Source organism: Lepisosteus oculatus, chromosome 7 (assembly GCF_040954835.1).
Source record: "Lepisosteus oculatus isolate fLepOcu1 chromosome 7, fLepOcu1.hap2, whole genome shotgun sequence".
In the NCBI taxonomy this organism is placed as follows: Eukaryota; Metazoa; Chordata; class Actinopteri; order Semionotiformes; family Lepisosteidae; genus Lepisosteus; species Lepisosteus oculatus.
In genome coordinates, this window is record NC_090702.1 from 54,287,844 (window position 1) to 54,576,201 (window position 288,358).

At 41.6% G+C, this 288,358-nt stretch overlaps 6 protein-coding genes and 1 long non-coding RNA gene across 13 annotated transcripts; 3 read left to right on the forward strand and 4 right to left on the reverse strand.

The window, feature by feature from the left end:
• Nucleotides 1-10,214: 10,214 nt before the first annotated feature.
• Nucleotides 10,215-47,220, forward strand: gas2l3 (growth arrest-specific 2 like 3). 2 transcript variants are annotated; one of them, XM_015351834.2, is made up of 10 exons: nucleotides 10,215-10,522; nucleotides 27,083-27,138; nucleotides 30,797-30,974; nucleotides 32,533-32,651; nucleotides 34,106-34,247; nucleotides 36,956-37,019; nucleotides 37,432-37,582; nucleotides 38,206-38,268; nucleotides 41,856-41,963; nucleotides 44,566-47,220. In XM_015351834.2, the coding sequence occupies exons 2-10, from the start codon at nucleotides 27,115-27,117 to the stop codon at nucleotides 45,916-45,918; spliced, it is 2,202 nt and encodes a 733-aa protein (XP_015207320.2). In that variant the 5' UTR covers nucleotides 10,215-10,522; nucleotides 27,083-27,114; the 3' UTR covers nucleotides 45,919-47,220. The 2 variants fall into 2 exon arrangements, with proteins under 2 accessions (XP_015207320.2, XP_006633201.2); XM_006633138.3 differs by lacking the exon at nucleotides 38,206-38,268.
• Nucleotides 47,221-51,930: 4,710 nt separating this feature from the next.
• On the reverse strand, nucleotides 51,931-89,617 carry LOC107077935 (EF-hand calcium-binding domain-containing protein 6-like). Of its 4 annotated transcripts, none has more exons than XM_015351849.2 (18): nucleotides 89,285-89,611; nucleotides 87,194-87,282; nucleotides 86,083-86,180; nucleotides 83,792-83,866; nucleotides 79,883-79,949; nucleotides 73,192-73,343; nucleotides 70,830-70,967; nucleotides 68,947-69,017; nucleotides 68,266-68,378; nucleotides 65,924-65,989; nucleotides 65,619-65,701; nucleotides 61,420-61,533; nucleotides 59,871-59,972; nucleotides 58,902-59,078; nucleotides 58,643-58,787; nucleotides 57,461-57,585; nucleotides 56,638-56,771; nucleotides 51,931-53,152 (listed from the first exon to the last, which is right to left on the reverse strand). In XM_015351849.2, the coding sequence occupies exons 1-18, from the start codon at nucleotides 89,493-89,495 to the stop codon at nucleotides 52,851-52,853; spliced, it is 2,262 nt and encodes a 753-aa protein (XP_015207335.2). In that variant the 5' UTR covers nucleotides 89,496-89,611; the 3' UTR covers nucleotides 51,931-52,850. The 4 variants fall into 4 exon arrangements, with proteins under 4 accessions (XP_015207335.2, XP_015207336.2, XP_015207337.2 ...); XM_069192785.1 differs by lacking the exon at nucleotides 51,931-53,152 and adding an exon at nucleotides 53,159-54,295 and having other exon boundaries at nucleotides 89,285-89,617; XM_015351850.2 differs by lacking the exon at nucleotides 83,792-83,866 and having other exon boundaries at nucleotides 89,285-89,612.
• Nucleotides 89,618-90,066: 449 nt separating this feature from the next.
• On the forward strand, nucleotides 90,067-213,429 carry LOC102692141 (anoctamin-4). 3 transcript variants are annotated; one of them, XM_069192786.1, is made up of 29 exons: nucleotides 90,072-90,613; nucleotides 98,070-98,147; nucleotides 101,330-101,572; nucleotides 148,532-148,732; nucleotides 151,911-152,047; nucleotides 152,719-152,877; nucleotides 162,175-162,275; nucleotides 167,365-167,409; nucleotides 169,563-169,694; nucleotides 174,436-174,542; nucleotides 176,403-176,458; nucleotides 176,875-176,996; nucleotides 177,683-177,817; nucleotides 179,269-179,365; nucleotides 182,106-182,166; nucleotides 193,958-194,040; nucleotides 194,469-194,609; nucleotides 196,954-197,118; nucleotides 197,410-197,446; nucleotides 198,053-198,164; nucleotides 199,247-199,304; nucleotides 200,428-200,525; nucleotides 201,298-201,440; nucleotides 206,731-206,883; nucleotides 207,282-207,429; nucleotides 208,574-208,693; nucleotides 209,643-209,748; nucleotides 211,627-211,837; nucleotides 212,702-213,429. In XM_069192786.1, exons 1-28 carry the CDS (start codon nucleotides 90,367-90,369, stop codon nucleotides 211,816-211,818), a joined length of 3,477 nt encoding a protein of 1,158 aa, XP_069048887.1. In that variant the 5' UTR covers nucleotides 90,072-90,366; the 3' UTR covers nucleotides 211,819-211,837; nucleotides 212,702-213,429. The 3 variants fall into 3 exon arrangements, with proteins under 3 accessions (XP_069048889.1, XP_069048887.1, XP_069048888.1); XM_069192788.1 differs by lacking the exon at nucleotides 212,702-213,429 and having other exon boundaries at nucleotides 90,067-90,613; nucleotides 211,673-211,787; XM_069192787.1 differs by lacking the exon at nucleotides 167,365-167,409.
• LOC107077955 (uncharacterized) lies at nucleotides 183,281-191,077 on the reverse strand. The gene is made up of 4 exons (XR_001478929.2): nucleotides 190,844-191,077; nucleotides 187,523-187,626; nucleotides 186,147-186,296; nucleotides 183,281-183,775 (listed from the first exon to the last, which is right to left on the reverse strand). It is a non-coding gene; the product is annotated as an uncharacterized lncRNA (long non-coding RNA).
• A 2,861-nt stretch (nucleotides 213,430-216,290) lies between the features above and the next one.
• Nucleotides 216,291-229,425, reverse strand: slc5a8 (solute carrier family 5 member 8). The gene is made up of 15 exons (XM_015351861.2): nucleotides 228,643-229,425; nucleotides 227,730-227,795; nucleotides 226,797-226,848; nucleotides 225,865-225,932; nucleotides 225,619-225,773; nucleotides 224,540-224,680; nucleotides 223,915-224,044; nucleotides 223,522-223,610; nucleotides 223,274-223,383; nucleotides 222,310-222,377; nucleotides 220,782-220,868; nucleotides 220,065-220,276; nucleotides 219,083-219,186; nucleotides 218,783-218,871; nucleotides 216,291-218,094 (listed from the first exon to the last, which is right to left on the reverse strand). Exons 1-15 carry the CDS (start codon nucleotides 228,991-228,993, stop codon nucleotides 217,942-217,944), a joined length of 1,875 nt encoding a protein of 624 aa, XP_015207347.2. The 5' UTR covers nucleotides 228,994-229,425; the 3' UTR covers nucleotides 216,291-217,941.
• A 2,169-nt stretch (nucleotides 229,426-231,594) lies between these two features.
• Nucleotides 231,595-271,983, forward strand: utp20 (UTP20 small subunit processome component). The gene is made up of 62 exons (XM_069192789.1): nucleotides 231,595-231,765; nucleotides 232,075-232,155; nucleotides 232,276-232,342; nucleotides 232,798-232,930; nucleotides 233,888-234,076; nucleotides 234,298-234,379; nucleotides 234,662-234,799; nucleotides 235,016-235,171; nucleotides 235,259-235,402; nucleotides 235,775-235,909; nucleotides 236,040-236,117; nucleotides 236,436-236,614; nucleotides 237,983-238,138; nucleotides 238,259-238,347; nucleotides 238,836-238,941; nucleotides 239,650-239,800; nucleotides 239,933-239,995; nucleotides 240,222-240,380; nucleotides 241,190-241,266; nucleotides 241,430-241,509; nucleotides 242,085-242,322; nucleotides 243,243-243,446; nucleotides 244,067-244,157; nucleotides 244,669-244,754; nucleotides 245,495-245,620; nucleotides 246,595-246,761; nucleotides 246,973-247,181; nucleotides 247,904-248,047; nucleotides 248,284-248,363; nucleotides 248,788-249,023; nucleotides 249,596-249,740; nucleotides 249,899-249,986; nucleotides 250,508-250,651; nucleotides 250,780-250,833; nucleotides 250,946-251,098; nucleotides 251,778-251,933; nucleotides 252,642-252,782; nucleotides 252,926-253,063; nucleotides 253,600-253,739; nucleotides 254,141-254,229; nucleotides 256,049-256,323; nucleotides 256,447-256,586; nucleotides 256,784-256,940; nucleotides 257,039-257,137; nucleotides 257,440-257,607; nucleotides 257,896-258,062; nucleotides 258,498-258,645; nucleotides 259,225-259,341; nucleotides 259,832-260,002; nucleotides 261,908-262,039; nucleotides 262,305-262,415; nucleotides 262,947-263,026; nucleotides 263,323-263,392; nucleotides 264,700-264,882; nucleotides 265,270-265,401; nucleotides 266,034-266,166; nucleotides 266,624-266,817; nucleotides 268,243-268,314; nucleotides 269,425-269,658; nucleotides 270,530-270,656; nucleotides 271,371-271,516; nucleotides 271,625-271,983. Exons 1-62 carry the CDS (start codon nucleotides 231,721-231,723, stop codon nucleotides 271,778-271,780), a joined length of 8,349 nt encoding a protein of 2,782 aa, XP_069048890.1. The 5' UTR covers nucleotides 231,595-231,720; the 3' UTR covers nucleotides 271,781-271,983.
• Nucleotides 271,984-273,896: 1,913 nt separating this feature from the next.
• Nucleotides 273,897-279,625, reverse strand: arl1 (ADP-ribosylation factor-like 1). The gene is made up of 6 exons (XM_069192790.1): nucleotides 279,518-279,625; nucleotides 278,242-278,379; nucleotides 277,468-277,549; nucleotides 276,716-276,827; nucleotides 275,240-275,418; nucleotides 273,897-274,503 (listed from the first exon to the last, which is right to left on the reverse strand). The coding sequence occupies exons 1-6, from the start codon at nucleotides 279,519-279,521 to the stop codon at nucleotides 274,473-274,475; spliced, it is 546 nt and encodes a 181-aa protein (XP_069048891.1). The 5' UTR covers nucleotides 279,522-279,625; the 3' UTR covers nucleotides 273,897-274,472.
• Between the last annotated feature and the right edge of the window lie 8,733 nt (nucleotides 279,626-288,358).

Here is a 288,358-nt window from a genome sequence, read left to right on the forward strand (position 1 = left end):
CAGATCCACAGCTTATGTGAATGTCCTGCGCTTGCAGACTGAAAGAACTGAACCTTCAAGAACTCCACCGGATGGATTTCTTTCAAATGAACAGTGATACATGAGCAAGAGGACACAAGTGGAAGCTAAGTGGAAGGGCAGTTAAAACCAAGAACAGGAGGCACTTCTTTGCCCAAAGGGTTGTGGGAGTGTGGAACAAGCTACTCAGCCATGCTGTTGAAGCTCAGACCCTGGCTTTCTTCTAGAAAGGGCTGGATAAGATCCCAAGATCAATTAGCTAAAACCACCAAATGGGTTATATGTGCAGAATGGTCTCCTGTAGTTTGTAACCTTATGATTTTGATTATTTGTTTAATTCACAATCACTGCAAAATTGAATTAAGTACTCTTTCATATCAATAAGTAATGTTTTATTACTTATTTATTACTTTACTACGTATTTTCTTGTTAATTTTCCTCAGTATCTAAATAATACTGTTTACCTCCACAAAATATAATAAAAGCATGAAAGAAAAAAAGAAAACATAACCATATGTTGAAGTTTTGTTCTTTCTGCTTTAAAGTTTTGTCAGAGTTAATTCTCACTTGTGTTTTAAATGTCAGTGAAGGAAAAAGTGCTATAAAAAATATTTGACTTCATAGCCCTTTTTTATAAAATGCCCCTGAGTTCTAGAATCCGGTAATGTAACCATCACTGAGTCACAAGAACTTTCTGGTCATTTTTGGGTTTTGTTATAGATATGGATTGTGGGCTGACATGAGGCCCTCTTTCAGAAGCAGTGATTTACAGACACTGTGTTGTTCTCATTAGAGAGTTATGTTGGAACGGTTAAAGAACCCATTCTTATTTCAGACTGGTCAGAATAACAGAATTCCTTTAATATAGGAAATAGTTGTAGATGAGGAGAAAAGACCATTTGTGTTTTGCAGCTGCATAAATAACACCCTTTGCTACCCTTTTGCTTTTCAAAATTCGAGATAGTCATCCAGTGTATTCTTCCTTTATTTTGCAATGTGGTCTAAATGACAGGTTGTATCAAATGTCGATGCCACTAACATTACAATGTACAGTATCAGGCACACTTCTGAAGGAGACTACATATTGAAGTATTGGGTAGAATCTAGTAATACACTCCCCATTTCACTTCTGTGCCTTTATTTGCATGAAACTTTTAAGGAGTATCCATTTGCACCTTTGTATACAGCTGGGCATCATACTGGAACAATGGAATTCAGGTGAAGTGCCGTGTTCAAGTTCCACTTCAGCCTTGAACCCCCAACCTTCCAGCTACAAGTCCAGAACCCTAGCCACTGCTCCATATCCTGTATAACAGAAGGTAGTCCATACTGTATGGGCCAAACAAATTCTCCTTTGAAGGTGGCACTGTGAAATAACACATAAATACAGTTGTACTGTCTGCAAAAGTTTGGCCACTGGTCAAAATGTACTGTATGTTCACTGAATCTTTAAGTGAAAAGAAGTTAACAAAACTTCTGCAGGGTACAAACATAAACATTTCTGCACATGTTAATACACAATTACTATTTATTTGCTGAATTAAAAAATAAAACAGGGAATGAGTCATGTGCAAAACATTGGTCACCCTGTCAGTCAGTACTTAGTAATACCTCCTTTGGCAGAGATCACAGCTTCCAGACAGAATATCTGAAGGTTTGTTCAACGCTGCAGTTGTCTTCACCTGACTTTATGGCCTAATGAGTTTTTGGGGTAAAAACACAAAAGTAGTAATGAATCAACTGGAAGGGTGCCCAAACTTTGGCAAATGCCATGTTCACGCTTTTTAAAAACTGTTAAAAACAGAAAACATAGTAATTGTGCGTTAAAATGTGCAAAAATATGTCATGTTTAAGTTTGTACCCTGCAGAGGTTGTGTTAACATCTTTTCACTTACAGAGACCACTCACCCTGTGGTCTGTGTGGATCCTAATGCCCCAGTATAGTGACAAGGACACTATACTGTAAAAAGGTGCTGTCCTTCAGATGAGACATAAAAATGAGAACCTTATTCTCCGTGGTCGTTAAATATTCCATGGCTTGTCTAGAGTAGGGATGTTACCCTAGTGTCCTGGCCAAATTTCCACCTAATCTTTACCAATCTTGGCCTCCTAATAATCCCCATCTCTGGACGGTGTGGGGAGAGTACTGGTGCCTTCTGACTGCCACCGTATCATCCAGGTAAGGCTGCACACTGGTGGGGGTGGAGGGGCTCCCCATTACCTGTAAAGTGCTTTGAGTGGAGTGTCCCGAAAAGCGCTGTATAAATGTTATTATTATTAGTTGCTATTCCTACTCAAGAGATATTTAGGTATTGCTCCAGTAGATGTCACTGAAGAGCACACCAATACCCATGTCAATTACCAAACATCTCCACCATGGGGAAAGGAGATGTTTGTTTAGTTCCTTGGGTGATGCCATCAGCTTAAAAAGGGTTAAAAAGGTTAGGCCTATAGTTTTTATAGACTGACATACAAATTAGAACAAAATAGCATAATGAGTATGATTGAGAGGAGGTCAATCAGTCCATCTAGCCATTTTTACAGTAAATAGCTCATTTATCTAAGGGTTTCATCCAACCATGCCTTGAAAGTAGCCAGAATTTTGGCCTCAGTAACATGACTGCTTAGCTTGATCCATCCTCCCACAAACCTTTGTGTCCATCCTGTTCGCTGACTTAAATGCATTTCTATGTAGTTACTGCTTGTGTCCTGTGGTTCATGTTTCACTGTCAACATGGAACCAGTCAGGAAACTGGCTTCACACTGTCAGTGCATTTGAGCATTTTGAATACTTGTATCAAGTTCCCCCTCTCTTAGCCTTCTACTGTCAGACTAAAAGGGTTCTGTTCCTTCAGTCTGTCAGTGTAGTTCACTCCCTCCAGCCCCAGAATGTATCTGGTTGCTGATTCCAGATCTCTGGACTGATTCCAGAGTAGTGATATATTTTTTCTTCTTTTTTTTAGCTCACTTTTGATAAATAGATTATCAGAACATATTGTCTGTCTGGTGCCATGATGCTTTTATTAACTGAGCTCTGCTTGCTTTGTGAAGGCTCACCCCAGTACGTGTATGTTGTAACTTTTCAGTTTTTGGTGATTTTACCATTCATTATCTTTGCTGACATTTTACCCATTTGTATCAGACTTTACTGTAATTTCCTTATGGGTTTTTCACTGTAATATTTACTCCTACACATAGTGATTAATTCTGCAATCGATCTTCATGCAGTGATTGAAGAAGGTAATGTGTTATTTTCTCAACACCAGAGGATTCTGTTTTTTATATGTTCTGGAATGGTGCACCGTTCTCCTGCCAAACTAAAATGCCATGTGTTATTTACTGGCCATTATACAGGCATACTGGGACAGACTCCCGGAAAATCAAATCATTTGACAAACCTGGAGGGCCCTACTTCATTTTCTTGTAAAGGCTTTACTGACTGGGCAGGGGACAGTGCAGGAGACAGCAGTATAATTTGCTGCTCTGCCTCCATGTTGCTTATTGTCATTAATTTGAATCAATATTCTACGACTGCATCCAAAGAAGCCGTCTACTGTTTCGAATGTTTGTTTTAAATGACAGGATTGGCTGGAATTCTGTGGATTTTGTATCTAGACGACACTGCACTAAGATTCTCATTGTCTTGTGATGAACAAAAAAGAACATTTTTCTTTTTCAATGGGTTGGGCTGGTAGCAGTACAGACTACACACTTCCATAAGCATCTGCCCTGCTACTTTCTGCTGACACAATCAAAATGTACAATCAAATTCCACTCTGAGGGTGGACCAGTGACAACTACATCTCCATGATCCAGTCTCTACATGAATGTGTAAGACAACAATCTCAAGAGCAGCTTGTAAAAACGTTGCTGACATACTAATAACAGTATGCAGAACATGTCAAGAAAGTCACAGTGAAAGGCATTCTAACACACACCAAAATCTACTACTATCAACAATTCCGTGTTTTCCAACATAAAAGGCTGGCTTCAGTTTCAAGTAAAATAGTGAGTGTTCTTTATCTTATGGCTGACTTTAATCAGACCCCTTACATTTGAATGGTTTCAATAATGGCGTGATTCACAACCCTTTGCTCTCAGGATTCCTGAGTTTCTGGTTTTCATTGCGATCAAATTTAGAATGATTTGATATAATTATTTTAAATAATTAGTCCAAATAATTAAGTTATGATCTAATCACTATATTAAATAATATATTTTATATGCATGATATATATTATTATAGATTTTTTATTTTAATAATATATATTTTAAAATAGATTTTTTTAGAAATATATAATGTGTGCCTGTGTGTCTCATGGAGAGCAAGTTGGGGTATGCGAAAAGACAAATTCCTAATAAAAGAAATTGTATTTGACCAATAAAGTGATCTGATCTTAATGTTAGCATGCCCAAAGGGGTTGGGCAGACAGTTGACCTTGGACCCCTAGAGGTTTTTTTCTCCTTACAGAGGAGTTTTTGGTTCCTCTCCTCTGTTGTTTTGTGGCTTTTTCTCTTTCTGTATTGTAATGTCATGAACTGTCATACAGCTTTGTTAAGTGCCTTAGGGCAACCTTGTTGTGAAAGGCGCTATATAAAAAATGAAATAATTTTAATTGAATTGGATTTAACTGAATACAGTATATATATTTATATTGAAGGAACAAGTAATAGGTTTATTCCATGCTGAAAAGAGAAGAGAGAAAACACATTTTGGCTGCGGAGCCTTCTTCAAGTGTGAGAGAGACAGGGCAGACAGCAAAGATTAAATAGCACCACCACTTCTAAAACCATAAATGTCACAGTCTTGTCCTTCGAAAGTTTAGAGGCATAGATGGAATGCAGCAATAATAATGGCACAGCCACAATTGCACTGCAGCCAAAAGGTTGTGTTTCTTTCCTTCTCTTTTCAGCATGGAATAAATCTTTACAGGTTCATTTATTTTATTTCCACATACAGTACTTAGGTGGAGGGAGTACTACAGCACTGATACTAATGACTAACCCCTCTTGACCTTGTAAAAAAGCTAGGTAGCAGTCTGGAGTAGTAGTTAGGGTCTCTTCATTTGTAACTGGAATGCCAGGTGGGGCCCTGCTGTTGTATCCTGGTGAAGAATATGTCACTTAGATTGCTGCATAGGCTACATACAGTACATGAGCACACTTACTGGTGACGTCAGATAAAAGCTTCAAAATAAAATAAATAACTGGTGATTAGAAGAGCTGGAAACAGTTCTCAAATGGGACCTTAAAACACAAAGGAACTCAGGTTGGAAACAAGAGACAAAGATCCGCTGTCGGTCAGGTACAGCATATTGCATGCTTACAATTCAAATAAGATAGAAAGCAAGTCCTGGTGAACAGTGACATGTCTTGCCATTTGGAAACTGCACAGAACCTGATGGTTTGTGAAAAATCCCAGGACTCTAAAGATGAGAAGAGGTGATGTAATTAAGATATCACACCCCAAATCATGAAACCCTCTCAGCCTTTTCTCAGCAGGGATGGGAACTCTAAGCTCACCACAGCAACACCACATGGCCCTTAATACACTGGGACAGAGATGATCACAACAGTCACAATAATATCTCCTTCTGTCAGCTGATAACAGGTCACCACACACCTTGTTCGGATAATTTCACACCACCAGGGGAATTTATAACCATAACAAAAATTACATCAGTGTTCACACAGTACCTCTGCAAACCAATTTGCAACACTGTACAATATCAGTTACTGTCAATCCTAAAATAATACAGTCAGAATTAGGTATAGCTCAATACATTTGGAAATATTGTTTATTTTTATGTCTGCTTTTACATATGTGTGGCATGTATATAATACAACTCTGGGATGAAAATTTACACTTTACATCTGTGGAGATACATACTATTGATGCCAATCTAAAAGTCAAAAGGAAACGTGTGGCAGGTATTATCTTCTGGCAGATAATGTATTTGTTTTGGGATGTCTCACGAGCTCAATATGGTTTTGTGCTTTGATTGCACATCTATTTGCTTGTTTAGGCAGGGAAATGATCAGGGAATTCTACACATATTTGCAAAACTATTTGGTATAAATGGAATTTATATTACAGCATCAGTGCTGTAATTTCACTATGGAAAATATTCTAAAAACAGCCACTTCAGTCTACAGAACTGCAAATCAAAGGACTGCTACTTGCAGTTTACTTCTTTGGTTTTAATGTGTGGAAAATCAACATGGAAGTGCTCCATGTTTTTACCTGTGAGAGATCAGTTTACAACTTGAATTGATCTGAGATTAATAACTCCTCTTTAATTGGTATTCTTAAACTTGTCAATTAAAACAAATTCTAGCATGTTTATCGCACTTTATTTGTTTTGACAAACAAATATTATTCAAATTTACCTCCTAATTGTCTTCTTTGCAGTTCTCTGCCATGCTCATAAGAATTATTTTATATAGCCCCTTTCAAGTGAAGACATGTCTGAGCACATTAGACTAGAAAAATAAATCAACAGTACATAGGCAGTTAACACACAGAAAAGAGACTGCATTTCTGTATTGAAAGTTGGGAAGTGCTCGCCCAAAGAAGTGTCTTTAATCAGCTTTTCAAGACAGATGGTTAGAGGCTTACAGTCTCAGGCAGAGCAATCACAGTTTAGGTCCATATCTATAGAAAGTTATATCCCCTAGTCATTCAGTGACTAATGTAAGGCATCTTGACATGGGCACACCCAGCAACAGAGCTGGTGGGGTGGAGTGTAGGACCTTAGCCAATCCCATATGTGAAGCCAATCCCATACAGGAATTCAATGCAGGAAATGTAGGGAATCTTGAAGAGGAATAATATTTATGTGGGAACAAGATTCTAGCAGCTGGGTTTTGAGCTTTTAAGTACAGAGTCTGTGGACTGCGCATTTAGACCCCATTCTCAGATGTCCTTCTTTCACCTGTATAATATAACCTGTTTTCTGTTTCAGAAAACAGGTTGTATTATACAGGTGAAAGAAGGACATCTTTGAGATATTCCAGAGAGTAAAGCAGATTTACTCTTTCCTTAGCTGTTACATGACAAATGGAATTACCTGATGTTTTCTACAAGAAGATAATTGGTGATTGTAGGATTGTGACCGTATCTGGACCAATGTAGAGACACACAGAGCAAGTATACTGTAAATGGTGTTTAAGAGACATGCATCACTGGCTGAAATTGGGGTGGAGTGTGGACATTCTTTTAATATCCAGTATTATAAATTTTCACCTACACTGCACAGACACACACAGCATTTTTGCATCCTTATGGAAAATGTAGAATTTTCTTGAAAGAAATTTAAGAAGATGGAACATTTTTTACACATACTGTAACATGGCACTGAGACAAAACTCATAAATGTCATCAGTGATCTATCACAGACTAATTAAATATAATTTGCAGTGGCCAGAACAGGTTTTGCTGCCAGTATTTAACTGCACTACTTGTAGTAAGTTAGTGTGGCTGACAGCTACGACTCTAGGAAACAGTATTGGTGATTTTAGAACTTCTTGTCTTTTAATCAGGTTGACAAATTATCTGGTGAAGATATCGCTAGCATTTGTTTTCATTAGCCACAGCATGAGAGAAGAAGTCAATAATATATTTGCAATTCCAAAGAGACATACTATACAGTATATTTACAAATGATAAACAAGCTCTGTCAGATATTTGTTGAATACAGCTGGGACAGCCATCCATAGCAACAGGAAGGCTTTCTCTTTGAAAGAGACACAACCTCTGGACACAAGAGCTATCAGGACAGGCACAAATCAGGCCAAGGATTATTATCCTTGGAGCTGTGAAGAGGCCTTTCATGGCCTTGTCTGAACTACTTTTTAAACATTTAAACACCATTGCACAGTATGCAGTGCACGGTGTTTCTCTTTACACCAGTTTTTGTACAGTAACAATCTAATGAAATTACCTTTAAAAGTGAAAATAAACTACTAAACGACTTATTTTGGACACCCTGCCTTTCCCATACTGTTATTTCCAAGTACAGTTTTAGTTACACCACAGTTAGTAAGTCTTGAAGCTTTTTAAAGAGTATATGTACACAAATGAGCTAGTAGTGATATGGGACTACAGACCCCTTCCTCTTGCATTTCTGGAGTTAAATGTATGAAGTCAAACTTATACAGCCCCTGGCTTCAACTAAGGGATGATTTATAATGGGCTCATACCCTTTATGCAGTTCATGAAAGAAAAGCTTATGACTATGTTTAAAAAAAAAACAGATGAGATTTACTGTGCAAATTCCTCTGATATGCCCCCAGAGTCAAAACTCTGAGATAACATTTTTAGCCAGCCGATGTCCACAGTCTTTTGTTTTCCTCACTGCTCTGAAATCTCCGAAAACACAAAACAAGTATGGATGTTATAGAGCATTTTTAGGTAACCTTTCTTTTGGAAACAGGTGGAACAGATATGAAGCAGATTTATCTTTGTGTTTCGTAATTGTGGTCTACAGGAAACACAAATATATTGAGAAGCATTAATTGCCCTTTATAATCATGTTCGTGCTTTTAGTTGCCTTCAGGGCTATAAGTGTTGTAAAGATACACTCAAAGGTTAGGGTTGACCAGCAAGGACTCACTGCTGACCAGTAGATGTGGTTGAGAGCTTCACATCCATCGATAAGAAAGACTACAAATGAGAGGAGGCCAATCGGCCCATCTGGCCCACTTGTGAGTTAATTGATCTGAGGATCTCCTCCAGCTGTCTCTCGAAAGAAGCCAAGGTCTCAGCCTCAACTGCATGGCTGCAGCACTGCCCATTGGATAGAGACATGCCTTCATTACTGGATTTAAAATGTACCTCCAAATTGTTTTCACCTGTGTCTTCTGGTGCGTGTCTCATTATTCATTATGAAAAAAATCTGCCGGGTTGAATCTGTCAGCTCGTTTGAGGACTTTGAAAACTTATCAGGTCTCCCATTAATCTCCTCTATTCAAAATGTAAAAAACAAAAACACTTCTCTCAGCCTGTGTACAGTGTACAGTAGTTTAGACCAGCAATATCTTAATCTGTTTTACAGTTTTAAAATACCATCAACTGATTTCAATTCTATGTTTTTAACTGCATATCCTAAGATTTTGTTTGCCTTTTTAATCGCTTTCCTATATTGTCTAGATAGAAGATGTGTCAACGTAAACACCTAAGTTTTTTTCATACACAATACTTACACCCCTTATTTACAAACATCAACTTATCAACCTATATGTGTGAAGCATTCTTTTCTCAGCAGGTTCTTATTACATTTTTCAAAACAAGGGATGATCCGTATGTGTGCAGCCTTCAATTCAGATTCATGTTTTCTTTTTTTTACTTTTTCTTCACTGTCATCCATGATAGCCATTTTGTGCAAATCATTATCATGAGTTGTTAGGGGTTCTTTCTAGCCATGCAAACGGGTTTGGGGAATCTGGAAAAGCTGCACAAGGTATGTACAGTATGAGGTAGACTCTGGGACTTTCTTCTAGGATTTTGTTGAATGAAACAAAATGAACCGAACGTCTTCTCATGTGTAACCTTTCTTAAGTCAAACGACAATATTAACACCAATGCGACCCCAGTCAAGAAAAGTGGGAAACTCAAATTAGTCACGTTTTTTTTTTTACCAGGAAACTCACTTTTTACAAATAAAAAGTTAAAGCCGTGGGTGTGACCAACGGACACTTCATTTGACGGGTAGTTTTGGTGTGACAAACATGGAAATCCACTGTTAATTTAAAACCGTAATGTTATTCTTAAGGGTGGGGTGGGTTTCGGGCGTTGCCATGGGTTGCATCTGTCTTAACTGGAATGGGCACCAGGATCCCATGAGCTCAAAGCGTAAATTAAATACAAATAAACTTCTAGGCGTTTGACAAACGAAGGGTGAAGAATAACGCTTAAAAGGTCAAACCTTTGAATCAGACTAAAAAAAATAAAATAAATTCCGAACCAAAAACGAGATGAAAGCCTCATTCACAAATGCATTCTCGCTTTATACCTGACTGTACTCGCGTACAGCACGTCTCTGGCGCTGGATCGGAAAACTAGGAGATTAAGCGAGCGCTCAGGGGAGGAGAAAAAAACACACACAAAGCGTGAAACTGAAACCAAACGGTTACAAAGTTTCCAATGAGTACACACACACACAAAAGTGGCATCAGCCCGTCCTTTCCAAGCTGGGAGCGGCTGGGAGCGGCGGCGGCTCCGGGGGGCGCGGTGGGTGCCTGACCCGCCCCCGCCCGCACTCCCACCTGCGCGGCCCGCCGGGCAGCCGGCGCCGCGCTCCTCCCCGGTGGGTGTTCCTGCGGGATGGCGGGCAGATCCATTGGCTCTTTCGAACGGCGCTCCAGAGGGCTCTGCATGGCGCCCGGAGAGCCAGGGGCGGCTGACAGTTGGAGCTGGTTGGGGGAGGCGAGCGCGTCGCGTCCGGACAGAAAAACGCCGGGTCCAGCCACAGGTGCCAAGCCGCCCGTCCCTGGGCCGATGCCGGTGAGTAACGTCGGCGATGGGGATCAGTTTGGAAGTGTTTTTGTTGTTGTTGTTGTTGTTGTTAAATGTGTGTTGTCCACCGTCCCACCCCTCTCCTCCCCTCGCCCTTAGCCGGAGCAACAAGTAGCTCAGCTGCCTGCTCGTGGTGGACGAGTCTGTGATCGGAAACATGCATTTAGGAAGAATAACACGTTTTAAATAACTTTGGCTGCGAAATAATAACGCGGGGAAAAAAAAGTTTCAGGTTGCTTTTCATGCGGGGCGAAAAGGGGAGCAGGGAACATCTGAAGCATTCGTGCCTGTGTGTGAATGCATGAGTCAGGCTTTGGTGCTGTCGGACGGGGGTTACAGATTTGAAAACGGAAGGACGCTGATTAATTCTGCTCTACCAGCATCACGGCTTTAATTTGGCTGCGATGTAGCTGCAGGGAGCGAGATTTCTTCAGAAGAGAAAAAAGGTCTTTTCACCGGGGAGGGGGAGAGATATGACAGTACCACCAGGACGTTTCTGAAATCTGATGCTGCTTTAACATGCCGTGTCTTAAATATGAGAGTTTATTGAATTCAAGTCTGAGGATGACGTAATCCAGCAATACTGTATGTTATCTTAAGTACCGTACTCGCGTTTCATTGCATGTGTTTTGTCCGCTAAGACCCACTTTGAGCTCAGCTGACTGGGGTATGTGCGAATTATGGGCGTTTTGTCATTGCTTTCTTCGTCCGTCAATCACAGTAATGTTACAACTTCGGTGTACTTATCAGGCAGTTTAAAAGGTTATTGCCCTCGTTTGTGCTGTTGATAAAGCCTTAGGTAATCCTGGGGACACGTTTTATTTTGTTGATAATCTCGGAAAGTAATGACTCCCAACTGAGAAAACGATCAGAAACCCATTAGACAGTGCGATTATTGCAAAATCAAACGAGGATTGTTTTTTTTACTACACATTAGCAGCTCGCCAGAGGAACCACCCCTAGTGAATGGCTGTTGTTCTTTCAGAAACCGGGTAACGGTTTAATGAAGGAGCTCAGGGATTGTAGGCATCTGTTTCCTCAGACACAGTCTGTTTGCCTTGGAAAATCGAGTTACACCTTTCGCCAGTTCTGCCTACAATGCGACAGTGTTACTGGCGGCGCTTAAGTCCCAAAATGACAGTGGCAAACGTTCATTTTACAGTCTAAACATATTGCAAGGGGGAAAAAAAACCCACTACAGAACCTCGTGGGTAATGCTGTCAATAAATCAGCTTTGTTGTGTGGGATTTTAAAAATTAAGTATTTCATTTAAAGTAAAATAAATTAAATGCCCCCTCCCCCTTCCAGCACAGTGTTCACAGGGGTTAAATCTGCCTAAAATATGGTGTCCTCATGCCTGAATTTAGCTTTAGCTTACAGTAGCACATCAGGAAATGTTTAAAATGATTTTAGGAAGTTCATTATAGGAATGAGTTCATGAGTCATCCCCTTGGCTTAATGTTTTGGGCTGAAGCGAATCTAAGATATTTGTAAACTATTTGCTAAAAAGCAGCGTGTCCAGATCTTGGAAAATTTATTATTTTAGCATAATCCCTTACAGTCTGTCCTTCACTTATTTTTGCCTCGTGGTCGAACAAGCCTTTTTGTTTATTGTGAAACTGCGTGCTGCCTTTGTGTGTTTTTAGATTAAAATATTTTCAGAGTGCTCTACTTGAAGGGTATGAACTGCCTGGGACCAGATGTAGCACATCTGCTGGAAGGAGCTCTTCTGACTGAAAGCTGTGTGTACCCTTTGGGATGTCACTGACAGATGGCCGTACCGACGGCGGATGCATTTGGTCGGTAGAGGGGAAAAAAAGTGAGAAAGGGGCAGGAAGTCTATGTTTTGAGCTGATGGCACACAGTACCTGGCCTTGAACCCGATCTGGTGCCCCCCACTCTGTACTGTAACAGTGACGTGTTCTGCAAGTTGTTCGTCGTGGTTTTTCCCTGTAGAGAAAAACAGTTCACTTGTAGTATAATTTAGTTCCTGATTAGATCTTGCTCCGCATCGGGAAGAGTGGAAAGCATCGTCTTCAAGCTCACTTATAAGGCTGTGCATGGCCTGGCACCTCAGTACCTGTCCGAGCTGTTATCTGTCTGCTCCCCACCCCTGACTCCGGTCTCCTGCCCTCTGCCTTCTCCTGCTGCACCCTCAAGCTCTGGCACTGCAGCCCCAGGGATATCAGAGAGTCACCTTCCCCGAGCTCTTTCACGTGTCAAAACCTTCCTTTTCAGAAAAGCTTTAATTCCAGTGGCGTTTGTCTGCTCCATGTTCTAGTCACCACATAGTTTCTTCTGAACCTCTAACCACTGGTGTAACTTACAGTTCTATGTGCTTAATTTGTCATTTGCTATCCCTATAACCGTATTACAGTTATTGTAAAGATGCTATTTTGTTAGATTCTACGTTTAAAAACACTATATGAAATTAAGCTTACAGTTCCTATCTGAGGAATATTGTGTAAGGTTGGAGTGGGGAAGAGGTTAATTCCAAGCTAAAAAGCAGAAAAAAGCACCTTGACTGTATTGCTATTGGGCTTCACACAACTGAAGAAGACTTTACAATTGAAAGATTGTTTTTTTCTTTTTTTTCTGCCTTTTAGCTTGGAATTAACCTTCACCACTTCTTAATATTCCAAGAGTTGGAGGCAGATGCTGACATTATTTAACACTGTGGGTGAGAATGTCTTGTGTGGGAATTAGTGTACAATCTTTTTAAAATGGTGCAGGCATGTTCATTGTGTTTAAAAGGCATGTTTAGAAATTGTGTTCATTGACAGTTTTTCAGCAACAGAGCGGTATTATTGAGGGAGTTCAGAATCTAATGTAATTACATTTGTTAAGTCCTTATTTTAGAGAGATTTATATCTCGTTTGTTGAAGACGAATCACCAATTTCTGTCTCTGTTTTAAAGTAGCAAAACACAATTGTATTTGTTTTTGTGTCTGGTTTAAGCAATTCATATTGGATCATAAGGAAAGGTCAAAGCTCACATTAAAAACGCCTGGGCGGTTCTGAACCTTTTGTACATGTTTGCTGTGCTTCAGTTATTTGCTCTATTTTGAGTTATGCTGCAGTACCTTTAAATTATTCAATGAGAGCATTAAAGTGCAGTGTAGAAAAACAGTTTGAAAGGTGGACATGATGTTATTTATATTTTATATTACTTTTATGTTATTAGATTGTTATTTATATTTATTTAGAATCACTCATAATAACCATTAGCATTAGGCTTACCTTCTTTTTACATATCATTGTGAAGGGTGTCTTGTACTGGTAGAAACGGATACAATACAGACCAGCGTGTGACGTCTGTTTAACCCAGAGACGGGTCTAGCTGGTGGCTGCAGTCCTGAGAGCATCGCCTGTCCTAGGGGAGAAAACCAGCCTTGTGGGCAGGTGTCCCAGAGCCCAGCAAGGGGACCCGATCAAGTCCTTCGCGTGTCAGAGAACAGTATTGTTCCTGAGCTCGGGGCTTTGCACACGCCTTTGTAGTGCCTGTTTTCCCTGTGATTCCCAAGGGGGGAAATTAAACAGGGAAACAAGAACAGCTGCATCCCTCTCTGTGCTTCACCTGGGAATTGCACCTCTGTGTTAGTGGCACTAGTTTCTCTCCTGTATATTCATGTGTATTTATAACGGGCGGAGCGGTGGCTCTGTGGGTCAGGATCCGCGCCTGTGGCTGGAAGGTTGCCGGTTCGTATCCCGCGGCCGGCAGAGTAATCCTACTCCATTGGGCCCCTGAGCGAGGCCCTTAACCCCAGCTGCTCCAGGGGCGCCGGATAAATGGCTGACCCTGCACTCTGATCCCCAGCTTCTCTCTCCCCCACTGTGTGCCTGTGTGTCTCATGGAGAGCAAGCTGGGGTATGCGAAAAAGACAAATTCCTAATACAAGAAACTGTATATGGCCAAAAAAGTGATCTTATTTGTACTCCTGTGAGAGGGAAGTAATTTAGCTGCTGAACCTTATAAATAATACAGCACTCAATCTCAAGCAGGGGATTCAGCCTGAAATTCTGAGAACATACTGTAAGAGTCTGATGAGTTTCTTAAAATCAGAATCTACTTTATTCTCCACATACAGTGGAAGTGTTTCTTGGGTTTGAGATGATAACTGAGACTATATAAAACATTTGTTGGTTTATACTGATGTATACAATCAGTGCAATATAAATGGCAATACCGTACAATGTGATACAGTACAAAGACGTCAGATTCAAGTGTGAATCATAAGATTCACGTGTGAGCTGCATGCATATACTGCACATGTTGTCAAGGGCCTCACACATCAGAGTAAGAGCACTCAGAATGAATGACTTCTTAATGTTTTCTGTAACCTTCTGCACTCTGAAACGTCCCGTGGGTGCTCATTTTTCAGATTGGAAGTGCAGTGCGTGTGATTTACTCTTAACGCTGCTTTCTTCGCTATTACTCCTGGTGTGGATGTGGTTCAGCTGGCTCTGTGTCTGACCAGTCATTCCGCTGCCCGTGTTGATAGTCCCGGAGAGCTCGGCTCTAGCCCTGACACCCAGGGGAGAAGTATAGGGAGCACACACTCGCCCAGCTCTTGGACACGTTTGATTACTTCAGAGCTCCCCAACCTTCGAAAGGGAGACGCTCTCTGCACTGCTGTTTTAAAACTCGGCGTTGTCCGAGACGTTTAGTTTGTCAATGCATGTACCCAGGCATTTAAAACAAGGGACACTCTGCACAAACTGACAATGTATATTTATAGCCGTTTCTTGAAAGAGACCAGATTATCAGTTTCAACAACGTGGCAAGGCAGCTTGTTACTCCCACCACCCTTAGAGTAAAGGTGCGCCCCCAGTTCTCAGATCTGGGCCTACATTGGAATATGTTGGAGTGGAGGGCTGTGTCAGCATGTTTTAGCTGCAAAAAGAGGCTCAACAGCTGAAGTTGTCTTACCTCCTGTTTTTCAGTATGGAATTCAGATTTACTTATTCCTTAATTTCAATATTTTGTCAATCCAGAAATATGAAACAACATTCATGTAAGGTTAGTGTGAGCTACAGGGAAACCAGTAGAGGTGAATTCTGTGCTGAAATGTAAAAACAGAGGGAACTAAACAGTGTTCAACTAGTGGAACCTTCCTCAGATATTGTGATACTCATGCCTTCTTCACACGCATGAAGATGCTCTACTAACAAAACATGCTTCTGAATGCCACACTGCAAAGTAAAAAATAACTTTCACATGTTCTTATAAGTTTTTGCCATCTTTCCAAAGTCGAGATTCTGTCTCCATTGCGTGAGCCGGTATCTTTTGTATGGCCACTACTGCACGTATTGAGTGCAATGTCTGGGTGTCAGCTACAAATTAGGTTTTGGCTAATCGTGGTAATTCCCTGCCAGATGGTACAAGTCCTATTAAAACTGGGACATGTGGGGACAGTCTTAACACATGCATTAATTTCACCCCTGTTGTGAATCTTGAATGAAACAAGGTATATAATGTAGATATATTCAGCTGTCAATATAGATACGTACATAGCAGTCAGGAATTTTGTACCAAAAATGTATAAAATGGCATACTAGTTTTTGTGAAAAATACTGAGATATGGTAAATATTTATTCGTACAAATGAGATGTCAATATTTTTAAATTGAATAATGACATTTTGATGTTTAAATAATGTTTGCATTGTTTCTTCTGTGTTGCTCTCATTAAAGCAATTAGTAGAATTATGTGACTGATTAAATATTTTCCCTGCAGTATGTAATGGGAGACTTGAACACATTGTGTCTATCAGCCTAATTCAGTTGTGCCAAGTGAGTGCCCATCCATCATGTCTCTCAGACATATGCTTTAGAAACAGAAACATTATGCTTTTCACATAGAAGTAGTTTTTTTTTTGTATTTTCCCAGGAAAGGTCACTTCAGAGAGAAAGATCAAATCTTGTGTTTAGAGTAGTATAAATAGTTAAGGTGTACAACAATATCTCATGCTAACATTTTGCAGGCTGAAAAATGACTTAGTAAACTGTCACTTGGACATCTTTAATTTTGTCTATCATTTAGTCAGTTTGTCTATCATATAAAAGTCAGAAGGATTAAACTACATTCTGGTTAACCATTGCAAAGTGTTGCTTCTCTCAGATATGTTCACTTAATTTTAGATGGGTGTTGTGTAACAGAGCAGTAACAATAAAGGCCTGATGTTGATGTTGAAATTAGATTCTACCTCTAAAACGGGAAGTACAGTGTAGTTAAAGATAACAATCGTCTACGGTTAGTGAACTTCACATTCAGAGATTTAGAATGCATTGAAACATCCAAAATAAGACAGGTCTTCTGAGGTCTGAATCTGCGAGAGCCTAAGTCCTTCAGCTGTTGTCTAGAATACCACACTGCAGTGATCAGAGTGAGCATGAGTGTTGTATTGGTAATTAGTCTGGAATGTGGAGAGGGATGTCTATGTCCTCCTGCACTTCGCGCAGCGAAAATATTAAATGAAAGAAATTTTCGCTTGAATCATTTTTTCTTGTTCTTGGCTGGAATTCTTCAGTATTCTTCAAGACTTCGCTTATGTGCATGTAGAAGAACTTTTAAGTCAAGGTAACTGTTGGCTGTTATTTATCTTCTCAAATTAAGTGTTGTAAGCTTTTTATCAGTAATATTGTGTTACTACATTTGGACAGGTAGATTGTGTGCACTAGAGAGCTCAAAATATTTAGCAATAATTTGGAAATGACTAAACCTTGAGGTAGAAAAGGATACATTTTTACCACAATTTGAGTTTTTTGGCCTGTTGGAAAATTCAGTTTTCGCACCCTGTAACTTTCAACAAAGTTTCCAAAACTGTGTTCAGAACAAGTGAAGTCATAATATTTACGTATATGTAATATTTCATAGCAAGTTGGCATCTGTTGTACTCAGAAAGTAGGGAGGGATCTTTTCTGTAGAGCCAAAGGTTCTGAAAAGTACCTGAAATAATTGTGATTTTTATCTGTGTGAACAGCCAATTAAATGGTTTTCAGTAGCCATGTAGAAGTGTGTGAGATACGCAGGGAGTAGCAATGGAGCTGCTTTTTAATTAAACCTTTAGTTTAACAACACCTAATTTTCAACAAGAACCATGGAGGAAACCCCTTGCAGAGAAGCATCATTTTAAGTGTAAACTACTATGGCAGTCTTTTAACAAGGAGGCACGCTCCCAGGAATGAATGGTGCTACTATCTGAGTGCTGTTCCTCTGGGTTTCTGTAATTCTTCGTGAACATCTGTGTGATATTTGTGTGACAATCGCACAGTGTTACAGGTTGTGTAGCTTAGCTGGTTTTTATTTCTAAAAACATACTCTAGCAAGCTGCTGGCATTGCTGACAGGGGTATTGAGGCTACTGAAATGCTCGTGTTGGCTTGTGTGCTCTTTTAATTACCAGTACTCCTTCAAGCTGTTGTTGGTAGGTTGATCCTTCCTTCTCGACTAGAGGCTGAACTGCTTGCACCTGAGGGAGCTCTTTCTAAAGCTCTCAATTTCCTGAAAGCTCTGCTAATCTTTACACACCACTACTTAACTCTACGCACATTTTTTGTAATTTCCTTAATGCTGTTAATGGGGAGTAGATAATTGAAGGGATTTCATTTTCAATTTTCTTTTTTATGTTCATTTTTACAGATATATTTGCATTTAAGTATAAAGAGCGTGATTTATCTTGATTCCTCTGTGTTAACGTTTCAACTTTACCAGATCGTTTAAATTGGTAAATTATTCAGGAGGAATAATGAAGTTCAAGGATTAGATGCTTTGGAAAATGTTTAAACGTGTGAAGTTATAGTAAGATCTGCCCCCTGGCCACAGGACGAGGAGGCTGGGACCCCCTGCAGACTGCGGAGTGACCAAGGGGCAGCTGTCCGGGTGAAGCTGGGTTCGAGGAGGGAAGCAGAAAGATGAATGAGGGAGAAGGTTAACACCTAGTCTTTCTATTTAAAAAAATATATAATCAGGAATGACTACAGGTTTTGACAGCTTAGGTAAATCAAACGTTTCTACTTTTTTCCCTCCCAAACATCATTGTAAATTTTGTTAACTCCATTTTACATTGAAAAGCATCTCCTTTCATTCATTGGTTTGACAATGATCTCAGAAACCGAGCCTTTTGCATGATAGTTGTGTTATTGACAGGGTCCTCACCCGAGCCAAAAACAGCCCTCGGACCATCAACTCGATCAGGAACCCCCGGCCATTCCTTTGGTGCTTCCCTACCACCCCAACACACTCTCCATCCCCAGGACCGTTAACAACAACTTTTCCATCCTACAGGATGATCCCTCCACTGGGGCCCTCTTTTCTGATCGCCCCATCATCTCATATCGCCGACCACCTCATCTGTGTGACCTTCTTGTTCACAGCTCCCTTGACCACCCTCACCAGCCATCCACACCAGGTATATTCCCCTGCAACAGAGCTGTATCACCTGCAAGTACACATCTAACACCACACTCATTCAAGGCCCTTCAGGACAATTCCAGATCACCCAGGCGACCTCTTTTACTGTATCTCTTGCAGTAAATGCCCAGCCATCTACATTGGAGAAACAGGAAGTAGACTCGGAGACCGCTTCAGAGAACATGTCAGGGCTGTGAAGATTAAAGATCACTCCAAGCCCACTGTTTCTCATTTCACCTCAGGTGGCCACGATCATATTGATCAGGGTTTCTTTACTCCCATAGCAGAAAGAGATTGGAAACTAAAATTATCCTGAAACTTGGCTCCCACCTTCCCCCTTCTCTCAACGACAGACTTGTTTTCTTCTAATTCTCTCTGTTCATTAGTAGAGTAGGTTTGGTTTCCCACCTCTCCTCACCTCTCCACCTCGCACCACTTGATTGGCCACTCTGCCTCTCCCCTGCTCCCTCCTCCTCCTCTCTCCTGGCTGCTGTTGTCCTGTGCTGTATTATCTTTGCTGTCTGCCCTGTCTTTCTCACACCCGAAGAAGCTGAAACGCTGTGTTTTCTTTCTTCTCTTTTCAGCATGCAATATACCTATTACTTGTTCTTTTCTGTGATATTCTAGCTGACTAGAATTATCACGTGCCCATCAGGACATGTTTCTTAAATGGTACTGAAGCCACTGGATCATGAGTATAAATAGATGGGATTAATTAATAACCACATTGGGATGTTTTGCTACTGGTAAGGTCTTTTGGTTGAATGTCCCCATTGGACTTTGTAGTCCACTTTCTATGTCTTTCTTTTTGAAAGTGTTTTTCTCCATCTTTTAATTTAAAAAATATCGATGATATCAAGGACAGTTCTCAAGGCAGAAAATATCCTTCATCTGAGTCATCAGAGAAATACAAACCAAAGGATGTGAGTGGGAACCTAAGGATAAGCTTATTTAACACTGAAAACAGGGGACGTGTCCGTCTGCACACAAGGCATTATGGGGATCTGGAACAAGCTGGCCAGCCAGTACTTTGGATTTTTTCAAGAAATGGCTGGAAGAGATACTTCGATCAACTTACTACTAGCAACAAAACAAGCTAGATGGGCCACATGTCTCTCGTCTGCAAAACTTGTGTTTGTATGTTAGTTTGATGCTACAGGTCTGTTACGTTATGACATTCTCTTTTAAATCTGGTAAGAGTCGTTGTTAGAAGAGTTTGAATAGAGGAAAATATGATATATGTCAGCAATGTGCTGGAGTGCAGAGTGTTCTGTAACTGCAAAGATATGGGTTTAGATCTCAGAAGATAACCTCATCCAGTAAAATACCCTGCTGCTTTGAATAAAAGCATCGATCAAACAAGTGTTGTATACAGTACATAAAAGTAGTAAGATGACTTGACTTTTAGGCCTGTAGGTCTATTTGATTTTCACGGTTTGGAAACAGAAATGCACGTTATGTTTACTTTTGATACACAAGTGGCAGTCTGACAATATTGGGAACATTTTAGCCCTTAAAAAGAGTTTTAGAAAATCTCCGTACCCAGCAATGAATACAGATGAGATGAAATTGAAGGTTTAAGATATATTGGGACATGAATAATATATTTCAAATATAAATTTATCGAAGAGTCAGGGTTATTTATAGAATATGTTTGTAGTTTGGATGGCTGATAGGCTTGTTATTATCTGGTAACTAGTAACTTACCAATAAAAGAGCAGTTGCAGAATCTTTTTTACATGTTTGTATGCTGATAAATGTAATTATGTGCCTCCTGTGTAATAACAGCTTTCCTGTGAGGTGAGGATGTCTCATTTATGACCTGGATACCTGAGCCCCTGAGACAACGTGGGGCTCAGAGACCAGTGAACAGACTCATTGTCCAGCTATGCTAGAGGATAGGGACTGAATCCCAAACTGACATGTGCAAACTGGAGCACAATGTGTATAACAGATTGCAGCTTGTGTGGTTTCCAGAGGTGGCCACACATGATACCAGCCTAGCAGACCACCCTGTATTGATCATTTTTTTTTGATGACATGTTAATCAGCACAATCAGTTCACCTTTGTCATGTTGCTTGCTATGAAATGTCATCTCCTGAGATAAGACTTTATTGATCCCGGAGGAATCCAGCCCCAAGAAAAGCAAGACAGACATCAGAACAGACTAAAATAACTACAGCATTAGAGTAATTAAAAAGTATATAGAATACAAAAATAAAATAGTTAGGAAAAAATAGGTGTGTGCAAAATAGGCTAATCGTCACTATAAAACAATAAAAGATGTGCAAAATGTGCACAGGTATATACAGATTGAAGGTACCACAGTATAAACAGTATATGAATGCAGTGTCCAAAAAGTACATGAGTGCAACATGCTGTCCATAGAGGAGCAAATGAAGGGCTAACAGTCCTAGCCTAGGGCAGCGTTATACACCCTGACAGCCGCCGGGAGGAAAGACCTGCGGAAATGATCCCTTGAACACCATAGCTGGAGCAGTCTGTTGCCAAAAGTGCTCCACTGCCCAATAACAGTCCCATGTAGCAGATGAGAGGCGTTGTTCATGATGGCTGTGAGCTTAGTCAGCATTCTCCTCTCAGCCACCACCTCCAGGGGGTCAAAGCTCAGCCCCAGCACAGAGCCAGGCTTCTTGATAAGTTTATTGAGTCTGTTTACATCTCTTGCCATGATGCTGCTGCCCCAGCACACAACAGCGTAGAAGATGGCCGCTGCTACCACCGATTCATAAAAAATGCGTAGCAGTGTTCCACACACACCAAAGGACCTGAGCCTCCTAGGAAAAAAGTCGTCTCTGACCTTTCTTGTACAGGACGTCAGTGTAAACAGTCCACTCCAGCTTATCATCCAGGTATGAAATGTTATTTCCCGATGGCAACTGGGATTTTCTTGCAGTCATAATTTTCTTATGTGAGTGTCTCAGAAGAGCTAGTCTTGGCCTTATATCCCCGATATTAGATGTACTTGTTACACATGGCTGAGCTTTAGCAAGGCTGGGTTACCATGGAGGACAGTTCAACACACACACGATCCTCTTAACAGATTAATAAGTAAGGCCGTAGATCGCTTCTGGTGTAGACATCTGGCTTTTGAACCTTATCTTTCCTTGTTTTTTATTTAAGATTCTGTTCATTTTAGAGAGGAATATTTTTTATTGGAATCATTTTGATTATTGGATTTGAGCGAGTGCTGAATGACTTTTCTGTTCGTGGATTTTTACTTATGAAATGCATGCTGACATATACCTACAAACAGCAACCATGACAGATTCTATTCCACTTCAGAATAGGATTTCGCTCATTTTTATAACTGTGGATAGTTATAATCAGTTTAATAATTTTTCAGATTTAAAGTAATTTAATGCTCTCTATTGTGAATAGCTCTAAGCCTTTTGGTTAACCTAGAGAGCTTAAAGTAAGAGCAGAACACTTGGACTTATCAGTTTTCATTTTTATGTGTTACATTCATTAACGTGAGTGACTGTTGACAACATTTCTCAGTGTCTTCAGAAAAACTCCAATTTGTTTCTTGTTTTTTCACCCTTTGTTCATCTGTTTGACATTAAGTGGAAACGCGATGGCCTTTGAGTTCACAGTAGACCATTATAATGTATGAAAAAGAGATTTATTTACGTCGCCAGGACCGCAGATGCTGTGCGTTCTTGAAGTGAGGGCCTCTTTATATTTCATATTGTGTCTCCATCCCCCGCACTCATTAAATCAGGCCTACTTTTGTTCTCCTCCTTGGCAGTTACTGCCCTTCAAAATCTTTTCCTATTTTGTTTTTTCAGACTTTTTTTGGAATCCTAGGCAGAGAAGGGGCTTTCTGCTAGCTCTTCTCCTTTTCGTGTTGAGTAGTTCATCATAAGCCACTTTCTGCGAGCTCATTTCTATGTCCGTCTGGGGACAATGAGGGCATTGTGCTCTTCCCATGAGTTAAGGACTTGGAGGAGAGGAACTTCATTGTTGGTGTTGGCCTCTGTCACAGTTTGGCCTGTTAGCTCCGTTGTAGCTCGAACTAATAATTTTGACATTTTGGAAAACAAGGGAATCCCTTAGTTCTGGTGTCCATATTCAAAGCTTTGCATTTTAGAGCACAGACTAGGGAAGAATGGGCTAGAGAAATGTCAATATGAAATCATACGCTATTGAGGAAGCAGATATGTTGAGTTGTAACATATCTCAAGCTCTGTGTTTCAGCTTTCTCTTTTCTGATAAGATAAGTTTCAGCAGTTTTTTGTTGGAACTTTGAATACAAGCACTGGCAGGCCGGCCTGTGGATTCTAAATCAAGAAATGGAGCTGAAATCTAAACTATGTCATTTTGATGTTGACAAATGAACTTCAAATTCAAATGTTTTTCATGTCTTCTTTTCATATTCCGAAAGCTATCCAGCCATGATTTAACACTTGAATTGAAGAAACATGAACCGCATTTTGGCAACTGCTGACTTCTATGAAAATGCAGTAGATTTAAAATCTGGAGAAAGAAGCTGTAGCCCTGGGTTTCTGTGCTGTTTAAATTGCTTAAAAGATTGTGGGAATGTGGAGCCCGGAAATCTGAAGTAGTCCAAATATGAGGTTTCACACGCCAGCTGGATAAACTCGAGGAACCAGGGGGTGTGGTTGCATCCTCATGGGTCTTGGTAATATTGAATGATGTTGCAATGAGAGACAGACAATACACTTTAAAGCTTATTCTTATTATTTGCCATATTATGATTTTGTAATAGATCGATTGTAATATTGATTGATACTGCACACAGATTTTGTCAGTTTGACAAGTTAAAATTTAAATGCTATTATAATACAAGACAGTAGAGTTATATAATACATGTGGCCAGCAGCCATATCATCCTGTAATGCACAACTGACAACCCGCTGAAGCTACTGTAAGCAGATGTGACCTGGCCAGTACCTGGGTGGGAGACCTCCTGGGAAAGCCAAGGTTGCTGCTGGAAGAGGTGTTAGTGAGGCCAGTAGGTGACGCTCATCCTGTGGTCTGTGTGGGTCCTAATGCCCCAGTATAGGGATGGGGACACTATACTGTAAAAAGGCGCCGTCCTTCGGATGAGACATAAAACTGAGGTCCTGACTCTCTGTGGTCATTAAAGATCCCAGGGTGTTTCTCAAAAAGAGTAGGGGTGTTACTCTGGTGTCCTGGCCAGATCTTCCCTTCGTCTTTACCAGTCATAGCCTCCTAATAACCCCCCTCTCTGAACTGGCTTCATCACTCTGTTCTCCTCTCCACTGAGAGCTGGTGTGTGAGGAGTGTACTGGCGCATCATTGGGGCTGCACACTGGTGGTTGTGGAGGGGATCCCCATGACCTGTAAAGCACTTCATTCTGATTGATTGTAATTTTTGTGTATCGTGTCTTCTGCCGGTGTTCTCCATTCTTCCTTTTTCTCCAAGTCCTTCTATGTGGCTGATGTAATTGTGCCTGATATGGAATGAAGGATAGACCAAGCAAACAGAGTATATTTTACTTTAATTTGAGCAAATTGTGCAGATGTTTTCCAGAGGTCCCTTGCGTTCACAGTTTTTCCTCACTGATGCAACAGTGTTGCTTCAGATAGAAGTGTTTAATTTTGAATTAGAGTGGTCTGCTGCCAAGTCAAGTGAATCAGGAATGCAGCATTTTTTTTTTCTTTGGAAAAAATTATTTCTGTGCTAACAGTGAACTGTTGATTCACGCCTCATGGCAAGTTGTGCACAAGATTTTAGGCAGTAATTTGAGTCTCTTCAAACGGATTCGCATGACTTAACTGAGAAACCCATAAAAGTAACATTGTGTATGTAAACTGAAGTAAGGAATGTTGCTTTTGCATATTGAGATAGCCTGTGAATGTTCTCTGCATGAGCATACAGTATTTCTTTAAAATCATCAATGACAGATCTCTTTTTTCATTGTTAGAGAAGTGGATACTGATGGGAAAGTGAGCAAAGGAATGTGATGGGAATAAAGTTTGCCCTTTTGTTTGAACAGCTGTGTGAAGTGTCCAGCGTTTAAGCAGACGAATCCCCCCAGGAAAAGGATCTTAATGGCCAGTGTTTTGTAGCAGCTTGATCTCATCGCCGGCACAGTCCCAGTCTCTCCAAACATTTGCTATGTTGTAAAAGGATGGAGAAACTATAGCTTTGACTTTGAAGAGGAGATAGACTGCACAGCTAAATCAATCATTTTAGCAGAGTAACGTTTTACATTGTTTTTCACATGAGTGTACAAAAATTGCTAAATAGACGCCACGTAAATATAGAGTTCAAACTTTTAGATGACTATGACTTTGGATTTTAAGCCGTCATTTAATTGTAGAAAGAAATACGTACATAAGAAATGTTACAAATGAGTGGAGCACATTCGCCCACCTGGGCTATTTGATAGTAGCTTTCGTATTCGAGGATCTCACCCTGGTTTCTTATAAGACATTGCTGCATATCAGCTGCAACAGCATGGCTGGGTAGTTTGTTCCAGACTCCCACAACCACAATCCTTTGGCTAAAGCAGTGCCTCTTACTCTCTGTTTTAAATGCACAGCTGCGTAGTTTGCACCTGTGTCATCTTGTTTTTGATTCATCATTCGTTCTGAAGGAGTCGGTTGGGTTGAGCTTTTTGAGCACTTGTATCAGGTCCACCTTGTAATCTTCTCTGTTCAGGACTTAAAAGGTCAAATTCCTTCAGCTTGACAGTGTAGTTTATTCCCGTAAGCCCTGGAATATATCTGGTTGCTCATTTCTGGGCTGAATCCAGAGCAGCAATGTCTTTTCTTGTGACATAGTGATCACAATTGTGAATAATATTCTTAATTAGGCCCAACAGATGCATTGTACAGTTTTAACATAACATCTTGTATTTGCATTCTACACTTTTAACTATATAGTGTAACATATTGTTTGACTTTTTATTACTTTCCCACATTGTCTTCTAGAAGACATACTGTACATAATGTGTCAACTTAAATACCTATGCTATATACATAAGTAGCCTCTTCAGGTTTGTTATAGTTTGTTCTCTTTACCTACTTTACCTGCATGCAAACTCTGGTCTACATTAAATGTCATCTTTAATTTTATCTGAGTCTTTTTTTAATTTAATTGGCCTCTTCTACAATGTTAGGTAATCCTCCTAATTGTTATCAGCTGCAAATGTGACTGCTTTGATAATTATTCCAGAATCTAATCACTGATGTAATTAGTGGAGTACCTCAAGGGTCTGTACTAGGAACACTAGGATCTTCTTAATGTTCTTAAAAACATTTCTGTGCCAAAACGTAACAAGAGCAACTTGTTTAATCGCTTGAAACACAACCATGTCGTGGAATACGAAGAGTGCATGGCCAAAAAAAACTGACAAGCGCACTCGCGGCCGAAGTGATTCCCCCAAACAGCTGTCTCTAACACAAGCATTTTCTAATGCCACTCAATATGCAAAAGATTCACGCAGATGGACGAGATAACTAATGCCATTGCATACTGTACTACATAGTGAAGGTAGTGGTCCATAGCTACAGTGGAACATAGTGGTTTCAAAAGACTCATTCAAACCCTTGACAAGAGATGCATTGTACCATCGACAAAATATTTTTCTCAAACTGCGGTGCCCATTTATAAGATGTGAGACATTTAGATTTAGTTTGCATTTGACAAATATTCAAAGTTCTATATTTTTCATAAATGTTCATTGTGCAGTATGTTAAAATGTTCAATAAATATTCAATAGAAGTTATTCTCTTTGTGTTTCCACGAATTATGTCCTTAAATTATTTGTAGGACATTGAGATACGATTAAAGTCTGCCTAGTTTCGCATATTTAAAACATGATTTTTCAGCATATCATGTACTCCTATAATTCCAAGGGTTTGAAATAATGATCTTTAATTTATCGTTATCGAGGTAGATGTGTGAAATTATCGTGATATTGATATGAGGCCATATTGCCCAGCCCTAGTCAAGATGGCACATGGAGAGGCAGGGTGGTAAAGAGCAGGACAACCGAGCAACCACAGGAGAGGAGCAAGGAGGCCAAGCCTAGCCTGTCCTGTTCAAGAGTAGTTTGTATTAAAAGAACAAAAAAAGGTCATTAACTGTATCACTAAAAATGTTCTTTGCTTCCTTTATAGGACGCAGATTTGAATTCTTCCTGATCACACCCATGGCGGTACAGGCTGGGATTCAGGTACATCCAACCCCTAAATTTTCAGATCTTGCCATTTCAGAATCACAGCTTCGTCCCATAATCTGTAAATGTTGATTCCATTACTGTGAAGCAACGTATAGAATGATGACACTTGCTTGTGAATTAATGTACACGTTGTTGTGCTGATTTTATGGTCTGGTAAGATGGTGGTTTTCTGAAAGTTTGTGAATAAGTAAAATGGTTTATACAGTGATTTTAAAAATGATTATTCTGTGAAGGGGTTGGCTTCACTTGAATGCAAAAAAATGATCTGAATACTTTACAGTACATTATATTAGTGTCCCAGTGTTTTCAAATGATAGCTTATTTTATTCATAAAGGATAAATGTTTGTTATTATATCATTTTTACCTCTTGCTTACAATTCTGGGATCCTCACTCTGAAATGTTTACGCTGGAAGCACCTGTAAATAATGGCGACTCAGTTTGTAGTCATTAATAATTTGGACTATCTTGGTCACCTGCTTCAGCACTGTTAATGAAATGTCTTCAGAAATCAAAGGAGATGCCATATACTGTACCTTCAGGTCTCATTATTCCTGTGATATTTCCTCTGATTTAAAGTGGAATTGCTACACTTTTTTATATTTCAGGGTTAGAATGAATCGGCATCGATGAGCTCATTTCAGACTATTAAAGTAAAACGTAGACAATCACGAGGAAAACCTCCAATTCACATGACAAATTAGACGAAATTCCAGGTATATGTAGGGCCATGTTCTGCTGTTCAGAACTTGGCAACCAAACTTCCTGTGATGTGTTGTTGCCCTATTTCATTGTAAACAAACAGGGTTGGGCATACCTCTCTCTTTTAATCCAGTTGTTATATTGCTCACGACTTGTGAGAGCTTCGCTGATAAATACAACTTACTTGTGAACTCTGCACGTTGTAACTCACGCTGTAACTCAGGTCATGTTGTCATGTTTCTGCAGTGAAATGTCTGCTGTACAACCTGTACTTATTCGTTCGTACATAACAGTACATTGATCACTACAGTGACTAGTGAGCAGGAAAGGCCGTATCACTTTGCAATTCGCGCAAACGTTTGCTGTCGCCCCTGGCAGGACTTGTGGCTTGTGACAAAATGGCGACCATACACAAAGTTCACATGTTGTGCTTAATTCAGAATTTGTTAAATTTTGCAATACCGTCAATTCATTTATTTTGTTACAGAAATTGAATAACTGATCTGAGAGATTCAGACTGCAGTTCCCCTTTAAGGGCCAGTGTTTTGCAGTATTGCCTTTTAATTTTCTGAACATTCTTTCTCTATATTCTATAACTGTATATGAATGACCAGGGGATGCATATAGGTTTCAAGGCAACCACACAATTTGCGTATACATTTATTCCAGCCTCTATGCTGGTGGTGTGCAGGGCTGTTGTGCACAGCAAACTCTGGCGTACTAATGATAAAACGAACATGATTGAGAGCGAGATTTGTCGACGACGAGCTGTGACCAACCAGCTCTCCTAACACCACCAGAAATCAGCACTAAACAACAGCTGTAGGACCTCCATAGGCTGTACCATGTAACCCTTTATGTGCTAAGGGCAGATATCAAAACTGTGGGTTGGCCATAATTGATGATATTATGAAGTCTGTACATTAACACTTCTAAAACCAAACCAGAAAGAAATATATTTTAGTGCTAGTTGGTCCAGTTATGTTAAAACACCTTCTTAAGGCTTCGATGGATTGTTATTCTCCTATCATGAGAACAGACTCCAGAGGGGCTATATTGTTTAGAACACAATATGGTTAGTCGGCAAGTGTTGACAGGCGCTATCTGTTTCTTTAAAACATCCCCTGCAGTGGCCCCTTAAAAATCGACTTTAAAACCAGGAATGTTTTTTGCATCAGCTGGAAGCTAGAGAACAAGCCACTGTTTCCTCCAGCAAATGAGCTTCACTTGAAGTGTCTAGTGTTTTCCACATCTGGCACAAAACGGGTTTAAAATATAAACTTAAAGTATCTGTATTTTTATTGTGCTGTTTCTTGCTGTGCTTCCTGTCATTCTAGAATGAAATGTTGATACTTTTTACCTTTGTTGAATGCTTTGAATGATTTGGATGAATCTATGTACAACTGTCCCTTAAAGGCAACGAGTGAACCGTCTGTACGGGTAAAACTGCTTAGATTGCCGTTATGCACTAATGACAGCAATCTGGACTGCTGGAACGTGCTCTTCAGCTAAACACATTTCAGGAGAAGGTAAAACAAACATTTTGCTTGAACTCTGGACTTGTGTGAAGACGGATAGTTTGGATTTCAGTCTCCCTTCCTATCTCTCCAGCCTGAAATGCACAACTGCTCTTTTTTGAGGTGCTTTAGTAATTAGGTGTCATTTGATGTGATCATGTTGTGTTCAGGTGCTCTTTGCTCCGTGTGAATCTCAGGAGGATGCTGAGGCTACAGTGGTGAGAGGGAGGATCCCACTGCAGTTGATTATTCCTTCACACTGGATCAGGAGATCAGCTGTCTGATTGCTCTTCTGAATGACTGGCATTTTGGCATGTCTGCAGGTTGTACTGCTGATGTCATACAGTGCGGTGGTTTGTTTTGGTTTGCAGCTCTACTGGACATCTGAAATCTGCATTTTTATGTACAAAGAGCCATCTTTTCAAATGAAATTTAAATCCGCATACTAGTAATCCACACTTGCCAGTTCCCCAGGGTCATCACAACAACACAGCAATCCCTTGATTCCTGAACTCAAACTGGTGTTCTTGGCATATTCATACACAGAAAGAAATACATTCTTCAAAACTGTATGTTTTTCTGTTATAAAAAAAGCTTTTTACACATCATTAAAGCCTTTTGGAAATGTTTATGCTCAATCAAGTTGTGCAAAAATGTAAAAAAAGGCTTAAGGAATAATTACATATGTTTATGTGTATGCTATAGCTGGTAAGTTTATCTGTACATACGTTGGATCATTTGAAGGAAGTGGTTTATGGTCTCGGCTGTGTTCCAGCACTGCTATGGGCTGTGGTTTTTATTTTAGTTTTGCCATCTGATATCTCATAGCAGTTATAATTATGCTGGCACAATCTGTGGACTGAAACTTTACAATATACGTCTTAATCTCACAGTGGCTATTCTGTTTCTCCATGAGTTTCACCCAAAGCATAAGGAATCTGGGAATTTACCAGTCAATAGTGTACACCTAGAGTCTATTGTTGGCACGCCCAACAGCTAATCTCATTTGTTGTGTCAGCACAAATTGAGAGGCCATTTGACAAGAAAAAAATGAATAAGAACATGTATTTCCTATCCTTTCGATGCCATGATCACATTTCATCTCTCTTATCTTGAAAAAGTAAGCAAAGGATTTGTTTTATTCCCAGTAATGTAACGGAGTGAGACAAAAATGTTAATGAAGATTTAATGTGTTTTATTGTTGCCGCTTGTTTTGCGGCAGTTTTGCAGATTGTGAGTTGCTAAACATGACCCCCATGCAGGTGACTGGACTAACCCTCCAGGGAGGTGTATTATGGAAGCCTTTCTCCGCTCTTGTCAATAAGTGATGTGATCTAGGAATGGCTGCATTAGCTGTACCACCAGCACAACCCATTACGCAGCGGCGGGATCGTGGGGGCCGGGGAGATGGCTGATGTGTGCTCCTGTGTGCAGGTGTGGTTCGGAGAGAGGTTTGACCTTCCTGTGCTGAGTCCGCGAAGCCCTCTGACCCCCAGGCACGGCCCCGGTCTGGCAGATGTGTTCCAGTATGACCAGTGGCTCGCGGTGAGACATGAGGCGGCCCTGGTGCCCATGCAGGAAGACCTGGCGATCTGGCTCACGGGCATGCTGGGTAAGGTGCTGAATTATGTGGACACAGTGCTGAATTTATAGAAGATAACATTTTTCCTTTTGATTCCTTGTGGGTGTTTTTGCAGGGTCTTAATCAACTCATGTTAAATCTGAAACTTTGGCTGCGTTCACTAATAAGTGTGAGATTATATAAAAGTTGCTAGGTAGCATTTTGTTTGAATAATTTGTTGGTTTTAAGCTGGTTTAGAAAAGAGCTGCGCCTGTGACTGGAAGGTTGCCGGTTTGTATCCCGCGGCCAACAGAGGAATCCTACTCCGTTGGGCCCCTGAGCAAGGCCCTTAACCCCAGCTGCTCCAGGGGCACCTTATAAATGGTGGACCCTGCGCTCTGACCCCCAGCTTCTCTCCCTGTCTTTGTGTCTCATGGAGAGCAAGCTGGTGTCTGCGAAAAGACAAATTCCTAATGCAAGAAATTGTATATGGCCAATAAAGTGATCTATTGTGGACGACAATGTCCCAAAAGTATAGAAAATGGAAATAATGCTATTTTAATGGACAGATTGGTGCTTTTAAAATTTTTTATAGTAGAGTTGCAAAATAGGGCAAAAAGGGAAATAGATAAATCGAAATTGCCTGATCGTTTGGTATAATAAGAGGCACCTAAGTTCCTTTAAAAAAATCTGGCACAGCTCTGGCAAAAGAGTAATAAATGCAGAGGTAACCAAGAACAAATAGATACAGTAGTTATTAATAAAATGACACAAACTAAGCAATCTGTACGACAAAAAATCTTTAAACAACATTAAACACTGCATGGTAAACTAAAAAATGTGTGAAATATTTTAAAAGGGACACAGAATAAAAATAAACAGTACCCTGGCTTCCTTCAGGAGACTGCTGGGTGAGATCCTTCGATCAGTTATCTACTAAGTATGGAACTGTCTAGGTGGGTTAAAAGGCCTCTTCTCATTTGTAACTTTATGTATTATGCATTATTATTTGCAGTTACTCTTCTCATGTGTATTTGAACAGATTTGCTCTCTTTTTTTGTTCAAGTTACGTTAAAGTGTTTTTATAACTAAACCTGAAATTTACACTGTGTCAATCCAATATCGACATTTAGGGCCATTCTGGAAACATTGGTTTTGTTTAAAGTGATGGGAACCTTCTTTTTTGGGAGTCAAGTATAAAATGTTGTCCTTTACTATAATAGGTAATATGTTTCGTGATTAAGTACTGGTGTCTATCTCCTAGCCTTTTAAATTCTGAACAGGTTAAATCTTTTCAATTGTTTAAATTTAAAGATTTAAGGATCCTATCAGCCATCATCCAGAACAAGGGAACCCATACCAGAGCTTACAATATACTGTAATTCCCTCTCAGTCAGGAAAGATGTGAAAGAAAACCCTGGGATTCAGCAGAGCCCCGTCAGATATGAACAATATTTTTTTTTTCTTTCATTTCCTCCTGCTGTCATTTTAAAATGAGCTTGCGGCGTGAAAAAGATACTAGACCTGCTGTCACTGCCCGATGACAGAGCTCACGAAGCTGTAATCCAGAAGAAATGAACGTTTCAGTCGACTCTTCTGTCTGACACAGGAGCAGAAGTAAGAGCAGATGCCTTCATGGAGGATCTGGACAACGGGGCGCGACTCTGTCAGCTGGCCAGCATCCTGCAGGGAAAAGTGAAGGAATGCTGTCACCCCGACAGGTGGAAGGTGAGGCCGGTGGTGCAGTTCATCTGCATGGCTGGGCGAGACATGTCTTTCCTGTACGTGACACAAAAACGTTTCGCCCTGCTGTTTTCTTTAACTTAGTATTAGTATTAAAGGTTGTTAGAGACCTAAATGAGCATACTCATTAAAATCAGTAATTCTCTTCTAGGTCTCTTTGAGGGGCTTGATATAAAGGGTTCAGGGTCTTGTGGCGGGATGCAAAAAAAAGACTCTTTGCACGGCATAAACCAAATGTCGGTAACTAAACTGGAAGCCTTGGGTAGTCTGAAAGCTCTACATTTCCGGCGCATGCATATTAAAAGAAACAGTGCTCACATCTGTTTCATAGCACTCAAAATATAATCTGATTTTTGCTGTTTGGATAAATAAGGCAAATTTTTCTGCCCTCTAATAGTTTTTAGATCACCGTGTGAGCTGGAATTAATTAGCGTCAGAGCCCTTATTGAATTCAGATCCTTAATGAAGGTGACATTTGCATACAGCTGTCTGGGCAGACTGACAGAGTTTGCAGTGAACTGTCAGCAGGGCTTGAGTAGGTAGTCTCGGCACAAAGTGCTGCATTGTGTACTGAAAAGTAATGTAGTGTTCTGGGAGATGTTTTTGAAACGCCTGTTTCCTAAAAGTCCTCTTTGTTCGCTTTGTTTTAGCAGACATAAATGTAACATTGCCATCGTAGTGCATTTGTAATACCTGTTTTATCTGTCATTAAAGACAGGGGAAAGGATGTGTGCCATGTTTTATAATGAGGCATAGCCTGCAAGCAGAATGCCACCACATACTGCATATGCTAAAATAATGGCTGAGGAGCCGCCTTGCCCACTGGCCATTTTTTTCAAATACAGTAAGAGGAATAAAGTTTGATGACATTGAATTACAGTACCACCATAGCAGTTGTAAAATACATGTGTGGTTTAGGCAGTCCATTCTTACTCATCTGCAGAAGGCAAGCAAATAAATATCATGCTCGAGGCTGGAATCAGAGAGATGAAATGAACGAGAGTCACGAACCAACTGGTTGAAATTTACAGTCCTTCACATCTTCAGGACCTGAAGAGTTCATGTTAACCTGTTTATATGAAATACCTTTGCTAGATTATCTGGCTTTTAAACAATTTTGATAAATGTAATAATGTGGAGGTCATTTATGGAGGCTCTAATTCCTTAAATGGACCAGATCCATCAAGGGTCAAGACTTCATGATCTTTAGCACACACACAAGCAATCTTAATAGACGGCCATTTAGAATTTTTTTTTATTGACGAAAAACACGACATACGACAGCATCTAAGCTGAACAGTAGGATTTGTTTTCTCTATTTTTGTTTAAATTTGCTACGAGAAGCTCTAAATCCATTTCCTGTTCATTTATAGAGGGAATCTATTTTGCAAATGAAAATTTCTGCTGTAAATGGAAAAAGCGCTTGTTTGTTTTTCCAGCACTTTCCTATGAAAAGGGTCCCATGCAAGAAGGATGCCTCCCCTGGATCCTTCTTCGCCCGGGACAACACTGCTAACTTCCTCTGCTGGTGCAGGGAGCTGGGAGTGGACGAGACGTACCTCTTCGAGTCGGAGGGCTTGGGTGAGTGTAGGACACCCCTCTTCCAGGGTTCCTGTCCTGCTCGGAGAATCCATGTGATGTTACAGTTCGCTGCATGGAAATACCGAAGGTGGAGCTTTTAATAGATTCAGTCAGCCACACAGCAGTACACTAATGTGAAAACTTAGTTTAATTACGTTTTTTTTAATGAAATGTATAATTTGACCAGCTTTTGTAAAGTATCCCCATAAAGATATATACATCGTATACTGAACTGTATATATATGGCACAATAATTTATATATATTTGAGTGATTTGATCATTTTCAGCATTTAAAGAGCACTGGAAGCTTAACTTCAGATTTTATCTCAGGCTTATGGAATTTAATTCGCGGTTTCTCTAATGTTTGCTAATCCTCCTATTTTTGGTGTCATCTGCAAATTTGACTCCTTCACTAAATGAAGAGGAGGAGTAGGCCTAATACAGATCCCTGTGGGACTCCAATAAATACAGCACCTCTTATTTGAACTCTGTTTCCTATCCATTAGCCAGTTCTCAGCTCAGACACACAGGTCCCCAAGTGCCTGTTGCCTTTATTTCAAGAATTAATATTTTAGGAGGAACTCTTTTAAAAGCCTTCTTAAAACTGTATTGTATTGTGTCCATTTCACTGTGTGTGTTTTCTAAATCCATGTGATCCTTAAGATCATGTTTCTTTGTATGTGATCCTCTGGAATTAGTGTTTGGCTACTTAAGTTTTATCTTCTGCAGTTACTCATTTTATTGCATTTCATTTTTTTAATTCTCTTTATACATTTTTCTAATTTTGAGATACAGCCAATGAAAATTTCAGCAATTCAGGATCGATTTTGTTTTGTTTTTTCATTTTGTTTGAAATGGGGGAAAAAGTATATATATTTTCTAGTGTTCATGTACACTACTAGGATTTATTTATTCTCAGTCAGAACAATTTTGGATAATGGATTAGGAATACTTTAGAATTCTTACTGATGTGTATTTCTGTGTTGCTTCAGAAGTCTGTTGGATATTATATGTTTATGGTGGAAATCTGATCTTTTGGAGATCCTTGCAGTGTTTCCATCACACAGAATGAATCTTCATTGCTGCAGTCCGTCCATGGCTATCTCACACAATAATGATTACATGTATTTTTCCTCTTTGTCAGTCTAGATTTCATGTTAGATAAATTAATTCTAGAAATGCTCTGTGCCTCATGAATGTTTTCAGTTCCATCAAAGACCACAAGTGTATTGAATTCATTTTTGGAATGTCGGTTACGTTGACCACAAAACCCCCCAAAAATCAGTAAAAGAGGAACACTGCAATATGAATGCACTTAAAACCAGTGTACAAGTATTGTCATAGTTGGGACAATAACACATTTAATAATGAACATTTTATATGTGTTCGTCTAAAATTTTCCACTCTCCGCTATTTTTTCACATTGAGATTTTTCCCAGAAGACACTGCAGTAACCGGCAAACCAAATGTCTGCTTGTGATTAGTGCATACCACAAAAGACGCTTGAATCATTGCCTTGTGTTTTAAGTTTTAAAAGGGTTTTAACAGCATTTGTTTGTTGTTAATATGTAAATACACTAACATAAAATATTTCTATAACACGGCAAACCGTACTTGACACAAATCACTGCCTAACATAAGCTACTTAACATGTATATTCTCCATATTTTCGAAAGGCACGGTTGTCATTTCTTATCAGCTGCAAAATGTGCTGTACACTGTGAACATGTGCAGAACGTTTGGGTGAATTTTAAGATGAACATATTCTGGCAGTTGCTATAGTAATTAGATTAACGTCCAGAGAATAAGACTTTGTATTGCAGCCATTCTTAATGCTGAGTATTCCTGCATGATTGGAAAACGCTGTATTTATTGGTTGAAAACATAGGCAAGTATTACAGCAATTGACTATAAAAGTGCAGTGGGCTGCTGCAGGGCCTGAGCGGTATCTCTAGGCCAGTGGCTCCCAGTCCTGGTCATGATGCCCGCACACCTGGGTTTCATTCCGGCCCACTTCAGCAGATAACTGAAGCCTTACTGGGTCTAAGAAGTTGCTTCTCTGGAATATTTGCATTTGGTTCCAAGTCCCACATTTGGGATTTTATTTCACTGACAAAGCACAACAGTTAAAGCTCCAACATGTTTAAGACGTGGGAACAAATTAATCTTAAATCAAGGGTTTGATTGTGGATTTGAGGGCTCGGGCGGAACAAGAACCGACCTGTGTGTGGGTCACCAGGACCTGTGTGTGGGTCACCAGGACCAGGAACCGCTGGTCTAGGCTTCCCGTGCTCCTGCAGCACTGTGGCTTGTGTGTCCTCTGACCGGCACTAAATCTCCGTTTGTGTTTTTTTTCTTGTAATCGTGCATTGTGATTTATTTATAGGCTACTTAATGTTCCTGCGACGCACCCATGGGTAACTTTGGAGTATGGCTTCGGGGGTATACTTGGGTCCAGTATCATTTAACCAGGGTCAACCAGGTGGCAAAGCGAAAGCAAATTCCTCCTTGAGCTTTTTGTTAGATGCACTTTACGCCTCTTAAAGACACGCTTAATCTAACCCCTTCTTGAAGTGCCTCATTTATGTTCACATAGGGTTTGTTGAAAAGCCCAGGTTTATCATAATAAGCTGTGCGTCCTTGCTGTTCTTAGTTTTTCGATCTTAATTGCTTGAAGTGTTTTGTGTTTTTTCTTTCTTTCCCTTAGTGCTGCACAAAGAGCCACGCCAGGTGTGCCTTTGCCTGCTGGAAATTGGACGGATTGTGTCTAAGTAAGTGCTCGTTAATGCCACCGAGGACTGACGTGCAGTGCTTTCATTCAGCTCCTCTTCATAAAGCAAGCCTTTTCCCTTCAAGATTTAAAGGGACCCTCCTTAGGCGTTGAGTGCTGGAGATTTTCACGTGCTTTTGCTAGGAGCATGGCAGCAAGTAGCCATGATTGTAATAGGGGAAGTCTTGACAAACACATGTGTGCAGTCATCCCTTACACAAAAGGGCAGGTGCAGGCAGTTACAGAACATCAGGAGATCTGTGAAATTCTTCACAGTGAGCACGGCACTCACCTGTCTGGTCATTAGTCAGTATTCCCCCAACATTCCCTTGGGGCAGTCAGTGAGCTCTTCTCCAGCATTTTGACACATGTGTGCCAGACATTTCCAGGGGATGATCTGTTTTGTTCCTTAGATACGGCGTGGAGCCACCAGTCTTAGTCAAGCTGGAGAAGGAGATTGAACTGGAGGAAACACTGCTCATCACCAGGGGGCCTGTCAGTGTTTTAACCCCTCCAGTTAAAACCTTCAGCGTGTGCTGTCAGCATGGAGACCTTCATGAGGCTGTAAGTGCTGTGTGGTTGGGTTTTTTTATGGCTATATTCTATGTCATTTCACTTCATGACTATCGGGCCAAAAGCCTTGCAGAAGAGACACTAAGGTTCTGTAGAACTCTAACACTGTCCTATTTTGTCCAGCACACCCCTAGGGTACAGATAGGCATGAAAATCTGGTATAAAAATACAGGCTTTGCATTGATAATGTTAGATTGTCTGAGTATTTTTAAGATGGAGGCGTGTTTTTCAAGACACATGACTGTGCAAGTTGTATTAACGCAGATTCTATGAAAAGTAAAACTTTTGTAAGAAAGTGAACACTTACTCTTTTTTTTCCCCATTGATGCATTTTAAATATTTTCTATTGGTCACTTATTGCTTTGACAGGCTATGGTGATTTTCTCACAGTTGTATTACAAAATATCTGTTTGTGCTGTTTGTCAGCTATAAAGGGTTGTGTGCTTTTTGTGACACCTGGAGTGAAATTGCATTTCAAATGCTTTTCCTGCAAATTCCCATTTCAAAGCAAGTCATACCTTTGCTTTTCCCATGTTTAATGTCTAATTAATGTCTAATTTTGTTTAGTCTCGTATTATTTCCACAATTTGTCTCGTTCTTTTTTATTTGTTCAGTCCCCCTCAGCAGCCTGGGTGAGATTTATGGGCACTGACCAACTAGCCCTTCGGACTGAACAGGTCAGGTCAAGTGCACAACAGCTGGGTGTTCATTTCTGTGTCTTAACAAAATATAAGGACATTCCATGCTGTTTAAAATAAAACTTTTTTATCTGTTGGAGAAATTATAGTCTTGAAAGCCCAATATAGATCTGTCTGGAATGGTATTTCCAATTTAGGTCCTGCCAATGTATTAAAACAAAAAGGAGTGTGAGAGATGAGGAATCTTTATTTAGTTTATTCAAGTGGTGTATACTGGATATAAAAAAAAAACTGAATGTCCATATATTTTGCCATTAGTTTTGTGTTGTTCAACATGAAGTGATATAGACACTTGGATCTGTGGGTTGTGTTACCAATGTATAAAGAGTGTTTTATATTCTTTTAAAAAGTCTTTATTAAACCATAGTTCTTTTTCCGTTTTAAAACCCTTTCTACTGCTTCATTAATGTGAATTGAATTATTTTTATATAATACCAGAAAACACTGAAACGCAAATCTGTTTTAATCCTCAGCACATCCTGTATATCTGACGCAATGTATTATATAATCACACAACCACCTGAAATATGCAATGTGTTTTAAAAATCAGTTTGATTCTCATTTTGTCAGATTAAATTGTTTTAATGCTTACCTGTGTCCTCTCTCTGCAGGATCTCTATTTAACAATAAAATATATGGCGCAAAAGATACTTAATATGAGATGGCGTCAAAATGAATTGATATAACAGATGGTAGATAGGGTTACAACTTCCTTTTCCAGACCTGTTAAACACTTCAGGAAAACCTGAACACTCATTTTTTCCTTGTGATTCATTTCTGGAACGTAATAGAAATTGGAAAGTGAGTTTGGCATCCGAGCTGTCCACGATGGCGACTTTGAGCCTGATATTGCAGCTGATAAAAGAGCATCAATTGTGAACTGTATCAAACGTGCATAAGAGGTTACTGAAATGGGAGGAACACCAAAACATTTTGACGGAAGACGTTTTGAGTCTAAGTCACCAAATTGACTGACCAACATCAGACTGAAGCATTAAGTGACAGAGACATTTTTGTACAGTATGTCTTTACCAACTGTGGATATCGGTGTCACCACCCTGTGGCCTGACCCCTTCTTGGTGAAGCTGTGCAAGACTGGGCCTAATGAGTACTAGGAGCTCATACCTTGGAGACCTGCGAAGAAACCCAGATTGCTGCTGTAGTAGGTGTTGGTGGACCAGTAGGTGGCCCTCTTCTTTCTGTCCCTAGTTTTCTGAACCAGCACCTCACTATCAGGACTGGGGACACTGCTGTAGGAGGTGCTGGTCTTCAGGTGAGATATTAAATTGATGTCCTGACCACTTGGTCATTAAACATCCCCAGGCACCATTCTTAAGAGAGTAGTCCTGGTGTCCTGTCTGATTCCACCCTGGGCTTGTACAGCCCCCCTTAATTCAGTTAGCGGAGGATAATGGGTGTGCGACAGCACCCAGGAGGACGCTGCACGGCAGTGGTGGGTGAGGTGGGACACCTCCTGTGCCGTGCCTTTCAAAAGTATTCACCTCCTTCCAAAGGTGTCCCATTTAGTGTCCCATATAGCTGAATAATGTGCGTGCATATTTTATACGTGAATACTTTTAGTCAACACTCAAACTGAACACTTGCAAGAATTGTAAAAAAAAATATCAGCAAGAATTGCGAAGAGTTATCAAACCTAAAATATGTCGATTGCAAAAATATCCCCTTCCCCCTCCCCGTGTCAGTTTTTGGTAGAAGCATCTTTGGCTGCATTTACAGACATCTTTGGTTGTCTTTCTTTTTGCATGTCTCTTCCAGCTTAGCACACTGTGAAGCTAGTTGGAGATAATTGTGAAGCAAAAGTTTTTCCACACAATTTCCATTGTTCTTAAGTTAGGGTTTTAGCAATGACATTCTATGATTTTTTTCTTCCTAAGCCGTTCCAGTGTAGATTTGGCCTTACTGACTGACTGAACTATGAAAGTCCATCTTGGTTTCAAGTCTTTATCGGATCTAAACTGTCTAAACTGCTTTTCGTCTAAGATTTGCCTGTAATTTGCTTCACCTTGTCGCCAGTTTTGGCAAACTGCCTTGACCCTTCTGGCAGTGTATTGTCCTTAATGGCGAGAAGCATCACCGCTGTGCTTGACAGCAGTGAAGGTGTTGACTGGATGATGATCTGTGATGGGTCTGCACAAGATATAACGCTTAGCATTTAGACCTTCAAGTTCCAGTGTGTTCTTATAATGACCAACACCTTTTGCCACGTTTTTGCAGGATCATTCAGGTGCTGTATTGCAAACTCCATACAAGATATGGGATGGTTTTTGCACTTTGCTATCCAGTCCTGCTTTGTGGGGTGACCAGGGTATTGTTGACTCGAGGACAATTCTCTCATCATGGCTATTGACCTGTGTAGCTCCTTCAAAATTACTGCTGGCCTCACGGTGACCTCCTTGACCAGTTTTCTCCTTCCCAGGTCCCTCGGTTTGGATGGACAGCTTGATCTAAGCACTGTCTGGGAAGAATAATACATCTTCCTTTTCGGAATGATTGACTTCTCTGTGGTCAAAGGGATATTCCATGTCTTTGAAAGTTTTTTTTTTACCCTACTGCTGATCTCCTGTTGTTTTGAAAGCCCCTATGCCTTCATGGTTAATTCTTTGCTTGAAATTCACAGACACAGGGGCCTCACAGAGACGGGGTATTTATTCTGGTCTGATATGTGTGTTTTTTGGATTATCATGGCCTAGTGTTAAAGTCTACACAGTTTTGAAGTCATGACGAAAAATGAAAAGGTTCACAACAGTATACCTCTGGCTTCAAACTTTGGTCTGTACTGTAGGTCACAATCCTTAAAATGTTTACCAAGCTGGAATTAAGGTATTCACAAAATGTGTGCTTTAAGTCATAAAGACATGTATCCAGTAAATAAATGAGCGGTTGTATTTATTGATGTTCTAAAAACTTCCGTTGGTTTGAACACTGTTGCCTGAAGTTGTCTCAAATGAAACCTGCCCTGGTAAAGTAGATGGATAAAGCTCACCGGATTGAACATTGTGTTGAGGGCAAAAGTCTGCTCCGTGTAAGTTATTCTATCAAAATTGACCTGACAAGCGTGACTGAGGGAACACAGTTTAGTATTTCACTTGCTTCACTGAAAATATTTGGCTCCTTGAGTAGTGTCCCATGGTTTGCAACTGCTGCTACAATGTGCTCAGATCGTCATGTTGCAGGAATTAAGGCATTAACGGTTGACACGCACATTCCCGGACTTGGACTGCTTCATTGAAAACCCTAGCCCGATGGTTATTATTTTATCTCATTTGTGCATAATTGTATCATGGAAAGATGTAGTTGCACCCAGTAGTAGATTTACAATTCTGTGTTTGATTATGGTTGTATGTTTAGATCCATGCATGTACAGTGCATGTTAATTTTTGAAACAACACATACAATAACCTCAACATTGGTGTATTAATGGACAATACAATAAATATATCATTCATTTTATAGGATTTTCAACTACAGTTTAGTTGTCATGCATGTGTGAGCAATGCATGATTTGAAAATTGAGTATTGATGGTTTGCTCTTTTTCTTCCCATAGGTTCAGCATATTGCTGATGACCCTCCTTGTAACTGCTCTCATAGGTTTTCCATTGAGTATTTGTCTGAAGGCAGATACAGACTAGGAGACAAGATCCTGTTCATCAGGGTGAGTATTCACATCATATACACTGAGCAATTCCCAGAGCCGATTGACCGTGCTTACTGTAAACTAAATGCTATCCCAAATTTGGGAGAAAACATTTGAATTCCTTTTAGCTATATCCAGCTCTTCACCATCACTAGCTCAGATGGAAGTCTGTCCTTGGGCCACGAAGCTCTTGCCATTTTGAGTTCTGAGAAAATTTTTCCCAGCAGCCAAAGCTTGCTGGTATGTGACTTCTGCCCCTCCAGCGTTTTTTCTTCCTTCTGTTGATCCTGACATGCCTGTTTCTTTCTTGAGTCAAGTTTAAGACGCATGCATTCACAAATTAATACGTAATCCTCAGGTTTTTTAATCCTAACTTGAAATGCTCTGAAAGTCTCTAGGATTGTTTGAGCTCTATGGTCCAGGTGTTGTGGGTTCGGGCCTTGGTCATGTCACTAGCTGACTGAGACTAGAATTCCCCAGACAGGCTCATATTGGCTGAGAGTAGGGTGGGGTTAGACTGTCAGGGCTCTCCAGGGGATCGGTGACAGAGCGACCCCCTGTGTCTACCAGAATCCTTACAGGAGAGCAGTGCCTTCATCTCTCCTGCGATCAGAGCCAAACGTCTGGAAGAGGACTGTGTCGCCTGTGACGTGTTAAAAGACGAGCTATTCAAAGGTGGCAGGTCGTCCTGCGGCCGTGGGGATGGTATCCATGAGCCGAGGTGTGAAAGACACAAGCTTGACGCTTCCAGAATCAGTGGGCTTTAACAATAAAACAACAGATACTTCTAAATGAATACAAATTAATAGAATTATCCTAAAAAGTAAACTTCTCAAAGTAGGAAATGTGATCTGAAAATCAATCAAATTTACTATAAATGTAAACCAAAAAGATTGTATACGCTTAGTCCTTATCCGGTCGTGCCATAAATGGTGAGGCTTAATTCTAAGAGGCTTTTTATGTCTGAACTGGATTTATATGTTCAATTACAAATTTGCCTCATAATTCTGAAGTACTGACATGGATTAACATCCTTCCTTACTTGGAAACTGTTTTCTTTAAAGACGGTTCTGGACACAGTTCTAGATGCTGTTCATTATTTATTTTGGTTTCCTCACACTGTCCCTCTGAAGCTTTTCTCATGTTTCTTCTCGTAACAAAGTGCTGCAGAGGCCGGGGAGGGGGGGGTCATCCAACATTTCCTCCTCTTCTGTGTTTCCTTGTCTAAAGAAACAGAGGCAGGGGCCTCCTGAAACATCAGGATGTTTCCTGGAAAATGGGACAAAAAGAAGCTCTGCAAAAACAGCTCAACAGGCCACTCTTAACAAAGAGTGTTCCTTTTCTCCTGCCCTGCTGCACAGGAGCGTGGCTTCATCTCCCTGTCGGATGTACAGTTCAATAGCCTCAACACAATGTCTATTTATACAAGAGTTAAACAGGATATGCAAGAATATATCCTCCTTTAAAAGGTTGAGCATATCCATTTTTCCACCTGTGGCAGGAGCACCTCTGTGAGCTTATTTTATGTCCGATCTAATGCCACAGTGTTAGTTATCCGTATGTTAAAGAGAAACATCTCATTAGTGCTATACCTTTGACCCCACTGTTAGGTTCCTGGTACTGAGACAAGCTGTATAATACAACCCTGCTTGGCACCAGACATCCTCAAGACACAGATGAACTATCCTATCCTTTTTTATCCCTGATTGAAATAAGCAGCAGAGAAAAAAACGACTCAATGTGTTCATTAGCTTTAGTGTAGAAGCTATAGTTTGAACGCTACAGATTTCACAGCTAAGAAACCACAGGGAGACAACTTAGGGAAAAACCATGAAGGAATTCTAATGTCAAGTGAACATACAGTAAATGGGATATGCATTATGTATTGCGTTAGTGCAAGATAAGGCAAGATGCTCTACTTCATTGCTGATTATAGAAGAGCCCTGTTACTGTATTTGTAACTGTAAAGTTTAACGTGCAAAGTTTAACCATTTTCTTGTGTGATAAAAGTGCAAATGCAAGCTTTTGTCCCTGATTATATATATATATCATTTATTCTAATCAAGTTATCGTAGAAAGATAGGATTAAGCTTAGAAAAATGTGAAGCTTTCATGATACAGCCTGCATTGCTACTCCAGGTGTGCAGTTTGGAGTTGTAGAAATTCAGTCCCTCTAGGCTAGAAGTGTTGTAGCACATCAGAAGTATTCATAATTATTCTATATTTAGTGTTTGTGAAGGGTATATAACATACCTGGGATCTATGGTAAGCTTCGTCTTCGCTTGGCTTATAGCTACATTAGTTACCAGCAAGCATCGTGAAATATGTATAATTCTCGGGGATGTTGTATGGTTATATATAACTGTACTAGTAATTTCAGAAGTGGCATTGCATGTTTTCATGGATATGAAGACTCAGCCTGAATTTGGATTTCTTAAGTGTCGAATAATTGGGAACTTTTTATTCCGGCAATTAGTTTTCATCACAGGGTCAGTACATTCGAAAAAAAATCACTTCTTGCGTACACTCTTCTAAAAAGACTGGTGTGTGGGGGCTCCTCCGAGGCTGGGCCGGGCCGGGCCGCGCTGCTTGACCCACGTCTCTCGCCGCCGTCTTGCAGATGCTGCACGGGAAGCACGTGATGGTGCGCGTCGGCGGCGGCTGGGATACGCTCCAGGGCTTCCTGCTGAAGTACGACCCCTGCCGGGTGCTCCAGTTCACCACGCTGGAGCAGAAGATCCTGGCCTTCCAGAAGGGCATGGCGAGCCCCGCGCTGGCCGTGCCGGCCTCGCCAGGCAGGTCCCCTCAGCCTCCCGCCATGCACCCCCTCTCGGCCGTCCGCTTGTCCCGCCCCAGCGGCCCTTCTCCGGGTCCCAGGCTGACCGCGAGAGCGCCGCCGTCCTCGGCCGCCGCCGCGCCGCGCCTGGCGAAGAGGCCGCCGGCGCCTTCCAAGGCCTCGCGCCTGCCCCCTTCTCCTCCTGCCGGGAGACTGCAGGGCTGCACGCCGAAGACAAGGACACCCTCAGCGCTCACCACAAGTCTCGAGAGCAGGGCGAGGCGCGCCCAGTCTCCTTTGACAAGTTCCCCAGTGGTGTCCAGGCTGACTCCTTCACCCAGGTGCACCACACCCCTGGGCAGGGACCCACCTGTCCGCTCTAAACCAGCGTGGAAACCCCCCAAGCCTACGAACTCGAGCCCGGCCCAGTTGACCAAAGCTGCCCCCTCCCCTTCCCGGTGCTGTCCAGCGCCCTCCGCATCCAGGACGGCTTCGGCTTGTTCTGACCCCACGAGCCCGTCTGCGTTGGCTTCGAGGGGGCCTCCCAGAAGGGGCGGGGAACAGGCCGGGCCACCTCCAGCTCCTGTTCCTGCGCCAGCCACTCTTCAGAGACGGCTTTCCCACAGACGCCCAGGGTCGCCTGCGGCAGCTCTGAGGCTGAACACCCAGGGCCTCGGGGCACCGAAACCGACTCCCCGTCCGCTCAGGGCCGGCACCCCCGCCAAGCCAGAGACTCCCACGCCCAAGTGCCATCCCAGCTCCAAGCCCTCTCCTCTCGCACGCTCTGGGCCTTCCAAGGCAGCAAAAAATCAGCCCCCCGCACCTAAACCGATGCTTTCTACTGAGACAAAGGTTCAGACCCAAAGCCAGCCTTCTTCTAGGGCTGTAACAAAAAATCCCAAAGCCTCAAGACATCCAACCGCTCCCTCAAGCTCCACCGTGCGGAGTCCGTTGTCCGTTGTCAAGATTTCCCAGACTACGGTCCAAGCCCCAGAAGGCCCAGCGCGCCGGGCCCAGCCCGCCGGTCAGACTGCGGTGAGAGGGCTGCGCCCAGCACAGAAGAAGCCCTTTATAACTGGAAAGGCTCCCCTCTCCTCCAGTAGGACTGCTCCATGTGTCAAAAGAAATCCCGAACTCAAGAGCAAAGGTGAAGACCCTTATTTTGTAATGAACGGCAAGAAGAAGCAGAAAAGCTAAATCTTGTGCAGATGGCAAGGAGAGAACTGTCTTCCATGTTTGGACATATACAAATATTTTTTTTCCTGTAAAGTGTCACGAAATTATAAAACAAAGCATGTTTGAGGTTGTGATTTTGCACCAGGTTTTCAGTACAAGGAAGAGGTTCCACCATTAATTTAATTTGTGTTTTGGGGGTGCCTGGCTTTGCTACCTCACAGCTGTTCGCTGGGCTTGATTCCAAACCAGGGTATTTTCTGTGTGAGCTCTGCATGTTCCCCCTGTTAACTGGCGTCTCTAGTTTGTCTGGGTGCCTGTCTGTGCCGATCCCGCTAGACTATTGTAAGTCAGGCATAGAATCGAGACACTGCCGCACCAGTTGAAGGGGGAACTGAAGGAAGACTAGTCTGTACAAACCTGGAGTGGTATTCAGTCAGAGCAGTTGGTTTTACAGCCCTTCTCCTTGACCAAGGATTCAGTATCTGAACATCTCAGCTGAGGGCATCATCTCCAATCTGAATACTAGGGCATTGGTTTGATCTAGGTAGAGGGCCACCTCCTGTCCCACCTGCATCACTGGAGGTCCAGCCATCATTGTGTCTGCGAGGGGCTGGCTGACAGTGTGTGACTGTGTGTAGGGAGAGCGTCAGTGCCTCCTCCACTTCCCCATCTGTGTTGACTGTGAAGCTTGCAGTGAGAAATACCACTTCACAGCTCCAGCAATGCGTTTCAAAGGAAAACGTGCACAGCCTGCATTCTTCAGTCCTTCCATCAGGGTTAAGAAAAGAAAGCCAAGTTGATTAGCACTATGCGATTCCAAAATTGCATGGTAAAATAAATCCATCCATTCATCTTCTAATCACGTCAGCCAGTTCAGGGTCACAGGGGAAGCTGGAGCCTCTTCTGGCAAGCAACGGCTGCAAGTTGACTCTCGACGGGCAGACACACACGCACACACACACACACACACCAGGGCCAGTCAACCCGTATGTCTTTAGACTGGGAGAAAACTGGAGCTCCCGGAGGAACACAGGGGGAACATACAAACTCCACACGGACAGCACCCCAGGTCCAGAGCTGAACCTAGGGCCCCAGCGCTGCCAGGCAGCAACGCTGACCACTGTGCTGCCGTGCCGCAGTAAGATCATTCATGATTCCAGTTTTGTTTTTTTAATTAATGTTTGCAATGGTAGCGCTGTGTTTATTAAATATTGCATCTCTTTTTTTGTTTTAAGTCAGTGCTGTCACATTCGAACATAGTACAGGACATGAGAAAAATATAATATTGAAGAGAAAGTTTAAAAATAAACCACCATTTCGCTAGTTCTGACCCGTGATGTTCATTTTGTGGTTAAATATGCTACTGTACATGACTTGTGCCTGGGTTTGTCAGCTGACTGTATGTGTGATTAAATCACAACAAAGCAGTCATTGTATTAACAGTAGCGTGCTTTACAGGAGACTGTTCCTGGAGGGGGTGCTGTGTCTTCTGAAGAGTTGGGTGAAGCTGTTAGTCTGGTATATTTAAGCCAGGAACTGGCTGATTTAGCTAACGAATTGCTTGACTGGACGGCCCTGCTACAGACACACTGACCCTCCAGGACCGGGACTGGACAGCCCTGCTATAGACTCACTGACCCTCCAGGACCAAGACTGGACAGCCCTGCTATAGACACACTGACCCTCCAGGACCGGGACTGGACAGCCCTGCTATAGACTCACTGACCCTCCAGGACCGGGACTGGACAGCCCTGCTACAGACACACTGACCCCTCCAGGACCGGGACTGGACAGCCCTGCTACAGACACACTGACCCTCCAGGACCGGGACTGGACAGCCCTGCTACAGACACACTGACCCCTCCAGGACCAGGACTGGACAGCCCTGCTACAGACACACTGACCCTCCAGGACCTGGACTGGACAGCCCTGCTACAGACACACTGACCCTCCAGGACCAGGACTGGACAGCCCTGCTACAGACACACTGACCCTCCAGGACCAGGACTGGACAGCCCTGCTACAGACACACTGACCCTCCAGGACCAGGACTGGACAGCCCTGCTACAGACACACTGACCCTCCAGGACCAGGACTGGACAGCCCTGCTACAGACACTGACCCTCCAGGACCAGGACTGGACAGCCCTGCTACAGACACACTGACCCTCCAGGACCAGGACTGGACAGCCCTGCTACAGACACACTGACCCTCCAGGACCAGGACTGGACAGCCCTGCTACAGACACACTGACCCTCCAGGACCAGGACTGGACAGCCCTGCTACAGACACTGACCCTCCAGGACCGGGACTGGACAGCCCTGCTACAGACACACTGACCCTCCAGGACCGGGACTGGACAGCCCTGCTACAGACACACTAACCCTCCAGGACCGGGACTGGACAGCCCTGCTACAGACACACTGACCCTCCAGGACCGGGACTGGACAGCCCTGCTACAGACACACTGACCCTCCAGGACCGGGACTGGACAGCCCTGCTTATGGCTATGAATACAATTTTAGAAACCTGTTCATTAGTCATATACAGTAGGGCTGCTACCTTGCACAGTGAGCAGGATGGTCAGATCCATTGTTTGTGAGAAACAATTTCCTTTGGTAAAATGGGCAACCTATCCTGACAAGCAGCTCATGTGTGTTTTCTGATGTTTCTTGCTGAAAGAGAAATCTAAGGTATGTTTTATTTCTGTTTTTAAGAGACTGGGTAGATTCTGGTCATGTGCCGTCGGTTCATGAAAAAGAATATTCTGGCTAGGGGTGTCTGAAGTTTCATGCCAAGTGGTGCTGTTGAAGCAGGGAAGGTCTCAGCTGACCCTGCTTGACGACAGGGTGTTTTACCTTTTCCCCATAGGTGTGGCACAACAATAAACCACATTCTGATAGCAAAGCAAAGCATTCGTCTTCGATTCTGAAAGATCATTCTACACATTTAGTGAAACGATTTTACTATTTTCTAGTACATTCTAAATTATTGAAACAGCATAGCGGGACAAAATATGCCTAGCTTGATTTGCACAGATACTTTTACTAATACTATTCCAACTGTTTGTAAGCATACACTAGAGCAACTGTATGCCAGTGATATGGTAATAGTATCAATCTCCGTTGTTTATTTTGTTTTCTTTTGAACCAGGGTGCTGCAGGTATGTAATTTTATTTAATTTTCATAATTCATATGGTGTACCATCCATAACGAGAGGCTCTGAAGAAGCCAAAAATAAATCAAACACAGTCTAAATTATTTTTGTAGTTTTAAATTCCATATTTGAAAGGCCACAAAAGAGGTTTAATTTGTTGAATTGAACAGATTGATCAGTTTCTTCAATTTTGGTTTACCAGTGTTGAAAGGTTTTGGACTGAAGGTTATGTTATAACAGTAAATAGCAATATGTATTTTATGTAGCCTGATGATTAGAAAATTAGTCCTGCTAATGAGTGGGCTTTTCCCTTAAAACTTAATGTTTAGTGCAAATTGTCTCTATAATATACAGATATGTCTTGAACCATGGCACTACTGTCATCTCAAAAATTAAATTTGGTTACAAAATATTTTGTCCATTATATAGATGTAAAAGCATTTTAAGGCCTAGAAATGTCACTTTAGCTGTTCAGGTTTTTGTGAGAGAAAAGCTATTTTTGTAGCTTAAGTCTTTCACAAAATGGGGTATTTTGTATAGATTTAAAGAACAATTTCATATTTTATTATTCAAATAAAGCTTTGGGTCATATTTTCAAAGATTACCTCATAAGAACTGTTCTGTATGGTATAGGAAGTAGAGTCATTGCATTGTCTGTAGAACAGTCTAAAATAAAATGACAAAAGTCATATGTGGATTTGTGTGTATACAGTATATGCAAAACTGGATGGAAATTATTTAAGACTGCTGTAATCCTTACAAAAATAATCTATTAAAAAATTACCTTGAAAATCCTAGCGTAAGTAAATGTTGAACGTTCTTTTTAACTTAGACTTCACATGCAGTGATACTTTGTAGTCTTTGATTCTGTACTTTTATCTGCAAAAGGCCTTACTGTTTTACCTTACAGAGATTAAAGTAAGAAAGTGTTTATTGTTACTTCAGCTGTGTTCCATTGGTATACAAAAACACATTTGTATATAGATAAAAACCTTTGCGTCTGTGGTCCAAGTAATCTAATTCTGCTCCTTTCAAATAATAATAAGAATGTTTTAAAGGTGTCTTTTCATTGGTCTGAGATGGATGCAGATTTCCTGGATAATGTGTAGTTACGTGTGCATCATTTCCCAACCACTTAATTCAGAGTACAGTCATTTCTTTAGATTGTGTGTTGGCAAACAGATGTGTTTCACCTGTTTGAAATCCTACTGCAAATGGATCACAAGTAAGGGTCCATGTTAAACTGCTGAGAAAATGCCAACTTTTCATGGACTGGACACAGGAAAAATAATATATTTTATAGCTCACACCTGAAGAAGGCACCATGGCCGAAACATTGTGCTTTCTTTCTTCTCTTTTCAGCATAGGTTTATTCTATTGTTTTTTTGCAGCCTACACAGCTACCCACTTGAACTACTACAAAGATACACCTGACACCTGACAACTGAAGAAGGCTCCACAGCCGAAACAGTCTTTTCTTTTCCTTTCAGCAGGAATAAACCTTTACTTGTTCCCTTGTAGTCTATGCATGATGACAAAGCTCCCTACTTTAACATATTTTATGGATGTTTAATTACAATTTGTTTTTCTCTATGCACTGTTGACTTCACATACACATTTATAATTGAACTTTAAGCCTTTGTTAGTCTCGGCCACAGGTAAAACTTATTCTGAATGTGCTTTACCCAAGAAATGCATGGTTTCGAATGTCATGTTCCAATTTAAGGTAGTCTACCCTTTTCATGTGTCACTCAACTGCTTCCAGTTAAGAAGGAATTGCTTTGTCCTAGTGATGATCATACAAAGCAACCACTTTTGGTGTGTGATTCTGATGCAATTTGTTTACACACAACAAAAGTATTTGGTATGTGTATTTCAATGTATTACACATTCAATTTGAAATTAACTTTTTTTTATCCAAAGGTTCCTCATCTAATTTATCTTGCTCTTTGAAATACTGTCGCCATCCTGGTGACTCCCCTGCTGCTACTATAGATTTAATTCCATTTGAGTTCCTGTTCTGTTTTTTTGTGTGTTGCATAATGCATTTTTAAAAAAAATTCTTTGACCATTCACAGATAAAAAGTGCATTGGTGGCAAATTGCTTCACCGGTTCAATTAAGAGGCCTGTGCAGGGAGAAGAGCTCGTACCAGCCCAGAGGAAAATGGAATGTGGACAGCAGGATTGACACTCCTGCTCTTGTCAACAGTGTCAATAGTATGCTTGGGTCTTGAATAACTGAGCTGCCATGACCTCATTTCATCCAAAGATCGGCATCTCTTTAGTCATCACTCTGCGTCATCAGCTTTGAAAATGTAGTTTAGAGGAAAGGGCACCAAGCAGTGGACCAGCTACAGCTGCAACCCGGCTTTTCCTTGGAGGTCTCCCACTCGGTACTGACCAGATCCCCCCTTGCGTAGCTTCTGAGATGGCAGCCCTGCCGCTGAACAGATTCAAGCCTTCTGGTTGAAAAGCGTTCTGCATTGCTATTCAGGATTAAATTTTTATACACATTTCTTTCCCTGAAGCAGCTTTCTTCACTTGTTTGTTTACTCCCTTTGTACTGTAGGTGAAATTCTTCCCCAAAATAACAAATCCTAACCCAGAATTCCCACACCTGCCAGCCCAGTATGTGATCTCTTGTAACTTCAGGGACAGAGAGTGAGCCTATAAAAAGTTATTATACTAAATGTTTGTAAATATTTTTCATTTGTCATTTCTGTAGAATTTGAATTTGTTATTGTGTGGGTATAGGAGTGTTATTGTTCCTGACTTGTTCATGTCTTTCTGCTTTTATGTTTTGTTGAAATATGAACTATTACGTTGTACTCAAAAGTACTGGGTGTTTGCTTTTGAAAATCAAACTTAAGCAGTCTGCATATTGAATGACTTTTATTCTTCTATCAGATGGAAAATGAACAACCACGTACAGTGGATTCTAATCCACACTTAAATCTTTTTAGCAAAAAAAGAAGAGGCTTTCTTTTCGGCATTTTGTTGCTTTCTGTTTGATTAACCCAGTACCCAAATATCTTAGGATCAGAATATCTAAGCCAAGATCTCTTTGGAATCCATGAAAATAATAATGACCATGAAGTTAAAAAATCACATTAATATCAGTATTTTCTAAATTATTTTTCCAGAATATCATGCTCGTGTACAAGAAGGACCTTCTGCTAAGATTGGTATGACAGTAGTGAGAATGAATGCCCAGACACACCCAGAATCTCTTGTAAGATAAAGGAGTGTGCAATAATATGTTATGGGTGTAATAATATATAATTTATATATAATAATAATTTCAGTATTGCACATTGCTGGTCTGTGTGAGGAGGTAATAGAGTTCTGCTGACGATGTCCCACCAGGTTTAACTGGGACAGCTGCAGTGGCCTATTAACAGCCTTGTCAACTTTCTGGCCCTCAGGAGACACCCATGACAACGGATAACCTTGAGGGCAGTTCCAGGGCAACAGGATCCCAACCCTGATCTTTGCAGACAATATGATCCATGATCCATTATGTTTGCGGTTTCATTAACCATTTCCCTGGGGCCATCGTTAGGCCTGGGCCCCCAGAGGTTTCTTTACTGCTACTGGGGTTTTTCTTTTCCTCTCCTCTGTGCCCACATGGTCTACTGTTGATACAATACAATATTGTTAACTGTTATATAATTCTGTACAATGGTCTGCAGCAAACAGATGCAATGGCTCTATAGCAAATATATTGTTGATTAACTCCTTCAGTACGGTAAAAGTTTTACTGGAATTGTGGGATGGCTGTCATACAGTGGAGAGCTAGGCTGTTGATTTGCTATTTTGTTTGTCTTTATCTGTGCTGATGTAGAACCTGAGAAAGGGGATATAGTGAAAATGTCCGTCACTGTCCAGGTCAAAGGCTTGACACAAGCGGTCTATCTCTGCGGGTCGAATGTTGAATTTGAGAGTTAAGAACAGGGCGTAGATCACTCTCAGTGTTACTTTCCCAGAGCCCCCAGGATCGCTGGCTCTCAGGATGGCTTTGATCTGTCGCCACTGTTTAACGACCCGGCTCCTCAGCTTCCCCTGGATGAGGGTCACAGGATCCTCCTCTGTGGGACCTTGGCAGGAAGAACACAGATACAAAAAACATGGGCGGGACCTTAAACAGCACGTTCTGTAACAATCTCGTCAGGACCTGCAGTAGACGCTGAAGGATACTGTGCGATCCGTATTGGAATCTGTGCTTTACTAAAGTGTTATGGAGTTTAGATGCCTCTAAACGCTGTCTTTTCACTTTTCTGGTTTGGCACGCTTGTAACAAATCTATCACTAAGCAATGTGAAGTCACAACATGAATGAAGTTTTAAACGAATGGTCACCAGTAGGTCAAACCCTGACCTCACCCTCTTCTGCATTCCTACGTACAGTATATACTGTATGATGCCTTTAGAAAGTTTACACACCCTTTCTAAAGTAGCAAAATTTTATATACTAGCAACGTCAAAACAAGAAACATTAAATCACAATTTATTTGCCTTTATTTATACATTGTAACTCACAACCTCCAACTGATAAACAAAACCTAAAACATTCTGAAAGGTAGAAATGAAAACCTAGAAAAAATGGATCAGACAAGTGTACACCCCCAGGGTTAGTACTGAGTGGAAGCACCTTTTGCTTTGAATTACCAGTGTTCTGTTTGAATAGGCCTGTACCTACATACATGCAAAACTCTGGAAAGGGTATGTAGACTTTTCCCTAGGCACTGTGAATATATCTCTGTGGCTTCTTGCTGTCTTTTTCACAGCATGCTGGGCACAGAATTAGTGCACTTCTCAAAATGAAATCATGTATTTGCATAACCATCCAGAAGCTGAAGAGACATCTCTGGTAAAATGATCTTAAAACAGCTCAAAGACAGGTGTCATACATGTAGTTCTAAATCATTCCAAAACAAAAATCAAGATGATTGTCGTGGTGCAGCGTCAGAAAAAGATATTGACATCCTTACTGGAATTAGTGTTCGCTTACAGGGTCATTTTCATCTCTGTACTTGCAGCAACTCCTTGATTCATCTCTAATAATAATTCATCACTTCTAGTGTTTTAAGAAGTTCCTAATTTTGGTCCTCTCCACAAAATGAAGTAGCTGCTCCCATCTCTCGGTACTCGTTGTATCAAGCGCAAAAACCATCTCTGCCACTGCAGTCTTCAAAGTAGTCTGTTCGGCCTTCACAACATATACTGGAGTAGGTACGCCATCTTGTGGCAGTGTGGAAATACAGTTTTGTGTGAAAATTAATCGGGGAAAAATGAGTACATTTCAGTTTAGTATGAGGCATAGGGATGTTTGGTTTTTCATTGGTTCACTTCTCAAAATGAAATGTCTATGCGTACACATCCAAATCCAGAATTGACATCTGTCTTAAAATTAAACACCTTTAAACAGCTCAAATACAGGTGTCACACACGTGGCTGGGGCCTGTAATCTTTAGGATCTTGAGAGAAACGTATCCATAGGTGGCAAAAACAACATGAAGTACTCATCACAGACACTCATGATTAAGATTTAAAGACTGTGTTATTGACAGACTTGTGTTGTAGCAATGCTTTTGTCCACTGTGTCTAAAATGAGGGACTGGGAAAAACTGAGATATTGATGCAAGAAATTAAATTCATTTGACAAAATCTAAAAGATAGGAAATAAAACTACAGAAATGCAACTAAAAATACAGAATTAGGAATTGTGCTACGCAGTACAGTCCCGATGATCCTCTGGATACATATCTCTGAAACGTTCTCTTCCTATTGATAGCATTCGTAAAATAGTACTGAAGACATTCTGTTGGACTCAGGTCCAAAATCTGTCCATGACAAACATGCAATATTGTTTTTTTTGCTAAGTAATGCCATTGTAATCCAAGCACTTTGTGGTACCGCTGAGTAGTAAAATCTTAATTTGCACCAGAAGTGTTCTTGTGTTAAAGGAGATTATTCCCCACACTTTGTCAATTAGCTTGAATGACAAAGCTGCTGGGGGAACACTCATCAAAGATGTCCTTACATCTTGTTTCCTAATGAGTCTGCTGATTACAAAATGGCATTCATCACTGAATAAAATACTGCTCACTTCCTCTACTGTCACCTCTCAGCTGTCAATGTCTTCATGCATGTGATACACTACAGTCATTCTGCTGCTTTCACCTGGACAGGCTACTGCTGTCTGACATCAACGATGCTGTTGGATCAGACAGATGTGAGAGTCAAGGGCTGGTGTAGTCAGAGTGAGTTTCGTAGTCTCTGATCTATGGATCAGTCAGCTGACAGCTGAAACAGAACATCTCATTCTCTGGGCACCTTCTTTCCCTGACAGGACAGTTTCAATTATGTCAATACCAAGCAGGTTTGCTATTCTTGAGTTAATTACAATCATGTCTATTAACTAATTGTTTATACAGATTCTTAATCAACTCATTTTAACCATATTAACTCAATTCATGACCTCAGCTCAGTATGTTTCCAAAGGAAACATTTCATGTCAAAGGATCCAACAGTGCTTAATATAGAGTATAGGAGGGGACCCACATTATCCAGTGCTGAGCTCTTGTACCCACATAAGGGACGCACAGCCATTCTGCACCAGCAACCTCATCACAGCTGATCGGGGAGAGAGGCAAGCAACCACTTCACCAGCTGAATGCAGATGGACATTTTTCAAGGCCAGACAGGTGAATAGATTTGGAGAGTTCCGGTCCAGAAGTAAGAGCACCATTTCTGCTTCACCAACACCACTTACAGCAGCTAACTGATCTTCCTTAGAAGTCTCCACTCCCAGTACTGACCAGGCCCAGCCTTGCTTGGCTGCTGCGATCTGACAAGATAATTCTACAATGTGGGACACATCTGTCTGTAACAGTTATACTTCTTTATGGCCGTTTTTCCAGAAGATAAAGTATTCTTAATGACAGTAACCCAAACCCCAGTTCCAACCCTGAGCCTGGCTCTAAGACATCCTATGACCTTTGCTGGGACAGATGGTGCATACTGTATTATCACAGTGATGGATTTCAGAGTAAAAGGCTGAAACATGTTTAAGTTTTATAGTGTCATATGCAGCTCAATGAAGGTGTATTGCTAGATACTTAAGACCACATTCAAATCAAGGATGTCCAGTAAATCATATCCCCTTTGTGACCTTCAAAGCTCACCTAGCAAGGAGACATTACTGTAATTGGATTTGGAGATTACCACAGTCAAAATCCTTCACCAGATCAATACAGGAGGCTCACATTAATTTGTCCAATTTGTTAAGTATAGTTCTATTACACTGACAATGGCTTTTCTATTTATATTTAATCCAGAATATTCTCTAATTTCATTTAAATTACATTTAGCTTCTTGATTAATTGTTTTGATTTTTTCCAATGGCTAATGTTAATGTATGTAAGAAATTTTTCAACATCCACTTACTGTAATATTGCCTTTGCGGTTAGGCAGAACTGCAGTGAAGTTTTCTATGACTACTACTAATTATAAATCTGTGATTTTAACAATACCAGAATACCTTTTGGAGCAGCAGTGTTACCAGTTGCAAAATCACTCACCCATGTCCTTGATTTTTTTCATCTTGCTGAAATACAGCACAAACTTCCTCAAAGAAATGGCTTCTGCAGGGTAGCTGATGGGCAGGCTGTACCAGAGCTTCCCCAGCTCCAGGGGGAGGAGAATGATGTTCATCCTGAAAGAGTGTGCAGAGGGATGAGCAGCTGTTGTGAACTAGCAATGCAAGTAGACCTCAGTCATGTGACGTACAGTAGGTTTGCATGGCCACACAATTTAAAATCCCCCTGTATACACAGTGGGGCGTGTGCCCAATTGAATCTATACAAGACCAATCAAGCTCCATATGAGGTTTGGTACTTTTAGTCAATGTAGGCAGGAGCTGCTCCTTTGCTTCAGGTGTCTGGGTGTTCCCTGGTATCATAAACTACCAGCATATTCAGCTAGGTTTTGAAGGCTACGTAAGTAGTTCAATACAATTTAAACCATTTTAATCCACTTAAGGGGGGTGTACACATGCAGTGCTGGTCCCAAAGATTCTGAGACTGTATTTTCTAAAACGGCACTGCTGTTGCTGCTACTTACAGTTCAGGCAGAGAATACATAATCTTTGGAGTCACATCCTGTGGATTACTTTGCTCATAACGTGTGCTCAGTCTTCTGCGGATGGACCACAATGTGTACTGTATCAACAACGTGCATCATGCTGTCATTAAACTCTGATACCAGTGAACACAGAATCAAAGAACACGTACAAAGGTTTGTAGAAACATTTCTCTAGTGTCACAAATATAAGGAAAACACAATATTATTTGTGTATTTTTTTAATCCACCATTGTCACTGTGAACTCCCATAGACAGTATTACTTTTGAAGTATGCTGTCCAGTTTCTCCTTGTCTGCTGTGCACTCGTCATTGTTGCACACAGAGATGAACACCTTGCAGAACAGCCGAAACTTGTCTTGTAGGAGGCGCTGGACAAGAGTAAGGAGCTGAAAGGGAGAACACATTCTCTGCAGGTTATGCAATTCTTCACTGACGTTTTGGGCAGAGTTAATTAAATGGGAGCATAAAATTATGTGCATTATATGGAAAAAAAGTTATTGTAAAAATGTAAAAAGCAAAAATGAATAAAAAAATTCCAAAAGGAGTGAGATCTCCCTAAGTAGCAGCCTGGTAATAACTCAAAAAACAGAATCACGAGTGGAAAAACCATTCAGCAGGTGAATGGGGTTTACCATGAAGGTTCAAGAGTGACACCAGCAGCCAAGTTCAATTCTCCTGAGCTTCCCTCACTTGTAATCATGTTTGATGTCTATTCCTACATATTCCTATGTGAGATTTTACTCCTTTGTGTTCGTCTCCTCCACCCGTACAGCTGCCCCTGGTCCCTCCTCACTCAGGGGGTCCCAGCCTCCTCGTCCCTCTCAGACTAGCGGGTTAAACCCAAATTTACTGTAGATAAAGCACTCAATAAACATTCTCAGTCCACCTAACTCTCGGGTTTTGCTATTCCTATAGAATAATACTTAAACATGAGTCAATAAAACTTACATTTCTTCCCATATACAGTAATATGCAGCTATTTAGAACAACATGTCAGAAATGTCAAAGCTGAATTTTTAATTACGTAATTTGAGGATTCGTGACTACAACTAAAACCGGGCCAGTTGAGACATGTCTGCACACTTAACACCTTCAATGCCCCCGTAATATTGTGCACAACATGCACATTATTACGAATGTAACCAGCCATTACAGTTATGCTACTGATTACGGCACCTCAGTACCTGTATGAGCTACCATCGCCCTACTCCCCACCTCGCAACCTTCGCTCTTCTAATTCTGGTCTCCTGTCTGTCCCCCAAGCCCGTCTGCACTCTAAGGGTGATAGGGCAGATTTTGCTAAATTCACTATGACTTAACACTCAACCAACTCACTTCTTGGGTGCTGTTATTCCTCGTGAACTCAGCGAAAGTATGTGTAGTACTTCAGTGGTGTGGAAGAGAAGGGTCAAAGTTCAGGGAAAGCCCTGCATCCAGGCCTACCTCCTGCAGCGGCCTCATTTTCTGTGCGTGGCTGAATCTGCACCATTCGGCTCTGAAGCTCTCGTTATAGCGGAGTCTATCAAAGCGAACATGAATCAGAGTGCTGCGCCTCTCGACCTCCTCCTTTAGCTCGCTGGTACTTGGTCTTAGGAGAAGCACAAAGAACCAAAGAGATTTTAACTGCTTCTATAAAGCAATAGCATATACGGTACTTTGCAATCCTTAAGAAGTTGCTACAGTAATTTAAGAGAATGGATACCTTTCTTGAAACAGAAGTAAGAATTTGTTATAGGGGATGAGGTTAGACTCAGGGTCCCCAATAACACTGACCACACTGCCCAACTGGTCCTCTGTCAATTGCAGCTGAAAATGCTTTTCAAGGATCTCCTTAAAATGCTCACGCCTGACATTTCCATCTCCGACCTGATCAGCCTTTCTAAAAGATAAAAAAAAAAGAATTAGAGCACAGAATTTTTGTTTCAAAATAGTCAAAATAAACAAACATGTACGCTTCTCAGCACTGTATTTTTTATTGAGATTTCAAAATGCTATCCTGAATCAATACTAAGGAGATGATTTTGACCCTCTTTGGAGAAAAGTGGGTAATGCAAAATGAATATACTGCATATTAATTCTTTGGAATAGATGCCAGATCAGTACTTCATTTTGTGGTTGTAAAAATGTTGTGGTATCAATTTTCACACCCTCATAGCAAAGCCTGAATCCAGAGGGTCAGGCAGTCGGGCTGGAAGAATCAAAGCCGATTTTGTGTCTGACCACAAGGTTGCAGCAGACGCCTTCATGATTATCGATTTTATTGCAGATACCCTGTCTAAGGCCACTTACTATAAAGAAAAGTAACTAACGCAAAAGAAACCCATACGAATTAACTACAAGTACCAAGCCAGATGGACCAAAGCCTCCTCTTGTCTGCCACTTGTCTTGCGCTCCTCCAGGTGTACAGTGAAGGACAAGTGGGCACTAGAGGTGAGCAGTTTTGCCACAGTGTTCAGTAGAGGTTAGGGAGCTGCTCACGTGCTGCTCCTGCGTCTCCACTTCCTCCGCGTGAATCGAGTGGCGATGTCACACACGGGTTCATTTCAGGAGCTCAAACCCACCGCTCACTTTCCTTACTGTCCCTCCCCCCACCCCACCCCACCCCCCAGAGCCCCTTGCAACGTGCTGCAGTAGCTTTCCGGCTCGCCGGAGACCCCAGCATCTCGTGTACCTGAGAGCCGCCGTCAGCCGCAGGAGGAGCCCGTGACAGAGCTCCAGGAGCCGCGTCTCAGCCTGCGATGCCGTCAGCCCCTCCTGAGAGCCTCCGCAGTCTCTGTGCAGAGAAAGCGGAGCTGAGCACCCCCGAGGGGCACACACCAGCAGGTCCCAGTCTCTCCAGGAGGACAGGGTACCTAGAGTTTCCTGGTAGTCTTTCAAATATAATTCCTGTAGAGGCCCTGAGGCAATACCACGGGGCAAGGCCGCTTTTTAGATTTGCTTGCTACCATTCATTCATTCATTTTCTACCTCCTTTTCCCTAAACAGGGTGGCAGTGGAGCAGGGTCCTATCCTAGCGATCGATGGGCACGAAGCTGGGCACACCCTGGAAAGGGCACCAGCCCATCACAGGGCACACACTCACATGGGGGCCGATTCTCCCAGAGCCAATGGACCTCCTGGCAGGTCTCTGGACTGTGGGAGGAAACCGGAGCCCCCAGAGGAAATCGCAGGGCCCCAGTACTGCTGCCCTTTCGTGCTTCAGACTCTGCTCAGCTCCTGCAGCACTGGTGAACTTCAATGGCCGATCGCAGGGGTCCCGGAGGTTTCTGTTCCAGCACAATTCTTCATCGAATTCAACTAAGTAGTGGCTTAATAGGAGCTGCAGAACAGCTTTATCCAGTTTCTGAGGTACCGCTGGCTGAAGCAGGGCTATAAAACCAGATGGAGTGTGGACGCTCAGGACGAGATGGGAACCCCTTGTCTTTAGCGTAATGCAGGTTTGCGTGTAGCTGCAATCCATTTCAATCCAATACAGTATGAGATTTAAAAAAGCAAAAGTAATAAGGGAAGCGTTAACAGCACATTTCACAGAAGGGATTGTGGAATTACATATCACGGAATCACAGTGCTGTCTTTTTTGTGTTCAAAATCCTTATTTAAAAAGGAGCACACAAAACATCAAAACCTCCAAATTTTGAATCGGGATGAAAAGAAGTGGCACCCTGCTAATATCTCCACACATTTAATTTACATGACAGGTTTTCAGAGATCTCCTGAACGAACTCTACAGCTGAGAGGGAATTTCTTTGTCAGTCTGGTAATGTCCCAAACCAGAATAAAGAATTTCTGTCAGTACTGTCTCCCAGCTTTATCAGTACACACATCACTTCGGTGCTGTGGTGATGTTAATGGTTTGAACACTTTTCATTATTCTGTAAATATTAAATTGATAACCATGCCTTTCTTTCTACTAGTTATCACTGTCTTACTCCAGTCTGAATTGAAAATAAGGTCTATATTCAATGCATCTCTTCTAAATAAGAGAAAAATCTTTAAATTATAGTCATGATTCTGCACGTTAATGTTGTATCGTTTCACGTCTTAAGGTACTTTACAGTACGTGGTGCAGAATCACATTAATGCAGAAGGCATCCAACAGACAATTCTTACTGTAAAGATGTTCAATAAAGGATTTAATTTTTCTCTTTTCTTTTTTTTTTTGCAGACCTGGTTTTGTCTTTGTAACGGTTCTTGAACAGACTTGCTAATTCAGGTCTTACCCTGCCTTCAGACTTTCCAAGTTGTGGTTGAACATGCTGAGGGGGGACCTGCTCACTAGCTTCTCCACAAGCCTCTCGTAATTCACCATCCCGTCTGTGGACCTCAGGGCAAACCTGCACAGGGAATAAAGCACAACCTTCAGCTACTTGTCACCATGTTAAATGACATGAAAACTTGTTATGTTAAGCAGATACAGGGATATAGAGATAGTGACATCACCACCTTGTAGCCTGTAGCCTAACTAGCCATTGTAGCTAACGTCTAACACACATCAAGAATAAATTCACTCTGTATTACTCTGCAACTCACAACTGGCAACCCACTGGAGCTCAGCAGGTGTAAGCCTGGTCAGTACCTGGATGGGAGACCTCCTTGAAAAACTAAGGTTGCTGCTGGAAGAGGTGTTAGTGGGGCCAGCAGGGGGCGCTCACCCTGTGCTCCATGTGGGTCCTAATGCCCCAGTATAGTGATGGGAACACTATACTGTAAACAGGCGCCGTCCTTTGGATGAGACGTAAAGCCGAGGTCCTGAGTCTGTGGTCATTAAAAATCCCAGGGCTTTTCTTGAAAAGAGTAGGGGTGTAACCCTGGCGTCCTGGCCAATCATGGCCTCCTAATAATCCCCATCTATGAATTGGCGTTCTGGTGCACTATGGCCGCCGTCGCATCATCCAGGTGGGGCTGCACACTGGTGGTGGTGGAGGGGAGTCCCCATTTACCAGTAAAGTACTTTGAGTGGAGTGTCCAGAAAAGTGCTATATAAGTGTAAGCAATTATTATTATTATTATTATTATTATTATTATTATTATTATTATAATATTAGTTCAATGGTGAAAAGACTAAAGATTTGGAGTTGCCTGCTGGCACTTAAGGGGAGGTCAGTCCTTACTGTGGACAATGTGTGTTTAATTTCCACTGGATTGCAAACTGGACTAGGTTACCTTAATGGACAAAGCAATGCAATCTGGCTTTATATGGTCACATACTGTATTTGAGAGATGTGCTGTTGCACTATTTTTTATGGCAGATTTGTAAATTCTTGAAAGCATATTAACAGAGAGGATAATTTCCACTGCAGAGACCTTATATACAGAAGTGCCTTGATATCAAAGTGCAATAAAATTCTTAAATTGTGATGAAAAAACAGAAAAATTCTTAAGTTAAATCTGGCAACTGGTGCTTATAGTGTGCAAGGCAAGCTGGACTGTTAAAGTGACTTCACTCCCCAAGATTCCCCAAAGTAATCAAGTCACCCACAAAAAGGGGTGACCCTCCTGAGTCATTTATTTGAGTGGCATGTTATAATAATAATTAATAATCCTTACACTTATATAGCGCTTTTCTGGACACTCCACTCAAAGCTCTTTACAGGTAATGGGGATCCCCTCCACCACCACCACCAGTGTGCAGCCCCACCTGGATGATGCGACGGCAGCCATAGTGCACCAGTCCACTCCCCACACACCAGCTCTCAGTGGGGACAAGAGCAGAGTGATGAAGCCAGTTGAGAGATGGGGATTATTAGGAGGCCATGATTGGTAAAGGCCAGGGGGGAGTTTTGCCAGGACGCTGGGGTAATACCCCTACAATACCCCTGTTACTACCCCAATTCAAATTAACACCCCTATTCAAAGCACCTTACATTAACACCCATTTATGCAGCTGGTTCAATGGGAGTAACTTGCTCAAGGGTACAGCAGCTGTGTCTCACCTGGGCTTCAAACCCCTAGCCTTCTAACTCCAAGACCTGAACCCTACCTGCTGCCCCACGCCGCTGCCCCAGAACTCAGCTAGTTCATTCTGTGTGGGCTGTGCAAAAGACATTTGTATAGCGCTGGACATTTGAAGTGCTTCACTCTTTAAAATGCAACGGTAGTGCAGTACAGGGGGTACGTCTCCAGACTCAGAAGCGGTGGGTTAAGGGTGTAGACCCCTGCTGCAGACACTCTTGTGTTAAGTACTCTACCCAGACAGCTCCAGTCCACCCAGTTGTGCGAGGGGACCAGTCTTTGATAGTGTCCCATCTAGGCTCTCTTTGATTAACATCATGGAAACCAGAATGAGTTCTGTCTGTGGCTCAAATATTCACCATCTACTGTAGCATACTCTGAACAGTATGTAGGTGTGTGTTTCTGTCTGAGTACAGACAAGCTAGATTAAGCCCACAGTAATTTTGTGTTTTCTGTACACATTCATGTCCTCATACAGCACTGACCTACTGGAAACAAAAACCGACCTGTTCTCTGAAGCCTGAACTCCTTAAGCCTTATATCGCATAGCCTAACTAGACTGGAACTTACAAGACTGGCTGAAAACTGCGTTTTTAATAATGTGTTTAAAAAAAAGACAGGTCATCTAAAATACACAGATTTGCTAACAGTGGAGCTGAAATATAAGTGCTTCCTGTAGGACGGGTCTTACAAAAAATCAGATCCCATGCCACTCAGTAGTATTCACGAGGGTTGAACGTGTCACCTGACACGGCAGCTTATTTTTGTGCAAGGCAAGTATATTAATACAGCTTTTATGATCAGAGTCCTGAACTAACTAGATCAGCAAAAGACCTGTGTGCTTAAATACCTACGTTAAGTGCAAACACAGCAACACCGAAATCACCAGCATCTTTAAAAAAGTACACAGTAGAATCTATTGGGAATTGTCAAGTTCTTTGTATAATGACTTTTCATTTTTATTTTTTTATCAAAGGATAGAAGGGAAAACAGATCCGGGGATGTTACCAGTATACCTGTGTTTTTCTACTTCAGAAAATTCTGCAACTAACCCAGTCTCTCTTCTCTTTTACAATTTTATAGTCAATTTTATTATTTTATGGAACAAGTAATAAACCAAACCTACAAATGAACAGAGAGAATTAGAAGAAAACAAGTCTGTCATTGAGAGAAGGGGGAAGGTGTGAGCCAAGTTTTAGGATAATTTTAGTTATTTTAGTTAGTTAGGATAGTGTAGGTTTGGTTTCCCACCTCTCCTCACCTCTCTCCACCTCGCACCACTTGATTGGCCTCTCTGCCTCTCCCCTGCTCCCTCCTCCTCCTCTCTCCTGGCTGCTGTTGTCCTGTGCTGTATTATCTTTGCTGTCTGCCCTGTCTTTCTCACACCCGAAGAAGCTGAAACGTTGCGTTTTCTTTCTTCTCTTTTCACCATGCAATAAACCTATTACTTGTTCCTTTGCAGCCTACGCATGCTGACACAGCTACCCACCTGAACTATATTATTTTATAGTCAATTATAGGGACTCATGGAAGAAGATCATCCTCAAGCACAAAGTAAAGTAAATTAATACATTTCAACCGAATTTTAAATATTTTAAATACTGCTCAATATTAAAATTAGTTTTAAAGAAAGTACTACGTGATACATTGTTAACGTTTATAAAAGCTTAGCCGACTGTTCTGGTCTGGATGCATAAGATATAAGGTGGAACTAAACCCTTTATACAAATCTGTTACAGGGACAATGTAAAGGAATCAATTATCCCAGACAGCACATCTTTGGAGAGAGGCTGGAGAAAACCCACACAAATGCACAGAGAGCATGCATACTCCACACAGATGCTTCCAGCGTCTGGAGTTGAACCCAGGACCCAACACCTGTAAGGTAGGTGTGTTAACTGTCTCACTGTCATGGAGCCCACAATCTTTTATTTTAAACAGCAGATTAAAAAATGTGTTACTATTTTTAAAAAAAAGATGACGTCTTTAGTTATTGAAACATTCCTTAAGACTATGTGAACTGGGCCTTGAAATGACTTACTGTAACACTGTCTCTGAAGTTGCTAGGCACAGCATTCCCATGCTGTTTGTTTGGCTAGAGAGCTAGAGAACTCGGGACGTTTAGCATTTTCGCTATCGTAAGGTTCGGTAACTTTTGCACAAAAAAAAAGACAGATCAGTGTAGAGAATGAACATGGGAATCTGGAATGGACGAGTGGAAAAGAAGAGGAACTCAGAGGAGCAGTGATGTTCAGCTGCAGAGGGGCCACAGACACAGCGGACATCAGCATGTTGGGACCAATCAGTGTCTTTCCAAGACACCCATTCGAGACAAACACTGCTGAGCAGCTGCCACTGGTTTCCCTCCTGAGCCACGCACAGGCTGGGAGCAAGGACGAGGGGTGAAGTGGGTTAAAAAGACTCAAGGATATTTGCTGCCAGATAAATAGCTGAGCTTTTCCAGTACCTCGCTAAGAGATGTTCCAGATCGATCGCTCCCATAGGGATACTGAGCTGAGCCAAAGCTTGTCGGAATGCAGATCGGGTGACCTGTGACAAAAAATACTTCACAGAGGTGAACTGGGAACTACATTATTATCACAATGACCTAATAATCAAATAGCACGAAGGCATACACATCAGGTTTTTTGTAATGGAGAGGCTTTTGTTCAGAACTTGTTAAAAATGTTTCATTTTTTTACGGGTAAATGGATCACTTAGTCCAAACAGAAAAAGCAGCAGCAAAAATCGTTAGAAGAATTTCTCTCTTACCAGGCCTGTCTTTTCCCTGTCACACTGTGCAAATGTGTGGAGCACAGAAAGGCAGGATTCATTCAACTGCAGCAAAACAAACAAGAAAGCTATTACTAGATGCTATATACTGGATACACTACACTGTGCAGCACTGTCAACTACACAGCAGAATGTCAGATTTACTTAATTAAATTGCAGATGTTAAAAATTGTTGCAACAACATAAAATGCATTTTTTAGTCATTTTTAAAGTTTCATTATGTTATACTGGAGATTTAACTGCAATAAGAGAGCTCACAAGCTGGGGCATGACTTCAAGAACCCAATTCTAATGCAGCTCTCAGAAAGCTGTTGACTAAGCAATGCCTGTATAATCACTGTAGCCTGAAACCAGCAACATGCTTTTAAAATTGCAGTATTCTGTCTGTTTAATATCCCACCATACACACCTGCCTGTCACTCACTATAGTTTCCTGACAGATGCTATAGTTTACTTTGAAGGGAAATAAAGTGCCTTTTCAATATCCCACAAGAATCGAGTTAATTACGTGGAAGTTTTTTCAAGGGAAGAGCAACTTTCATGTAATCTAAAATCTAGCCACTGTCTGCTTTACTGTGGAACTCTAATTCTAATTAAGAAAGAGTAAAGATCGATTACTTTGGATTTTCTCCAGACTTACTGTAATTATCTGTTTTATATTCACTCATCAGTCAAGCCCCAAAGGCAGTATGTTCTCAGCACTGCTACAATCCTATCAGATCTTACACATTTCACATTTATGACACTACTTCTTACTATTTGTGTAAGAACACTTGAAATTAAACAACACTAAGCAGTAATTTTTCTGCTTCACATTCATTACAAAACAAAACCTTTTAATTTTGGCAATAAATCATTCTGATAAATTTAAAGACGTACAGTAGCTCGTGAAGCTATAAAACTGTCAAACTGTTTCTGTCAAATCTCTCCTTTAGACACTTTGATCTCTTGCAAGAGTGAGTAAAGGTTCAAGGGCACCTACTTTGAGTTCATACAGTGTTGATCCAGAGATAATTTTGTTATCCTAAGTTATCCTAGAAAACTATACAGCTATATTACAGTATATATATTTGGATATTGCAGATTTACTAGGATTGTTGTTTTTGTTTTAGCCAGAACTGTCAACTAAATGGAATAGAAGTTCAGCTCACCCCTGCACCTCTCAAATTGTTCACTGCTGAAAAATAAAACCCATAGATAGAAAAGGAAGGTACAGTATGCAATGTTTCTGTGACTCTCCCCAGGGCAGGAGTTTGCAATGTTAAATGCAAGATAGAGCAGTCTGTGCCAAAAAGCCAGCCCAGTACGCTAATGCACAAGGATGACATGCTAGCACGCTCCACAGAGCAGTACAGCAGACATGTGTATCATACACACCTCATACACTAGGAGCAGCACTGATGGCTGAAGTGAAAAGCCCTCTATCCTGTTTCTAACACCAGCTGGTGTGAAAAATATGCATGACTGCAAGAAGCAGAGCATGTCAACTTTTAATGCTTGTGTAAAAAAAAAAGTCCAGACAAACTTATTGCACAGAATAATTTTGAAAGATGAGAGTCAGACTCGGCACCCTACTTCACAGTGTCTAAGGCCATGGAAACTCAGTCAGTGACAGAGTCAGGAGGAGCGAAACTTTGTCTTGCCCCAGGACGGGACTAAGCGTCTAGACCTCCCCTTCCCTGTACACAGCTGGAACAAGAAAGGAGGTCGACGTGATGAAAGGCGCTCGGGCCACAAATGTAGTTAGCTGCTCTGTGGCGGCGCAGTGCGGGACTGTGAGGGCTGGGAGTCTGCCGAAGGCCTGCCAGCAGCAGCATGGCCGAAACCTATCACGCAGTCAATTTCTTTCAGATTTCGCCCATACATTAAAGCAGTACTGAAGCAGACTAAGTTCTAGAAAATCTGAGACACAAAATGGTGCTATTAAACAGACGTTCAGGACGGAGTTCAATTCGGATCTCGCACTTCTGCTCTCGTATTTTTAAATGCCCTCTGGCTGCAGACCCCTGGTTCACTCCTCGTGCAGCAAGTGAGGGGGCTGAGACAGCGATGATCTGGGACCTGCCTCCTCCCCCAGGCGAACTCATGGAGAATAAGTAGCAAGTCCTCTATCCCTTTATATCCGTTGGCTCATGTCCTCATTATGAGAATAAGATAAAATTACGGAAATATATTTTAACAGTGTGGGTTCAATGTTTTGTTAGATCACTTTGAATAATAACCATCAAAAGTGCTGTCCACTTAAAATCAGTCAAAAAAAATGAGAAATCAACATTTTGTTTCTTTCATAGAATAATAGTAAAACTTGACACACACTGTACCTTTGCTCTCAGATTGGTAACTATTTCTTCAAAGCTGGAGTCTGTCAGAGCAGGTGTGCTTCTCTGCCACACTGTTTTGGACTTGCATGGTTGTTCACTTTTGACTGGTTTGACTGGAAAACATGAAGAGCATTTTGATTAATCACCCAGCAGGTTAACAACTGTCTTTATTTTTTGGCAATATTTAATTTTTGACCAACATTAAGAAGAATTTTTGCTTGTAAATTATATAATTAAGCTCATTAAACAGCTAATTAAGTACTGAGTAAATCAGTCTATCCACCTATTATCTTAAAGTCTCACATTCCTGATCAGGTTCCCCAGCCTGGGGACAGGGAGCAAAGTGTGAGACTATACACTGGACAGGACCATATAGACAGACAATGCAATCTCCACACAGAGGGTTCCCCAGGCTGGACTTGAACCTGTGACCCTGGAGCTGTAAGACACAGCCCTAACCACCACACCACTGGAAGGCTATACTAAATTGTGAATAAGTAGTTTTTGAATTAAAAAAAGCATACTATAGCCACAGACTTCAAATCCAACACAACTTTTTTGGAAAAGCTTTATGTTTGCAAGAACACACTTCTTTGTATTTGTGAATACGATGTGGATGAGATGTTTAATACTGGAACTAACACAGGGTGGGAATAGGAAGAAATGGTACAGAAGCTTCACCTTGAGGGTTTATCCCGAGTTGTCTGATGAGTGAGTCTGTGCTGATGTGTTCAGGACCATTCTTTTTAATCCTGCAAGATTTGTTATACATTTAAAAACACTGGTAACCAAACAATAGTTAAAAATATGCATTACTGCTAGAAGGAGAGCATGTCAGCTTTTAATGCCTGTGTTAAAAAAAGACCAGACAAACATACTGAATAATTCTGAAAATATGAAAGTCAGACTCGGCACTCAGTGCTGGAAACTCAGTCAGTGGAAGAATCAGGAAGGAGGAACCTTTGTCTGGCCCCTGGACGAGACTAAGTTTCTACACCTCTTCTTCCCTGTACACAGAGACAAAGGCAGGCGGTGTAACACGACCCGTGACTGACTGCCTACATAAGGTCATTCTGGAAACATGAGCTGTGCCTGGTGTCCCAGATAAGTAATAATATCCTGTGTACAGAAGAAAAAAGTGTACTGTACAGCATGTTCTCACCATCACTATGCAGTTGACAAAAACATTAAGCTTCCTTACAGTGAGGTTGCACCGCACAAATTGTGATATAGACTAATGGAAATTCACTTGACCTCACTGCTGATACATACTGTTCACAACACACTGTACTGTATATATAAAAATTAATTTGAGGTTTCATATGCTCCAAAGTTTTCTTATGCAATGTGGATATTTGGAATTTCTTCTACATCATGCTATTTGTTTCCTGACATGTTCTTAAAATCTGACACTACAGAAATGTAGCCTAATTCTTACAGAACTAAAAAGGGTTCTAATGGGTCAGTGAAATGTTACAAAATTCAGAAACTATACAAAAATGAACCAAAAGCTCCCAGAAACCAAGCAATTTCCAGCACATACAGTGGACATATCGGAATGATAAATATACTCAGTCAAACAAAATTAATTCCCTGGCCTCTTCAGGAGATGAGGTGAAGGGACCACTCATCAGCATTCTGTAGTAATGCATACTGCTGTACAGCTAATGGGATACTGAGCATTTATCCAATATTTCTTTTACAGATCCTGTTACCTGATCACTGAGCAGGGCTGTGTAACGCGCAGAAACACAAAGCCACATCCCTGATTTGTCAGCACAAGACAAGAAAGCTGTGATCAGGTTAATGAAATCTGCCTGTAGCAGTACGTTCCACAGCTATATAACACCTACAAAAATGGACTGTGCTGCACTGGGAGATTCATTTGCCAAGTTCAGAAGACATCTCTGAACATACGCCGATACAGCACATCAATTTCCAACCTTAATCAAAAGAACGGAGATGCTCACAAAGCTTTTTTTCTGTCCACTTTTGTATTCGTTACTGCTTTGGGAAGGATTCTGTTACATCAACTGGGCAAAAGACATAGGAGTAATATGTCCAGTACATATATCACAAAACAGAATGTAATACTTTGTAAAATGGCAAATAACACTCACAGAGTATTCAAACATAATCTGCTTAATTGCTTCCTTATTAATTGAAACTCATTGCTTTCTTAAAGAGCTAGAAAGGTACAGTAATTCTGCCACATTCCAATAGCTACAGTAGCTGTCTGTGTGCAAACTCTGTGTGAGCATCGGAAACCAGTGTATTTATATCCATAGGTAATAAATCACATAAGAGCTAAGCATGTACATAAATTTAAAAAACACAGGGAAAAGCATAATTATAAATATACACCTCTTTGCCTCAGATTCCCCAAGCGGTTACACAACCGAAGGCAAACTGCATGATATGTGTCAAGGATTGCCATGTCTGAAGAATTATATGGCATATCTAGGGCAAATCTCCTGGGACACTGAGGGCCTTCCTCTGTTCTGCGCATCCTGGTTTTGAAACATGCTTAACAAGGACTTTTCCCACGAAGGTTCAGAGCTCACCCTGCCCAGAGCCTGGAGAACTCCTCTTCACTAACAAGGAGGCCCATGCTGGTGAGGAAGACCTGCAGCTGCTCCGCTGTGATCATCCCACCAGGCTGCAGGCAAGAGGATGGCAGGTGCTTCTCGACCGAGAAATCTCTGGGAAAACAAATAACAGTTCTGCAGCACCTGGGATACCCGCAGGAGAAAGGGGGTTCTGTAGCTGCACAATGAGATGTGCATTTTTTTATTGAGAGTAAAGGCAGAAAAGCTTTAATCACATGTCATGGCTTGGCTACAGGGCGTGCTACTTCACATAACTTAACTCCAACCTACCAAACAGGCTTGGTGGGAGAATGGCCACCTGTCACTTGTAACCTTTCTTATGTTCTTATCATTCTTGTATTACAGCTGTAGAAGAGCTGTGGAGGGCGACTGGGATCTCAAATACAGTTTTGAAACACCTAAGCAGTCTGAGAGGTCTTGTGCCATTTTTGGTACTGCTCTTCATCTGAAAACACATACAAAATGAAATAAAAAAATCTTGAAGGTATAATAGTGTATCACGGCAAAAAGCATCTTTCTGACTGAAATGTGAATGGGAATGTTGTATGCTGGATCAAAGATTTCCTTCCAGATCGACCTCAGAGAGTCCACTTGAACGGTGTATTTTCAGATGAACTGGTTTTAAATACAGGTGCCCCCCGGGGCTGTGTACTGTCACCTCTTCTGTTCTCAACATGTACTAATAAGGTGCCGACTCAGAGTAGCACAGCCAGTCTGATTCAATACACAGGTGACATGGTTCTCGTGGGACCAACCCCTGGGCGAGCAAACTTTAAAAACATCAGTATTCTTGAAAACTGGTGCCAGTCCAGAGCATTGGAAACAAATGTGACCAAGACAAAAGAGCTTTACAGCTGACTCCACACACCCACTCCATTCTCCATTCATAACACTCCCGTCAGGAAGATGGTATAGGGTACTGAATTCAAATAAAAACATTTATAAGAACTATTTATCCCCTCTGCAATAAAACTGCTCAATGAATGTACAGTATGTAAATACTGTATAGTCCCCCACTACCTATTTAATTATCCATTTACTGTATTTATGTATCACATACTGTAGTTGTGATTTTATGTGACCTTTATGTTTTGCTTATGTTGTACTTCTATGGGAGAAGCCAAAGACAAATTGCCACAGTAGTGGACAATAAAGTATCTATCTATGGGCTAACAGGCTACAGGAAGTGACCAGTAACAAAGGAGTGAAAAACATGTTCTGGGCACCTGCCACAGCTGGAGCTCACATGTCAAAGGTCACTGAAATCATAAGGATAAATAATTATCCAGATGCCCCAGTTTAGTGGTGGCAAATGACACTCTATAATTGCAAAATAAATGTATTAACATGGAATAAAAAACATTAATATACAGTATTAGAGTATTCTGAACTATATCAATAATCATGACATTAATCATTATAAAGGGTGAATTATCTATCATAGGCTATATATAATTTATAAATTTAATTTTCATCCCCCCCATCCAAAAGTGTTCCTATTTACAGGCATACAAAGTCCTACAAGAAGGAACTACAATGTGCAAAGTGCACATTTCTTAGAAAAGGCAAGAAAAGAAATTCCTCTGTTTTCACAATTCCAGAAAGAAAGGACTCAAATTCTACATGTTCTCTGGTGTTTATTAATAACTTTTAGTCTTTTGCTTGTTACCAATACTTAATGGATTAGCTTTTTTGAGCTATATGTCATGGAATGCCATTAGGCCTCACCTATTTATAACACAGGCACAAAACTAGCCAGAAAAAGTTACTTCCTTAGGACAACTTGCAGAGTGTTGCCTTAACAATTTAAGGTTCATCAGCCTTCATCTCTCGTGCTGTGTATACATATACTGAATCTCTCTCCTTCTGGACTTCCTTCTCATTTTCTTTTGTAATCCTTTTCTACTGCACCCATCTACAGCCTTGTAGCAGCTCCCTGACTCATTCCTCATGAACACTGGGGGAAGTGGGGTTGGGTCAGCCATTCTTTCAGCTAGGCGAGTCACATCAAAAACCACTTGCACATGTGTCCTCCTTTCGGATTTGTCAGGATCTAAACAAACTACTGAACATTCTAGTTATTTATATCTGAGTAAAACCTTTATATATTTAGGACTGAACAAACCTTCCAACAGTTTTGTCCATAAACCCTCTGCTACTATTGTACTAGACATATAAAATTCTATAAGATGTGCTTTGTTATATTTTAACAGCAGCGCTACATTGAAGTTTCAATCAGTTAATAAATAAATGGATACTCTGAGGGCCTAAGAAGGGATTAATGTTACACATCTGACCCATAGGACTGCAGACTTACCTGTTATGGACTCTCTCTTTAATCAAAGCCCAAATCCTTTCCGAATCCTGGCTGGTCATTTTCTCAGCATGTGAGTCAACAGGTTTCCTCTCCGTCTGCACATATCCAGGAGGTTTTGCTGTAGTAGGACTGAACCATTCATTCTGCTGTTTCTAAAACAAAATAAATATATATATATACATTATAAATTATAAATGATAAATTATGTCTGACCCCACTCACCCCAGTCATAACTTGTTTATTCCCCTACCATCTGGCAGAAGGTTCCAGTCACTCCAGTCGCACACAACTAGACTCCAAAATAGCTTCTTCCCCAGAGCTAAGTTGGTGACGCCCCCACTCCCTTCCACCTTATTATGATCTCTCCTAACATCCTCCTGTACCCACAACCACTGTACTCCTACACCACCACACACACATGTAAGCCAAAATTGTACTGTCCCCTCGATAGCCCAGTAAAATTGTGACAGGCATAATAATATTTAATATTTATTAATTAACCATACTACTTTTAACCATACTATTTTTTTTTTGCACTGTTCCAAGAATTACCTTGCACTGTTTTTGTCCTGTTAAATTTTCTCTGTTTGCGGAATTTTGCACAGTTTTGATTACTTGATTACATGTTATTTATGTTATGTTATTACATGTTACTGTTATTGCTATTGTGTAACTGTCTATTGTCTTATCTTCTGTCCTATTTATATACTGCACCTGAGTGACTAATGAGAAACACTTTTCACTATACTATGCAGCTGTGTAAGTTTAATGACAATAAAGTTGAATTGAATTGAATTGAATTGAATTGAATAGACACACATTATTTAAGTTTTGCTCACAAGAGTGCCTATCTGCACAATGCAGTACACGTTTTCTTTAATGATTCCATTAACAGGAAGCTGTTGGCAACAGGGTGAAATTTCAGGGAAAAGTTAAGTCAAAAAAGGTTTTAGGGCACAGTTTGTGTGTTTGTTACACTGGTGGAACAGTCATTCATAATGACCCCACTAATGACCACGCTACCAGAGCTGAGTTGGGCATACTGTATACTGTATGTTGTCCTTACATCTAGCCTTCGAAGTGGTGCTGGGATAACGCCACCTCACAGCTCCAAGTTCAGGATCATCTGGATTCATTCTTGCTACATGCCCAGACCATGCAATTGCTCAATGAACAGCTGTGGAGGAATGCAGTGAATTTGGGGATTCGTGGCAGATGGCCTGATTTACCTGGAAATCATACTACCTCACAAACTGCAGGATGTGCTGGGCGTTGGCTGTGTTTTTTTAAATAATTTTGTCTGCCACAAGGGGCTACACTTCACTGATACTGAAAAGGACGCCCAACATCTCAGCTTTTTTTTCTGCTAAGGTGAAGCTGCAATTTCTTACAGATTTCCCATTTTTATTTTTCTGTTCCGCTGGTGCTAAATTCTGGTTAGAGTCTGTCATTTCCTTCATCAATGGACTCTTGGTGGCAGAAACGTTTCCAATGGTCCCACCTGGCCACCTGAGACTGACGTTTGGAGTTCGCTGGAGGCTCAGCATCTAAACTCCATGACAGTTCATACTGTAGTGGGAGTTTGGGAAAAGTACAAACTCCAATTCCCATCAGTTGTCAGATCTATAGGGTATAAATATGGGGCCTCTGTGCCATTATTCCCCCGTGTGTGTCACACCCACACCCCTCCACTATCCCCAGTGCAACTTCTTGTGCAGCAGCCCACTGGTCTGCCACAGGGGCTCAGTCTCATGGCAAAGTGCACAGGGCCTGGCAGTGCACCCCATTTATAGTGCACAGGCCTATAAATGCTCTTTCTTCATCGCAGTTGCATTATTGGAATTAGAATTTAGGCACAAACTGCCTCTTTTCACAATAGCACTATAATTTTTAATCTACGTACTGCTAGTAGTATGAGCTAAACCATTATCTCTATGCATGTGAAGAACAAACATTAATATAATAAAATGAAGTTCTTAATTTCTATTTTTACAGAGCTGACATTATGAAATCACTAATAAATAAATCTTATCTGCTATCAATGAATACCCATGCCTCCAAGGAAGATATCAAAATACACTTATAGACTCAAAATGTAAAAAGCAGTATTATGGGATAATGATAAATTATTATCTAATTATCTATTAACTGGTGGTGATAGGTTCCTCAACCCAAAAGGGGCTGAAGCAAAACATTTTATTTCTGCATTATTGAAACGTGTGTAATACTGAAACCACCATTCATCACCATAAAAACGTAGTTTATGGAGCAATTTTTCACTCAAACTTCCTTTCTATTATCTTTGCTACATTACCTTCTCGAGAGGGACCTTGTCCAGAAATAACACTGCAGGTGCAGAACATGAGGAAAGCAGGAAAATATTCATCTCAGACAAAATAATTACAACACTCAGAATACTGTCCGCGATGTAACCTTGGCAACTCATGCATTATGAAGAAAAACGTTTTCTTCAAAGGGAGTGAAAGTATTTTTTGACACTCTGTTGAAAATTTAGATGCAAAATAAGAACAGAAACAGTGGATATGAAATCGGATAAAATGAGCATTTTGAGCTTTTTCTTCCACTTTAAAAAACAACACCATTGTAAAAACATTCTGTAAATATCTTACTTTCCTATGACTGATATTAAGGCTGGAGTGAAGAAAAGTTACTCTTTCCTACGAGTCAAATCCCGCCATATCATTGAACAGAGCTCCAGAAGAGATCCAAGTGTCAGTGTGATGTGAAGGAGTGTTGTGATGATACACCATGATGGACCTGGCTATGTGTGAGCCAGGAAAGAAATTAAGAATCCTGGCTAGATGATTTTAATTCTTGTAGTTTTATTCATTCAAAACTATGTAGCTTGTCAGAGGTGGGTGTGTGTGTTCACAATTCAGCTGTCTGAGGACCTACAGTAACTGGCTGACAATTAATGTACTGTATGAGTCCTGAGAATGTCCTGACAAAGAGAGAGAGGAAAGCAATCCTTAAATATAAATCAAACCTTTGGAAGCCAGTGAACTGCACGCTTATATGTATTTTTCATTATTATACATACAGTTGAATACCAGCGAGATTCACAATTTTCACCAAAAAACTACAGTTCATATGCAAATGCATTTACCCGTATTAGTAATTACAGTTTGCTCCAGGTACAGTATATCCCAGGATACGGTCACAATGTACATTACTTTTACACATGGTCTGCAAGCCATCTTAGGTTCTTGCTCCACTCAGACACCAGTGCCTTGATTGTGCCACAGCAAGAATCCACGTTGAGCACCTACAGTCATTGCTGAAACCCCCGCAGCCAACAGCTACAGATCATACTGGATCTCTGCTTCGTTAATGTTTAGCCAATCTCATCTCAGTGGATCCTATTACAATTACAATCAGAGTAACTCATTTTCTTAACGTGTTTTAGCCTCGTGCCCTGCTTCTTAATACAGTGCTACTTGTTTTACAGGTTTTGATGGTAAAAGTGATTTTGATGTTTCATAATATGTTTTATTAAAGTACAAAGCACTTCAGATTCGTGGGTGACTGTCAGAAACTAGAAGTGTGATCGTTGTAAGATAAACATATCCACTCCTCCATCTTCTAACTGCACAGGGTCGTGGGGGAGACGGAGCCAATCCCAGCAAGCACTGGGCGCGAGTCAGGATACACACTGGTTGAAACATCAGTCCACTGCAGGGCGGACACAAACACGCACACACTCACACCAGGACCCGGTTTTCCAGAAATCAGCTTCACTGGGAATGACAACACCTAAGATTGAAGCGTCATGAAAGGATTATTAACCCACTCGGCTGAGGGCCGACCTCCTGGCCAGAAGACAAGGAGGCCAGGACCCCCCAAAAGAGCCAAGCGGGACCCCAAACCACCAATGCAGAGTTATGAAAGCATGGAGGAGGCGAGAAGAATTCATGGTGTGAACTGTGGGTCATCGCAGAGGTCAAATAACAGCTTGAGAGAGAGTTTGTTCAGGGTTACTCTATGTAAGGAAGGAAGACTTCCGGAGACCTGGGCAAGCTTATTAAAATAAATACACATGAGCAGCAAGAAGGCACCCTTGAGTTGGAATGAACGTCTGCAATAGCTCCGGGTTTGTGAAAGGAAGTCACTGGTATTATTAAATTGATTATAAATGCCGGTGTTATCTGACTGGATAAGGGCCCGAGTTTCCAATTGTGTCCCCCCAAAAGTAGCAATGGAAATCGGAGACTCCTTCTCTTTATTCAGACGGTGATTAGAATGAGGGACGGCGGTAAACGGCATCGTCTCGGCCTTCTATAACCATTGAATTTGATGAGAGTCCCCTGGGCAAACGGAGTGGCCGGATCAGAGCAAACGCTGAGGCGTGTAAACCTGCCGACGTGTAACCTCCTGGTATCTGAGGCAGAGTTAAGTATAAGGGACTAGAGGCTTGGATTCTAAAAATGAGCCTCTGGGGGTCCCGGCCCAGATGGATGCCCCTCTCCAGGCAGCTAATCGTTTTACTGATTATGGCTCAGCCTTGTAGTGCTGTAACTGAGAAGATGCTGGACTGACCCAGAAGCAGGTGTGACTGAGAAAGTGGAGCGAGAGCAGAACTGGAGCGGAGAAGCTGGCATCAGTTGCAGCGCAGAACAAGAGGAAAGAACCCGGGGCCGAATGGGATGCCGGGGACAGAGACACGAATGAGTCAGGGACACAAGAAGTACAGTAGGACTTACCTGCACCTGTGTGCTGGCGACAGGGACACAAGACGCAGGTAAATGCGCAGGAGAAGAGCGAGATTAAAAAGACATGGAGGAAGAACAGAGGGACTTGAGATTCGGAGGAGTGAGATTAGGCAGGATGATAAGGAAAACAAATACAGACCGCTGAAAGAAGCGCAGGGAGATTGCAGACCGGCTGGTCGGGGGATTGCAGTGGGGGGCTCACAGGTTCCGTCCTGCTGTGGTTATTTATTACTCTCTCCGAAGTTCAAATCTTTTTTTTTTTGCCTTACGATTAAACAGGTCTGTGGGAAGCTGGGGGAAATTGCATGTTTGCTTTTCTCTTCCCTGCTCGTGTCTGGAAGCGTGGTCCACGCATAGAGAATGAATGGGACTAACGTTAGTAGTGTGGGTAGCAAATGCAGCATTTTTTTAAAATCCAGAGCACGGGTCTATGGACGCGAGGGCAGGCTCAGCAGGTCGGCTGCATGGGCAGCTCAGGGTTTGCGCCGGACTGGAGTGTGGCGTTGCTGATAACCTTGTCGGGAAAGGCGGAAGTCTACTGGGAGTGCAGGATACGTTAAGTATATCTTTGAGAGGAAAATGAATTATATTCCTAGATGTATATCTGTGATCCGTGGAGACAGCGAGGCTCATGCAAAAGAGAGAGACAGGGATCTCCTAGGTATTTATAGCGTTTTGGGAGAGGAATGGATTGTCAGGAGCGATTGCTAATTATTGATGGGTGAGTTTGATTGAACTTGGTTGTTGTCATCCCTCCTGAACTTTCGTTATAAAGTCCATTAGTCTTCCAGCATGCCTTTGGTCTGTGGGAGGAAACAGGAGCACCTGGAGGAAACCCATGTAAACATGGGGAGAACATGCAAACTCCACACAGACAGCTCCCCAGTCCAGAATTGAAGCAGAGGCCCCAGTTCTGGCCACTGTGCATATCTCAATTTCAAATCATTTTCTGTTGCTGAATTTTTTATGAAAATACCAATGCTAACACATCCAGACCTCATCAACTACAAAATCTACGTTTAATACTCCAAATCACAAATTTTCAGTTCTGACATGGCAACACTTCTCTGTACAGGTATATGAGGATGGACAACCCTGTTATTTCTGCACTTTCTGCAGTTTTTATACATATATGTATTTGCATAAATGTATAATGAAATAAATTTTAAATTGTATGTCATAAAACATGTCATAAATCAAGTGGATGATGGAAATTCAAACCTTTACAAGCACTTACCCTTTTATCTTTAACCATGAGCAAGTACCATGACAATACCATACAGTATCCTTTTAAGAAACAGCTGGATGACGTCCCTGGATTAACTACCTACTAAGAACCAAAAGAGTCGGTAGTGTCAGATAGCAACCTCTTGCTTGGAACTACAGTATTCTGAAGGCTCCACGGCCGAAACGTTTTGTTTCTTTTCTTCTCTTTTCAGATGGAATAAACCTTTTCTTGTTCCTTTGCAGCTCCCTATTGGAACTACTTCATTGTTATAATCTGTTTATAATAAAAATAATTTGTTGATAAAATCTTCATCTAGTCTATGGTACATTCATGACTTTTCATTCTGTTGTCATCCTGTAGACAAAGGCTTTGTGCACCTGCAGAGAACTGTATTGTTTGCATTTCCATCTGCAGCACAAAACCATGCCCAGGTGCACAAAGCAGTCTGGCCAATTACTCATCAGAGGCAGAGTGGGGAACAGAGAATTAATCTTGTCTGTCATGAAAGACGAATCTGTGAAATCTGGAATGTTGGTGCGTTGGCTTAAAGCAAAGAAACAGGTAAAGGTTTATTCCCTGCTGAAAAGAGAAGAAAAACACAACGTTTCGGCTGTGGAGCCTTCTTCTTCGGCTGTTTTAACACCCAAAACAGGCTCCACAGCAGAAACGTTGTGTTTCTTTTCTTCTCCTTTCAGCAGAGAATAAACCTTTACTTGTTTCTTTGCAAACTCACCTTCCTCAGTGGGAAACAAGCAGCGAAGTCTTCAAAAGAAATGGAGTTGTGTCCTGCCAGTCCAAGCCTTAGAAAACAACATACAGGAGAAAAAAACCATGTGAAACAGCTAGAAAGTACAAAACAGAAAACAACAGTTTAAATATTAAAAGGTTTTAATGTCTGCTCTTAATTGTTCAGAAGAATCCAAAAGAGTATGTCTACAGATGAATACAAAAATCAATGACCAACAATTGCCACATGCTAGGCTGAGACCCTTGGGCGATCATCTGTGTACTTAGGCCAGGGTGACTGATTGTCTGATGTTAACCAGATCAGTCACCTTCCTGCAGTTACTGAGGATCAATCCAGACAGTGTTCACAGGAATCTTATTGCTTTTTAATGGTTTTTTATATACTGTATCACTTGGAATTTCAAATCTGGTATCTGAGAGTCTTTTAAAATGTGGTAGACAAAGAAAATCTGCACAGTCAACATGAAGCATTTCAGACAATGCCAACGCAAATCCAAAGCATGCAAACTGAGAGGCAATTTTCTTGACTGACCCACTTAAAGCCACAGCATGCAGGCCCTCTGAAGAATTCAGATGTGCTTACTCAGGAAGTTTTCTCAAGGCTATTTGTTGTTGCCAGGATTCAAAGAGCCATAATTATGAAACAGGTGCTTCTTATATGTTGAAAACATTTTACATGAGCTGTTATTACTGCTATATAATTACTCTTGTTGTTTACCCATAAAACTTTGAACGGATTGATGTTCAGAATTCCTTCCCCCCACCGTTGTCTTTAGCTGAAAGTGCTGACGCAACTGCTTCTTAATGCAATGTAAACTAATCAGCATTTTATAATGTGAATGAACAGACACCACGCAGGAATGGAACTGCAAGACTGTAGCACAAATAGACTTTGTTTAAAAAACACTGGCCGACTGAATGTCAAAGCGCATGAGGCTTCCTCTTGAAGATCATTATGTACTTTGAGCTTCCAGAGAAATATTGCATATAAGGTAAGATCACTTTATTGGCCATACACAATTTCTTGCATTAGGAATTTGTCTTTTCGCATACCCCAACTTGCTCTCCATGTGACACACAGACAGGGAGAGAAGCTGGGGATCAGAGCGCAGGGTCAGCCATTTATACGCCGCTCCTGGAGCAGTTGGGGTGAAGGGCCTTGCTCAGGGGCCCAACGGAGTAGGATTCCTCTGCCGGCCGCGGGATACAAACCGGCAACCTTCCAGCCACAGCTCCGCCCCAGATATGCATGAGAATAAATGTCAATGCTAACAACAAAACTACTACCTTATCTGGTGTTACTGTCATTACCCCTCCTCCTGCCACTGCTCTTAATAACAACTGGCTGTTGTTTCTGGAATGAATTAACAAAACATAGTGCAAATCCCTGCTCTCAAGGATGCGTCTTGAGGAAGCTCTTAAACCGACATGCTGATGGTGATTAAAAGGGCAAGATCAGCTGAAATCATCACTTTGTACATGACATTACTCATATATTGTGGTAAGGAATTAAGGTTTGTACACCTGTCAGCAAAAAAAAAACAAAAGCTGTTTTATAGCCATTGCATGCCAGGTGCACTAAATCTGGCACGAACTCTAAAAAAAGTCTTTGCAAACATGAGTTCACATAATGGGCCCTGAGAAACATGAGCCTTGTGACATAATTAAAATTAAAATTCATGACAGATGACTTCTCTCTGGTGTAGGAAGTATGAGTAGAATTGAAAATTGCTTTATGCAAACAGTTAAAAAGTTTAAAGTCCAATTTTATTTAATGGAAGAAAAAAACTCAAGTTTTGGACCAAACTCCTAGTTTGGTTATTATAATTCAGGCACACACTGCACACATCAAATCATCTTTTGGTTATTCCTGTCATGATCACATACGGTGCAGTAACATTATGTAATAATATCAATATGTTCACTTGTAGATTTCGTTTTTTTTTAAGTAGCATCAGGTTTATTTGGAACAAGTAATACGTTTATTCCATACTGAAAAGAGAAGAAAGAAAACACAACATTTCGGCCGTGGAGCCTTCTTCAGGTGTGGAGGTTTATTTGTCTGTAATCTAGACCACAAGTTGATTTAATTACTAATGTGTTCAAAAGAGCTTTTAACCATAACAACTCGTAAATAAAAAATCACGCTAATCAGGGCATTGAAAACAGAAACCTGAGCAAAAGAAAGCAGAGAAATCTGGGCAATCCCACAGCTCAAAGGCAAGAAACGCGATAACTGCGACGACCCGGTGACCCAGAGCAGCTTGCATCTGGACCCGTTTATACGGGCGGGCGCTACAGAGGCAGCAGCATGGGCCTCAGGCCTGCAGCAGAGCCCTCCAGAGCGGGCGGGAGCACCGCTGAATGTGCGCCCACGTTACCCATTCCACCCCCACGTCTGCAGAGGCGAAGTGCCTGACAGGCAACACGACACCCAGGCAGCGCCCCGCAGATGGGGAACTGGAGCCAGTCGGGATAAATATTTGATTCCCCCCTGAAAGGCCTTTATTTTCCGCCTCGCGCATTTCCTTCATCTAGGCCCAACGCTCGAGTCAGCCGAGACGCTCGAGGGCCGGGGTTATCCGAGAAGCCTTTTTGTGTGTTAGCATTTGGATACCCATCAAGATGAAAAGCACAGGGGAACAATCAAAGCTATTTCCAAGTAACTATGGCCTGATACCTTCCTGACAGTCGCTGAAAGGGAAGCCTGGCAAACAGACACCACAATCCCTAATTACCAGCTTTGTGTGAAAATCTGTTCCCGTCGTCCAACAAGACTTATAGCGCTACTTGGGAAGCCGTTATGAACGTTTCTTTTGGTGTATATTTCATAAACAAATTCAATTTCCCTCACGGGATTAATACAGTATCTATCTCTCTAAACAAACGGGAGGGGGGCTTAGAACAGGCTATTTTCTATTTGCTCCTATCTGGTAGTGGAAGGTAGCAGAATCACCAGCCCACTGCTGCAGATCTCACCAGCTCTCTGAAGCTGAGCAGGGCTGGCCAGCCCAAGGAGAACCAGGCTGATGCTGCAAGGAATGCTGGTGGACCAGTAGGTGGCACCCTTCTCTCTATACAGCCAGGCCCAGTATGGGGACCAGGGATACTGAGCTGAAGGAGTCATCACCCTTTGGACAAGATATGTGAAGATCTCACAGCACTGTTTGCAAGCCCAGGGGGAGTTAAACCTGGTGTCCTGGCAATATTCCACTCTCGGATTGTATCTGGCCTCCCTGGAGATCCCCCTTAATTCAACAGTTGAAGCAGTTTCTTAATTCGTACTGATCGATTGTGCAGTGGGTCGGCTGTCTCACCATGGTGGGGCCTGCAAGTGGATTCCCTACTACTGTTTGCACGAAGTGCTTTGATACCCTTGGGGATAAAAGGTGCATTATAAATGAAAATAATTCACTAAACGTATCTGAAGTCTACTGGCCACGTGATCTTCAAACATCCCGGCAAAGCGATAAAGACAAATTTGCCATTTTTAATATACAGCAGCTCAAAAAGGATTGCAGCCTTACTTTTGCTGATTTTGAAAGACATAACTGTGCTAGTACCACCACACAACTTAATTTTACACTTCACTGTGCAGTGAAACTAATAATGCTTCAGCTGAAAAGAGTCTCTGTGCTACATTTATTTTCTGAAATTGTAAAGAACACAACAGTACACACTGCAATGATTCCTTGTAGAATCCTAAGGTTTTAAAAAAGACCATTTGCAGAGCAGGACTGCCCAAATGTTGTGAATTTTGTGTTTTCCAAAGCCCTAGTCAATTAGTTCACACCATCCTTGGGTTTAGATGATACAAAAAAACTCTTACACTAAGTAAAAGATGATCTGATTAATGTTATTAAACCAGCAAAGCTGGGGATCAATACATTTTTACCTGTTTAAAAGACAGGTCACTTGCTGGGGAGTGAGGTATCCACACAGACTCCATAGAATTCGGGTTAGTCCTTCTCTAAAAAAACAGGGGAAAAAATCTGTTTTACCTGATTAATACATTCCAGCAAGTATGCCTTGTTGAGTGACAGATTTATAATATTAAGAAGTGCATTTATTTTATTTTGTGCCATTAACAACGACACTGCACTGTTGTCTGAGTCTGTGGTTACTGCAAGAAACGCAAGAAATCTCACATTTCAGGGGTTTCGTTTCTTTCCTGCTTGAGTTGAGACATGTTTTCGAAAATGTTTCTCGAAAACTCTTAACTCTCTGTGACCCTGAAGTTGCGAGGGCTTGTGAGTCTCATTACGAGTGCAGTATCGAGCTGTTCCATGGGGCAGTGTGATGTCACTGTGGTAACGAGCTGTTCCAGGGGGCAGTGTGATGTCACTGTGGTAACGAGCTGTTCCAGGGGGCAGTGTGATGTCACTGTGGTAACGAGCGGTTCTGGGGGGGCAGTGTGATATCACTTTGGTAACGAGCTGTTCCGGGGGGCAGTGTGATGTCACTGTGGTAACGAGCTGTTCTGGGGGACAGTGTGATGTCACTGTGGTAACGAGCTGTTCCGGGGGGGCAGTGTGATGTCACTGTGGTAACGAGCTGTTCCGGGGGGCAGTGTGATGTGCTCATGGATTCAGGGTGCAGGAGGCAGGCTGTGAAGAAGGCAGTTATGTCAAACTGTGTGATAGAAAAGCTCCTGTTCACACTCCCAGAAAGGCATGCCTTTGGTGTTTCTGTGATTAGCATCACCATTACTTGCTGTGCTCCGCTGAAGGAAGCTGGCCTGCCCTCTAATGGTTAAACTTACAGCAGCTGACAACAGTCCTGTCATTCACATTCAAAGGCACTGCGGGTCTACTGTATGTCTCTTTTAACACTTTTATTTAGTTCAGTAGCTGTGTGGCGACTCACGAAACAGCATTCCCACCTGAACCTTCCTGGGCACTACAGACAGATCATAGCTCATAATTATTCCTGTTCTTTCACTTTTTTTCTTGACTCGTTTTGCCAGCTGGGTTTGAGGGAAAGAGATTGAAGACTCCAGAACCATTCTTTTGGCTTCTTTTGTGAATGGAGGGCATGAAACCCTGTGTGTGTGGCTCTTTGTGCCCAACCTGAGGCATCTGTATTCCCTGGCAGTGAGCTTCGCACATATTGTAGGAACATTTGTGTGGATTTAAATCTGTATGTCTTCACCGATAGGCCAAAAGTACTGTACCTACCGCAGCTTATTAAAGAGGAGTTTCTATCTCTGTGAACTGTCTATAGCCCTCTGAATGATTAATGGTCGTGTTTCTGCACTGGGTCCTGAGTTTGCACGCTGGACTTCTCCCCATTTAAAGAATCTGTGTTTTGTCTTGGGTAGTATTGTATTAGGAGCTCGCACTTCCCTTGAAGAACAGAGAATGACGTGCTGCATTCGGACACGTGTGCTGCACTTCCCTTTAAAACGTCCTGCCTCTGATGCTGCACCCACAGTCGACAGTTATCTGAATCCGAGTTCAAGCTTCATATGACAAATATTTAATAATATCAGCTTAATTATTGAGCTTAATTAAACTCAACCAACATAGATTATGTTTGAGTTTAAAGTGCATTTTGCATCTTATTTTGGAATGTTTCTAAGAACCTGACGAGCCATGATAAAATCAGGTAATATTCCAAACATACAGCATGAACTATTAGTTTTCTTTGGCTTTAAAGCATTAAATAAATAACGTCATTAATGTTTGCTTTCTGAATGGTGGGTGTCTGAGGAAATGGCAAACAGCACAGAGGGGAGTAAAGGAAATATGGGAGGGAGGTAAACCAGTCCAAACTAACTGGCACCAGTCTGCGGCAACCAGAGCTGAGTGCACGATCATTTATCACCAAGCGGATTCAAGACTTTGTTCTTCTTGGGCCTGAGCTTTTAGCAAAGTACTGTATGTCACTGGCAATGTAATCTCTGCTATAGTACTTATCTTCTTTTAAGGAAATGAATAATAAAATAGGATGGTGTCCTTAATTACACTGTCCTTTGTTCTTCAATCGCTAATGTGCAGGGCGCGATATGTTATCCAAGTCATTGTGGAATTAGTACAGCGAGTGCCGGCCAGACTGGACGGGATATTGTGTCACACTGACGACAATTTCCTATCGGCTGAAAGCTGACTGCTTAAGGCAACAATAGACAAAGAGTCACCCATCCACACACAGCAGCGGGAAGAGAGCTCACAATTTGCCACCTACCTGGAAACTCTGCCATCCCCGTTGGGGTCATTGGCCCGAAACAGCTGCTGGACACTGCGGAGGCGGGAGCGGAGTTTCTCCGTGATCAGCACAATGATCTAGAGGCAGGGGTTAGAGGGTGGCAGTACGGAAGGAGACCCATCTATCTGCCCAGCAGGCAGACTACAAGGGCACTTCAATTACCCTCCGCGAGCACGCTCTCAGCTGACTCCCAGCTCCTGCTGGTCGCTCTCTTCCCATTCATCACCACGCACAACTGCAGCGTTCCCGAAAACGTGACAGCCGTTCGATTTTTTCACATAACTTTTCTAGTCAGCGTGCTGCTTTCCTTTATCCAATTAAAAAGCACAAAAATAAACTACATAATTGATTTACATCTGTCTCTTCCAACTACCTTCCAAGAGCGTTAGAAGATCATCCTTTCTTGTAATTTGTTTATTATTGTATAAAGTAGGTGGTATTTCTGCAGGTACCATATGATAACAGTTACATATACATTACACTTTGAATTGAAGTTTTTTTAAACACCCAATTCTGAAATAATTATGAAAATTTTACAGATGTCCAATAAAGCAAATAGATTAAGATCTATTAAATTAATTAATTTAAACTGTGATGAAATATTGGAGGTTGTGTTTAACAAATCTGTTTTATCTGGAATATGGAAACAGATTAAAGTCTGGACAACTAGCTTACAGCTCTGACTTTAATTTGGAAGTGGCACGGTGTCTAACTGGCGTCGTACAGGTGGAAATGAAGTGTCCTGTAAAGACTTTGATATAATGTGAAGGATTTCAGCTTAGAACGCTTACTTAACATTTAAATCAAATTCTGACTGTTTGCAATGTATTCAGAAAAATAAAGCCGGTTCGTGAGATTAAATATTTGAAAATGTCATCTAATTAACATTAGAGTATTCCACAGTTGTGCTTCTTTATTATTAAATGGGAAATGGATCAGCTGGTGGTGTTGTAATTACTGTCTGTTCTACAACCATGGCTATACCAGATTAAAGTGCTGCAAAAATGGCAGGTCAAACCATTGTATCAAATTATCCGGCTGTACAAAGACTGCTACAGCACATGATCCCGCGTGATGTTCACCACCTCACCTCATCTACAGTGTGCTGCTTTCTGGGCCACAGCTCGGCAGAGAGGCGCCCCAAAGCCGTGTTAGCCCGTACGGATTTGCTTGCATTTCCTGCAACAAACAAGACACTTTTTTAGGATATTTTTCTTCCATGTTTGTTAGGGAGAGTTTTCAAAATAACAATCCAGCATAACGACGCAGCAAAAGCAGCAATACCTTTTCTCCCATGCCCTAATCCTCCTCGTCCTTTAAATTTCACCCGATGGTGACCCTCTGACTCCCAGGACCGCACAGTTTAAATGAGAGCCTCAGTTCTCAAAACCTTCCCCCAGAGCTTTGTGTCTATCTGCTGGTTTATAGAGGTGTACTAAGTCCAAGCCTTTGGATTTGCTCATCTCCTTAACATCATAACTGTCCCCATTGCACAGTTCAATATACTGTGTGTTCGGAAAGATGACTTTGCAGGGCTGGGAATAGATTTCAAAATCCTATTGCTGAGGTTTCTTCTTCCTCTAGTGCTTCGAATACTGCTTCATACATCAGCTCTGGAATATTGGACCTATGCAACATTTCTCTCTGTTACAATAAAACTGTACGCGGACTTCACAATGAAAAGTGTGGGGAGGGTGACAGCAGTCAAGTTCAACTGGCCTCAGTTTTCCTAAATCATAACCATTCCTGACGCCATTTCCTCATTTTACAACACCTTATAAATACTAGACATCATCTCCTCCTCCACCTGCACAGCTGCTCTCTGCAGGGGGTTCCAGCCTCCTCGTCCTGTGGCCAGAGGGCTGGACCCCAGCCAAGCAGGTCATGCTACAGTAAATATACTGCGAATGAACAGTGTTCAGTTCTACATGGGTGCTGTTATTCCCTGTGAACAGCACACTAAAGTGAGCAATCTAAGACACTAAGAAGCTGTTTAGAACAACATGTTAAGAATGCCAAAGCTGTCTTTTTAATTACAGCATTTGAGGATTCATTACTATAACTAAAACCGGGCCAGTTGAGACACGTCTGCACACTTAACACCTTCAATACCCCCAGCGGCACAGCATGCACATTATAACCAATGTAACCAGCCATTCCAGTTATGCTATCAATGTGCAATAGATTAACTTTAACGCAAGAACAGAAGAAGGTTACAGATGAGATTAGACCATTTAGCCCTCCTAGTTCACTGGGTTGCTCATCACGGTTTGACCGAAGGATCTCACTCAGGCCTTTCTTGTAAGAAGTCAGTGTATTTACTTCCACAGACTAGCTGTTTAGCTCACTCCAGACTCCCACAACCCCTTGGTGTACATGGTTTCCATTGATGCCCTCTGGTTCTATACCTCTTTTTTTTTTTTAAATGGCAAATGGCAAGTAGTGGTACCAAAACAACAGAGTTGATTGTAGAAGACACACTAGTGTCAGCTTGGACCTGCGTTTTTCTGCTGAGACAGACCTTCTTGACTTAGTCTCTGTAGCCCTTTCCTTCAATGCAGGTATCCCGTACATGATGGCCCAGCTCAAAGTCTTTTGTAAGACTTTGAGACACTGGGCACATTAGTGTCTCATAGATACTTATTTTAGTGTTAAAATATACTGTAGCAAGAATTTAATAGAACTTCAATAGAATAATAACAATAGCAAAGCCAAGGCTCCCATAGAAGGTGACACATGCAAATTACAGCACAGACCCAAGGAATCGCTCATATGGACACAGAAACAATTTCATTTCCTATGAAGTAGACCTACATAAATATAGTATTTTACTGCATTTGCGAGAAATTGTTTACCCATTGTAAATTTAAAACCCCGATTCAATCAACAGAAAAAAATTAAATACAATATCTGCATTTATTCCATTGCATGCTTAGGATTTACAATGACCAAGACATGAGTCTAAAATGAAAATGTCCTTCCCTATTTGCCAACGTGTCCTAATTTTGAACGCTGTATAAAGACATACAGTATAATACTATGAGGATCATTATTGTATTAATCCTTCTGTGCAAATGTTAACAACACAAATATCACCAGCCCCTAGTTCTCCTGCAAAGTCTCAGCCCTGGTAAGAAAACAGCTAATGCGCTAGAACGTCAGAGCTCAGAAAGTACTGTACCTGGAGGCCAGGTGGCTCGTGTGTGAACTACATGTGCCGGGGCTGTACTCGCTCGAAGCCCGACATCCCCGCAGTTCCAGACGCTGTCCTGAGTCGTCCCCTTACCGGCTACGTGGTTTTCCCCTCGGACGCGAAGGGCCGGCGGGCCCCCTGCTCTGAGGGGAGACTGGTGAATATTTGGGAGGCTCACACTGACCACGCTCCCCGGCATGTTTTCAGTGTGAGGCACGGGAGCTGCTTTTGGAGTGCAGTTATAGGCATAATATATATATATCTATCTTGCGCCTGTTGTATTTTAGTCGTCAGGGCAACTTGGCTCAATTTCTCACCGATGATGAATGGTCGCCATGGCGCCACCCCTGTGTCTCCAGTGAGCGTAACACAAAGAGATTCCAACGCGCAGATTGTAATTTTCTTTAAGCCTTCTTCACTGTCCAGGCAACCAATTTACCAACTAACTGTATATAAAAAAAAGAGCACAACCACAAAGCAGTTTGTAACAGCCGATGAACCCGGTATGAGTGCAGTATTTTTATACGTAAAATGGGACATCTTATAAATGCTTGTTCATTTAAACCTGAAACACTCCAGATTACAAACATCAGGGTATGAATGACACAAACCACAAAACTTTTTATTTTATTTTATTTTATTTTAGCTCTTGTTCATGCACTCATTTTGGTTTAGTAAGAAACAACCATGCTAGATATAATAAACTGTGCACGCTTGAGCTTTCGCTTATAATTAGCAAACCAGCTGTTCCAACTTCACACAGGTTGAAGCGCACACGCGTGCGCTATTCCACAGCACCGATAGCGTTACTCCGGGACTTGTGAGCGCCTCACGTCAGGAGAGCGAGGCGCCAGTCACCTGCACCACGTGAATCGACACCCCGCCTGTCCCCAAACTCCCCAACAACTAGCAGTGGATGAGGACCCGAGACACTCCCGGTTGAACGCGTTCAGTCCAGGCTCCGATACCCCTCCCCGGCCGGATTCACCGCTTGCCTTGCACCTGCAGGTGCGCGGAGAACTCTTGAAAGGCACCACCATTGGCTCGATGCGTTTACCTCCAAAGTCGGAATGTGGCAGACGTACAGCCCGGGGGCGGAGGGGAATCTGAGCGCCAAGCGGAGCCCGGCTATGAAGATCCAGCACGTTGTCTCAGGCGGGACGGTGGAGCTGAGGAGGTACAAGGCGCGGGACCCGGAGGTCGTGGCGGACGAGAACGAGAACGTGGAAAGTCTGCCGAGTCTGGGGGAAGCGGCAGTCATTGTTGCCGAGAGCCCACCTGGGCTCCGATCAAGACTGTCCTCAGCAGCAGGGCAAGGTAAAGCCCCGCCTGTTAATAACGCAGTTAATGATGAATAAAATGCCGCCTGCCGAGCTGGGACGCTTCAGCACCAGGGCTAGCAACTTGAATCTTTTATCTGCATGTGTATAGGAACACCGGCGTTTTCGGTGTTGAAGCAAGGACTATCTTTAGTTAACTAACTTTAAACTAAAATTCTATATTTCTGTAAACCCGTGTGTAATGCAATATAAAGAGAACGACAGTCATAGCATGCATTGTATTCCCAAGAAGGATACAACAGTGAAACGATTCGCTCTGCCGAATTCTGTAATCTATTAAATAATTAGTAATAATAATTAGGGGTGTTCCTTAAATTTAAACACTAAAAAAAGACAACGTGGGCTGTGTTTTGTTCTCTTACTCACAATGCTGTACTAATGTCTGTCTTACTACCAGGAAAATACTACCTCCCGTCTAAGTGCACTGCGCGCTTGAATTCAGACAACCTTATAAATAGACTGTAATGTATTTTAACAGCCTGGCTACTGTATTTCATCCACACGCTTTTCATTTCCCTGTAGTGCGTCTTATCTAAAGCTCTAAAAGAATACGTCGGAAACACCAAGCATGTGTCATCAATCATACTGAACTGAAGTCTTGTTCATTGTGAATTAATCGGAGCTCCTCTTTATCAGTAACCTATTTCTATGGGCACAAAGGAAGAGGTTTGTACTGTACTTCTAAGTTTAGAATATGAATAATAAAGGTGCTAACAGCTACCATCTCCGTGTACTATCCTAGTAGCCACCTGGAAACCTAAATTGTCATTTCCTGTGAATTCTTGGTATTTAGTGATAGTTTAGGAAAATTGTTTATTTATTGTAAACAAGTTGTTTGGGCACTTGAATAGTAAATACAGAAAAATAACCATTTTGATTTGTAGAGAAGCTGAGGCTGCATTAAGTGTCTAGGTAGTATTTATTGCCTAATAACTCTTGATGTAATAAGATTTTTGTTTGCAAAATGACTAGAAACAAATAAACCAATGCTACAGTACATGTCCTAGAATATTCTGAACCATCTGATGCTTGAACTGTTCTGGTAATGCTTTGTGTTTTATCATGAAAAAACAAACAGCTAGAATCCACAGGGAATTTTTAATTTTTAAAAAATATTATAAACATATCAGTACATTCTAGTAAGTCTGAAAGTTTGTTGTGGGATATTTTTCTGTGTGGTGATTGTAACACATGCTACTGGATGCTACTTTCTGAGGGGTTTTTGTTTTAAGCACATGGACTTACTGTACCTCCTTTATTGGGACGATGGGAAAGCTACTTTACAGGCAGGTAATAGTGAACCCATTAACAAATAAGAAACATGCATAAATAAATACGTAATACATTTATGTATTTATACCTAAATAAATACACGCATTAATGAGAAGAACAAGTATGTGTCTTAAGTCATCTTCATGATATAGAAAAATAACAAAGAAATTGGGTCATTAGTGTGTGAGACTAGATACACAAGATACATGAGTCATGAAAAAAATAAACAAGAAAGAAAATATACGATCGGTTGTCCAAATTAAGGAGGTTAATAGCTGTGGGAATAAAGGATAACTTACTTCTATGGCATTTGAATCTAGTCAGTCTAAATCAACACCCAGATGGAAGGCAATCCGAGTCACTGTGCAAAGGGTGGTCACGACAGTCAGAGTGATTATAATGCCCTTCTGCACTGTAGGATACTTTGATCTAGACTGAACTTGGCTTGCATTCCAGATCATATCAGAAAGGTTTGAAACAGTGCATTGGGACAGAAAGGGACATTAGTCCCTTGAGAATGCTTCTGTATCGTGTAGCCTTCTTCGTCTCTTGAAGGCCAGATGGAAATTTTGTTTTCTGGTAAGCGGGTAAGTTTGATATTTATGTAAGGACAAATACAAAGTCCACACATGAGAGGGCCTCAGCCCAACTTGCTCATTTACTTGCAAGGAGCTTATTGATCTGAAGATGTCATGCAGCTTCTCCTTGAAAGATGCCAGGGCTTTGACTTTGACAACATGGCAGGGTAGTTAGTCACAGACTCCTGCAACCAGTTTTAAAAGCATTTCCCGGTAGGTACTGCTTGGATCCTCTGCTCTGTGTTCCACTGTAGATCTTAAAGGAGCCTGCTGGGTTGACTTTGAGGATTTTGAGCACTTGATTCAGGTTCCCTTGTAGTCTTCTCTGTTCCGGACTAATGAATTCACTTCTTCTAACCCGTCAGTGTAGGACATTCCCGTAAGTCCCTGAACATACCTGAATGTTCTTCTCTAGACTGATTCTAGAGGAGCAATATCTTCTCTTGCAGTGTGACATCTGAAATTGGGCACAGTATTCTGCATGAGGTTTTATAAGTGTCTTATACAGTAGAGCTTTAACACAACACTCATCGAGTGTATTCATTAAATTATACACTGATTTACATTCAGTCTGTCTGTTTTATTGCTTGCACACATACTGTAATATTTCCCACAACTATTCATGGAGTGTGTACTGCAAAAATTGCAAAATGTAGGCATGCTGTAGCTATATTGTGAGTTTGTAAATTGATGACATTTGCAAATTCAATATGATTTGGGCAGGTGCTGTCTTGGAGGTGTAATGTGGAACCAAACACATGTAGTTCTTGACATCAGATAACAGACAGTGTTCTGTCAATAAGTTCTTTACAAGGTTGAGTCCAGAGATCTAGAGTAAAATCAAGCTAAGGATGTAAATTTATCAAAAAAATATGTAGACTTAATATGTAAACTGTCATCTTTAATTTCTTACATGATCTGTTATAGTTTGACAGGGTAATAGTTTGGCAAGTTTTAAATGAAAAACAATTCTCATTATGTTGTTCTCAAAAATAAGCTAAATTTAGACAAAACATTTGGAGAAAAAAAACTGAGCAGTTGGTTGTTGCTACAGTCCTGTTATGAAAAAAGTGGTTTCATTAATGTAATATTTTTTCCTGATATCCCTAAGTTCCAGTTTACTTATGTGAGACAGTTGTGTGCTGTCTGTCTTTCTAGAAAAGCTTTGTGGAGCTCTATTATTGCAGTCTATAAAAGGAAAGGATATTTAATTTTTGAAGTTCAAATGTGGAGTATATGTTTTAATACTGCCTTGTTTATACCTTTATTTATACATTGTATTATTATTATTATTATTATTATTATTAGTAGTAGTAGTAGTAGTTTTTTCACTTAAGTGCAGAATATTTGCTAGTTTGGAGAATTGACCTTTTCTAAAAGCTGTAAAATCTTGTTTAAGTAGATGAACCATGAATCTGAGGGCGGAGTGGGGAGCCACAGTATGTTGGTGTTCGAGGTGCAAAGGATTAAGGAGAGGTCAATTCTACAACATTTCAGCTATGCAGTCTTCAAAGAAAAGATGAAAAAAATGAAACAGAAGATAAACAAGCAGAATCTGTTGTCTTTTTTATTTTCTTATTTTTCAGCATGGAATTAACCTCTCTGGCTTCAATCAATCACTACATAGATATGTACTTACAAATAAATAATGTGGAATGTACAAATACATACACTATTCAGTGTAAGAATTCTGTACAGTACCATCTTATTTTTGTAGGAGTAAAAGTGTATTGTACTAATTTTTAGACATATCCTTTTCTATTCGTGCAGTATTATGTAGTCATTTAAAATCTCTGTGGGTCAATGAATAAATACAATAAATCATTGATATAATTCTGGTACAAATGAATAAATACAAGGTACCTTGCAAATATTTGGATTTGCATATACAGTACATACTGTACAGTGTGCTTAAAACAGACTATAATTTTGTTTTAGAGGGTGGGATATTAATGAACTTCCTGGTGATATTTAAGAGTCTTATACAAAGAGGTTTTGATTGATTTTTGGAATGGATTGGAGATCAGGAGGAAGGAATCAATACTGTAATTTGCAGATAACCCTGGGACAGCATGACGATAGCTTGATTGTATTCATGACTGCAAAATTAAAAACAAATCCCTTTTAATATCTGCATTTCCTTTTCTAAAATTGCCGAAAATTTGAGCTTTTAATGTTACAATGCCAAAATGATCAATAACCAAAAAATGAATGCAAAATTAAAGTGTTATATTTTTTAAAATCAGAATCAAATTCTTTCAGTAACATTACATTTTGGCCATTATTTTTTATTTTAGTAAGAAACTAAAAAATTAAAAACAGTAGTTTTTTTTTGGTAATTTTAGAAGAAGGGGGGTTTAGTTTTTGTAGAAATGATGCTGAACAATACAAATGTCATAGACAAGGAGCTGCAGCACACGCTTGGGATTCTACAGAGAGACCTGTAGAGGCTTAATTTGTCTCCTCGTTAGTGTTAGTCTAGAGTGCTTCACAGCAGCTGCTAACCTCCAGCTTGATAACCAAATTCAACCCTGTGCAAAACCACTTAGACTAGACCCTTCCCACAGCATCCTGTTGTATAAAATTACAAAACGATGCAAACACAGTTTTTAAACATAATTCTACTCACACCCTGACTGCTCAAATTAAAGTCCTAAATTACTATAAATGTCAGCAAAAACTAAAACCTACTTTTGGTAGGAATTGCAGCCTCAAGTCTTTTTTTATCAGATTCTTTACAAACCTTTTACACAGGCTCGGTGCAGTTTTCACCTGCTCCTCTGGGCACTGTTGGCCTCACAGCTGCATCCTTGGCTAGCTTCCTCCTTTCCGGACTGCTCCGCGTGGAGGGATAGCCTGATCTAGGCAGTGTCTGGGTGCCCTCAACTTCTTGATGATCAGCTTCGTCATGCACCAAGAGCGAGGGTCTTTAAACAGTTTTTAACCCTTCTAATGGACTGTATAACTGTATCTGTGCCCCAGTCTCAGAGCTGAGATTCTGAATTCCTTGGTGGTTGTGGTTGAGTCATTGGTTGACTGAGGGACCTTACAGAGATGGCTCATTAGCGCCTTAGAGGAGGTAGCTGTCAGTCCTTGAGATCACGATGCCGGACAGCTCTGCTGCTCTGTATTTAAGAGTGTGCCTCGCGGTACACAGGCTGAAGGCAGTATGACTGTTCACTGGGGCTCTGCGCTAGAGTCACAGCTGAGGAGACAGACAGACAGACAGACAGACACAGAGAAAGTCTAACTGACTGCTGGCCCTTGACAAACAAGCCAAAGCAACTACCTGGTTGCAATGCATTTCTTTCCCAGCCTGTAACTGGGAAATTTTATTTTGAAATCATGAGGAGCACTATTGTACATAGACAGAGGCTTCTCACGTTATTCACCCCTATTTTACAAATAATTTGGCTCATTGGGGTAATTTGTGATACCTACACTGACTTAGGTTTACTATAGTAAATCAATTCAATATTGAATATTAAAATGACTTGTCTATTTTTCCTTCATATTAAGTATTTACCTATTTTTGTTTTTATTGTGTGGTGTAGGTTGTTTATATATAAGAAATGGCAATTTCCATTTCAAAGTGTCATGACTTGCCGGCTCGGAAGTACTGTAACAAAATTATGACAACTGAACAAGGATCTGCAAAATTACTTTTGCATGGCACTGTACAGTATGAAAAGTATGACCCTTTTTTGTTATTATATTTTACCAAATAGAAAATATACAACATGTACAGATCAAGCTTTTGAAAGCAAAAAGTGTCCCTACAACATGAAATCAAGAGAAAGAAAAACAATTAAGACAAAGGACTATTTTAATAAATATTGTTAAGTAAGCAAATCTCCATCCAGGCAGAGAAAGCATTTACAGTAATTCATGAAAGCTGACAGCAATCTGGGAGTCAGCCATTTGCAGGAGCGGTCTGGGCTCGTTGTTATGGCTGCATCATTCACACGTGCTGGGATATCCCTTGCAGGAAGCCAGGAGCACTCTGAAAAGTAGGGGCCTTACGTTTCAAACTGTCCTTTGAGTTCCTTTCCATTTGTTTTTGTGTTATAAAACATTGATAAACTGCACATTGCCAACAACATAATCAAACCTCCACCTTATGAACAATCCTTCTCTATTAGTCAGGGGCAGCGTGGGCAAATGTCCTGTTCCGTAGTGTTTCAGCGAGAGTCGTGGCAGAGCAGTCTTCCTTCTGAGTGCCGAGAGTCTGCACACCCCCTCCGAGCTGCGTTGGCTCCGATTTCTCCCATTGAAGTAGCACTGGATAGCCTGTGGTTTTATTCCCAAAGGTCTCCTCTTTGTGTTTCTGATCCACAGCTACAACTGAAAATACAGGGAATGAGAAACACCCCTTATTAAACTCTCCAGTGAAATCTCTGAAGGCTCCAGTCCTGGATGTACATTTTCTTCTGTTTTAAACTCTTGACCTAACTCTTTTTCTGCTACTTGTGTAGGTCCTATTTGACTTACATTACTGTAAATTTTTAGACAATACTTTAGAAATTCAGGTGGGGAGCTGCGTCAGGTTTATTCCATGCTGAAAAAAAGAAGAAAGAAAACGCAACGCTTCGGCTGTGGAGCCTTCTTCAGGTGTCATACTTTAGAAATGACCAACATAACAACATGAAATTAACACACCAGCACCCTCCTGCAATTTTGATTTCAAGTTTTCAAAAGAGGGGTTGTAAATTGACCAGGTTACATGATTATGTAATATTGTAATTGGCTATTCAATAAATATCTATGACAAATATGTTTTTAAAAATCAGTTGATCAGTTGTGTGTAAGATCCACACAGGGGAAAATGCAGTGCTTTGCTTGTATATTCCTAAATTTGACGCTTTTGTTTTTTAGAATATGCTAACCTTTGGTTTTGGGCTAGGCAATATCAGTACTGTTCCATTTTACTCCTAAACACTCTAATGCAAATGTATTTATTAAATTTCATGTTTCACTCTTAGCATCATGAAACACAGTACATTACAATTGATCGTGATACAAGAGGTGGGCATCTTGAGAATGTGTTACATCAAAAATAAATAATTTGTGTCAACCAGTCATAGTGATTAGTAGTTTGTCCAGATTTTCCATGTAAAATAATTCTATAAGATACATAACATTCGAAGACCAGCTTTAGACACTGAATAGTTCATCTCACAATGAGTCTATTAAAGAATTTCCCAGGGCCACAGACACATAAAAATGATTCCCTTCAATAAGGCATTTATATCATTCTACTGTGTATGCTCCTTAAAAATCAACCAGCAAGCAAAACAGAAAAAAAATACTTGAAACTTGGCAAAACTACATGTTTTGTCAAGACCACTATTGTCAGCAAAGAAGATCATCATGGAATTTTAACCTGACATTCATCCCGGTTCATATTAGCTGACATTTTAGTGAACATAGGCACAATCAAAATATGATAGCGGAAGTCACTCTTGGTGAAAAACAAGGCTTCTTTTCCAAGGCTTCTCACCAGATGGCTTCTCACCGATGTCTCTTAAGTTTCTTTTTTGCTGGACATGAGGACCGGAGCTAACATGACCAACTGTGTTACAGACAGAGAGCCCAGCAGCGGAAGTTACAACCTGTCCACTGGAACCAGCTTCTACAGCTGTGTCAGTCAGATCACCATCGGTGAGTACTCCTGAACACCTGTAAAATATTCTAAAACTGCAGGTAATATACTCTATACAGTATAATAATAATAATTGCTTACACTTATTTAATGCTTTTCTGGACACTCCACTCAAAGCGCTTTACAGGTAATGGGGATGCGATGGCAGCCATAGTGCGCCAGTACACTCCCCACACATCAGCTCTCAGTGGAGAGGAGAGCAGAGTGAGGAAGCCAATTCATAAATGGGGATTAATAGGAGGCCATGATTGATAAGGGCCACTGGGAAATTTGGCCAGGAGGCTGGGGTTACACCCCTACTCTTTTCGAGAAACGCACTGGGATTTTTATTAATGACCACAGAGAGTCAGGACCTCAGTGTTTACAGTATAGTGTCCCCATCGCTATACTGGGGCATTAGGAACCACACAGACTGCAGGGTGAGCGCCCCCTGCTGGCCCCACTAACACCTCTTCCAGCAGCAACCTTAGTTTTTCCCAGGAGGTCTCCCATCCAGGTACTGACCAGGCTCACACCTGCTGGGTTTCAGTCGGTTGCCAGTTGTGAGTTGCAGAGTGATATGGCTGCTGGGGTATATAGTCAAATTACTGTATGAGGGTAATATGGTGGTGCAGCAGTGAACCAGGTCAGTTGCTGTACTATCTGTGTGGAGTTTGCCTGTTCTCCCTATGTGCGCATGTCTCTCCTCCAGGTTTCCTCCCACAGTCCAAAGACATGCTGGTAGGTTAATTGCCTAATTGTGATCACTGACACAGTACATACTATATTCAGAGCTCTGAGATCAAGTGTGTTTGATCAAGTTCTTGACTGGAACAATCTGAAATAAACTCAACAGCAGGGTTTAGACTAAAATTTAAAAAGTGTTTAGCTTTCGGTACTTGCAAAATGGCATTACATCATAATGTACATCCAATGTACAGTACACTATACATCCTATAGTGAATATTGCATGCTGATACCATATATGTACAACAGGACAAATGCAGCTTAAGAACTTGATCAAATTTCAATTGTACTAAATCTTAGCCATTGAAGGAAAAAATCCTTTATATGTTCCATTGTAATTACCGTAATTCATTAAATTAGCAATCGCCTATTCACGCTACACTAACACAGACATACAGTACACATACACAAATATAGTGACGTTTTATCCATTTTAAGATTTTTATGGAGGTTAGCCTTGAGCCTAAGTAGAGAAAATCAATATGCTTTAACAATATAGTAACTTACTCATTTTCTATGAATGGAATCAATACTTCTTTACTGTAATGGTACTTTAAGCACGGTCTCTAATTGTTTGGTCACAAAGCATTGGTATCAATGTCAGCATTCAGAGCTATAAAAATAATATAATTTAAACGGCATAGTCAGTCCCGAGACACAGAGCCAGCATGAAATTGCTTCTGGACAGCCATGTATGTCACAGCCTATCAGTGTACTTCGAGGCCTAAAATTCTGTGCTAGCAAAAGCTGAAAATAGCATTTTTAAAAGGTTTGGGGTACTTGTTATAATTAACTTTGGGGCACAGGGACCTGTTTTACAGTGTGAAGCACTGTATTAAGATGATGGGCAATGTAAGAAATATTTGAAAAGAACTGCTAGGCCTACATATCTTAATAGCTTTGAATTCATTGGCATCTGTTGAAAATAATAGAAAACATTGCATTAAGATGTTTATTTTATTCCTGTCAGATTCATGCCAGACATTTTGATAGCAATAAATACTAGATGATGAAATTCTATAGTGCTTAAGATTTTAAGGAAATTAAACTATGAAATCAGATAAAGTATAACATTGTCAGAACAAAAAAACGTGAGACTTGATGTCAGATATTAATGGACACTTTCTGTAGATCCCTCAACTATGAGCCCTGGTGGAGTTCTACTGCTGCTCATTTTAAAGAAACTGAAGGAACTGAATTGTCAGAAACACTTCTTGCCACTAGATGGCAGCATCTGCACATGCATTTTTCTTGCTCTAGGTTTAAAGCATACTGTGAGATGCCTCCAAACTTAATAATAATAATGTTTCTTTATTAGCCCTATACAATTTCTTGCATTAGGAATTAGTCTTTTCACATACCCCAGCTTTACTCCATGGAGACACAGACACACAGACATGGCTTGGGGTCAGAGCGCAGGGTCTGCCATTGTACGGCGCCCCTGGAGCAGTTAGGGTTAAGGGCCTTGCTCAGGGGCCCAACGGAGTAGGATTCCTCTGCCGGACGCGGGATTTGAACCGGCAACCTTCCAGTCAAAGGCGCATATCCTTAGCCACAGAGCCACCACTCTGCCCCTTCAAACTAATGCCTTGTAATGGACATGAGCCTGCAGTAGTGAGTAGTTCAAAAGACTACAGACTTCATCCTCTTGACACCTAGCATCAAGTTACCTCACTTTTGTCACCAGCAGAGAGCATCATTTATGGTCTTTTCTAAAATAAAAAAAATGTTTTCTGATGAGCAGCATTACCAAACCCAGAGCACTGACTATGAACAGACAGGGCGTTCCCCCGTTGATCCCCATGCCGAGTGCGTGCCTTGTGGAGGTGGGAGGAACCACCAGCAGCACCAGGAGAAGAGCCATCCAAGCCGAGGAAGACCATGCAAACTCCACCATGACAGGTGTTCCAGTCCTTAATCAAACTGAAAACCTGGAGCTCCACCAAGCTACCATGCTGTCTCCACTCCTGCGCTTCATCCCTGAAACAGCCGGCCTGACGCTTGGACCGGAACACTGGCGCAGGGTCGCGCAGCTCGTCAGTTTGCGTGTATCCTGTTGTCACTGAGCATGTGCTGTCAATCACACTGCTGACCTAAAGGCTGGTTACAGATACATCCACACGAGGGGAGCCACAAATAATTCAACTCTGAGGGTCCAAACAAACATTACCAACGATTTCTTCATTGCTTTTTTGAGTATTAATGTGAAGAAGCTTTGAGAATGAAATCAGGGATCCCCATGACCTGTAAAGAGCTTTGAGAGGACTGTCCAGAAAAGAGCTGTGTAAGTGTGTGGAGGTATTATTACATGGTAAAAATGTTGGTTGACCTATCAAGATGATTGTGTCGCGAAACCTGTGCCTTGTGGAGCAGTGAAAGTGTTACCCGCACACATGGGGCAGCTGGGTGAAAGTGTCGCGTGCCTGAGGTGACGGCGAGCGTCCTTGTGTTGCAGGCTTTGAGGTGTGTGGACAGGTGGCCATAGGCTTCTCCCACTGGAGGAACCCGTTTCCGCCCGACGGCTGCCTGCCCTCCAGCCCGGGCACCTGCGAGTCGGGGGATGGCGCGGCCCCTGGCCTCCCGGCCTTCCTGCCCCAGGCCGAGCTGTCAGACCCCGTCTCCTGCCCCGCCTCCATCTCCATCACGCCAGTGCCTTCCTACAGCAGCAGCCAGGAAACCATCAGCGAGAGCACCGTGGGTAAGCGCTGTCCGACTGCACGTGCTGGAAACTCGACGTTATGTCCGCTCTTGTCTTGTGGCGAGACCACACCTGTCTCCCTCTGCATCTGTAGTGGAACAGCCCTGAGAGAGCAGCACAAGTGATGTCGCCCCCTCTGAGATCCAGACAGTGCAGACTCTGGTAGAGGGCCTGCTCTCTGGGTGTGGTGGAGTTATCTGCTGCCTAGGGAGTGGTGCTGGTATTCCTGGAGCTAACAAGTGCCCAGGATCGAGTCCCGAGGGGTACGAGGATCGAGTCCCAAGGGGTGCGGGGATCGAGTCCTGACTGGTACAGGGAGATTCCCACTCAGCACTTTAGCATTCACTATATTTGAACCCAAGACAGTGGTTTTACATGAGCATCACAGCATGTGCCCCGGCTGAGAATAGATGAGATGAGAATATCAAGCTCATTCTGCTTGTAACTGAACCCAGCCTGGTGAAACAAAAGGCCACGCAAGATCACATAGGTCATATTCAATTCTGCCTTTATATTGGCGCTGTGCTTAAAATATTAATTAGATGTGCTTCTTGATGAATGTGTGTTGTATTATTACACCTTTGGACATACAAAGGTGCAACTACCACAATCATTAAAGGTGAAACACTGAGCAATTGCCCATTAGTCTATATTGATTAGAGATGGATGAGGTTCTTTAGTACTTCTCTGGATATAAAAAGAAGGAAAGGGTTTTCAAATATCGGGCGAGAGCAAGGTGTGATTGTTGGAACAAAGGAGATAATAAAAGCCATTGCGTTAGTATTTTACAATCATAATTTCTTGTAAAGTATCCCAAGCTCTTCACATATACAGTAGGAAGGAACCCACTCTACCCATTGCTGAAGTACTGCCTCCATCAAAGTGATGCAAGGCAGCTGCCAGGAGCCCTACCACAGCAGATCGAATGGAGAAGTGAGACGCTACTTGAGCAAACTGAATTTTAGGAAGGGATTTTAAGGAAGCTGGAATTTGCAAGTGTGTCATTTAGCCAGGAACCTAGGGTTAACAGTTTCAGATGATGCAGTGTCTCTAATGGATTTGGGCAATGGGTTTCACACATTATAAGGACCTATCACACCCTGTGTGGAACCTGGTCTCTGGTAGAAAGAGCTGCGCTGTAGATTTCAGATTGTGCTGTGCTCAGGACTGTACTCGGAAGCCAGCCCATTCAGTGTCTTATACGAGAGCAGGACAACCATAAAAGCCCCTTGAAATCTGACATGCAACTTGGTAGGATGGTAGTTCTTCATGTGAGCTTAAAGATACTGGAGACAGTGAATCATATATACACTGTACTGTCACTGTCAGCAGGTAGACCAGTAAGTAAATAATTGCAGTGGTATAATCATGATTGTAGATTATTTGCCATTCATATAACAATTGTTCTCATTCTTCCAGAGTGGAAAATAAACCTGCATGTCTCAAAGGGTCTGAATGACAGGTATTCGGAAAGCTGACAGAATATGAATGCCATTCACTTACAACAGAATTGTAGACATAGAACTGTAGGCATATGTACAGCATTCAGGCTTGTGTGTTATTGAAAGTGTATCAAAGGGGGTGGCTCAGCATTTTGTACAGCAGTTTGATAGATATTTGTTTGGATAAACAATAATGTTGAAAGGGTTTTTACACCAGAAAGAACAAATATGACATCTGGCCTTTTTTAATCGTTTTGTTTAAGAAGGAGGTCAAAGGGTACTGGCTGAGAAGAGGTACAGAGTTTTATAAGAATAGAACTGACCTTTTTAAACTGTGTACAGCAGCTTGGCCCTGACTGAGGAGTTTATGTCCCTGACAAATCTAATTTATGTACAAGCAATGACAGGTCATTTACCCCAGCAAGATTATACAGTAAGCGTCAGGTCTGCAGTAGCTAGTTCACATTTCTTGTCAATATTTTTAAACTTTATAAACTTGCTTTAAGTAACCATCCAGTGAATCATTTATTAGATTTGTTTACTCTGTGCTGCTGAATGGGAGTAAAGGTATTAGTCAAAAAGCTCTGTTTGATTAACAATGTCTTATGAACCCTGTTAAATCAGAGATCCCATTACCTTCATATCTTTCACGGGCTGTTGTAAATTCTTAATTTAAGCTTCCCTGACTGTTATCATTTATGAATGAGTTTGCGACTTGTATAAACAGATCAGCCAAAAGTACTGTACGTCACATTTGTACAGCATTTCCCTTTTAAACTTGGGTTTTATTCACAGAGTCGGAACCTATATATAGCAAACTGCCCCCAGCCTAAAATCTCCTCTGTTTCATCTTTCCATTTATTTGGTTGGTGTGTAAGTGTGTGTGTGAAGTCAGAGTGATTTCTAGTATTAACTGGAACAGTTCAGCCGCAGGACAGCTTTGTGTGCATACAGATTACATTTCAGCGTACTGGTTACAATGCACGTCACGAATCATATGAAACAGATTTTTATTATTTGTAAAATAGGGGTGAATAAAACTTTAGCTTTTGTCCAGCCAAAACATGCTGGTACCGCACAAAGCAAAAAAAGCACAAATATTTCTCAGTTCTAGAATTGAAAGTTAACACAACATTCCATTATCTCAAATGGAAATTGCTTTGCTTTGTTCTGCCTGCACGTTCTTACAGTAAAACAGCACTTTAAAGGATATAAAGAGCTCCTAAGGCTTTAGCCGCAGTACCTTTAGAGCAGAGTCCTCTGGGTTGCACATGAGGTATTGTTATACAGGCTTCAGTTTGTCATGCTTCCTCACTAAGTTTCAGCACCACGATACAGTAGATTACATTTCTTTCCTACTTAATCTATCTCTTAAAAAAGTGTGAGATGGCTGTTAACTATCATGCGTCATGACATAATAACATATAGTATCATAACATAAACATATGGTATGTCGTGCACAAATAAATAGATGATTAAGATACCATAAGCTGGTATGAAATTTGTCTCCATTATGAATAAACGAGCTGCTGACCCAGCTACCTACTCAAACAAGAGTTTTAGTCAGAAGTCAGAAGTGAGTGACTCACACGTCATATTCATTAAACTATACGTTGTAGCTGGTGGAGTGTGATACTATACGGTATATACTGTAGATACTGTATATATAAAGGGTAAATTAAATCCTTTATAATAAAATATTTAACATAATTAAATATTATGTTAAAATGCAGAATAGATCATCTGATTTTGAAGAATCGATTTCACATCAATGCCCAGATGATATTTTGGTTTCAGTGGGGCTGTTGACAATTATAACTGTTTTTATTTTGGGGTCAGTCTGTTGACCATCAGTCATCTTCTTACATTTAAATGACCCCAGACTATCCCATATCCTCTGTCCTTTTGTGGGATTGGTCTGAAGTATTTAACAGTGTAGGTTAGTAAATGATTGAAGATGGATGCAGAGCAAAGTTGATTGGATCAGAGTAATCATGTAGTGATTAACTAATAAAAAAATGAAAAGTGGGGCGTGCAAAATTATTCAGCCCCTTTACTTTCAGTGCAGCAAACTCACTCCAGAAGTTCAGCGAGGATCTCTGAATGATCCAATGTTGTCCTAAATGACTGATGGTGATAAATAGAATCCACCTGTGTGTAATCAAGTCTCTGTATAAATGCACCTGCTCTGTGATAGTCTCAAGGTTCTGTTGAAAGCGCAGGGAGCATCATGAAGACCAAGGAACACACCAGGCAGGTCCGTAATACTGTTGTGGAGAAGTTTAAAGCCGGATTTGGATACAAAAAGATTTCCCAAGCTTCAAACATCCCAAGGAGCACTGTGCAAGCGATCATCTTGAAATGGAAGGAGTATCAGACCACTGCAAATCTACCAAGACCTGGCCGTCCCTCTAAACTTTCAGCTCAGACAAGGAGAAGACTGATCAGAGATGCAGCCAAGAGGCCCATGATCACTCTGGATGAACTGCAGAGAACTACAGCTGAGGTGGGAGAGTCTGTCCATAGGACAACAATCAGTCTTACACTGCACAAATCTGGCCTTTATGGAAGAGTGGCAAGAAGAAAGCCATTTCTCAAAGATATCCATAAAAAGTCTCGTCTAAAGTTTGCCACAAGCCACCTGGGAGACACCCCAAACATGTGGAAGAAGGTGCTCTGGTCAGATGAAACCAAAATCGAACTTTTTGCCCACAATGCAAAACGATATGTTTGGCGTAAAAGCAACACAGCTCATCACCCTCAACACACCATCCCCACTGTCAAACATGGTGGTGGCAGCATCATGGTTTGGGCCTGCTTTTCTTCAGCAGGGACAGGGAAGATGGTTAAAATTGAGGGGAAGATGGATGCAGCCAAATACAGGACCATTCTGGATGAAAACCTGTTGGAGTCTGCAAAAGACCTGAAACTGGGACGGAGATTTATCTTCCAACAAGACAATGATCCCAAACATACAGCAAAATCTACAAAGGAATGGTTCACAAATAAACGTATCCAGGTGTTTGAATGGCCAAGTCAAAGTCCAGACCTGAATCCAATCGAGAATCTGTGGAAAGAGCTGAAAACTGCTGTTCACAAACGCTCTCCATCCAACCTCACTGAGCTCGAGCTGTTTTGCAAGGAAGAATGGGCAAGAATTTCAGTCTCTCGATGTGCAAAACTGATAGAGACATACCCCAAGCGACTTGCAGCTGTAATCGCAGCAAAAAGTGGCTCTACAAAGTATTAACGCAAGGGGGCCGAATAATTTTGCACGCCCCACTTTTCATTTTTTTATTAGTTAAAAAAGTTTCAAAAATCCAATAGATTTCGTTCCACTTCACAATTGTGTCCCACTTGTTGGTGATTCTTCACATAAAATAAAAAATTTATATCTTTATGTTTGAAGCCTGAAATGTGGCAAAAAGTTGAAAAGTTCAAGGGGGCCGAATACTTTCGCAAGGCACTGTATCTGATATCACCTGCCTCACACTGTGGTGTTATCACGCTTGAGCAATTCCTTTTTCATTACATTTCAAAAAAGTGTTGTTTTAGACGAGATAGAGCAAAGGTGGAGAATGATATTCTAATGCTGTGTTAAGTGGAATGTTTTCTCAGTAAACAATTTCAAACATTTGCTTTTCTTGTGTTTACATTTTATTTTAAAAGTCTTTAGTACAAAACCCTAATTAGTAATGGAGGGAATGCAAATAGCAAATCATTATCTTTCTGACATTTGAAAATGCTACTGGATGCAGGCAGTCCCTCTGCAGACGCAGTGTGTTTTTAGAGGGGATGAAAGTCCTCCTCTCTTTGGTTCAGAGTGACAGCACCATGGCCACACAGACACTCGTGAATAGTCTCTGCAATGTGGGCGCGCTATCTTCTGTACCTATTGATTGTATTCACTCACACTGCAATTAACAATTCTGTTTTATTACGTCAAATGTTTAAAAGAAGAAGGTTATCATTAAAATATTACCAGTGAGAGGACAATAATAATAATAATACCATCACTTTATTAACCCTTTACAATTTCTTGCATTAGAAATTATCTTTTCGCAGACCCCAGCTTGCTCTCCATGAGACACACAGACAGGGAGAGAGCCTGGGGTCAGAGCGCAGGGTCAGCGATTGTACGGTGCCCCTGGAGCAGACAAAAGGTGTTACTGGGTGCCTGTGCCTTCAATAAGATTGCATTATTTACACACAGTGGTTATAAAGGCTTGATCCATCATCGTTAGTATTGAACACTACAGTTTGCTTTGGTGCATTTTGATAATATTTAAATTCTCCAACCCTAATCTTAACCCTGACTGTAGACTTGTTAATGTTAATCCTAACCTAATCCAACGATAGCATAAACTGATCCTAGCCTTTACACTAAGCCTAAAAATAACCTATAGCCTAAAAATGAGTCCTGCCCCGTGGCTCTTTTTCACACTATTTCCTCGCTGGCGCTCCAGCAATGTGGATGACAGACTATACCGGCTCTGAGGAATCCTGGTCCTGGAGGGCTGATGTGTCTGCAGGTTTTCATTCCTCCTCTGCCCCCAGTGACCTTAAAGCAGCTCATTGTCGGCTTAATTGGATCAATTTAACAAGTTCTTACAGCGCCTCAGCTGTACTTTAAAGAGACCCACAGGCTCACCGTTGTTTAACTGACTGCTCATGTCTGAACAAGGACCCGAACACACTAGGCTCTCCAGGACAGGAGATTGACACTGCTGCTTTAGGAGAGTTCAGGGAGCCATTGGTTACTTCAGCTGGGCTGTTTCTCATCAAGCTGAGAAGATCTTGAAAACGTAAAAAAGAAAACTCTTTCAGTAACTTACACTGCTCTTTTAAGATTTTAAAATCCAGTATTTCAACATGTCGTAATTGCTGATGCACTATATACAGTAATGATGTCTTTAATGATATCTCGTTCCTCTGTATACTTGTATAAGGCTGAAATAACAAAGTTGAACTTGAACTTGAAATGTTTTTTTTGCTGTATTTGTTTAGAATATGGATTTATTTTTTAAACGTATGACTATTAAAACATATGACTAGTTTTCCCTTTTAGACTGATCAGATACAATAATCATATGGCTCTGTGAGTGACTATAAGAGATGCTGAATTTGAGTATCTTGTTTAATTTCTCTTTAAAGATTTCAAAGGTGGAGTGACTGACATCCTCTAACATTACTGTAAGTTATGTCACTGTAAGAAATATTGTTCAATGGCTTTGTTTATGATCTAGAAAAGCATAGGCATTCTGACACTTCACAATTGTCTGTTCTCCCATCTGAATTGTCAGTGACAGTAATGAAATTCCAGATTCAACAAAGGAAACCTCATTTTGCTTGTAATGTTAAAAATTGAAAGAGAAAACAATTCATTTAATTTCTCCAGCTGCTGTACTGTATAACTGCTGGTAATTAAAGTTCACGTTTTGCATATGTACTTCAATTGAATTTAATTACTGCGGATAAAAAAAGAGTAGGTGTGTGGCATCCTGGAACATGCTGGATAACATTTATAGTGAGGATATTCTACTGATCTTTTTTATCCCCTTTGGAAAAATTTGGAAAAGAACCAATTAGTACATGATTTATAAGACAGAAACTCCCCAGTTGAGTCCGACTCGGCATCTGATATAATACAGGGCAAAACTGCACTTTAGCCCCAAAGAAAAAAGTTCTGTGTTTCATGTACTGTAGGTGCTGTGGTTACGAAAATATAGTGCTTAAAGAACCTAGTGATTTTACTTTATGTTCCTGGGGTTATTTTCATGGGTTCTGTGAAAAGAGAGAGATACTGTCTAGGGAGATGTACAGTACCAGCCTGGGCTGGTACATGGGTATTCACAAGCTCTCAGATGAGTGCCACACAGCTGGAGTTTCTCCCTGTAAGCAGCAAGATTGTGGAGAAGAAAATTCAAAAAGACCTTTGTTTGCGTTTACAGTATATACCTCCTAGCTGTTTGAACTACTGTTTTTCGCTCTCTTGGAGATACTGTATGGGGGTCCAGTGCTCAACGGGGTGCAACTTCCTGAATCGGTCATTCTGTTGGTAGACTTCAACGTGTAACGGGAGCCGATCCAGGCTCCTGTGAAGCGTAGTTCAGGACCCTATGCAGACGGTATAATCCGGAAGTAAGTGGAGAAGGACATCAGGAGAAGGTACAACAGGATCAGGATGGGTTGACAGACAGGGGGGTGTAAGGAACTTAAATACGAAGAGATCGGAGTGCCCTTACGAGGAGGGAAGACAATCATGACACAACGCTCATGTGGGGAGCAATGCTCGTGAACATGGCGAGTGGGCCATGTTCAGGGCCTGAAGTATCGCAGCAGCCACAAAAAGGCTGAGGGCTGAAAAAGGTTGCCTCTTGTCCTGGTGGCATCTCCAGGGCTTGCTGGTGGTGTCATAGAAAACTCTTCACTCAGGTTAGGTGTGGTCAAGCATAGTCCTTTATTCATGCCCATGGGCAGGATACAATCATGCAGATCTGAGAGCAGCCTCTCATACAGATCTGTGAGTAACCTCTCCACTGAGAATGCAAATGCAGAGTTTTATACAGTAAATTGACACAGGAAAGCTCATTCTAAATTTCCATATTAGGAGCAGTTTTTTTTCTCTACAAACATTTCTTTGTAATTGACCACTTTATTCTTAAAAAACAATTTTACCTTGTATATAGACAAAAGGAAGTAAGTAAACAGAAGGTGTGAAATGAGCTAGACATTCTGTGGTTGTAGCATTAATATCAAAAAGTCAAATAATATGCTTGAATTATCCTTTTATGCTGTTGCTAAGCAGAAAAGGCATATGAGCAATGGCAAATAGTCACTATATTATATACTTAAAAAAGGTAAATGTTAAAATTCTTCCTCAGTGGACTTCACATCGCAGACAGAGGTGTCCAGAACAATGAGCGCAGACCACTCTCCCAATTGGGCAGGGAGCTATCGGCTAGCCTGGAGAGCTGTGGCTGCAGCAGTCACATAAGAGAAAGCTCAGGAGGAGTTTGAAGAGGCCATATAAAACAGCCTATTACATGGCCGCCTAAGTCTTCTGGCAAACCAGTCACTGCCTTAGGGGGCACTGGGATCGGCCAAACCTGTTCTCAGCCAGGGAACTGAAGCGCCAGCCTTGAGTGAAGAGATCGATTAGAGGTGGAAGGAGCATGTTGAGGAATTCCTTAATCCAGTGGACACACCCTCCTTTCAGGGGCCCTGAGGGAAGGCTCCAGTGAGATCATGTCTTCACTGTTGCAGTCAATCACTGCGACAGCTGAGTGCCTACATAGTGGCAATGTAACGGGAGCCGGTGAAGTGCGTAGTTTAGGACCCTGTGCAGACGGTATAATCCAGAAGTGACTGGAGAAGGGCAACAGGGCAAACAGGGTTAGGAATGGAAGGGACGGAGAACAGGGGACGGTGCCGGCAGTGATCAGGTGCAAGGGGGGACCGCAGGCAAACAAGTCCAGAACAGTCCAAGGGAGAAATCCAGGCGGAGTCTGAAATGCGCAAGACAAGAGTAGAATCTGGAACAGGATCCAGAAGAGGAACAGGGAGTTAAAAATCAAGATAAGGAAGCCAGGCTTCCAGGCATCCGTCTCCCAATGCTGAGCCCCGAGCTTCCGGAGCACCGGGTTTAAATAATAAACGGAACAAGGAGCAGGTAAACGTGGTAGTGAAACTGAAATACAAAAGGGACGGAGCGCCCTCTAGAGGAGGTTATGGCGATCGTGACAGGCAAGGCAACATGGGTGTAAAAACCTCACCTGGAGATTTTGACATTATTTGGAGTGTCGTGGCTAATGTTCTTCCTCAATTTCCAATGGAAGACGGGTGCAGTACGTCTGGACAGGCAGGCCAACTTCAGTAACTTCAGGCTCATCAAAAGATATACAATTAATAGAGAGGGGTTTATTATCTTGTAGGTTTCAGTTGGGATTAGCTGTGCCTATTTTAAGGTGAACACAATTCGGTTTTTATTTCCCCAGCACCAGAAAATCGCTTATTATACATTTTGCAGGATTAAAGCCGTATTGACCTGGGACATGCAACAATTTAATATCCCAGATACTGAAAAGATTTTTCCAGCTAGAGCTTCAAACCACTTGCTGCAGTACTGCAGGAACAGACACTAGTTCACACAACTAGCAATAGACAGAACAATTTTTCTATCATTAAATTGAATATAAATCTTTAAGTCTTTTTCTAAGGATTATAGCATGCAGCTGTAAATACCAAACCATTATTATATTATTTTATAAGAGATCACTTTATTAGCTTATACAATTTCCTGCATGAGGGATTTGTCTTTTCACATATCCCAGCTTGCTCTACATGAGACACACAGACAGGGAGAGAAGCTGGGGGTCAGAGTGCAGGGTCAGCCATTTATACGGCGTCCCTGGAGCAGCTGTGGTTAAGGGCCTTGCTCAGGGGCCCAATGGAGTAGGATTCCTCTGCTGGCCGATTTGTACTGGCAACCTTCCAGCCACAGGCGCAGATCCTTAGCTACAGTGCCACCGCTCTACATTATGTTATATTGAGAAATTAAAACATTTTAAATATTAATATTTAGGAAAGGAACAAATTTAAGTGTCATACAGGTATACTGGTAATTTTATCTCTGTATCTTGTAATTTGAAATCATATTTGTTATACAGCCCTTAGTGTTTTTTAATAGGATGGTCTTTCAATATCAGGTTTTAGGACTGCAGCGTGTGCAGAGCTATGTAAATGAGTATCCCATTTTGATGTACTACACCTGGCTTCTTAACCTGCAACATTTTATAAGTGGTGCCTCAAATTCTGTGCTGTTTTTTCAAATGGTGCAAAAATTGTACCATTGCCTAGACGTTTAATCAAAAACAGGGGCCTTCAGTCCAGTATTGTACAGGAGTTACGATGAACAGGGGATCATGAAGTGTACCGAAGAACTGTGCTGTGCTGTTCTAGATGCATCATTGTCAGGGAACATTTCATTAACCTCCCATTCTGTTCTGTCTTCCCTACATTGCAGTCGTCTGCCCAGGACTGTAGTATGATCAGTAGTAAGATACAGTATCTTTAACTCTTGTCTTGATGTGGTAAGTTCGTTTTTTACAAATGCGCAAGTTAGAGCCAAGTTAACAGTAGCAGCTGTAGCAAACAAACTTGAACCTACCAAACTTGATGAAGTTTTACCGTTGGAATTCACATTATGTATATTTAAGTATAATATACGTTTCTATATGAGTTCTGCATGTACTATAAGGTAATGTCCCCGAGGAAAGTGTAGTAAGTCACAAATCAGGTTTTATATTAGACTGCAGAGAACTGAAGCTTGAAAATCAAGGACATTTTTAATAAGAAAAATCTCCTATACAATAAATATTCCAATAGTTTTTTTTTAATCCGATTTTTGTTTGATGTACTGATCTAGTTACTGCGTTACTGTCACAGCAGTCTAAGAAACTCTTTCCATCCTTTTGACAACAACCTGTATTTTATAAATTATAATCATCTATTAATTATTTTCTTCAGGGCAAACCAGGCATGAGTAAAATGACATAACTCACATTGAAGATCGGTTGATATGTCACTGTGTATTACGACTGTAAATGACAGAAGTATGGTTTTGCAATAACGGAGCGTCACAAAGTGTAACTATAAAGTTATCTTTCAGATGTCTTATTTCTTAGTCACTAAGCAAGTTAAATAAAGATACTGGTTCAATTTGGGAAGAGGAGAACAAAACCTTTGAGAATGTCCAAAAAAGCTGTTACTGAACATTGAGAGAATTCTGTCTATACAGAAACGGGCAGTAAGTTGCTCCCCCTGATTAGTGGATCAGTAAGTATTCCCCACAGGTGTGAGGTTAACGTGGAGCCCAGCTGGATACCGAGCTGTAACGGGACAATTCAGAGCTACTGGTTGGCCATATTCAGCATTTCTTTGGACTGTGGGTAGGAAGCACAGCACCCAGGGAAAGCCCGTGCAGACACATAGAGAACACGCTTTATGCAGAAGGCAGCCCAGGCTGGAGTCCATCCAGGACCCAAGATCCCAGAACTAAAACTGGAACTAAATTCAATCGGTCAAGCAATTTATCACCAAACTACTGTATGTGACCTGCTGTACAGTGAACCTGCTGGTGCAGAACAGCTGCTGTGTGTCACCCAGGCAGGGGGCTCTATATCAGCGAGCTGAAGCCATTTAGCTCATCCAGCTTGGTTCAATGCTAGTAGCTAATTATTCCCCAAAACTCATTAATTTGCTACTTGAAGGATCCCAGTGTGTCATCTTCAAGAAGGTATTTTTCCCCTGTGAAGCCTGTGTGTGTGTTTATGTATTGATCTTTAAGTACGCTTTTGGGTTTGCTCATTTACTATACCTTTGAGAATTTTGAGAATGCAAATACAAATAAGCTCCCAGTTGCTTCTGCTCAAGGACAGCGAGTAAATGAAGTGCTCGTCTGTTAATCTTCCTTGCTTTCATCTGCCCCTTTCTGGCGAGTCGCAGAGCTGTTGATTTCTCAAAGAGAAGCGGATCTCTCTGCAGAGCGCAGCGCCAGGCTGCCTGTCACTCTGAAATGAGTGAATGTGAAATATATTTTGTGATTATTCAAAAGCAGGTTGCTGCGTGGTTTCTTAATGAATTGTGTCCCCCATTATTTCCAAAGACATGTCGTAGCTGTGCTGGGCGGTGTGATTTATACGAGTCACTCTAACTTAGTGCCTGCAGTACTGCTGCACACCACCGGGTGCAGATGTCTGCTCAAATATGCAAGAAAGTCGTAATTTAGAGTACTGATACCACTGATTACTTTGCTGTGGGAATAATTTCCAGTATTACATTTCACTGTTTAAAGTGGAGAGTTATCCCTTGAGAGAATTAAATAGCCTTTTCCGCATGGTACTGTAAATACAATCACAGAAATAGACAGCTATGTTGTAAAAAGGAAACTATGTACAGTAGGGTTGTTTTTTTTTCTATTATTTATACAGTATCTCTCCTGATGAAAAACCAAACAACTATTACATTTTGTTAGCATCTCTTAGAATGTATTATTTATAATAGCTAAAAAAAACCTCCTCAGCAGTTTTCTCTTCAGTGGACTTTTAATAATCATTAATAATTAATTGCATTTCCATTATGTTTTTCCAGCCCCAAAGGACCCCTAAGCACTTTTCATAAAGGAAACAATGAAATGATACAACCACTAGGCACCCCAAAAACAAGATTGGTTTAGTCTTGCGGATAGTCACGAATTACGTTTTTGCGTTGCAATTTGGATTGGGATTCTCTCTGTCTCTCCCCAGAGTCCTGCACAGGATCCATACTCCCTTTCCTGGCTCCTGTTACTCTGTGTGAGTTTTTGCTTCAGTATCTGATTGTGGGAATCCACAGAGGCAGTTGCACTGACACTGATGTGTGTGAAATGTAAACTACTTTAATTAAATGCAGAGTAGAATACTTATTTTGTGACCTTTAAAACTAACTTCTTGACCCTGAACTGACTTGAGGTCATCATGGAATATGTCCTGAACACGTATGCAATTGAGAATCTTGCAGCTTTCCTTGAAAATCTCACTTTTTTAGTAAGTAGATTGAGTAGGTGATTGTTGGTTCTAAATATAAATACCTATTTAGAAGTGTCATGATTACAAATGGGTGGCATGTTGGTGCAGAGGTTGGATGTGCTGTCTTGCACACTGGGGACCTGGGCTTAATTCCAGACCTGAGATGTTATCTGCATGGAGTTTGTATGCTCTCCCTAGGTTTGTGTGGTGTTTGGCTGGGTGCTCTGTTTTCTTCCCAAAGTCCAAAAGCATACGCTGGGAGGTTAAACTGGCTTCTGGGAATATTGGCCCTGGTGTGTGAGTGTGTCTGTGTCTATGTCTGTGGGTGCCTTGTGATGGACTGGTGTCCCATCCAGGAGTATCCCACCTTGTGCCCGTTGATTGCTGGGATAGGCTCCAGCTACCCCATGACCTGGAATTAACTGAAGCGTAGGGTAAATATGTTTTACAAAGAATGTAATTTCTTCAGTAATTTTTCCTTAAAAGCATCCATCTCATCATATAGAATACAAAACGGAAGGTCTGCTCCTCTTCCAGAGTTACACCAGAGGTAGGACACTGAGTAAAGGTAAGCTGTCATCCATGACCGCTAAAGAGCAGGTCATGTGACGTGCTGGGCCTCACCGTCATTCAGTTTTGCTGCAATGTGTCCAGCATCTGCAGTGTTTTGATGCACAGCACTGACAGGTACCTGTACCTGTGTAGTAGCAGGAGACCCCTTTACGTCATCTTCTTTAATGAGCGTATGAGTAGCAGAGAACATTCTGTCAGCTAATAGTCATCAGATTGGGAGATTCAATTGACTGGTATAAAATGCATCACTGGAGTGTCTTGTCAGCCGGCGAGGTACTTTTCTGCGGCCCTTCCTACTCAGCACCTCCTGGTAGTCTTTAAAAAGCTGCAGCTCGCTCCCATGGCTTCACTGCCATGGACTGCGATCAATGGCACATGTCTATAGGGCTATAGGGAATAATACTGTGTGGGCTATCTGGAAATGGCCCATAAAAAAGAAAGAGGGGTTTGATTGCCCTCTTGTTGAGAGAAAACAGTATTGAAAGGATCTTTAGAGACTGTGCGATAGCTTATTTTATGACTGCACTGTGATATAAGCACATAATGCATATTCCTCTCATGCTGTTTCATATCCAGTTAAACTTTCAGTACTCTCTGCCTTGAACCTGAATTGGATGAAGTAGTTAGAAAATGAAGGAAATTATATTATCTCAATAGACACCCAAAGGAGGCTCCACAGCTGAAGCGTTGTTTCCTTTCTTCTCTTTTCAGCCTGGAATAAACCTATTACTTGTTCCTTATCTCAATAACACCTCATTCTTGACATCTTTGTTGCTCCTAAAATGTCCTCACTGCCCCTCTCCAAATACATGCACTGAAAAAGCACAACAGATACACATGCACCTTGTCTGTTTCACCTCAAATGGGTTTTTCAGTGGGTATTCTGGTAAACTTTATTTTGACTACAGTACTTACTACTTTTATATCAGGTCTTGATTTCATGCCACAAAAGAACATTTATAAAGTAGAGAAGATCATTCAGCCCATAGAGCTCATTTGGTTGTTGTAGTTAATTGATCTTGTCCAGTTGTTTCCTGAAAGAAAGCAGGATATCACCGTGAACAACACGTAATAGTTTGTTCGTTAAATTCTTAAAATACTGTAGATAATTCAAAAACGTGGCTCAAAATAAGATTTAAAAATAAGAAATAGAATGACAATTAAAGCAAGCAAAATATGAATACCTGAAAAATATCCTTGTAAGACTGATGTCATGACCTTTAACGTTCTGCACAGTATTCTCTCCATTCAGTATAAAGAAATTTTATCTCATAATAAATTGTTTATTGAACTTCTGACTTGTTTGTCTGAGATGTTTCATTGTAATCCTTTTTCCTAATTATACAACTCTTTTTGTAAAGAACTGTCATTCTGTTTAATTACATTTAAAAAACTGAAAAGGAATAAAATACTTTCTTTAAACCTGTTATCCCGTGGATCAACATGTTTTTAATGACTGTTAGCTGCTTAATGATTTGGATATTCATTAAAGGATGCTAGAGTACAAACACACGCACTCTGGTCTGGCACCAACCGTCAGAGTTTTTGCACAGTTTCCACTGCAGACATCTGTAGACATGCGGTTGTAATTAATCAGTTATGATGTCAGATCATGGGCGTGATGGCATGGTGGATACTGTTGCCTCACAGCTCTTGTGTCCTGTGAGGAAGTAGCAACATCTTGCCCTGGGTTTGATACTGGGACTGGGGCTCCTTCTGTGTGGAGTTTGCATACTGTCCCCATGTCCGCGTCGGTGCTTCAGTTTCTTTCTAAATGCTGGGGACACGCTGGGCGGTTCACTGCTGTCAGCAGTTTTCTCCTGTGCGTGTGTGCCTTGACCGTGCAGGGCTGCTGTCCAGTCCAGCCTTGTGTCCTGTGCTTCCAGGGTAGGGGCCAGGTTTCTGTGACCCATACCAGGATCAGGCAAATTACTTGTATACATGCAAAACGAACTGATAAAATAACATTAACTGGTGAGTTATATGTATCTGATAGTGGCAGACATGTAATTAATTTGAAGTAAACAATGCTAAATAAGGGCTTATACAGACATATGTTCACTTAACTCAGGGTATATGATTTATATCAACCATAAAAAGCCCCAGAGTAAATTGCGTTTACTCTTGGCTGATTCAAGAGCTGCAGTGTAATGAAAGGACCTTGTCAGCTTTATTAGCTTCAGTATCCATGGCTTCTTACTAGGTAAAGAATAATCCATAAATGGTGAACTCATAGCATCTTGGCAGTTCATGATGTTATTTATTAAGGCATTTTAGTACATTGTGTATCTTTTCTGACAGTGATAGGTTTTGGAGTGATTAAAAATATTCCGAACTACAGTATCTTCATTTTGCTGTGCTCAGGGCTAATAGAGACCTATGATCATCTGAAGTGCTTAGTTTCTTATAGCTGTTTTCTGTCACAAAGAATGTACAGTGATTTGATGTAAAAGACAATGTAAGACAGCAGAAAAAAAATAATTTGAACTTGTAAAGTGCATTTAAACTGAGAACAGGAGGCATTTCTTTGCCCAAAGGGTTGTGTGAATGTGGAACAAGTGGTTATTGAAGCTGATACTCTGGTTTCTTTCCAGAAAGGACTGGCCAGCATCCTCGGACCAGTTAACTATTAACTACCAAACAGGCTCCATGGGCCAACTGGCCTCCTTTTGTTTGCTTTTCTTATATCAGGGGTTCCCAAGCATGTTCCTGGACACCCCCACACCCGCTGGTTTGTGGTCAGTCCAGTTTTTAGTTACAGAATTACACTCTAAATGGGCTTCATAACAGGATCAATGTGAACTGAACATGCTGCTTTTCAGCTCTTAAACATTTTGGAAGTTACAGTACCTTGTAACTATTGCATTGCTTACTGTAAGTAAAATAAAATCTTAAACTGCAAAGGAACAAGTAATGGGGTTATTCCATGCTGACACCCGAAGAAGGCTCCACAGCCGAAATGTTGTGTTTCCTTTCTTCTCTTTTCAGCGTGGAATAAACCCTTACTTGTTCCTTTGCAGCCTACGCATGCTGACGCAGCTCCCCACCTGAACTAAAATCTTAAACTGTTAAGTAGACAAAAAACTTGCAAATAGTCCAATCAAGCAACTTGTTAGGTCAAAGCTTCAATCATGAAATTAGGTTCAGCTGAAGTGAAAACCAGCAGGAGTGTGAAGATGACATCTGCTCTTTATAAGAAGTGTGCTCAGGTGAGACTCTTGTACCTACAGTGGCTGATACTTTTATACAAACAGCTTACATTAACACATGTATATGTAATGCATCCAGGGGGTAGTTTTCTGGAACAATTCAGGTGTATTGCATTACTCAGGGGTACAAGAGCAGTGTTTTACCTGGGATTTGAGCCTGCAAACCTCCAATCAGGAGGCTTAATCCAGAGCCTTAACAACTTTGCATACTAAGTTTAGATTAATTGAATTATGAACTGGACCTGGACCGATTTTTCTTCAGCTTTGTCGGTTCAGTTTACTTCCAGTTTAGACAGATGTTAGGCTTTTCAAAAGTAATTATTGAGCTCGGTAGAAAGAAGGCATTCTGAAGCCCCAGTACACAGGCAAACACTGTATCTCAAAGACAAAAGTGAAAGCAATTTAGGACAGCACATATTGTTCAAACAACAAAGACAAACAAGAAATGTTGGAGTTTAGAAGCAGTTTAAGATTACAAACAGTACAAAGGAAAGTAAAATGTGTGTATCTACTGTATTAGAATAAGGATTAGAAGGAGTTATTTCCGTGCCTGGGGCACTTTACAGGGCAAAACAAACAAAAAAAATCTAAATAATAACTGAACAGAAATAGAGAGCTAAAAACAGAGGGAAAGGTGAACACTAAAAGCCTGACTAAACAGATACATTTTTAGTCTGGATTTAGAAACTGTGAAAGAGTTAACATGTCCGAGGGGGATCCGGCATTCCGCAGTTGTGGAGCAAGGCAGCTGAGAGTGTGCCCCAAGACTCTTGTACCTACAGTACAGTATATAAAGAGTCCAATGTTCAAAATCTCCAATGCTCTAAGGTGAGCGAGAGCCTGAGCCAGTTACACTGGTGTGATGAAGTGCCTTCCACAAGCAGTTTGGATGAAAAACCAGACACGAAACCTGTGAGAAGTTGTTGTTTCTGTTACATGCTCTACCACTGTAACAGAATATTTTATCAAAAATGTAATAGCTTTCACTATGATCACCCAAAATGATCTAACTGAACAGCAGGTGGTGTTTAGAGAAACACTGTGCTGTGTTATTGTACAGGCTCAGGGAACAGGCAGGTCACAAACCCAGGTTCCCTTATTACTCTCTTGGGGGTGGTGCATGTTGCTATCTGTTAGTCCACAGGCCTATATTTGTGAATGTCCTCTCATATAGGCCTCACAATGTACAGTACTTTGATTATGCCATTTAATACTGTTACAAATAAATAAATTGGTAATTTTTTTAAAATACTTTAATTTTTTTTAAATAATGATTTACAAGGAAAGCAGGAAATATATTAAAAGTCAGATAGAAATGCAAGTGTTAATGTTTCTTATTCTTATGTTTTTGCTTTTCAGTGTTAAGTCTTATATAAGCAGAACAGATTTCCTAACTGCTGTAGTACGAGAGGCAGGTATTTGATATGGCGGGACGTTCAGAGCTGAAGCGCCTATTGACTTTCTTGCAGTGCACTTGAAATCAGTGGAAGGCGCTACATTTGGGCTGGGCTGTCACCCCCTTGGTCAGTGCTGATGCTGACACAGCTCATCTGCCTCTGATTGGTCGACTGGGATGACTGATGAGGAATACTGATGCTCCTGCAGCTCACTCTATCTATCCCCCTCTCTCTATCTGCGAGTCTCCCTCTCTCCCTCTCCCTCCGTCTCCCTTCTGCTCCGGCAGTTCCTGCTCTCTCCACAGAGCACATCTGTTTCCCTCTAAACTCCCCCCCTTGATGCCAAGCGTAGTGCTTCTTGTGGCTGGGTGCTGCTTCACGTGTAATAAGCTGTTTTTTTTTATGCCGGTATCTGCAGTCAGTGAGTGGAAACAGCACATTGCTTCAGCGGCTGGTGTGTAGGAGTCATCTTCAGTGTGAGGAGCTGTGTTACAAGCACTGTAACTATAACCCAGTAAACACGGCTCCAGGGGCTACCTCTGCTGCTGCTATTAGTACTGCTGGTGCACAAGTTCGGGTTATTGTCCTGGCTGTTTTGCTAATTGGACCCGAGCCTGAGTTTTAAATTCATCTCCAGAGCCTCGCTTAGAACTTCTTTTAAATTTTGCAACGGGAAGGCAGCCTTTATCCCTGCCAGAGTCCGAGCGTTTCTGCATCTTACGGTAAGTGCCAGCTTGTTTTGCCTAAGCTCAGCTCTTTTAATTTTTTTTTCTGCTGCAGTGCACTCTCTTTCCCAGCCATGCAGTTCTATGACCTTCAGTTTTTCTTGCCCTGAGACAAGGCAGCTTAGGATGCAGGATGAAAGGAAACGATTTAGGGACTTCTTGCATTATTCATGACAGCCAAAGACATATGGGGCACTGTTTTGTAAAAACGAATGTGCATATGTTTGTCAGGAATGCGTCTTAAAATGTGGAGCTGTTGTGCGATTGACCTGCCTTTCTGAAGATGTGCATGAATTTGCCATTCAGTCTCTTCAGCAGAACATTGCATGAGTGTGAGCTGAGGCAGAGCTGCTTATGAACTGGTAAATGATCCCAGGACCTGCAGAGCTTGTCTGTGGCAGCATGAAATCACTACTAATTGAGATAGTTAAATCAGTTTCTTCTCCTTGTTAGTTTCTGCCCTTCTTGTTAGTGTTTTTTGTGATTACAATTTATGAATTGTAGTTGTTTACTAGGCACTTGTCTTACCAGAAATATGAAACCTTAAACCAATTTTGTTGAAAGTCCAGTTTGACTGCTTGTCACATCTTACAGATTTGATTCATAATGTTAAAACACTACTATTTTAAGAAGGCTTGCAAGGAATAAAGGAATAGGCCATTTCGAAGCTATTTTATTTTAATACTGTTAAAACTGTAATTCTTATAATTTATTGTATATTTAGCAATAATGTATCCCGATAATGTGATTTATGAAGGGAACCTTTTAAGAAAACACTAGGAATTTAGATAATATATTCCCTGTACTGTTGTGTACTGCAGTAAAAAGGAAACCTGATATTTATTTGGTTTTGGTGATACTCTTATCCTGGGTTATAAAACATACATGCTGCCTGCTTCTTTTTAAGCACTGTACAGTACCTTGTTCTGCAGTCATTGCGTGTTAACGGTTTGTTTGCTGGTAGAGCAAGCGTACTGCATAGAGGTGCGTTTGGCTTTGCTCCCCTGCTGACCTGCTGCTGGTGAAGATGGGGAGAGGGGGTAGGTGACATCACGCTGTGGCGCTTGGAGGTGTCATGGGAGAAGGAGAACAAGCACAGTTAGTCCTCTCACTCTCTGCAGACTGAGAGAGGAAGCGTTTGCTTGCATCCTGTCAAAATATCTTCGCCATTCTCGTAAGAGAAAAGAGAAGCAATTATCTTTTGCCAGGTCAAAAATACGCAAAACAAAATGAGAATTGAGCTACAGTAGGACTGTGCACTAACGAAATAGACTTTCCATCTGGAATACTGTAGGTGCCTGGCTTGTACTGTGTTTCATTTTAAATACTGATGAAAAACTCTCCCGACCACTTCTCTTTTATTCCCCAGAAGCATAGTGGAGTTGTGCTTACTCACTTCCAAAATGTGGCATGCCAGCCCCATATTTTCTTGGATCAATAAATTCCCAGTATCCTACACGTTCTTTTACATTAGCACAGCAGTCATTGATTTGCGAAGGTTTGAAGATTTAGTTTTTGCCATTCTGTTGTCCTTGATAGTACACGTTGATTTAAGTTTGCATCATGACTTCATACAACTTGCATCATAACACAGATGGATCTCTATACAGCATATTTCTGAACTACTGATGTCTATTTACTTTTTCTCATTGTTTGACACTTTGTTAGAAAATGACTTAATTTAATCCCTGACTTAATTGTCAGGGATTTATATTCCGGACAGACATTTGTACGTACAGTATTTTGAGGCACAAGTGTGACCACTAAATAAATCACTCAAGCAGAAGGTTTGTAATGAGAAGAATAGGTTTCAGGAACTTACAGTACATTTTCACACATTGTGCCGATACTGTTAGATAGACAGTTTTTACTATAACGGAACAGAAAAACTCTTGAATCCTTTCATGTAACAAAATGTGAACTGTACTTACAGCTCTGGTTTCTTCCCACCCCCCAGAACGGACTTGGTTAATTGGCAGCACAACATTTCCACATGTGCAGAGCAGCTGTCTGCCCCTCGTGGTGCTGTGCTCTCCTCACTAGGGCTCCGGCTTGCTGCCAGCCGTACCAGGACTGACTGACCGGACTGACCGACTGGACAGACTGACCAGACCGTCCGACTGGACTGACCGATCGGACTGGGTGCACGAACTTCCAACCGACTGTCTTCCTCTGACTGAGTCAATGCCTGTTGAAAACCGGCCTCCCTTTGCTGACTCACTTTATTTCCCCCTGTGTTTGCCCATTCTTAGTTTAGTGATGCCATATTGCACAAACGTGATCAGGTGATGCTCTTCAGTCCAGTTGTATGAACATGAGAGCGGACAGGAATGAGGGAAGGTCATTCGGCTCATCTCACCCTTTTGGTAATCTGTTTGTCCTTGATGCAGTGTGTCTTTTTTCTTATAAAACCAACTTATAATATGCAAAAGCTGGCTGTAGGTGCCAGCACTGTATACGTGCTTATGATCGGCCTGTGTTGACTACAGTATACTGTATAAGCAGGGTAAAGGAATAACTCTGAGACCTTGCATTTCTCACTTTTTAGGGAGTGATACTGTTGAAGCTCCTTTTTTTTAATTCTTTGCATTTAAACTGTATAGCTCTTTATATGTGCTATCTATCAAAGAATCTCAAATTGCTTAACATGCAGAAGGGAACCCATTTCGTCCATCGCTAATGTGCAGCTTCACCTGGGTGACACATTTCAGCTTCACTATTATTGCATTTCAGGCAGAGAACTGAGCAATTGCTTTGTTAACTGAATTAATGAGCAACTGTAGGAAGGACAGATTGTAAGGATTTAGGAAGGACATACATACTCTTTTGAAAAATGCCAGAAGATTAATGGCCAAGAAATCATGGCCTGTACAATCTCCTATAGTACAGTGTCTCTGGTCACTATACTGGGGCACTGGAGGGAAAAGTTCATAATTCCACTCCAGTCAAAGCATTTAGCAGATTAATAGGGATCCCCTCCATCACCGCCAGTGTGCAGCCCCACTTGGATGGTGTGATGGCACCAGTGCACTCCCCGCACACCAGCTCTCAAAACAGAGTGATGAAGCCAGTTCAGAGAGAGGGATTATTAGAAGGCCGTGATTACTAAAGGCCAGGACACTGGAGTAACACCCCAACTCTTTTTACAATATAGTTTCCCCTTGCTCTACTGGGGCATTAGGACCCACACAGACCACAGGATGAGCGCCCCCTACTGGCCCCACTCACACCAGTTCCAGCAGCAACCTTAGTTTTTTCTAGGAGGTCTCCCATCCAGGTACTGGCCAGGCTCACCTGCCAGGTGTGAGTTGCCGGATGTTAGAGCTGGAAGAGTGTAACCCATTGTTCCACTTAGTCCGACAATTTGGTTTTCCTTGGAGGCAACTCGTGACGGTACTGACCAGGTCCAGCCTTGCTGAGCTTCTGAGATGTGGCTGCAAACTTGGTAATGCTGCTGTCGAATCGCAGTAAGAAGTTTTCTTTGTTCTTCCTGCAATGGACAGGATAGTCCACAGTGTGCTGCACTGTTGTGCAGTTCGGGAATAATCCTAATCTGGATTGGAGCTCTCAGCAGTTTCTTCTGGACGTGTTTGCTGACAGCGGTTTTCTACAGTATTGCAACAATGCAGTGCAAAACCCTTCTTCTGCTGTATAGGATCAGAGGAAGAGTTATCTTCTCTTTCACAAAAAAAAGAAGTGAAAAATAGCTTTTAAGTTGATTAAACCAAGTGTGCTCTGCTGATCATCTGAGAAATGCAGGCTCCAGGACAACTCAGACCCCAGCGTGAGTTGACTGCAGGCTTTGCTTTTTTTATGACCCTGTGCCAAAAATGGTCCTTGCAGTACTGCATGAAGTACTTAAAAATGCTCTCCTGCCAGCAATTTTATACAATTTTATGTCAACCAGCTGTGCTGTAAATGGAATAGACATGGAAAAGATTGCTACATTTCAACATTTCTACATTACACTCTTATTTATCCCAGCACTCTTCGTGATATATCCAGATACAAATCATTCATCTGTGGCAGAATTTTCTTCTTCCATTATAACTGATATTGTCCTTGGAAATGACTTTTTAGAATTAGTTGGTTATGCATGAAGCAACTTTGTTGAAAGAAACTTTTGAGTTTACTGTGCAGATCTAGGCATATGAAACATTATTGTTCCACGGTGATTTTGACTCGGGGATCTGTGGACGTGTGTGATGCATTTGTAGCAACATGATGGAATGAGACTCGTCAACATGGACAATTCAGCTGAAGTCTTGAGTTCCTCACACATCTGTGCTTCTGGCTTCAGCTTAGCCAGGGACACGAGCACTCCTCTAAGCACCGAGTATAGACATCGAAACACTGAGTCAGCAGTGTCAGACACAATGATGTCACTTGCTATTTACAGCTGTGTTCGGACGGCGGTTGAGCCAGCAAATACTGCCGACATTAAACCATTAGCAGGGCAGTTTAAAGGCCTCTGCCTTGTGCCCAAACGTGACTGTAATAGTGAAGTACAACCTGACCTCCCCTTCACCTCTTGTGATGTTCTCTCTGCTGGGCCTTTGCCATTGGCTTCTGGATCTTCTCAGCCCCTGTTCTCACAGGGTTACTAGTCTCAGAGGTTTGGGAGTGTCAGTGGAAGAGACCTTTTTTAAAGTGATTTTCATTGGATCCCACCTAAAGGAATCTATTCCTAGGTACAGTATTATTTATCTGAACGATCTAAAAAAGTTTTCATTTTCCATTTTTCTTCTTTAATTTAATTGAAATGCTCTCAGAGGTTCAGTTTTCTCACATCGTGTTTTTTGGCACTTTTAGATCTGATGTTGTTTCCTATGTTGAAGGTAGACGCCCGTCTTTGAGTTCTAGGTTTAATTGAGCATCATGGATGTTAGCATGTCTGTGGGCGGAAATTGGAGAACCTGGAGAAAACCTGCCAGCTCACAGGGAGAACCTGCAACCTCCACACGGCCTGCAGACGTTCTCCCACAGTGCAAGAGAAGCAGACTGACAGCAGTCGAAGCATTTGACTCCTTTACAGTCTTCAAGATGGATGAGTTGAGTTGTTGTCAGACTGTTAAAGTTGCAACACCATCAAGGTATTGTCTTAACCCGAGAGAAAACTGCTGGAGTTACCTCTAGAGGCTCCACTCTACAACAGACTTGTACACTTCCAGTTATTTTTTCAATGGCTACCAAAGTCTAAATATCTTTTCCATTTTTCCATTCCAATAAGAAAATATCACAGCCCTTTTCTCCACTGAACATACTGCGTGCGCTGAGTCAGCTGGAACCAGTTCTAGTGTTGGCACTGACCTGTCTGCCCCTCTGTTGTGTCCTTATGCTGCCCAACTGGAGTAAGAGCACAAGTGTTTCCTGGCCTGCGTCTTTGGAATGAGTATTGGACTGGTCACTCTGCATTTAAAGTGCTAATTTATGGCATTGAAAACAAAAGTTCAGCGAGAAGTCAAACTCTAATCTCATGAGAGCATAAAGGTCTGTGAACGACAGGGGGCTATTCAGCCAATCTTGCTTGCTTGGTGGTTTAATAGCTGAGTGAATTTAAAATGTTGTCCGGACATTTCTTAAAGGTGCCTGGATTTTAGGACTTTGTAGCTTTCCAGCCGGATGATCAACACCTACTGCTCTTTGAGTAAAGAATGATTTCCCATTCTCTGTCCTAAATGAATTCCTGTTGTTACCCCTTAATTTTCCTGTTGTGACCCCTTTTCTTTCTTTCATTATAAAACACTACAGGGCAGCACACAGTTATCATAAAGGAATCCCACCCATTTCCACCTACCTACTGTATGCATAAACTCGTTTTGATTTTAACGTCCCTTCTGCCCCATCTTCATCTCCGCAGCAAATCTCTCATACCTCTGACAGCTCTTTCTTTACAGACAGGTTGTCAGTTCTTCTCAGCCAGGTGAGCCACCCCCAATAAACCAGTATGCAAATCAGCCAAACTATGGGATTTCTTCCTGAGACACAAGCATGCACTTCCTAGTACTTCTGACAGAAATGCAAGGGTGGTTCATGAGACACGTTTGCTCAGTGCTCCGTGTGAAAGCACAGGAAGGAATTACGTAGGGCATCCCTCACCAGAGACCTGAGAGAATGGATGCAGTGAATGAACAACTCTTGAACTGTTGTTTGCTCTAGAACAGGGAGAGTCTGGTATAGTAGAGTATCTTGTTACCTGGTTTTTGTTCTGCTCATGTTCTTAGTTATATAGTACTGTAGGTCTATGTAATTAGCTGCAGAGCTGTAACACTTCTGATCAACAGTGCAGTGAGAAAACACTCAAAGACATCCGTTTGACATCCCTGCCCTAGAGGGACCTTTTAGTCAAAAGTCTCTCCCTTTTGTGTTTAATGACCCCCGTCCCTGCTCCACAAACCCCAAATGTTCTCATAAAAGCTGCTTTACAAAAGGTCCGTGTCAGACAAGTTGAAAGAGAAGTAAAAGTTTTGCATATTGTAGATCGCTTCACAGAAGATTGGTACAGTCCGGCTGTGAATCTCTGATTGTAACGAGATGACAAGGGAGTCTGCAGTGTTTGCATGTCAATGTGCTGTTTATGGATACCAGCTTGCAGATTCTTTTCCTGCTTTGATTCTGCAGCCCCTGTGGACAGTGTGCATCTCTATAACAGTGTCGAGGTACAGTAGTGGTGCTGTCAACATCAGCCGGGCAGAGAGAAGGGAGAAGTCAGGGGCGCGCTGCTGGGAATTTTCCACGGGAAAACAAAGCACACTGTACAGCTCAGCAGGGAATCCATCCAGCTCTAATTTAAGGAAAGGGGGAACTGGTTACTAGGATCATCTCTAGACGAGAATTTCTCTCTCCAGTGATTTAAACAGGAACATAATCGGTCACTCCATTTGTCCTTTTGAAACAATTTGAAAGATCTTCCCTTCGACCAAGCATTCTAAACAGTGGATTAGCTGGGTCCAGTGGCAGGGTTTCAGACGAGTATTAACATTGATGAAAAATTCAAACTTTGAAGTCACAATTGACTTTGAATGCTTATTGTATTTATAAAGCTCCACAGCCTTCCATATTTTTCCGAAGCCATTATTATCACACTGTTTTTTTAACTAAAGGGGAACTACAGTGCTATTTTTATGTATTTCAGGGTTAGAAAGAATCAGCTTTGAGTGCATTTTAAACCACAATGAAAGTAAAATTACAGAACAAAAAAGTACAGGACCAGGAAAAGTACAGGAACATGTAAAACCTCCAATTTACATCACTAAGTAGTTTTGAGTTTCCAGGTATGCACAGCGCCATATTCTGCGATTCAGAATAAGGCAACAAAACTTCTATTACATTGTAAATATCTCTTTCAATCAAATAGAAATATTGCTCTTGACTTTGAGTTTTGCTGAGAAATGCTTCTTACTTGTTAACTCTGCATGCAGCTCACATTGGAACATGTCTGCAGTGAAATATCTGCTGCACAACCTGTACTTATTCGCCCGTACATCACAGTACATTAGTCCTTGCAGTGACTAGGGAGCAGGAAGGGCCGCTTCATGTTGCAGTTTGAGTGAACTCTCGTCCACATGGCGACTATACAGCACTTTCACAAATTTTGTGTGTCGTTCGGCATTTGTAAAATCTTGAGATACCGACAATTCATTTATTTTGTTACCGAGATTTAATAACCGGTCTGAAAAACTGGGACTGTAGTTCTCCTTTAATTCAGTCAAAATCCTTGCTGAAAGTTGCTGGGATGAATGACCATTCCATAGTGATCCCTATTGTTTGGTTTCCTGAGCTGTTCCGCTGATGAGCTCGGCAGGCAAGGGGCATTCCTAGTGCCAGGCTGGGACTTGACTTCTCGCCCAGGACACCTTGAAGGTGGTCCCGGCCCCTCTCTCTCTGGGTTTTGGACGGGGAAGTCAGTCCTTCATGAGGCGGTCAGCCTTCTGGAGCTCTCCACACTCTGAGTCCAGTGTTGGCATGTTTCTATGCCAGCTCCCATGCCCAGAGCCCGTTATTAGGTGTTTGAGCCAACATCACTCCTTAAATGGCATCTCGCGTCAAGTTGGAGTGGCAGCACTGGCTGTGCTCATTCAGACTCTTGGGAGCGATGGCTGTTGGCCTTGTCCTGTGCGAATCGGCTGTCAGGCTGTTTCCTGAATACAAAGGCTGGCAAATCCAAGACCACTTGACTTAGATGACAGATCTCAGGTTTGAGAAGACAAATACGTGTTATTCCACAGCTGTTGAGGAGGGGCATTAAGCATCCATAATCAGACAGCTTGTATGTTCTGGACTTTCACTTCAGGATTTATAGGGGTTCATGTGTAAAGCAATGAGTTCTAGACTCCCCTGCCACTCTGAAGAGCAGTGTGGTATTGTGGTGTTGTGACGCTCTGTTCTTGAGGAATAACCTACTGTATACTGATTGACTAGGGTGAGGATATTATAGGTGCTGTGATGCTCTTTGTGCACACTGGGGTCTCCGCTGTGCTGGGGCACACTGGGGGCTCTTCTGTGCTGTACTGTGCTGTGCTATGCTGGGGCACACTGGGGGCTGTGCTGTGCTGTACTGTGCTGTGCTATGCTGGGGCACACTGGGGGCTGTGCTGTGCTGGGGCACACTAGGGGCTCTTCTGTGCTGTGCTGGGGTACAATGGGGTCTCTGTTGTGCTGTGCTGTGCTGTGCTGGGGTACACTGGGGTACACTGGGGGCTCCCCTGTGCTGCCTCTCTCTCCTCTTCTCTGGCACTCTCTCTCTCTGCGGGGGGGTGTCACTCAGCTCCCCTACAATGGTGCAGGAAAAGCAAACTGGTCTCTTTCATTAATGTTCGGTTTGTAAGTTGAATGAAAGTTGCCCAGAAGCTATTTTTAATGGTGCAAGCCAGGACTAACGGAGCACTAATGATTGCAGGGGATTTCATTGTTTAGGGGGGCAAATTCACAGAGCTTGTTTCGATTGAGGTCTTGAATGACATTTCTGTATTTAGAAAGATATTGATTCTTCTATGTGAAGTCTTGTATTTAAGTAATTTCCACCTTTCTTAAAAGTATGAATATTGTTTAAAAAATTAATATGGTTTGGAAGTGAACTCCTGATTTTGACATCTGTGTGCCTGGATAACAAACAGTATTGATGACTGATCTATTTAAGTCTAGTAACAATATACAGTACCTATGAATTTTCTCCTAAAGCTATTTTGTTCCAGTTGTTTTAAAAAACTGCAGTACATGATAGTTGTGTAGGAATGTCACTCCCCAAGCCACAAACTATAGTCCATTATCTCCTTTTAACTTTTCAAGCACTAAGTGGGCCTACTGTAGGACTGCTGGATGGCTGCTGATGTTAAAGCACAGGACTTAAATAAACACTCCTTTGCTATGTACATTTTCTACAGGTCAGAATGCCACTGACACACTCTCCCTTCCTTAACTGCAACAACTTAGACACAGCCCCCTGCCCTCTCCACCTGACTGTTGATATACTGACTTCTGTTCTCCTGAGGAATGTCCCATTATGCACAGGGCCAACCAGATGAACCCTTTTCTTCCATGGCACAGGAGGAAAATCGGGTAATCAAGGCAGGTGTGTCCAATTTACTCTCTAGGAGCAGGAGGAAGCTTTAACCAAGCCTCAACTTACACCATCACAAGTTGATAAACATTTTGTAGACTTTATGAGTTTGAATTAATCGTGTGTATCTTTGATATTTGTATGTTGTAAGAGGGGAGTAGGTTCAGACAAGGTGGAGATCCTAGGGAATGAGCTGTTGCCCTCAGTCACCTGACGAGTTGTGAGAAGCCCTTCGGTCGGGTAAACATTTAAAAATAAAACAGGAAGCAGAGACTTCCACGGTTGGTTTTTAATTTGCTCTCTGGAGACAGAGGCAGATTCTCTGAGTGCGAACATTACCACAGGGAAGGGAAAGCTGGTAAGCAGTTCAGCTTCCTGGTACAGTATATAGAGTGAGGGAACGGAAGAAGTCAGTCAGTATCTTGCAGAAGAGCACAGGCTTCTTCTAATATGTTTGTTATGTGGCTGTATTATTTCACTGTTCCATAAAGAAAATAACATTTTGTCCATGCATCTGCATGTGCTTTCCTGAGACTGAACTTCAAGATCCTGTTACATCACCGCAATGCCCATGATTTAAGTCTTGCTATCTGTTACATGGCAACAGTAGTCCACTACTTCTGTGAATTAAATTATAGCTTACATTTCTTTGAGTGAGATGTACTGTTAATTCAAGGTCAACAGCTGGAGATCTCAGTACGCACAGTATACAGAGTGTCTAAAATTACCATTTGATGTCCTCTTACAAGAAAGAGGACTCTACATGACTTGAATGTGCCAAACAACATATGAATGGCACCTGGTCCATATCTAAGAATGTACTGAATTGAAAATGGAGTTTTTGGACATGCTCATCAGTCTACCCATTCCTGTAACGAATGTTTGAGGTCTTGGAGCCCTGGTTAAGACAGAGGAGTCATGAATTCGTGTTTGTGCACCACAAATGGACATTCCAGCCAGACAATAATACAAAGCATACATCCACATCAACGAAATGAACTGCCCACTATGGAAATGTTCTCAGCTTTGCATCTCGGTCTCTTCAAGGATGGGCACCATATTGACAATTCTCCAGTAAAAGGTACTACTCCTGTCTTCAGCAGCTGTTCAATGAGCTTTGCCAATGCATCTCTTTTCTTTCCATACAACTTGTCAAATGCCCCCGAGAATGATCTGAAGTGCTTTTATAACCTGTAACACTTCTGCCTCTTCTATACCGATAATAGTTCATACGATTTTCTTCCAAAGCCTGAGGCTTGTTTTAGATTTCGGCAAACACCTCAGTGAAATAATTACTTAATACCCCGGTTGTTTCTCTTTCATCGCCTGTAAGTTTCCCCTTTTCGTTTCCGAGACGTTGCACACTTTATTCACCCTTCACTGCTGTTTTAATACTGAAAAAAAATGTTTATTTATATTAGTGTACGTTGCAGTTTTGTGTCCTTTTTAATGTCCTCTTTTGCCTGTTTTTACAGTTCATTAATCTCCTTTTCCTTACAGGGATCCTATTCTGTTTTTATCGTGGTTAGGAATCGTTTCTTTCTCCTCATATTTTTCTTAATGAAGTTCTTTAGGCCACCTATCATTTATTTAAATTTTAGGATACATCTATGCTATGTTTCAAGCAAAATGTCTTTAAACTGTGGTCATCCACTCTGTACTGATTCCATATCTGTCCTGTCTCGTTCTATTGAACTGTCTCATTCCTTCAGTCTGGTTCTGTTAAACTGTACACGGTAACTGTAAAGTGTTTATCACAAGTCTCTCCAGTAATCTAAATTATTTTTTCCACTGGACTTCCAACCTCAGAGCTGTTTAGTTGTATCACTCTCGTGTACTGTGTGGTATAAAACTGCTCCATGTAACCCCTTTACTTTTATAAAACATCAAGATCACTGAGACTCAATACTGTGTTGCTTAGATACTGTTGGTAATTGCCATGGTTAAATAAGGATGAGGGAAACCTGCACTTCTTGTGTGGCACAGTAAGAGGCAGTGTAGGCAGAATGAAACTTTTGGAGCATGGCCACTTTTTTGGACAAAAAGAAGGGAAAAATCCTATACAGCCAGAGAGTCAAACTCCACCTTCTAGTAGTGTAAATTGGTTGATTTGTTTGACTACCAATCAGCTGTAATTTGACTTTTTCCAGAAACAGAGTTTGACACTCCTGCTCTGGAGGTTTTTTCCCTTCGTTTTAAAGGGTGTTTGTGCTGAAACAGCTTTGTTCTGGGTGGGGAAATGTGTTTGTCGGTGCTGGCCCTCTTCTTTCCCTGAAGTTTGAAGAGCCCTGGGATTTGTCTTGTGTGTGCAATTCATTTTTTGGGTGGGAAGGGGAACAAGGGATAAATGAACATTTTTTTTGCATTCATATTGTAATATACTTGTAAATGCACATACTATTGAAGCTTCCTAATGTGGAGAAATATTAAACAAAACTTGGAATTCTAAAAGTTTCTAAAAGGAATTATAATATTTTCTTCATACAGTCTATACTCACTTTGCCCCACTTGGTTTGAAGTTTTCTGTACATCTTAATCATTTGGTTAGGGTTAGATTGCTGTTAGATTTGTTGTTGTTAAATTTGTATTACTGGTGCTAGGTTTAACTCACTTCACAGTATGCTTCAGGGTGCTGTATAAATAATAATAATAATAATAATAATAATAATAATAATAATAAACTTTATTTTATAAAGTGCCTTAAAAGGTGGCTTCTCAAAGTGCTTTACAGAATGACAACAACAATAAATAAGAAGAATACACAAGATAAAACACAATTACAACATACAGAGAAGACTGAGGATGGTGGTACTAAGAAAAGCAGAGGGGTGAAGAAGGGAACCAGTTAAGTAAAGGCTTTTCTAAAGAAGAAGGTTTTGAGTCTGGATTTGAGAGTTGTGAGTAAATGTGAGTTCTTACATTCATATAAAACATTTTTATTCAATATTTTTAGAAACATCTAATTAACTAAAATCATTTTATCTCTAAAATTAATCATGGCATTTTAATATCTCTGTTCCTCATTTTAAAGAAATCAAAAGGTACATTAGACTTAAGGTATTTGCGTCCTTTCAAAGTAGGATCTGTTAGGAATCCCTGGTGAGAAGATACACGGATCCTGTGCAGACGCAGGCACGGGTGATAGATGAGGCAGGCGAACAAACCAGAACGAATGGCAAGGTCGTAGTCAAAAGGCGAAAGGCAAGTCGTAAACCAGGAAGTTCACCGGTAGCAGACAGTCCGAGTCGAGAGGCGAGGTGCAAAGTCGAAAAGGCAGAAGGGGAATCCAAAAACCAGAATAAACGAGGTACGGGGAAAAACGCCAGGTAGAGCTCTCAAGGAGTAGACTCAATACCGAGCAGTGGGAAGCAGGTGAAGATGGTTTAAATAGCAGTGCACCGCAATGAGTGTGCGCAGGTGGTTTAACTCGTGCGGCGGCGTTTGTTAATAATCACCCGCTGCTGGGTCTGATTAGCTCGCTTACGCTTTGTTCTTGACTGCCTGGTTGTCGTGACAGTACCCCCCCCTTCACGGGCGGCTCCTGACGCCCGAGACGGCCGATCGGGATAGTCCCTGTGGAAGTCTCCGATTAGCGCAGGGTCCAAAATATCCCTCTCCGGAACCCAGGATCTTTCTTCAGGGCCATAACCCTCCCAGTCAACCAGATACTGAAGGGTACCGCGGTTCCATCTAGAGTCGAGGATCTTGTGGACTGTATATGCCTGGTGCCCCCGAATGCGACGCGGGGGTGGCGGGCGACGTTGGGGAGCCGCCAGAGGTGAGCGGTAGAAGGGTTTCAGGAGGGAGACGTGGAAAGACGGGTGGATTTTAAGGGTGGGGGGAAGTGCAAGACGGAAGGTAACTGGGGTGATCCGGGAGAGTATCCTGAAGGGGCCGATATACCTCGGCCCGAGCTTCTTGGAAGGCAGGTGTAGAGGTAGGTTCCTTGTTGAAAGCCAAACAAACTGGCCTCTGCGAAAACGGGGGGCTGGTCTGCGGTGTCGGTTTGCGAATTTGGCCTGGCGCTGGGATGACTTGGTGAGAGCTGTCCTCGCCATTCTCCAGGTCCTGCGCAGCTTGGAAATATATTGACGCACCGACGGCACCGCCGTGTCCAGAGGGTTGGCAGGAATGAGAGTGGGTTGATAACCTAGTGAGCAGAGGAAGGGAGAGAGACCTGTGGAGGAGGAGGTAAGAGAATTATGGGCATATTCTGCCCAGGGAAGTAGCGATGACCAGTCATCCTGCGAGTTGGAGGTGAAGGCTCTCAAAAAGGTAAGGAGGCTTTGGTTGGTCCGTTCCACCTGACCATTGGCCTCAGGATGATAACCCGAAGTCAGAGATACATGGGTCCCTAAAGCTTGGCAGAACGCTTTCCAAAAGGCCGAGACAAATTGAGGTCCCCTGTCTGAGACCACATCGTTGGGCAACCCATGTATCCGAACGACCTGTTGCACAAACAGTGATGCCATTTCCTGGGCTGTGGGCAATGCTGGGAGGGGGACGAAATGGGCTGCCTTGGAAAAACGATCAGATATCACCAAGATTACCGTATGACCTTGACTGCTAGGAAGGTCCGTAATGAAGTCCACAGCTATGTGGGACCAAGGGCGGTGTGGTATCGGAAGAGGGTGAAGGAGACCGGTCTTCTTGGCACGCGGAGTCTTGATCCTGGCACAGACCGGGCAAGCTCGGACGTACTCTGCAACATCTGATCGCATGGAAGGCCACCAGAAATCTCTGGTGAGTAGGTCCAGAGTGCGTCTGCGGGATCCATCTTTTGGCTCGGTATTCTGTTAGGAATCCCTGGTGAGAAGATACACGGATCCTGTGCAGACGCAGGCACGGGTGATAGATGAGGCAGGCGAACAAACCAGAACGAATGGCAAGGTCGTAGTCAAAAGGCGAAAGGCAAGTCGTAAACCAGGAAGTTCACCGGTAGCAGACAGTCCGAGTCGAGAGGCGAGGTGCAAAGTCGAAAAGGCAGAAGGGGAATCCAAAAACCAGAATAAACGAGGTACGGGGAAAAACGCCAGGTAGAGCTCTCAAGGAGTAGACTCAATACCGAGCAGTGGGAAGCAGGTGAAGATGGTTTAAATAGCAGTGCACCGCAATGAGTGTGCGCAGGTGGTTTAACTCGTGCGGCGGCGTTTGTTAATAATCACCCGCTGCTGGGTCTGATTAGCTCGCTTACGCTTTGTTCTTGACTGCCTGGTTGTCGTGACAGGATCAACTGGAGTTGCTTCTCTCAAATCTAAATATTCATCCAAACCTCAGTTCTATTTTAGAAATGCAATTTCATCAAGTTGCACTACACACTTAAAATATTAGTGGGTTTCTGTTGTCAGAATTGTGCAGACTCATTAGGGCTGTGGCTGAGGAGGACTTTCAAAGAAGCCGAAGAGTTTGTCAAGAGTAAGCTTCAATTTCTGGTAAACTAACACTCTGCTCTCCAGGAGTTTTGGTCTGAGGGACAGAAGCTGCTGTAGGAGTGAACTGTTCCTCACACTATTCACAGACACTTGAATGACCTTTTCTTGATGGCACGGTATTTGTCATATATTCTGTTATCTTGTTTTAAATTATTTAGAAATTACAATTACCCCTCTTAAATGGTTTATAAAGAGAATAGCTCACTGCATAATTCTATGGAGCTGTGAAGGAATCTAAAGTTGTAATGTTATTGAAATAAAGTATGTCTATTGTCCTTGGTCCATAATATAATATAATGGTGATAATTGGAAGACAGTCCTTGGAGCTTAAAGGATGGAAAGTTTTTCTATTTTCTCAATAAAATGTTTGTAACTCAGATTAGGCTTATGATCTTTAAAATTAAAACAAAACAAATTTGAGTTATATTCCAGTTATTGTGTCTATAAAGAACATACAGTATGCCTTACAGTATGCCTTAGTTTCTTTCTACAATATTTCTATATATTTGCACTATAACAGCAGAGCTTTTTGTGTGAATCTGAAAATGTTTACCCTTGGTTTTCAATTACAGTACTATAGCTCTAGGTGCAGGTGAAATGTGCAACACCTCTGTGACTGTCTATTTTGTAAGATGAGGTTTGGCAGTTTGTACTTTATCTTGACATAATAAGGAGTTAAGAGTGTAGAAATCTCAGGACACTTTCTAAAATGCTCTCTCTTAGGAGCAGCTGGGATTAGAAGGTTTGTGACTTTTTTGTACAATTGCTGTAATGCTACATTCTTCAATGCCTCAGGCTGCAATGGCTTCATAATACCATACCAGAAAAGTGCTTTGCTTTGCTTTTTCAGATGTTATTCATTTTGCTATTTAATTCTTATTATTTCTGCTGTTGCTTAGATGACATTTGAAAGGAACCAAATAGCAGTTTTGCTGTCAGATCGAAGCGGTTTCTGATATCCACCTGTGATTTAAACCCTTGGCTCACGGCTTTAATTCTGTGTTCCATTAATATTCTCCCCCCATGCGTTCTGAATATTATTAGCACTGTTCTGTGGCAGCCTAATTATTGCATTATCTCAGGTCACTTAATCTCTTGAGAAGTTTCAATCTGGATTTGAGTACTTTATATAATGGAAACTACACTGTTTAAAAGTCCAAATTGATGTCCTAGTTGCTATTAACAACGCACTGATTGTCTTGAGTACTTTACTCATCTTTGCAGTTGTTTCCACTAACTTATCAGGACATCATGTCCAGATGAAGCCATTGAGCTGTGTGTTGTCAAAGTTCTGCTACTGCTTTGCTGGCAGAAGCTCTGTCAGTGTGGAGACTGCTGTTTGTGACTAAATGTTTTCAGGATAACCCACAGCTATGGTTTCAAACCTCATTTTTTCAACATTTACCTGCCTTGGCCCAGATTATTCGTATACTGGTTTTCCATGCTTTGTCTAGTGTGGAGTAGTACTTAAGACTCTGAACCTGTAACTAGAAGGTTGTGGGCCCAAATCCCAGCCGGGACACTGCTGCTGTACCCTTGAGCTGGGTTCTTTGCTCAGATCAACTCCCTAAAATGGTAGTTTGTGGTATAAATTGGTACGAAGGTAAGTTGATTTGGATAAAAGGTGTCAGCCAAATGAATAATAAAATAATTGGTTGCATGCAACACCCTGTACCTTCCATGTGAAAGTCATAATGCAATCACAAATCTGAAAATGTTCCTGCAAAATGGAAATTTAGGTAATTACTTACTTACTGAGGCGGCATCTCAAACAGAAGCCGGTGCATTGCCTCGCCCACTAGCCTCCTCCAGCGCATCCTGTCTCTCCAGGCGTCTCCATCACTTTCCGCCTTGCTGGCATCTTCTTTCACTGAGTCAAGCCATCCTGTTCTACAGTAGGTCTCTCTCAGGCCTCTTTCCCTCAATATTCTCTTCTGCTACCTCTTTTAGTAGGTCTTGATCTCCTCTCATTACGTGGCCATACCGCCGCAGTCCTCTTGCTGTGACAGTAGCAACAATATCAGGGTCTTTAGAAAGCTCTCTTAATTCTCAGTTTTTCCTTCTTCTCCATTCTCCATTTCCTCTCACTGGTCCAACACTTAATCTTACTAAAACATGCTCATTGACCCCCAGATAGCCTGGTCCCTTCCGGAAGTACACTAAAATGACAGACAGCTCATTTTTGATCAGAATATTAGGACGGCCTCACCCATGAATCATGTGTATTCAGAATTTGCTTTGTATTTTCATTCTCAAGTGTTGGACCCGATGGTCCTGGTTTTCATAGCATTTCGAAGCCCAGTGCCAGCTGGCTGTGGCATGAACAGAACTTGCCTCGACAAGGTGGAGACCAGGAGCACTTCGGCACAGAGAGGCCGAGTTTGTGTATTCACCCCTTATATTTGAGTGGGCAGCTGCGTCAGTGTACGTTGGCTGCTAAGGAACAAGTAAAGGTTCATTCCACGCTGAGCAATAGAAAGGAGAAATGCATTGTTTCGGCTGTTGAGCCTCCTTCAGGTGTGAGAGCCTGAAAAGCACCCTCAGCTGCAACGTTGCTTCTCTCCCTTCTATGGAATTAATTCCATGCTGAAAGGAGTTAACCTTCACTTGTTCCTAACCTTTTCACATACTACAGTATATACATCAAGAGGACATTAATACAGTGCGCTTTCTAATGTGTATTGGTGTGGTATTTAATTGAGTTCAGGTGTTTGTCTGCCTTTTTAACAGCCACATCGCTGATGATACTGTAACTGTGTGATTTGGGCCCCCTTAAAAGGAAGTTTTACCTTGAAATATAAAGTTGTGCCTTCAAACATTTAAGTGCCACCAAAAAGCAAAACAAATGTAGCCAGAAAGAACATTAAAAATGCTCCATCACACGTTGTATAATGAATGGACTGTGATCCGAATTTGAGCTCGTTTGATCAAAGCTGAGGCTGCTTTAATGCTCGTTTGTCACACATCTGTTTTAGTGCGCCACTCGTTCGGGTAGCTCAAACAGATAATAGGAGCTGTTTCTGCTGTTGCTTTGACATTTGATTTTTCTCTCATCAGTGGTTTAAATTTAGAAGACAATCACTCCCCATTGTCTCTGGATACACGCTATTTGAAAAAAACAAAGGAAAAAAGGGGAAAACAATGATATCATATTATGCAAAGTGCACAACATAGATTAACAGATTTCTGTCAAAGGTAAATGTTACACAATGACATGCATGTTATTGTTCTCAGGCAACCATTCAGAAACATGTTACACCTTCTCAAGATCTGTTTAGGTGCAGGCATTTCTACAATAGTAGTTTAAGACATGTTGAATACTGTGACTCCTGGGAAGGAAATCTCCTGCGATAAGCATGGAGACCAGTGTTTTATCTAATAAAAGCTGCAACCATGAAAAAATCATGATACTAGTTTACAACAGAAGGAATAACACTCACCCCCTTCAAAACAGATATCATATTCCTCAGTGTAGGATAAATGACAATCCAGCAGGGATCTTGAGAATATCCGTCCTCAAGTACAGCAGCTCCTTCGAAAACGGTCAAAGTTCCCAGTGGATCCTTTATGACAAGCTGCTCGTAAACCTTTGCTATGCCCCCTTTTGCATTTCTGCTCTTCACCCAACTCTAATGTTGAGGAAGTTAACAGAAATATAAGGAATGAAACACCCCTCTTGTCACCTCTTCCCATTGCATCAAATTGCACTTTGCTATTTATTTGCTTGTGATACGTTTACATTTCCAAATAATGGCTGGTGCCAACATTTAGTTTGGCCTTTCAGCAATGATTGTGAATGAACAAGGTTGACATAAATGGTACGTGTGAAAATAGGGGGTCAAAACACTCATCAAAGCACTGGGTTAATAAGTGTGGTCTCCGTGTCATTTAAAATAATGACCTCATCTTCTAAACTCTCTGGGTGCCTGAGAGTTGTAAAATGATTTAAAAAAATCTTGCTTGCAAGATGTATTTGTAAGTACTTTTTAGTGGGAAAGTTACAAATGGGATCCAATCCAGACCCCGATCAACTACGGTGTGTTAAACACAATCTGACATTGAAGGGCAATTTCCATGCCAATGGCCTTGAAATACATTCGCTCTGTCAGTGATCCCTGTCAGGTCTGCTCCTTCAGTGCGATAGTGTGATAACATGCAGACAGACGTTTCTTTTTTTACATCTTTTTCTGTTACATGCATGCTTGAAATAGACAAAAAGGACAACTTAACAAGCTCATACTGCCATTTCCAGGAAGCACAACCTTGAAATATGCATAAGCAGACCAACAAAAGCCTCATGGAAGTACCTCTGTTTGTGCTTATTTTTCGTGGTTCAAAGCCAGTAGCTAAATGTTTAAAACCTGGCAAAGCATCTCCAAAACCTTTTAAATAAGTGATTTTAGATTTACTGGTTTTTAAATATAAACAATTCTAGAGGCCTTAAGACCTCTAACATAGATTTAAAGGCACAAACTGGATGTGACTCTTGGTTTGAGGGCCACAGGTCAAAGTAATCAGGACCCTACTATGAAACGAGCCGAAGGCTTGATGTAGTACCAGGTGCTGGTGGTAGGGTTGGTGTACTGGTGTACTGGGAGGTGGGATGGTCACTGGTGCAAAGAATTCTGGGAAGGCAAAAGGAAGTTTATAACAATGAACCAGTTTATTCACGATAGAGATGTGAACCATATTTATAACCTGAGCAAGTGACTGCTGGGAGTTTGGAGTTTACCTGTCTCCTGAATTTTTGTTTTAGTTGCTTGTAGTTTTTTTTTTTAAATCCAGTTCTATTTACAAAAAACTGGAGAGGCTATGGAAACTCTTGACTACCTACAAATGTTTCACACTATTTTTTTAATTCATCTTAATTTAAGAAGGTAAAAAAATGTGTCCACTGTAAAACATAAAGAAATAAGTTGTGGTGCTTGGTGCTACAGGTTGCCAACTTCACATGTACAAATAAGAAGAGATTTGCCTTTCAGTGCTTCATCCTAAAACAATCAGAAGACTCCGAATGCAGAAATCTGTATACAAACAGTAGCATTTCTTTTGTTGTGGTAGACGCATGGGGAAATGTAAATAGAAACTCGATGCTGCCACATTCATTTCTTTCTGTACCGCTAACATTAAACACTTTCAGCACAGGCTACAAATACAGTGTTTGTCTTTGTTAAATCATAATGCTGCACATACAGTATTTCAAACATCTACAGAGCCTCAGTTTCAGACAGTGACAGATGCACTGGGCATGAGACTATGGTCACATTTTAAAAATGTAACTGTGATAATATGGCATCTTGCAGTAATTATGATTATCTCACCTTTGGTACACATTTCTGTCTGAAATCTTAGATGATGATTTTTTTCTTGACCATCGTTGGCATTAGTTACAATTTGACAGTTTTTGCTGTTGTGTCTGTGTTCTTTTCAAAGCCTCCGGAATTTGATTCTGTTTTTCTTAAAGCTGAGGTTTTAAAATATACGTTTTAATTTGTGTATCTATACGTGGGGTCCAATACAGACTGATGTCTTAAACTCAACAGATGCACAAGTTCTTTATTTCATTTTAATACTAGCCATGCACAAGCATCTCCACAATGGGACCCTTTTCAACTCTGAAGCATGGTGATCACATTTGCTATTTAACTTTCTACAGTTTCCATATCATTTGTAACCTCTGTAATCAGAAACCATTGTTGCAGTAGATCTCTCATTTACTAAACTAAAAAGCCCTTGTGTGGTTTTAGGATTTGAATACTGCAATCTACAGTTCTTAGCCTTTCATGGAATCGTTCTCAGATGGATATCTGTCTGCATAGATTGTTATGACCGTACAATATTGTCCAAATAATTACTTGTTCTTTGCCAAGTTAAAAATAAAATAATGTATAATACATGTTTGCAATTATGGAAATACTGTGCACAAACACAAATTTGAAGCTACTGAAGTAATTTTCTGTTTTTGAAATGTATTTCTTGTTGAAAGTAACACATGATATTTCTTTCAATAATAAATCCTTTTGGTTATTAATTTCCCATACTACACAGTATCCTGGATCCTATACTTATGCCCCTACTCAAACCTAGTTTCTTAGCTCTTCTTGTTATGAAGCTCATGGATGTGTCTTTAAATTAGGTCTTGGTCCTGTAAGTTTAAAGTCTGTTGTTGCTTGGGACTGGAACCCAGGCTGCAGCAGTTTCACACAGAAGCTGGAAGAGAGCTGCTGGTTCTAAGGTCACAGCACTAGCTAGTTTGAGACTGGAAATCTGTGGAGAGCAGCAGAAGATACTTGCAATGCTGCAAGAGTTGTGTGCCATGGAAACGGAAGAGAGCTGCTGCTTGCTGAATTTAGCTTGGCAATAAGAATGTATTTTTACCTGAAACCCCAAAAAGCAAGGGATGTCATCTACCTTTTTAGCCTGGAGGCTTTGGGAGGGGAGACAAATTGAGGGCCAACACCAAACAGTTGGACACCAACCAAAAGGGGGTGGGGGAGGAGGACAATCACTGTGCCTGCCTAGGCCTGCAGTAAGGACAATATAGGGGTGAAAGAAGAAGCCCAGATCCGGTGCAGGCTGATGCTGTGTGTTCTCACCCATTGGATGGAAAGGGAGTCAGCAACCAGGGATGGGGTGGAGGTGAAGAGACAAAACCGCAGATATAGGCTGGGGCTGTAGGTGCAGTGGTTTGGTAAGAGAAGGCGGGGGGCAAGGGTAGGAGAATGGAGCGGCTGATATTAGGAAGAGAGAGAAGGGGGGGGGGGGGGGCAAAACTGCCCCAAATCTTAAAGGCTTGCCGACAAGAGGACACCTGAAAAACACTGATGATATGGTGAGTGCACAGCTGCCTTTCTTTTTGGTGGTTTAGACTAAAGAGGCAAGAAAGTTACTCTGGTCCTTCATGAACCACCAATGAACAGCCGAATGCAGAGCATGTGTGTTTACAACAAAGCACAACACGGAGTACTAAAAAACATGCATAGCTCCATGTTCAGACAGGGAGCTTTTATTCACAGGGAAGCAGAAGTACGAAATTAGGATTTGGGTATCCACTCAAACGTCTGTTCAGTGACACCATTAAATGCACGAAATTAAGAATTATCCTTGTGTGGTTCGGAAACCTTCATTTCCTGTTGAATATCTTGAAATCATATCAGCAGTAGTTATAGTATGGTGATCACTAAGTTGTAGATGGTGGTTATGATTACTGATTATCTCTAATTCAGGCTCTGATAAATCTGGTTCTTTTGGAAGTCAGAAAATCAACTTAATACAAATATACATTTCGTCCATTTCTTTGCTGGATTCTGTGAAGCATTTTCAGAACAAATCCCGATCAGGTAACTGCGGCATGAGCAGTTTCAGAGGAACCACTGTGATTTACTGTTCTGACAGCCAACAGACCCACGGGAGACACCTACAGAAAAAGACTCTTCTTGTCTCATCTTTATAAAATGTTTTGCTTCTAAAGGCACATTAGAGTAGTCATGGTATCCTTAAAAATGTGATGTAATAAAATGTTCACATTGAATTTAAAGTAAGCTCAGATTCCAGCCATTTATCACAATGTAGTTTACTAGACTATTAAATATACTAATGGTAAATGAAGTTATTGAATAACCAATGTCATTCCTTTTTTCTATGCATTTATAGTACACTATAATTAACATGTAGGGTATACTGTAACTGCCCATTTTCTGTAATTCTTGTTTTACATATTGTGTTCCTGAAAACCCATCAGAAATGGAGACCATTAAATGTAAATGAAGGCATTATTTAAAATACATTCTTCAGTTTCCTAAGACATGTTCGTTGTATTTGCTAGTGTCCTGAAGAGTAATATTTCTAAAGAAGAAAATCTGAGATGAAACCCAGTAGTTGTTCTGAGTAGGCGGCGTGATTCAATTCCAGTCTACTTGGTGGTTTCTCAGTGCTTGGGGGGCTGCAGTATTAAATTACTTTCTCTTTATACTCCAGTGGCTGCAGTGCTCTCTAAGATGATTCACTAGACTAGTGCCACTTGCAGCTTAGGGGTTAAATTGGCCTGGATGTTCATAATAACAATTAGGCTTGGGTAAGAGGAATGATCGATTTAGAACATGTTCTGTATTTCCCTGCAAAAAAAAACATTTCTGAGGGTTGCTAAGCATTTCCGAGATTTCTGACAGGGACAGCGGTAGTGTTTACCCATTACTCCTCCCAGCGGAGGTCTGATAATGTGCAGATCTGTGTGGGGTTGTCTGCTCATTGTGAAAATGGTATTTGACTCATGGGCTCTGGGAGAGACCTGAAACAAAATCCACTGAAAGAGATCCCAAAAGGGTAAAATCCTGTTTCAGCCCCACTATAGAATACATTTTAACAAGCTAGAGCCCCTGAAAATAACAGCAGGTGCTTTCAACATTTTGCTGTTCACCTTATTGGCTTTCTATTTTGTAGCTTTTGTTAGCTGCAAATTATGATTTATGGCAGATATTTATAGTCCTGTATGTTTTCTTACCAGAAAAACAGCTTTGGTTATACATAAAAGTCTGACATAACTTGCATGGATGGGAAAATAATATTTTATGTCCATATTACATGTTTTACCTTTGAATCACAAGTAATATGAAAAATGTGCTGCAATGCTAACACAGATTCGAGTGTGAAATTAAATGTGTAATTCCACTTTTCTTGGCAAGCTTAACGTACAATAGTAGACTTTTACATTTGTAAAGGGAATCTTTTATAGAAAGTCTTATAAAAACACTTAATGCCCTCCTTACCCTTGTACTGTGAACTATATATGAGTTGGTCTGTTTTGCTCTCTGCAACAAAAGCATTAGCAAAGTATCATTAGAAAGGAGAAGACAAATACTAGTTCAGCAGGCTTTTTTTTTATTGATTTAGTATTCATGCAGGTGAGAGAGGAAGACAGGGGAAGACAGAAAAGCTCTTCCCAGTGCTTTATCTTTCTTGGTCAGGCTTCTAAATCTTTGCCACGAGGAAATGATCGTGAGTGGAATTTTCCACTCTGACTTCTGTGTCATTTCTCTTTATCTGCAGTGCCTCTGTTACTTTTACCTGGGAGTTTGCCATTCGTGGCACTGCTGTTTCTTGGCATACTGCAATGTGGCAGAAAATTTAATATTCAGGAAACATTTGCAATCAACATAGTGTCTAGGTACAGTATGTGCTGTAGCTATATTGTATGTTCCCATGCATATTACTTATGTGGGTTAATGCAGCATTGTGAAAGTTTAAGTTTGGAAAGATTGATTTTATTTTTATTTTCACATTCATGTACAGTAGATATTTAAAATATCACTTGGAAACAAAGTCAGAACGCAAAACACATGAACTAACTGAATGATGTGCAATACAACACAACATATTCTAATTTGTATTTACTACTCAGGAAAGAGGACAGCATTTTAGTCCATCAAGTTGCACAGGTTTGTTTTGGCATGAGTTATGTGGGCAAGATGGACTAATGGGCAACAGTTATTTGCAAAATGAGTTAATTATGTGCCTGGAATCATTGTCCATTTTATCAGCACAAACCACATCCATTCGTCACTGTCTAGATGATACATTCATGGTTTTACTTTCCCATGTACAGCACATGCATCAAAATCCTTCAGCATGTCAGATATTTAGTCAGCAGTTTTTGTGCTTACATATTTCTGTGTGGCTCAAGCCAGTTACCCTTCCCATGTTCTTCAGCTGTTATGAAATCAGATGGGTCTGGTTAAATTGGGTCACTGTAATCCCTTGCTGGTAAGGAAGACACAATCTTTCTGAAGTATGTTTAGTATTTACTCTCTAATCTGAGGCATAGATTACAAATATGCAGATTGCTTCTTCCCCCAACAATGTGAGGAAGGACCTAGCCGATCATTAGAGTGAAGTAACATTGCAACCTAAGCAGATAGTATGCTTGTATTTAAAAAAATTATATTAAATTGTCAGACTGTGTCTCATACGAAATGAGATCTTCTGATGTCTCTGACATTCATGCACAGGAGTTAGATACAAAGTCTGTTGCCTTCTGAGACCCTAGCTTCACGTTGTGTTTCTCTATTGCTCTGTCTTCCGGGTGTGGAGACTCCCACAAGAAACCTTCTAACTCACTGCAATTTAATTCCTTGCTGCAACCAGACATTACTTGAGCATTTGTAAATTAATCAGACAATTAAAGAGTTGGTTGTGCCAAAAACATTGTGTTTGCTGTGATTATTGCCTCATTTGTCTATGCTGTCAACAGTAGCATACTAGACATTTAACTTGGTACGACATTTAACCCCACAATGCAAATTTAAAAACTCAAAAAGAAAAAAAAACATGTTTGATGAAAATTTATTTCAGTACTTAGTATGCATCACAACTAAGTGATTGCACTTAGGATAAACTATTCCTTTCTGTGTTGTTATGCTAATGTGCTCAAAGAAACATGGTCATAACAAAAAGAGATCAGCATGATTCAGGGAGATCAGCTTTTATTTTTACAGCTTATTTGCACCCGGTGAAACATAAAAGAATAAAAAGCATAAATGTTAAAGGGTCAATTGCTAATTACTCTATAAAAACTGTAAGATTACTGTAAAGTAAAAGCAATTATAGTTCCAGCTGTGTTATATTGCAATCCTCTTTGGTATTACTGTATATGCTTACTGATTACATTAATAACATCAAACCGATCTCTTTGGACATAAGGCTAGAGCTCTTTGGTGTGTGTGAAGGTGAATGTAACTATTGCAATTCAGGGTTGGGAGGCAATATTTCTTATGGAGGAGAAAGTAAACTAATTAGTAATTAAATTGTGATTTCGTGAATGGTAAACACAAGGAGAATAGTGTATTGTATAAGAGCTGCTGAAGAACCAAAGGCACAGTAGTGTCAGATTCCAATATTTCTTTTTGTTTTAACCAGGGAATATAGCAGGATCATGGAGATCAGTCTTCATCGTGTTTAAATCAGAAAATAATATTCATTTGTTAAATATGGCATTTCATCACTGCTAACTCTCCTGGATAGTATGTGTACATGTGGCCTATGAATATACCCAACTCCTTCCCTACAGGGATTCAAACCTGCTGCCCCCTTCTCCCACCCCAACTCCACAGTGACACAGTGCCTCTTCAGACGACGTAAGCTGGTTTTCAACAGGACAGAATTCAAACTTCAACGTTGTCCTACACTCAATTTATTGAAGAAGTTCAAGTAGGGAGCTGTGTGCGCATGCATAGGTTGCAAAGGAAAAGGTAAAGGTTTATTCCCTGCTAAAAGAAAAAGAATCACTGATTGCATGTGTGTGTGCACAAAGACCTGCTGTGGGCATATTTACTTTCAAAGGTATGGATACCGTTAATACCTTGAATATAAATAAACGAGAAGAGGCCACTTGGTCCGCTTCACTGTCGGTCATTTGGTAATGAGAAGCTGATCTGAGGTTCTCCTCCAAATGTTTCTTTGAAGACATGCTGGTAGGTTAATTGGCTTCTGGGGAGAGTGGCCCCGGTGAAAGTGTGTGTTTTTGTGTGTGCCATGATGTACTGGTGTCACGTCCAGGGTGTGCCCAGCCTGTGCCTGTTGCTTACTGGGATAGACTCCAGCTCCCCCCTGTGACCCCCTAGTGGATAAAGGGGTTCAGAAAATGGACTGATGGAGGTTTAGGATGTAAATAATTTAGAAATGCTGAACTGGAAATATAACCTTATTTTTTCTGAAAACATTCCGAGCTGAAATCTGTTTCAGCATTACACCATGATAATATTATAGCCTGTTTCGCTGAATTATTAACTGTGACTATGACATTTAAGTATTAATGTAACTGTAGGGTTTCTGTTTACTGTTTCAGTTTCTGTGTTGGACAATGTGATATTAATATCCAACATAACACAAGTAATAATATAGCGTAATTGATATTGTATGTCTTCTGTAATATGATTTACACTTTGTGTTATAATTATTAATTAGGAACAAATGTTTTGACTTCCTTTAGAATCTTCTTTTTCAGATTTGATCATGTTCATGATTTGAATATATTTAGAAACACTTGCTCTGGAATCAGACCTTAGACAAATGGGCACATACATTCCCAGACTCAAAGAGCTGTCTTACACTGACAGGCTGAGGCACTGTTACAACTGAACCTCCCTACTCTCAAACAGAGATGACTACGAGAGGCCCCGAAATTCTCATTATTCAAAATGAGAATTTTACATAAGGTTGCAAGCAGGCAGGTAGCCAGGAAAGGATAATGTTGTAGCTTAAAGCTGATATCCTGACTTCATTCAAGAAATGCCTGATTTAGATGCTTTTATTATTTTATGATGTCACCCAAGTGTTTTTCATGTCATAAGTAACAGTGGAACATGACCCTGAGGACACAAGTGAAAATATGTGAATGTGCATAAAACTGAGAACAGGAGGTGTTTTTTTACCCAAAGGGCTGTGGTGACGTGGCACAAGCTACCCAAATTGCTAGATAGGATCCTAGGGTCTCTTACCTACTGAAATCCAAATGGGCTAGATGGGTCAGATAGACTACTTTCATTTCTAAGCTTTCTAGTTTTCTTATATTTCATTATCCTTTCTCACCAAACATTAGGAACTACCTGACCCATACAGTAGTACAGTATGTGTCTCTTGGCTTTGCGGGTTTTCATTTGTAAAACAGTATCTAGTTTGAGTGCAAAGTACACTATCAAGTAATTGCAGTGCAAGTCAATCCCAAGATAACGCAAGCCAGAGCAGCATGCTGGTCTGTCTCATTTTGTGCTGAATGCAAAATAAAACATTTCTATTTATTGGCCACTCAATCATCTTGACTGTCACAATTAAGAAACGTGTTGTACAAGCTCAGCAGCTCCTCCTCTGCTCTGCGCTTTTGTTAATGTTTCTTTAATGGAAAAGTCATTCATTGTGATTTAAAATGTTACAAGTAAAGGCTCTGGGCAGGACTTTATTTATTTCATGCCAAAGGGCGGTATGTATTTTGAATCAAGCAACAAGTCAGTGGTCTATCGTAACGTACCAATAATGACGTTGTCCGCTTTTTATTCCCCTCCCAGGTAAAAGTTTATCTATTCATGGGGCTGAAAATTTTTTCCGCAACCACAAGCGAAGAAGCGCGCCTTGCCCTCTCCCTACAGAGCGCGTGTCTGTGGCCAGGCCTTCCTCGCTCCCTCCTCTGAGGAGGCCCAAGACCATGGAAGAGTCATCCTCGGGGTCTCCAGAGCCAGCAGTCACGAACGGGAAGACGCCGCACCCAGGTCAGTGCGGCAGGACTGCCTCAGCTCGCTCTGCTCTGCTCTACCAGCAGGATGGGAAATTCCTGCCTTCCTGTGGGGAGTAACTGCCTGTGCAGCACCTTCTCGAACCTACGTCTCCTGGGGAACTGCTTTGCATTTAAATGTGCTTTTGCATGTCATGGATGATACCCTTCAAACTATACATTTTACAACAGCAAACTCCTTTTTTTATTTGATCACTGAGTCGATAAACCAACCTACTGCTTGTGTGTTCTGCAGTTGTGCTCGCTGTTGACAGTGTTTTCGTCCGTCAGGCCTGTTGCTTTGAACTAAAGACTCCACAGCTTCACATATCTTCACAGTCTTTAATTGATTTCTCTTGTCTCTATGCGTAATGTTTTTAATTAAAGTAGTATGTCTTTCAGTCTCACTGTTGCAATTTCAGTTCCTTTAAATACCTTGAGAAGACTTTTTCTGAAGTAAATGGTTCTACATGGTAGCCTGGTGAAATATAGTGATGTTGTGCTGGGAGTATGGATACACATCACCTTGGATTCAATCAGGAACTGTGTGTTATGGGGAAATTTGTAAGGAGGGTGTTTATAATGAAAGCCTCTATCTCCATAGGAAGGATTAAAGCTCCAACTGTTCTCACTGAAATGTATCTCATCAGCTTTGTTCAGATACAGTAGAATCTGGGAATAAAATAAATAAATCAGAAGCATCGATCTTTAGATTTTTCTGGGTGCTTTATGTGTCCAGTAAGGTGCGAACTCCAGCTAGTAAAGCTCCGCCTTTGATTGCTTTGCTTCAGTAGAAAGAACAAGCTACTACAAAGGTGTTTATTTTGTCTTGCTATGGACGGCTTGTTTAACAAAGTCAAGGCTGCGGAAATATTAATAACTCAGCAAAGGCACAACAACATTGCTGTAGAAAAGGTGCAGATAAGATAAAGCAGGCGTAACTCTTAGATGCTGCCGATAACATATTTGTAACAAGATAAAGGACAAATCAAAGCCATTAATTGATTAGCACGCTTCTGATTGAGATCAAATGATCTCAGCTTTGGCTTCACAGGTTCAGTGTAGGTGGCATCACTAGTCAGCTGTGACCGATTCCCCAGGCGGCAGAGCCCAGTTGGCTGAGTGCACCAGTACTCTCTCCACACACCGGCTCTCAGTGGGGAGGAGAGCAGAGTGATCAAGCCAGCTCAGAGATGGGAATTATTAGGAGGCCATGATTGGTAAGGGCCAATGGGAAATTTGGTCAGTACACTGGGGTTACACCCCTACTCTTCTCGAGAAACACCCTGGAATTTTTAATGACCACAGAGTGTCAGGACCCCAGTTCTACATCACATCCGAAGGAATGCGCCTTTTTACAGTGTAGTGTCCCCGTCACTACACTGGGGCATTAGGACCCACACAGACCGCAGGGTGAGCGCCCCCTACTGGTCCCACTTACACCTCTTCCAGCAGCAACCTTTTTCCCAGGAGTCTCCCATCCTAGTACTGGCCAGGCTCACACCCGCTGGGCTTCATTTGGCTGGCAGCTGGGAGCTGCAGGGTGATAGGGCTGCTGGCTACCTCAATTGCTGGAGCTGTGGTGCCTGTGAGGTGTAGTAGGACAAGTGATGTGTAGGCAAGCTGATCACAGGATGCACAACTATGAGCCAAGCTGTGAAAAACACAACTGTCTGTTCTCCCTGGGGTGGGATCTAAGAACAGTAAAATAACTGAGGGGTCTAAATTAAATTAAAAGCCACAGCCTCACCTGGTGCTTCTACTATAAAATCTTCCCTGGGTTCTTCTTTACTAACCAAACGTCTGTTTGCTGTCAGCAGAGGAATGTTGTAGGTTTTACTCCTGTAGTCTGTGCTCCATTATCTTCATTTTTGTGCCGTAAATTAACTGTTGTTTTTTTTTTATCATGTCACTCTTGCTTGATCTTATCCATTACTCTGTAGTTGGGGGTAGGTCCTAATGAGTATAATTAGAGGGATAAAATCGGTAGAGACTGGCCTGTCTGAGGGAATGGATGGCCCAGACCCCCTCACTGCTCCTGTTATAGGATCTGTGAGGATGCAGATGAGGAGTCGGTTGGGGGAATGTGGGATGCGGAAAAGGACATCCTGGGTTCCTACCCAGGTATGTGGCTGATGTGTGTGAGACTAGGATCCAACCTATTGTTATTAACTCTGTTTACTGCTATTATCTGAATTGTCTTTTTATTTGCTTTGTCTACAATACATACCACATGGCCACAGTAAAGTAGATTCATTTAGATCTGTTGCCTTTTTATGGTGGCATTCCTGTAGTTGCTTTCACGTGGTCCCTAAAGATGTGGAGCAGCAGCGTTGTTAGCGCAATGAGAAGACAGCCACTGGAAGGAGCAGCTGCCAGGAAGCTGCTACTAGATTTGTGTCCACACAGTGAAGGGGTAGCTCTCGTCACAGACTCCGAGCTTTGGTTCCTACTGAAACGCCGTGACTGATTATGGTTCTGTCGTGTCCCAGCTGGCCATGATGGACGACTTAATTTTGTGGCCGGTTGTTAATTGCACAAGCAGCTTATTTGGATGTCTGCTGATCATGTGAGCTGGAGAGAAGGATGGGACTTGCTGGAATAAAGTGGGAAGGAAGTTCATGGGTGAAAAGGGAGTTGTTGTAATTATTATTGTTATTGTTTTGATTGTAGCCAAGTAAATGAGTGGCACTGCTCAACAATGATTACATGTCGAGATACAGGTCTACTGCTGTTTATGAAAACTATATGATAATAAAGCTTTTATCTTTGACACTGTCATTTCATAATGTTATATTAATCATAGTCTTCAAACGTCTTCTAAGAAAGGTGCTAATGTGATGTGTTTCCAGCATTTTTTAACATTCCCTTTAGACCTCTGCAGTGTTACTGTAGTACATGTCAGTGTTATGTACATGTAGGTACTGTAACTTCACAATCTATGGCCAGCATTCCTTCCATCTACTTTCAAACAAACGCGATGAATCACTTTGCAGGCCTTGTTATCCCCAGGGTCCCTGGATACTTGGAAAAGGTTTCCTTCAGAGTGATATGTTGCAGCAGTTTTGTAGGAGTTAATCAGGGCCTTGGATCGTGTCGGTGTTGGCAAAGTGGTTCAATGGGCTCAAAACAGCTGTTTCTAGAAGCGAAACCGTCCTGCTCCCTCTATTTCACAGCCATTAAAGACGTCAACATTCTCTTGGACGAGTCTGAGGGAGTGAACAGCCCATCCAAGGATGACGACTCGCTGCTCCACCCTGGAACCCTAACCAGTACCTCGGAGGAGGCCAGCCGGGGGGAAGGAGCCGCCGAGGTGAGTGCTGCAGGACTCAGCTCCTCGACCAGGCCAACAGCAGCATTTACTGCCCTGAGAGGTCTTCCGGGGAGAAATACAGTCAGCACCCGAACTGTGAGCGCTTCACGAGAGTGATCTCAGACAAGGGAATTGACAAGTTCGTTTATTCCATCCACCCACCTGTTTCCTAGAGTTTTATCCAATGCAGGGTTGCAGGAGAGCCTTTATAGTTAAGGTGATTTTGAGACACTTCTTTACACAAAGGATGGTGGGAGAGTGGAACAAGCTCCTCAGCCATGTTGTTGAAGATGATACTCAACAATCCTGATCCTGGGATCACTTAGCTAGTGACTACGGAATGAGTTAGTAGTGCCAAATGGCGTGGTCTCATTTGTAACTGCACCTGCGTGTTTCTCAGAACCGTGAATTATTTACTAGTGTTATAGAAGTTAGAAATGCAAAAGGTAAAAATCTGGTACTCAAAGAATCATTAAAACCTCATGTGTAGGCTGAGCTATGTATAAAAAAGGATTCAAAATGATTCAGCCGTTGATACAGCACAGAGATATTAGGAGTACCGTCTCTGCCTCAGACTGTCTGATACCCTTATCAGAAAATGAGGTGTGCAAGAAAAAGGGATAAACTGTCCTCAGTTGTTCACCACTTTTTTCTGTGTTTTCTTTCTGCAGGGAGTGAAGGAAAAAAGAAAATCGAGTGGGCTGTTCTTCAGGGATGGGAAATGTCGGATTGATTATATCCTCGTTTACAGAAAGTCCAATCCCCAGACAGAAAAAAGGGAGGTTTTTGAGAGAAACATCCGAGCAGAAGGACTGCAGATGGAAAAAGAGGTAAATGTTTCAAATCCCCTCCACTAGGTTGGAAGACCCTAGAAAAGGGTGGATTTAATGCAATACAGTTGTAAAACTAATTTGCACGTGCTGACATCCGAAATACAGCTCCATCAGCAATCTACTGAATGATTGAAGGTTATACAACAGAGCAGCTCCAGCAGGTGAATGGAAATGGATGTCAAAATGTCTCATAAGGCAATGGCCTTCCAAAAGAAATATTTGCATTTTCTTCATGGGGAAATAAGTGCCCAGACAGGACAGGAATGTGTCAAGACTTCTTGCCTTGATCTTTTTTTTTACCTTTTTTTAGAAGTTTTTTTTTTTAATTTTGGTTTCAGCAAAGAACCTCAGAACAGTAATAAAACAACCAAGAACACTGCAACAGGTTTACCTCTCAATCAATCCCACACCATTTATTCCTGTTCATTCTTTCATTTATTCCAGTTACTTCATGCCTTTATCCTGCTGCTCAAAGCACAAAAGCCAGTCAGGATCTGTGGAAGATGTCTGGTTGTGGTAGCATGGATCAGGGATGCTCACACACTGCTGCGTAGATTAAACATCAGGCGTTTTCCCATTTTTTAAAATAAAATGTAACAAATACACAAAGAGAACAAAGCCAACCACTTTCAGCAAAGGAAAAGAATATTATAACAGTGATATTGACCTAAGCCTACTACCATATATTCACCATGCCTTAATAATTTACCCCATGTGGAAATGCACACATTCCAAACAGCTGCCCAGAGCACTGGCTGATTTATTAAGGAAAGCTGCCATTTAACAGTTTGTAGCCATCAGAGAAAAAGGAGCAACACAGGAAGCACCATGAAAGTGACTTGAAAATCAAGAACAAGAGCCACTGCTTTACCCAAATGGTTGCGGAACAAGCTGCCCCAGCCATGGTGCTGAATCAAGTAGACTGGCTTATTTCAAGAAAGGCTGGATAAGATCTTGGGATCAACTACCTTCTAACTATATTATGGGCTGAGTTTGCAGCCTTTCTCATGTTCTGCTGTACGTACTGTACACTCATGTACTCTTACAGGCTGTTGCAATTACACTGCCGACAGCAGTCCCAGTCAAGCCTCAGAAGCAGGTCCTCAGGTCTGTAGCACAGCCCACCATGTGGAATTCCCTTTTATCTTGGCTTAGAGAAGGATCACATGCCACCAAGCTCTTGGCACACATCACAGATAAGTGGAGCTTAATCTATCATATAGAGGTCTCTCTTCATCCGTTGGGTACAGTGAAGACACATGGAAAACAATTACAGATGGAAACGGCCGTTTTCGCTATAAAGAATATTATTCTCTAATGTCTCTTCAAGGATTATATTATGAAAGGAGATACTTCTGGATCATCTTTTTGTACCAGCTGCTTTATCTTGTGCTTGCGCAGTGTATATACGTGCACAATATCTAGTGTTTATAGACCAATACCCAGTTATTTATTTTCCATTATTGTGTCCTAAAATTGAAACTTCCAGTCCTGTAAGACTTCCAAGAGAACATAGCAGCTTGTGTGTTGCAAAAACCATCAAAAGAATCATGGGATATTTGGTGTTTCCAAATTATTTATGGTTGTTTGCACTCACAAATATTAACAAAGGACCGAGCGTTGTGCCACAGTAGCAGTGAAGGCAGCAGTGTGGGGGGGGTGGTTAGGACCCATGTCCTCTTAACCTTGAGGCTGTGGGCTCCAATCCTGGGTGACCAATCTTGTACCCTTGAGCAAGGTATTTCACTCAGACTGCTTCGGTAAAATCCCCTAATGTGTAAGTGATTTACACATTTAAGTCACTTTGTATAATAGTGTGAGCCAAATATCAATGAGAATAATAGAAGAGGATGAAGGATAAGTCATCCTACATAACCACAGAACCTCGGTGTCTTGATTTGCTGAGTAAATCAAATTAGAATCGAATGGCACGGTGCAAATGCAATGCAGGAAAACAGTGGTTGGCTCTGCAACATACTGTATTACCTTGGTAATATACATTAAACCTCACAAATACAGTCAAACACAAATTACATTAGAATAGAGGCAGCTGTTACATTGCTTTTATATATCTGTACCTGCAGCATCCTGTGCAGAGTACCGGTTTTCTGTACAATTAGCACAATTCTAAAATTGTCACCCAATTGCAGAGCTGAATCGTGCTGTAATGGTGGGGTAGACTGTACAGTATGTGCAGTGCTGCACAGACTCAGACACAAGAAAGGGATAATGACGCATGCTGGGTGGCATCTTCCAGACTCCTGGATATTCCCTTTGAATGCTGAATGTTTAAATAACCTTCTCTGTAGTTGTGAGGTGTCCTCAGGTACAGGTCTCACTATTCATTTTTGTTAAGTATATATTATATACAATTCCTGTATTGTTGTGCATTTCCAATCAGTTGTATGGGAGTTTACTGACAGGAAGTGACTTGAAAATAAGACATTTTCTAGCTAAACACTGTGTTATGCCCCATTAAGAATATTGTTTCTTTAGCAAAGTGGACATATTTAATTTTTTAATACATTTTTAAACCTTTGACATTATATGGTGTAATACCGAACTTTCATAATAATAATAATCATGGAGTAAAGGAGCATTGAGGTCTCCTGGATAAATAATACTTGGTATTTATTAATAATGGTGTTTTTTTTTCTAACTTTAATACTAATAAAACTGGATGGTATTGAATTTTCCCGTGGCAGGTGGCCTGGCCTTTTGGCGTAGTGCAATTCACCACTGAGCCCTTGTTCAATTGCCGGCAGATGATCTTGATATTATGCCAAAATACATCGTTGTCATATTGTAAAATTGTGAAAATGTATGCACATTTTATTTACTGTACTACAATTTGGGCAATGAAAAAGAATGTTATCTTGTGGCAAAAACACATAAAAATATCATAGTCTCAGTAAAGATTCTGTAATGAAAGATAAAATACAAACAGAACATGTCTAAATCGCTTTAACTTCCAGAGACCATCTAACCAGTATGGTTAACAGTTCTCTTCATTGCAAAGGAACACGTAAAGGTTAATTCCGCGCTGAAAAGTAGACAAAAAGAAACACAGTATTTTGGCTGTTGGGCCTTCCTCAGGTATGACTACTTTTCTTTCTATTTTTAAGCATGGAATTAACCTGTACTTGTTCCTTTGCAGTCAATACATGCTGATAGAGCCCCTCACTATAAATTGTTAATTGTTGTTTATAGTTGTACTGTACAGTACATCACTGTTTGAATTTAATTAATTCATTATTAACGTATGGATGAGAGGTCCAGAAGAAGGTGGTAAATTGGTAAATACTGTAGGTTTGTAATCAATAAAATGTGTGTTTGGCATTCTGTAAAACCCTTTTTCTCTTATAGGCTAAAACAAAATTGAAAAAAAAAAGCTTGCCAGTCTTTATCCTTTGGATGAACTAGTGAATGACAAATGCATCTACTGCCTGCCAGGCTATAACAGCATATGAAAAAAATTCATCCACTGAGATTGTTTCACTGAAGATTTATGCCTTTATCTAACCTGACCTATACAGAGCACAATAAAGAACAAGCAATGGAGGAGTTATCTTATTTTGGTACAGAATTTAGCAATCTCTGTTGTCAGTTTTGGCAAATAATAATGAGCAACGGCTTGCATTTCTGTAGTTCTTATCGTCCTAAAGCATCCTAAGGTGTTTTATATGTAAAAGGAGAGCCACTTCAATACCACTGAGATGCAGGAGGTATCCTACACCAGCAGCCCCACTACCCTGCAGATCAGGTGCTGAACTGAGAAAGCACTAAAAAGGGGCAGGTTAGGGAGGTCAGACTGTGTGAAATTGAGCCACTAGAGTTAGGGGCACAACTCTCACAAGAACAGCCATGGATTTTCAGTTTTGAATCTCTTGGATTTTAAATCCAAGTAATCAGGAGCACATTTCAGTAGTAGTACCTGTATTTATTTATTTTAAATTAATGTTTAAACTTCATCTCAAATGAAGGACTCAGTCATAGGTCCTACAGACCCTCTCCAGTATGAAGTAGTTCACACCTGAAGGCACCACAGCCAAAAAGGTGTTTCTTTTCTTTTCTTTTCTTTTCAGCATGGAACAAACCTTCACTTGTTCCCCTCTACTGTGAACACTCCCATCGCAATGATCGTCTGATGTTGCTTGTTTTGTGTTGCTTCTTTTATGTATTATGTTTTGCTAGTGAAGCAGGAAGAGACCAAGATTTTGAAACATCTGACTTATCATTAGTTTTTGTTAAAGAATGGTGACCACAAAAGCAAGACCTGTCAATGCACCCCAGAAAACAGAAAGTCCTTAGTTTTGAATTTAATTCTACAGTTCAAGATGCTGTTTTGACTAAACTGGGATTTTTGTTTAATCCGTGAGACTCTTTGAGGTAAATCGGATCTTTACATGGATAATCCATATGTTATCTTCATTTTAGTCTCCAGAGGTATCCAATTGTTTGTATTTTCTATAAGATTAAAGTGAAGGAAAATATTGTTACAAATGAGGGTTTAGGAAAATGATGAAGTTCAGGAATTGACAGAGCAGTTTAGTCAATATATAAAATATTTTTTTTATTACCCCCAAAGTTATACCCCCAAACGGTATGATCAGAGGCACGTGAATTCTTTATTCTCTGGCACGGATTTGTTGAGAGGAGTAAGAATAAAAGACACACTTGGTTAAACAAATGTTTAACAATGACAAGACGAACACTACGCTACACACAAAAAAAAACATACAACACACAAGTTAATATATTTACAGGATTTACAGACAAGGCGTTTCAGATGCCAAACATCCAAATCACCCAGAGAAAACCTCAGACTGCTACAAAATATTGAACTCTTAAATAATACCCACAGAGGCCATAATACAAGATAAGCCGATTTCTAAATAAATGTTAAATGATTAAATCTCTCTCTCTGCAAACCTGGATGCCAAAACATAAATGGGAGCCTATATCCCTATTCTAAAACTGCACCCACAAGCAGGAAAGCCATTTCTCACTGACGTATCTTTTACCCAGGAAACCCAAGTTCCCTAAAACACAGAATGGCAAGCTCTCTCTATCAAGGTTCAAGTACTGAGCTCCAGTCAGGTTTGTCTGGCTGATCGTGAAGGGGGGGCTCTTGCCTGGTGCAAGCTTCAGGTCCCAACTCCTCCAGACTCCTCTCTCTTCTCTTCTCTCTCCCTTTTTCTTCTCTTCTTCTGTGGTCTTAAAATTATCTTATATTGTGTGTTTCTGGAGTGCTCTTTGACAATCAACCCACAACTTAGTTACTGTACCTTAATTATATGCCAGCAGCCATATCACACTGCAACTCACCGCTGGCAGCCCAGCAGGTATGAGCCTGGTCAGTACTTGGATGGGAGAAATCCTTGGAAAAACTAAGCTTGCTGCTGGAAACGGTGTTGGTTGGGCCAGCAGGGGGCGCTCACCCTGCGGTCTATGTGGGTCCTAATGCCCCAGTATAGTGACAGTGACACTTTACTGTAAAAAGCCGCTACCTTTGGATGAGACTGTGGTCATTAAAAATCCCTGGGCATTTCATGAAAAGAATAGGGGCGTTACCCCGGCATCCTGGCCAAATTTCCCATTGGCCTTTACCAATCATGGCCTCCTTATAATCCCCATCTCTGAACTGGCTTCATTATTCTGTTCTCCTGCCCATTAATAGCTGATGTGTGGTGAGTGTTCTGGCACACTATGGCTGCCGTCGCATCATCCAGGTGGGGCTGGATCCCCATTACCTGTAAAGTGCTTTGAGTGGTGTGGCCAGAAAAGCGCTATATAAGTGTTAGTAATTATTATTATCTAGGCATATTGAAGTAAACTTTACAATTGTTTTTGCTCAAGGGACTCCCCACATCTCAGCAAACATCCTCTCTGCTTTGAAGCTGGAGTGTTTACTCTGCCAGGTGTCACACACTTTATTTAAACCTTCCTAGTCACCTCTAGCTGTAACAATATTTATTGAGTTTTTCATTTAGTTCAAAATGCTAAAAGAGCTGTAGCTGTAACTATCCATGGTGCTGAAAAACAAACACATTAACTTGTGCATTGCCATAAGCTTACCTGAGGTTACTCAACGTGCAGTTTAAATCAGAGATCCACGGACAGCACTACGGCCAAACTCTCCAGTGAAATCACTCTGTAATTTAACACAAATACAGGCTCTATTGCCACACAGTACTGAAGAAGTCTGGTGTGTGTGGTGAGGGAACTCGTCTTTTTCCACTGGAAATGAGCTTCTGTCACTATAGCAGTATTAAATTAGCCCATCTCTCAGGAACCGTTCACATTGAAATTATTTGCCCTTGTCTTTGCTTGACCCTATTTAATTCTGAGTCCCAACTCTGGAATCTGAACAAAATCAAACACATAAGTCACGTGGCTGTCAGGGGCAGGCTAGCTGATGTGAAAAGGTCTCAGTAATATACTGTACTGTGATTGGTGCAGAATTAGGAGGATCATTTCTAGCTTTAAAGAATTCTGGGAAGCTGTGTCTTGATGTTCCCTTGATTGATGTTTGTGTAGGCAACATTCTGACCGTGAAAAGACAAGTGCATTGTGCAGCCGGCATGCAGGGTGAATATTTCTATTCTAAGGTCTATAATAAGGGAGTAAATAAAGAAGATTTAAAGGAGGCAGTGCTGTAAGAAAATAAGAACTGGAAATATGTAGCCCTAAATATCAGGTCCTGCTGTCCAACACATTGAAAATGTAATAATAATATTAGTAACATTATTAATTGCTTTCCTCATCTGTTACAAGCCAGCAGCTGTATCACCTTGCAACTCCCAGAAAGCTCAGCAGGTGTGAGCCTGGCCAGTACCTGGATGGGAGACTCCTGGGCAAGCTAAGGCTGCTGCTGAAAGAGGTGTGAGTGGGGCCAGCAGGGGGCGCTCACCCTGCGGTCTGTGTGCGTCCTAATGCCCCAGTATAGTGATGGGGACACTATACTGTAAAAAGGCTCCGTCCTTCGGATGAGATGTAAAGCCCGAGGTCCTGACTCTCCATTATCATTAAACATCCCAGGGTGTTTCTCAAAGAGGGTGGGGGTGTTACCCTGGCGTCCTGGCCAAATTTCCTTCTGGTCTTTGCCAATCATGGCCTCCTAATAATCCCCATCTCTGAACTGGCTTCATCACTCTGCTCTCCTCCCCACTGAGAGCTGGTGTGTGGGGAGTGTACTGGTGCACTCTGCTCTCCTCCCCACTGAGAGCTGGTGTGTGGGGAGTGGACTGGTGCACTCTGCTCTCCTCCCCACTGCGAGCTGGTGTGTGGGGAGTGTACTGGTGCACTCTGCTCTCCTCCCCACTGCGAGCTGGTGTGTGGGGAGTGGACTGGTGCACTCTGCTCTCCTCCCCACTGAGAGCTGGTGTGTGGGGAGTGGACTTGTGCACTATGGCTGCCGTTGCATCATCTAGGTGGGGCTGCACACTGGTGGGGGTGGAGGGGATCCCCATTACCTGTAAAGAGCTTTGAGTGGAGTGTCCAGAAAAGCGCTATAAAAGTGTAAGAATTGTTTTTTTGTGTAGTAAGGGTCATGGCAACCCCAAACTATCCTGGAAGCACACAATCCCCACAAACGCAGTGAGAACATGCAGCCTGAATCAATCGCAGGACCCGAAGGCTGTGAGGCAAGAGTGCCACAGCCCTGAAGTAATCTTCCTCTTTTAAAGACAAAGTTTTATTCTCGTTATTTCCTGTACTTCTGCTGATTGTATTACGCAGAGGTCTGCAATCCTGGTCCTGGAGAAGGGTTTCCTGCAGGGTTTATATGCAGCCTTAAATAATCAATAAGCAGAAATCATGCTGATCAAAATAGGTTCATTCAGAGCTTGGCTGGAATGAAATCCATGAGATGCTGTATATCTCCAGGGCTGAAGTTGTATAACCCTGGTATAAACTCTGAGTGTTTCTAAATATGATTTATGTTGCAGCTACAGTAAATACAATTTTGCCACATATAATAATCTTTTTTTTATCTCAACACTTTTGTCCAGTGAGCAGGGTTTGTTTGTCTTCTGCGTTTCTGCTTCTAAGCAAAAGTGCTGCAGTGGTGTAACAAAGAGGCCAAGCACCTACCTCCCAGGTGTTAAATTTAGCCAGAGCCTATTTGTGTGGCATTACTGTAACCTGACACCTCCTAATATCCCTAGAGGAGTTAAGGATTGCTATGATACACATGGAACAGATATTTATTCTAGCTCAGTGATAACGATTATCCCAAACCCTTGCTGCAAAGCTAATGCCGAATTGTCTTGCCTTATGGACTGGAAAAAGAGACATGCTGGTGTTCATCATGCCATTTCACTTATGAACATAAGTGATCATTTTCTTTCACTCTTGTTCATTTAATCATTTCAGTGTGATTGCTCTGGCATCTCGTGGTGAGGTCTGCTGAGCTGAAGCTGATTGAGAGCTAGCAATGTCTTCTGAATGCATCTGAGCACAAAAACACGTGTGTCACATGACGTGACGTTTTCTAGCTTCAGGTTACAATGATCCCATCGTTTGCATTAAATCTAGTCTCTTTCCACACCGCTGAAACCTTACTGATACTCAAGCCAAATCACAAGTCACAGCGTTACCCTTTATTTGACAGTTAAAATACTAAAATAGAAAGTACTGAGCACATGCTGTAGAAATATCCATTCCTTGAATAGCTCTTGGGGAATAATGTACTGTAAATAAGCACATAATAGATTCCTGCACCTGAGGATATAACTTTGATTATTTTAAGGCAGAATTAGGAATTCTGTTACCAAAGGTAAACCGTTATTTTCCTTACTGTGAAAACAGTTTTGTAAAGGCGCTTTGCTAATTATGAGCAATCTTCTTCAAAGCTTGGGGTGGTCTGTTTAACTGGCAGCCCTGATTCATGGGATTATAATATTTTTCTAAAGTTTTAATTGTCATTATCATCTGTGTTCCAAAATGGTCAAATTGAAAATCTTTTTTTTAAATTGATTGCATATTTATTTAGAGATACAAAAACATCTTAAAATAATTAATTATTTAGTACAGTTTAGACTTGAAATATTGTGCAGTGCATCCAAGATTTAGATTAATGTTCTTCATTAATACCATTTCTGTTAACTTCTCCTGCGTATGCAAAGAACATATATCTTATATACTGTATATAATAATATACAGTACTGTATATTATATATTTTATAAAGTACACATAAAGTATACTTTAAAGAACATCTGCTCAAATAATTTGAATATGCTACAATTATTACATTTTTTCCATGTCTAATACTGTCTCTATTTTTGTTGCAGTCATCCTTAACAAACAGCGATATCATATTTCTGAAGTTACATGCCCCCTGGGAAGTCCTTTGCAGATATGCAGAACTAATGAACATACGTATGCCTTTCAGGTAGGTGTGAATTTCTCCCTTGATCTTCAGCTGCCACCATTTCAAGTCAGTAAACATCATACTTTAATTTGTCATTAGATGTAAATTCTGAGGGTCTTCAATTCAGAGCAAGGAAGAAAAAAATGGCAATAGCTTTTTGTTTTTAAATAATCCTGTGTTAAGTAAGGTCGGAGTTTGTGTTCTAATCTGTATTAAACACTTTGTTAACCACAGCTTTTTAATAAATAGCCCGTTATTGGTTATTTCTGTGAAAGTTCTACAGGTTGATTGACAAGGACTATTTGTAGGATTGAATGGAGTCTTGGTGAGTCAACTGCTTATTTCTGTTACTAAAGCAGACCACTGGCAATGGCAGATGTTGGTCTGCTGGCCAGTCCCGCTGAGCTCAATGGTAGCCCTGTGTTTTGAATTTCATTGTTTTTCGTTTATTGACGAAGGCATGAATCAAAGCCTGTCAAACCCCAGGTTTGCAAAAGCTTTTTGATCTTCAGAATGTGTCCAGTGTGATTTCACAATCGGCTACCTCCTGTCTTTGTCCCTGTTACAATCCTGACTGAGAAAAGGGATTTTACTCTGTCTGGAAACTTCAGAATACAGCATCACAAAAGGAAATAGCAGAAGAATTTAGAAAACATTCATCAGTGAGCTTGAGCAAAAGAAAGTGTAAGCACGACAAAATTCTAACCCTGAGAAACTTGAAAAATAGTTGATAGGAAAAAATACATGTTCTTAAAAATTTAGATTTTATTATACAATGGAAGTATAGAAGTAGAACCAGCCATTTACCAGCACAATGCCTCTTGCTTGATCGGCAATAGTAAGCCTTTAATGGTGAAAAAAGATCTATATAACAAAATTATTCATAACTCCAGCTTGGGTTTAATGCAGACTTGGTCCTCGGAGTAAGCATGTCTGTTTCTGTTCTTATTGAATGTGTTGTCTACTGCACAGACAAGTAGTAATAAAGCCCTACTGTATCTGTAGTGGTTTAAGCAACAGTCAGTGTACAGTATACAGTATAAGGAGGCTAAAGACACTTCAGAGATTTCTAAATGTCTCTCCCCATGCGTACATTTTATATTGGTGTGTATAAGGTACCTTATAAAGAAAGTAATCTGTTAAAAGCTTGATACTTGTATGGTGATACTTTGAGTCTAGTTCTTTCCTTTTCTTTATTATGGATGGCTTCGTGTGTCATTCATGGATGTGAAGCTGATCTCTTTGATATCATTGCTCCCCTCCACCGTTTTCTAAACTACAGCCTCTAGTTTAGGCCTGTTTTTCACCCCCAAAAATGTATGGAATTACAAATGAACTCTGTATCATGGATCTACAAGAACATAAGAAAGGTTACAAATGACAGGACCTTTGTCAATTGACTGTTACCATTATCAGCTGATTTATAAAAATAGATTTAAATCTCCAAAACTTCCTTATCGCCAGCATTTAGCTTGATAATTTTAAGCCTAACAACTTGCAGGACTTTGGCACAGTTCTTACCGTTTTCCTGAAAATCATTGGGTGTTAAAGAAAAGGAAGGCTCAGCTGAAAATAAAGTAAATGAGCTCAGTGAATCCCTTCTTTCATTTTTTTCTTACTGGTATTTGCTGGGTGGTGTTGTCTCTGATGTATTGTATGTAGAGGGAGGAATGTTGGGAAATCACTTTGAAGTCTCTGCTTTCACTTAATTGCTTTGTGTAGACAGCATAAGGCAATTTCAATCCGTCTAGTTTCTTCAGGAGTGGAGACCGCAAACTAAAGAATTCCTTGCTTAAATGGGATAAGGATGATATCAGACTGCAAGGCTGGAGACTAGGGACACTGTGGAAGCTACTGCATCTCTATATTTCTCTTTGACATCTTGTACCTACAATATAAAGGATTTCTCTTACTGCCGCTGTTAGCAAAACTCTCGTGAGTTTAAATGAGTGGTGCAAACTGACTTATGCTACTGCAGGCAATATTAATAAAGGACTCGGGGATTAATAATGTTTCCCATTACATTATTTGGACAAAGAATGCACAAGCAATATTATGAATCCCCAAACGTTCAATAAAGTCTTATCTATCTATCTATGTTATATAGACATGACCAGACTTTTTTATCTGAAATAATGAATAATCCACGATTATCCATGATTAATAAAAAATGTTTATTGTGCATGTTTATTCTTGTGCTTTTTGTTCATCTCTGTGTGTAGCACAGTTTCACAGTTTGCTGTTAATGAGTGTTTTACAGTGTCCCCTCTTGGATATACTGTAATACCCTGGCAGAAAATTGCTTTCATACAAGTATGTTTGTTTTTAAAGAAGATCCAAAGTCTCAAAGAGTGTTTCCCCTTTGGATATTATCAGAGACTTTGTTTCTAAGAGTGAAATGCCTTTCGTACTGCACCGTGGAACAGGTCAGGTCTTTCTGTTGGCCAGCGTGTACTAGGAGTCCTCCGTCATGAAGACCACAAACTTGCAGTGCAAAGGACCACGTACAGTAGCTACTGTACTGAACATCTCGTATTCTACTTTCTTACTTACTACCTTAGAGTGGAAGGGGCTCTCTTTCAGCTAGGCCATCACTGAGAAATTGGATAGGTGAGCTACAGTACATATTGCTTTTTTAGTTAGAAGGATCTGAGAAAAATCACATTTCCTTTATAAACAGTGTTACATACAGTAAGTTACAGTATAAAGTATGATCGCAGACAAGGTTTGTTCTGTTGATCAGAGTGAACCTGAAGGCCAGCACAGTACCTGCTGTGTACTTTCTAAAATGTTTCAGGGGGGAAAAACAGGATCACCTTAAGAAAAGGAGTAGAATGAAGCACAAGCACCGGAAAAGGGGATTTTAGAAAGGTCAAGAGAAAGAAACTGATATTGCAACTGAGGCTAATAATAAATAATGAAAGGTTCCTGTAATTGTACAGGAAAAATGTATCCTGTAAATAATGGAAAATGTCTAGATAACGAAGGAGAAATAACTGATTTTTTAGAGTATTTCACTCTGGTGTTCACTAAGGAAGGAGTCAACAGCATGCTTTGGGCAGAAGTACTGTATCTGGGCTACTACAGTCAATCAAGGTTATTTAATCTCCATGGCCCGATGATATCAGGCCCAGCTGTACTTAATGAAACAAGAAATGTTACACAGACGCTATTAGCACAACTCTTCTGACAGACACCAGGGGTAATACCCAAGGACTGGAGAATTGTGAATATAGTGCCTGTTCTTAAAAGGAGTGGCATAACTGAACCAAATCGTTCTAGACTAATATGTCTGAACTCTATTACAAGTAAGGTTCTGGTAAAAATAATTAGAGCCAAACTACAGGATGACCTGAAAAGGAACAGCTGTGCAATGTCAAAGACCGTCCTGTGTATTGACACAGACATTTGTGACTCATATCCCTGCTTTCTTTTAAAACACAACGAGTGGAAAAGTTAAACCTTGAGTAGACAGTAAATTTAAGACAGAAGCAACATACTGTAGCCAGAACAGCTGTAATTCGGGGGAAACAGATAGACGGCAGATTGAAAGACTCAGTATGATGTGAGTCACTGCATATTTTCTAACTCACTGAATTTAATGAATTAAATGTAATAAACTGTACAACACTGTTATACTGTATGTGAAGCAGGGTGAACCCCAGCAAAACCTACAAAGATGATACATTCAGTAAAATGCTCTGAATACAGAAAAAGTACTCAGACCCTGTTCTTGGTGGAAGAACCCTTGACAGTATGTACTGTGAATTTCTCTGGATAGACCTGCTTGCACGGTGGGTTGTTCTAAGTTTGTCTGTTCTTCTTGACAAAATTGCTACAGTTCTTACAAGTTAAATTGGGAAAGCTCGGGGACTACGGTCTCCAAGCCTCACCCTCATGGTGCTGACCTGAGTCTGCCACGGAAAAACATTTCTCACTTTAGTCTTGTCTGATGAGAAACCTTCTGCCACACGTCAGCAGTATCTCAAGATGGGTCTTTTTTTCAGTTCCTGTCGCTTGTCCAGACAGGTCCACTCAGTGTCAGTGTACGAACAGTGGCTCCCATGTCAAAAATAGAACTGTGCAAATCTTTCAAGTCACTGTGGGCTTCACAGAGGCCTCTCAAACCTGTTTGCCACTCGGCTGACCCTTCAGTTTGGGCAGACCGACTGATCTGGGTGATATGATGCATATTTCACTTCACTGTACTCAAAGGGATAAATAAGCTTCTCCTGATCTGTGCCTCTCTACCACTTCATCCTTGGTTAGTTGTGGCTTGAAATTCAATATCTAAGGGGATTAACATAATGGATGTTTTTACTTTGAAGTCAAGTAAAACTGCTTTGATTACACACGGACATAGGCCACCACACTCATTCACTTACCTTTCATAATATCCTTCTGCATGTGAATTGATAACAAAGGGGCTGACGACTGAATATTCAGAATCTTCTAATTGTGTTTAAAAAATATGTTCATTTTGTCTGTTCACATTGTGTTGATTCTAAACATAAAGCACTATTTAAAAGTGTTATGATTACAGACTCACTCAGTGACGAACGCCAGCGTTGCAAGGAGGTGTCTAGTTTTTCGAGGCGTTCCGTTTGCTTTCTGCTGACAATGTGAGCCTGGACAGAATGCTATGTATGCAAAAAGAAAAGGTTTTTGAGCAAATACACATCCTGCTTTATATACTGTACTGCACAGAAGGCTCTGCTTTGCCTTACCTTGTTCTGCATGCTTCATTATCCCATGTTCATGGGCCAGAGTTCCTAGCAGGCTGGGAGACAGTGAGGCACAATGAGAAACACAGCACCTGCTGTCCCAGAATGTCAGTAGCTGTATGATCTCCAGGTAGAGTTTTGCACAGCCTCTCCTGATGATTTCCTTAACCTCTCCATGAAAATGACATTGAGATGGCTTTGCAGCGCTTCACCGGAGTCCTAATCACTCTGGCACACGTTTTCTCATAAGTGGTCTTTTAATCTCTCCCTCTAGTCTGCCTTCTTACAGGCTTCTGTCTTCAATCTCCTTTCCTTCCTTGCTAGTTCTTACTGTAACTGACGATGGGTTTTCTTCTCGAGTGGCTTCATTTTTGCTGTTCTTCCAGGAGAAAAATCTATTACCTGCACCGGCGGTACAAGTTCATGAGCAGGTTGGTGAAAGCAGCATGCTCTGTGTCTTGTGGAAAATGCATCTATTGAAATTCGAGTCCTAAAGCACCTCAGCTCCCTCTCATTAAAGTCACAATACATATCCATCGCTCTGTTTCCATTCCATTGGTGGTGGGAATGCATGTTTCAGAAAAAAATGGGCTTTTTAGTGTAACCAACAGTCTGTTCAGATTTACTTTAGAATTTATATTTATTATACTGTATTCAGTATATTGTACAGTACGTGTACAAACAATAGCATGCAACTCCTTTTACTAGAATGGAGGAACAGAGCTTGGTGGTGGAGCTGTTGTATTGTAGCTAAATAAAATCCAAGGCTACAGTATGTGTATGGTTATGGACTGGTGCACCACGCGACTTTCAGTAGAAGATATTGAGGGTATTTGAAGTGCTAATTTAATGTACCGTACTTGCTCAGATGTAGAGTACAGTATGTTACATTGGGAATATGGCACCAGGAAGTGTGAGATGGAGCTTTTGGCTTGGGTGGCTCCTGTGTCACAAGAAGCTACTTTTATTTCCAGGGAACTGAGAGAAAAGTATCATTTCCATCTGTTTTTTCATGCTGAAAATCCCAACATGCCTGTACAGGAGAGTGAGCATGTGCTGAAGGAACTCTCCTGACTGCACAGCCAGCTCACTGGGGCCCAAGCCCACTCAGGCCTGGTGTAGCCTAATGGAGAAGGATGCATTGCATGGGCAGAAAATAATGACAATTTAAGTGGAAAACGAATGTGTTGTCTTGAATGGCTGATGCTTGAGAACATTTTAAGTACAATTACTTTAAATTAAATTACTTTGATTCAGTTTCGTTCTCTGTTATCAAATATTTAGTGACAGCACAATGACCAGTTAAAAAGCATATAAAGGAACAAGATGTTACACAGTGGTTTGCCTTGGTCCTTTATGTACAGTGCATTTGACATAGACTGTAGTAAAAGCAATTGGTCTCTGAGGGTTTCTCCCACTTTAGGCTCAGAGCAAGTTAAGCCACCCACCCTTATTTTAGAATAAATGTTCTTATTACAGTCACTTAGCTACACAGACATTTAAAAAAGCTGCTGTTCCTTCTTCCCCTAGGAAAAAAAATCTTTTTTCCATAAAGTATAATTATGCATGGGAGTAAAAAGGACATGAAACACAATGCCCAATCGTTTTTGACATCATAATTTTGAAAAAGCTGTCTGATTTTAAGCCTTAGAGGAGTGTTAGCAACGTACAGAAGTTTTTCTGTTGCAATAGATTTCAGCCGTCACAAAAGGATTTAGCGACCTGCCGCCTTCTTCACGGGCAGCCGAATACTGTATCTCCTGATTGAGAGGAAGGTGACCTAAATGCCAAATCAGCTAAGGCAGTTTTTTTTAAAGAGCTGTGGAAGAATGTTTGCTCTGCCAGCGATGAACTGTACATTCTCTAAGGCAATTTTGAAGACCTAAAATTGTCCCGTTTTTAAAACCGTGAAATACAACCCCTCTTAAAAACAGACAGCTACTACTACACTTACGTTTTTCTGGAATTAGTTTCATTAATGGAATAATTACCCAGAGCTACCCATCATCCAGGCGCTAGCCATGTGTAATGGTATTTTTTGGAAGTGCAATCGTAATGTTTGGTAATACCAAAGGGGAAGTGCAAAATGTTCCTTGTAGTGATTAATAAGAATATTAAAAAAGCTTGATATGTTAACTTCAATGTGTTTGATCTTTTTCAAAGTCTGACTACAGTACAAACAGGGCCACATGGGACAGCAATAAATGTGAATTCTTAATGAGTATTAAAAGAAATACAGTAGGTGGTACATATACAGTACTAATATGGACGTCTGTGTGGGTGGGCAGCGTTCCTATCATCAGCATTCCTAAACCTGCTTAAAATTCAGGGAAGAGAAGGGACAACAATTGTACCTCAGTGACTGTACGTGATTCAGTATTGTGAGAAAGCTACAAACAATGGAAAAAAAACGAAGCTTTGCTTACACTGAAGCTGTTGAAAATGACCCCCTGTCTATTTCTTTATCAGCGGTCTAGAAATGTATGCAGCAAATACGAGGGAGAAATTGCAGGTTTTCAGAAAAGTCGGAGGCCCTGTTTGATCGCTAATGCATTCTTCATTCCTCTCCCCCTCCCTGAGGCAGGATGGAGAAAAGAATAAGCAGGTTTCGAGGATGGCTGCCCCGAAAGCCAATGAAATTCGACAAGGACACACTGCCGGATCTGGAGGAGAACGACAGCTACACGGCCCCCTTCAGCCAGCAGAGGATACACCAGTGAGTGCCTGGCTCTTCCTCACAGCTGGGCGGCAGCCTCACTTGGCTCTTGCCAGAGGGGCTGTGTGCATCCTCAGCAGCTTCCTTCCCTGCCAAATGTCTAGAACATGCTACACTGCTACAAGACCCAGGAAAAGGGAGGCGTGTGATAGGATGAATGAAAATATGACTCAATCGAACCTTATGCAATTACTTAAACTAACTGCTATTGTAATCTGGATTCTGCTTTTTAAGTATTTGAGCAAGCAGTGAGCAGTCTTACTGAGGCACCCCAATGTGAAGACGGAATTCAGACCCATTCATGAATCATCATTCATACTGTCACAAAAACCTCCATTTGTGTAGTTTTTTATCTTTTCAGATTGCGCTTAAAAACTCATGGGTTTTTATCCTCTGCATCTTCCATTTTACCAGTCCAAGAATTTGACATTATAACGATGCCGGGATTATTTGCAGGGCTGTTTTGAAACATATGTACAGCTGCGCACAGGTGGAATCAGAATGCACTGCACTCATTGTTGTTCTGAAAACATGAATATTACAAAACACCTTCTGTTCTGACCCAGGCTGCGATCAAAACTAAATTTTAATTTACTTTTTATTTATATTTCTGTATTTTTTATCTAATGCTGCTTCAAGTCTTAGAAGGTTTAAGCAAAGGAAAATAAATTAATATTGAAATAATACTCTTCCAGATGTCGTGCACTCGCCTTCAACAGCTTCATAGTCGCAGACTGCAGCCTTTGTGGATGACACTCGTGTGTTTGGAAATCCACAGACAGTTCCTAGTGCAGGGTATTAAATTAAACAAAGGGGCTCGTCTGTGAGTGTGGCAGCACATCAGGCAGCATGAAGAAAGGAAGTCTGGAGATGCTAATGGCATTTAAAGAAATGTGTGGGAGTCATTTATCTGTAATTAGGGATTATCTGAGGAGAGCATGTTAGTATACCACTTCAGCATCATGCTTTAGGTTTCTCCTTCAAAACAGTGTCTAACAAAAAATGAGAAAAATGAAGTGAAATATCTTTCATTTTAGGAACAAGTAATACTGTAGGTTTATTCCAATCTGAAAAGAGAAGAGAGAAAACACAAGGTTTCGGCTGTGAAGCCTTCTTCAGGACACCTGTATAATGAAGTAATAAACCCATTACTTGTTCCTTTGCAGACTACGCATGCTGACGCAGCTCCCCACCTGAACATTTTTCATTTTAGTTCACTAGCAGTGACTCCAGTCTTATAAAATGAAAGTTGAAATAAAATCACTGGGTCTACAGTTTGGGGAATCCCTAGGGAGTCTAATCGGGGACAGCAGAGTTTACACTGCTACATATTCAAAAGAATCATGGGCTCTTTACTGAGTATGCAGACAGGACCTCAGGTTGACATCCCTTCTGAAGGATGACTTCCTCTGCAGCACAGTATCCCCTGGTTTCCGTAGAAGTCTCCCATACCAGAACTGACAAAGCTCAGCTTCTCCTCACTTCTGAGACCTGAAGGGTAATGTTGCTGCCTAGCTTGTAATTCACAGGGGTGCTGTCCATTTGGAAATTGATGAAAACAGGTGAATATTATTTATTTAAAAGGATATTTTGCAGTTGCATAGGGATATCCAGATCAGCACACAATACACCTGTTTTTGGCTTAAAGTACTCAACTAAAACGATGTTACACGAAGAGATGCCTTTGAATTACTATAGAGCACACCCTGTTCTCCTTATTCAGGCAGCATACAGTATGTTCCTAAACTATCCATGAATAACAAAAAATGCATATACTGGGAAGAGCTCTTCTATTCCACACAAATACAGTATATAGTATATAGTACACCATGCAGATCAACATATATGTGGCAAATAGCAAAAGGACCTGAGAGAAGAAATACAGTACAGCACAGTTTTATGTTTTCTGGAATATTATAAAATGAACATAAGTGTACATTCCAGTACTTTTACAGTTCCCTAGCTCAGTAATCTTCAGGACAGGGGGATGGGGTGTAATTGTGACCCGGGGGTAAAAATAGGGGTGTGAATTTTGAATTTAGCCTCAGTGATGGTCTTTGAAGCTTTGGGCTTTGACAGTGTTCTAGAAGCTTTGGTTCTCTGATCAGTCTGACAATATTCTAGAAGTTTCAGGCTTCTTTGATTGTTCTAGAAGTGATGGGCCTCTTTAAAAAGAGTCCTGCAGCTACAGTAACTGCAGCATGAATATGTTCAGGTTTCGGCTAGCCACTGTCTTTTGATGGCAAGTTACTATACTGGTTTACTTCTAAAACCAATTCACTCCAAATAAGCTGCGATCTTTCGTTAATTTCAGGATAATAAACCGTTTTTAGTCCGCTCTTAAAAACTCTGGGGATACTGTGCTGTAAGAGATGCCTTCTTTTGAGTGAGATTTTAAATGCAGTTCCTGAATACTTGGTCACTAAAGAACCCATGTATCATTTGGAAAGAGTATTAAAGGAATCCCACTATGGGTGAGTACAAACTGACCTAGCTGAAGTTCCCCTTTAATTCAGCTGGTGGAGTAATTTCCCACTTCTCCTCCTGATCTGCTGGTGCAGGATGGCTGCTGTGTGTACTGTATGTGAAGACCTCTGGGATCTTTCAGGATCCCATGCATCACAACCATTTTACATGCAGTTAAATTATTCAGTCTTAGGGTGATCTGTGAATTTGCAAAGGAATTGGACTTTGTAGATTTGCCTTCTTTCTATTGGAATTTTTTCAGGCTATAGTATACCTATAATATAGCAAATATATGCTCTTTTTTTGCAGTCTTTTTTCTGTGCTATTTTAAAATCGAGGAAACTAGTCAGGTTTTCTGCCAGGCAAATACAGTACCTGCATGCTTTATCCCCAAGGGGAATATCGGTATACAAACACCCCATGCTAAGCTCGGTGACAAGCTTTCGGAGGGAATGAAATGGATGATCAAAGACCGTGGGGAGATACTTGTGAGAACAGAGGAAAGTCGAATACATTATAAAACACTAAACACCTATAGAACTACATAAATGGATCCTAAAATGCACCTTTCATGTGTCTGACAAACGCTGTGGGAAATGAGCAGCATCAGGTTGTTGATTTTTTTTAAAGAACCATCAGTGAAGAGTTAGAAAAAAGCTACCATGCTTGCTGTTGACACACACATTTCACTTTCTGTTGTGCCCTGCCATTTGAAAGCTGGTTTCTGTTTCCATTCTTTGCAGCATGCTTTGAAACTGTGTGTATTGGTTGGATTTCTTTGGTTTGCCACCTGTCCCTTTGAGATTGTGTGGGATGCTCCTAAAGACCAGATGATTGCATGAAATCTTGTATTATAAGGTATCCCACTGCTTTTTATTCAATGACTTGTTTTGCATTTGCACATTTTAGACAGATTTGAGTGTTAAACATTCTGTTTTTTGGAGAACTGTAACACAAGCCTCTTCACCAAGGTAAACTGTAATACCCTGTTATGAAAGAATGCGTTTGGCTTCAGAAGGATAATATGAAAAAGGCTTTAGAGGCCCCCTTATCTGCCTTTTCCCCTGTGTTTAATAAAAAAACAATTTCAGTATAATTACCACTGGCACCGCAGAACTCCGCTGCACATTAACCATGCCTTTATCTACTGTAGCTTAGCCATCCTATTAAAATGAATGTTGTTATAGTATTAACAGATCCACATGTTTTATTTCACCTTATAACAGAATAATAGCATTTTGCTTGAAATCATTCTGTTTATAGCCAAATAAGCTGTGGTGGTACTTAAAAAGATGGATTGGCATAATCCACTTCAATGTCTTTTTGAGACTGTTGTTGAAAGATATAGGCATTTTACACGATTTGTAAGTATTATTATTTACATTATATATTTACAGTATATTAACAGTATATATTTACAGTATATTAACATTATTATAAGTACAGTACCTCAGCTGATTCTCCCTTCAAAGAAAAGCCCGTTATGACATCGTGTTCAATGCTCCCTGAAAAATGGGTGCTACTTAGGTAGCTGAGTGAATATTCAACTGAGCTCATCATGGCTGAAATAGAGACTTTTCTTGTTTTGTATTACTGTACAGTATGAGCTCTGTAGCTGGCCCTTTAAACTCAATTAAATATCGTAATATTTCTATTTGCTTTAGTTCCCTGTCCCTCATTAGCTATGTACTATGAAACTCTCTGAATCGGAGTCTTAGAGTCATTTTCTCTATTGTGGATAATAAAAATATTCAAGCACAGAACTGCTCCCATCAAACTTAAGAATGGTCCTCTTCCTTCCTGAAGAATCAGCGTTTTTGCCTTTTTTTCTGCTTGACGGTTTCACAGAATTTCTGATTACTATTTTAATGTAGTAATGTACAACGTATCATTTTAATGATACATTTGGCAAAAATTCAATAGTTACATATATACAGTATATATAAATTTGGCTAAAATTGTTTAATGTTTACCACTAATATAAGTATAATTCAAATTGATTGAATGTTTGTAACATTAAACAAGTGAAGGTTGCATGCATTTTAATTCTGTATATATTAAATATAATGGATGCAAAATATAATTATCCTTTCGAGAAGTCCTCAAGGAAAACACCAGTGAAACTGAGGACCTTTCTGTTTACATCAAACACACAGATGGTACCAGAATGTTGGTGGGAAAAATATATATTTATTTCTTGTTATGGTGTGGATGGTTGTTTTAGAAACCCAATTTCTAATGATGCTGGGGACGTAAAAGATTTCTTTTTTTGCAGCTTTATTATCAACAATAAAGACACATTCTTCAACAATGCCACAAGAAGCCGAATAGTTCATCACATTCTCCAAAGGATAAAATATGAAGAAGGGAAGAATAAGATTGGTGAGTAATTGTAACCATTATTATGCTGATGTGGGCTATAAGCTTTCCCCTTTATTCTTTTTCTATGTTGACCACAGACCTTTTATGACAATTAAAAAGGAATAATGCCTTTAAGCAGGAGCAACTTCTTTACACAAAGGGTTGTGGGAGTATGGAACATGCTACCAGCCACCTCATTAAAGCCAATTCCCTGGCTTCTCCTCAGGAGGCGATGGAGGAGATCCTCAGATCAATCCGTTACTAAAAACCAAACACAGTAGACTGGCCAAATTGTCTCCTGTTGTTTGCAGCCTTTCTTACGTTGTTCTGAACTTCTTAATCAGACACCAACAATCGATTAAAACGGGAATTCACGATGGAATGTCACTTTAATATTCCACTATAAGTATTAGTGCAGTCCACAAAATAAAATATACATCGAGTGACTAACATTTATTTTACAGGACTGCTCTAATATTCATTGACTAACAAACATGTGCTTTTTCATCTGATGCTTGTTCATTCATCGTCCATTCCTTTGTGCAGTTAGTTAGTAAGTGAGGTAGGAAACTAGGACAACTACAGTGCCGTGGGTAGAGAGCAGGCCTGGGTGACACCGGCTCGTCTTCCCGAATCTCAGCCCCGGCCCAGGAGACTTGTTAGTGACCCAGCCGTTCAGCCAGTCTTCTGTTGAAAGAACAAAATACGGCATCAAGTAAGGCGCTACAGTATGTCAGTGCGTGCTGGCTGGGTCGCAGTGACCAAAACATGACTTTTCACTGCTACAAGATTCACTTTTTGACTTATTGCACTGATGAACTACAGAGCCAGAAAATGGTGTTATCACGGAAAGTTTGGGAGGAAGACAACCATTTTAATACGAGATATAATAGGAGGTTTCAAAAACATGGCAAAGTAGCTTGAACCAGATTCCCACAACCCTTAGTGTAAAGACGCGCTTCTTGTTCAGAGTTTTAAATGCGTACACACCCAGTGTCCAGCTGTTCCATGGCTCATGTTTCATTCTGAAGGTCTTCCTCCCCCAGGCTACCAGTAAAGGAGGATCAGAAACATGAAGGGACTACATATAATTTTGGAAGGGAATTCTAGCTGTACCTGTAAGATCAGATCACTTTATTGGCCATATACAATTTCTTGCATGAGGAATTCGTCTTTCCACATACCCAAGCTTGCTCTCCATGAGACACACAGACAGGGAGAGAAGCTTGGGGTCAGAGCGCAGGGTCAGCCATTGTACAGCGCCCCTGGAGCAGTTGGGGTGAAGGGCCTTGCTCAGGGGCCCAGTGGAGTAGGATTCCTCTGCCGGCTGTGGGATTTGAACTGGCAACCTTCCAACCACAGGCACAGATCCTTAGCCACAGAGCCACCTCTCCGCCCGTATTAGCTAACTTAGTATTAGCTTACTGCCAGCTACATGCAAAATTGTCACAAAGTAAATGCGAACCGACTACAGGAGACGTGGGGACAGGAATACGTGGGATTCAGCAGTGGCCCGTCTAGGGGTAATTCGGTTGTAAAGGCGCAGGTGTAAGAAGGAAGGCATCCGGCCCTGTGCTACACCTGTTCATAACTCTTAAGGCGGTACGGCAGTTAGTACTTCTGCCTCCTTTCTCTTGTGCCTCGGCTCTGATTCTGACATGAGGCACCTTCTGTGTGGCGTCTGCGTGTTTCTACCTTTATTCTTACCTTGCAAAGACATGCTGGATTGTCCCTGTGTGTGTGACCTTTCGTGGGCAGCCCACCTGTGATGTGGTGCCCTGTGCTCCTGGGATAGGCTATGGGTGACAGTGGTCATTACCCAGAATGCTTTCTGACAATGAGGGGTCAGAAGGGTTTCAACACATTCTGTTTTGTCTATAGGCCTGAATCGACTTCTGACCAATAGTTCCTACGAAGCAGCATTCCCCCTTCATGAGGTATTCTGTCTGAATCACTTTCTCTATAGCTATTGTACATTTCGGTCTTACGATGTTTTGTTCTGAATAGATTAAGTCTGTCATTGCTTTAATCATGACATTTTCTTTATATTTTGTATGTAACTCAGTGAGAATGTAGTTATTACTTTAAAAGATTTTCTCTGCATGTCACGCCAACGGGCCTTGATTCTGGCCTTTGCTTCTTGTCTCTTGCAACGCTGGCTGATAACATTTCAACGGAAGAGAGGTGTAGCCACTACATGCTGGCTAACATATTGTTTTTGGCAAGCCGTGAAATGGGTTTGTGGGTCTCTGAGAGATGGGTGTTCCTGTTCAAAATTAAAGCAGTTTCTGTCCTGGAGTTATCATGTTATCTCTTCGGACAAATCCAAGACAATTCCTCTCTGTCCCCACAGGGGAGCTACAGGAGTAAGAATTCAATAAGGACCCATGGAGCAGAGAACCACAGGCACCTCCTGTATGAGTGCTGGGCCTGGTGGGGAGTATGGTATAAATATCAGCCTTTGGATCTCATACGGTAATTACCTTGTGTATTTGGGCCGCGGCTCTTTCATTACTGATAGCAGTAGTACTGAAACAAAACACGATTACTGCATTCAGTTTTTCCATGCTTCCTTGTACAACTGATAATGACTTATCTGCTCATTTTCCTACAAACATTACACAACACTGATGAGTCAAATGAAATCTCTGCGCTGGGATTTCTGGTATCACCGTCTTATTAAACATAATTAGCATTTATTCCCCATGACACCTGGAAAGCCTTGCACAGCTTCACAGTTAACAATGTGTTGAGCCAGGTCACACATTAACACATTAATTGTGGTGTATTTGGTAATTCTTGTTACCTATTGCATTGGAATTCATGCTCTGTGCCTCCATGTCAAACCATATTCCTAAACAACAGCTATTAGACAATATTTGCCCTGCATGGTGTATTCTGATGCCTTTTAAGCTCCCCTTGCCCCTCCAAATAAATAAACCTACAGTCTTTACTCTCAATCACAACAGAAGCAGAAAGCCTGTCCTCACATTTCCATGCAGCTGGTATGGTTCTGAATCGATGTGTCGAAGGAAAACTCGCTTTGAAGGACAAAATACAATAGAATGAAAAGCTGAATTATTGCACAGATCATGTGGGGGAAAGGCCGCAATGAGGAAGCACTTCGACTTGCACAGTGAAAGGTTGTCATTTTTCCACAGCCGGTATTTTGGTGAGAAGATTGGGCTGTACTTTGCCTGGCTGGGCTGGTACACTGGGATGCTCTTCCCTACTGCAGTGGTTGGACTCCTGGTCTTTCTGTATGGCGTTTTCACCCTGGACAGCTGCCAAGTCAGGTATCATCACAGCGAGAAACTGAATACTGATCGAGACTCATGAGCTTACCATGTGTCTTGATCACCACAGAGCAACAGAGAGATTCCTTGAGTGAAGTGAATTCATGGAGTACGTAACTAATTGAGTAAGCCCTTGTTTTCTTACAGTAACAGCTTACAGTTTCTTACAGCACAGATATGGCTGGGTAAGGCACATACTGTTGGTTTTGGTGAATTCAAAACTCATACTGACATTAAAAGGCTTGTAATTAAAGTGAGTTAAATAAAATTTAGGCACTGACAAAGAAAATTGTCTATAAGCACTAGTAATCTTTGCAAACGTATACTAATATTATGAATATTAGTATATATTATACTAATGCTTTTGAATCAACCTGGATTTTTTCTTTTTTTTTTAAATATATGAATGGTATTATCAGAATTAAAGTAAAGCTTCCGAACAGTCAATTTCACTTAATAGTAGCATCTTTAGTAGAAGTTGTTTAATGTAAACTGTCTGAATACATATTTCTGAATTTTGAATATTTCACAAAGTTTTGAAAAGGCTAAGGTAAAACATATTTTTAAAAAGAACTGGTGCTGGTCTGATGAAAGATGCCAATGTTAGTATTTCTCTGTGTTTCTTTTAATTTCCTTTTCGGTTTTGGTCTGATTGGATCAAGAGCTGTTATTTACAATTGATCATCTTTGATCAGAGCTCAGGCAGTTTCTCGGACTAATCTCTGCATTTTCTATCTATCCATTTGGAGGCCACTGTATATTTCCTGCTTACTGTCTAAAGAAATGTGATACAGATGAAAAGTATCATATAATCATATAACTCATATAATCATTTACTACTGCGGTGGGAACAAAGAACTATCTTGTAACACTAATAAAGTTATATGAAGTTTTAGAAAACACCTCATTTGATAAGTGTTTAGAATATACAGTATCAGTGTTTTACACTTTCAAGCAATATTCAATTATTTACAGTTTCACAAATGTATTGACACAGATCTGCCTTTTTTTAGCTGGACAAATTGTGGTTGGCAATTGGCTTTAAATATCTACTTCTGTTGTGCTCCAGCTCATATCTCCATAGCGTTACATGTTGCATTAACAAGGATTTAAACACAACACACAATGGTTGCAACCACAATCCAAAATACAATGTTTAATCTTTTTATCCTGATGCTTTTTATCAGTTAATAGTGTCCAATATGTCTCCTACTCACCCTTTGCAAAAGCTTTTTCCTAGGAACTATTGAATTGGATGGAAAAAGAAACTAAAAACATTGTGCACAGTATATTCAGTATATACTGTATATATCAGTATGATTTGCTGTGTACTGCATACATACTGAGTATCTATTTATCTAATGGTTTTTAATATTGCCATTTATTAAGGCAATGGTGTTGTATTTTAAGTCATCATTTGTGGTGTATAATTAATGTTTTTGCTCTTTCAGTAAAGAAGTCTGCCAAGCAACAGACATCATCATGTGTCCTCTGTGTGACAAGTACTGCCCTTACATGAGACTGTCGGACAGCTGTGTCTACGCCAAGGTACTGTGATATTTTCAGCGTACAACTGCACCTTCGACCATGCAGGAGTATGATCATTTATATTTGTGTGCTGACACGTATGATACAGTGATATCTGCAAAGTTGGAATCTCGCAAGCTGTTGAGCTGCAGAAAAACAATGCAATAAGATCATTGGTCAGGCAGGTTGTTTTGCTCTTCTGTTGTGAAAGCTACAGGAATGGAGAACATGTGCCTAAAACTTTCAGATTAATCCAAACAGCCTTAGGGGCTACTGTCTGTCTAGGAGTGTGCAATACTCTCCTAAATTCTCCTAGGTCTCTTGGTAATAATGTACCAGGGCCTGACTGGATATACTGTTACCATTCTGAGCTCTGCCCCACCTTCAGAGAGCATCAGAGCAGCACGCTCTGGAATCACAGATTGAAAAGAAGCTACCAGCTTTCCTGTGGGTATCACATTTCTGAAACGTTGGCTGTCTGCGATAGAGATTTGTCATTCCCAGACTGGTTACTTGTCAAGTCTACCCAGATAGCAATAGAAGCTCTTGGATTCCTGGATTGTGGTATCTGAACAAAAACACAATAGGAAATATGAATAAGTGAGAAAATCTTCTATTTGCTTTTGTGTCACAAAAATAAATTAAGGCAAATTAAGTGATCAAGAATCTTATTTGCAGAAGCTTTTCTCTTCATGAGATTGTATTTTGATTTTGAAAATAGTACAGTAGGGGGAAACCTGCAATGTGATTTAGTCAGACACAGCCAATCATCAACATGCTAACAAAAAATAAAGCAAAAATTAAGAGTTTTCAGCATCATGGTAACTGTATATGTTATGTTATTATGAATATTAGTATATATTATATACTAATGCTTTTGAATTAACCTGGAATCTTTCATTTGTTTTTAAATATATGAATGGTATTATCGGAATTAAAGTAAAGCTTCCAAACAGTCAATTTCACTTAATAGTAGCATCTTTAGTATAAATTTAATGTAAACTGTCTGAATACATATTTCTGAATTTTGAATATTTCACAAAGTTTTGAAAAGGCTAAGGTAAAACATATTTTTAAAAAGAACTGGTACTGGTCTGATGTAAGATGCCAATGTTAGTACAGTATTTCTCTGTGTTTCTTTTAATTTCCTTTTCTGTTTTGGTCTGATTGGATCAAGAGCTGTTATTTATAATCGATCATCTTTGATCAGTGCACAGGCAGTTTCTCGGACTAATCTCTGCATTTTCTATCTATCCATTTGGAGGCCACTGTATATTTCCTGCTTACTGTCTAAAAGAAATGTGATACAGATGAAAAGTATCATATAATCATATAACTCATTAATCATTTACTACTGTGGTGGGAGCAAAGAACTATCTTGTAACACTAATAAAGTTATATGAAGTTTTAGAAAACACCTCATCTGATAAGTGTTTAGAATATACAGTATCAGTTATTTACAGTATGTTACAATATTCAGTTATTTACAGTTTCAAGTTCAAGTTTATTAGTCAATCCAGTCATATACAGGTATACAGAGGAGTGAGATATCGTTCTCCAGGTCTACGGTGCGAATATAGGCAAGACACTGACAAGACAATGTAGACATAGACATTTCTGACAGGGTACAGGGGACAGAAAGTGCAATGTGCCGAGTGCAATTTACTTTACAGCATTGTGCAAAGAATACAGCGAATACAATGTTTCCAGATTTGGTAGTAGGTGCAGTAGGTACCAGGGTGTTGAGGAGCCTGACAGCCTGTGGAAAAAAGCTGTTATGGAGTCTGGTGGAGCTGGCCCCTATACTGCGAAACCTTTTACCAGATGGTAGGAGGGCAAAGAGGTTGCAGGAGGGGTGGGAGGGATCGTCTACAATACTAGAAGCTCTGTGTGTGCAGCGTTTGTGGTAGATGTCCTGAATGGACCGAAGGGAGGCTCCAATGATGTTTCCTGCTTTCTTAATGTAAGCAAGTAATATAAACAATTTTTCAACAATCTCCAGTTTTTAGGCTAGACCTGTTCTGGACACAAACTAAAACAAACTAGTCCATTATATGTTAAACATGCCTTACCAATAGTCTTCACAATCTCAAGCTGCCAAACTAACATTGCTTAACAGTTTTGTCATAAAACTAGGACACAAGTGAAAACTACTGTATGTGGAAGTGCATTTAAAACTGAAAACAGGAGGCACTTCTTTACACAAAGGGTTGTGGGAGAATGGAACAAGCTACACAGCTATGTTGTTGAAGCTGGACCCTGGTTTGAACAATATTAATATTAAACTAAAATTAACATTGAATCATAGACTGTTTAATGTTAATCTAAGTGAGTTCATGAGTGGTTTTGATCAGTCTCTTAAGAGGGACAATAACTCTCTAGTCTTCTTATAATTCTGTACCCACTCAACCTTTATATGTGAACTTCCTTATTTCCTAATAGTATTTTCAGGTTTGAGGTGACTAATTCATCAGTTTAGAATTCAGATTCAGTTAATAGAAAGTTTACAAATGAAAGATTATCATGCAAAGTTAAATTCGTTTGTGAAAACTTTGTATTTGTCATATACTGTAGAGCATTATGATTACACTCATTTTGTGCTCAAATTGAGATGTGTTTTTGAACTGTGGAAATTTGAGTTTATGCACACATTTTCCATGAGGGAGATGATAGAATATTATATACTGTAGGTATTTGAATGTGCAGAATTATGGTTCGCAAAGTGCTCGATGTTTATGATTTGTTTCTTCTATAACTGTAGGTCACACATCTCTTTGACAATGGAGCCACTGTGTTCTTCGCTGTTTTCATGGCAGTATGGGGTGAGTTCATGTCATTTTTCAGCATAATGTCCCTCTGTGGACTGTACTGACTTTAGTATTCATCTGTACGGTATGGAGTGCTGTATAATTGTTGTAACATTAATTATTTAATCACAAACTATGACAGTTAAACACTTTGATTTCACCTTCCTGGTTACCTCTCTAAGGTGTAGGGTTGATTTACAGTAGGCCATGATTACAGAGGGTTTTGGTTAGGAATTGGGCAACGATTGTTTAGAGCTAAGGGAAGCATTAGGTTGTAGAGCCCAAGTTAGGGCCCAGTTCAGGGTGTGTTGCAACCTAGAGCTTAGAGTTAGGCTTCAGATTTTTTTATTATAGAATTCATGTGTCTTTTAAGTGCTCCTTTAGTGTCATTTTAGCAACATAGAACAAAATACTACCATGATTCCTCAAATTACCAACCAGCACGGTAGCAGTCTCATTGCCCTGCGAATGAGGTGCATAAGAAGAGTCATGAGCGCTGAGTAAGTTCAGGTACCTGTCCACAGGGAGCTTTGCTGAACTGTACCAAGTTGTGTTCATTCAGGGTTTTGTTAGAAAGCACTGAAGGAAGTGAATGGTGATGTGGAATAGTTTGTGATCATGTTTAGATTTCTGACATACAGTATCATGGTCATGGACTGAAGACTTTTTTTCTTTTCATAATTGGAAATAAGTGGAGATACAGTATACACTACCTTTCTGACCTGGGACTGAGATCTTTTGAGCTACACTCTCTGTATGAGAACACGTGTACATGCCTCACTGAGACACAAAATTTGTTCCAGATAACCCTGATTCTGCTCATTGTTAAATGATGCAAACTAAAAAGGCAAACAGCTAATCCCCCAGAAGACAGATTGGGCATCAGCACAGATCAAGGTTTTGACACAGATTGAAGCATGTCAAAGCATCTCTGAGTGAGATTCAAGGTAGTCTGACTGAAAAAGAATACATTATTTGCCCTAAATTCTCTTTTCAGAGCTGTTCAGCATGTTTGGAAAGAAGTACAGTTGTGGTTTTGTTTATTAATGTATTTCAAAACCTACAACCTACAAAAAAACACTGATGTTTTATGAATAAAAATGTGTTAAAAACAAGACTACGAAGGAACTATTATAAACATATTTTATGGCGAACATGGTAAACAACTTTAAATGACAAAACAGAGGATTCAGATCACATTCTCTGTCTTTGTTAGATGTTAAATGATCCAAGGACCGCATTCAGCATCTGATCCTGGATCAGACTGAATACCCTCATTGACTCAGCATTCATGAGATTACTCAGAAGTTTGTGTGTTCTGTGCAGAATCCTTTCACACCGTTTCACATTGTCGCAGGCAGTTAGAAACCCTCTGTTGTACTTTCAACTGGAATGCATGTGGGCACCCTTCTGTTCCTTCTGGTGCTGCCGAGTTTGAGATCACAGGAGGACTGGATGGCTCAGCGAAACGTCTCTGAGTAATAAACGTCACAGTGATACTGCAGCACATTCCAGTAATGAGACAGAGGACTGGAACGGGCAGAAAATATTTCAGCCTCTTCATCTGCACTGTGGGACTGGGAGAGTTTTCCATTTAAAGCCTGGCTCTTACTTTCAGCAGGAACTGCAACAGAAAAACAATTATGTTGAGATGCAATCTACTGAAGCTTACTGTAGTAGAGAAAAAAAAGATCGTATATATGACATAGTATTGCGTATATGGGAGGAAGGTATGTCGTTTATATGACAAGATTGTTCCATTTAAACTTGAAACTTATTGCAGTTTTACAAGAAAATTATTGCGTTTAAATGCTATAGTTAATTTGTGAACAATGTGGCCTACGATATTAATACTGTATATTGCATTGTAATACAGGCAATAATATTATCCTGTGCAAAGTAGCATCGACTTTAACAACAGTAGAATATCATCACACTCCTCGTTTTGGGGAAAAAAGTCTAAAGGAACGTGTGTTCTGTCTTGTGTACACATGAAGTACAACACGGTGTCAGTCAGCATTCCCAGGTTAAACGCGTGTGTCTGTCACAAGTGGAAATGACACGACTTTCCAAACGTATGTTATTCTTGATGTGAAGCTGACTGTCAAGTCATCGTAAAGGTATTCCGTTCAATGTTCAAAGAGCCGGCAAAAACCCATGTACAGTTCACGTTTCTGCAGTTTCACGTGAACTGGCTTTTGTATACTGCACATGAAAGTGGATCACTGTCAGTGAGCATTACTGGGTTAAACGTGTGTTTGTCGCCGTTTCTCTGACAAGTAGAAATGACACAGCTTTCCAAACGTACAGTATGTTATTGTTATATGTAATGTGTTCTTGTATGTAATAATGTATTGTGAAATGTCATTAGCTTTTTGATCTGGTCTCCTGTCCCAAGTTCTTACTGTGCTATTAAAATATGTTCATCTGTAGAAACACCTTTTTCAAACTACACGGAATTAGAGACACTAGTCTTCAAACTGGACTGCTGGACTGTAGTTTTCTGGGGAAAAAAATGCAAATCTGGAGCAGGAGACCAGAAGACATTTGTACACATACTGTAGTGCCATGAGGAACACATTTCTATGTTCATGTCCAGAATCCTTTGTAATTTCCTTGACACTTTAATGAAAAGTTTAGCTGATTGTTGATTAGATTGGTGGAACCTGAGTGTTTATACCGACCTCTGGAGGTTTAGCTTTGTATTGCAATGCTAGCAGAGCAAGCCATGAAAAACCCTCAGTCCTACAGATGCTGTGTGGCAGCTAAGGTTTACAGCAGTGTTACATGAACATGCGGTTTATGATATTTACACATTCCTACAAAGAATTCAATACTAGGGCCCAGAACACTGAATACAAATACAATTAAAAACAAAGACTACAAATGAATATTATTTAGCTGAAGTAAGGCAAGTGTGGTTCATATTGTTACAGCTCTAGTCTGGGTTTTATTTTTTTATTTTGATGGGAATGGTGCTGTGGGTATAGAATTCACAAAGGGCTTCATTAAGTCAGAGCCCTGCCCGGACTTCTGTCCGTCATGTAAAGTGTATATTCCTGCGGGCCTTAAAAAATCTTTTTATCTGCTTAAACTGCTTGGTCAGCACAGTTTCCTTAGCCTTCAAAGTATCACTATTTTGTGTCATCCATGCACTGTAGCATACAGTAGGTACTTTATTCAACAGGGTAACATATGTAAAATCTGGTGGATACATTCCTGAACACAAATATGTCTCTCCTGGATGTTTAAAGGAGTATTTAAACAGGGTGGAGAATGATAGTTTCAGGAAATACAGCTAACAAATCCTTCTGTATTCAGAAAAAAGCACTGAGGGAGCAGTGTTTGCTGCCTCTGGTGATGACCTTTTTCACCTGCATCAAACAGTCACAGTCTCACACAGTCTAACTGCGTGCAGGCGGTGCAGTGGCTCTGTGGCTCAGGATCTGTGCCTGTGGCTGGAAGGTTGCCGGTTTGTATCTCTCAGCCGGCAGAGGAATCCTACTCTGCTGGGCCCCTGAGCAAGGCCCTTAACCCCAGCTGCTCCAGGGGCACCGTATAAATGGCTGACCCTGCGCTCTGACCCCAGGCTTCTCTCCCTGTCTGTGTGTCTCATGGAGAGCAAGCTGGGGTATGCGAAAAGACAAATTCCTAATGCAAGAAATTGTATATGGCCAATAAAGTGATCTCTCATCTCTAATGGATTTTCCGGGAACTCTGTATATTTGCATTTTCTTTAATTAATACATTGGCACTGGAGAAGGCCAATACGCTCAAGTACAGTTTGAGAGATGTTACTGGTCAATTTCCAAACTTCTAAACATTAAGAACAATCGGAGTGAAAGGCCTCCCATTACAGCATTCCTGCTCTCCTCATCAGTTTTCACATTTTAGAACGATAATACCACACACGGTTGAAAGCGTATTCTTTAAGCTTCAGACAAACATAAAGAGATGTAAGAAACTGTCAGAGAAGTAATTGTGTGTTAGCTTACTGCTGTGGGGGCATTTTCCGTCTGAATGTCTGCTGTGAGGAATCGATTCCATTTTCCTCTTGTCAGCTCTCCAGGCTTTGTACAGGAAGAAGGTAATGACGGACAGCTGCAGCAGGAAGGTCATGACACCCAGCACAACTACGGTGGTGTCTTCACAAAGCACACAGACACAAGGACATGGAATAAACACGCAACAGCATGTGATGCATTCATGTGTGAGGCACAGAAAGGGCCAACAGTCTTTGGAACGCCTGCGTATGACTGTTTTCTAGTTTATTTTCCAATTTACCTGTTGAACAGGCGTGTTGAATCAGGTGTGAGTGCAAACAGCAGCATTGTGAGGAGGATTTCTGTAATAAGATTTGTTTGGTGCAAAATAGGTTGGAGGACTGAATCCTTTCCTCCTTCTTCCCTCACTGATTTAATCCTACTGCGGCCAAGCGAATCTCAGCCCCCAGGCTCGATTTTGAATGATGGAACCTTCTATGTGGAGTCTGCCTGTTCTCCCCTGTTTTTTTCTGGGAGCACACATTACTTTCCACCTCCTAAAGAGTGAGAGGTGGCTTGGTGAACTGGTGTCTTGGGTGAAATGTGGAAATGCTGTATCAGAATATTCAGCATCAAATACTGAAAAGGTCTTTGTGTCAGAGTATTTAGAAAACAATACTATAAAAGGCCTTTTAATGTGTGCATGTGTTCTGCTCTTCTTTGTGCATATGAGTTTCACATGCATAAGGAGAACTGTTTCTCTGGAAAAACCATTAGGTATGGAAAGTTTAGGTATAAAACATTTGTGAAATCAAGAGAAGTATAGAACAAGTGATGTGCAATTTAAGTGTGAAGGGTGATGTAATTAAGTGCTTAATGGGATTTGCAATTCATCAGCAGGAACAGGGCTGTGTAATGCTAAGAGTCTGTAGATGCTCACTGAGAGAAGAGCACATGATTTGTTCTGTCTCAGCTTTGTCTAGGTAAGGGTTTAACTCGAATATTCGGGCAATCGAGAAAAAGCTTGTATTGTCATTCACAGTCCATAATCGGCAGAACCACACAGTGCATGCTGTAGAACTGACCGTCAACAAATTAACCTGCATAAAAAATATAATTTCTATTCTTATGGGTGATAAATTTGTGAATTAAAATATTAGCCCTGTTTTTTTGCCATATTTGTTAGAATGTTATTACGACAAGAATTGAAACTGTCACAGCTGTAAATGCACAATATAAATAAAATGATCTACTGTATAAAAAGAATTTGACTACTGAACTACAATCAGATATTTTAAAGACACACTACTTTACTGTGTTTTATAATAACATTTCACAATGTGTGCCTTATTCAATCGGAATGTTGGATTCAACCTTGTTCCACTCACCAGCTGAATGTGGGATACTAGTGACAGAGACCCAGAGTGGTAACTGGCCCCTCGGAAGATGAGTTTGATTTCCTGGAGTGTCCATTGATGGCACAGCTGAGTACCTGTCCAGGGGTGGAAGTTAGAGAAGATAGGAAGACACAGATCATAGTGTATCAGTGCATCTGTCTCTCTGACATCAGTATGAAAGTAGTAAACCTCAGCTGAAAAAAGAAAAGTTTTGACTACCTTGTTTTAGTTTACTCCGCTGTTCTCAGTGATAACTTGCACTCATAAGCTAAGAAGTTCAAAAACACTGGCTGTGATACGTTCCTTGAGCAGTTTGTACAGTATAAAGCAATCCATTTTGTTTCTAGAATGCCTTTACCTGAAGGGTGCTACTGTAAGCAACAGAAAAGTAAAACGTTGGGCCCCATAGTGTTTGGAGATGGAACTGCAGCCTGGGTTTCTGCGGGCTTGAGCAGGGGCATGAAGAAGGACAAGCATGTGCTTTATTTGTGCTAAACCTGCCTAGAGACTCTGTAATTGACAGGTTTGGGGATGTTTCCACCACTGTGCCTTTTGGGTAGATGGTGGACTGAGTAAGAACCCGGAAGTATGTCTGAAAATTATTTTTTCTGGGTGCTAACTATCAATCGAGAGTGGTCACATCTGTATTTCTTAAAAACAAACTAAAACTAAACAGAAACGGGCAGAGCGGTGGCACTGTAGCTCTGTAGCGGCCAGCAGAGGAATCCTTCTCCGCTGGGCCCCTGAGGAAGGCCCTTAACACCAACTGCTCCAGGGGCGCTGTATAAATAGCTGACCCTGCGCTCTGACCCCCAGCTTCTCTCTCCCCCTCTTTGTGACTCATGGAGAGCAAGCTGGGGTGTGTGAAAAGACAAATTCCTAATGCAAGAAATTGTATGTGGCCAATAAAGTGATCTGATCTGATCTTATCTTATCTTAAACTTAAGTCTCCTCATCTTACTTTTTGAACAAAGTTCAAAGTTAAAAAAAAAGAACAAAGTTCAAAAAGTTGTAACAGTTTTAAGTGCATAGTGCACTCTTAGTAAAACCTTTACTAAGAAAGGTCATACAGATATATGACCTACAAAAGTCAATTTCCTAAAAAAACAATTGTCACATTTTTCACACTCTTGTGGTTACTATTTTGTAAGTCCTCCTCTGGCAAAACACCTCCTGTAGAGATCTGAGGGTTTTGCACTCCTGAAGCAGGTGTTAGATCATTACTAAAAGCAGAACTACTGCAGGTACTTTAGGCTCCTTAGTGTCCATGTGTGAGCTGCCTTCATGAGTCTGAACCTCAGATGGTGCGTGGGATCGAGCACTGGACACCGAGAATGCCTGTTGAGGACATTTAGTTTGTGGGTCGCTCACCACTTCATCGATTTAAATGAATGCTTAGGATCATTGTCATGCTGGAAATTTCCAGCTGAGGTTCAGCTTCTTGCTGTATGGTATTTGGCCTTAAAGTCCTGGTAGATGTTGGAGCCCATGATTTCCCCAGAGTTAACAAGGGTTCTACACACGTAAAAACATGAGAAAAGTTACAAATCCGAGAAGGCCATGTGACCCATCTACAGTACCATCTACCTCCTTTGGCAGTTGCTCATTGATCTGAAGCTCTCATCAAGCTCTTTCTTGGGGAAAAGAATGACTGGGTATCTTGTTCCATCGTCACACGACCCTTTATGTAAAGAAATGCTTCTTATTTAAATGCCCTTCCACATACTGTAACTTCCACATCTCCTCTAGTACTCTATGTGTTTCACTGGATCTCTTTGTCAATGCATGTGAGAATTTGAATCAGTTTCCATTGTAGTCTTCTCCGTCCAAGATGCAAAAGATTCTGGTCCCCCAGCCTGTTTGTGCAAGACATTCCTATAACCCCCATAACACGTGTGATTCGTAAATGTGATTTGTTTGCTGTTCTCTGCACTGATTCCAGATCAGATTTATATCTTTTTTTGCAAAGGGGTGGAAACAAATAAGCTCCTTGCCATATTTCACAGGACTTTCCCAACATGGGCTTTACATTTGTACACCTGTATGATCTAACTCTGATGAGCGTGTCCTGAAAGCTCATCTGACCATCAGACACAATTCCAGATGTCATTCAGGTGTAGTTGGCAAATTCAAATCACCTCCATTTGTGCTTCATCCTTATAATCCAGTCCTAAACACATAAATTCAACATCATGTGGGTGATATTGAAGGTTACCTGTCTACAATATATAATAAAGTTTCAACAACATCACTTTTGTACAATCAACACCATGTCCCAGGTGTGTGCCGAATCCTGAACTTGGTCCTCCTTTCTAGGAAAAGGACCACAGGTACTGTACCACAGGTAGCAGCGATGCTGAGCGCATGCTGAATCCAGACGAGAATGCAGTGCAAACTGAGTTTGTCATTTTTGAATAATAAGCACTTAACATAAAAAGGAGACCAATGATAAGTTAAATGATAAAAGGATGTTGAGCTTATGTCATTTGTAGAAACAGGTTCTGCCAGTTGAAACCTGTAGCCCATTCCGGTGCTCCAACAATTTAATTGTTTTCGGACCACTTGCGTGTGTTTAATGGGGAAAAAAAGTCTCATTGGTTGGCTTATATCCTGTTAGCTGCACTTGAAAAAACACAAGGACCTTAAACTTTTCAAACTTACATCGGTATTTCTGTAAAGCAGACTATGCCTATTTATCTGCTTATCTATCTTTACATGAGGCTACTGGTCTGTTTTAAATGGTATTTTATCAAAATAATGAAGCTACAAAATAACAGGAGATTATTCCTTCAGTTTCAGCATTTTCCATTTTTCAATTTATCTAATGAACAGGTGGCAGGGACAAAAGAACATGATATGAACAATTTTTTAGACAATTTATGAGCTTAGTCTGACATCCTGCCAGCTTTCAGCCAAGTTCTCAAAAGCTCAGATTTACAGCAGACTCTTAGGAAGCCTGTACTTTAATGAGACTTATAAAAAAAGTACAGAGCACTTCAAACTAAGCGCAGAACTCAGCATAAATCTACCCGCATTTAGCTGTCCAAACTACCATCCCACAGTCACAGAATTGCCATGAATGACACTTTGTCTATATATTATTTATATATTATAAAACACTATATCTGTACTATCCATAATATAGCTGTATTGTGAACTGACTATATACAAGTGAGGTTATTGTGTTCTATTGATTATCACCAACTATTTGGTCATAGAAATGTAATAATTGGCAAAGAGAAACACTTTGGAACTACTTTTTATTGACCAGATTCCAGTACACACAATGAGTAACATTTATTTGGTACCTACCTTGATGATAGTAGTGAAACGCAGGATCAAGCAGGATCTTTTGGAAAAAAGGCAGAATGAGTCTGGAATTTGGTGCAGCTTGTTATATCCTCAAAATGTTCTCCGCAGTGCTCGTTCCTGATCCAAACGTCCAGTTAAATCTTCTCATCAGTATTCCAGACTCATGCTAGATGTGGGCAAGCCTGTCCATTGTCTTTCAGCTAGTTCAAGTAATATGAACTGAATCCAAAGGCAGCTAATTGGTTACTAATCTCAGAGACTTATCTCTAAAAGATTACAAATAAATGTGAGGTAGTCATGTGACTTCTTTGTAAAAAAGGCTTAAAAAAGGACTTTGTCCATCAAACAACGAAATTTCCAAACATTCTTTTAATGTTCACACTGATTTTAGTACACCAAGCTACAGGTTATGACAAACAGTAATTATACTTTATTTCCCATCAGTTGTATTCCCATAATCTCATCCGGTTTTAGAATATACTGTCACTGAGCCAAATGCAGTTCCTAATGAAAGATTAAACTATTCATTCTGACAATGTGTGTGTATCCATTAGTGGCAACATTAATAATAATAATATAGCGGACTTTGTTATACACTGAGCAGCAGAAAACTATTATTAAATTATTTGGATTGAGTTTAGGAGACAAAATTATGGATTCTGGGTACTTTTCAAGTTTTTTCGATAATGCAATAAGGTTCATATCACTGTTCTAATTTAAAGAACACAGCCCTGGTTAGGACCAGCAAACCATTTCTGAAAACATGACTGCATGGCAAATTTCTTTCTTCTCTTTCCAAGGGCAAAAAAGGCACATTTACCCAAAGCAAATCAATAACACTGATCAGTTGTGCATTCAATCCCAATCTGAACAGCTGATCAGTGTTACTTTGTCTCGGCACACGATAATTCAGAAACAGTATATCACCGACCCAGCGTGAAATACTTTCATCCAGTGGGCAACTTTAAAATCATTTCCCTTTTCAAAATGCCCTTGGTGATTACAGCATCATTTACCAATACTAATCAATTTAACTAATTCTCTTTTGTTTGACTTTAATAATTCCTTTTATTTTGCTTGCAAGTAAGATATCAATTTTTGGACATAGAGGTAATGAATTTGTCATTTGGGCGGCAAAGGGTTGTTCTGGTTAGAACCGATGCTTCACAGCTCACGGGTCCTGAAATATTCCCTTTATTAGGTGTGGTTAATAACACTGAGCAATCAGTGGTCTGTGCCGATGATAAATTGCTGTGTCGCTGTGACCCTGTCATTCCATCAAGACATCTCATAAGAGTCCATTCAGCTTTTCCTTTGTTTTTCTTTTGAAAGCAGAATGTGATAAAATGAATGCAGTGTTTTGGTGTGTAAGCTTTTATTTGATCAATAAAGAATTGGTGGCGTTCTGCAGAAATTGCTGAGCGATGCTGAAGAAAATTAAATCTTGTAGGTCTTTAATGAAATGTCTTGACTGGTTTCTTGCATCAGTAAAAGTGCCATCTGTTGGGGTCTCCTTTAATATTTATATTGCTTCTTGTGTTCTAATACAAGGTTCCCAATTCTAGCCATGAAGAGGCACACCTGCTGGTTTTTATTACAGCTGAGTTTAATTACTTCATTGAAGCCTTAATTGAACTAACAAGGTCCTTAACTTGAAATATTTTCAAGATTTTACTCAATAGTTGTTAATAGTTCTTTACTCAATTTTACTCAAGATTTCTACTCAATAGTTCTTAGCTTTGTTACTTATTAAATAATAAGGAAAATATAATAAATAAGACTCCAACATTTCAGTTCAAGAGCTGAAAACGGTCACAGAGCTCCAGTGAATCTTGTAACTAAATGAGGTCTGTGTGGGTCCCCAGAACACATCGGAGATTACCTCATAACCATTGTATTTTGTATGTAAAATGAAATCCCAGACTGTTAGTTAAATTAAAGCTTCAATTATGTAATAACCTGTAGGTTCAACCGGTAATGACATCCAACAGGTCTCATTTCTCAAAAGCATTTCTGAAACAAAATTTACATTTACAATATAATAATAATAAACTTTATTTTACATAGCGCCTTTAAAGGTGGCTTCTCAAAGCGCTTTACAGAATGACGACAACAACAATAAAAAAATACACAAGATATGCACAATGAGAATACACAGTGAGAGGAGTCAGTAGATAGGGGTACTGAATACAGAAGGAGCAGAGGGGCAAAGAACAGAACCAGTTAAGTAAAGGCTCTTCTTAAGAAGAAGGTTTTGAGTCTGGTATGGGGGAGATTAGAGAAGGTGACTCTCTGATATCCTTGGGGATTGAGTTCCAGAGCTCTGGGGCATAACAGGAGAAGCCCTGTCACCCATAGTGAAGACAGGCTTCGGGGACAGTTAGGAGACCAGAAGAGTGAAGGTTGCGAGGTGGGGAGTAGGGCGATAATAGCTCATACAGGTACTGAGATGCCAAGCCATGCAGGGCCTTATAGGTGAGCAGGAGGATTTTGAAGTCGACACGAAACCTGACAGGAAGCCAGTGCAAGGACTCCAGGACAGGAGTAATGTGGTCACTTGCACTAGACCTGGTCAGGATTCTGGCTGCAGAATTTTGGAAATACTTTTGTATTTGTAATACTTTTGTGAGTTTGTTCAATGTGGATTTAGAAACTCCAGCAAGTAGAACATTACAGTAGTCAATTTGGGAAAACACAAATGTGTTGATCAGCTTTTCAGCCACAGTTAGCGATAACATAGGATGTACTCTACTGATATGTTTGAGGTGAAAGAAAGATGTTTTGACAATATGCTGCACATGTGGGTCAAATGTCAAGCCTGAATCAAATATCACCCCCAAGTTTTTCGATTTAGACTGAAGCTCAAGCACAGTACCATCCACAGACAGGGTTACAGCACTGGCTTTACAAAGTTGATGGGGTGCCAATAAGCATGACATTTAGTCCTCTTTCTTTCAAAGATGTTTCTTTCCTACTCAGGATATGGTCACCGATGGTGTCACCTATAATATGCTGATGCTTTCTTCAAATGCTGCACCTTGTCTTGGGATTCAGTCATTGTTGCCCCTGAGCCGCACACTGTTGTTAATGGACTGAAAACGCGGTGTGTTTCAGCAACAGTATTTCTGGAGTTCTGGAAGAGGAGGAGGGCAGTGCTCGCCTACGACTGGGACTTGATAGACTGGGCAGAGGAGGAGGTATGTTGCGCTGTAGGATAATCACTGGACAGGTCAGAGACGGATCTAATACAGTAGCTAATCAGTAGTGATAAACTTCATTCTAGTTTTATGTATGTTTTTGTTTACCTTTTATACACTAGAGATTATTTCTTGACCAACTGAGCCATAACATTTTCACTACAACAAACTGCTTGTTAAAAACGTTTCTAAAACTGATTTTTAGGGTTATTACTTAACACAAAAGTATTACCTCAGGATGATACATTATTCTGTGGTCTTCGAGGAAATAAATATCAAAGAGCAACCAACTAAGCCATTTTTCAGCTAATTATGCTAATTAAAATAAATGCTAGTTTTAGTGCAGCATTTACTTTGAAAGGGTTAAATTGTTGCAGGATAGTGTCTATGATCGAGCCAAAGGCTGTCTTTTTGTGTGTCGTTTTCAGGAAGAAATCCGCCCTCAGTTTGAAGCCAAATATTCAAAGAAGGAGAGAATGAATCCTATATCTGGGAAGCCAGAGCCTTATCAAGCTTTCACAGACAAGTGCAGCCGGCTGATCGTGTCGGCATCGGGGATATTCTTCATGGTTAGTCCCTGTAGCCCCAGCCAGCATGGAAGTGTGTGACGGGCTCTGTCCCACCGCCACTGCAGGGAGGGGCACTGCCAGAGCCTGGCTCAGCTCTGGAGCAGAGCCAAGGATACTCAAGAGCAGACAGGACTGTGAATGGCCAGCAGATTCACAATTGCTGTTTTCAAAAGCCAGAAGAGAGGAATGGTGCCAGACATTCCTGCAAGAAAACTGTCCCATGCTGGTTACCGGGTGTACCATACAGTGCTTTTGTTCATGGCTTTTTAGATCAGATCACTTTATTGGCCATATACAGTTTCTCGCATTAGGAATTCGTCTTTCCGCAGACCCCAGCTTGCTCTCCATGAGACACACAGACGGGGAGAGAAGCTTGGAGTCAGAGTGCAGGGTCAGCCATTGTACAGCACCCCTGGAGCAGTTGGTGTTAAGGGCCTTGCTCAGGGGCCCAATGGAGTAGGATTCCTCTGCTGGCCGCGGGATTTGAACCGGCAACCTTCCAGCCACAGGCGCTGATCCTGAGCCTCAGAGCCACCACTCTGCAGCAAAATTCTGATGTTTAGAATATCATATCCATCTGTTTTCCTTAACCGCTTAATCCTGAACGGACCGTGGTGATCCAGGGCCCAACATGATGGGCTCGGGGTCTCCTGTACCCTTTGGACTGGTGAAGGAAACCGGAGCACCCAGAGAAGTCCACACAGTCACTGTGTAAACATTTAAACTCCATACAGACGGCACCCAGGGGCAGAATTGAACCCCAAACCTAAGATTCGTCGAGCAAGAAAGCCGACTCCCATGGCACCATGCCATTTGAGAATATTCCTGTATATCTCCACAGTTTTGAAAACATCACCCCGAAACCTCCGTATTCATCTCTTTTTTCAATGATGAGCCCATATTGCAAATAAAATCAACCCTTTCCTTTACCCATTACCCAATTTATCATTTTCGCAGTTGTCAATTTCTGTACGGGCCACTGACTAATATTTCTGTGGCAATGGAAATCCTTTTGTAAGGGCTTGTTCTGTGACTTCTTATCAGACTCCCACCACAAGACTTCTAAAAAAGCTACCGTATGCCTGTGCCATTCCTTCTAAAACTAAGGAAGTGATTTGAACTATGATGCCAGCAAATTTAAAATGATTTGTTTTTTGTGTGTTTCTCTTTGAAAGATAAACTTTCATTCTAAAGGGCCAAAATCCATCCAGGACAGAACCCCCAGGCACTACCCACAGTCTGCTAATCCTGCGGTGTCACTGACAAAACTGCTTGTTTTTCCAAAGGATTTATTGTCTGAATTCCTGAGTACGAACTACTGCCCTGTACTTAGTCACTTAACATGAAAGAACAGTGAGTCCAGCAGCTATAGGGACCAGATGGCCAGCAGGTCACTGCTGCTCTCTGTCAATAAAGCCTGGGTCAGGGAGAGATTCTGGACTCCAGTAGGAACGGAAGGCCAGCATCTAATGAGATTTGCATTGCACTGGGGAAGAGCGATCGATGGGACTGGCTTTGTTTTTCATCATGTGCTCTCAGCACTTAAAACAGTCATCACGCTGTCTCATGTACCACCAATCAGAGAGTCTAGCCCTGTCTCGTGGGACATTAATCCAGAGGAGGAGTAAACTCAGCGAGACCGCAAAGTTTATTCAGCGTTTAAGTCCTAAACTCGGTAATAGATTCCCTCCTTTTCAATTAATCGGTGAATTCAAACTTCGAATATACAGAAAAGTAAAACTAAGAATTTTAATGTAATTCTAAAAAAGTCCCAAGCTTTAAATTCCTATTTGATCCTACAAGTACTCTTAAAATAACAGAAATTATATGAATTATCCAACTAAGTTGGAATGGCATATTATGCTGTACAGTACCTTGCAGAAGTATTCAAACCCTTACTCTTTTTGCACATTTTGTTGCTTTAAAGCTTAAAGTCATGACATGTTTAAAATGGCAATTAAACAAACCTACTCCACAAAAAAAATTAGTAAACAGATAATTAATATAACTAATATAGTTCGATTATTTAATGTAATTCATATCTAGGATTCTAGATACTCTCCTGGTTTGAAAGGATTTCAAAGCTATGAAATTAACACGGCCAAAACAATGGGGGAACCAGCAAAATTAGAAATTCATCAACAGGTTTGACAAGACCAGTTGAAATCATACAGGAAAAAAACAACTCTCAAAATGTCACCAGTCGGTTATTTTATCAGGTTCCGCTTTGCTAAGTAGGTACTGAGATCTGACCAGATTCAGGTTTGCTTCCAGCTACAAACTGAATGAATGCATAACGCCTGTCCTGAGTCTGATCTATGTTGTTAATCTTTCCACCTTGCAGATCCTAGTGGTGATTGCAGCCGTTTTTGGAATTGTCATTTACCGTGTGGTGACTGTGAGCACTTTTGCTGCCTTTGACTGGGCTTTAATCAGGAATAACTCTCAGGTTGCAACTACAGGGACTGCAGTGTGCATAAATTTCTGCATCATCATGCTGTTGAATGTGGTGAGTATGCAGTTAATGTGAGGCTTTCGCAATCATTCCCACTTACTCACCTGATGACCTTTATTTTTATTTAGTTCAGGTGGGCAGCTGCGTCAGCGTGCGTAGGCTGCAAAGGAACAAGTAATAGGTTTGACACCTGAAGAAGGCTCCACGGCCGAAACGTTGTGTTTTCTTTCTTCTCTTTTCAGCAGGGAATAAACCTACTACTTGTTCCTTTTTTTTAGATGAGCAATATGAATGACACATTTTGAAAGTATGCGTTATATGCCTATTCTTGTCTTCTTTTAACAGTTATATGAAAAAGTTGCCCTTCTGCTTACAAACTTAGGTAAGCATCTGGAAATACAAATTTTATATGTATGAGTTATCATTAGTTTTAGTGCTGTGATCAAATTGTACAGCTGTGAGAGCATCACATCTTCTTCCAGATTTTTGCCTGTTATAAAAGTTGAGCATGATAATGAAATACAGTACAATTCCTAACAGAAGAAACAACTTGATTCTGAAGGCCAGCATAAAAATAATGCTTTGATCAAGCTAAGTACCTAATTAACTTAAATTGCTTATTAACTATCATAAAATCAGAAAACATCTAATGACAAAAGTTAGATACTGCATCTGAATGTTTTTGAGAATGTTTTGAATGCCGTTGATTTCGCAGTATGCCAATCCATAGGGTTAGACGTAAAACTTTTGACAGTTATTGACACTGTTATTGTCCATTGAGTAAATTGTACAAGTCCACTGAACGCTAATCCAGCAGGTGGCTACAGTAAGGGTAACTCTCCCTGTCCTTCTCTTATAGGCTGTTGATTTCATATGAGGCCAATGCTGAATAATGCTGTATTGTCAGATCTTATGCCTGGTACAGTGTATTATATTCATATGTAATATTATATTACATTCCGAATGTCTGATGCTTTCCTCTTCACAGAACAGCCCCGAACAGAGTCTGAGTGGGAGAACAGCTTCACTTTGAAAATGTTTCTATTTCAGTTTGTCAACCTGAACAGCTCGACATTTTATATAGCCTTCTTCTTAGGGAGGTAAGTGCGCCACTCATCTCAGAGCTTGTGCAGTCACTCCTTCTCAGCAGCGCGGTTCACTCTGCAGCTTGCACCAGCGATAAGATTGAGTGAAAGGGTTACTTTAAAATTGTTTTATAAATTCCGTACCTGCATACAATAAATACTTGACTCGTTCCACCCTGTACATATTACCTTATTTCACGATTCTATATTGACAGTACAGCAGAAGCTTTGCCTTTAAAGCCTTTTTTAATAGGACGTACTTTCTCAGGATACCCTTTTCTGTTTTTTGAATAATTTTACCTGTTAGTTCTGAAGAAGCACATCACAGCTCCAGCAGTTTTAGTGCATGTGAGTAAGGGAAGAGAGAATGCTTTTTTTTTACAGGTTACTTAAACTGAAAATTAAAGTTTCCATTTAAAGAGACTCAAAGGTAAATCTTAAGATGATAAATGTTGTTTTATATAGTGCCTCCTGGGACACATCATCCCAAGGTGAATACATTAATACAGTAAAGAGAATTAAAAAGCTAGTGATCAACACATTCTATTTACGTCATTCTTGTTTACCAAAGAAACCGCGCTACAGATTTAGACAACATAAACAATGAGCTCATTTATTACATCATCCCACTTTTTCCTGACCTGGGGTGGAAGCCAGCCAATGACGGGCAGGGTATGCGTGCACAATACAATAAGAGTTTCCCAAATAGTGAGCCAATCAGAATGGTCATTCACAAGAACACCTACAGTAGCTTTACAGACAACTAGGAATTTACTGTGCTCCGATTATAGAATATTAACTCGACACTTGTTCTCAGACTACTGTAACATCTGCGGCTCACAACATAAACCTCTCATATTGCCACATTTCAGTGGATGTTGTAAAACTCAAATACAAGTTTCATTGTAACCTTACAGGTCTGGTAAGGTTCATTATAAACCAAACGCTGAAACATGCTTCCAGCTAGACTGAAATAAGTCCATTATTAGTTTTGACAAATGACCAGATGTGACCTTTATTGTATTATAATCCATTCTATTCAATTGAAGTGACCTTTATTGTAACTATTAATATTAGTCGTTGTTTCTGTCTGGCAGATTCACAGGCCGACCGGGGGCCTACCTGAGACTCATAAACAGATGGAAACTGGAGGAGGTGAGCAGACCTGCGCTCGTCTGCAGCAGCACGCCGGGACAGCAGGGCTATCGGTCTGGAGCACAGCTTCTAGATTTTAAAACCCTTGTCTAATGAGCTTTTACTGGGATTATTAACACAAAGTTTGTGAGAAAGATAAACCCTCAGTTACCTCCAGTCCCCTGCTCTCTTTGGTATAGATATGTGCATTCATCCCACCATCACCCCTGCGCCACTCATGCTCTGTCTTTATCGCAGTCCTGCTACTGGCACTTGTCTGTAGCTATTGAGCTAACTTGTTGACGTGTTGAGCAAAGGTTGACAGACCTTTGCTCCAGCGCAGTATAAAAGTATACAAAAGCTCTGGGCATCTTGTATCAACTTTCACAGCCGTGCTGGGTCGACAATATCCCAGTCAGTCTCTCTCTATGGCAGAGGGGGAAACCTATCTTCAATCCCACATGGAGTTGGCAAGAAAGCGTTTTAATGAACATGTGGCAAAAGGTTTGGTGGTCAGAACAGACAAAACTGAAACTTTTTTGTCTGAGCGCAAAGGATCATGCAAGCCAAACATAATGCATCACTCATCGCTTGCTACTGCCCAGCATGGCCCTGCTGATGAGAAGCAAAGGGCTTTATACAGTAGTAGCACACAGCTTTCAAAGTGTTACATTAAAGGTAGTAACTGGGAAACAGGCGTGAGTCACTGGGTCCCCTAGAGCATGTAGCAGCTTGGCCACAGGTACGTTTTGTCAGTGCCATTGGCCAAGCATCAGGGAGTCTGATACACTTCCCCCCAGCGTGGGAAGAGCTCGCCCTGGTGTGTCCAGACACAGCGGCTTGTTCTCACACAGCAGGAAGAGGTAGATTCACCTCTGGGCTGCAGGCTTGTCTGCTCTCCAGCCCCCAGGGCGCGAAACAAGTGAGTCTGTCTACATCCAGCAGTACACATGGGAGTTTGTAGATCGAGGGTGTAATTAACAGTAAAATAAGAAAGCAATTCAGATGATGTCCACTAACTGAACAATAGCCTTTGATGTAGTACAAACTACACGAAGAACTATTATTGTTCTTCTGTCATTTGTGCTGTTGTTTATCTCTCTCTCTCCCTCTCCTCTTGTGGTGATGGGACCCTGTCCTGCAGTGCCACCCTAGTGGATGCCTTATAGACCTTTGCATGCAGATGGGAATCATCATGGTGCTCAAGCAGACATGGAATAACTTCATGGAACTGGGTTACCCGTGAGTACGAGAGATGTGTTTTTGAATGCACGACACAGTGGGTATTCGCTCTAATGCCTTTGTCTGTAAGGTTCACGAATACACATATTGTGATTCAAGCTGTAATAAGTAGGCTAAGTTAAATCTTTGCCTAATGAAGCCTTGAAATGAAATCTGGACCAGGAAGAGGTTTGATTTAGTGGTTTTCCTCAGTTACATACATCCTGTTGGATGGCCACTTGCTGATGAAAAAGAAATGCTTAGTAAATCAAGGCTGCAGTGGCTTTGTAAAGTCTTGTTAATCTTGTTGTTGGAGGCACCCAATTGCCCTTGAACTGGCCAGAGGGCCACAGAAGTGGGCGCCAATACTTCCTAGGGGCTCATCCTGGACCTGTCAGCACCTTCTGGTATATTGTATTACGTATTGCGCTATGCATTGTATTTGTCAGCATCTTAGGGTACTGCTAGTAAATAGGGAAAACAAATAGGATAATCTTTTTGCCGTAGTTGCAAATTAGTGTCTCCTGGCTGGCGTGTCATAATGTATTTGTGAAGATCTGTGGATATCTGAACCTAGCTCAACAGGTGAACTCTGTACTGGAACTAAGTCTTGAATGTGTTGTCTTAGGATCCTTTCAGGACGAGTCTGGATGAGCTTCTCAGGTGCTACAAACCCGCTAAGCAAGGCAGGCTGTCTGCCCTCTTCCAGTTTATAACCTGTCTTGCTCCTGGGTTGTAGGGCACCCGCTGCAGAGGTGGGAGGTGAGCTGCTCACTGTGCTTTCTGCCTGCAGGCTGATTCAGAACTGGTGGACACGGAGGAAGTTAAGGCAGGAACACGGCCACAAAGCCAAGGCGAGCTTCCCACAGTGGGAAAAGGATTATAATCTCCAGCCTATGAATGCCTATGGACTGTTTGACGAATACCTTGAGATGAGTATGTGCATCCCAGCCATTCCCGATCCCAATGTCATTCGCCTGCATTCATTTAATGAGTGATCAGAACACTGTTTATTGTAGCATCTTCATAAGCACTCTTTTTTATGCTTTATTCTCATGCTCACCTCTTCTAAACTCTGTGGTTTAGAACATTTTTCACACGTTTTAATAATCCATCCCCACTTTCATAAAAATCCATTTGGCGAAGGAAAGGTTCCTGCTCTAGTTGGCACTGCTGTGCTGTGTCCTGGACATTGCTGGTCTGCGCCTGGCCTGTGCCATTAGCCAGCCTTGTTCAAGATCCTCATGCAAAGTGTCACCTTTGGCCAAATAGGTCAGGGTATCTCCAGTCAGCCGCTGCCTGCCAGCTAGGGTGCAGAGGGACCCACATTGTGTTCAATGGTGAAAAGCTCTGATGAGACACAGAGCTCCTGTGCAGGTCAGTGGGGGTCAGAAGTTGGCAGCAGAGTGTCCCCATTCAATGGGGTTTTTATCGAAAGTGCAGGTAGAATGACAGCAACCAAGGTCTCCCTCACTTCTGCTGTTCTTACTCCTCCGTGACCTCACTTACTAACTGTAAATACCACCGAAAGCCTCACTGTTACCCACATTCAACTTTGTGTCCCTCTTTTTCCCATCTTCACCCATACAGCTGCCCCTTGGTCGCAACTTACTCCACACTGGGGTCCCAACATCTCTATCCTACAGGCAGGGTATTGACGCCAGACATCTTAGATCTGACATACAGTATCACTAAACATTCCTGGAAGCTTTTTCTAAATGAGTGATGTTAGTCCTTGTGAGCTTATAATTAATTGCTGATTCGAAATATAAAAAAACATACTACACCAGCTCTTTGTGTGGGCTGCTTGGGTTACAAACTACAGTCAGTGAGACTTGAGGTTAGTGACCATCATTGTCATGATAGCTGGGGTCTGGTGAACCTGGCCAAGGAGAGTAACAGATTTATACTTCACTAACCCACATCTAACAGCACAGAAAAACCTTTTTGTATTTAAGACTTATTGTTGTTCACCAACAATAATTAATGTGCTTCTGTAGGTGCCAGCTAGAAAAAATCTGAGACCCAAAAATGAAAACCCCCAAAACTTTGCCTTCCTCCACATAAAACAATGAAAATTCAGCTTGATGTTTTTTGTTTTTTTGTTACATTCCACTTGAGGGCATTTCTGTGTAGTGAACCTTGTATAAACTGGACCAATCAGTTCAGCTCTCTCCTGTTCCAGCAGCAGCACATCGTCTCAGACCGTAATGTGAATAAAATGGACATCCAGTGCATTGTTAGCTATAAATGGTCTTTGTTTAACAGACGGGAGGAGGTCAAATTCCAATATTGCATTCCCACTTTCCCGTGTAAAGAGACTCCCTGGCTGCCCACAACTCTGTGCACGTCTGTTCCAGCTCCCCTCCCTCCTACCCAGCTACACCCTCACAGCTGCCTCCCTGACTCATTCCTTGTAAGTGAGGGAGGTTATGGCAGCTCTGTACTCAGACCAGCACTGTCATTTCCTCAGCCAGGAGAGTTAAAGCTGAAGCACCTAGTACTCTGTCCCTTTCTATTCGTCGGTTCATTTAGTCATTGTTAGAATTTTACCAGACTTCTAAAATGCAATATAGTCAATTGCCAATATAATGGGATCAAACCTGTTCAGATCTGCAAAACCAAAATGTTGCCGTGTGCATTTCCCCTTTTATGTAGAATGTGTGGTAAGTTATGAATCTAATTAGATTTATGAAAAAATATTTTTTGCAAACAAAATTAGTTAGTCTTGCATCTGTCATTTTTTGCTTGTAGTTATGGCCAAAAGAAATATTTGCTTACTTGGTAATCTAATTTTTTATTAGCTTCAATTCTGTTTAAAGTACTGTACAATCATACTGTTTGTTTTACTATAAATAAAAAAAATTAAAAATCATAGCCACGAATAAAGGTACAGTATAGTTTCATCATATACAGTAGTGTAACAGTGCTCAGTATATATACTGTAGTATGTGGTGAAGTGTATGTTCTGCTGTGGAGGGAACACCCCTGTATAAACAGATAAATCTAGAAGAAAACAGGTAAAAACACATCAACAATGTTTATACTTTTCTGTTTGTTATGGGCATAACCTGGACGTCAAACTTGACACAATGTTAATGTGATTGACTGGCGTGGCCAAATTCGTCATAACATTAAGAAGGTAGGAGCCTGGAGAGATGTGTGCTATCCCTAGACTGTTCCTCGCTGCAGGTTCAGCAGATATCTTGTCTCTGGGGTCACAGCCATCGCTGGCCCTGAAGAGCAGTAGTGACCCAAGACCTGAACACGCAGGGACGCGATATCTCGTTCCATTAATTAGTTAAAAGCCGAGCTGGAAGGAAAACTGCTGAAATGTGCAGCCTCCCAGGGCCAGGAGTCAGCGCTGCAGTAATCGATGTGTCCTGAGAAAGGCCAATTCTCACTCCCCTTCATCAATACTGCACAGCGCTACCGGCGTCGCACTAATTACAACCATTCCTGCTGAGAGGGGCGCTCTCAAAACTCAGCAGGAATCTGCATGTCGCTGGGAAGCCTGGACTTACGACCAGGCTGCACGATGCTATAACGATACACATGTGTACAGTTCAAAAATTGTGTGAAATCAAATATGCTATTTAATTAGCAAAATTGTCTCCTACATATGCACAAGATGAAGAGTTACTGAGGTTGCTGGCTACAAAACCATTCCTAGATTGAAAATAAATCATCCGGTGTTGTTTTTAAACTGTACATGCAGTATTATCGTCAGGGGCAGTGAAAGCTTCAGAAGCTGCATGGCTAATACTGTTGTGAATCCGCCCAGGCTTAAAATATTAAATGCTGATATCAGATTATTGCATCTTCGAGCTGATTCACCTGTAAAATAGTCAGCATTAAGAAAATATTGTGAAATTACTTGTGTGTTACAAAAATGAATGTATGAAACTGGAACTATATTCCCACTACATTACTATGAATTATTAACCTGCGTTTGCAAACAATTTCTATTTTCAGTGGGAAACTTCTTCACAAATTCCTTTACTTTGATTACTTTTTTGTTTGTATTTACAACCTTAAAACCTAGTCCCGTGTACACCAAAATCACGGAACTCAAAGAATGAGTTTCATTTTAATGTAATTTAAGTGACTTATCTCTTGAAAAACACATTTCTCCTTAAACTTAGATTTGCAGTTTGCAGGCTGGTTAAATAAAGGAAAGAAAATCCGAACCCTAGACACCCTACTGCTGTGAATGAGTAGATCTATTCTATTAGTTCTTAAAATGAAACTCTCAGACACTACCACCCCAAGGTTAGGAAACCAGAGGTGTTTTTTAGATGTAAATGATGAAAAATAATCTAAGAACCACAGACTGAGTTCTGATTGATCACAGACTTTTCAATTTAGAAGGTGGGGAATTGTCTGAATTGGCTTTAAGGATGCAGTTCGATTTTGTTTAACCATGGTACTTGATATAAAACTCTGAGTAGTAAAAGCTGCAGAACACTGTTTTAAAAGAAATAAAGCTTTAGTTTTTAATATGGCAATCATGTTATAAATTCATGTTAATCACAGTTTACAGCAATGAGAATACAATGGCCATGAGACTTGTATTAGAAACCTAGAGAAAGTAAAATTAAAAAATGGTTCTCTTTAGGAAACATCTTTTAATGTTAATTTCTCTTGTCTTGATTTGAAAGAGAGGACAGAGGCCCAAGACAAAATTAATACAATTTTCTGTAATTACTACTACAAAAATAATACTATACAGAGAATGTTAAGATAATAACATTTCACTTCTGGTTGCAGGAGGATTTATCTCCCATAGCCCTATAGAGCAGCACAGGAGTTTTTGAAGTCTCCCCCATGGCTGTAGGCTTGCCTTCTCTGTTCCCTTTTTTCCTCTCTTGCCCATGGCTCAGGTGGACTTATATACCTGAGATCACAACTGCACTAATCAAATCCCGACATTGTACCATGATCTGATAGGAACGTGTGCTTTTCATCACAGGAAGTGACACATACACATTAGGCGTTGTCCACTGAAAGGATTGGATCACATAAGAGACTCAGAAGTGATTCAGAAAAAAGACAAAACAATGTAACTACCTAGTGAACACAGCTACGTGCATGAGGAACATTCACTAATTTAACTGAAAGAACAGAGATAAAAGGTAGAATGACAATGATTCATTGTTAAAATATAATGATGGGATAGGACAGTTGGAACATAAAATGGACTGGGAAAATAAATTATAAGGAAGACACAAAGCAGAAGGTAATATAAAAAAGCAAATGAAATTTTAAATTTACACTTGGCTTGAATGATTGTGATGTGGCATTATAATGAGCTAACTCAACAGCTCTTAAGCACAAGCTATATCTGAAATCTCAGACATATAAGGTTCAGTATTTATCCACAGAACACCAAACTCTAATATGGCATTCAGACCCAAGATATATAAAAAAGTCACCATATTGAACTGAGACACACACAAGCACGATGATGAGTTATATACTCATCTGTCCTACTGTATAGCTAGAACTATGACCATTATTATTTTCCTCTTCTTCCCCTTGAAGGCTCTGTTGTCTACTGCTGTGACTCACACAGCCTCTGCAGTGTCATCAGACCATGCGAAGAACAATTAAACCCCAGATCTAACCCAGAAATGTTAGAGATAAAGAAGGCTGTGAGAAAGACGGCTGCTTGCTTTTGTGAAGTGTTTGCCCATCCCTCTTGAGTAATGAGAATACACTGCGCAGATTATTTTGCTACATTAGTATAAAGCTGTATTGTTTTGCTTTAATCCTTTCCAATTAACTACCATGAAGGGGAAATTTAATTAGGAATGTTTGCCATCTGTGACAGGAAGGTGTGAAATCTTGTTTCTGGAGCCCTGGCGCTGTTTTTACAAGAACTTAGCAATTATGTTATGAAAGAGTTCATGTGTTCAGGTGTCTAAAACAGAAGACATGCCAAGACAACCCTAGTTCAATCTTATTTTAGTGTGACATGAACACTGACGGTGCCTAGGCTTTTTCATAATCCCATTATTCTGAGATGGTAAAACTCCCTCTGGGACCCCAGTGTATGCTGGTTTTAATGAAGTAATTCTAAAGATATCTTCATTGTCAAAATGAACAAAGCTTTTTGATGCACAAGCACAACTGTCTTTATCAGGTGCTGAACGTCTTTTTTTGTTCCAGTGTGGAATTTTATGAGGTTGTGTTTAACGAAACTTTGGATATCTGCTTGCTTTAGTTCTGCAGTTTGGCTTCACCACCATATTTGTGGCTGCATTTCCTTTGGCTCCTGTGTTGGCCTTATTGAACAACATCATTGAGATCCGACTGGACGCTTACAAATTTGTTACTCAGTGGAGACGACCTTTAGCGTCAAGAGCCAAAGACATCGGTAAGATGTTTTTCTTTCCCTGAAATGCTGTATGCTGTGGTTTAAAATTAACTCTAACAAATGAACAAGTTAATCTCATGTAATACTGTATAACCTTGTTTGTTATGTTGATGTTGATGTTTGTTAGCTAAATGTACTGGATTTGTGTTTCCCTGTGTCTTGGGGAGAAGAGCCAGCATACTGGCTTCAGCAACATGACTGGGTAGCTTGTTCCAGACTTTGACAACACTTTGTGTGACAAAGTGCCTGCTCTTCTCAGTTTTAATGTAAACTTCAGTTTAGTCTTCATTGTTGTCCTCCGGTTTGTATTTCTTGTTGATACCTCCACTGATCAGACTAAGGTATAAAAGTGACCTGACAGCTGTGTAGGATGATACCAAATGTGTTTGTTTTTTCAGGAATCTGGTATGGGATTCTGGAGGGTATAGGAATTCTCTCCGTTATTACAAATGCTTTTGTCATTGCCGTGACCTCAGACTTCATCCCCAGACTTGTCTATGCCTACAAATATGGACCATGTGCAGGACAAGGCCAAGCTGGAGAAAAGTCAGTAATTGGTATCTTTATTTTTGTTGTTGTTATCTTCATTGGAAGCAATTAGAATACACATTAAACCACTGCAAATCTGGGTTCAAACAGAGAGAGTAGGAGGTCAGGAAAAATAGAAAACATTGCTTCTGTGATTAAAATTCACTGTTAACATACAGTAGTGTCATTTGTTGAAAATTTGTAATACAGCCATCCACACGGTGAAACCCAGAATGTCAGAAACTCAGGATATGTTTCCAGAAACATGTTTCCTTAATTTCTTTTAAAATAAATTTTCAGAAAATGGAGTCCATTAACCCTGGATCTCTCATAATGCTGTTAAAAATATGCAACGCACAACTTACACCTTCTTAGTGTTGCCCTTCTGATTATGCAGTACTTAAAGGCCATTGAAGACATATGTGACTCGGGAAGAGACCCGTGTCAAAAAGTTAAAAAGGGACAAAAGAAATCTCACTGTATTATGAAATAGTATGCAGTTATAGTAAATAGAAAATTACCAGCATTTTCTGTAGAAACTGGCAGAAGTAATGAGACTATTTTTTTATATTTTTGTGAGATTGTAAAATGTGAAGTTCTTTATCATACGAACAGAAGTGGCCTGTTGGCACAAGTATGAATCACATTATTTGTCTTTAGCCGCAGTTCTAAATTGCCTCTAGTGCTGGACTCGCCATCGTGCATGTGATGGTCAACAGCTCATACGCTCACAGAGTCTTTTCTAATAGGCTAAGGGAAAACTCATTTGGAAGTATGTTTCACAAATGAGAACTTATCTGAAAAAATATCTTCCTCCTATCTAGAACAATTAAACTTTCGTCGATCATAACAGTGAGCATTGGTTATCTGGAAGGTTCATGTGTTTGCCAGGCTACAAGCCTGTAATTTTTGTTCATTTGTATTGGCTCTAACCAGCACACCAGGGAAATGGGTTTATCTGTAAGGCTGCACAATGGAAAATATGAACCTCTCTGATGCTCTCTTTCCAGAATGTATTTCATGTTCGAATTTCCTGTGAGCATATGATATATTTACCAGTGTGCCTTGGCCAAGTACTCTCCTATATAGGCTGGGTATGTTGCACAGTGTTCCTAACACAAGGCACTCTTGTCACATAAATCCATGTTTCCTTGCTCTCCAGGTGCATGGTGGGATACGTCAATGCCACCCTGTCCATTTTCCAAGTCTCAGATTTTGAAAACCGCTCAGAGCCCAGGACAGATGGGACAGACATGTTTGGTTCACCTATTAAATACTGCAGGTTGGAAAATATTCAGCACAAAAAAGGTTTAGAAATACCATCATGAAATCATCAACAAAATTTTCCAGTCTTGCACATCACGATTACAATGTTAAAATAAGGCCGTAGTCTCTAATGCCTGAGTGAGTAAGGAGATTGGATCCTGTTTTTATTCAAGTATCAAGCTGGTCACAGTCAGAGAAACTACTCAACATGGATAATGTAGTGTAGAGAGAAAGGAAATACTATACTGAGATTTAAAAACAAAAAGAGTAAAATTATCTAGTTTTGAAAATAAAAAAACTCATTAAACTGCCAGGCATTGTTTGAAGGTTATTCTTTGATAATACAACTGTACACTTAAGACCTTGCTGAAGTACACTATAAAAATGCTTAGTCTAGATAAATTATTTTGCTTATTTCATTGCATTGCAGCTAAAAAAAAAAAAAAAGATTTCTCTTCCAGCTTCATATTTCTGTCTGTTTAAATGCTAAACAAGGTGCTGTTCAGGAGAGTGTCAGTTAAGACTAGTTACCTGTATATGGGAAAGTGTCGAGCACCAGCTGCCTGGCCTCAGTGCACAACTCTCTCAAATCCAGTCCCAGTCTCCCACACTACAGAAGGTACAAACTCTCCACCACAGCTCTCTCGAATCCTCTCTGACTCTCCCACATTACAGATGTATAAACTCTTCAGCACAGCTCTCTCGAATCCTCTCTGACTCTCCCACATTACAGACATACAAACTCTCCAGCACAACTCCCTTAACCTCCTAACAGTACAGAATATTATGAGCTTCTGAGGACTCTGCAAACTTTCATTTGTTTCACTCAAAGCTAAACAGACAGAAGTGTGCTAGCCATTGTTTTACTCTTTTTTGTGTTTCTGTGCTCATTGTAGCCTTCTGTGTCAGCTGCTGTTGACATGGGAGGAAGATGATTAAACCTGCTGCCTTTTACCCCCCAACAGATACAGAGATTATAGAGAACCTCCAAACTCCAAACAGCCCTATACCTACACCCTGCAGTTCTGGCATGTCCTAGCTGCTCGGCTGGCTTTCATTATAGTGTTTGAGGTGAGAGTCCCTTAACATTCATACGCCTTCTTGGGGGCGTTGAGTTTTTCATGCCTCTCAGTATACATCTATTCCCAAACTTGTGGAATTCCTATATCTATACTTGCATCTGCACAAAGACTGGCATGGGACCCAAGTATCTCCTGGCTGTATTCTTATGTAAGGCACTGTTTCATACTGCGCAGCATATAGACAGAAAAACCGTAATACTAAGATTAAGTTTAACATACATATAAAATATATTGATGATACCAAATTGGGATATTCTGTACTGTACCTCCTTCGTCCATTTCAATATAATTAAAGAAAAGACACTTGTAAGTCTCTATACTGTATGTATCTGATTTTGTTTATTATAAATCTTGAGAATTTTCTTGTAGCTCTTGTCAGTTTACACTCAACTGTCTCTTCATCTGATAATGACAAAATCAGGTAACACTTTTTTTGTTTTATAAGTTATTGGTGTTCCTCTTTGTAATATGTTTTTGCACAGTTTGGCAAATTTCAATAACATTTGTTTCTTCATGCAACAGAAATAAAATTTAAATTGTTGTCATGACAGACACTTCATTACATTAAATGTCAAATTCATTGTGTTGTACAGATTTTTTTTGCAATCTAGGCCTCATTGACTAATACAAAACTATTTTTGGTCATTGATTTTCCACTGATAACAGTGCAATATATTTGAGAATGCCATTAGTGCAAGTGAGATAATTAGCCCCTCAGAATGATATATGTAACTCAGTCTGCTATCTGAATTCTGCCGACAGTTTGGAGTTTATACCCGAGGGAAATTGCAGGCATCATCAAAGTACTGTTTCATGCCTCATAAATCCTAATGCATTTCTGGGACAATTTCAGTCAGTGTGTGTCCTCCAACCCCCCCTGCAATTCAGATTACAATGACAACTAAAAATTAGCTTCAATCATTTCTCGATTTCAGCGTATTGATAATTAATATTTATGCTATTCTCCACCCTTGCCATCAGCCAAAAATATCGGCTTTCACAGAATGCTCTAGACCAGCAGGTACAAAACATTTTGAATGTGTGGATCCCTTTTCAATTTTCAGACAAATTGCGGAAAGAATTCTGGAAACAAACCTTCCAGACACACCACATGCTGCTAGTTGTTACTTTACATTCTAGTTCCTATGAGCATTTTAAAAAACAGCAGCAACAATCTACACTCAGTAATCATTTGCAATGTACGCATCTTAAATTATGTGTGATTAGTATTTATTGCCTCAACAATTCTATTTTGGAAGCATAGGGCTGCCTGCACACGAATGTGTGGAAACTGCAAAATGTCAGATTATTGAATTCTAGCTCTACAACTGACTCACACTGATGTTTTTGTTTTTGCACACTGCTTGTTCTGAGTTTTATTTAAGTTGACTGTTATTGAACTACATTGTCGTTGCTGCAGCTGTTCTGTGTTTAAGTTTTGTGTTTCCTTAATGTTTGTGTATTGAAGCATACATGAAAATAAGCATTTCGTTGCACTTGTGCATATGACAGATAAACTGAACTGAACTGATTGTGTGACTTGATGATTTCACTGGCTTCTGAGATGGGTGTCAGGTTGGAGTGATGTCGGGTTTGTCTTCCCAATCTGATTCCATGGCACATTTTTCTTTTCCACAGACCCTCCCTGTAGTATTAGGCGCAGCGACCCTGAGGCTGAGAACTGCTGCTGTGGGCCACATTGCAGAGCATTTACTGTAGGACTTGTGTTGCAAGTGTTTCAGAGATGCACGTCCAACTGCAATCCCAGAGCAGCAATGTGAATAACCCACAGTGCCCTGCATTGTTAAAACACAAGCACGTGGCATGACACTGTTGCTCATCCAGTGTCTTTTATCTCCTTCTGTAGCATTTGGTCTTTACCATCAAAAACCTGATTTCTTACCTGATCCCAGACCTGCCCAAAGACCTGAGGGATCGGATGCGCAGGGAAAAGTACCTCATTCAGGAAATGATGTATGAAGCCGAGCTGGAGCGTCTTCAGAAGGAGCGGAACGAGAGAAAAAAGAATGGAAAAACCCATAACAATGAATGGCCCTGAGTGGATCACGTGCTTTAAGGTACATGGCAGGGCCTGTTTCCTTTCCCATGGTTCATAAAGTTTCTGTGGAGAGCCATGCTGGATGTTTTCCCTTGAACTAACAGTGTTGGCTAAAACAGAGCAATCTGGGACCTCTTGCCCTAATCTCAGAGAGTTTCAGGTGCTGGGTTACTTCCAGGCAAGTCCACCATCGTTTAACAGGCCCAGCAGTTGGTTTGATTGATAAACATGACCTCACACTCCAGTGTATCTCATCTCCTCTATAGCATGTGGTCTTTACCATCAGAAAGCTGATTTCTAACCTAACTGAGGAATCTGGTGCACCAGCAGAAACACAGGCCCATGGGACCAGGGCATGGAGACCACAGTCAAACTGGAGATAATTGTCTCAGCATTTGCTTGGTTGTCCGGCTGCACTTGTTGATGCCACTGAAAGAGCTCATAAAATGGCTAAATGTTTAAATTCCTTCTATTAATCTCATCACTGTTGTTGGGAAAAAAAGGATTACTTCCCCCCCTTTCCATATCTTGGAACAACATTAAGAGCCAATCAATTATCTCCTGGACTGGCTTGAGTGTAGGAGTCAGGGATGCCGTATTGTGGATGTACAATACCTTCAAAGGCTTACTCAGGAAAAGGTCAAGCACACGTAACTAAGAAGCCCAAGTCAGTGGTGTCAGTCTCTCTGGACAGATACTCTGAGGAGGGCTAGCCTTCAAACACTGACGACAAAAAAAGCTCCACACTGTGTTAAAAAATACTCCTCATTGTAACCCACTTTTCACCCTCACCTAAGCTGACAAACGTTTGCAGCAGAATAACCTTCCTCTTGCTCGTGAGCACTGCTTTGAAATGTGTTTGTATTGTATTTTTGAACTGCAGGTGAAGCCCACGTCCTCTGTTTACGTATTCCTGTTCTGAAGCCCGTCTGCTTCTGGGGAATGAGCTAATGCAACCTCAGTGCATGTCAGGAGATGTTTTACAAGGCAAGCTGATCAGCACATTTACTAAGGAGTGTACTGTAAACAACTTTGCAAACAACAAATACAACATTAACTGTTTCTAACACTGCAAGCATGTTCCTGTCAATGCAGTAATGTACGCAAATTTGTACTTGGACAAAAAACGTTGTATTATTGACCATTTTACAACAATTTGCTACTTTTCTCAGATATCACATCTTCCATAATGGTTTTACATATCTTCAGAGACTGAATGTAAATAGATAGAACTGTAAACTTTTGCACAAGGTAAAATCATAAATACTCTGTGCATTAGTACACAATACTCTTCTTCCACTGTACCCAATGAAACTCCTGTTTACAATTCTGTCCTTTTTTTTATTTCAGGACCTTTAAAAGATTTATGATATGTCATTAAAATGCTTATTTGTAAATAGCCAAATATTTAAGAGAATGTTGAATTTTCATGAAACTTAAGGATCAGTTCACAAACATGAAGCCATGTTTACTGCTTGTATATTGTAATGCAATAAATAATTTAAAATAAATATGCATCTGAACTGTACCAGTGGGTTGAGATTGTTTAAAACTCAGATGCTTTCAGGAAAAAAACAATTAAAAATTAAATACTGTGCCTTTTTACAAGTACTCAGTTTAATTTTTTGGACTTGCAAAATAAATCTTAGTGTCCTAATCACAACATATTTTCTTACACCCCACGTTTACCTTTTTATAAGTAAACAAATTAAAATTAAACCTCTACATTACCATTACGTGGCCTGAAATAAACAACATAGACAATTTATATCACACTTAACACTTTCAGGGTACTGTGTGTGAAGGCAGGCACAAGGGTAAGTTTATGGATATTTTGGGAGTATGATCCTCTCATGGAGGTAGATGCACAGTTCAAATTCAATTAAGGTCCTATAAACAATTTTCAAGACATGTTTCTTTACTTTTTATAGCAAAACTGGAATTTTCAAAACCTTGAGGTGCTTTTTGTCTTGATATGTATGTAACCGTACATTTAGGACTGGTGATTTATTAGACATGAGAGGACAATGGTAAACATTCAAATAGCAATCGACACCGTTCTGATTATGGGATTTAAGGCTTTCATATCAACAGTGGCTTCATTAATCCTTTCCTGTTATTCCCAGGACAAGGAGAAGATTAATAGTGTTTCACATTGTTTCTGTCGGATGAGGGTCACATAGCACATTACTGGGTACTGGGTTTAAATCTAGACAGGGTCATCTTCTGTGTGGAGTTCGTCTGTTCTCCTTCCCATGTCCATGTGGGTTTTTTACAGCCTTGCAAAGACATGGTAGCTGTGCCATTTAATGGCCCAGGGTACAGTCCTGCTTCGTACCCTCTGTCTGCTGGATGAGGCTTCAGTTTACCTCAAGACTTCTCCTGATGAAGCACTTGTGGATGGCGGACAGATCATGTCTAATGAAGGCACTGCTGTGCAGTACATCACAAAATCAAAATTACTTCAGTTTGAGAACTTCTAACACATATATCTGCAAATGCAGACGTTTTGTTTCCAGAAACATATCTAGTCTGAAAGCGAGATTCTAAATGATTACCCCACTAGACTCTGAACTACGATAGTTAATACTCTGTGGTTTACAATGAGGTCCATTGACGTTTACAGCATGAACAGTCATACTTCCCCATGTTTCCCATCTTCATAATTAAACTGTATGATCTCAGCCTACTGATGCTCATGTTAATGTACAGTATGTACAGAGATTAGCTGTTTATGTTCTCACATCATTTTCATTTTCTAGACATTGTGGGAAAACAATAGAAATACACACACAACGCTCAGATGTATAGCCAAAAGCCTATCATCAGAATTTTACATTTTAAATCTGTGGATGTCATGTTAAAATTTGACAATGCACTAAAAAGGCCAAGATCTCTGCAATTAGTCCAGGGAAAAGCAACTAGAGACCATTGCAAGAGCAAAGCAATGCCCAAACTGAACCCTTTAAGTCCTGAACCGAGAAGATTACAAAGGGACCTTATACAAGTATTCAAAATCCTCCAAGGCACTGAAAAACCCCATTTGAATTCTTTAGAATGAACAATGAAACATGAAGCAGAGGACACAGAAACAAAGTGGAAGTGAATTTGAAACTGAGAATGGGAGGCACTTCTTCACACAAAGGTTCTTGGGAGAATGAAACAGGCTACTCAGACTTTGTTGAAGCCGATACTCTATCAAGAACCTACTAATTAGGAAGAAATTAGCTCTTTATTGTTTCACATCATTTTCATCTTCTAGACATTGTGGGAAAACAATAGAAATAGACACACAATGGCTGGATGTGATCCTTGTATGAATTAAGTACTGTCAAACAGCTTCTTCTCATTACTGTAGGTTTTTGGTAACGATATGTTATTAATTTATTATTTATCAGGAAGTATTTGTTCTTAATATTAGCTTTGCTGAGAGATAACCAGAAACCAACTTAGGTTTTTTGTTTAAAAAGTTTTATTTCTTGTTATATATAACAAACATATTCTGAAAGGGTTCAGTGCTGGGGTCAAACAAAAGGGAAAGCAAAGGTTTTGTTGAATGCCTAATTTACAGAGGTTTCAGAAGGCTCCACGGCACGTGATGTGATTTCTTGTTTCACATTGGTGTGACGAGAACAAGAGATTCTTCTGCTTTACATTACATAAGGTTATGTTAAAAGGATCCAATCTAGCCCGTTCGCTAGATGGCATGAAAAATGAAAAAAGTTAGCAAAACACTAACAATAACATGAAAATGTTAGGGAATAATATGTACCTACAGCATTTGCAGCATTGTTTCCTTGGGGATTTATGCCATGTTTACTTATTTTCACTCTAACGTGTCCTTTAATTTTAACCTTGTTAAATAGTGTTGCCAAATGTTGCCGAGATCTGCTCTATGTGTTTCTACGGCAGCTATATCATCAGCGAGATCCCTCAACAGCACCACATGCTTTTGGATTTTGAATGCAGGAGCAGCCTTGTGGTCCCTATGCAATGTCTGCCGTTGCCGTTTATGCTAACGGAGGCACCAGCAGCAGGACCTTGGCCTCTTGTCTCTGCAGAATGCGTCACAGGGAGCTCCAGCACCGTGCTCAGGGTCGCAGCTGAGTGGGAGTTTTAAATTCCTGTTGAAAGGCCTTTGTGCCTCAACCCTTGTCTATGACCTGGCCCTCCTACTTGAAGTCCGGGATATAAGATAAGATCACTTTATTGGCCATATACAATTTCTTCCATTAGGAATTTGTCTTTTCGCAGACCCCAGCTTGCTCTCCATGAGACACACAGACAGGGAGAGAAGCTTGGGGTCAGAGCGCAGGGTCAGTCATTGTACAGCGCCCCTGGAGCAGCTGGGGTTAAGGGCCTTGCTCAGGGGCCAAACGGAGTAGGATTCCTCTGCCGGCTGCTGGATACGAACCGGCAAACTTCCAGCCTCAGGCGCAGCTCCTTAGCCCCAATTATAAGATATATATATAGGTATAGGTCACCTAGCACATTCATAAGTGATTATATCGCTAGGTGACCTATACCTATATAATTCTTTTCCAGACATCATGGCGAAAATGATAAAATAATTTAGCAGCTTCATCCTCTCTAATGGAAATCTTGGCTCGGGGTCTGTGTCCTGAAAGTGCTCTCGTATGTAATTGACTTAATTGATTTTTTTTTTGTTATGGAACAAGTAAAGGTTAATTCCAGACTGAAACACCAGAAGAAAAGATTACATTTTGGCTGTTGAGGGAGACCTCATGGAAGCTCAGCAGTTGAAACACTGTTTCGTCTTTCAGTTTTTCAGAGTGAAATAAACCTTTACTTCATTGTTTGCAGCCAGAGCACACTGGCACAGTTCCCCACTCAGATTTATTGTTAAGTAGACTGCAGAGGTTTATATATATTTTCTTCATTCAGTGTAAGGATTACTGAACATTTTACTCTGAGTGAAAGAGCAGGTATATTTGCGCATAACTAACTCGAGGTCGAGGAGAAAGTTCTTCACGGAACTTCTATATACAGTACATCGCTTCTCGACAATTTACCAAGATCCATTTACACATTAGATAACCAACTACTTCCATCTTCTGGTTTAAAAAGGCATAACACTCAAAAAATAAGTGTGATATTACAGCCGCATTGAAATGTTGCAATTTCCTTTTGAATGTGATTAGAAGTGAGCATTATAATTTATTTTTAGCAATCTGCTCCAATATAAGGAGAAAGGAATTTCCAGTAATCACTCATTAAATTTACCGGGTTCATTAACAGATAGTCTGCAATGCAAATGGAGGTTTGTTACTGAACATTTTATCTACTGAAATATGGAATGGTCTGTGTGCACACGCAAGCAGCAACAGAGCAGGGTGAGGTTTCACTGTAGAGATTGAGTGACCACAGAGGCTGAGAACATACCGAAAAATTCTCCACAGCTGAAACATAGTGTTTTTTTCTTCTTTATTTCTATTTTCTTCAGTGTGGAACCAACCCTTTCTCTTCCAATCAGATATTACTGTGGGAGGCGAGCAGTCGTGTTAGATTAGTGTCAGCTGAGCTGCCTCAGCGGGGCCTCCAGCACTTGTACATACAGTAGGGTCCCTGTCCCCACAATGGATTCACACAGGGCGAATTACTGCAGGTAATCAGTTGATTAGTTGCTGAAGGGTGAGACTCATGGTTTCATTTAGCCTAAGCAGGTTCTGTATATAAAGGGATCCACAGTGCTATTTAGTGTTCGTTTTTCAGAGCATGGGGTTCTTTTGTGTAAAACCATCCTAAAATGAAACTTTATTCTAAAACTTTTCTAAAATGAAATGGCACATTTCCATTGTGGTTTGTCCACGTGCTCAGGCCTCACGAGCCACCTGAGGAGAGGTAGGCCTGTCACAATCAGATGCAGCCTGAGCTGAGAAATTGAGCCAAAAAATGGCGATGCAGCTGTGCCTGCATTCCATGATGAGTGAAGCTGCAGATGAAAAATTAAGTTAATATATTAAAAAATGGCAAAATTTAGTCATGTGATGGGTGTAGAACAAAACATGTTCTTGCTATAAAGTTAAAATTCAATTCTACTCTTAAGGGAAATAACCACAATGCACAGCAATGACAGGGGAAAACTGCAGTTCTGTGGCTTCCTCATCCACATGTGACATGAATGAATGTAACTGTTTGTTTTTTGCGCTGTGTTTCCTTCATGTCCTCTTCAGGATGGCTGAAGGCAGGATTAAGTGCTCCACAATCTTTTGTGTTTGCGTTTGCCCCGCGGTTCAATTTTTCACGTGCTCCGTTCTGAAAACAAAACGCAGCGCAGCAGTTAAAGAGCACGCTGGGACACAAGAAGTCAGGACACAGTTCGGCGCAGGTTCGAAATACTTTTGTTACGAAGGCCGTGGAGCCAGCAAGAGATGCCTGTCTCACTCACTCAGCGCTGAAAGTGCAGTCATTTCTCAGCGCTTTTTTAACTGTACATTAGCTGTAACCACAATGAGCTGTTCATACCACTATATAAGGACTGGAGTGTGTGTTAAGAAGGGAAGACAAATCTAGCAAAGAAATGCATTTAAACACTTACAAAATTGAATATTTTCAAATACTGAAAATGCTAATCTCACAAAACTTCCAGATTTTTTAAGCACAACGCATTCTTAAGAATCCCATCCCACTGCCCTGTAAAACAGGCCAGCTTCGAAATCGGGGAGGAAAAGGCTGAATTACAGTCAGCTCTGACCATGAAGTGCTGTGAAAGGGCTATGCCGAAGGTAGTAAAAGTAAATTTAGGTGTTGCACAAGAGGAATATGGAAGAATTTAACCCACTTTCATTAGGTTCCAGGAACTGAGAATAAACTGCACTTCATGAATTTGAATGGCCCTGGTTGATCTGAAACATCAACAACACTCTTTCCTTGTGCAGGTTGTTATTGTAATCAGAAAACTGAATTGATTGGGTTCAAAGGGATTAAATGAAGCTCCCTGTACCTTAGGTTTAAGAAGAGAGAGAATCTGGTAGCCGGTTAGGTCTTCTTTCTGTATAGTCAACCCTGATTCCAAGTTCTGCTTTCTTCCCCCTAATAAAGAAACAAGGAGAAGATGAAAAAAATACATTTTTACACAATAAGCAGATTTTCATGCCATCAACATTTTAATTAACCAGTGATATTCAAAATAAATTTTCAATTGTTTGAATGTCTTATGAAACAAAGTCCTTTTTGTATTAAATTAAAAGAAATAAAGGCTGAGGCGGCACAATGATGTGTTCTCATAGAAGGGCAGCAGTACCTGTCGAGAGACTCACTAGCAGACCAACAGCTATGACTGTTAGAGTCCCAACAGTGCTGAAGTACAGGTAGGACAAAGAATACCAGTGTTCAGCCAGATAGGGCCTGCAAATGAAAAATACACATACTGTACAGTACTGTTACAGCGTTAGGTGACTGAGAAGTGTCTCTTAGGTTTTAGATCAAGGTTGTGACACTTGAAAGACTAAACACTACACTTCTAGCTTCAAAGCAAAGAGGATGTTTGCTGAGGTTTATTCTCAGATCCTGGAACCTTCAGCAAAAACAATGGTAAAGTTCACACCTCGGTTTAACTTGTTTCTATTTTTGTTTTTTTGTGTAGTTTGTGTCTTGTCATTGTGACACATATTTGTTTAACCAAGTGTGCCTGGAGTATAACTCCTCTCAAGAAAAAGAACAAAGCATTATCGTGCCTCTAATTCAACCATCCGCTCTATCCTGTCTGATAAATCACTAACATGCTGGGGGTTATGGATAATTATTTCACTATTGACTAAACCTCTTGGTCAGATCCTGATTTTCACCATTTACGTAATCCCCCATTTGTAACAGTAATTCCAAGGTTCTTCCGAATGGTTACACCCCAGGACTGCCTATTAGAAAGTATCAATTGATATTGTTCACACCCGAAGAAGGCTCCACAGCCGAAATGTTGTGTTTTCTTTCTTCTCTTTTTAGCATGGAATAGACCTATTACCTGATAAATTGATATTGACAGCGGATCTAAAAAAGCTGTATTCTATTAAAAAATATACACCTATCCCTGCTCATACCCTATTAACAGAGTAATTCTGAAACTACGGTGTATTTTTATGTGTTTGTCTTCACTCGCTGTTTCTCTGACTCTCTGAGAAGATGCCAAGGTGGTTACTGCCCAGGGATGTGGTGGCATCCTATTGGAACACCTGCTCCCCCAGGAGAGAGATCGTACCCGAGCCCCCAGGAAGGACGGCAGTTCCTACCTGGGCTCCTCCTCACCCCACAGACCATGCGCCGGGGGGGGCTGCCACGTCACAGCTGTCCAGTTGGACTCTCCTGCGGGCAGGCTGCCGTTACAGCCAGCAGTGCTGAGGCTCAGCGGCCGGCTCCTCCCGGGCGGCGGGGGGTACAGCTGGGCTCCCACCCCCACCCAGAGAGAGAGAGAGAGTCCACACAGCAGTCCCACCAGCCCTCCCTGGAACACAGACACGCCCACTCACTGCAGCCCACTTCCTGCACACCCAGCCCCACCGCTGCTTGTGACGCCCGCATCCCACTGCAGGCTTGTCTTGAGTGCCACCTCCAAAGAAACAAAAAGGCTCTTACTATTCCTTTGTCTTGCGGTTTACAGTGGGGGTTGTTTTCAGCCTTATGAGTACATGCAAGGAAGACATTTCTCTTTCAGCTGGGCACCTTCACAGCCCATTTCAGAAAACACCACAGCTTTGAGGTCCACAGCAAGGTCTCTTCGCTTCCTTGTGGAAAAATAATCTGACTGACCAAGTTACTTTCATGATAAAAAAAATGCATTTGATTAACTGTTGTTTTACAGTGTCGCTTGCTTTAACTATTTAGATCTTTTACAGTGCAGTCTGAGCAATGGGGGTGACTTAATATTAATTAACTCCTTTTTCATTATCCGTGTTTTTAATTGATTGCAGGTATCGAGAGACAGATAGAAGGCTTAAGATGGTACTTACTGTAGAGTTGGCACAGGGAAAGAAAATTCCCAACGCGAAGAGCCCGAGGAGTGGTCCTCCTATCATGCCAAATACGCTGATCGCTGCCTGCAGGGAGCCAAACAAACACTGAGTACGGAATGTGGCCTAGGGTCACCAAGAAGCCTGTAACTCCAGAGACTCAGACTGTCACGAAGCATCTTTCAGGACCCTATGCAGACAGCAAAATCCGGAGGGGAGTGAGAAAACACGGGGAAAAGACTAGGGATAGGGGCTGGAAGAAGAACAGGGGCCGTGTCCAAGGTGCGCTGGTGCTCGGGAGGGTGTGTCCAGGGCAAACATGTCCAAGGGAGTCCGTTAGAATTTCCTGGGAAAGCCAATGACCAAAGCCGGGTGATCCATCCTGACACAGATGAACGAAGTTAAAAGCCGGAGCAGGATCCGGCGAAGAGTCGGGGGAATAAAAGGGGGGTAACAGGGCCAGGCGCTCCCAGCCCCGGACCCAGATGGTCAGGACGCCGTTGTGAAGCCTATGCTGTCGGGTCTCTCCTGGACTTGCTGGTAGGTGGGCTTCCGAGTGTCCATCTTCCAAAGCTGAGCCAACACCAGGACCCCGCGGACGGCAGTCCGGAAGCCCGGGACTCCATCTGGTTTTGTTTCTCCTTGTTTTTTGTTTAGGGCTTCGGAGCCGCCCTGAAAAGGAGGGGGTACTGTCACGATCACAAACCCCTCCTCTTAAGGACGCTCCAGCTCTTCCTCATTTTCCTGAACTCCTGCACCTGCCTCCGGTTCCTGCCCCCGTCCTATAAGAGCCTGACGTTCCTGCCAATCTGGGCTCAGCTTTGGAAGATGGACGCCCGGCTGCCAGGACGCCAGCCTACCCGCGAGTCCAGGAGGGGCTAGACGGCATGGGCTTCACAACGGCGTCCTGACCATCTGGGTCCGGGGATGGGAGCACCTGGCCCCATTACCCCCTTTTATTCCCCCAACCCCTCCCCAGATCCCGCTCCGGGTTTTTACTTCGTTTGCCTTTGTCAAGGATGGACCACCCGCCTCCCCACTGATTTCCCTACGAGCACCCTTTGGACTTCTTTACCTGGACCATGTCCCCCTGAGCACCTTCGTCACACCCCCCTGTTCACCAGCCTACCAGCCCAGTTCCTCGTCTCCTCCCCGTGTCTGTTCACTCCCTTCCAGATTGTCCTGAAAGACGCTTCGTGAGACAGGGACTGACTAGGGTCACTGACAAGCCTGTTATTCCTGAGACTCAGACTGTCTCAAGAGACAAGGACTGACTAGGGTCACCGACAAGCCTGTAATTCCTGAGACTCAGACTGTCTCAAGAGACAGGGACTGACTAGGGTCACCGACAAGCCTGTATTTCCTGAGACTCAGACTGTCTCAAGAGACAAGGACTGACCTGAAGAAGCCCACGAGTGCTGACGCAACTACAGTGTACATACTCAAATGTAATGATCTCATATCCTTAAAGTTCTGCCAGCACAACCACAGGTGACTCAAAATAAGGAGAAAAAATGCTTTTTTCTACCTGCAGGAGACCCTCCATCAGAGAAGCTAGGCCAGCCATTCCGATGCACAGGGCCCCATACAGTACACCTATCAGAGATGAGACAAGACCATCAGAAAGCAGACAACTGAGAGAGCACCCCCTCTCTTTCATTCCAGGGTTAGTACAGTAGTTTATTTATCCAAGGATTTCACTGAGACATTGTGGGAGAACCCCAGGGAACTGGGCAACTCAGAGGTCTTGCAGTATTGGAAGACATAATTGTGTTATCCTGTGAAAACAACTAGGTTTCCGGAAGTGTTGTACCACATTGTTAATCCTTACCACACTATAATATTACGCTGATTTAAATAGGATTCGGATACGTCTCTTGACACTTCGTCACAGGCTGGGTACATATTAGAGATACTGTACTAAGCTCAAAGAATGAAAATCTGAGGCTTTTTTGATGGCTGCACCATAAGTCTGCTTGTTCAGCCCTCAGTGCTAAGTACATGACAGCATAACATAAGGACTTACAGTATGATATAGACCAGAGGAGGCATTATGGCCTCTCATTGGTAGTTTCGCTGCTGGTAGCTGATTGATCCAAGAATCTCATCCAGCCATTTCATGAAAGAGGCACAGTATCATCTTCAGCAACATGGCTGGGTGGCCTGTTGAATACACCCACGACCCCCTTGTGCAAAGATGTTTTAAAACCATTTCTTGGTTTAAGAAGAAGGTGAGACCAGGCTCAATGGCGTTTTTTCAATTTCTGACACTTTAGATGTTCTCCGGGTGTTCAGATTCATTTTAATCACCTCCTCCTTGAGTTATAATTTTCTCAAGGGCAGAGTTGTCTTGGAAGTGGCACCTGTTGTTTACCCCAAAAATACCCTGTATGGCCAGATCCTTGGCGGGAAATATTTTATCGCACGACAATAACACTGAAGTTGTGGTGTCCTCCACCTCTCTGACTCTGCCTGGTGATATAAAGACTCACTCAGCCCCTTGGAAGTCAAAGAAAGCTTGCTGTCAGAAATCCTGAAGTATGGCTTCACCAGATCCTCCACAGTTACAGCTGCCAGAGCATTGATACTGGAGGAGACTGTGCTGTAGAAATTAAAACAGAGGTCAGCTCATCAGGAGGCAGCAAAACTCTTAACACAACAGTGCTTTAAAAAAGAAAATCAAGAGGTGTACAGCACCGATTAGGTGTCTAATCGACACACATACTGGTCATATTCTTACCTTAATGTCCCACTGTATGCTGATGCTACAAACAGTCCAGGAAGTCCAGGAAAATCTCTCAGGATGTCCATAACCATGTATGGCATGAGCTGACAAAATGAAAAACATTGTGCATTCTTTACTGCAGTCATTTAGAGAACACCGTGTTATACAGTCATTCCTCCATAACTGGGCCACTAAACCCCTAATTGTGATTCACGGCTAACTACTGTAGCTGTTGTTGCTTTTAGAGGTGATGACACTGAAAATGAAAGTTTTTGTGCTCTAAACAAGTTTGAGTTTAGGTTATATGATTAAAAGTTCAAACAAACGTTTCTTTAGCTGTCTGAAAAAGACATGCAAGCATCTCTGTCTATCCTAATTATTCCTTGTGGAACAATCTGAGTGGCGTGCCTGGTCAGGCGCGGATATGATGTGTGCTGTCCACGGGTCGCAGTCCTTATAGATGGAGTACAGACACAAGCCTGCAAACACAGCGCAGAACAGGATCACCCACAGACCAACCAGGTTAATGTAGAGGGACCTGCAGGGGGGAGAGACCATTCAAAACACCAGATCACACAGACGCCAAGGTCCTTTTGAACTCCCTCTTCGGGACTTTTATGTGATGCCTGTGACTGCTTGTTTCCTGTGATTTTCAAATTTAAACCTCAGCTGCATGTGAGGAAATTCCAGTTACACTTGTCTACTGGGACTCTGAGCCTTAACTGGTTAAGCTCCTTGGAAGCCACCTGATGTTTGACCAGTGTTAGGGGATTGATTAATAATTTTTATGTTACTGTAAGTTCTAAACTCATAAAGAGCCGGTAAGTATTGTATCCCTCTTTCCAAAGCCGTATTCTGTAGCCCATTTCCATTCACTTTATCTCCAGCGAATGATGTGGGTGTTGATTGAGAAGGAGGTAGCAGCTACCAGGCACCCTGAGAACCCGGGCCTCTGCATGCCGGAGGCTGGGTGATGTTAGAAGCGAGCCTGCAGTTACCCTGCAGTCCAGGTGCACTGAGCGGTCTGACTTACACTTTCGCCTGAAACAGAGATTTGCAGGAGATGTATCTCTGTACTTGTGCTTGGTTGACAGCATAAATCCCTGTCCAGGCAAACGTGCCTCCAATGAGGATGGTCCAGAAGGTGTGTCTCCTCAAAGGATCGGGGTCAAAGCTAAAATGAGATGAAAGAATGAGTAAATTCAGTTCTAATGCGCCATGTTGACAGAAGTATTTTACAGGAGTGTCAGCTCAGCATGGAAAATTAAAGAAGTGTATTTCTCGGCCTGGAGTGTGTAGCTCTGATCGCCTGCTTCACTGAGTTGTGAAGACCTGATTGGATCTCCCATTGGATCGTTTCAGCCAGCAGATCCTGTCAGCCAGTCTCAAGCTGCTGACAGCTGACAGGCCCGGAGAGCAGGAATCGTGACAGCATCATACTGGTGTAATAGTGAACCAAAACTGACAATTGATATGATCACATTGAATACATAACTGAAAATAAATTTAGATATTCCATAACAAAAAAATGTTATTGATTTTCCCTTGACCTTACACCACAAAATAGATTGAATTTCCAGGTATGCACAGCACCATGCTCGCAAATTCAGATCGAGGCAACAAAACTTCATGTGATGTGTTGTGGCCCTATGACATTGTAAACAAGCAAGCCTTGTGAGAACATCTCTTTTAATCGAATAGAAATATTGCTCTCGATTTCAGCACAGTTTTGCCGACAAATACTACTTGTTAACTCTGCATGCAGATCATGTTGGAACATTTCTGCAGTAAAATATTACAGTTACAGTTACAGTACTTTCACAAAGTTCACGATTTTCTGCTTAATTCGAAATTTGTAATTTTTTTCTATAGTGTCAGTTTATTTTGTTACTGAGATTCAATAACCGGTCTGAGAAATCGAAGTGTTGATTTAATTTGACTTGATTTCGTGCAGTTAGACCACAAAAAAACGGCTGGTTTTGAGAGGGTGTATAGACTGTCTATAGGCACTGTGCCTGCGGCATGGTCTTTGCTGGGTTAGGACATCCCTGAATCCACAGTACACCAGCCCAGCGCAGTCGACATGTCACAGAGCTCACGCTAGTGACTTACTCCCAGAAGTTCAGCCTCCCTCCATAGTCAGAGTCGTTGAGAACGGCCGAGAACCCCCCCTGCAGCACCACAGATCTGACGATGACCGAGGCAAATCCTGCCACCATGATCCCCACTTGGAACACGTCGGTCCAGACCACCGCCCTCAGCCCCCCCTGCAATCACAAGCGAGAGGCGCTGGGACCGCGGGGAGCAGCACAGGGCTGCGCCCCTGTCACCCCAGGCGCCGGGGAGCTGCTGTCCTACCAGGGTGCAGTAGAAGGTGCAGACGGCGCCGGTTGAGATCACAGCTCCCCACAGGTGGAAGCCGGTGACTGAGGAGTGGGGAAAACGACACAAGGCAAAAGACACAAAAGACACATTCTTTTAATGGACAGTTTGAATTCATAAAGTAGACCTAGCTAGCGTACTATTGTTAGTACATTTTAATGCATATGACAATGGTGACTATGCATTGCAATTTCCTTTGGCCTAATTAATTAATTAATCAAAGTGGGTGAGCATAACTACTCATCATCCAGGTGGGGCTGCACACTGGTGGTGGTGGAGGGGATCCCCATTACCTGTAAAGCGCTTTGAGTGGAGTGTCCAGAAAAGCGCTATATAAGTGTAAGCAATTATTATTATTAATTATTATTATTATTATTATTATACCTGAGAGAAAATGTCTGTCTTTGTTACAATACATGACGAACTGGGAAGAGGATTTTGTCTAAGATTACTATTGATTTATCTGACCCTTTTATCAGACATGTCGTTCATTTTTACCCATTTAGCCAAAGACGTTTACTGGAGCAATATGAGTGAAATACTGTACGGCAGTGCCTTACCTGAGATCTGGGCCCACTCTCTTGCTTTCCGCTTGCGCCCTAACCGTTTCGCCGTACTGCGCCCTCTAGTGGCTGTACTGGGCAGTACAGGCTTACTTATGGATTTGTATTGACGCGTTTTACCCGGTTGAGTCTCGGGTTTTCGTACACCTGCCCATTACTACATTAATGAAGCAAGATTAATTTAACAATTTATCCACATTTGGCACTTGTCTGTTTTACAAAACCACAATACCGATGCAGAGAAGACTGGTGAGCAGTGATCTGATGAGCCTTTAATTAATGTGATTGACGCTAAATCAGAATGGAGGTAATATCGTTATTTCTAGCAAGACTATATATACAGACCTTGGTTTAAAGCGAGGGCTGGAGTATAGATTACTATGCCGGTATATAAAACCTGAAATTAAGGGGGAAAAAAAGTTAATTTTCTTTGTGCGCTGATAAAAAATATTTTAAAGTAGTAACAGGACACAACAGTATATTCCAAAGAAATTGTGATTTCATGAAAGAGACTGCAAGTTAGTTCTATCCAGTCACTTGTGAAATACATGACAGTAAGTCAAATTATGAAGCCTGTCAATCAAGACTTTATTTGACAAGCATGGTGAGTTGTACTTAAGTCTAGATTCACGGTGGAGACAAGGGCTAGCTGAGTCAGTATTTAATGGAGGTACTGTACAAAATTCCATAATCCCATGAGTCATTTTTGAAGGACATAATAATTCTAATTATAGGAAATGTATTTTTACATTCATAACAGCATCTTGCTCTCCATCATTAACAGTCTAACCAGTTTTTTTCTCATCCTGGCTCTTGTCCATTTCAGGTATATTAATCCATCTTCTATATGAAAAGCACATTATTTTCAAAAAAGGCAAAAAGCAAAACAATATTCATTCATCACAATAGCTTTAATATCAAATCTAACTTACAATGCCTTACATAATTACTTTAATGTTTTTTCTGTCATGTATGAATGAAAAACATTCCAAAATGACAAAATTGTTTTTTGAATGTAATGATGTCAATTTCATGTTTATCCAGAGTTCTCTGTCACTGCCTGTCAGATTTCCTGTGTGTATTTTTTGAAAACCATTTAAAATTATATTTGCGAATTAACATAAGGTGTCATTGCTGTGAATGGATTAATTATTCATTTGATTTCAGTCCACACAGTCAAATATATTTTATCTTGTAGGCTGCAGTCTCAGGTATCCCTTGACACCTTTTCATCAGGTTTAATTCTGGAATATTTCAAGAGAATGAAAATGTACTCACTGTTTGAATGATGAATATTGCAGTCCCACATAGCCTAACCTCTTTGCTAAAACGCATTTCCAAATACTGTGAAACAAACGTAGAAAGAATAGCATTAGAGCACTGGAGCCCCTGTACACATTATTTATTAAGACTACTGCATTTAGAGCATTTTTTTAATGTTAGCTGACTTTTAGACTCTTATTTTTTATAGTGTAGCAAGATCTACACTTTCAATTACACTTGTTACCTGTTGAAATTGTTTCTGCTGTTTTTATATTTGAATTGAAGCAATTGAAATAATCTGTATACAGCATAAAACATAGAGAAGCTTATGAAACAGCATGCAAGTACTTTTGCAAAATGTGTGACGTAACCTGCGTACTCCTGCATTCTTTTGAGATCTGTCTCATCTATTTAGATAAATCCTTCGCAACAGCTTTTACTTGACATATTTTATTCTGTCTTTTAGCATTCTGTGAGTGATGAAAAGGAACAAGATAACTCTGAGATAGTGGAATTCAGATATGTTGTAAAACGAACCCACTACAAAATGTTATTTTTGATACTTTGATTTCAAGGTCTGTAACAGTGACGATTGTCTCCTTTCCCATTTGCAGTATAACACCAATGCTGTAGCACCAATATACTGTATAACATCAGGAACAGGTACAGTATATCTACTCTGCAGTCACAGGCACAATGCCTAGTCTTGGTTTACAGTATGAGACGTCTCTCTCTTTGGGGTGCTTGTTGATTTTGAGACTGCTGTCTTTGAGGTGCTTGACTGACCCTTGGTTCTTTCTTAACACTAAACTGGAAGAATAACCACAAATCCCCTAAAATAAGTATGAACCCCCAAAGAAACTTCACAACATGAAGAAATTTTAAAATCAAAGCCCAGTTGTTACAAAAGGTGTTATTAACTACTCACCTCGTACGTGCTGGTAATTCCCAATCTGTAAAAGACGGGAAGAAAGAATTCCGAGCTGATGAGGACCACCAGAGCATAGCAGAGGGCAAAGAGTCCGAACATGGCGCCAAACCGGTACACCTCGGATGGCGTTCCCAGGACCGTGACTGCAGACATGAAGCTGGCAGTGAGGGACAGGGCCACTGGCATGGCAGACATCCTACGACCCCCCATCAGAAAGTCCTGGGACGTCTTTTGCCCACCATCAGCAATGGCATAATATATCCCAATGGCAGCTGAGACCACCAGCGTGAGACCAAATACCACGTAGTCCCAGACGACGAAGGTACCAGCAGCAGAAGAGACTGACATGATGCCTCCAGGTCCTATTGCTTCCGTCTTTGTCTCTGGTCTCCCTGTAAATCCACAGATCACTTCGAAACAAGTCTTCCTTTAATGTAAAAAGGGACTGAGGATTTTCATTTTCAAGCAGCCAATTGATTTGAAAGAGGTGATTCAATCCACAAAGCTGAGCGAAAGTGAAATGTACGTGGTGTGCATCAGCACTTTCAGACTTCAAGTTTCCTACCTAACAAATTTCAAAGAAAAAAACATTATTCACCTACAGTACAGTTATGTTGTCCTTTACTTTACAAGAGATGAACAACGTATACTCATGATGTTCAAGTTTCAAGCATTATTTATCTATTCCTATTTAATGGTAAATATTTAGCATCTGTTGCTAACAATTACACCAATTAATATTGTCTACTACTAGATTGTCTTCACCGGTTCACCTGATGATTAGCTCTGGTAGGCTGAAGTTTAAAAAAAAAGGATCTCATACAGGAAAGCTCTTTCTGCTGTCAGACAGTGAGGTTTCTTTGTATCCAGTGTAACTCAAGAGCAGTGACTGTTCAGACCGAGTCTTATAAGTACCTGGAGCCTCAGAGCACCTCCCAGGTTTCAAGAGTAAGTAGGTGGGACCTGTACTGTGCATGCTCTCTCTTTTCCTTCTATTTCAGAACATAATGTGCTTCACAAACCAATACATTCACCTTGAGTCAGGTGAGCTGATAAGACAAACACAATACCTATTTGTAACAACATGCAATGATAAAATGAAGAAAGCAAAATGTGAAGCATATTTTCAAGGTCAACAGAGGACTGTTTGAAGGTTTGTAATTATGAATTATGAATTAAATTGATGACTGTTTCTATTTCCCAATAAAACAAATATTTGTTAAGGTGTTAAACACCCAGTTTTCACCCTATTTATAAAACACCACAAGTTCCTTTTTGAATTGAAAGCCACTATTGTGGAAGAAGAAGAAACCTATTTCTGGAATATGGCATTGTCTCTTATTGCCACCAATCTGGGCACTTTATATTAAACCAAGCATGAGCCTTGCATATGATATCAGTCTTATTTACTTTTGAAACGTACTTATTTTATTTTTAACATATTTCTCAGTGATATATTTATATGACCTGAATTAGGGTTTGGTCTTCAAACAAGGCTTGGTCAAGCATAACACTGCTATTAAAGACAGAAATAGCAGGAGTGATTATAGACTTTTGAACAGAATGCAGTCAGTATGTCATTCTGTACTATCATCATGACTGTGGGGCTTTCACAAAGTTGCCTGTTATTGACCAAGCTATAACAATGTGTAGGCTATAATTGAATAATCGGGACTAGTAATGGCCACAGTGACTAAAGAAAAATTAAATGGTTAGATTGCTGCTTTCACACAGCTCTATGGTGCTGCATTTAATTATGGGTAGAGAGCACTGACTCTGTGGAGTTGCATGGTCTACCCAGCTCCATGTGGATTTTCTCAAAGTGCTCTAGTTTCATCTCACATTCCATATGGACCACGCCAGGTCAACTGAATCTAATAACAGGAATCATTTACTGAAGTGCAAAGCATCCATATTTTAATTCCCACTTCTGTAAAAATTTATACACATCTGAACTTTTTTTTAATTATTTTATGATCGTTTTATGTAAGGTCAGGGAGTGCCTGTAGGTTAAAGTCTTGTTGGTGTAATCATGCAATACATCATTAAAATATGTCAAAATACTGTATGGTTCATGTGTACATCAAAATGGCCTCCTGACTGCAATCTGGTACCCTCATTGAAATCTAACTGATAATGCAAATTTCTTGTTCTGCTGTTCAAACCTTAGTAGGTTCAGTGACAAATACATTCTATTTTTGTTACAATTCAGCAAACTCTAAAGCAGGCGTCACTTATCCTGTTCTTGGAAGGCCGGTGTGCCAACAGGTAATCAGTGCACCTAGTCTCTTATTGACCTGAACCAGCTCATTATTGCTTCAACTGGACCAGTAGAACATCTTCTCCCAGCTCTTTAGGGCTGGTGCTGTGAAGGAACTGGAACACCTGTAGACACATCAGACCTCCAGGACCTCTGCTAGCAGCTGGGTCCCTGAAGTGTAGTAGTTAGCAAGTCATAACGTTGACCTCACATGTCACAAGAGAAAAAAAATCCTGGCTGCAGATAATCAGGAATGTTAAGGGTGGGGATCTTAATCCAGTGTTTGCAATTAAAATGGATTCCGAGACTTGTACTTTAATTGATATAACTGAAATAGGAAAAAAAAGTTGCTGTCAATTCCAACAATCTCAAACAAGACGATGGAAGAAAGGACGTGTATTATGTTTTTAAAATATCAGGTGAAGCTCATGCTGCGAGATTGGAAATAATTAAACACCAACGTCAGCATATGAAAATCAGAAAACAAAATACGTTTTACTGTGAAGCAATCATCTCGACGGGTTTTCTTTCTCAAGTTCTATCAATGATATTCTGAAAAACTATTCGACTCCGTAGATTCAGCAGACTACTCCTACAGAAAGAGCATTGCATACAAACTGAAGCGGTACAACCACGTGGGTTAAACCACGTTTTCCCACAATCCACCATTCAATATGGCTGCGCCCGGAGGTAGCGGCGTGTGTGTGTAAACAGTGTGGATTTTTAAAGAAATATCTTAAATTTTGAAATAGAATATTAAATCACCTTTTCTAGATTATTTTTCTTTAGGATTTTTTTTAAAAAGGGCTGGAAAAATGAAGACCAAATCGTCATATCATAAATCGGAAAACACTTTTAGGGTAAGTTATATTTCTAAATAGTTCTTCAATTTCTGCAGCCCAGTCATGTTCCTTACAGGGCAGATATAATAATCCAGCACAACACAGTATATCATAAATTACAGGAATGCTCATTGGTACAGTCAGATTTCGATCATATTCCACCAAGGACAAAAGTTTCGAGCAAGCAGAAAATATACTGTATGTGAAATACCGTGGTTCGATGCGAATATTTAGACGAGAAATCATTTCCTAGCGAACGCATAACACGATGAGTGTGATTTTTTTTTGTTACTGTTATTTTTTCTCATTTTGTGTTTTGTTTTGCAGTTTCTTACCTTTTCTGAACGGCTTGCTAATGTAAATATCGATGTCATTCATCGTATTGACAGGACGGGAAGCTATGCAGAGGTGAGTTTCACGATTACTCCAATTACTCTTAATTGTTCTGATCCTGATCGTTTTCTCCATTGTTCTTATCTTAAAAGCCACTTATGTCTCAACCTTGTGAACTGCGTTTAATATCCCCAGGAGGTTGAAACATACTTTTTTGAAGGGCTGATGAAATGGAGGGACCTGAATTTAACGGAACATTTTGGTAAGTAATATGTATCTTTTATACAACTGTGCATTTTTAGGCCTTGGAAAGGAATCTTCTTTTTCTACTGTCTGCAACAACAGTTCTTTTTGAGAAACGAGCAGACCATAAAAAGGTGTATGCGCTGTGAACAATTGCAGTGCAGGAGCAGGTTTTAAGATAAGAGATAAAATAAGACCACTTTATTGGCCATATACAATTTCGTGCATTAGGAATTTGTCTTTTCGCATACCCCAGCTTGCTCTCCATGAGACACACAGACAGGGAGAGAAGCTTGGGGTCTGAGCGCAGGGTCAACCATTTATACAGCGCCCCTGGAGCAGTTGGGGTTAAGGGCCTTGCTCAGGGGCCCAATGGAGTAGGATTCCTCTGCCGGTCGCGGGATATGAACCGGCAACCTTCCAGCCTCAGGCGCAGATCCTTAGTGGATCTTGAACTGTATTTGTGTTTTGCAGTGAAGTTTCTCAAAGAAGTGATCCACAAATGCCAGTCCTTCAACCTGCTGGTTTTCCACCAGAGTTCAGTTGTGGAGAGTTTGAAGGTCCACCTCAAAGTCAAAGACAGCCTGGCCTATCAGCCTCTTTTGGAGTAAGTACAATAAGATCTTAACGAATGGGAATAATACACACAGAGTAAAATGCCAATGTGTTTGCTGTTTATCTTAAGGTTAATACTTAGGGCTGCCAGATATAGGAAGTGACTAGAGGACATTAGGTGCTCATTTCTCAGTTCTGCGGTGACACCTGTACCCACACTTTCATACCGAATAAGAGGTCACAAGAGAGAATAAGGTCCGCCTAAATGTTACACTTTAAGAACAGTTAGATTGTACTGTTTAAAGGCCTGTTAGTGTCATCTTGCTTTTTATTTTTTTGAAGGCCATACTCATTGTCATAAACAATTCTAAGTACTGTCAGTAAGGTCGGGCAATACAGCCGTGTAAATTGTTTTTATTAACAATTCAGCTTAATTGTTTACACTTATGCCAGGATTTTATTTGTGAAGTTCTGAAATGGCTCAAAATTATTTAAGAGATATTTTTATTGAGTTGCATTTTTTGTACAGTGAGCCTTTTAAAGACACCCTGAGTAGAGGCGTCAGGTGAATTAATAATATGAGCTTGAGTGACTGCTCACCCATTCTAACAGCTTCATCCCATTCAGGGTGCAGCCAGGGCCAATCCTGGCAAGCAACGGGTATAAGGCAGGGTACACCCTGGATAGGGTGACAGTCTATCATAGGGCAGACAAACAGACACAAACATGCACACACTCACACCTAGGGCCAATTTTCCCAGAAGCCCATTAACCCACCAGTGTGGTTTTGGACTGTTGGAGAAACCTGCTCACCTGGAGGAAACCCACACAGGCCTGGAGCTTGAGGGACTAATATAATACAAATGAATGTCTTTAAATACCTCTGGAGTCCCCAGAAGGTACAAGATATATAGGTATCATGTTTTGGTAACTTAATTTTAATTTTAGAATCATGTGTTGTTGTCTGTAAGTGTTACTGAGCAATGCTGTTCTTTGTTTTGTCATTTAGCCTAGTGGTTCTGCTGGCCAGAGACCTCCAGACTGATTTTTATCCCCATTTTCGAGATTTCTTTATTATTGTCACCTCCCTGCTGGAGACTCAAGACACACAGCTGTTGGAATGGGCTTTTACCTGCCTGTCCTACCTCTACAAGTACCTGTGGAGGCTCATGGTGAAGGATATGGCCGAGATTTACCGGTGAGCTTACATTCTTTAACGCTTCAAATCTAAACGCAAAACTCACCTTTCTACTAGGGCTTATATCAGATTGCCATACAGTTTATCCTTTATTTTCTTGTTTAATTTGTTTCCTTTTACTCTATATTTTTCTTCTTTCTTTATCTCTATGTACAGTGTCCTTTATAAATAAAAAATATTTTTATATCATTATGCAAAAATTTTGTTTCTCTTGTTCGCAGGTTGTATAGTACGTTGCTGGCACACAAAAAGGAACACATCCGAAATTTTGCTGCAGAAAGCTTTGCTTTTTTGATGAGAAAGGTGAGACGGGCTTTGTGAACTTCTCCTTGCTATAATAGTAGTTATAAGCAAAAACGTCTTTTACTCACTTAAAAAATTAGTTTTTTAAATCTCATCATTTAGCTACTGGAGCATGTTGAGGTGGGGATGCGGGTACTTGGGCAGGGGCGGGGAGAGGCAGTGTGTGAGCTCACACCTGAAGAAGGCTCCACGGCCAAAAACGTTGCGTTTTCTGTCTTCTCTTTAACCTATTGCTTGTTCCTGAGAGAATCGTAACCTTGGCGCTGTGTTCTCTCTCGTCAGGTGTCTGACCTGGATGGCCTCTTCAACTTCATGTTCCTCGATTTGGAGGAGCACCCAGAGAAAGCAGAGGGCGTCGGACAGCTGCTGTTTGAAATGTGCAAGGGCGTCAGGAACATGTTTCATTCGTGTGCCAAGAAGGTAACAGCTTTTGCAGGCGATGCGAAATTGCATTTCTGTAAGATTACCGTCTGCTAGAAATGCGCATGTTCTTATGAAGGTCCAGGTGGGGCTGGTGAAGGTGGAGGGGATCCCCATTAAAAAGCGCTTTGAGTGGAGTGTCTAGGAAAGCACTATATAAGTGTAAGCAATTATTATAATAATTATTATTATTCTTCTGTATATTTTATTCCGTAGGCATTTGCCATTGCTCTGAGGAAGCTGGGGCCCGTGACGGAGAAGGAGCAGACTCTGCCCTGGGTGACAGTTGGAGAGGCGCTCGAGCACATGGCCCAGACCACAGCTTCACACGTCCACACGGAGCACTTCGTGGTGCTGTGGGATGCCTTGCAGGTGTCTGCGCATTCTCTTCATCGTATTTCTGCTCTCTTCGACTCTTGTTTTGTTTTCCCTGTGTGTTGAAACTGTGGTGGTTTTCAGGCATGCGCCGATGAGGTGTCGCGCGAGCTGCAGGGCGCGGACAGTGAGTGCTCGCCCCAGATCGAGAGGCTCCTGCGGGTTTACCAGGCGTTAGTGGAGCATGGGCACGGGTCAAAGGTCACCAAGCCGGAGCTGGTGTGTGAGGTACGATTCCTGAAAAAGACGAGACATTTTGACAAACATGACATTAAAAAGGAATGAAAAGGTTTTGCTTGTATTTGTGTCGTGAGGATAGATAGAGAGGGGGAATAGCCTTTTTTTGTCTTTTGCATTTTACTGTTATGTTTGCTTCTACAGATGACATTCCGTACCATTCTGTAATTCTTTGATGCTTATTAGAAGTGTTGTTTTTGATCCAGTTGAACAAAATTTGTTCTTCGCTGGTGTTTCTCTGAATTTTATGTGTTTCTTTTTACTGTGGAAGCAGTGAACCTCTCCCAGCTGCCCAGCTTTGACATGCACCACTGTCGCTGAATTAAGAGTAACAGCACTAGGCGGTTCTGTTTGCTGTTGCAGACGCTGATGCAGCTTGCCCAGGCCCCCCAGCTGCATGTGTCCTGCAGACAGCAGCTCTTGAAGGTGATCTCGTCTCTGGTGCTGGGCGAGAATGTCACCCTGCCGTCCACCTTGATTGAGGAAGCTGTTCGGAAGGTACGTCATGCGGAAGCGCTGTCAACCCCATGTCCCCATCTCTCTCACACAGCTCAAGCCTCGTCACCCCTTAGGGGGGATTTGTTTGTACTCATGTGCCGCTGCTCTGTCCCATCCTTGTGTCCTGCAGGTGTTTGGAAGTGGAATGGGCCAGGAGCTGATTCTGCCTTTCTCGGAAGAGATGTTCAGCATGAAGCAGTTCGAACAGGTAGAGAACCTAAAAGGTGTTTGGGTGGGAAGAACTGCGGCAATACCGCCAGATCAACAGCCGTCGTTGTCTGATGGTGCTCCCTTTTGATTATTGAAACAAGTTAGCCGAGCAAAAACAAAGGGCTGTTTCATATAGCTGTTTATCCTTTTTATTTCTGAAGACATTCAGCACAAATCCCTGTAGAAGTAGGTGTCTGGTGTCCCATTACGAGCTGAACGCTCCCCTTACTTGCTGTATCTGATAACATTCATGTTGTGGAATGGTTTGAAGGTGTAGAGTGTGATTAACCCTTCAACACTTCTGCCTCTCTGCCAGCTTTTCCTGCCCAGTCTGCTTCAGTATTTGGAGCACCTGTTTGGGATGGATGACTCTGTCGTTCGCCAACTGGCTCTGGAGTTGCTTGCGAAGCTGATCTTGTTCAAGGCCGCACCTCCAACTGATGGATCCATGGCCTTCGAGAAGTACCCTCTCGTTTTCACAGGACAGTCTTCGGGGTGAGTCTCCGTGGCTTCACCAGCACGTGCAACAGTACTGTCGATCAGCATGCTCTTGTTCAGAGAGCTGTAGCTGCTGATCTGAAACGCCATTAATCACCGCGAACATTTCTCCCCCTGATCTGATGTGTTTGGGCATCTGGTGCAGAACGGCTGCCGCATGCCACCTGGGTGGAGCTGTGCTTCAGGTGAAGAGGGTCCCTTCCTGAAAAAGAAGTGCTTTTGATGAAAAGCACTAAGTAAAATCAAGAAAATATTCTTATGATGGCTTTTTTAAAGACGGTCTACATTAGGCACGTACTAGTGTGCACAAACCTGATATGACAGGGAGACTGAGCGGAGGGATTTGAGCTGTATGATACAAGTTCCTCCGTGTGCCTCTCACACTGACGCTGGCAGCTGCACTGATCACAGAGCCAGAGGGTTTTCCCTGCAGGCACTGCATCCTGTTCTCTACAGCACTGCATCACCTGGTGTTACAGGTGTGGTGAAATATACAAGGTGGCGGTGAAAGGCAGTCGCCCTTCTTGAACAGCTTAGTCAACTGCGAAGAAAGGCACCTGCCTTCTGATGAGACAAAACAACAAGGTTCTGAAAATCCCATGGCATTTTTTCAGAAAGAGTAAGGATGTAACCCCAGCATCCTGGCCAGATTTCCCCCTGGCTTTTGGCAGTCACAGCCTTCTAATAATCTCCATTCATGAACTGGCTTTGTCACTTCAGATGTGATATAAAATCAAGGTCCAGACTCTCTGTGATCACGCTTCTCAGCAAGAGAAGGAGTGTTATTCCAGTGTTCTGGCCAAATTTTCCATTGGTCTTTACCAGTCATGGTCTCCTAGTAATCCCCATCTCTGAACTGGCTTCATCACTCTGCTCTCCTCCCCACTGAGAGCTGGTGTGTGGGGAGCGTACTGGTGCACTCTGCTCTCCTCCCCACTGAGAGCTGGTGTGTAGGGAGTGTACTGGTGCACTCTGCTCTCCTCCCCACTGAGAGCTGGTGTGTGGGGAGTGTACTGGTGCACTCTGGCTGCTGTCGCATCATCCAGGTGGGGCTGCACACTCAGGGTGGAGGGGATCCCCATTACCTGTAAAGCGCTTTGATTGGAGTGTCCAGAAATGTGCTATGTAGAATGTAAGGATGATGATGATGATCATTAAGAATAACGATAATAATAAAACTGTGCTCCCGTCAGCGATGTAGTTTGTCACTCAAACACACTTTATCAGTGGAGCTGCTCTCACGGTCAGCAGCTGTCCTGAGCTCGCAGCTACGAGGCCGTCGGTGTTTCATCTGCTGAATACCAGCGCAACCGGGAATCTCGCGGCCGCCCTGCAGTTACAGAGGCGAGTTTGTCTTCTCCCCAGAGCGGCTGGCGCGAAGCAGGACCCGACCCGGGAGAAGAGGGGGCGCAGGTTTTCTGTGCCGGAATATATCCTGTCCCTAGTTCATGTTCCAGAGGAGGGAACACTCCCTGACCTGTCCACCCCCTGGGCTGCCCTGGTCGTTCTGCCCCACGTCAGGTAAAAGATTTCACCAGCCGCAACGTCACCTCATTCTTTGTTGTTTCTGGGTGTGGAGACGTGTGTATCGTTTTGAGTTTTTCACGTTGTCCCCAGCCAGTGTTTACTTCTGTGTTTCAGACCTCTTGAACCAGGGAAAGTGATTCCCGTTCTCGCATCATTGATTGATCACCTGTTAGACAATGTGGAGGACCAGTCTTTGGGAAAAGGTTGGTCCTTAGATTCTGAAGTTTGTTTTAAAATGCAGTCTTTTTAATCAATGTTACTAGGATTATGGAAAGCAGGTACTTGAGATATTATCTATATTATCTCTTAAGCAGAACAATTTGTAACTGTTATTTTGTCATTGGTTTTCATTAAAGGGCTGATAATTACTCAAGACTGATAAATTGATGTATTTATTTGAGTATGAATATGAACATTTGTATTCTGTAGTTTATGTTATAGTTCTGTAGTTTTATAAGCATAATGTTATGCTTTGAATTATTAGGTACAAAACCTGTGGTAGATAAAATTTATAAAAAGATGATAGAATGAACTAATGAAAGAACAAGTCTACTTTTTTATAGATTAACATATTTTAGACATACCGAGGAACTTCATTGCCTTGCATTCTGTGATGGATGTTCAGTTCAGCATGTCCACATCCTCTTTATCTGTTCATCCTAAAGCTGTTTCATCTCCTCGTGGTCCACAGGTGGGCTTTTTGTAGCCCAACAGGCTCTGAGCACCATGCTAAGCTTAAAGGAGTCTGCAGAAATACTGTCCCTGGTGCCCGTGGAACGTGTTAAGAATATTGTAAAGTAAGCAAATGAAGTTTTGAACAGCTTTGACATGGTACATTTTTCACTTAGTACATATATATTCTGCTGATGTCATGTCACAGGTTTACTTTGCTAAATAGATGTTAACGTCTGTGCTGTGCCTTGTGTGATTAAATACAACAGAGTAGCAGTCTTGACTGCTCTGTAGTTCAACATCCCGTCTTTAAATTTCTTTATGTGAAAAAGTGAAAAAATAGTTCAAGAGAAAACCTGTTGCAGTTCTATAAACTGTAAATGTTTCTGAAATACTGTGACTGTAACACAAACCTGATCGAAGGGAAAAGCATGGACATGTGATTTACTGATCTGATAATCAGTCTTTTCCTCTAATAGGCAAGCTTCTTGTGCTAAGACCCCATTTGTCACATATAATATTTGAATATTTCCAATATTCCTAATAAGGAAATAATATTTCCTTATTTCTCACTTTGTGATGTTCAATAACTGTCTCTTTGTGGATATCCCTTTTCGAATCAGAGTCATTCATTTCAGAATCAAAGTGTTAAGCTTTCTCATCATCAACAAAGGGAATTCATACCTGGTTGATTGTGTACAGCTCTCGTGTCTGACTCCACTGTGTTTGTCATTGGATGTCACAGAACAAGGGTGCAGACTTATTGATGGAGGCTTGAGCGATCCTACTTGGGGAAATCTTCTTGGAAAGCGCATTACATATTTGTGTTGCAGGAGCTTCCCCTCGGACCTGTCTGCCCTGCTGCTGGCAGACCTGTACTACTCCAGACTGGCTCTGAACGGCTGCACCGAGCACCTCTCCCATGATGCCTTGCTGGGGTTATATGCCACTCTTCACCGCAACCTCTCTTCAAATATATCCAAGGTGACCATTCATGTTTTTCTGCTGTAAGGGAAGGAAGGATGCATTGGTTGGTTGGTTGATTTCCATGCTATTGCTGACATAACATATACATTCATGTTAGCACAAAAACGTGTTTTTTTTTCTCCTCCTCAGGTTCGACTGCTGACGTTGAGAATCTTTACACACTTTGAAGCTGAGCTTCCACAGCGAGTGCAGGCAGGTTCTCCTTTCCGGAATAATTTTTCCCCGATGTCTCAGGGACTTTCAGAATCCAGCCCCCGTTTGCCATGAATTGAATTTTGATTACAGGGTCCAGCTGGTCCAACAGTTTTAAAAAAATGGGGTGCACTACATGTTCTGTTGCAGTAATAGTTACTGTTCCCGTTACTGTAGTAAAAAAAAAAAAGAAATTAAATCTGAGCGGAGTGTTTTTTTTTTCCAGGATGAGGAACGAGTGGAAACGCAGACAGTGTTCGCAATCTCCCTGCAAGCAGAGCTGGTTCCAGCGACTGTCCACGACTACAGGGAGAAGCTGCTTCACCTGCGCAAGCTCAGACACGACTTGGTGCAGACTGCTCTTCCCAGAGGAGCCTTCCAGGAGGTGACGGAGCCAGCGAGGCGCTATGTTCATAACATGCAATGTGCTGATAGTCAGATAATTCACAGGGTCTGTCAATATGAACTTTGTGTTATATGATCAATTAATCTGACCTATTCAGTTCATTTTGAATGGAATTTAAATCGGGGGATGTTATTTTAGAACTGTATAATGCACAGCTAAGGACTCACTGAGAATATGCCAGTGAGTAGCAGCTATATCACCCTGCAGCTAACAGCTGGCAGCCCACTGCAGCTACGCAGGTGTGAGCCTGGTCAGTACCTGGATGGGAGACCTCCTGGGGAAAAGTAAGGCTGCTGCTGGAAGAGGTGTTAGTGGGGCCAGCAGGGGGTGCTCACCCTGCAGTCTGATCATGAATTGCTCAGTTTCAGGGCTGTTGGAAATCAGACTAATTAAACACTTTAAAAGAGGCCAGGACAAACATGAGGACTTTCCACCACTGTGCAGTCAGTCCACATATAACGAAAAATATTTACAGACTAATTAGTGGCGCTATCTGACAGCTCCTGGGTTTGGTTCTGGCCTGGGGCACAATCCCATGTGGAGTTTACATGTTCTCCCGGATTTTCTCCAGGAACTCCAGTTTCCTCCAGGTGCCGTCCAGGTTGATCCCTGTGTGTCTAGGTTGCCATAGCTTTCTGATGATGGATGAAAGCTATGACTTTTCACTAGCTGTCACACAGACAGTTTTCTGCTGCTATCCGGGTGAAGTGTTGGCATAGCTACACATCCGGGTGAAGTCAAGCCCATGTCCTCTAGAAGTCTTTGTGTTTTTTTGTTTTCTTCTCCAGGTTCCCCTGCGCTACCTGATTGCAATGCTGTACCTCAACTTCAGTCCTCTGTGGGACCCTGTTATTGAGCTCATAGTGTGAGTACTTGTCTTGTCACTTTTCTGTGTCATGTGTTGCAGTACGCATCCATCAGGATTCATTTGTCGGCTGCTTCTGATCTGTTTTACGCATCATTTATAAAATGTATCGTAGTATCATCATTGTGGATGTTACTGAGTCTTGTTGCTTGTCTGTCTTTAGATCCCATGCCAAGGACATGGATAATAAAGATTTCTGGAAAGTCTTTTACGAACATCTGGATATGGTGGCACTTTTAGCAGGCAAGTCCTCTTGACTCTCAATTTCAGAATTAAAGTAGGAGGCCTAATTCCATCCACTGTCAGCAGGCTGTTCGTCCTGCTGAGACTCTCCGCAGCTCAGTTCTGAAAAATATGTTTCATTCCATCTTTTCACTGTGGTAATCAAATTACTTCTTTTATGGATTGTCGCTTTCCTCGGTGAACAAGAGTTTTTAAGCCTCTGTACCTAATTTTGTGGCTTAATTTTCTCAACACACTGCTTGAATGGAACGCGTTGCGTTTTGTATGAGAACGCTCAGTCTTGCCTTAACCTTAATCTTAAACGTAATCAAATGTACAGTAGTCCTGCTCGGTAATAAAACAGCACCAATCTAGAGACTATTAGCCAACGGAATATGTAGATCTTGGGTGTTGCGAGTATTATGTGGTCTGTATAAGTGTAATATGTGTTTTTTGTTGTTTTTATCTGGGCAGCACTGGGGCAAGTTCCAATCAGTTTTGTTGACATGGCATTGAGCTGAAATGAACCTCACACTAGTCTTGGCCTTATCCTTACATGAAGTATTTCCAACCATTTGCGATTGGTTGCCCGACAGAGAAAGAGCTCCGTGAGGAGGCCAAGGAGGAGCCGGGTGCGAGCCTTGATCGGGACAGAGTTGCATGCGGCGACGTGGGGGTGCTGTACCTCGAGCAGCTCGGGGGTGCCACGGAGCTGGACGACCGGACCGACTTCACCAACTTCCGGTTCCTGCTGTGGAAGGCGATGGCCCTGTTCCCCGACAGGGTGGAGCCCCGCTCCAGGGAGCTGGCTCCGCTGCTGCTGAGGTTCACTGAGTAAGTGAGGCGCTGCAGGGGCGGGGCGGCCGGCTCGAAAGGGTTTTTCGCTCCTGCGTGGTGTGTGTTGTCACCATCACCGCTCTGTGGCTGGACCACGACGGGTCTTACACTAAGCAGAGGAGAGCTCTAACACTGAGCAAGGCTGGGCCTGGTCAGGGCTGGGTTGGGAGGCCCTCGGGGGGGAACCCAGGTTGCTGCTGTGAAGTGACGTTGCTGGACCAGTAGGGGGCGCTCTTCACTCCGGAGCAGAATTTCTAAACCCAGTACTGTCTGCTGTGACCGGGGACACTGTACTCTAGAAGCATTTGTCCTTTCAGTGGGCAGTTAAACCAAGTTTCTGACCATCTCCTCCCTACGGATAGCTGATGTGTGGTGAGCGTTCTGGAGCACTATGGCTGCCGCCGCATCATCCAGGTGGGGCTGCACATTGGTGGTGGTGGAGGGGAGTTCACATTACCTGTAAAGCGCTTTGAGTGGAGTGTCCAGAAAAGAGCTATAAAAGTGTAAGCAATTATTATTATTATTATTATTATTATTATTATTATTACGGTCCTGGGGCTCTTTTTTCTAAAGAGAAGTGGCATTAACTGTGGTGTCCTGGCTAAGTTTCACTCTTGGCTTGTGAAATCTGGCGCCCCTGTGGGTCGCCCTTAATTCACCGAATGAGGCAGCTCCTGCCTCCTGCAGCTGGAAGGCGGCGTGTCGCTCAGGTGGGGCTACGCTTCACCGGAGGATGAAGTCGGTCCCCTCCTGCACGTGAAACACTTTGCGGCTCTTGGCAATGGTGAGCCCTGAGGAATGAAAGTATTTTTTAATAATGAGCGTTTTAAGCTGGAGGTAGCGGTTCCGAATTCGCGCGATGTGAAAGCGAGCCCTGGTGAGAGTGCAGCTTGTCCGCTCTTGTCCCTCCATGGCAGTAACGAGTACTACCCAGCCGATCTCTTGGTGGCGCCGACGCAGGACCTGCGCAAGCAGCACGGTGCTGCGCCGGAGCCAGAGGAGGCCGGAGAGGGGGACGTGGGAATGAAAGACGAGGAGGAAGAGGAGGAGGAGGAAGAGAAAGACCGCGCAGAGCCACGGAAGCAGGCTGGGAAAAAGACGCCGAGGAAGGCGGCCGCTAAGTGAGAACAATTTAGATCCTGATTGTCATTTTTCTACTTGATAGGAGCCCCTTCTGTGCATAAAAGGCAGTGGGTGTCAGGAGCCAGGTGCCCAGCCATCCTGTTGAAGCAGATTGAGTCTTTCACAGTTCAGCCTGGCCAGACCCTGGGATCAGTTGGCTGCTACTAGATGAAGATGCAAGATGGGGGGGGGGGATGGTTTCCTCTCATTTGTAACCTTTTATGTTTTAATTCATTTCGTTCACAAACTGCAAACACATCAGCTCAGTACAACCCTTTAACGCGCCGACTCTGAAGCCCTCTGTTGCATAATCTGCAGCGTTAAAAGTAAGAAATGCCTTTATCGGCATGTTTTCTGACTATTACGATCACAGGGTTCTTTTCGAAATTGAAGTGGCTTGTGAAATCTGCCTTAATTCACCGAATGAGGCAGCTCCTGCCTCCTGCAGCTGGACTGCGGCGTGTCGCTCAGGTGGGGCTGCGCTTCACTGGAGGATGAAGTCGGTCCCCTCCTGCACGTAGAAGCGCTTTCATTTTCACAAGAGGAAAACGGATTTATTTGTTCCTTAAATTGAATTTTAGTAATTTTTTTAAGTCTTACAATACATTTTCTTTGGCAGGCAGCTGATCGCTCACCTGAAAGTGTTCTCACTGTTTGCCAATCCACGGTCCCTTTATCTGGAGCCAAAACTGAGAGAGCTGTACACTCGGGTATTTGGTTTTGATTTGTTTTCAAGCTGTTTGAGTGTTTTTGTGGGAAAGGGTTTGGTGGTTACATTAAGCTGATACCTGTCCCTCTTAATGTGATGCTTTTTTACCTGGATCTTAGCATGAGAGACTGCATTGCTGTGCAGTTTGATAATGAATGAGATGTAAAACTAATTTTGGCAAAATGTTCACAGGTAACAGAGGAATAACCCATATGGTGTTTTAGAACAATTTGCCATTTAAATAAGGAATAATTTAGAGGTGTAGTACAACGTGTGAAGTGTTACCTGGACCTGTGACCTGCCAACTAATGCTGTGTCTGCCCTGAAAGTTGATCTGGTCTTTAATTAATCACATTAAAATGCAGACAATGACTTTTTTAAACTTCTGATTTGTTTTGTTTTTTTTAAACTCTTGTTTCTCATATTTTATCCTGAAAGAAATTTGATCTCAAAGAGGTACTGAAAACTACTGCTATCACTTTGCGTGACGTTTGATTTTTTTTTACATTTAGCTACTCTCCCATCAAGACCAAGGGATCCAGAAAATAGCTCTGGAGTGCATCCTGACTTACAAAGACGGCTTCCTTCTGCCTTACAAGTAGGTTAACCTGTTGCGGGGGTTTACTGTCTACACCTCTTTTCTTGTTGCTCAGGCTTGTCCACGACAACCAGGTCTTTAAGAGATTTATTGCCCTCCACTCTTACATCAGTCCTACTCATTGAATGTGCAAAAGCACTGGTGAGAGCACTTCAAATTTATGCACCAACATTTTGTGCCAAAGCATACGCTTTGTTTGAAGGTTTTATGCCCAATTAGGTTTGAATGTTGTATGACTAGTACAGGACCTTCCGGATTGTGTTTTTGTGTTCTGGTTTTGTTAGCGTCTTTAATGAGAGGAACGTTGCTGAACTGTTGTTCCAGCACAGCTGGAGTCTGACACTGCTGCTGATGTCTTCCTGTTCAGCTCGACAATCCCAAGCAAGAGCATTTTGCAGGGCCAGGATTTGAGCTCTGATCTTTCTCAGATAGTGTTAGATTTTACTGGCAAAGTACTTGCGCTAAAAGTAGCTTGTCCTGTTGAAGTAAGTTTAACTTTTTAAAAGAACTGGGTTGTTTGTTTGTTGGGCTTACAGAATGAGTTGTGAGCAATCACAAGTGTTTACTGGAAAATAAAATAAAGCGATGTTACTAGAACCAGCAGTAATGTCTCCGAGAACATTGAAGAAAGTCGCAGACGATTTAACAGTGTGATGTGCTGTTGTTTGGGGGCAAACTGGAAAACAGATGAATCATATTGGCAAACGCTTTCTCATGTCTGATTTTGTCTCCTTCTGTAGGGAAAACCTCCAGAGGCTCCTGGATGACAAGCTCTTTAAAGAGGAGATTGTTCATTTTAACATTTCTGAAGACTGTGCCGTAGTAGAGGCGCCCCACAGACCGGGACTCATGCCTGTTCTAATGAGGTGAGACCAGAACCCAGCCCCGAGCAGAGGCCTTCTGCAGAGCTGTGGCTGCCTGGGAATGCGATTGTGTTCTGCTAAAACCGAAGTCTTCACAATGGGTTGTATATGGAGGTATAGCTGCCCTTTTAATGATCATTTTTAATGGTTAGACACTCGCTGTACCATATTTTTAGCCAGCAGCATATTTTTAGCATATCCCACTGAAGCTCAGCAGGTGTGAGCCTGGCCAGTACCTGAATGGGAGACCTCCAGGGTTAAGGCTGGTGCCAGTAGAGGTGTCAGTGGGGCCAGTAGGGGGCGCTCACCCTGCGGTCTGTGTGGGTCCTAATCCCCCAGTATAGTAATGGGGACACTTTACTGTAAAAAGGCACTGTCCTTTGGATGAGACATAAAACTGAGGTCCTGACTCTCTGTGGTCATTAAAAATCCCAGGGTGTTTATTGAAAAGAGTAGGGGTGTAACCCCAGAGTCCTGACCAAATTTCCCCCTTGCCTTCACCAATCATGGCCCTCCTAATAATAACCATCTTTGAACTGGCTCCATCACTCTGCTCTCCTCCCCACTGAGAGCTGGTGTGTGGGGAGTGTACTGGTCCACTCTGCTCTCCTCCCCACTGAGAGCTGGTGTGTGGGGAGTGTACTGGTGCACTCTGCTCTCCTCCCCACTGAGAGCTGGTGTGTGGGGAGCGTACTGGTGCACTCTGCTCTCCTCCCCACTGAGAGCTGGTCTGTGGGGAGTGTACTGGTGCATCATCCAGGTGGGGCTGCACACTGGTGGTGGTGGAGGGGATCCCCATTACCTGTAAAGAGCTTTGAGTGCAGTGTCCAGAAAAGTGTAGCAATTGTTGTTGTTGTTACCACCTTACCACCACTGCAGAGGATTACATTTCGCAGTCAGGTCTCCTGGATGTGTTTTAAGGGGGTGATACCCCAGGCGAAGGGAGAGTCAGTGTGCATGCAGGCCCTGTTTTGCAGAATCCTTTACGGGCGGATGAGGAGTAAGACGGGCAGCAGGTCCCAGGGTAAAGCAGGAGCCGTGACTCGGACATCCATCGTCCTGCGCTTCCTAGCGGGATCCCTCCCGGAGGAGATCGGGATGTTCATCGACCTCCTCCTGGAGCCCGTCCGTCACTACAGCCAAGGTGCCTCCCTCTGCAGTATCAGCGTTGCGATGTTGTAGTCTCTGTCCCCGAGTTGTCTCCATTTAACAGCACACAGCACGGTTTTGCTGTGTGTTTTTATGTTAAACGGTTTTACAGTACTTTTAATGAAATAATACTGTTTTCTCTCGCGTCGGCTGTTCGTTCGTAAACGGGGAGAGCTGTAAGCTGGACTGACGCCCCTTGCCTGCAGGTCCCTGCCTGGCTGCGGTACAGCGAGCCCTGGAGCAGACGGACCTGTCCAGGGTGCTCCCTTTGGGCCAACAGCACAGCATTCTCAACAGCATCGAGCTCGTCATAAAACGACTGGGCCACCTGATTCACCACTACCTGCCAAAGATACTGCAGATCCTCCTGTGTGTCACAGCCTCCGCCTCCGCCGTGCTGGACCGAAGGGAACAGGTGAACAGATCTGTATTAGAACGTCAGGCTACTAACGAGAGGAGGCAGGCTGGGCAAACGGACTCGTGGGTTACAATTAGTTAAGCGATCCAGTGATCTCATCCAGCCGTGACCTGGAGGAAACAGTTTTCTCAAAGCAGAGGGTTGACCTTTTGTAATTGTTAGGAACAAACAGCTCTTACAGTCAGTTCTGCTTATTCATGCAGCAAGTATGCCGAAGTGTGCACCATACCTACACCCTCAGCAACAAAAGCTACAGTGCTGAGTGTGACGTTCAAAATAAACTAGATGTTTTAGTAACAGAGTGTACAGAATGCTCTTATGAGCTTCCTTAATGGTGCTGTATGTTCATGTTCCCTGTTGTGTTCCGGACCTCATGACCTTGTGTTTACCGAAAATGTGACTCCCAAGTGGTAGTGTTCCTTGAGCCACTTTCCTGTCCCGGATTATGGCTCCTAGACACAGCAGATGGAATTTGTATTGTCTCTAAAGGGGGGGGGATTGTTACTTCACAGTAAGGGGACTCGTTAGAAGATTTGAGTTTTACTTTATTTTGTTCCATCTTCTGTTTACAAACCGGTATTTGAGTAAATGTTTAGAAAATACACCTGAACAGCACATTCACAGAACTGCACAGAAAGGGAGCTTCGAAGACCAGAAGAATCGTTTGACCCTTCCGGCAGATTTCTCGGCTGGGGTTCTCACTTCTTTCCCGTTTGCAGGTACAAGCAGGATGTCGCAGCCCGTTGAAGAACCTGAGGCGCCTGGGAATCCTCCGAATCCAGGATTTCTTCGATGGCTTTGAGTCTTACAGCTTTGCTGCGGAGGAAGTTGACGCCGTGTTCCTGGCAGTGGTTTGGCCCCAGGTGGGGAGCGCAGTGTCTGCACTCGTCCTTGTTGCGTCTCTCATGAAGGACGTCTGGCTGTGTGCATTCTCTATCATATTAAACCCTCAGCCATTGTTCAATCTCTTCTTCAACAATAAATCAGACATTGATGTTATGGGGCTGTTCTCCCTTGTTTGTGAAGAAAAGCATTGTATGTGCGCTTTGTTTTAATCCTTCCAGAGTAAGAAACGTGCAGTTCTTTTGATATATTACAGGTCACCCGTCTTCCTTCTGAGAGCCCTTATGCACCGACCCCACTGCTGAAACTGCTCCATGTGTGGAGTCGGAATGCCAGGTGAGGCTCCTGTCCTGACCTCTCTCGCTCCTGTCATACAAAACACATCTGCCAGCAGCAGAAATACCTGATTTCATGGCAGCGTCCCCGGTAATTCAGTGATGCGGGAGACGATTCCTTTTTCACTAGAGAAAGACCTTCTTTAGAGGCAAGTATATCAGCTAGCTGTTGGAACCTACCTGTAGTCGAAGTCTTCGCTTCAAGCGTGTGTTAATGAGAAACACACTTCAGGGCTGAAGGTGTGAGAGCCTTTGTTTAGGTCATTTCCACGCTCTTTAACTTTCAGAGCACGCAGTGCTTTAGCACAGACGCGCTGTGTGGGGGGTCTGCTCAGTTCGCAAGCCTCCTTTCGTTGGCCGTGCCGCACAGTAAAAGCGCGTGACGTTGGGAGGCCGTGTGATGTGATTGTGTGTGTTGGCTCCAGGTATTTCCCTCTGCTGGCCAAGCAGAAGCCGGGTCGCCCGGAGTGCGACGTCCTCCACAACGTGTTCGCTCTGCTCTCGGCGAAGAACGTCTCCCAGGCGACGGTGAGCGTGGTCATGGACGTCGCCGAGAGCCTCGTGTCCGCGCCCGACTTCGAGCCCGGCGAAGGCGCCGGCCCTCTGACCGTCGGCTGCTGTGTGGTTCCGGAGCCTGCGGAAGGGACGGGCGCTGCCGGAGGTACCGCTCCAGGAGCGTGGGTCGCCTGGGGGGAGGAAAACGCAAGACAGATAAAACGTGGACAGCTTTTGAGTGTGGTTATTAAACAGCTATTAAGAAATGTAGCCGGTTGTAACATAAGAACATAAAAAAGTTACAAAACAAGAAGAGACCCATCTGCCCATCGGTTTGGTAGTTAGTAGCTGAGAAGGAGCCGCAGTATCGACTTCAACGTGGCAGGGTAGCTTGTTCCACTCTCCCACAACCCTTTGGGTAAAGAAGAGCTTCCTGTTCCTGGGTTTCAGTGCATCTCCACTTAGCTTTCACTTGTGCCTCTCTCATTCGAGGTTTCACTACGTATCCTGCAGAAGTCCACTGTGTTGACTTGGTCTGTGCCTTTGCCAGTGAAATTTGTCGCAGGACAGAAATATGTCTGCGTTGTATGTCTTTTAATGGAATGAGCTCCGCAAATCATTCTCCGTGCGGTTACAGTAGTTGTTGTGGCAATAACGTATTGAACTTGAATGAATGAACTATCCGCCCGATAGATGCTGTAGTCCGGGAGTGTTTGACCCTCGTTGCTCTCCGTCTAGAGCACCTGACCCTGGGCTGCAAGCTGCTCCTGCCCTGCATCCCGGCCGTGCTGCAGTACCTCAGCGGGGTGGTGGGCAACGCGGAGCGGATGAAGAAGAAGAAGTTCAGGGCACAAGTCAGCAAGGAGCTCGGCATCCTGTCCAAGTATGTTGGCGATTTGTTACTGGGCCTTTAGAGGTGCTAATGGGCTTTAAACACCTGTAAGAAAAAGCTAAGAGTGTTTTTTTTTCATGCTTTCACAACTAGTGATTTGTTTATTGTTTACAGCAATGGAAATTCACCAAGCTTTGTTTGTCTTTTAGGATCAGCAAGTTTGTGAGTGACAAGGAGCAGAGCTCAGTGCTCATTAGACTCCTCTTACCCTATCTCCACAAGCCCAACAATACACAGGTATGTTTTTTATGACTTAGGGAGTCCTTGGCAGTCCTTGATTTGGTGACGAAAAGTGATTTTTCTCCTAGCAGTAGGCCAAGGAGATGTATATATTATTGTCCTTAAAGCATTGAAGAGACTTGTTATTTAGCTGGCACTTTTATCCAGAGCAACCTACGGAGCTTAGTTACTTCTTTTGTTTTAGATACAGACTTTGGTAGCAGTTAATGCAGCGAGGTTTGTTGGAGCCTTCTGGGTAAAGTTCAGCACTCAAGAGTACAGCAGCTGTGTTCCCACCTGTGGTTTGAACCCACAGCCATGTGGTCAGGAGTCCAGAGCCCTGAGCACTTGCCAAACTGCCCATTATTTCAGCTCTGATGTGATGGTGGAAGCAAGCAGAGCAGATGACTTTAATTTAAAGGACCTTAAGAGGTGTCATTAATGCTCACAAAAACTGGGATATCATAAAATGTCAGTGGGTTTTTTTGGGCCTTTTTTTTTTACATGTCCAGTATTCACAGTTGTTATTTTCTCTTCAGGAAACGGAGATTGATATCTTGGAGACGACTCAGAACTTACTGAAGCAAAGCGCAAACCCAGCTGCCTTCCTCAAGCCCATAGCCAGACTCTTCTCCATAATCCAGAACAAGCTGTCCCGTCAGACTCTCTGCAGGCTGTTCCAGGTCACAAACTACAACCGCCTTTGTCATCAACACCTTGATATCTCGTATCAACATCTCGAATAAAAATGTGTTGTTTTTTTTACACAGCTAGTTATATTGTTTCAAATCCATCCTGTTTCTATTTACAGACATTAGCGGATTTGGACAGTGGATTGAAGTACATTACTGACATCACGGCCAAGGTTATCCCTCTCTACATTATTTTTTTCGATTAGTATAACCTTGCCTTGTCTTTTCGGAATTTTGCGACCAATCAGACCATCCCTAATTAATTAATTTTCGCCTCTATTCCAGCTGAATGCTTTCGACCGAAAACACCTGGATGAAGTCAATTTCGACCTTCGCCTGTCAGCTTTCCAGTCGGTTACCACACACATCAAAGAGATGACCACTCTCGATGTCAGTTACCTCTTCACAGTCATGCAGAACTGCTTCCATTCCATTGAGGTGAGTCCGTTTCTGGGTTTTCCATGTTTTACCCAGGAGTGGAGGCTCACTGTTTGGAACCACTGTAGAAACCAGTTAGTAGCATGTCACTAACAGATGCCCTCCTTGTTATCAAAGATAAAGTCAAGACCAGTTTTCCCATTTTTCTTGGTGTATTTTAAATTTCTTTTTACAAGGCAGTTTTACCTAGTGTAGCAATGAGCATCTGGATGTTCATTCAGGACTTTGCTGTTTGTTTGTATATCAGTCAGTAAACAAAAAGTAATGAAACAGCTCACGTAATTATGCATAATAATAAGCAGTGGGTATCCCTGGCTATTTATTCTGGCTCTGTGTGTGGAGTTTGCATGGTTCTGCTTCTGCTGCTCTTTGGGTTGTTGTTATTCTGTCATAGATAGAGCTAAGAATGTACAGTGGGTGTGTTTTGTAGTTCATAGACTTGTGGTAAAACCAGTAGTTTTTAATTCTGATTGTTTTCAATTAGTTGTGCTTTCTTCAGACGGAGACTAGCTAGCCAAAAATATAATGGCGTTCATAAGAAATATTGCCTTATCCGCCACCAATTCAGAAATTCATACTTCTACTTGATTTATTTAAAAAAAAGGGTTAATCTGAATTTGTAAGGTGCATCCCTCACGAATAAGAACCCCTGCTAATAATACCTTTTCCTCTCTTTCAGTTAGGCGATATGTCCCTGGGTGACAGCGCCACCTTGTGCCTGATGGCTATCATCGCTCAGGTAGCCACTGTGGACCACACTGCAGAGGAGTTCAGAGAAATAATCCAGCGAACTATGCTGGAGGCTGTGAAGAGAGGGCTCAGGAGCAAAACAGAGGTAAAATTATGGAACTGCAGTTAGTGTCAGTAACATTATTGTTATGTTGGGAATAGCGGTTCACAAAATGTCACACAAGACCCTGCAGATCTTGTAACCAATGTATTATTGAGATGGTAACAGATTTTTCCTCTTAAAAAGTGGTTTAAAACTAGCACTTTTTATATTAATGCATGTTATAGGTAATGAACCTGAAGATGTTGGTCATGATTAAAGGAAGTATGACTTGAGTAAAGAGGTGTGAAACTATGTTTGTTAAAATAACTAAGTATGCATTTCCCAAGAAACAATAAGTTTGTACATAGAAATACTTAACACAGAGTTTGGTATATCTATCAAAATGCTTTTTCACATAAATGAATGTAGAGACGGATGCGTGCTAATTTGCATTTGAAATGGGTCCAGCCCATTTTAAATTGTTAAAAAGTGTAGTTAAAATCCTAATTCATCTGGTTTCTGCAAACACTCATCTGTCGCTGAGGTATGATGTTAAGAATATGTCATTTGATGGGCTGCTTTCTGAGTAAATGGTCATTGTCCCCAGGTTTACAACATTTTTGATAGGCAAAGTCATGAGTTCATATGATCGAAGCCTTGAGTTTACAAAAGTGCATACAAAAAAAAGAAATTGGAGTGAATGGAAACGAGCCATTAATGGTTGTCTTTGCTTTTTCTTAACCTGAGTTTTATGTTTTGCGGTTTCCACAGAGTGTTCAGCAAGCATACACAACAGTGCTCTCTAGCCTGATCCAGACATTCCCCTCGAACCCGGAGTTAAAGGACTTGGTCCAGCTGACCGATTACAATGACCCGGAGTCTGACTTCTTTGAGCACATGAAGCACATCCAGGTAACCACAAAGCACATCTGTACAGCACTTACCTGCAGCAGAAAGACTTCAGAAAGAGCTGCATCTACTCCAAAAACCAATGCTTCCTTTTATTAATGTCTTTAACAGAAGGATTTGTCTGTCTTCTGTTTGTATTTTCTTAGATCCACAGGAGAGCTCGAGCCTTAAGAAAGTTTGCTAAACAGCTCACAGAGGGAACTATAGTTATGTCACCCAAATCCCTGCAGAGCTACATCATGCCTTATCCTATGACTGCACTGTTTGACGAGAAGATGTTAAAGGTAACACGCACACAACACGTTCAAGACCAAAACCTTCTTGTATCATGTTTGTACGTCAAGTGGTTCTTGTGGCTGTTGGTGGCAAAAACTTTTTTCGGCATCTAAGCTCAGATAAAGAGAGTGACAACTGTGAAGAGTTATGAAATGATGAGTGTTCAGTGCTCTAGAATTACTCTGGAAGTGCATTAGCTACAATACAGTACAGTATGTATTAGAATTATATATGCGTTACAAGAACAATGTAGATGTCTTTGAGCACATGAAGCACGTCCAGGTAACCACAAAGCACATCTGTCAAAGTCAGATTTGAAAGCCCAACATCTCTGATAGGCTTCAAATGTGGTCAATCTTTCCACAGTATTACCACATTTGAAGCCTATCAGATATGTTGGGCTTTCAAATCTGACTTTTGGCCTAATGTCATTTGACTTTGTCACTTGACAAACTGATGTTATCCTTGTTTTGTTCTTTGTTTGTAAAGGCTTTAAGATGCTGTTATCTTGAGCCGTTTTAAGCACTAATGTTTGTCTTGACAGTACGAGAATGTGATCTCTGCATCCGTGGAGCTTGTGGGCGCAGTCTGTAGACGTCTGCCCTGGTCCAAATACATGTACTACCTGAAGTACTTTGTGCACGTGCTGCAGACAGGACAGGCAGATCAGAAACTGGCTGTCAGGTGTGTGCTGATTGCTTACGGTTTAAATGAAAAGAACATTTTTTCTTTCTGCAATTCCTCTAACTACGCGTCCTGTGTTATTCTTATTTCAAAGAACAAAAATACTGCATGAAGTTAACATTTTTGGCAGATAGACCCTCTAAAGCAATGCTAGTTGTCTCTGTAACCTGGCAAATAAGAGCAAACCTGTAACCTTTCTGATTGATTATTATACATTATTTAAATTACAGCAAGGCATTGAATAGTTGCATCCAGCAATGTTTATATTTGGGCTTGTTGTACATAGTACATGCCTCTAGCGTTTATTCCATTGAAGCTATTTTTGTACAAAACCAATGTGAAAAATACAACCACTGTGTTTCGCTCCCTTAACAGTGGTCTGTTTTTATTGTTCCCTTTAGCTTGCTGGTGACTGTGTTAGACGCTTTCCATTTTGATTATGAAACGCTTGGGAAGGAACTCAAAGCTGCAGAGAACAGCAAGATGGAAAGTAAGTGAAAACAGGGAAATAACAGAAATCCGGAATATCTGATGTCTAATCCGGTAATAATTCATCCGAAAGGATTCCAAAACACTTTACTCATAGGATGGATCCCATTACATCTCCCAGTTCTGCAACAGCAGCTCCACTACACAACTGACCAGCTGGAGGAGGGAGAAAGTGTTTCATGAGTTGAATTAAGGAGCAGCAGCAGGAAGACAGAGCAAACCCGGGGCAGAGTCAGGGCATCAGTGTAAACACCTGCTCACAGGAGCACTGCTTTGGGATCCCTAATGCTTTACGGTCTCAAACAAAGTTTGGCATTTGCTACACCCTAGTGTCCCAGGTCACCATACTGGGGCACTAATTCTGCTCCAGGTCCAGCATCAAGAACACTTAAAACACCAGCCTGGTTTTCCTTTAAAATTTAGAGAATAAAAGAATGCACACCAGAATGTCACAGAAGCGCCGTCTAAACAAAAGGCGATATATAAAACAGGATTGTTAATCCTGAAGAATGAAGACTTTTATGCCAAAACATTGACAGTTGAAGTAATAAATATATTTTGGAGTATGTAGTGTGTGTCCAGTCCATCCTGTTTTTTATATGTTGCTTTCAAGTTTCCAGTCCCAGTATTGACCAAGCCCAACTTTGCTTAGCTGCTGAGATCTGACAGGAGCAGGCTACAGGGTGCTGTCAGAATATTGCAGTATCAGCTGTGGATGTGGATGTTTGCCTGTCAGGCCTTCCAGCATTTAGACCGTTCATGTTAATTTTTAAATGAATTTACTTACGTCGTGTTCTTACAGTTGTATGCAAACATTTGGGCACCCCTGGTCAAATTGCATGTTTCACAGAATCTCTGCGTGAAAAGAAATAAACACAGCCTCTGCAGGATACAAGCTTAAACATGAAATATTTCTGCACATTTCAATGCACAATTGCTATTACTAATTACAGATTGAAAAAAATAAAACAGTGAATGCAATATGTGTAAAGGTTTCGGCACCCCGACAGTCTGTACTTAGGTACACCTCCTTTGGCAGAAGTCACAAATTCAGGACTGGGCAAAAAACTGACCAAAACAATGTAGAAAAGGGTGTTATATTCAAGTAGCACAAACATAAAATACACAGTGAAAATGGAAAAGCACCAATCCTGAAGAGAGAAAGACTTCAGCATCATATATGCATCATTTTCATCTTCTAGACATGGTAGGGAAACAAATCAGGATATATAGTTAAAATTGTCTGATTTAATTCAATGGGTTTTGTGTTAAAATTGAATAATGCACTAGTAATTTATAATGTTATATACCATTTTGATCAGCATGTTATTGAAAAAGATACTGCTCCTCTACAAGCTCTCTGGATTCAGTCCAGAGAAGAGCAGCCAGATACATTCTAGGGCTGAAGGGAATGAGCTTCACTGACAGGCTGAAGGAACAGAACGCTTTCTGTTCTGTACTGAACAGATTATGAGAAGACCTGATATAAGTATTTGCTATCCTCAAAGACACTGACAAAGTCAACTCAGCTGTCTTCTTTAGATTCGAGGGTGAGACTTGAGCCAGAGGACACAAGGGGAAGTTATGTGGAAGTGCATGTAACACATGAGAACACATGAGAACAGCAGGCACTTCTGTTCTGCTGTTGTGGGACTAGGGAACCAGTTTCTCCGCTGTGTTAATGAAGTAAGTGCCCTGGCTTCTTTCAAGAAACAGCTGGATGAGTTCCTCAGATCAATTAACTACTAAACACCCAACAGGCCAGATGGACCAAACTGCCTCTTCCGGTCTGTAATCCTTCTTGTCTTCTGTGTGAGCAGGTGACATGCACGTTGCCGCTGGGGTGGAGGAGGAGGTGATGGAGTCTGATGACAGCGACACAGAGGAGGGCATGGAAGCCGGGCCTGTTGGAGCAGGAGCGTCCGACACTGGAGTGGCCTTTCAGGAAGACGGCGTCTCCTGTGCAGCGGCCGCTAAACAGGACTTCACAGGGCTCTCGAGCAATAAGGAGGAGCTGGAGTTCCTGATTCAGACAATTCACCGCACGGTCACCAGCAGCATCCTGCCAAAGCTTCACAAGTGTCTCACAGCTAAGGTCAGTTCAACCAGCACGGCGCAGGGAGACGTCCCTGCTGGGGGGGCGGTGCAGTGCGGCGGTATGGGGGGTATCTGTGTGGACCGGTAGCCGTGATGCCCTCGTTTTCCTGTTGTGCTGCAGGTGAAGCGCGACGACGAGCACAAGCTGGTGAAATCGAAGGAGGTGAAGGAAGAGGAGGTGGTCAGAATTCCCATAGCGTTCGCCATGGTCAAAGTCATGCAGTCCCTCCCACAGGAGGTCATGGAAGCAAACTTACCTGGGTAGGTGTGGTCGATCAAGAGGCAGGATAACTTACTCCTGTCACCTGCCATTCAGGGTGCTGTGACTGCTGTATATGAAGAACAGGAGGCTCACGTCATCGTCTGGTTTTCTGGGGCAGCAGTCATCCCCGTAACACTTGGTGTTACCGCTGTTGTTTTCTCATGGCTCTTTGTACTGTGTTCCTGTGCTCTGACAGCATTCTGCTGAAGGTGTGTGTGCTGCTGAGAAACCGCTTCCAGGAGATCCGAGATGTCGCTCGCAACACCCTTATCAAAATCATAGAGACCCTGGGCTGCCGCTACCTTCAGTACCTCTTGAGGGAGATGCAGTCGGTTTTAGTCAAGGGCTATCAGGTAGAGTCCGTCGGTCTCGGGGGCTCGCAGCTGTGGCTTGTGCTCTCTGTGCTGTAGATGTCCGGGGCTCACGTGGTGCTTTCTGGGTTTCATCGCAGGTGCACGTCCTGAGCTTCACCGTGTATCAGCTGCTGAAGGCTGTCAGTGGCTCACTGCAGAGCGGAGACCTGGATCCTTGCATGAACATCCTGGTGGAGGTCAGAATGGCGAAGATACCACTGTTGTTCGGTTTAGCTACTCATACATCTGGATTGAACAATTTTGGTGGTGCAGTTAGTTTTTCTCCTTTATGTGAGATGGAAGCATGTAAACTGGATTAAAAACAAAAGTGAAATCGTGTTTTAAATGCTGTACATTTTATTACAAAAAAATCAATATACAGTATGAAAACTAAGAACTAAACAAGCATGAACGTTCTGATTTTTGTCTTTACACAAACGCCGAAGCGATGGAACTGTGGATTCCTCGTGTTTCAGCTGGTCTCTTCTCACCCCTTCAGATCTTCAACAATGAGCTGTTCGGTAATGTGGCTGAAGAGAAGGAAGTGAAAGGAATTGTCTCCAAGGTGATGGAGGCAAGAAGCAGCAAAAGCTACGAGTCCTATGAGATCTTGGCCCAGTTTGCTGGGAAGGACCAAGTGGCTCGTCTTATTTTGCCCTTGAAAGAGGTAGAACGCACAAATCATTTCTTTTTTCCTTTCCTGGTGGGCTGCTGCTCAGGGATGGTGTCTACAGTCGATATGCTTTGTGTTTCGGTCATAGTTTCCCCCATAAAAAAAGAACATTTTGAATCTCATAATAAAAGCTGTTTTTGTAGGTGACCTGCACCAACTTTGACCATAGTGCCTTTCGCTTTGGACGTACGCCTTTATTTTATCTTTTTTTTTTTTTTGCCTGATGAAGAGCAGGTTCTTGTAAGTTGATCAGTTGAGGACGTGTGCTGTTGGTCCCCCCAGATCCTAGAGGACGCCAGCAGGCTGAAGACGGCGAGAAAGGCCCACGAAGTGCTGCGCCACATTGTGGCCGGGCTGCTGCTCAACAAGGCGATGACGGCCGGCCCCGTCCTGCTGCTCAGCCACGGGCTGGTCAGCGAGAGCCTGCCGCTGCTCACGCAGAAGAACAAGTAGGTCACGCCTGCGGCCAGTGCCTTCTCGTTCCCTGGGCAGACAGCAGAGGACAGGGGGGTATCTGTGTGCCTGCCGTTCATATCTCCCTGCAGGCATTTTAACCACCCAGGTCAAGGGAACTATCCTAGTTGAAAAGCTGCTACCATGCACGAGATCTTACTGGGATGTGAAACCTTTACGTGCCATTGTCAGTATCTAGATGTGTCCAGGGCCTACTGCCTCTCTCTGCCACCACAGCTAGAAGACAGAGTCTTGTCTCTGTTGCCATCATCTCGCTGTGCTGGGTCAGACACACATTGACTCAGATGGGAGCTGGAGCAAGACAGTAATGCTGCTGCATTGTTTTCTGAGCTTGAGCTCTTGACATGCTGACCAGTGTCGGTTGTTGCTGAAAATGTCTGAAAGCCTCTCTGTGGTTGTGAATCGCGCAGGGAGAAGCTTTCTGAGCAGCCGCCCCCCGACCCCAGACTGCAGCCCCCCAGCTGCCTGCTCCTGCCCCCCACCCCCAAGAGAGGAGGACAGAAGGCCCCCATCAGCAGCCGCACCAACATGCACATCCTGGTGGACACGGGGCTCAGGGTGGGTGAGCTGGGCAGCCTTCAGGCTGGCCGGGCTTCGCTTGGGCAGTGGGATGAGCAGAGCTTGGTTTCCTGACGCTGAATCTACAGGGAGAGTCCTCACCAGAGCGCAGCTGCCTTTTCTTTTCTGAAATTAATTATTTAATTAATTTAATTTAATTTAATAAAAAAATGATTTCAAGGCACGGTACAATAAAACAATTGAACAGAAAGGGACACGCACAAACTACGAGAGTAAATTGAACATTTGTTATAAAATTGGGTATTAAGACAATGACTGAGAGGGATATGAAGTCTGATACGTGGCGGTAGATCATTTCATAGCTCTGGGGCAGCTGCACAGAAATCAGAGTCTCCCAGAGTCACGTACTGTCTCCCAGAGTCTGGAGCCTCGTGGTGGGAGCTGTAATAAGACCATAGCCTGAAGAGCATGAATGACATGTAGGTGCAGCAGGCTAATCGGTCCTGGAGGCAGGCAGACATGTTAGTGGACTAAACCACCTGCCACACGTGCGCTCGCCGAAGAACTGGTGCCGACTCGGTGACGAGGCTGCTGCTTCAATCTTTTTGTTTCTCTCAGCTGCTGCACATGAGTTTGAAGAAGTCCAAAGTGAACTCCTCTGAGAGCTCGGTGCTGGAGATGCTGGACCCCTTCGTGAAGCTCCTGCTGGACTGCCTGGGGTCCATGCATGTGAAGGTGAGCCAGCAGCTGGCCAGGGTCCCCCCGGAGCGCCGAGCCCATCCCCGATCCGATAAGAGTGTCTTTCAGATGTCATTGCTCGCACTGTAGCCCTCCGGTTAAAATGGAACATTTTGGTTACAGCATAATAGAAGACCTGAAGAAACTGAGCATACAGAAGTCTGAAAAAGAGAACATAAAAGCTGGGATATGGGTGTGGATCTTTTAATAGGAAAGGTTACACACAAGAGGACCCGTCCCCATTTAGTAGTTAGCAGTTCTAAAAGACCAGATTGTTCCACACTCCTACAACCCTTTGGGTAAAGACGGCTCCTGTTCTCAGTTTTAATCAAAGGCATTCAGAGAACTAATGCAAAGAACTTAGCGGGACGGACGTGAAATTAAGTAGTGATGTCAGATGAATTAATAAATGTTCCATTTTAATTATTCTTAGATATTTTCTGAACATTTCTGCGGGGGATTTCTGTCGATCGTTTCTCTGTCGCAGGTGATCACTGAGGCTCTGCTGTGTTTCACGTGGGTTCTCAAGTTCCCCCTTCCTGCCATTGAAGAGCAGGCGGAGGTGCTGACAAAGCAGCTCTTTGTCTTGCTGAAGGACTATGCCAAGGCAGGGGCAGCCAAGGGAGAAAACTTCCATCTGGTTGTCAACTGTTTCAAAGTGAGTTTCATCATCATCCCTCATTTTCTATGAGCAGAGTGCGCGCTGAGTTGGTTTCTATTAAATGTGCAAATCTGTTTTAAAGTGTTAAACCGAGAGTTAATGTTTAGGTCATCGGCATCGTGCGCAGTACTTTCGTGTGAGATTTTTAATGTGCTTAAGGCAGAATTATCTGTTCTAGGAGACAAGACAATTGTTTTGTTCAGGTGCAGCAGTCAGCAAATTACCTGTATCAGCTTATTTCTGTGTATCAAGGTAGAAATTAATCACATGATTATAATATCTTATGTAATGGAATCTTAAAGAATCTAAACATCAGAAGCTGCAGCCTTCAGGCTGATAGAAAATGGATTCTTTGCCTTCTGCAGCCTTTCACTTTCTAAGTCAAGCTATTTCTTAGCCATTGCCATAAGGTGCAGGTTTGTTATTTTTCTTCTGCAATTTAAAATGTGTCTTAAGTAAACAAAGTTTCTTATCAAGGTGTCTGAACCTCCTCCAGTCCGACTGTGCTCAGTGGGGTGCTACTGGAAAAATAAAAGTGACAGTCCCTCCGCCTCCAGATGTCCGTTGCTAAATGCTTACTTACATCTGTTATACACACAAACCCAGCACACATCCAGAACAGCACGGGCAAAACGCAGAGCCCGATGTTCACTACAGAAGTAATTTAGTGCCAGTCGAAAGAAGAGTGCCGTTCAAACACATTCTTAGACATACAGATGCAGGACCAAGGGCCTGTAAGATCTTGAACTGACCCGACCACTCTCTTCATAGGAGACTGGGAACACAAGTGGTGTTGCCTGGCTAGTTGCCAGCTGAGCACCAAGAACCTGAAGTCGAATATAAATTCTCTCTGTCTCAAGATTTAGTTTAGCTAAGAATGTGTAGTGCAAACAAGACCCAAACTTAGTCTTAGAGTTTTAGCTGAAGTTGTTTAACTTCTGAAATACTAAACCGTGGTTACACAGAAACACGAGAAAGGATGCAAATTAGACTTGGCCTTTTCGACCCAATGATTCAAACTTTAGCCACTAAGTGAATCTGAACATTCCTGCAGCAGCTGTCTCTTAAAGGATCCCTGAGTCTGGGCCTCAACTATCAGGTTCACAAGTATAACTACGCTTTGTATGAAGAAGTGAGTCTTGTTTTCTTTGCCCTAGATGGAGCCTATCTGCATTCCTCAGGATGTAACATACTTGGATATCATTTCTGTTCCATCTCCTTTAGTCTAAACTAAAGAGCTTTAGCTCATTTGCCCTGTTACTGTACTGTATGACAATACCCTGTGACCAGGAATGAGGTGGTGCAAGAGCTCCTTCTGGTACAAACCTGTGACTTGCTAGGGAAATCATGTGAGAGTACCGCAAAGCCCAGAGTGAGCAGGGAAATAAACATTCCCGGGCGTCAAAACATTGGCCAGTGGAGGTCAGGGCCAAGAAGATGGAAGCTTGACGTCTATAGATCTCATTCACTTGTTTATCTTAGGAAATATAGCTTTAGCACAGATTTAGGTCATCAAGTCATGTGCATACGCCAGGGCCAATTCTTATTTTATTTTTTTAACAGAAAATTCTGTAGCTGCCATGCTGAGGTCATGCCAACACATTGTAAAGCTTTCAGTTCTGGAGGCAGTCCGCTGGGCAGTAATCTCTGCAAGTGAGGCTTGTGGGCTACAAGCCAGCCAGGTTGCATCTAGAGCAGCCTCTGGATAATAAAGCTGAGGAATTTCCATATTCCCGTCTCCTGAAAGATATCTCCCAGACCACAGGGAAGCATTCTAGCTCCTCTTGTAAGGGCTCTTTCCAAGGCTATATCCTTGTTGCACAATGCTGTGCTGGGCACGTGTAAAAGCAGCTTTTACCATTTGCTAGTCGGACGCTGATTGACTTCTTACCTCCCTCTCAGTCGATCTCGATCCTGGTGAAGAACGTGAAGAAGCACAGCATCACAGACAAGCAGCTGCAGGTCCTGCTGGCCTACGCGGAAGAGGACATCTACGACCAGTCCAGACAGGCAACAGCGTTCGGGCTGCTGAAGGTAAGCAGGCTGCAGGATCAGATTCCATCTGCACTGGCTCTTTCCAGATAGACACTGGCACCACTGGAGGGGTGTTGGAAACAGCCAGAAAGTGAAATGGCACTGTCAGTAAAGCACAAAACATGCCACACAGTGGAGCCTTTGAAAGGATTTAAAGGTAATCGTCCCTGGAGTTTTCCCAAGGAGAGGAGACAGAGGTTGACATCCTCTACTGCTACTAATTAAATATTTGCCTCTTTTGAATACTCTTTCTATTTTTACGTAGGCTATTTTGTCGAGGCAGCTTGTTGTTCCGGAAATGGAAGATGTGATGCAGAAAGTGGCCAAGTTTTCTATAACTGGACAGAACGAACAGATCCGTGTCCAGTGTCGACAGGTACGTTACAGCATTTACTCAGGTATCCTCACGCACTTTAAAAAAAAACAAATTCAGGAAACTGCCAAATTAAAGGAAACCCTTGAGTAAATGAGGAATACCAGTCTACTGAAAGCAGGTGCTTCCACTCAGGTGTGGTTTTTCTGGACACTCCACTCAAAGCGCTAATGGGGACTCCCCTCCACCACCACCAGTGTGCAGCCCCACCTGGATGATGCACCAGTACTAGAATAATAATAATAATAATAATAATAATAATAATAATATTTATTTCACTTATCAATGATATATACATTTCAAAATGTTATACTCATTTCATCTACAGCTGAATATTTTACTGAAGTGATCTGAATGAAATACCATCCTCAAGAGTACAACAACAGAACACCTGAATTCACACCCACAGCCACAGTTAGAAGAGCAATCAAGAGCCATTTCCTCTGTTCCTTTATCAGAATCTGTATTTACTGAACTTTAGAGAGAAAAGTTCTTCGATTTACAGATTATGGATCTTTTATTTTCTACATACAGATTTATCTCAAATACCTGCTGGATTATCCCCTGGGCTCGAATTTGAGGAAGCACATAGATTTCATTGTTTCACAGCTAAGGTAAGCGTTTATTTTTGAAGGGGTACACTTTTTGTGTCATCAGAATTGAAAGTCAGTCCTAAATTACTGACATTAACGACAACAAACGCGTTCTCTCGGATATGCAGTGTCCACATCTCTGTCCTGTATGGTTCATTCATGCTAATGTTCCATCACACAAGTAACTGTTAGTTTCTTGGAAAACATTTCTGCTTCAAAGTGTAGACCAAAATGATCATCTGTAACAATTCTGTAGTCATAACTCTTCTTTGTATCCTCGGTTGCTGTATGTTTAAAATCTCACTTTATTTTGACAGTTACGAATATGATACCGGAAGAGAGTCAGCCCTGGAAATTATGGCCTATATCTTCCAGACCTTCCCCCAGGTAATTGAATGTAGTGTGAGATGCTGCCCTCCGGTGGCCAGTAATGGCAAACGCTCCTGAGTTCAAACGTTTGAATGGGAATTAAACTTTATTGTCCCTAAAGGAATCTGTCTTGTACATCAAGAGCTCATAAACATATGACATACAGTATGCACCAATAACACAATACAGCAACACTACAATGCCGCGAAACAAAACAACGTCTAACAACATCACTCTTTCAGAACAAAAAGAAAAACAAGCTTGATGAACGACAGAACTTACAAAACACCGATGAATGGTTTTAACTCACCACAGCAGGCAAGAGCTCAGGAGTGCGTGTTGCTGTAGTGCAGTGCCAGTTTTAATTGTTGGTTGGGAATTGGCTTGCTCCAGGCAGTTGTGCACATGTGGATGCTGCACATTGGTATTGGTGGAGGGGATCCCCATTACCTGTAAAGGAGGTTACAACACTGACAGGGAGAGCTGTATCTCCCTTCCAAATGATGGTAGCTCTCCTATAAGGTGTGTCAAAGACATTGAAATGGGGAATGATTGAATCCTGTGTCAGGAGAAGACGTGCCCGGTCCTCTCTGGACCTCCTGCTGGTTTGAAGGAGTTTGCATTGAGCTTTTATTGACAGTACAGTTGTGCTGGGGTATAAGAATCATTGGCGATTAACAGATCTCAAAATAAATCCTATTCTTTTTATTGCAGTAGCACAGTCAGTCATTGTCTATTGAAAATGACATTCATGGTACATGCACGAAAGCCTTATCCATTTGAAAATTAAAAGCAAACTTTTAAGTCAAAATGTACTGCTTAATAGACCAATTGCTGTCTGTCAATGATCCCCAACGAACATAGCAGAGCTCGAGCAAGCTGGCGAAGGAGAAGGGGTGAAAACTGCACCATCATGGTGTATAAAGTTAGTAGAGTATTTTCCAGAAACACTTGCAGCAATAATTGCTGCAGAAAGGTACCTCTACTAAGTATTAACTCTTATATAGAATACTTATGCTATCAGCATATTCTATTATGCTGTATTTTAGTTTTTGATATTTTTTGCACAAAGTGCAGCTGACATTGAGACATTGAACTTCCATCACCCTGAAGCATTCAAGTTTCACGTTACCTTTTTTAAATCTTTCATTTTGTGTGTTCACATCATATGTAGTTAAAAAAAATGTAGAAGAGGGTGAATAGTTTTTGCAAGGTGCTGTAGCTCGGGCGATTCTTAAACCTTCTTACGAAGCAGTCTGGAAAGGCTATCACCAGCACAGCGGCTGTATGACTTGAGCATTTTCTGTGATCTGTGTCTGCATTAGAAACTGCTGCATCACCACTGCGGCCTGTTGTTCGCGCCCCTCGCCTTGGTGATGGTGAATGATGATTCTCCAAAGTGCAAGAAGATGGCCGCCCTGGCTATCAAATCGCTTCTCAGCAAGCTGGACGTAGACCACCAGGACAACATGTACGCCTTGGTGCAAGCCTGGCTCACTGACGAGAAGGTACGAGCTAGCAGATTCATTTTAAGTTTAGTTGGCAAAATTACTCAACTTGGTCAACTCAGGGGACGTCTTCAGAATAAGCAGTGAAACAAACCAGAGGACTAAACTACTTGTAAGTGTATTTAAAACCAAGACCAGGTGGCACTACTTTATACAAGGGGTTGCAGGAGTGTGGAACAAAATATCCTGACTCCTTTCAAGGAGAGATCCTTGGATCAGTTAATAACAGTAAGATCCAGAATCCTACAGCACATGCCTCCCATTTTCAGTCCCACTCGCTCTCAGCTTTCACTTGTTTGTCACTGTCGGTCCATCCTGGGCTGCCCCTTTTAAGCCCCTGGGTGTGTGACGGTCCTGAGAGCCCGTGTCCGTTTCTGTCTCTTGCAGAGCTCACTCCGGCGCCTGGGGGTCCAGGTCTGTGGGCTGTTCGCAGAAGGAGAAGGTCTGCAGTTCGGCAGACGACTGGAGGATCTGCTCCCTCTTATTGAAAGTGAGATCGACCCTTCGAAATTTGAAAACGTGAGTTATTCTTCAGAGTGGTGAAAAGAAGCCCAAAAGCCCACAGACAGTATTAAAAACTCTGTTCCACTTCTGCATTTGCACCCTTGGGTCTTGGTGCATTTGACTGCCAACACAGGTATTCGGGTGACACAGGTGTAGTGTAAGAAGTAACTGGTCATATTTGTTCATTAGCCATAACATGAGCTTGTTTCTCCATTTTCCTGTCCTGTGCATGTTTTTATAATGGCATGCTGTTTGGTGCAAGTGTTTTAATTGCATATTTGGTTGTATTTTAGATCAATTTTATTTAAAATTGTAGGTTTGTGGTTTAGTGACTCAGAGTCACATGAAAGGACATCTTGTTGGTAGATGGTTGATCTGGAAGCCTGGTTTGCATCTTTGTTTAAAATCCGGTTGAAATTATATGTTATTTGAGAAATGGAAATCATGCAGTGACTATTATTAGAGATCTAAGTGAGAACGGCAGCATATTTCCTACGGCAGCCTTGTGTTGTCCAGACAAAAATCAGCTTCAGCAAAGGACACGAGACCCTCATTCCCATTTCCTGAATTCAGGAAAACTGCTTCAGAAGCCCAGAGAGCAGACAAGGCGAAAATAATACTGCTTTCCTGCCTTTCTGTTCCGTCAGATTGAAGAAGAAGCCGATGAAAAGGCTGCTGACAGACTGCTGTTCAGTCTTCTCACTCTGGTGACCAAACTGGTGAAGGAATGTAACTTCCTGCAGCTTTCCAAACCACAGGAAACCCTCAGGAAAATCTGGAGTAAGTGTTTGCTTTATCTCTTGTCCTCTGGAAAATCGTACCTACTATCCTGGAGGGGGCTGCAGGCTGTTCTGTTAATGTATCGTGCTTTCTCTGTTCGTTTGCATGAATTTAAGTGTGTATCTCAGCTGTGCGAGTGATTGTTCTAAGGGACCCAGGCTGAGTTCTAGGTTTGAATTGATCTCAGCTTCAATTAATGGCAACAGTTTGATGGCAAAGGTCTAATTGTTTCATTTACGTTTAAAAGTTCAAATTACATTTTTCACCGCTGCTTGCTGGGAGAGACTCTGGCTCCCCTGTATTGGATAAAGTGGTTAGAAAATGGATGGATGGAAATGAAATACACAAATCTGTGTTCACAAATACCTCATGTCGCTGTACAGTCATGGTGTTTGTGCTTCATTACAATAACCTGCGTGGTTGTTTTTCCTCATCTTTTAAAATTTTATTCATTTAGGTCACATTGACTCTCATCTGTGGTACCCCCATTCCTGGGTGTGGCTGACTGCGTCTCAGATTTTCGGTTTGCTGTTTGCTGCTCACAATCCGGAGGATTTGGTGAGCCAGTGGAACAACAGGAACGCTGAAGGAAATGGGAAGACATCAGAGCCTGTAGCCACCACTTTCTTACTGGATAATCTAGACAAAAAGGTATGAGGAAAAGTCTCAGGGCACCTTTTATTTCTATCCCTTGCAAACGTATTATTTTAGATGGTCAGTTTTTAAAAACGATTTAAAATGAGCAGCTTTAAACACGCCGGTGTGAGCTCAGCAGGTATGAAGAACATTTGTGCATCAAAATGGTGACTGTGGACACTGTGCACTAGGAGACATAAATGCAAAGACGTTTTTTTATATATGCCTAAGGACCTTAAATACTTTGCATATAGGAGGGTTCCTAGTGAAGTAATAATAATTCCTTATACTTATATACCGGTCCCTCTAACACCTCAACCAACTGCAACCTTAGTTTTTCCCAAGGAGGTCTCCCATCCAGGTGCTGGCCAGGCTCACACCTGCTGAGCTGCAATGTGTTGCCAGTTGTGTCTCAGCTGGGTTATGCACAGCAGGCACTGAGTCAGCTGCCTCACTCCACATCGGACTGACTAGGTAGAGAAGGGAGGTATTGGTTCACCAGTCAATTAAAGGAGTATTTTAAGTAGGCCAGATTGTACAAGCCATGAGTCAAATGTGGTCAAGACAGGAATTAACTCCCCTACTGTCACAGATAGTGCCACTAGATCTTTAATAGATAGATAGATACTTTATTGATCCCGTGAGGGAAATTGCAGTGCAACAGCAGCTTAACACACACAACACAGCCACAGTGTAACGAATTATATAATAATAGTACAATACATACAATACAATACAAGAGTTACTCACAGTCCGGACACACAAGAGGAAACTAGAACAGAACAGTACACAGAAAATCGTATCACACGTATGAATATAAATATAGATGTAACCATAGATATAAATATAAATATAAATGTATTATAAATATAAATATAAATGTATTTAATGACCAAATACTCAGGACCTCAGTTTAATGACTCATTCAAAGGGTGGCACCTCCTATAGTACAGTATCCCCTGGTCCTGGTTTGGAACTTTTGAGGCAAGAGCGCCACCTACTGGTCCACCAGCACCACTTACAGCAGTATCCTGCTTTTCCTTGGCAGTCTCCCATCCCAGTGCTGACCCGGTACAGCCTTGCTTATCTTCTGATACCTAACAAAATGATACAAGGTGGTCAGACGGCTGCTGTCAATATTACCATCTTAAGATTTTTCCACTCTCTAAAAGGAAGAGAAATACGAAAGATGTCAAACCCTAGAAATCAAATTAACTTAGAATTACCTGCTCAGCAGTCTCTTTGGTTTGGTTTCACTTTTTGATACAGCGGCCTAAATGGAGTTAAATGCAAAGGGCTTTCAGTTAGCATTAAAATTACTCCATAATAGCGAAGAATCCCTTTTGGAGGTATTATGTAACATCTTAATTAGATTCTGTAAGCTGAACCTGGCTGGCACCCAGGAGAAATGACTGCTCTGCTCCCTTTATTCCCCCGCAGATGAGAGAGCTGGTTTTATCATTCTGTCATCAGCTGCAGTCGAAGTTCCTGGATCAGTCGCTGGGAGAGCAGGTACGAGGCCTCACAGCCGGTTCTTTGTTACTGTTCAGGCATTAATAATCTCAAGAAGAGCTGCGAACAAGAGGACCTTTCACTGTGCGGTGATGTGCTCAGAGCCTGCGGTCAGCCTGGGCCAGAGAAGCTTCGTCTTGTCTTGACAGGCGTTGGCAAGTCAAATATCGCTTTTGTTGCAGTGACCCTCTGAACCAGAAGTAACAGGCAGGATTGTTTACTGGAAGATTAAGGCCTGAAACCTGAATTAAGGCAGATTTTGTTCAGTAATTTTTAATTAAAACTGCCTCTCAGTGCTGCCCAAGGACTGCTCTGAAAGGAGCTGTTGTTTAATCTAAAACTGGTTGTCCTGGTTTAGAAAAAAAAAGATTTTGCCCGTGGTGGCTTGCTTAGGATGTGGAAAACTTCAGTGTGATTTTTTTGATTGTGGAGTGGTGATCTGTCCTTTTCATGACTTCAGGTGATTAGAAAACTCAATGCCTTCCTGCACTCTTCTTCCCCACAGTCTTTGGACTGTTTGTTTTTTCTGAATAATTTCCTCACTTTGTTTTTTTCCCGTGCTGAAACTGAAACTAATCAAAACTGGGCTTTATTAAACCTGCCATAGAATTCAGTGAGACGTGTTCTGCACGAGAGCTTTGTTAACAATGATACCGGTCTGTTCCTTTTCACTAATGGTGAATGGTGAACTTACAATGCAGACCTATTAACATATTTAGACAGTATGTATTGGGATGAAGTACCTTGTACAGGGTTGAAACAAGAGTCCCACGTGGGATTTGAACCCACATCGCTCAGGGGGTACAGTCCTGAGCCCTGAGCACTCGGCACACTGCTGCCTGTTCTCAAATACTGTGATGTGACCAGCTGGAATGAGGACGTTCATTTAAATTCATGCAACTCCAAGAATATCTAATGATTTAAAACAGGGAATTAAATGATTTAAAAGCATGGAATAATCGTGTTGCAATCGAGCGACAGTATTATCTTTTGTCATTTGCGAATGAACCAATAAGACGTTCGTTGTGCTCGTACTGTCGATATCTCTCCTGAAGGGTGCCTTCCCTTCCCAGGGGGGCTGCCGATTTCAGCCGGTTATTTCTCTCCCAGGTGGTGAAGAACCTCGTCTTTGTGGCCAAGGTGATCTACCTGCTGGCGCCGGACTCCGAGCCGCTGGCGGGGGCGGGGGGGGATTCGGCCGGCGAGGAGGAGGCCGAGGAGCCGGCCGGCGGGGCGAGAGACTCGGGGGGCTCGGACAGGCTGCCCTCGCTGCTGTGGGTGATGAAGAAGCTGTCCGTGCTGGCCAAGAGGGAGGCCGCCAGCACGCCGAAGGACCCCTTGAAGGTGACTCGAGTGCCGTCTGCCTGCGCTGCTCTTAACGTTCGCTGCTGCACCCTGCGTTTCGGGAGCGTAGCAGTTTGGTATTCCTGTGGCCTGTGACACCCATACCAGCACCCAGCGTTCCGGCCATGGAGCAGAGCCAGCGGGACCGTTAGTCTGCTGACAGAGCGTGAGAGAGCCCTTGAGCTGTCCGTTCCCATGGCTAGGACGAAGGAAGCCCAGAAAAAGTGTTTCTCTGCTCGTTTGTAGTTTTTTCTCTGTCTAGGTAATTGATCAGCGCAGTTCAGTTTATTTGTCATGTTCGCAAGTGCAGTGAAATGCTTCTTTTTTTCCAGTTTATAGAATTAACCTCTGTTGCCGCTGAGGGAATCTGGCAATTGGGCTTGCACATCGAGAGCTCGTAAACATATAACATGCTGTATAGGACAATAATCCAATACAGCAAACGGTGCAGTACCATAATAGAAAACAACATTTAACAACATCGCTCAGTCAGGACTCTTCCAGGACCTTAAGATTAAAAGAAGCCAAGTAGCTGGTAAAGAGTCTGAAAACCACAATAGTAATGAGACCTTTCTTTTCATTGTTCAACAGCTGAATGCTTTTAGGTATGAAGGACGTGAAGGTTCTCTTGGTCTTAATGCAGGGGATCTGTTACACCTCCTCCCAGGGGGTAGGAGAGTATATTCTGAAAAGAGTGGATGTGAGGGCTCATCTAGGGTTTTATGTGCAAGATTAATGTGTCTTTCTGTTAGACGTGTTAGTTGTTTGAAAAGTAGGATTTTAGAGTAGAAAAAATGTCAGTCTAGAAACTCAAGTATCTTATTTTGTTTTTGTGAGACAGTCTGTGTGATTTCCCTTTCCTTTCTTGCAGAGGACCTGTGTCTTCAAGTTCCTGGGTGCCATTTCGGTTCATCTTGGGAAAGACAGGCTGAGCCCTTATCTGACCACCATAATTGGACCCCTGTACAGAGAACTGGACAGCACTTACGCAGAGCAAGGTACTGCTGATTAACAGCCCCTGTGATGTTATCAGTCTGTGCAGATATAACATCGGATATGATGGGATATAATACTCCTTGAGAGTAACCCAGCTCTTGTTCCTTGTAACCAACCAAAGCTTGTCCCCCTGACCCTCTGAACAACATCCGGTTCAGACTTAATGGATCTTTAGTCTAACGCCACAGCCTTTCTTTGAATTGTCTAGTTTGTATGTTCCTCTGCATAAGTCTTGGACTAGCAGAATGATCCTTAATAAAAATTTTCTGAAGGGGAAAGAAATCAAAAAGCAGAAGCCACAGGTACTGTATGTCCTTGTCTGTGTGCGCTATGTTATTCCACTTTGAAACAAATCAGATACTGGAGCGAATTCTGTACAAGTTAACGCCATGTAGAAAACATTCCACAGCAGGGCTGCTCAGTTTTTCTGTTCTCATTCCATTCATCGCAGGATATTTCTCACCTGTTCTTCAAGTGTTGAGGTGAATTACAGGCTAGATGGGCTCAGTGGCCTATTGTTTGTAACCTTTCTTAGGCTTCCTTTGAATTCATAGTAATTGGATTTCCTTGGGTCATTAAGCTGGCCCTATCACATTTCAGTGTTGCACTTTTTTTTAACATTCTCAGCATTTTTCTTAGCTGGAAGCTCTGTGTGTGTAACACTGTGATTTCTGTCCAGCATTCTGGAAAGATTAAGATGCTGTTCTTCTTTCCAGACCCCACTCTGAAGAACCTTTCCCAGGAAATTATCGAGCTGCTGAAGAAGTTGGTGGGCCTGGAGAGCTTCTCCCTGGCCTTCGCCGCTGTTCAGAAGGAGGCCACGCAGAGGCGGGCTGTGCGGAAACGGCACAAGGCCATGCAGGTGAGGCTGCGGGGGCGACACAGCTGGGGGCCTGGCCTCCGAGCCTCCGGGGGGGCTCCCCTCTTAGAGATCGAGCTGCGCTGAGCCCTGTCTCCCATTTCCACACAGGCGGTCGCCCATCCTGATGTCGCCGCGAGCAAGAAACTGAAGAAACACCAGAAGAAGATAGAAGCCAGGAAGAGGAAGATTGAATTTCTGCGTCCCGGGTATAAGGCCAAGAGGCACAAAAGCCGTGGACTGAAAGACTTGGCAATGGTGGAGTGAGGAACCAGCAGGCACTCCCCAGGCCTCAGGGAGTGAATTTCATTGGCCATTAAGGAGTGTGCACCTCGTGTCACGTTGACAGTACTGATGGCAATCTTTAACTTCACTTTCAGTGAATAATGTAAGGCTGAAAATACTTTCTGTATTAAAAATTTGTACTTTATTTTTTAAAGGATACCATTGTGTGTCCAGTCACACTTAAAGTGATTGTTTTTGTGTGTTACTGGAACCTGAAAGTGACCTTGTTAAAACACATTGTACAGGCAGCCACACACAACATCCAGAGGAGATTAATGGAGGATATCAAATGTCTTGAGCTGTGTGTTGCATTTAATACTCTGTGAAATATGCTATTTTCACCACTAGAAAAAAACTAATAATGAAAAACACATAAAAATGATTTTCACTTGTTAAGTGCAGCCCCCACCTGGGAGACACACAGAGACCATTCTGCACCAGCAGCCCCATGAATTCAGGGGGGCTTTCAGGAAGCCCAAATCATACAGGCACCTCCAACAGCACAGTGTCCTTGGTGATTATAGGGGGACATTGGTCTGGAGATTCCGGTCCAGATGGAAGAGTGACAGCTGGTTCACAAATCTGCTCATATCTGAAATGCTCTTCAGTTTAGTTTTCATTTTTCATTGCTCTGTGGGTGTTTTGAGTTAAACCCTGATGCTAATGCCTTTTGTCGGCATTATTGACAAAAAGCTATTGGTGCTTTTTCTGCCCGGTGCTGTGAGCTCTTTACCTACACACCATTCAATATAAGAGCTATGTCTGATTCATCCGATGTGTTCTGTAGAAAACACCCTTGTACCAGTCTGACAAGATTGGCTTCATGCTTTCAAAGCACAAATAATACCATTGTGCTTGGCCTTTTTTTGTTGTTACTTTGTAATGATGTATTAAGAGTTACAACGTGTAAGACGAATCCATTCTACTTAAAGCAGCCAAATGTGTGATCGAGTAGAAACAGAACCCACACTGACAAGGAAACTAATCGTAATGTCCTTTTGTTTTACTTATATTTATATTTTGTTTTCTGTGAAATTTCACGTATACCTGTTTTACTAAATCCCTCTGCTTTGGGGAATGACGTGCTGCTCTGTGCTTCATTTCAGTCTTCATTTTGTACTGAACGTGGAATACTTCTTGGTGGTGTTTTACCTCAGGTTTTTTGAGAATGTCACGTAACCAGTGTAGATTTTAAACATTTCTTTTTTACATGTAGGAGAGGGGCAGTGTTCAGGGAAGCCAACAATGGAGGTCCAGTATCACAGTTTAATTAGCTGAATGAATTTAAAGAATATTATGAAAAGGCATTTTCACGGTCAGTGGAAAACATCAGCTATGAATGTTTCTTAGGCCTTTGTTCCCAGCCAAAATAAATTATTACAGTGCTTCAGTGGCATCTGGTGGACAGATCTAGTATTGCATATTAAAACGTGGACTTTGAATTATTTTAACAGCCATACCATAAAATGTTTACATGTACTTATTCCATGCTGAAAAGAGAAGAAAAGAAATGCAATGTTTTTGGCTGTGGAGCTCCCCACACACCAGCTCTCAGGGGGGAGGAGAGCAGAGTGATGAAGACAGTTCAGAGATGGGGATTATTAGGAGGCCATGACTGGTAAAGGCCAGGGGGGAAACATGGCCAGGAGGCCGGGCTAACACCCCTACTCTTTTCAAGAAAAACCCTAGGATTTTTAATGACCACAGAGAGTCACGACCTCGGTTTTATGTTTCTTCCTTGGAAAGTACCTTTTTCTCAGTATAGTGTACCTGTCACTATACTGGGGCATTAAGACCCACATAGACCGCAGGGTGAGTGCCCCCTGCTGGCCCCATTAACACCTCTTCCAGCAGTAACCTTAGTTTTCCCAGAAGGTCTCTCATGCAGGTATTGGCCAGGCTCACACCTGCTGAGCTTTAGTGTATTGCCAGTTGTTAGTTGCAGATTGATGTAGCTGCTGGCTGTATTTATTCATATAACCAATATACAGGTGTAGGAGGAATGTCTTGAACCCTCCTTTGTCAAAAACCTTGGTCAAAAGAATACTTTCTGGTGAAAAGAGAAGTTTAAAGATCAGAAGAAATGACACAGAGGAGCTAAGCTCTAGTACTGTATTTATTGAGATCTTAGTGTGAAAACATCACAATTTACAGAATCCGTCCTCTTCTGAAGACATTGATAAATATGAGATTTGGAAGACATCCCAAGCATTTTTAGATTTTATATTAGTGTCAGTTTCTAATTAAAACACCAAGCAAAACATGGGATCTGTAAAAGCAACACAAAAGTACTAATAAAGCCCAATCTAAGTCTTCAAAACCATGAAATCCACATAAATACAAAAAAATAACACCAGTACATAAGCTGCAACAAAAAGTTAGGTAAAAGGTGTTTGCAGTGCAGTGGCACTAATTTCCTCTTCCTGAGGTCACAGACTGAGGCCCCATCGCTGAAAAAAACATCACTTCTTTCACCATCAGCCACAGGTAGTTCTTAACCCACATCCCATCACTGGATGAACACAGCTGTTCCTTCTGGCTTCCTGAAAACGTTTGTGTTTGAGCGTGTCTCAGCTTTTAACTTGTTAATACATTTCCTGGTCCAACAATTTCTTGGAGAGTATTTACAAGTAGGAGATAAATGTCGAGAGGATTAAAGAACAACACTGCAGCTTTACTGTCTGCTTTTCAGAGCTTCAACCAACCTGCACAAAAGAAAAAAAAAGCATTAGATCATGATTTGGCCTTCCGTGACTAACACAGTAAGCTCAAGAATTACAATAACTTCATGCATTTTGCTCTTCACTTCATCAGCCTCTGAAGACTCCCCTTGGTGACAGGCAAGAGCCAGTCTGCACCAGCAACCCCAACACAGAACGGAGCAGGCAGTGAAGTGCGATTCTGCTTTTCCAACTGAACTGAGGGGGGAATTCAGGGAAGACCGATTGTACAAATATAGTGGAATTTCACCTGGATCCTCCACTGTCTCCAACAGTGCCAGGGAATCTTTTATGACTAAGTCGTCAAGACCTCAGTTTGGCACCTCCTCAAACCGTAAGAGGGAAGAGCACCTACTACTTGTCCACCACCACCAGTAACAGCAGCGGCCTGGTTTTCTGTAGTGGTCTCACACCCCAGGACTGACCAGGTCCATGCTTGCAGTGCTTTCGAGATCAGATAAGATCAAGGCACACTGGAAATGCTACTGCTTTCAAAATGCTCGGTTCAGCTGTTGGTTTCCTGGGGGAAGCTATATAAATATGAATGCTATCTGAATTCCAAACAGATGCCCGAGGGCGTTTTTCTGCTTTTGAGACAAGACAACAGTACACAGTTAATCAGCAGATGAAAAAACATTTGCTATGTTTCCAGTATGAAAGATTGTGTTGTGTTAATCTCAGGATAAATTAACATTTTATGCTTTACAGCTGTTCAACATACCACTCCATGGCTTCATCTAATCCAGTGCCTTTTGTCGCAGATGTTTTGAAAATCTGCCATTTCCTGTCCTTTAGTGCAGGTAACCCAAGTGAGTTTGCCACTTCTGTGGGTGTCATCGCTTGCTCCATATCCTGTTTGTTGGCAAACACCACAAGTATAGCCTTTTTCAGCTCCTCCTCCTGTAACAGAAACAAAAAGCTCTCCATTAACCTTAAAGAACCTTGTCAGACTGCAGATCTCAATGTCAAAGTGTCTTTACGAAGAACATTAGCAATGCACCTGAAATAAATATTATTTTAAATTCAGTAACAATTTGACATTTTAAAAAATGTTGCAAATGGCGTTTGAGTGTAAATGCATGTGAAACTTCCACCCAATATTTTCAGATGAAAGATTTTGACTGAAAACGAATACTACTGAAAGACTTGACACAAGCAGGTTTCTGCAGTTCAGTTACAGTTAATTTTAGGAATATCTGCATACGTAGGAGCAAGAAATGGAACAGGATGTTGTCAGAGGCACTGAACAAACTAAAAGGGAATTTCGTGCCACAATTGAATGGGGAGATTCCTCAGGAGGCCCAGCTGAACGCTGCTTAGAGAGGAGTAAGGGGGCTTGTGACTGAGCCAGCAAGAATGAAATCTCCACTTGGGCTTGAACTGGCAATTAAAGCAAAGCCCGTCTGGAAACCGATTAAGAAGAGAACCTTCTCTGGTGGAAGTGCAGGAAGTCTTCAGCTTTCCAAAGCCATCACAACAGAACAGTTACAACAGGAGCAGAACTATAACAGAGCTGCAAAACATACCAGCTAAAACCCTCCACATACATAAGTCCCGGCATTTCAGCGGATGGCTAAACCAGTGGACTCTGAGTATGTGAAATTCAATCTGTGTTGAATACACTAACCTAAAAAGAGACAAATACCTATTAACAACTGAGCTCAAAGATGCTTTATTTCACCTTTCCTACCATTAGAAAACCACTTTATTTGTAAATTTAAGTGAGAAACAAAAGAAGGGGGGTGCAGTGTTTATCACCTCTGCCAAGGAGCACTAGGGCCCTTGGATTCAATTCTAGATTGGGGTGCACAAACATACAGGTAGGTTAACTGGCTTCTGGGAAAATCTGCCCTGGGTGCGAGTGTGAACGAGTCTGTCCTGCGATGGACTGGCGTCCCATCCGGGGCGTTTCCCGCCTCGCACTCCAGCTCCCCTGCGACCCTGTCCTGGATAAAGGGCTTAGAAAATGCTGGAGGATAAGAAGCCAAGGACAGAAAGGCATTAAGACAGGAACTGCTCTCCAGCTGCGGACAGGTGCCTGGGAAACCTGAGGCAGAAGATTTTGTGGCCAATACCAAAAGCAAATTAAGACGACATCTCTGTGGAACAAACAATGAAAAAACATCGGAAGGAAACCAACAGTGAAAGAGCTCAGTTTGAGAATGACCTCATGATTTTTTCCCACTGCTTTCCATACCTCCAACATGGCCACGAGCTCCGATTTGGAAATTCCCATTCTGTCCCGGTCGCTGCTGTCGACTACATAAATCACTGCATCCGTGTTGGAGTAGTAACAGCGCCAGTACGGTCTGAGGACAGATGACAGCCAACAAGAATGAGTAAACACCAAATCCACCCAATTCAAGCCATTCTGCTGGAGAAAAAACTCATTACAGTGACCTGTGGTGGACTTTGTTGTAAGACACAGTCAGCAGAAGACTTCTGTCTCTCCAAAACCTCTCTTTTGCATGCCTGCGACTGTTGATTGCATTTTGAGAACTCCCGCTCTCACACAACTAATACACTTTCCATGTAAAATTCAAAAATGTATGATGAACATTTTTATACGAACAAGTAATAGGTTTATTCCATGCTGAAAAAAAGAAGAAAGAGAACACAACGTTTCGGCCGTGGAGCCTGAGGAAGACACCTGAAGAAGGCTCCACGGCCGAAACGTTATGTTCTCTTTCTTCTTTTTTTCAGCATGGAATAAACCTATTACTTGTTCCTTTGCAGCCTACGCATGCTGATGCAGCTACCCACGTGAATTTTTATATGAATATGCTGTACATCGAGGAGTGGTTTTAAGTCTTTAATTTGTACAATACATGTCCCCTCAGCATCTTCCACAAGTTTAAAAACATTAATCTCCAAGATTGTAGGTGATGCCTAACATAGAATGAGCATTTTCTTTCTCCTGTACGGGTGCCAAAATCAAAAGTAACTTACCTTATACTTGTCTGTCCTCCAAGGTCCCAGACTTGGAATTTAAGGTTCTTATACGTTACTGTTTCGACATTGAAACCAATAGCTAGTAAAAGAAAAATTGAATCAAAAATGTGCAGTTATTTCAGCTGCGCAGACAGGCAGAACAAAGCTATTAACACCGGGGCGGAGCGGCTCAGGATCTGCGCCTGTGGCTGGAAGGTTGCTGGTTCAAATCCCAAAGCCGGCAGAGGAATCCTACTCCATTGGGCCCCTGAGCGAGGCCCTTTACCCCAACTGCTCCAGGGGCGCCGTATAAATGGCTGACCCTGCGCTCTGACCCCAAGCTTCTCTCCCTGTCTGTGTGTCTCATGTAGAGCAAGCTAATTCCTAATGCAAGATACTGCATATGGCCAATAAAGTGATCTTATCTTAGCTCTTATCTATCACAAATAGCAGATGATTTGTAATAGATAAGAAGCCTGAAGAGCTTCAAGAAACGTTGTGTTTTCTTTCTTCTCTTTTCAGCAGGGAATAAACCTATTACTTGTTCCACTGCTCTGATCATTTGTATAACTGTATATTTGTGTGCATGGCATGATCTAGTGAACAAAATTGTTCATTCTGAAACTGAATGGGCAGAAACTAACACTGACTATACAGTGTGTGTACGGTGATGAGGAAAAGCTTGTGTGGCTGCTACTGTGCCAGGAGCCCCATGACACTGCAATCTTCCTCGGACTGCAGTAAACCTTTCCTCCGAGGCACAACAAGCAGACAGGCGGCTCGGCTACTCACTGGGAATCGTTGTCACCACCTCTCCCACTTGCAGCCTGTACAGGATAGTCGTCTTCCCAGCTCCGTCCAGCCCCAGGATCAAGATCCTCATCTCCCTGGTCCCAAACAGGCTGGAAAACAGGCTGGAGAAGAAGCCACCTTCAGCAAGAGGGAGAGAGGAAATCGATCAGGTTGATTAATGTTGAAAGGAAATCAATCACCACATGCTCCTCTCAGCACCATTTGTTTTCTTTGGGCAGCACAGTGTATTTTCAGATCTGTTCCCCCCCCCACCTGAGGCGGATTTCAGCTCCTGAGTTTTTTTATTTTCCACTCCACAAAAACAAAACAACCGCCTCTCAGACAACAATAAGGGAAGACTGTCCAGAGAAGGCGAGTTTTAGGATAACACACACAAATCAGATTTTCTCATCGTTTTCCCCACTAGTCCAACACTTGACAATCAGCTTCATTTGCAAGGATGGAGGTTGTTCCGTCTGACAACGATTTCGGTATTAACTCACAGTCAACACCCACATTTTCAGTAAACTGTAATACAAATATTAGTCCCACACAGTCAGCCATAGTTTCCTAGTCTTCTAAGAGATCCTTTCAGTAAAAAAAAAAACATATCGTGATCTCTGCTAATCTTTTTAATCACGTACAAATCGGCATTAATCCGAAACAATTACAGATATTGTATTTCTACAATAACAAAATGTTTTTAGACGCTCTTAAATTTACCATTACAACACGAAACAATACAAAATCGTCTCTAGGATGAACTATGTAGGTGCCTCATCAGCTGTTTTGCTACTGTTTTTTAAATCATTTATTTGAACTTAGAAATAAGAACGTTTAAACAGCTTAAAGTAAAGCTGCTGTTGCACTGCAATTTCCCTCACGGGATCAATAAAGTATCTATCTGTTTATTTACTGCTTTAATCTACCTTACTCATATATCAAAACCTGTAGGAGTAACCAACGTGCATCTGGTGTTAATACTACGGTACAGTGTCAGTCCTATCCTTACACCTGAAAACTAATTTGACCCACAGACCCCAGGAACCGCCGCATTCTTCTGAACCTGTCGAAGGAGTAACGATTTTAAGTGGCCCTTCCCAAGCAACAGACTAACCCTCACTGAATATGAATCGATCAGCAGTCGACCATTTCGTTTCCTGGTAACTGAAAAACGCACACATCCGTTACTCGGCACAACGTTCATTCGGTGGATCTAACCTTACTGCACGCATCCCGTTTCAATTTGCGATTGGAGAGTTATCTGACAGCTTACCCATGTCTTGTTTGCTGTAGGTTTGTATTTCCAGCTGCTGTTGTGATGCTCCTGTCCAGCAGTGCCCTGCAGACAGTGACGTGTCACTGACCTGCAACACAGCTATCTAACGCTTAAGGAGACCAGATTCGACAAATGCATGAACCTGTTCCTCAAAATACGATGTTCTTAAAACAGGTTTAAATACTCTACGGTAGACGCAAGTTGTATTCCTTAGTTATTATGTTTCTGACTATGCATAGGCGTGTGTATTTTTTTTTGTATTATTGAAAGATATTTGAAGGAAAGTGCTGCTCATTGTAAGGTTTACACTCACTTCCGTAAACGCATGGCAAAATGACAAGTACCTCGGACACGTGATCAAGACCATGCAACCAGAAATAAGTATCAGAAGTACCGCACCTGCTTGTATTTAAACAAAGTCCTTTTACAATTTTGCTACAGTAAAGTTACATTTTGTGCACATATTTTCACTTATTTGAAATCATACTGTTCAGTTCGACACAGTCTTACTGGGTGTATCTAATCTTGTTGATTAAATATATAAGAAAACAGCGTTTTCAGATATCCACAGCACATATTTTTGTACAAAGTAGACTTTGTAGAAATATCCTCGTTTGTACAATGCCATGTCTGGTATGATATAGCATTTCATCAACTAGAATTAAGTAGCAGTTCAACTCCTGCAAGCTAAATTGACTTAATAAATTTAAACATGTTGAACTACAACTTAGAAATTATTGGTAAAAATCTATTAAAAATTAAAAATGACCTAAAAATAAATGAGAAACCACTCATCCAGTTCTGTTGTCCATCTCTGATTTTTTCTTCTTGTTATTCTAGTTACTTTTCCCCATTTCAGTGATGTCTGTGATCTGTGGCATCTAACGTTACTTTTAAATCATTTAACCTTCTGTACTAAATACAAATATGCTTTTCTGTTATTATTACTTGTGCACTACATTTCAACTTCTTCTAAAAGCAAAACTCATAAATCATGTATTTGTCACGTACTGTATACAGTATATTCTATATTATTACATGAACATATATACTGTATTTATTAGACAAATAATAATTCCATACACTTATATAGCGCTTTTCAGGTAATGAGGTATTTTTGGTACAATAATTTGTCCTTCATAACCAAACCATATCACTCAAACTACATTAGACATCCTTTGTGTGGTGGTATTTGCAGACTGACAAGGCTTCTCTGTGAGTCACAGAAGAAAACTTTCCTGTTGGAAACTTTCTTCAGATATTGTTACTAATGTTTGGTCAGAATGGAGTTACACTACACAATAGTCAGGCTGTTATTATTATTATTATTATTATTAATAATTATTATTATTATTATTATTATTATTATTATTATTATTATTATTATTATTATTATTATTATTATTATGGTCTCAGAGATTTTGAATTTTACTAACTACATGGTTTCAGCAGTTACAGTACCTTTCCTTAAACTTACAGTATGTTCCTAAGGAAGCATCAAGTACCTTTTATATACAATAACTTCCCACAGTGGACATTTGATTAAAAAAGATCAAGTTCTGCATGCTTTCCTCATTTCAGCTGTATAAAGGAAAATTGATACCTATTCAGCTACATAACACTTACACTCTATCACAGTCCTTGTGAAATGAGAGGATTCATCTGTTTTATTTTCTTTTTTGGGGTTTAAGGGCTAGTTGTGAAGGTAAGACATATATTTTACATTTCCTTTTAAAGTTGTAAATTCTTCACATTACAGTTTCAGCCTTGAGGTTGCTGTCCACACGCTCTGCTCTCACAGACTAGAGATTCAGAGCGATGGTTTGTGAGAAAGTCAGCAGTCAGCCTGGTGCCTCTTGAACTGGAAAGAGAAGACTGAGGCATGAAAGATGAAAATCGCTTGACATGTGCCAGATGTGTCCATGTGTGAAAATGATATTGTTGGGGAAAAATGTTAATAAAGACAAATCGAGATAGGAAAAATATAGATTATTTTATCTTTTGTTCTGTAATCTTGTGAACAAACAAGCAGTCCAAAACATTACAGTTTTATATTAATGAGTAATAATAATGAACTGTATTTTATACAGTATAATATTTAAAGAAAAGCAACCATCTCACACTTTTCATGCTGATTGAACACAATCAGTACTGACAATTCTGTAGATGATCTGTTACCCTTTATTTTTTAGGTATTCACCAGACTACCAAAATGATTATAACCATCTTTTTTTTATTTCAGTTTTCTTACACTGTATATGTGTGTCCCGCGATGGACTGGCGTCTTGTCCAGGGTGTGTGAGTGTGTGTGTCCCGCAATGGACTGGCGTCTTATCCAGGGTGTGTGAGTGTGTGTGTGTCCCGCGATGGACTGGTGACCTGTCCAGGGTGTGTGAGAGTGTGTGTCCTGTGATGGACTGGCATTCTGTCCAGGGTGTACCCTGCCTCGTGCCCACTGCTTGCCAGGACAGGCTCTGGCTCCCCCGTGACTCTGTACAGGATAAAACAGTCAAAAAATGGATGGATATTTTTTCACAAAACTTGTCGATACTGATGTGAGCACAAATATTGCTTCATACTGCTAGAAGTTCAGAAGAAGTTATATTTTGTCCTCAATTATTTTTACTTATCACAATGTCAGTAGCCGGGTGAATCCTTTTTATTATTGCTTTCGTCAAATGTTGTAACAGTTTTCAAAGATTTTGATTTATGAATATTAATACATATATGGCCTTTAACTTAAAAAAAAACATACACTGCCCTAAAGAGTTACAGCAAGAATATTGGAACCTTAATTTTAGGTTTATTTGTTATTGGGTATTCAATTCTAAAATACAAATGTGAACTGCTTATGCTTTGGTCTCAAAACATGATTTTAAACACGCTCACTGTGCTCTTCTTAGTGTTCATTCTCTCTCCTCCTGTGACAGATTTGAAGAGATTCATGTTTACACAGAACATAAGAACCTAAGAGAGCTTACAAATAAGTAAAGGCCATCAAGCCCGGCTGTCCTGTCTGGTAGTTTGTATTGAATAAGATCCAAAGATCTCATTCAGCTATTTGTTGAGAGAAGCCACGGTACCTGCTTCAATAACAAAGTTGGGTAGCTTGCTCCACACTCCCACAACACTTAGGGTAAAGGAGTGCTCTCAGTATTGACTACACTTCCACACAGTTGTCGCTTGTGTCCTCTGGTTCATGTTTCCCACAGCAGTGGAGAAGAATCTGAACACACACAAAACAATTCTCCTTAGCTCCTCTTCTGAATTTTCTGAGAATAAGTTATGCTTGCCATCCAAAGAGCAAACCTACAGTACCAACAGGGAAACAAAATTTGTGAACAGTTATTTTAAAGAATTACTGTTTTCCCTGAGGCTATTTTGAACTGTTACTGAGGAAGAAACTGTTTCATTGATTGTAGTTCCCCAGTGCCAAATCCAATAATTTTTCAAATGCGCATTTTAAAACAGAAAGCAAGTTTTCTATTTAAATTTTATAGATGAAAGCTAATTGCCGAGCTCAACTTCTTAAATGCATAAAATGTTGAAATACATGTTTCATGAGGCTTTTTTTTTACAAGAGCCACCCACAATAACATTTGAGGCGCGAGAGCACCAGGATTAAATATGGAGGGGCAGGATTGGGGGCAGGTGCTCGTAATTAGCAAAATAAGAAAGAACCGGAGCGCCCTTAAGAGGAGGGATCACAATCGTGACAAGAACTGCCCCTTGCTGTCTGTATGAAACCTAGCTCACTCAGTAGTTTAAACTAAGTGTAAAGTACTATGAAGAGGAATGCATGAAGATACTCTCACATTTTTATTAAAGCTATAGTTTTTAAAATCTTTTAAATAATGATTTATTATTATTTAATTTATTCATGCTCCTACACAAATCCTCCAGTTGAGAGTCTGCAATAAAGGACCCAAAGAATCTAAAAGCTTCCCAGCTCAAGGCCAAATATATCTATAGATTTTGCCTAAGCTATTTGAATCAAATGGCTTTTTTAATTCCTTTTTGGGAACATATCTATAGCAAACAAATTACGCCTAGGGATGTTTTTTTGCATCAAGAAATGATGTTCTGTCTGTACAACTGAAACACATTTTGGAGTACTTTCACAATGCTTTTCTGTTTTGATTAATCCAAACATTTCTGGCTCCAACATGCCAAACAATATGGTCTTTAACATCATCCCTGAAGACATGGTCTTCCCTCTTTGTATTAATATTACTGGATAGAACACTGAATTGAATACATACAGTATTGTAACACATACGGGCAACATTAGGTTGTGCGAGCTGGCTTACCAGCGCGGTGATGCACCGCCTTTCCCTGTGAATAGCAGGGACCGCAGCTGCCAGGCTGAGGGGAGATCTACCTTTAGCTCAGCTGGCTGGGTCCCTATTGAGTGATGCCGGGGTCCCGGGTTCAAGCCCCCAGTGGTGGAGGGCTGACCTGAGATGGCAGCAGTGAGGGCACATACCCATGTGAACCTGAAAGTGCTACAATACTTTATCATAAAATCAGACTCATCTGATTTCTATCTTTGTTATGGTTGTGCACGTAGGTAATAAGGAATTAAAAAAAGATTTGATTCATAGATAAACACTTCTGTGTTTCCTTTTGGTATTGCTGTTGGATTCCTTTCCCCTAGTTTACAGAACCAATACTCCTGCAGATAAACTTATAGTCCTTCCACTGAACTATGCTTTGTTTGTTTCAAATCTATCACTACATTTCCTGCTTGCAAAACCTACCACTATGACATTGTGCATACCATCAGACCGGGGTTTGCAAAATGTACAAATCGAGGCATCTGAATAAATAGCCAGGATCTGAAAGAAAGGCTTCACATATCAAAGCAAGGTTGTGATGGGTCAGAGGGCATGCCTAGTGTGTAAAACACTTGATTACAGCGTTGTGAATGTTATGCTCAAAAAGCTATTGAGTCATGAAGACGATCCCCCTATTCCAGTGTATTACCTGTAGTGTTATCTTTTAAAAATCAACAATACGAAGAAAAGTTTCACAACCCAAAGCAAAGCTGGGAAAGCTCAGAGGACCTGCCTAGTGTGTAAAACACTTAGTTGCAGCATTGTGGGTGTTGTGCTTAAAAAGCTACTGAGTCATGAAGAAGACCCCAGTATCCCAGTGTATTGCGTGTCTCATGCTGCTGTTATAAAAAAATCATTAACATTTTTTTTAAAGGTTTCACAACCCAAAGCAAGGCTTGGAAAAGTCAGAGGACCTGCTTAGTGCGTAAAACACTTACTTGCAGCATTGTGGGTGCTGTGGTTTAAATACTATTGGCTCATGAACAACATCCCCCTTTCCCAGTACATAGTGCCACATTAAATAAAACCACGAGAAGAAGAGATTCACAACGCAAAGCTGTGTCAGTCTTTCGTGTAAAAAAATCGGTTTGAACATAATGGGTGCTGTTTTTAAAAAGCTGTTGAGTAAAAAATATTAATTTTCCAGCTGTCAGCACTATTGTGAATATAGTTGACCCTTACCTGAATGAAAACAGGACATAAAGAAAGTGTTTCAGAAATTAAACAAAGCTTTATTCCCTTGCTTACAGTCTAGGTAATTGGAGACTGTGCTGTTCTGCTTCCTATGGTCATATAGAGTTTTTTGCATGAAACTCTATTGAGCAGTATTTCTCGCGTTGTGAACGTACTGTATGTACACAGAGGTCACCCAGTGTTCCAGATGGTGCATAATTGCGCATCAATCAAAACCCTGAGTGACAGAAAAAATAATTAGCTCCCAGATACGTTTATGTAGAGATTGTAAAAAAATTACACAAGTCGTGGTCTTTAAGATGCATTTGGTTTGAAGGCTCTCTGTGTTTCCCTTGTGAAGACACGGACATAAGAATATTCGTGGGTAGTCAAAAAAAATTACATAAAAGTCAAGGCTGTGAAAACATTCACAGTGTACTTTAAACATCAAGCAAGCGTTCTCGTAACTCTAAGAGGTTTCGTGAAAACGCTACAGGTGTTGCCGAAATCGTTCTCGAACTGCAAGCCAACTTTACCGCGGTGTCTCCGGTAGGTGGCAGTATAGCCTATTGAAACACAGAAATACAAGCTGCTGGGACAGCTCCGTGAAGTTGGCCCCCCCCTACAGACACCACAAACGCTGAACCCCCTCTATCGTTAGCGCTGCTTTCGTTCCCGAGATGTAGCGCCTTGTTTTCCCGGTGATCACGTTACCATGCACGGCGACTTTGAACCCCAGTGACCCCGTCTGGCGAGTCCAAGCGCTCTGTTACCGGTGCGAGAGTTAATTTTATTATTTTTATTTGCTTTGGCAACACTGATTGTACCCATCGGTCATGCTAATAAAGCACCTTGAATTGAATTGAATTGAATTGAGTGACAGTTCTGCAACTGTGTTCCTCTGTTTGTCCTGGTGAAGGTACGACGGTGGATTGGGCTATTAATGGCAGTATCTTCTGTGCGTTTGTCTGAACAGGAAAATTAAAATCGTCTCCGATCTCATACCCTAATCGGAAGAGTTGCGGATGTGGCCTTAAAAAGCGAATATTAGCGAGCAACTTTGCATGTTCTTACAAAGACGCTTTAACGAGCACGTCTCCATATTTCGCAGCTGTGTCCTCTTTAAAAAGCCGAAGAAGTCATCGGTTTCTCATTGTGTCGTTTTTATATTGTTATGTAAATCAAGGGCCGTTTAAAAATTAAACGATTCAAGATTTCGAGCCACGCATTTAAAAAAAAGTTAGGATTGGCAACCTCGTGTATCACAAGACCGTCGTTTTTATATATTTCTTATGTAACAAAATCGTAAATGTGAAACAGGACCAGGATTTTTTAAAGGGGGCACTACATTGACCCAGGTAGTTCATAACGCAGCTTCAAAACAAAACTGGAAACTGCTGTCTCACACATGCAGACCTCAGACGTTAACCAAACACAGGTACTTTTAATCACCTGATGTGATGAAAACAACGGGTTTGCATTTTGAGCAATCTGAGTCCGGTGGGGTGGATGTGTTGCAGTTCAATATAACGCCTCCCTTTTCCGAGTATGACGCAAATACAGAAAGACCACGACCACCAGCTCTTTTAAATGAGATCTTTGAGTTGACTTGCCGCTGTGCTTGTTGAATACTTGGCGTAACGCTAGATCGCATTAGAAGGCTCCCGAATGTAGTGAAAATATCGTCACTACGTACTGAATTTATGCATCTGTCATTTGGAAAATTATTGCAATATTTAACTCAAATTGCTGAACATTCATTAATAATGAGGTTTATTAATACGTGTGTATTAACAAAAATGCCATTTACTAATAATTACACTTAATGTCAATCATTATTACTAGCTGTGAATGTTAAGATATCCTAGGGAGTGAAGAGAACAGAACTTAAGCCAATAGTTATATAAATGGAGCGTGAGCCTTCAATGTGTTCTTTAAAATATGGGAGTCAACTGAATAGATTTGTTAAATATTTTATTGTGGTTATCAGAGGAAAGCAGGGATGATGAGGAAATGGATGGTACCGAGAGAAATATTTGTAGGCAAATGCAAGCATACGTTAAAGAAGAAAAAAGAATACCCGTCAACTTAAAAGTGGTTATTTATGATAGTTCTTCGGAACACTGTCCCTTCTTTGTACATATTGCAACGTCACCGACTGTCTCAAACGTACAGTAGAACACATTTCAGATATAACATCCCAAAAGAATGGACATTCTCTGCAGCCACAAAACGAGACTCTCTGACAGAGAAGGTCTCTCCGGCCTGGACACTCATGTAAGCCGTCGTAGTGGAGTTGAGAGGGGTGCAAACGATTTAGCAGAGCAACACGCCAACGAGCTCTTCCCCACGTTGAAAGGAAGATGTTGGAACTGAGTAAAAAACTTAATTAGTAACGTACTGTAAGCTCCTACTGACACAGGAGGAGACAGAGAAAAGTTAATTTCAAGAGAAAATGAAAGTTCTCAAAAGTAAGCGAAAAGGCACACCGTGGTAAAGAAATGTATTACCTTAAAAATAGAAATGCTTAAGAAGGTCAGAGGAACAATAAACGTTTCTTTTTTTTTGCTCAAGTAATTATATGTTTAATTTCCATTTTTTTAAATAAAACGGTTAACTTTACTGGTCATTAGTTGGTGTCTTTTGTAACGATTTAGCAGTAGCGATGTGTTCGCTTGTTCGTCCGGAGTGTCTCGTTAAACAAAGGAAATTTAAGCCGCAACAGTACAGTAGCGTTCTGTTTCAAACGCGCACCTGCGATTCTCATTTGTTTCGTGACTAATAGCAATTGAGTATCTCATTAATAACTACGTACCCTCATCCGGCAAATTGTAGCCTAAATGCAGTTCTCAAGTTAAAAACTAACATTAATTTGCCAGGAAATTTAGTTTAAATACAAACAAGAAACAGACAAAGTAATAATTGTACTGTATATTAATGTGGCCTACGTATTAACCCACTAATCAAATTAATTGAAATGTTCTGATGCACAGCTCCTGCAGTTCGTGCTAATTAGTACAACAACAACGCTGAGCCCTGGGAACCGGATTAAGCAAAAATTCAGCTGAACTCCAACTGTGTTCCGCACATTTTTTCGCTGCAGTTAAACTCAGAGCTGGAGATGATCTCCAGAAAGTACCTTACTAAACAAACTGCAACTTAGTACGCAGCAATTGCAATCGTTGCAGTTGACCCCACGGGCCTGCTTGTCTTATGTTACAATACAGCCTGCGTGCAGTTCGTGAGCCACTCACTGCGTGAGGCAGCCGGGGGTGGGGGCAGCTGCTCTGGCTGTCTCCTGTAAGACGGAATCTCCCGATTATTGGTC

What these genes read in the sequence shown, in the direction of transcription:
- LOC102692141 (XM_069192786.1), top strand. Translation starts at nt 90,367, where the DNA reads ATGTGGCAGACGTACAGCCCGGGGGCGGAGGGGAATCTGAGCGCCAAG. An exon ending in ACAGCTGTGTCTACGCCAAG is followed by an intron (nt 179,366 to 182,105) that starts GTACTGTGATAT and finishes CTATAACTGTAG; the next exon opens with GTCACACATCTCTTTGACAA. An exon ending in TGACGAATACCTTGAGATGA is followed by an intron (nt 201,441 to 206,730) that starts GTATGTGCATCC and finishes TGCTTGCTTTAG; the next exon opens with TTCTGCAGTTTGGCTTCACC.
- LOC107077935 (XM_015351849.2), bottom strand. Translation starts at nt 89,495, where the DNA reads ATGCCGGGGAGCGTGGTCAGTGTGAGCCTCCCAAATATTCACCAGTCT. An exon ending in GTGACCTGTCTTTTAAACAG is followed by an intron (nt 79,950 to 83,791) that starts GTAAAAATGTAT and finishes TTGTTTTCTAAG; the next exon opens with GCTTGGACTGGCAGGACACA. An exon ending in AAAGAGAGAGTCCATAACAG is followed by an intron (nt 70,968 to 73,191) that starts GTAAGTCTGCAG and finishes TTGTTTTCCCAG; the next exon opens with AGATTTCTCGGTCGAGAAGC.
- arl1 (XM_069192790.1), bottom strand. An exon ending in GGAGGACAGACAAGTATAAG is followed by an intron (nt 276,828 to 277,467) that starts GTAAGTTACTTT and finishes ATCTGTCCTCAG; the next exon opens with ACCGTACTGGCGCTGTTACT. An exon ending in TTAGATGAAGCCATGGAGTG is followed by an intron (nt 274,504 to 275,239) that starts GTATGTTGAACA and finishes TCTTTTGTGCAG; the next exon opens with GTTGGTTGAAGCTCTGAAAA.
- slc5a8 (XM_015351861.2), bottom strand. Translation starts at nt 228,993, where the DNA reads ATGTCAGTCTCTTCTGCTGCTGGTACCTTCGTCGTCTGGGACTACGTG. An exon ending in TCTCTGTTTCAGGCGAAAGT is followed by an intron (nt 224,045 to 224,539) that starts GTAAGTCAGACC and finishes TCCCCCCTGCAG; the next exon opens with GTCCCTCTACATTAACCTGG. An exon ending in GCATACAGTGGGACATTAAG is followed by an intron (nt 223,384 to 223,521) that starts GTAAGAATATGA and finishes TAATTTCTACAG; the next exon opens with CACAGTCTCCTCCAGTATCA.
- utp20 (XM_069192789.1), top strand. Translation starts at nt 231,721, where the DNA reads ATGAAGACCAAATCGTCATATCATAAATCGGAAAACACTTTTAGG. An exon ending in TGCTGTGGGATGCCTTGCAG is followed by an intron (nt 235,172 to 235,258) that starts GTGTCTGCGCAT and finishes GGTGGTTTTCAG; the next exon opens with GCATGCGCCGATGAGGTGTC. An exon ending in TGGGGTCCATGCATGTGAAG is followed by an intron (nt 259,342 to 259,831) that starts GTGAGCCAGCAG and finishes TCTCTGTCGCAG; the next exon opens with GTGATCACTGAGGCTCTGCT.
- gas2l3 (XM_015351834.2), top strand. Translation starts at nt 27,115, where the DNA reads ATGGCGGTACAGGCTGGGATTCAG. An exon ending in ATGGAGACCTTCATGAGGCT is followed by an intron (nt 37,583 to 38,205) that starts GTAAGTGCTGTG and finishes TTATTTGTTCAG; the next exon opens with TCCCCCTCAGCAGCCTGGGT. An exon ending in ACAAGATCCTGTTCATCAGG is followed by an intron (nt 41,964 to 44,565) that starts GTGAGTATTCAC and finishes GCCGTCTTGCAG; the next exon opens with ATGCTGCACGGGAAGCACGT.